This window comes from Notolabrus celidotus, chromosome 22 (genome assembly GCF_009762535.1).
Source record: "Notolabrus celidotus isolate fNotCel1 chromosome 22, fNotCel1.pri, whole genome shotgun sequence".
Classification (NCBI taxonomy): domain Eukaryota; kingdom Metazoa; phylum Chordata; class Actinopteri; order Labriformes; family Labridae; genus Notolabrus; species Notolabrus celidotus.
Window position 1 is genome coordinate 4,434,307 of NC_048293.1, and position 287,667 is coordinate 4,721,973.

At 40.7% G+C, this 287,667-nt stretch overlaps 14 protein-coding genes and 2 long non-coding RNA genes across 22 annotated transcripts in view; 10 read left to right on the forward strand and 6 right to left on the reverse strand.

Annotated features, from left to right (window-relative positions):
• Positions 1-1,321: 1,321 nt before the first annotated feature.
• LOC117806340 (serine/threonine-protein kinase PAK 2-like) lies at positions 1,322-26,014 on the reverse strand. 2 transcript variants are annotated; one of them, XM_034675244.1, is made up of 16 exons: positions 25,703-26,014; positions 14,351-14,462; positions 13,929-14,116; positions 13,724-13,830; positions 11,961-12,108; positions 11,857-11,873; positions 11,629-11,742; positions 11,308-11,431; positions 11,142-11,205; positions 8,700-8,748; positions 7,849-7,961; positions 7,645-7,762; positions 7,240-7,339; positions 6,935-7,131; positions 4,522-4,659; positions 1,322-3,635 (listed from the first exon to the last, which is right to left on the reverse strand). In XM_034675244.1, exons 3-16 carry the CDS (start codon positions 14,098-14,100, stop codon positions 3,549-3,551), a joined length of 1,548 nt encoding a protein of 515 aa, XP_034531135.1. In that variant the 5' UTR covers positions 14,101-14,116; positions 14,351-14,462; positions 25,703-26,014; the 3' UTR covers positions 1,322-3,548. The 2 variants fall into 2 exon arrangements, with proteins under 2 accessions (XP_034531135.1, XP_034531136.1); XM_034675245.1 differs by lacking the exon at positions 14,351-14,462.
• Positions 23,911-25,496, forward strand: LOC117806341. The gene is made up of 2 exons (XR_004629643.1): positions 23,911-24,117; positions 25,332-25,496. It is a non-coding gene; the product is annotated as an uncharacterized LOC117806341 (long non-coding RNA).
• A 1,050-nt stretch (positions 26,015-27,064) lies between the features above and the next one.
• hltf (helicase-like transcription factor) lies at positions 27,065-46,669 on the forward strand. 2 transcript variants are annotated; one of them, XM_034675211.1, is made up of 26 exons: positions 27,140-27,188; positions 28,165-28,234; positions 28,781-28,983; positions 29,075-29,241; positions 29,447-29,586; positions 29,699-29,784; positions 32,026-32,097; positions 32,360-32,551; positions 32,736-32,810; positions 32,902-32,962; positions 33,054-33,111; positions 35,297-35,355; positions 35,467-35,508; positions 35,733-35,843; positions 35,942-36,033; positions 36,301-36,444; positions 39,537-39,669; positions 40,104-40,239; positions 40,795-40,974; positions 41,061-41,176; positions 42,248-42,429; positions 42,539-42,661; positions 42,925-43,037; positions 43,187-43,367; positions 45,267-45,347; positions 45,512-46,669. In XM_034675211.1, the coding sequence occupies exons 3-26, from the start codon at positions 28,786-28,788 to the stop codon at positions 45,653-45,655; spliced, it is 2,886 nt and encodes a 961-aa protein (XP_034531102.1). In that variant the 5' UTR covers positions 27,140-27,188; positions 28,165-28,234; positions 28,781-28,785; the 3' UTR covers positions 45,656-46,669. The 2 variants fall into 2 exon arrangements, with proteins under 2 accessions (XP_034531101.1, XP_034531102.1); XM_034675210.1 differs by lacking the exon at positions 28,165-28,234 and having other exon boundaries at positions 27,065-27,188.
• Positions 46,670-46,830: 161 nt separating this feature from the next.
• Positions 46,831-62,750, reverse strand: gyg1a (glycogenin 1a). The gene is made up of 7 exons (XM_034674765.1): positions 62,595-62,750; positions 58,609-58,744; positions 58,335-58,509; positions 57,915-58,077; positions 55,693-55,819; positions 54,527-54,764; positions 46,831-50,905 (listed from the first exon to the last, which is right to left on the reverse strand). The coding sequence occupies exons 1-7, from the start codon at positions 62,734-62,736 to the stop codon at positions 50,741-50,743; spliced, it is 1,146 nt and encodes a 381-aa protein (XP_034530656.1). The 5' UTR covers positions 62,737-62,750; the 3' UTR covers positions 46,831-50,740.
• LOC117806088 (plastin-1-like) lies at positions 61,782-82,173 on the forward strand. 2 transcript variants are annotated; one of them, XM_034674763.1, is made up of 18 exons: positions 61,782-61,862; positions 65,560-66,223; positions 68,421-68,646; positions 69,119-69,209; positions 71,620-71,780; positions 71,864-71,993; positions 73,063-73,195; positions 73,860-73,941; positions 76,710-76,875; positions 77,162-77,304; positions 77,389-77,484; positions 77,556-77,757; positions 78,369-78,447; positions 80,663-80,777; positions 80,875-81,008; positions 81,135-81,258; positions 81,338-81,471; positions 81,571-82,173. In XM_034674763.1, exons 4-18 carry the CDS (start codon positions 69,140-69,142, stop codon positions 81,707-81,709), a joined length of 1,908 nt encoding a protein of 635 aa, XP_034530654.1. In that variant the 5' UTR covers positions 61,782-61,862; positions 65,560-66,223; positions 68,421-68,646; positions 69,119-69,139; the 3' UTR covers positions 81,710-82,173. The 2 variants fall into 2 exon arrangements, with proteins under 2 accessions (XP_034530654.1, XP_034530655.1); XM_034674764.1 differs by lacking the exons at positions 61,782-61,862; positions 65,560-66,223; positions 68,421-68,646; positions 69,119-69,209 and adding an exon at positions 71,185-71,271.
• A 7,256-nt stretch (positions 82,174-89,429) lies between these two features.
• Positions 89,430-115,884, forward strand: atr (ATR serine/threonine kinase). The gene is made up of 48 exons (XM_034674501.1): positions 89,430-89,875; positions 90,046-90,137; positions 92,249-92,401; positions 92,534-93,438; positions 93,540-93,670; positions 95,720-95,890; positions 96,026-96,189; positions 96,331-96,483; positions 96,586-96,784; positions 96,900-97,156; positions 97,263-97,459; positions 100,089-100,189; positions 100,484-100,655; positions 100,911-101,066; positions 101,196-101,390; positions 101,501-101,596; positions 101,728-101,817; positions 102,097-102,192; positions 102,278-102,408; positions 102,676-102,819; positions 104,210-104,303; positions 104,422-104,547; positions 104,762-104,968; positions 105,124-105,237; positions 105,342-105,457; positions 105,601-105,721; positions 105,975-106,112; positions 106,193-106,361; positions 106,495-106,661; positions 106,848-107,012; positions 107,369-107,460; positions 109,051-109,142; positions 109,236-109,413; positions 109,522-109,707; positions 109,805-109,964; positions 110,136-110,315; positions 111,359-111,501; positions 111,622-111,719; positions 111,881-112,110; positions 112,292-112,426; positions 112,849-113,049; positions 113,444-113,587; positions 113,975-114,125; positions 114,221-114,377; positions 114,581-114,734; positions 114,898-115,049; positions 115,267-115,372; positions 115,497-115,884. Exons 1-48 carry the CDS (start codon positions 89,823-89,825, stop codon positions 115,668-115,670), a joined length of 7,806 nt encoding a protein of 2,601 aa, XP_034530392.1. The 5' UTR covers positions 89,430-89,822; the 3' UTR covers positions 115,671-115,884.
• Positions 115,885-116,003: 119 nt separating this feature from the next.
• Positions 116,004-127,310, forward strand: LOC117805899 (endophilin-B1-like). The gene is made up of 10 exons (XM_034674502.1): positions 116,004-117,175; positions 119,227-119,368; positions 120,288-120,416; positions 121,321-121,454; positions 122,250-122,342; positions 122,463-122,546; positions 122,652-122,675; positions 122,943-123,032; positions 123,281-123,381; positions 125,537-127,310. The coding sequence occupies exons 1-10, from the start codon at positions 117,119-117,121 to the stop codon at positions 126,174-126,176; spliced, it is 1,494 nt and encodes a 497-aa protein (XP_034530393.1). The 5' UTR covers positions 116,004-117,118; the 3' UTR covers positions 126,177-127,310.
• A 6,616-nt stretch (positions 127,311-133,926) lies between these two features.
• LOC117805900 lies at positions 133,927-139,491 on the forward strand. 3 transcript variants are annotated; one of them, XM_034674503.1, is made up of 4 exons: positions 133,927-134,043; positions 135,292-135,381; positions 135,730-136,181; positions 138,664-139,491. In XM_034674503.1, the coding sequence occupies exons 3-4, from the start codon at positions 136,046-136,048 to the stop codon at positions 139,302-139,304; spliced, it is 777 nt and encodes a 258-aa protein (XP_034530394.1). In that variant the 5' UTR covers positions 133,927-134,043; positions 135,292-135,381; positions 135,730-136,045; the 3' UTR covers positions 139,305-139,491. The 3 variants fall into 3 exon arrangements, with proteins under 3 accessions (XP_034530394.1, XP_034530395.1, XP_034530396.1); XM_034674504.1 differs by having other exon boundaries at positions 136,119-136,181; XM_034674505.1 differs by lacking the exons at positions 133,927-134,043; positions 135,292-135,381; positions 135,730-136,181 and adding an exon at positions 137,481-137,620.
• Positions 139,492-142,104: 2,613 nt separating this feature from the next.
• Positions 142,105-148,768, reverse strand: slc35g2a (solute carrier family 35 member G2a). 2 transcript variants are annotated; one of them, XM_034675496.1, is made up of 2 exons: positions 148,490-148,768; positions 142,105-144,326 (listed from the first exon to the last, which is right to left on the reverse strand). In XM_034675496.1, the coding sequence occupies exon 2, from the start codon at positions 144,298-144,300 to the stop codon at positions 142,942-142,944; it is 1,359 nt and encodes a 452-aa protein (XP_034531387.1). In that variant the 5' UTR covers positions 144,301-144,326; positions 148,490-148,768; the 3' UTR covers positions 142,105-142,941. The 2 variants fall into 2 exon arrangements, with proteins under 2 accessions (XP_034531387.1, XP_034531388.1); XM_034675497.1 differs by lacking the exon at positions 148,490-148,768 and adding an exon at positions 144,488-144,595.
• Positions 148,769-164,701: 15,933 nt separating this feature from the next.
• stag1a (stromal antigen 1a) lies at positions 164,702-231,651 on the forward strand. Its single transcript, XM_034674821.1, has 32 exons — positions 164,702-164,938; positions 214,324-214,546; positions 214,881-215,001; positions 215,108-215,263; positions 215,361-215,457; positions 215,547-215,623; positions 216,789-216,993; positions 217,137-217,288; positions 217,422-217,495; positions 219,231-219,354; positions 219,480-219,578; positions 219,692-219,771; positions 219,897-220,004; positions 220,143-220,257; positions 220,626-220,743; positions 220,915-221,018; positions 221,195-221,287; positions 221,434-221,727; positions 221,942-222,012; positions 222,109-222,277; positions 224,289-224,381; positions 224,797-224,971; positions 225,066-225,205; positions 225,338-225,439; positions 225,530-225,678; positions 226,897-227,025; positions 227,143-227,345; positions 227,439-227,607; positions 229,712-229,828; positions 229,951-230,065; positions 230,192-230,272; positions 230,502-231,651. Exons 2-32 carry the CDS (start codon positions 214,518-214,520, stop codon positions 230,523-230,525), a joined length of 3,783 nt encoding a protein of 1,260 aa, XP_034530712.1. The 5' UTR covers positions 164,702-164,938; positions 214,324-214,517; the 3' UTR covers positions 230,526-231,651.
• Positions 231,652-233,664: 2,013 nt separating this feature from the next.
• pccb (propionyl-CoA carboxylase subunit beta) lies at positions 233,665-241,322 on the reverse strand. The gene is made up of 15 exons (XM_034675333.1): positions 241,044-241,322; positions 240,213-240,332; positions 239,621-239,689; positions 239,453-239,509; positions 239,162-239,275; positions 237,881-237,991; positions 237,561-237,669; positions 237,326-237,446; positions 237,156-237,237; positions 236,936-237,059; positions 235,921-236,028; positions 235,511-235,611; positions 235,270-235,368; positions 235,070-235,169; positions 233,665-234,399 (listed from the first exon to the last, which is right to left on the reverse strand). Exons 1-15 carry the CDS (start codon positions 241,287-241,289, stop codon positions 234,278-234,280), a joined length of 1,683 nt encoding a protein of 560 aa, XP_034531224.1. The 5' UTR covers positions 241,290-241,322; the 3' UTR covers positions 233,665-234,277.
• A 2,606-nt stretch (positions 241,323-243,928) lies between these two features.
• Positions 243,929-253,830, forward strand: msl2a (MSL complex subunit 2a). The gene is made up of 3 exons (XM_034675180.1): positions 243,929-244,928; positions 249,439-250,850; positions 251,900-253,830. Exons 1-3 carry the CDS (start codon positions 244,787-244,789, stop codon positions 252,200-252,202), a joined length of 1,857 nt encoding a protein of 618 aa, XP_034531071.1. The 5' UTR covers positions 243,929-244,786; the 3' UTR covers positions 252,203-253,830.
• Positions 253,831-257,913: 4,083 nt separating this feature from the next.
• On the reverse strand, positions 257,914-265,695 carry LOC117806026 (tumor necrosis factor ligand superfamily member 10-like). Its single transcript, XM_034674685.1, has 6 exons — positions 265,386-265,695; positions 264,282-264,422; positions 263,212-263,257; positions 262,985-263,101; positions 261,492-261,736; positions 257,914-258,671 (listed from the first exon to the last, which is right to left on the reverse strand). The coding sequence occupies exons 1-6, from the start codon at positions 265,497-265,499 to the stop codon at positions 258,462-258,464; spliced, it is 873 nt and encodes a 290-aa protein (XP_034530576.1). The 5' UTR covers positions 265,500-265,695; the 3' UTR covers positions 257,914-258,461.
• On the forward strand, positions 264,825-273,616 carry LOC117806027. Its single transcript, XR_004629584.1, has 2 exons — positions 264,825-264,996; positions 273,458-273,616. It is a non-coding gene; the product is annotated as an uncharacterized LOC117806027 (long non-coding RNA).
• A 273-nt stretch (positions 273,617-273,889) lies between these two features.
• On the reverse strand, positions 273,890-281,275 carry LOC117806025 (neutral cholesterol ester hydrolase 1-like). The gene is made up of 5 exons (XM_034674684.1): positions 281,002-281,275; positions 278,069-278,324; positions 277,557-277,626; positions 277,191-277,362; positions 273,890-276,128 (listed from the first exon to the last, which is right to left on the reverse strand). Exons 1-5 carry the CDS (start codon positions 281,140-281,142, stop codon positions 275,508-275,510), a joined length of 1,260 nt encoding a protein of 419 aa, XP_034530575.1. The 5' UTR covers positions 281,143-281,275; the 3' UTR covers positions 273,890-275,507.
• The window catches only part of LOC117806023 (serine/threonine-protein phosphatase 2A regulatory subunit B'' subunit alpha-like), a 122,548-nt gene continuing 109,189 nt past the window's right edge, over positions 274,309-287,667 (forward strand). The window contains exon 1 of the mRNA XM_034674682.1: positions 274,309-274,671. The gene's annotated coding sequence lies outside the window, so the exon portion shown is untranslated. The remainder of the gene's footprint in view (positions 274,672-287,667) is intronic.

A 287,667-nucleotide genomic window follows, 5' to 3' on the forward strand; every position in this document is an offset into this window, starting at 1 on the left:
TATATAAGCGCACTAGCATATGACATGAAAGTATGACTAAAATATGACAGAAGGTGTATTTTAAGTTTAAACTTTGCCTAAAACTATCTTGATCATTTGTATCACAACACAGATGCAACAAAGATACTACAAAAACATATAAATAAACCTGCAATTTGGATGCAGTGACAATCTATGTTCATAGACAACAGGTTTTGAAGGTGATTTTGAGCCCATGCTGTGACTTCCAATACAAAGTCATGTCTGTTTTTAATGCAGCACCGCCGGGGGCCCAAAGATCATGACCATCCATTACTGGTTTTGGGCCTTTTGAACAGATTTCTCCAGATTCTCTGAATCTTTTAATAAAACTGTTGAACTATTTTCTCACACAGTCTCTCACAGTGGTGAATCACTTCCCATATCCCACTTTGAGAGACTCAGCCTCTCTGGAATTACCTTTTTAAACCCAGTTATGTTACTAATCTGTTGCAAATTAACCTAACAAATTGGGAGATGTTCCTCCAGGTTTTCTCTTTACTCAACTTTTTCAGTGTTTCGTTGTCCCTATACTAACTTTTTTGAATGTGTTACCGGCATCAAATGTGAAATGAGAATATATTATATGTTGTCTTTGCACTGTTTTCAATTATATAAAGGTTTCAAATGATTTTCAAACCATCAAATTCTGTTTTTATCAATAAACTTCTTACAGTATCTCAACCATTTGGAATTGGGGTTGTATACTTTTACAATGTCAATACAATTTGTGCAACAAGTTTATTGGGATACACAATGAACTAGATTGCCGTTACTCAAACCAAGAATAAAAGTCTCATCCAAACTATCCTCCCCTTACAGTATAATGAATCTGTCACGGACAGAAGACACACTGTACAGCTGGGCTCCCTGCTGATGTTACAACAGTGCCCTCTCCAGTTCTCTGCACGCGCTCAGGTCCTTCAACTACTACGACGACTGTACTACAATGCTGCCCCCTTCTGCTAATGTGTCTCATAAACACTACTGGCTATGATAACATGACCATTGTCTTAATGGTTTTTAGGACAGACAAAAAGGACCATGGAAAATACACAAGACAAGTTTTGTTCTTTACATTGTTCTGAAAGGCCATTTTATGCACGCTTACAGTTAATTTTGCATGCCACTGTGGTCACTTAACATTCTTTCAGTTGTTTTTATCCTCTTTTGTATCTTTTCTTAGAAGTTTAAGTTACTTCCAGGTCAAAAATGTTGACAGTCTCTTCAAACAGAGGCTCTGTCCCAGTGACTCAGTGATCCCTTTGTAAAAACAAATCACATTGAATGATCCAGACACAAGCCAGTTCCAGGTCCACCTTTATTAATAATTTACATACCTTGTGTGTTTTACACCAGAAGTTGTTATTTTCATGATGAACAACAGATTCCTTTTAAACCTTGTACACATATAACTGGAATGCTTGTTCTGGGTGAACCAGAGGACAGGATATGAAATACTCTGTATTTATGTAGACCTGTCGAGTACCACACCAGTGGTTCTTACTGCATCATGACTGAGATAAGGCACTATAAGGCATGTTGAATAAAGAGTCTAACTATTTGAAACGATTGTCTATATTTCTGGTAATGAGGTAAAAACTAATCTCATCTGTGGGTCAAAATGAATCACTCTTCCTGAATACTTCTGGACTCAAGTCTGGCTCCAGTATGACAGTTATGGCTTGGGTTTTATAGGTTTATTCTTGCATCTTATGAACTGAAGTCCATAACTGCACTGAGAATAAAATGGTTCACTCGAGTGAAAAAACATCTTTCATCTGCTGTTAGTTATACATATAAAAAAAAGGATATACAACATTTTAAAAGCTATTAAAAACAGGACACGAACAATACAAAATATACAAAACAATGCAAAGTTTTCCTCCAGTTTAGCACATTCAGACATTGTCATACATGATATGTAATGTACTTGCACCAACACAGACATTAAGGCTTCTAATGCAAAAGGCACAGCTTAAGATAAACACAACACATAGAAGACACATCACAGAGATAGAAATGTTGCAGTTTGATGTCTGCATAGAGAGTTTGATAAGAGAGGTTTTTGAAGTCTGAGCTAGCTCAACGATGGTGTATTTTGGTGCCTTGCAAAACCCAAAGCTGCCACCAGAGGGCATCTGATATCAGGAAATAATTCAAAGTAAAAGAAAATCTTCAATCAATGTTACATTTCCAGTCAGTTAGTGTCAAACAAGAACACTTGTATCTGTCAGAGGATGTTTGTTCCAGGCAGCAACCACTGGTTCTAAAATAAATGGCTATGTGGAAGTGCAAAAACACGGCACTTCGTTGAGTGTCCATTTGGGGCTGGCTGCAAAAGCCAATAAATCTCCATTTACACCCATGTTAAATACTTGTTGTTTCCACAGGGATGTTATAGCCTGGTTGAAAACAGTTTTGGTAGGAATAGGTCATTTATTTAGTCGATCAAACAGTGCGGGTGATATAAATGTTTTCATAACTCAGATGTGTGATTAGGGGCATGGCCGTGTCGACTGACCGGTGGTTCTGATGTAACTGCTTGGTAAGAGGCCTAAACTCCACCAATGTATATGTTTCTATGTTGACCGAAAGTTCAATATGGCGACCACCATCGACTGGCTTCAAAACCCTACTTCATTAACCAATGGGTGACGTCACTGAGATCACATCCTTGTTTCATACAGTCTGCTGTTCGTTCATGGAATCAACAATCATAGAAACCAGCTGCTAAGGTTACTGCCTTTCCATACAAGAGAATTCAAGAATCCCCACAATCCGCACCAATCGGATACCAACCGGATAAGAAAACTTTAGAATATTTGATTTATTTCCTGTTGTCGAAACACCCTCCGATCTTTGGTGTCCAGTTTTAAAACCAAGTTGCCATATTAGATCCTGCTTTTTTAAAAACATTTAAAAAATTAGATAACCATCAACTGCAGTAAACAAAGAAAAACTGCAGTAAAATTGGCGCAATAAGGTAACTTCATGAACTGGAAATCTGTATCACAGTTTATTAAATATCTAAAATAACAGTCTAATTATGTATCATCTTTTATAAAATTGGTTGCATGTTCTTCTGTATATTGGTTGATGTTTTATTTCTTTGGGCAGACATGTCACTTTAACTAATCACAACAGAGATCATGTGTAAGCTCATTCAACACCTGCTGTGCTCTCAGCAAAGTGAATAGGCTGTGAGAGTAGATTTGCAACAGATGAAGTTTTTGACAAGCATACTAACAAGTATCAACATCAACGGCACACATGCTTCAGCTGCAACAAGTAGAAAACACATCATGGCAGTTTGCAGCTTGAGAACAAGGCACAAAGTACAACACATCTGGTGCTACAGAAACACTGGAGAGAGGGGAGAAAGATTTTGATGCTTCTGGAAAATACACAGAACAGATTCCATGCAGGTTCTTGATGGTCCTGTTATGTAGACGAGTAGGAGATGCTTGCTGGTATGGCTGGTTTGGTTGTCACTGGCTTTAGCTCTTACAGTTCTTACAGAGTGGGCTTTAGCGGTTGCTCCTCATGGCCTCCTTGGCTGCCAGGATGAGCGGGGTGAGGCTGGACAGAGGTTTGGCAAGCTTCAGGAATGGGTGCTACAGGGAGAAAAACAGACACGTGCACACATGAGACAAGATTCTTAGCAATATGTGTGTATCTGTTATCAACTAGTGCATCTCAAAAAGTTAGAGTATCGTGAACAAGTTCCACATTTGACATCAATATCATACTCTAGATATGTTACACATTAAAAAACATGTTTCAAGCATTTTTCTACTTTAAAGGCCCTGTGAGGAGTTTTGAACTGGCTGAGAAACAGACTGAAAATGATACTGATGCCTCTTTATGACCTTCAATAGTAAACAAGACCATCAGCAGCAACACAGACACCTTCTCTGTTGTCATTTTTAATGCCTGAAACCGCCCTGAGGGGGTAGGTGCCAGACCAGATGATGGACATCTCACTTCAGAAACTGCCTTTATTTGACTGTTTTCATGGAAAATAATCACATTGCCTAATAAAGTTGACTGTTAAAAGACAACAGGATGAGATTTTTCTTGAAAACACTACTTTTGCATGTATAGGACAAGAGATAAGAGATATCACTTTGTCCACAAGGGGGCGCCAGAATCGATACAAAACAAAAGTTCCTCACAGCAGCTTTAAGATGAAAAAACATGACTCAAAATATTTTGCTAATTTTGCCCTAATTAGCTTCAATAACTTAGTTTTATTATGTGGAAAAAAAGAAACAAAAAATATGTCAAACAAAACCAAAAAAATCAAACATTTAACATGTACATTTTTCACCATCACATCATACTTTAGCAAATAATTCATTGAGGGGAAAAAAAAAACAGATCAAAGAATAATGATAAAATATTTTTCCTTTCAGTCATAATGTCTAGTATGTTTCTGCGAGGGGTGTTGTCATATAATGATGCAGTGTGCATTTTCTGGGATGTTTTAGTCTCCTCTACCTGCAGCAGTTCTCTGCCTGATCCTCGTTTCTCCACGTCCATCTCCAAGCAGCGTGACAGGAAGCTCCTGAAGACAGGAGACAGCTTCTCTGGACTCTGCAGCTCAGGGGTCCCGTTGGTGGCGATTAAATATAAGGCCTAAGAATAACACAAAAGCAGAGACGGAGAATGTAATCAGCTCAACTCTATTTATGTAGTACCTTTCATACATACAAGCATGCAGCCCAAAGTGCTTCACATAAGAACAGAAAGACAGATCATTTGGTAAAATAATAACAGACTAAAACAAGAAAGAAGATGGTGATCGTAGAAAATACTTCAAAGTAAAATAAAATCATTAAATAAGTAAGGGTAGAAAGAAAATTTAAAATCTGTTAAAGTTAAAAAGATCAGATAAATCCCAAAAATGAATAGATAACTACATAAATAACATAAATAAATAGCGGTTGGAGGACTTGGTCCCAACATTAAGCCTCTGAAACATTCATGTTGAAGGTGGGACATTACAGCAGCTTGAATATTTAACCAATATTATACTAATCTGATTTTTGTTAATTACAGGTTTCTGATTATTTCTATTTTCCTATTTATATATCTTGTTCCGTATAACCCCAGGGACTTGAATTGGTCATATTCAAGGTTATATACTTTATAAGCGTTATATATATATTTTTTTATTTATCCTTGAAAAACCTCTAAACAACAATTACAGAGGGGTATACTACAAAGCCGGATTTGCGGTTATCCAGGTAACTTCAGGGGTAACTCTGGATTTTAAGGTGGTTCACTCCTCAGGTACTGGTCTGCTTTCAGTCCCAAGAGTCAGAACGAAACATGGTGAAGCAGCGTTTAGTCATTATGCACCACATATCTGGAACACACTCCCTGAAAGCTGCAGGTCTGCTCCAACTCTCACCTCTTTTAAATCCAAGATTAAGACTTTTTTATTTGCCACTGCCTTCCTATCTTAGCTCATTTTAACTCCCTTTAAATTAAAAATGTAATGTAATTTTTAATATATTTCTAATTTTCCTTTTCTTTTCTGTTTTATCATTTTAATTGTGTTCTTTTATGCTTGTCTGAATGTCTCCAATGCTGTTAATGTTTTAATGTAAAGCAAATTGAGTTGCCCTCGTGTATGAAATGCGCTATACAAATAAAGCTGCCTTGCCTTGCCTTGCCTTACCAGGGTAGATAACCATGGTTACTCGTGCTGAACTCCTAACCTGCTCCGGAGCAGGTTATACTCAAGATCAGAGATCAGTTTGTAGTAAACTCAAACCACTGACCAATCAGCTCGCTCGATCACAGAGCTCTGTGAGCTGATCGCAAGGGGAGGGGGGAGAACTGCAGTCAAGCCCGCAGTGGAGAAGAGACGGGCAGGACACTTTGACTACATGTATGATTTATATATATAATACTGATGACATGTTAGGTTATTGATTATCTTTCCTGACATCATACTTAAACAGAGTCTGAAGTCAGATTATTCAGATTAAATTGTTTTACTGCATTAAATATAAAACTGCACGTGCTTATCACTTTGAATCATGTTCTCATTTGCATTAGTCCTTTAACCACAGCGCTCAGTTTGATACCGTCAGGCCTGCAGCTGAAATATTAAGTCTAAAACTGTCACACATGATACAAGATTAAATCAGAGAGAGAGATCACTGTCAGGGAATAGACAGAGTTATTATAGTCAGATATATCTGCACTAAGATGAGAAATAAGACGTCATTTGCGTATTCAAACACTTTTTGTCTTGTCTCTCAGTTCTTCCTTCATGTTTCAAACTCAGCTGTGTTGAAGTTAATCTGGATTATGTGTTTAACTTCTTCATATTTTTCTAATATCAGTGCAGTGTTTGAAATTCATGTGGATGTGCTGATGGCAGACTGTCCGTGTCTGTGATTGGTCACATGTTGCCTTCTCCGCCCCGTTCATGTGAACTCGCTCAGGGTAATTCTGGATTGACTCAACATGTTGATAACCAGCTTCGTGTGACAGTTTAGCGCGATGTCCTCTGTCAGGTTCAGTGAAGCCGGATCAGGAGAAGATATCTAGGATATGCTGAACTCGCTTCGTAGTATACCCCTCTGGTCTACTGTCCCACCACTTCATTCTGTTTAATTGACGTGTATTCCTTTTCACCTCTTGTGTTGCATTTTGTTTTGCATTGTTAAAGTTCCTCCTCTCTGTCGTTTGAAATCTTTGCTATGTTATTTGAACCATGCTTTGTTTGTCAAAGCACTTTGTAAACATTTGTTTTTAAAGGTGATATCTAAATAAAAGTTATTATTATTATTATTATTATTATTGTTATTGTTGTTATTATTATTATTATTATTATTATTATTATTATTATTATTATTATTATTATTATTATTATTATAAAACAGTTAACACTCACCCTGAGAGGGTTCTCGTTGAGATACGGAGGCTCTCCCTCCACCATCTCTATGGCCATGATCCCCAGAGACCAAATGTCCACTTTGGGTCCATAAGCTTTCCTGGTCACGACCTCTGGGGCCATCCAGTACGGAGTCCCCACCATCGTGCTGCGCTTGCTCTGCTCTGGAGTGATCTGGGCACAGAAGCCAAAGTCGGCTGGGAAGAGAAAAGACACAAAATGAACACATGCAAAATAAAAACAGTCAAAAAAACCCCACAAAATGTCTCTGTGATTATGTGCATGTTTGTGTGCTCTCCTCTTACTAAGCTTCACTGATCCGTCCATCCCAAGCAAAACGTTGTCACTCTTGATGTCTCTGTGGATGACCTGGTTAGCATGCAGGAACTCCAGAGCCTGAAGAACCTGAACGCAGAGAGAAAGGAAGGGTATGACCCACTTAAACATATCCATGTGCACACAATACACATTCCTGCTCACATCACTTCACTGACCTACAGGTGGCAGTAATGTGCAAAGAACGCAGGATGACAAAATAAAATGCCAACCAGCCAAAAAGGAAGGTTCCAAACGTTTTATCAAAGCCAGATTTGGAAACATCTTTGAGAAGGATTTACATAAAACAGGAAGACATAAGAGAAGAGAACTGAGTGGTACTGGTCTTTAAAACTACATGAACTCGGTTCAGCCCTCAGCTGATAAAATCCTACCTCTCTGCAGACTGCAGCGATCTGAGCCTCGTCCATGCACGTCTCGGTCACAACATCCGTCAGGGAACCACCAGCCAGATACTCCATCACTACGAAGAGCTCGTCTCCTACGAGGAAACTTCAAACACAAGCAAACACGGTCACTTTCACGGAGCACTTCTGCATGTGCAGTGCTTGTACAGCTGCATATGAGGTCAGGGTTACCTGTCTACAAAGTTGACAATATTGGGGTTCTTCATCTCCTTCATGACCAGGATCTCATTAATAATCAGCTCCTTCTTTGGCTGCTTCTGCAAGTTAATCTGTTTGATAGCAACCTGCAAAACACACAGTCATTTAAATGTGGTGCACAAACACCAGCATTCATCAGGGTAAAGGAAAAGTGCAACTTCTCATCATGCAGGGCTACGTGACAGGATCGTTGGCCAACTTTAAAAAATGCTGAGCGGCACAAAGAGAGTTCAGATCTAAAAGGTTACATTTAGCATTTTTTGCATGTCTTATTTAGTAACTCTGGTGAGTTTCCCAGAAAAAAATCATGCAACAAGCTGAGTTTTAAACTTTCAGATGAGCTGTGAAGTTAAATATCGTTCAGAAAAAGTGTGAACAAAGCTTGGTGTGAAGGGTCGATCGCTGAGTCAATTCTCCCATGACTCAAACAATGGACACGCAGTGGCTGCATGTTCTGGACTTTCCTTCCCTTCCACTCCTCAGTTTTTCTGTTATCTCCTCATATCAAGATGAGTAATGCAAGGAGACTGAACTGAGATCCCTTTGTGTTTCCTTACACTCCAGCATGTCATATAACTTCATGGCTTTATAATAAAAATCACTGGAATTCAAACTCCTTTTACAATCAATGATAAGACGTTTAGTGTTCAATATGTGTGGCAATACATTTCACATCAAGGGTAGAGTGATACATTGAAGGGGAGTAGTGATTTTGAACCTCTCCACTATAATTTAGGGATTTTTATTTGACCTCAACATCAATTTGAAGAGACACTAAGTTTTTTTGTATATAACAGCAGAGTCTTAAAATAAAGTATGCTCACCTCTTGTCCTGTGGAGACATCTATGGCTGTGTAAACTGTTCCAGATGCCCTGAATGTGAGAAACAAGGAGGTGAAATAAAAGGCTTTCACACAACTAATGCTCTTTCTACAAGCTGAAAACCTTTTTAGTACTAAGTCAACCTTTCACAGTGAAAATTTTGCTGGCGGAAAACTACATCTACAGCCACCACTGAATAAATTTATAAAGTGAACCTTTTCAACTCCTATTTGAAGACCTTGATTAAATGTCAGATAATCTGCTTCTGTCACAAGATTCATAACATATAAGTGTCAATTTTTGAGTTTCCTATATACACGATATAGGAACAATTATTTGGCCACACCTGTTAACTATTCAATTCAGGTGTTTCAATCAAGCCCCTTATCTCCAGTGAAGGGAAACCTTAATGCTACAGCATGCCAAGACATATTGGACAATGCTATTCTTCCAACTTTGTTGCAGCAGTTTGGGGAAAGCCCTTTTCTATTCCAACATGATTGTGCCCCAGTGCATGAAGCAAGGACTATAAAGACATTGTTTAATGAGTTTGTGAAAGAACTTGACTGGTTTGCACAGAGCCCTGATCTCAACCCCATCTGGACTGGAACGGAGATTGGGAGCCGGCCTTCTGGTCCAACATCAGTGCCTGACCTCATAAACGCTCTACAGAATGAAGCTGTTATAGCTGCAAAATGTTACGCTCAAAGGCTCCACATATAACATTTTCTTCTGGATCCAGAGGTGTTCTATGGTGCTAAAAACTCCATGCCATGGAATTAAAGGTGACATATCATGCAAAATGGACTTTTTAATGGTTCTTTACCTGAAATATGTGTCCCTGGCATGTCTACAAACCCCCCGAGAATGAAAAAAATCCATTCTGCCCCTGTTTTGATTTCTCCACCTTTCTGTAAATGTGTGTGAAACGAGCCGTTTCAGACTTCCGTGTTTTTGTTACGTAACAACAATATCCGGTCTGTCACGGAGTCAGAGCTCGGAGCTTGTTCAGCCCATAGACTGTATAAAATAATACTGAATCCCTCCCCCGTTTTTCATTACCTGCACAAATGTGTGCTAACAAGGAGCTTAGGAGGGAGGCGTGCTAGTTGTAGGCTGTCTTAATAAACACAAAGGTCGGTTTTACTCCCCACGGCTGCAGATTTGAAGATCTAGTGGATGATTTTTATTTATCATGGATAACTGCTAGCGCTAGTTAGCATAGCCACATAGCTACATGTTCATAGCTGTAGCTGTAGCTGTGTACCAAGACACACGTCGACATACTGACAAATAAAACAACAAGAAACATTAAATCTGTGACCAATCCTTCAGAAAGGTCCCGCTGCCTTTCTGGTAGAGGTCGGTTTTACTCCCCACGTCTGCAGATTTGAAGATCTAGTGGATGATTTTTATTTATCATGGTTAAGTGCTAGCGCTAGTTAGCATAGCCACATAGCTACATGTTCGTAGCTGTGTACCAAGACACACGTCTACATACTGATAAATAAAACAACAAGAAACACTAAATCTGTGACCAATCCTTCAGAAAGGTCCTGCTGCAGGCGCCTCTCCGTCAGGATCAGATTCTGGATCAGATTCAGAGGGTTGAAGTAACGTGATCTCTGAGCAGCCGTGTATATTCAGCCAACATGTAAACATTAGATCAACGTGCTGGAGAGCCGAGGCACATCCACTTCCTGAGGGGGCGTGGTCAGAGAGAAAACAGAGTGTTCTGAGGAGGGCTGAAGAAGAGGGTTTTTCAGGCAGACCAAAATCTGATTTCAAAGTGTTTTTTTGAGCATAAACTTTAAAGACATGTTTTGGGGACCTCTTAGACCAATATATATTGATGAAAAAAGCGTGATATGTCACCTTTAATGTCGCACTAATGAGGTATTTGGGGACTATTGTGCTGTTTGTTGTCTCATTTGTGTTGGGCCCCCTACCAAAAAGCATTTGGAAGCTTATCTGGGGTGTCCTTTTCGTGCGTATTTATTAACCTGCAGAGTTTTTCTGCAGGTGATTTGTTGGACTGGCATGTGTTTCTTGACGTATGATATATATCAAATCAATCAAAAGGAGGACCAACTCCATATTAAAGTATATGTATATGAATACAGTGTCATTTCAGTCCCTGTTGGTGTAATGGTCAGGCGTCCGAATACTTTTGTCCACATAGTGTATTTTTGCAAAAATAATTGTATTACAGTTCATCACAGTCACCAATGAAAATCATCAATAGACAGGAAGTGGATCTGAATCCATGATCTTGTCTTTTCCAGACTTGTTCACTGCTACAACCCTGTCAGGTATCAACCAACTACATTAACATCCTGGATTCTGTCTACCTTTGTAGTCTGAGCTTCGCAGACTCTAAGTGCCTGTGAGTTCACAGCTCCATCAGGTTTTCAAACCTCTCATTACTCTGAATTGTGACTCACCCCTGGCCGATCTTTTCATAACGGGTGTATTTCTTCTTTGGATCTCCGATGCTAACAATAGTTCCTGAAAGTCACAAAGAAAAACAAGTGAAGTCAGCTCTTCTGAAGCCCGAAATAGATGTGGTTCTACCAGTGATGTATCATTTCCAGTGTGTGTTTAACATACTTAGTTTCTCCATAATCTCCTCGTCGGTCATCTTGCACCCCTTCTTCTTTTGTCTGTCAGCGGCCTTAGAGGCGGCGTCTCCGTCTGGAGCTGGGATTGGGTCTATCACTGATTTTGTGTACATCTGACACAACAGAAAACACAGTTATATATGAAACTAGCAATACATCTGAATGAGACTATAAGTAATAGCCAAATGGACGTTGGCATAAAGACAGTGAGACTGTTTGGTGTTTTTTAGTTGCACTGTTCAAAGTAAAAGTGTGTTTCCAGTGACTCCATTTAAAAACAAAATAATGATAGCCTTGTTTCCTGACTCACTGATTTTGTGTGTTCAGGCCGCGGTGCAACAATAGGAGGTGGCGTATCATCGTCATCATCGTCGTCTCCATCCTTGCCACCTGACTTGGAAGTCCCTGTACCCTTATTGCCTTGCTGCAAGAGCAAACATACATACACAAATTAAACAAACTAGTGGCTAAATAATACAAAGTGTGTTATTTGTAATTTTTCTAAATGCTGGTTGAAAAGACGAATGAAACCACTCACCGACTGTGAGTCTTTATCTGTAAGAGATCAACAACAGAGGTGTGAGTGTGCGCACTTTAAAAACTGGACTTCTGCTAATTCATTGAGTAAAAGAAAAAACTGACCCGAGGCAGAAAAACTGAGGTATTTCTGTTTGCCACTGGTGGAGTCGTAGAATTTGAGGATGTCCAGGACAGCCTGAGGGTTCTGCTTCTGTTCTGATTTACTGATGTTGGAGGTCTGAAGGAGACGGGCCCACTGCTCCGGCATGCCCTACACAGAAACACAGACACACATAAAATAACATAGTGAATATATGAACCAACATCTCTCTGTAAAACTCAGAGAACAAAATGAAGACCCTGTAAACAAAGGACATGTACTGAACTTGAAAGCATGGAGTCTACTTTAATCCACAATCTGTACATTACATGTGTAGCTGAATGAAAGTGAGACTTTTGAGGGAGCACAATTTACTGCTCTCTGTTTCTAGTCTTTATTCCAAGCTAAGCTAACTAGTTGGTCTTAACAACTACAACTAGCTGGTAAAAAGGTTGTTACTGGGAAATTACTAGAGAGTTTACAGATACTTACATGGGAGGTACCAATGGATTACAAGGGAGTTAAGACAGAGTTACTGGGAATGTATCAGGGAGTTACAAGGTAATTTAATAGGGAGTAACTACATAGTTATTAGGAAGTTACTTGGGAGTTAACAGGAAGTAAATAAGGAGCTATTTAGGAGCATATAGAGAGTTGATATAGAGTTACTTGTGAGTTACTAGGAGATTCACAGGAAGTGATCAGGAAGTTAACAGGAAGTTTCTAGGAAGTTAACGGGAAGTCACTAAGAGTTAACAGAAAGTACCTAGGAAGTTAACAGGAATGTACTCATGAGTTAACAGGAATTAGTCAACAGGGAGTTAGTAGGGAGTAATCTGGGAGTTACTAGGAGATTCACAGGAAGTGATCAGGAAGTTAACAGGAAGTTTCTAGGAAGTTAACAGGAAGTCACTAAGAGTTAACAGAAAGTACCTAGGAAGTTAACAGGAATGTACTCATGAGTTAACAGGAATTAGTCAACAGGGAGTTAGTAGGGAGTAATCTGGGAGTTACTAGGAGATTCACAGGAAGTGATCAGGAAGTTAACAGGAAGTTTCTAGGAAGTTAACAGGAAGTCACTAAGAGTTAACAGAAAGTACCTAGGAAGTTAACAGGAATGTACTCATGAGTTAACAGGAATTAGTCAACAGGGAGTTAGTAGGGAGTAATCTGGGAGTGATCAGGAAGTTAACAGGAAGTGATCAGGAAGTTAACAGGAAGTTTCTAGGAAGTTAACAGGAAGTCACTAAGAGTTAACAGAAAGTACCTAGGAAGTTAACAGGAATGTACTCATGAGTTAACAGGAATTAGTCAACAGGGAGTTAGTAGGGAGTAATCTGGGAGTTACTAGGGAGTTTCCAGGTAGACATGGACAGGGCTGGTTTAGGCCCCTTAAAATCTGATTAGCCACCCCAGGTGTCTACCCCAAAATCCTTCCCCTATGATTGGCTATTTATTTCGCAGAGGCAGGACTTGTGTTAAAATAACATATTTCTGCTTTGCTAGAACAGTCTGCTAGTGCTTTGAATTGTTACCTTGAACACATTTGTTCTTTTTGAGGGCTTAAAGAATAATCTCAAGATATTTAAATACCTCCATTCTGTCAGTGCACCAATTTGGCCACCAAAGGTAAAAAGTCTAGACACACCCCTGCATCTGCAAAAATGTCCGGCTACTTCTTTAGCTTTTGATGGTGCAACACAATTAAGTTAATAGTTAGTTAGAAGCTAGCTGGAACTTTTGTCAAAACTAGAAACGGGTCCATTCCACCAGACATAGTGCTTACCGTGAACTCTCCAGTGACAGAATCAAAACCAACATGGATGGTGTGTTCAAAGTCTGAAGGGGAGGAGATCTCAGGTCTGTCCTTGTCCTTGTCCTTCTTCCTTCCTCCTACAAATAAAGGTCAAGGATCAACTTGTATTTGGGTGCAATATATGTGCTTTTTCTTACTGTGTGCGTTCTTCATGCAAGTCGCAGACATCACTCACCTCTCTCAGATGCAAACATAGAGATGATCTTGTTCCTGGACTTCCTCTCCTCTGGTACAGATGGTAGTGGCTTGTGATTGGATGACTGGGAGTCCTTGGTTCCTCCTCCTTGGCTGCTCATCCTGACAGGGGGGGCGGGGGGCTTATCCTCACACACTCCGCTGTCACACATCTACACACACGTACACCTGTACAGATGGGAAAGGAATGAATACATGACAATGCGTACAACAAGTCCAATAAGTCAACTTCACTCTCGATCGCTGCCTCTTCCTGTTTTTGGTGTATTTCACAATGCGACTAAAAGCCTGAAGTTAGCTTAAAATGCTCGTGAGAAGCTGCAGCACGTCAAGTCAAGCTTAGCCTACAACACGCAAGGTAAGAAAGAAGTGAACGACAAATTAAGAAAAACGGTTACAGACCTAGAAATCAATCCATGCCACAATCTGTGGAGCGGCTCTGAGAAGGGAACAGAGAGTGTGAACAGGAAGCAACGCTGAACGGGCAACGAAGTGACGTGTTGGGTCTCGCTTACTGCTACAAATGAATGAGGAAGGAAAGGAGGCAGAGAGACAGACAGAGAGAGAGAGGGGGGGGGGGTATAAGAGTGAGTTAGTGACTGAAAATGGTTGGAAACTGAAGTTTAGGTGAGCTGAAGGAGAGAAACTGAGCTGGAAGATGTAAAGTAAAGACATGGAGTGGAGCTTGACTTCAGGGAGTCCAGTTCAAAGGAATATTGTACAGATACCAAAATGGATCTGAAAGAAACAATGAAAGCCAAACTACCCTCCCCCTTTGCTCCCTGGTAACTTACTGGTAATGGCTCAAATCAAAATTAAGTTGCTGGTCTACCAAGCTGCAAATGGCTTGGGCAGATCCTACAGCAAGGACATGAAACCACACATCCTAGCCCATCAACTCACTATTTCCTCACTACACATCCAGCTCAGCTATCACTTCACCTAATGCAGTGTTTGTTCTTCTGTTTAAGACTGAAACTTTAACTTTTCTTAATGTTCTTATTATTTATATTCTTCTTCTCAAACAGTTTAACTTGTAGCAGTTCTGCTTATTAGAGGAAGTTGAAGTACTTGCATGTCTTTTGCTATTTTGAGATGTTTCCATTTTGTTGAAAGCACTTATAAGTTGCTCTTGATGAAAGCACTAGTTTAAAAAATGAAAAGGTGGCTTTTGTTCGGATTATGAACTTTACTACCTTCCTAAGTTTTTTATAAATATAAGCTCAAATGGTTCAATTTCAGTATGAAAGAAAAAAACAGAATGCAACAAGAACACTCCAATGGAAACACATTCTACCTCTTTCTCTGAATATAACTCAGCTAGGCCCCTCCCACCAAACAATGCAACAAAAACCCATGCTCTCAGCAATACTAAGGCGAGGAGGGCTGGAAAGAAAAAAAAAAGAGAGATGCTGACACAAGTCAAATCCATGCAGGATGATGCAAGTTTGTAGGGACTCGCTGCGATTGGCTAGTTCTTTGCAAGCCTATCATGGAATCCATCAAACCATCACCGCCTATCATCGTCTGATGAGAGACCATATATGAATGAATAAAATCATGATAAAGATGTGTATAAAGTAAAAATGCAATCCAATGGAGATTGGATCCATCATTTGTGATGCATTCAAGGTGATATGAAAATCTAACCACTGACGGGCTCCTGCGACACAACTGATATGTTGCCCAAGTTGAAATTTTGGATCTAAAACAGTTTGTTAGTTACACATGTGTTAAGATATCTATTCATATATTATACAAAACTGTTGTAAGATTACCAACGATGGGAAGTCAGTACAGGGGTGTGTGTTCTGCCTGATTTTGCTCTCCATACTGACTGTTTTTGCTGCACACACCAAAGCCTGCTGATACACAACTGATCAATGCTACTTGGATAACAAATGTATAATAAATGGAAAGCACTTGCTGAAACTCCATGCTGAAAATGTGTCCCCACGTACAGATTCTATATTTTAATGTAGAATCTGTAAGTAGAGACTATGCAAGCTAACCCTGTTGTTTGATTCATACTGGACACGTTTTTAAAAAAATAAATACAAAGAGGTTCAGAGACACAAATCAGATTCAATTTAACATTATTAGTGAAATCCAACTATCAAAATTGTTCATTCTGACCAAAGCACTAACGAGATAATGTTGCCTACTGTAACTTTAAAACAGAGTAACCAAATCTGTTTGGCCTGGGAGTGAAAAGAGAGAAATTTTAGCTCTTAATTCTTCAAATAAATTCACTTTGATCAGTTAAAAACAATGTTTCAGGAACAAGCAGACAGGACAAACGGTAAACAAAGAAAAAAAAAGTGTACTGTCCACTTAATTGGAATTCACTGTACAAAGTTCCAAAACAATAAAGATGCCAAATTACCATGTTAATTAATTACTCAAGTAGCAGAATTGTATTGCTAAATAAGGACACACATATCCATATAAATAAACGTATGTGTTGGTGTTTAGTTTTGTTTTATAGTTACATAATTTGATTGAATTTGGTTGAATTGGATTTGAATACAGGACTTTTGTGTTAATATACTATGTCTGAATCTTGATCTGAATACGTCTTTCACATCTGGCAGACAGCCTGAGTGTCATCCCTTTATCCTAATATGGTGAAAACTGAGATTGTAGACACACGCACACAAAAATAAAGCGTGCACACACACATACAACACCTTTAACCACATTACCACCTCTTACAGGCTTGCAGAGCAAGCAGATTGATCTACTTAAAACTGCAGCTTTCTTTCACGTGACATCACAGGCAGGAAAGAGGAAGCAAACAAAGGTTTCCTCACTTCCTGTGTCTGACCGCTGATGACACAGCGTGTATAAAAGCCCGGATAACAAACGGGGCTCAGGTAGGCATGCCTGTGACCTTTAATTCACACAAAAAGTTAACTCTCCTGATACAACTCTGCTGACCTGGATCACACCGGAGACAAAAAAATCCAAACTAAATTAAACTCCAGCAGGAAAGATATCTTGATGTAGACTTCTGTCTTTAACACACTGACCTACACACTTTTAATCCTTGTGAGGTTATGGTGCACAGCTGACTCTTCCTGTGTAGTAATGGAGCCCTCAGGCTAAAGCTAAAGACACATCAGCACTGACATGACTTCAGGCTGTGTCATTTCTTCTCGCTGCATCACTAACACATCTATGAAACAATCGACTATCTGTATGTTTGACACTATCTGATGGAAGCGATCCAAGCTAGCACAGCAACTGAGTCTATGCAGTAAGATTTAACTGCAGGATGGTTGTATGTGACCTGCAGGAGCTTTTAACACCCTAAACTGCTTGTAAACTTTGAAAATGTCTGTGTGGCATGAGTCAAATGATCATAAATACACAACTCAAGGAACCAGTGACAGAAAATAAGAGAATCAACAAACTCTCTTTACAGCCTAGAACATAAACTGAATACCTTTCTTCTCTTTCATGCAAGTAGTAAAGCACTCACCTGTTTGTTGTGTCTTCTGCGTCTCACAGAAGACCAGGTAAACACTAAAAAGAGGTTAAACTCCCAGCAAGTGAATCCAGCTCTAGTTTTTCAAGTGCTTATCTACTTAGCTTTCGCTGCTTCTTAACCCTTGTTCTCTCTTTTCTGCCTTCTCAGGGCAGGTCTTAGCAGGCTGCCTCATTCCTCAGCAATATTGGCTGGGACAAGTGTATTCTTGCCCTGGCAGGATAAAATTAGCCCCAGTCCAGCGTTAATGTGCATTTTCAAAGTCAGTGTGTGTGTGTGTGTGTTGGACTAAGTGTTGGGTGCAGGCAGGCCAGGCTGAGACAAGTCGTCTCTCAGTAGGAATTCCATAGCTGCAGGGCTGAAGGGGTTGGGCATGCTCTTCTGTTCATCACACACACACACACTCACTCACACACATACACACATATAGGCATACACACATAGGGCTCCTCCTCATGCAGGCTCTGTCCCATACACACATTCCCTACCCCAAAACACACACTCCCCTTGCCAACAGGGGCTTCATTGTGAGCGCCTGTCGAACATCTTTTACGTAGCTTTGAGCTAAGCTTGCTGAGAGCTGCAGAGAAACGTTGAGGGGAGCAGGCAGGTGCACACATCAGCACCGCAGGCCACAGGCGTGTGTTTATTTAACTGAACACTCCTTAATGCTGCTGCGCTGGTTTTTGTCGGCATCAGCAGAAAGCTGTGATCGTTTAAGTCATTCATCAAAAGCAAACTAAAGATTTACCTTTCACTGAGTCATGTCAAAGCTTTTAAATTATGCTTGCAAGTAGGGGTGGATATCACAGTTTACAATATGATCTGATACGATATGATAGGATACACTATGTGAGGCTATGATATATTACATGACAATACCATACATACAGGAACCTTGAGACACGATACAATACGAAACGATACAAACGTTATGATATGTAATGGTAGGATATGTTGTGATTAGGGTTGCAGGAATTTTCAAAGTTGGAAACTTTCCATGGGAATAAACAGGAATACACCAGGAATCTACTAAATTGAAGGTTGGCTCTTAATAGGGAACTTTAGTGAGGGAAAATATATTTTAGCATAATCCTGACTAAAACAACCAGATTTCATGCAAGTACGGTTGAATATCTATGCAGAGCCATCCTCAACAAGGCTGGACAGTGACACTGAAGAGGAAGAGTCAGAGGTGGATATTGAGGAAGTGGACATGGAGGATGTTGATGAGACCCAGGAAGATGAGGCCCATTGCCTGAAAGGGTTTAGCAAAAATGCAGAGGCTAGGCTTGAGAAGCTTGAGGGAAGATGCTTTTTTATTTGCATGTTGAATGGGACGTTGTTGGAGGGAGAGCGGTTCTTTTCATTTAACATTTTGAATGGGACTTTGTTGGTATTGCGTTTTTGTTAATTTTTGAATGGGTTGGGTCAGAGGGAGGAGTAATATTTAACTCAACATTCATGTTTTTGTTCTTCAATGAAAGAATTGATTGTTGAATAAAATATTTAATACTTGATAAAGTTCTACTTACAAATACATCTGTTTGAATTGTATTATTTTGGATGGATGTCTGCTTATAACAAAACAAATATTTATGCTTGGATATGATACCTTTCCATTAAATTACCCTCAATTCAATGTCTGTAATATTGGTCGTTTCTGCAGAAACTGTTTTCTGACAGAATATTTGTGATAAACAAATCATCTATGGCAATGTACTCCCTTTGGTTATCTTTAGTTAATACAGACAATAATAATATTGTAACATTTTGTAATTAAGGTTTTTTGTTTTTTTTTGTTTACTTGTTTGTTTTTATTTTATATATGTGTATATATGTGTATGTATATATAATTTTTACTATTCTTTTCCTTTGAATTTCTTTAATTGTAATTGTGTGTCTCTGGAAATGTTTAAAAAACTCAATAAACATATTGTTTAAAAAATTACCCTCAATTCCCAGTTGATTCCCATGGAGAGTTTCCAATTTGGAATATTTCCAAAATTCCCCAGCTTAACTTCCCATGGAAATTTTCTGGAAATTAAACTGAAATTTTCCATCCCTTTGCAACCCTAGTTGCGATATGACATGATGTAATATGATGTAATATCATATGATATGATAGGATCCGATCCGATTTGATGCAATACCATACTATACCATACCATGCAATAAGATAGGATATGGTACAGTACAATACAATGTGGTATGGTATACAATACGATAAGATACATTACAGTACCATACGACAGTGCAATATGATGCGATACAACACGTTACAATAAAGTACAATAAGATTCATTATGATATGCTAGGACATGATACATTATGATAATCTATGATACTGGGTACATTGTCAACATCAGGGTATTTAACTGTACAACAATCCACAATGCCTTTATGCCTCTTAGTAAGTTGTCTCTAATCAGTTCTCTATTCTGTACAATACTACTTTTGCAATAGGTAGTAGAAGCTGTCAGGTTAACCTCAACAACCATTTCATTTAGAAAGTGTTGTAGCACAATAGTCTGTAATATAAAAAAAATGCACACAAACAAAAACAGAAATCTGAGTATAATGTGACCTCTACTCCCCAGAGTCTACTCTTTTATCTCCTTGCTTTGACATTCAGCATCATTGCAACATATCTTTACTGTTTTGGCTCATTAATATCCCTCTCATTGGAAATGTTTTTCAGCCACTACATGATGCTGTTATCTAGTAAAATAAAAAGGTCTTGAAACCCTTTAAGACTTTACAGCACTAACACACAATTCTATAATCTATAACCAATAATTTATATATATGTATAACCAATAATTTATATATATATATATGCTGTAAGATATGCTTATTTTTTACCTCTTTAATTTTATTTTGAATTGCTAATTCACTTTTTAATAATTTATATTTTATAGGCTCTTGTTTGCTTTATATTTTTTGCACTGTCTACTTTGTTACTGTGACACTTGAATTTCCCCGTTGTGGGACGAGTAAAGGACTCTCTTATCTTATCTTAGCAACTAGCTGGGGAGCATAGTGGAGCATTTAGCATCTACAGAGTCAGATTTTTCACTCAGAAGTTGGTGGAGACCAAAAACAGAGCAAACCAGTGCAAAATGTAAGTTGGGATCAATTCAAATTAATTTTAATGCTGGATGTGTAAAAAGATCACCACAACAACAATTATTATTATTATTCTGTATATATATTATTCTGTTGCAATGCTCAGTGCCCACAAGCTGCCATAAAATCCAGTTTAACAGGTTTAAATTGTTGCTTTTATCAGGTGACATTTAAAAAAGGGCTTGTATCAGGTGTTTATTCCCCAAACGATGTAAAAGTAAATCATATAATCTTAGTATCAGTATCATATCTCTGGAATAGAACACGTATGATAAGGTTAACATTCCCCATTTCAATTCAAATGCGCAAATATAAAAAAGTGAGATATGGAGAAGTAGTGGTTTATACCATAGCAACATTAGACCTGTGACAGCGGATCAAGCTAAAAATAACTGTATTTTGAAGTGGACATGAACCACTGAACCACGTTAAGAGGAAGTTCCACATAAGATTGAAACTGATATTTTATACATGAGAAGGCATCAGGTGAGAAAGTTATGCAGTTGTGTGGGGAGTCAACTACATACAGACTCTTGTAGCCTGAGGTGATATCTTTAAATATCTTCACTTGTAAACCAAAACCAACAGAGTGGAGGCTCGGTGATATAGGAATGAGAAAAGTAGGGAGTCAAGAAGCTGGGAGCTGCAGATTTTAGGTGTTAATGCTTCAAATTCATGGAAATAATAACAATAGGTTCATCTTTCAGTCAGATCACGGATTTCATATGTACTGATGCAAACATGTTCGGATCAAACTGCAAGCTGCTGTTTCCCCTTTACATTCCAGTTTCTATGCTCTTATGTTGGTAACCTTACAGACTATTTCACATCCAGATGTCGTCCAACTGCATCTGTCATCTGTTCTTAATCCACAGAGCCTCTCTTTCACCATCCCTCTGTCCCTTCCTAATTTTCTATTCCTCATTCTGCGCCCTCTCACAGCACCAGAGGACTTTCTATTCCCTGTGGCTGGCAGCCATCAAGGGAAGCCCACTTCCTCATCCTGGAACTCCCCGAGCTCCAGAAGGGGTCGCAGGACCAGGCCGGCCAATCAGAGCGCAGCAAACGCTGTCGCAAAGCTGTTTACAGGAAGTGGACAGCGGGCCTTTTGTGTTCGGCTTCTATAAAAGGAAATTCAGTGGAGGACTTCCTGGAAGGAGTGATGAAGCCAAAGCACACACAAACACACACATACGCACACACTTTACCCGCCTGTGCCCCTTTTCATTCACTAAAACTGAAAAACACACACTCTAGTACACACACACACTACAGTCACCTCAGTGATTATGGGTCTGGCAGTGATTGAAGTGTAAACACACTGCCCAGCTGCACGCCTACACTGAACACCTTATCCTGTTATTCTGCCTCCACCTCTGTGTCAACATCTTCACCAATCAAATCACCAACCTGGCAACCTGAAGTCCCACCTGGCTGTCAAAACTTCACTGTGCACCCTGGAGCTGATACAGAACTACACTCTGGACTCACAGTCACGGTCTGTTAAGCTTGAGTGTCTTGAGCATGAATGACTGATTCAGTGTACCTGCAGGACTCTGCACAGAGAAATAACAGTCACAAGTTGGATGTTAAGCATTTACAGGCAGGGAGACGGTGAAGATTTAAGAAATACAGATGCTAAAAGTCCAGACTTATCCTATTAGAGTGCCATTATTTTAAAATCAAGGCCAAATCAGCATCCCATTGAGACAGGCTACATAAAAATGTAGAATCTGTACACAGGTGTCAGCATGGGGAGTGTTTTGTTTCTGTTTGTAGGAAAAACAGTCAGCATGGAGAGCAAAAGCAGGCAGAACCCACACCACTGTAATGACATCCCTGAAACCAAGCGTGGTAATCTGCCAACAATTTGTCCATCCCTTTAAAAATATGTCATTGTGTATTGTAGTTTGCAAACTGTTCTAGATTAGGAATTCTACTTGAGAAACAAACCTGTTCCACGCTGTAGTTAGATTTCCATACTTCATTGAATGTGTCAGAAATGATCCATACAACCTCTCTTGAGGACAAACCTGACATAGCTTGCATTTTTTTATCATGATGTTATTTCAACACACTTAAGACCGGTACATTTAAAGTAAATAAGAAATATATAGGTTTTTGATCTGGTTCATACCGCTGATATAAGACAGAGTGAAGCATCTGTGACTCTACTGTTGAGCTGAGACTTACTGGTACAGATGAACGGGGGCTATACAAAGGGATTTAATGGACCCAGAAATGTAAGCATTAACGTTGCAGGTGGAAAGGAAGTCTACCCTGGAAGTTGTTTTGATAACTGCTGGCTTCACTGGAATTACTGAAAAGTTGGCATCCACTCCCAGAGGCATATATAACCTTGTAAAACTCAAACTACCAAGGCAGTCATTTTGACTGCTTTCAAAATTTGCAACGTCACAACTTTGTTTAAAGTAAACCTATGTACCAATGGGACCCTGACTATTCCTAAATGTGTAAATTTTATTCCAACATTGTTTTATCATTAAAACTTCAAAACCCAAAAGAGATCTGAGTATTACAACCTTGAATGACCATAGCAGTCTAATTGACTGCATGCTTTTTACAAGGGGTGTCATATTTCACTATTTGCCACATTCTCCCACTGTCTCCTGCTCTATTGTTCTTTGTTTTTTATGCTCTGTGAAACTAAAATGTAGCGTTAGCTTCACCCAAAACCCAAGAGAGGCAAAAATGACAACAAGAAGGAGAAAGATTCATAACTGTCATGTCCATGTCTGACGACAGGACACTCATTATACAAATTCAGTGAAGTTCTGCTGATGGGTATGATGGTGTCAATGAAATAAATAAAATACTCATTCATTGTAATTTTAATTTTGTGTCCCGGTGTGTTTTTTACCTATTCCATAAATTTGTTCTTAGCTCTTTTTATTGATTATCCAAATTATATGCAAATAATGTCTGAGCAGTCAAAATGACTGCTATGGTAATTCTAGTAGTTGCAGAATTCTGGTAGACCGAGTGTTGATGTCACACGGTGACAGGCGATGATTTCTGATTGGTTCTTAGACTGAGGACAAGATGACTGAACGAGATAAGAGCTATCACTTTGTCCGCTGTGTGCCAAAATTGACCTTAACTGAAAGTTTCTCACTGGAGCTTTAAATAAGTATCCACCCCCTGAAACGTTTTCACATTATGCCCTATTAAAACGTCAAGGTAAAACAGATTTGATATGGTCTTAAAGGACTGACACAAAATTGCCCATCAATTTCTGGTGTTGATTGCATTTCACATAGCATCCAAAATATTGACTAATGAGCTGCAAGGTGGAACCAATTAACTTAAGGGGCACTACATGTGAATCCAACAGAAGTCTGCTTTTTGGCTTTTTCCAAAAGGTAAAAGTGCATTTAATTCAAGACGCTGCTGCAACTTGTTCCAGGAGTCAGGAGCAGAGAAACAAAGAGCAGTTTTTCCCAGTTCTGACCGAACTCGGGGAACATGAAGTAGCTGGTTTGAGGTGCAAGTCTGATAAACGGTCTGGGTAATGAAGAAGTTCAGTGAGGTAGGTTGGTAATTTTCCTAAGACAGCTTTATAGATAAAAAGATTCCTATGGATATTGTGTCTTTCATGGAGAGAGGGCCAGCCAACATTATTGTACAGAATGCACTGATGTGTGTTAAAGGGGTCACCTGTAATAAATCCTAACGCAGAGTGATAAATGGAGTTATGGGCTGCTTCCAAAATCGCCTACTGTACTAGCAGTACATACTGATTTGGCCAAAATTCAGAATGTAGTAAGTAGCATGTGAAAAAGAGAAAAATCTGCAGTATGCCAAAACTCCCCGGATGTCTACTGATTCGGGAAAATTTCACAGCATGCATCGGACCAGTCTGCCTCGCGTACCGTTTCCCACAATGCACAGCGCTCGTTCTGCTTTTTCTTTTTCCTTCTTTTTTGATGGGAGGAAATCTGTTTTTGGGTGTTGTGGAAGTTATTGAATTACATATAAACCACTTCCTAAATTTTGAAATCATAAGTGATGCTAAAGAAGCAGTTTCTCTATCGGCTTGGACGTTGTTTACTTCCGCTTTCCGAAACAGGATATCTAGTGACGTCTGGCCCAGCGTACTGCAACACAGATCGAACAGAACAATCATACTACAGACTAAATTCAAACGCAGTATGTAGTAGGCAATACATACTGCCTACTACATTATAGTATGTAACAGGCAGTTTCAGAAACAGCCAAGGCGTTTGAGGGTTGAGGATGGTGCGTGTCTGTGGATTATGTCCCCATAATCCAAGACTGACATAAAAACAGCCTCCACAACCCTCTTCCTACAAAACATTGGAAATATAGATCTGTTTCTATAGAAACAGCCAACTTTTTGTCTGAGTCTGTCTGCAAGACTATTAATATGTACATTAAAATTGAGGTTTTCATCAATGTAAATACCTACATATTTATACTCTGTGACTCTTTCAATTTGATAATCAAACCATGAGTTTAAAGTTTAAGGGGGTGAAAACTTGGGGTGAGGGACAAATGCAAGTACTATATCCAAGTCTGCAAAGATGGCTAAATAAAACACTCTGAAGGTAACAAATGTGATACATTATAGGAAGTGTTTTTATAATAATGATACATTTCTGATTGCTCTGTAAAGAACTAACAATGCACATATGGATGTTTAAAAACAAACAGCTGCAAAAGATACATTTCTCTACAATCAAAGCTTAAAACATGTGTTTTTTTTTTTTGTTTTTTTTTTAGATATCTTTATTCACTGGACAATCCAAGTGGACCAGACTCCATTATCTGTTGCTGCAGATGTCTTGTATTAACATCTGCCATTACATTATCATAACATCCCTTTAGTCTATAACTGGTTGCTCTTTATTAAAGAGAAGGAAAGCCACAATACCCTTAGGATCTGGATCTCTAGCTGGTTGTGCTTTATTTTCATCCCCTGAAGAGAGACAGGAAAAGTGTACTGCACAGTTAGTTAGCCTATAGAAGATGTTAGTGAGTCTGACTGCTTCCTGTATTGAAAAATAGCTTGTAATAACCATAAGCTGTTGGTGTATAAGTAAGTTGTATGTAAGACTAGTTGATTGAGTGATGAATGAACAAATTAAACTCACCGGTTGTTGTCAACTCAAAAAGTATCAACCTCGAGTGGGACAAACTCCTGACGCTCCGCCCCGTCTCTGCTCCTTCTTCTTGCTCGTTTTACAGTCAAAGTTTAACTCTGAAATGTCTTTCACTTCTTTAATTTAAAAGAGAAACAGGATACTATTTTAAACACACGCTTTTCCCCTGCCTCTTTTCTCAACTACTCTCTGTCTGGCTTTCTGCTGAACCCGGGGAGGAGCCTCGCGGACGGAGGAAGCGGAACGTCGTAGAAGCAAACCGGTGCTTTGGAACTTCACGGCTTCCGTAGAGCTCATTGGGCTACAATGCAAAGGCGCGTAATACGTAGACGGCGATAAGCTGCAGCTGAGTGTGTGCATTACGTGTTTAGGCGATCCAGGCAAAGTTAAAGAGCATAAAGCGGAAATACTCTGACTGAGACTTCAGAATAAAATCCCTAAACAAAATTATAACATTCAAACAGTTGTAATATAATGCATATTGTTTAACTATTGACATTATATAAGTATTAAAAAAAAAAAAAAACTTTATTATTGATTAAGCAACTGTTTCACAGAGCCCAGTTGACACTCTCAGATTGGGGGGGAGAAGTCTTCAAGAATGTTTTTTTTTTTTAAAGTTATCTAAAAAATAGTACATTTTACCCATTAGAGTAAAAACTATTGACAAAAATAGTAGCTAAGCTTGAAAATAGAAAATGTATTGAGTTTTCTGCCTTTCTTTGTTGCCAGATGACTCCTAAGTTTAGGGTTAGTGAACAGTTAATTATCAAAAGCATCAGTAGCAGTAGGTTAATTCATAAAGGAGCAGGAAACACAGACACATGCTCATATAAGTAGGCTAATTTTCTGCAGACCAGCTAAATGAAGCCACATTGAATCACTTTGAGGGACAGTGGGGGTTGCAAGTCTTTGGCACCTATATTTTGGGGGTCGCTGGCTGAAAAGTTTGGGAACCCCTGATTTAGTGGGTGAGAAATATGATATAACCTGTCTTAAATTTCTCTGCACAGACTCTATATTTAGGATTCTGGATGTTACAAATATTTAATTATGGCCATTTTAACCGTGTTGGGTTCAAGTCATAACCAAATACACAACTAGTAAATTAACAGTAATGAAGCGTGCCAAAATAAAACAGTTTACACACATTTCAGCTATTCATATTTGTCATAATGATGAATATACAGCCAGAATTAAACTATCCAACGACTCATAGTGATTTATATTTTAAGCATCGTTACTGTCTCAGATGACACCATTTCATAAATAAATGTATTTATGTGTCATCCTAATCTGGGGTCATCATTTTCATGAAAATAAAATCTTATTTTGAAAATCACCACCGGAAGTCGTCCACTAAATGCACTTAAATTAACGTTTTGATTTACAAAAACGAAAACAACACCAACATCAGCTGCAGAAACACCAAACAAGGAACTTTGAAAATCACCAGTCTCCTTTGGGAATCCGAGAAGTACGAAACTGTAGATTATAGTTGAAACAAACGCTTTGATGATGTGATTTATTGAGACACATTACTTGTATACACAGCGTATGAGCGGCTAACAGCCTCACTGAATGCAGTCTTTGTGCTATGAGCTAAATAACTAACGTTGTAACATGCTAATATTACGTCATGTTACTTCATCTGTTATACAGAGTAAATGACGGATTAACGTTACTCTGCAGAGTTAGCTAAACAGCACGTAAGGCTAAAGGAGAGACATGTTTAATCACTTGGCTAGCTTGATTTGCTATTTGACATGATTTCGTTCCTTTGTAACCTTAGTGTAAATTAATGTTAGATTACAGCTCTTCTCCATGTCAGACTCTGGAGTTAGAGAATGCATCCATTGTTTTATTCTTGAGGTGTCAATGTGCTGCTTCATCTCCGCAGGGGCGTGCTCAGGCTTTAAGACTCGGGGGCCGAACTGGCTCACAGACTTATGCAGGGGTGGCATTGATCTGTTTGCCTACCCACTTTTGTCTGAAGTCACAATTCAAAGTATTTAAAAAGAATTGAAGTAATCTCCTGCACACCGTGTAGCTGTCAAAAATGCATTATTGGTATATTCAATGTCAATATAACTGTATTTTAAAGGGACAGTACGCAGGTGTTTGCTTGGCATTTTTGATGGACTGATTCTTCTCCTCTGCTCCTGTGCAACAAAATAGATGTCCAATTATTTGTCTGCAGATATTAGTGTCAATAAAAGAAAATGTGCTACATGTGCTACAAAAATCTCTCAATAGACTACAATTGGTACAAAATTCAGCAGCAAGACTTTTAACTAAAACCAAGAAGAGAGAGCACATTACTCCTGTTTTAATGACCCTACACTGGCTGCCCATTGCTTTTAGAATAGATTTTAAGGTTTTACTTATCACTTTTAAAGCACTCTATGGCCTGGCCCCCGAATATATATGTGATCTGCTGTCACCCTACCAGCCCCGGGCGCAGCCTCAGATCCTCAGGCAGGAACCTCCTTAAAGTTCCCGTCACAAAGCTGAAGTCTAAGGGTGAGTGAGTGTTTGCTGTGCAGGCTCCTCGACTGTGGAACGACCTGCCTGAGGATCTCAGGGGAGCTGCATCAGTATCTTCTTTTAAATCACAGCTGAAAACACATTTTTATCGAAAGGCCTTCTTGCAATATTGTTTTATCCACGATGCTACATTTATTTTAAATCTATTTTTATTCACTCATCATTTTATTGTTTTACGGATTTTAATTGTTTCATTGTTTTAATTGCTTTTAGTAGTTTCTCTTTTAGCTGTTCCTCTTAAATTGTCTTGCCTGCCCATATATAACCCCCCCTGCTTTGTTCTCTTTCTGTGGGTTGTTATGATGTTAAGCACGTTGTAACGTCTGTTTTGATAAGTGCTTTATAAATAAACTGTATTATTATATTATTATTTAAAAGCAAAGAAAGCTACTAGATTCCTGTTGTATAATAGCCTAAATAGCCAAGTGACATTTTCTGATGAGTTGCGGTGTTCTATCTCAAAATGTAGTTACTTATTCTCTCTTTTCTGTGTCTGTGCGTCTCTGTCTCTGTGTGCTCCAGGTGTCATGTTTTCCCGCAGGTGGAGGTTCGGCTGGGACAGGTTCAGTGAGGTGGACCTTTTCAGTGGGCGACCTGAGTCCAATGCAGAGACCCTCTCCCAGGCCATCAGAGCTGCAGCATCTGAGGAGCCGGACGCAGACGGCAGCGTGCTGTTTGGAAATCTGCAGGGCACCGTGGTCGGCCTCAGATATTACACCGGAGTGGTGAGGATCAATCTGTGTTCCTCAAATGCAAGGACACGCCTAAAGATAAATGTCGAGACACTTGTAATTGTTTGTGTCTTGTTCTCAACAGGTGAACAAAGGGGAAATGGTTGGCTTAGTGCGAGAGCCTCAGAATCAGTACGACCGCAATGCAGTGATGGTCGCCAACACCTACGGCAACCAGGTTGGTCACATCAAGAAGGAGCTGGCATCAGCGATGGCCCACGTCATGGACAACAATCTGGCGAAAGTAGAGGGGTGAGTGGATCAGGAAGGACAAAAATAATGACTGACATCATCTCCAGAGAATCATTCGTTGTCAATTAGCTTTTTATGTAATTATGGCAAACGACCTCTACTTCTTCACTATTCCCCTTGTTATGGTGGTAAGTGATTTAAGGGAAACAATAAGCTCTATGTCACATAAGAGAAAAGAACATTGTATTTCCTGTGTTTGCATCAGGGTGGTGCATTCAGGGTCAAAAAACTCCTTCACCATGCCTCTGATGCTCTCCTTCTGGGGGAGAGAAGAGAACAAAAATGCAGTGACAGAATACCTGACACGTCGTGGATTTAAACTGAACACAAGTGGGAAAGCAACAGGTACAGATACTAACACGCTAAGCCTTCTCTTCTTGCTTGCCCATCACTTTGATTTGACATTGTTGCATCGGTTTTCTGTCGGTTTAATGTTCATGTATGTGTTTGATTTCAGGTGCAAATTCAAAGTCATATAACAGTGAAGCTGCTCGTGCTTTGGCATCGAAAAAAGGTCTGACCATCGCACTAACCGCAGAGGAGGTAATGTACTGAGTTTAGTTCACATGTCAGTTATCAGGAGACTTTTCTACTGTAGCTGTTAACATCAGTGTGCTGTCAAAGTATGTCTACAAAGCCTCTATAATGTCAGAATTCCTCCCACAGTCCAAAGACATGATGACTATTAGGTTAAAAGTTCCCTTTAAATTACCCCTACACTGAAAAAAATGCCTTTCCAAAAACAAGAAAAAAAACTTATTTCAAGGTACTTTTACCTTGAAATAAGCAAAAGAATCTGCCAAAAGAACAAGTAAACATTTGCTTGGTAAGATTTTGTAAAACAAGATGTAATATTTAGAAAACTGTAATCTTGAAATTAGCAGGGAAAACTTATTTTAAAGGTGACATATCACGCTTTTTTCATCAATATATATTGGTCTAAGAGGTCCCCAAAACATGTCTTTAAAGTTTATGCTCAAAAAAACACTTTGAAATCAGATTTTGGCATGCCTGAAAAGCCCTCTTCTTCAGCCCTCCTCAGAACACTCTGTTTTCTCTCTGACCACGCCCCCTCAGGAAGTGGATGTGCCTCGACTCTCCAGCACGTTGATCTAATGTTTACATGTTGGCTGAATATACACGGCTGCTCACAGATAGCGTTACTTCAACCCTCTGAATCTGATCCAGAATCTGATCCTGACGGAGATGCGCCTGTAGCAGGACCTTTCTGAACGATTGGTCATAGATTTAGTGTTTCTTGTTGTTTTATTTATCAGTGTGTAGACGTGTGTCTTGGTACACAGCGACGAACATGTAGCTATGTGGCTATGCTAACTAGCGCTAGCACTTATCCATGATAAATAAAAATCATCCACTAGATCTTCAAATCTGCAGGCCTGGGGAGTAAAACCGACCTCTGCCAGAAAGGCAGCAGGACCTTTCTGAAGGATTGGTCACAGATTTAGTGTTTCTTGTTGTTTTATTTGTCAGTATGTCGAAGTGTATCTTGGTACACAGCTACAACTACGAACATGTAGCTATGTAGCTATGCTAACTAGCGCTAGCACTTATCCATGACAAATAAAAATCATCCACTAGATCTTCAAATCTGCAGACGTGGGGAGTAAAACTGACCTCTGTGTTTATTAAGACAGCCTACAACTAGCATGCCTCCCTCCTAAGCTCCTTGTTAGCACACATTTGTGCAGGTAATGAAAAACGGAGGAGGGATTCAGTATTATTTTATACAGTCTATGGGCTGAACAAGCTCCGAGCTCTGACTCCGTGACAGACCGGATATTGTTGTTACGTAACAAAAACACGGAAGTCTGAAACGGCTCGTTTCACACACATTTACAGAAAGGTGAAGAAATCAAAACAGGGGCAGAATGGATTTTTTTTCATTCGCGGGGGGTTTGTAGACATGCCAGGGAAACATATTTCAGGTAGAGAACCATTAAAAAGTCGATTTTGCATGATATGTCACCTTTAAGCAGTATTTGACCAGTATTTTAAAGCCTAGTGTCTCAGAATAAGACAGGAATGCTAACATTTAGTATTTTTTCACTCAAAAAAATATATTTGCACTAATACATTTCATGTCAACTTCTTCATTTGAGATATATTCACCTTAATTTGTATTATAGCAGCACTTCTCCAGGTTTAAGACCATCTTGTACTTAAAATAAGATTACAAAGTTTAATTTGAGCATTTTGAGATATAATGTCTTCTCATAGTGAGCTGGATATACTAATATTCAGTCATGTTGTTCTTTAGAATAAGCCAGCTCTGCTCAAAAGTAGGTGTTTCATTGTGTGCATGTAGTTTGAGGATGTATATTATCTGATTTAGAAGAAACAGTGTCTGAAAACTGTAACCCACCCTTAAAAAACAACTTCTTTCTTTCTTTCTTTCTTTTATCAATGGAGCTATTTTCTCCAAAAAAATGAATTTACTTAAATCAAGATTATCCGTCTTCTACAAATAAGATCTCAGCTTGAAAAATGTCTGAAATGTAAAATAAACCTTGTTTCTTCTGAATTACAACTCAAAACAACATCATTTCAAGATTGTTTGACTGAACAAGATATTTAACATGCATTGTCTTAAAACAAGTCGCTCTATCTTGCTCAGATGTTCCTTGTTAAGTAAATGGTTAGTAAAAATAAGTAATGGGATAAGCGGTATAGATAATAGAAGGACATGCAGATGAATAAATGAGTAAATATGAAATCATACTGTTAAAGTTGCCTTTTGCTTACACATATTCTCTTTACTTTCAGCTGAAGAATGCGTTTGACAACCTGTTTGAAGGCCTGGTGGAGAGTAAAGATGGAGAAAAAGAAGCTGCAAAGGTGAATATTTGATGTTATTGTTCAACATGTTGTCTTATTTTGTATTTATCACTACTCTTATAATGATTTAACCTTCAATTATTGACATGTTTATGTCTCTTTTTTTAAACATTTTGAAAGAAAAGTCATATTTCTTTATCAAATCCACAAAAATCCTCGATGTAAGAATATCATTAGAGAGTCCATGCTGTGGCTATAATATTTGTGTATTTCCATGAGTTTCTCATCTTTAGTGTAACGGTGTCACTCTCTTTCTCCGCAGTCCGTGGGCACTCCTCTCCTGCCTCACCAGAAGCAGGCGCTGTCCTGGATGTGCGCCCGAGAAAACAAGTCAGCACTGCCGCCGTTCTGGGAGAAGAGGGGAGAGCTGTACTACAACAGCCTCACGTGTTTCTCTGCCAAAGAGATACCAGAGAGAGTCAGAGGGGGGATCCTAGCTGATGACATGGGACTGGTGAGTAGTCATCATCAGTATATCATCATTAACTTGTATTTTGAGGTCTTCTAAAGGAAATATAAATGACAGAGACAGTGGTAATTTGTGTGTTTACCTCAATAGTAATGAAAGAAAATGCTCCACACTGCTGCCATCGAAGCAAACTGAAATAAACACTGAAGCCTCTGCTTGTGTTTTCCAGGGAAAAACTCTGACCACCATCGCTCTGATCCTCACCAACTTTCATGGAGGAAAGCCTCTGCCTGTGGAGAAATGTGTAAGTGTTGTTTGTGTGAATTTGTTATTTTAACTAAATCTGTAAAGACTTGAGTTCAGTGCTTATTCAGTGTTTGTTTACATGTTTTCAGACAGAGAAGTCTTCGCCTTTTAAAGCCAAAAGTAAATCACAGACGGCCTCCAAACTGGAAGGTACTCTGAGCCGTCAGTGAATAAACTGCTGCAGATTATCTGAGTCAAAGAATTCAGAATAAGATCACTAATGATGGTGTGTTTGTTTCAGGAAGCAGCAGTGCAGTCGATGGAGCACGATTGTGCAACGCAGCAGCTGGTTCAGATCTGTAAGGGTTTTTTAAAGCGATAGTTGGCTTCTTTTGAAGGGGTGTTGTATGAGGTACTTGTCAACAGAAAGTGTATTACTCACAGGGGATGCAGATTAGTTCTGCCTCTTTGTGGAGAAAAGGACCAGATAACCATAATATAAGTTAGGCTATCGCTGCTGCAGATGGGATCAGTTCTTCCACGTGATTTAGCTAACTTTAAGAACACATCTGTCAGCAAAAAACAATGCTAAAAAATGTAGAAGTAGAATACATTATTACACCAGGAATATTGTTTGGGTTGGAGTTTGTCAATCAATCAGACTTTATTTATAAAAGTTTTTTTTACCTAGTGCAGTACTTAAAAACAACTAAAAATAGAATGAATTAAAGCTGGGGTTGGTAATCAGATTTAGATACACTTTTTGTCATACTGGTTAAACTGATCTTTATGTCCTGATGGCAATCATTACATGATGTGTTCCTAAAAAAGCTGCTATCTACAGCCGGAGTAAACCTGGGAAAACACCAACCAATCACCGTTTTTTGGCTCCCCAAATTTTAAACCAATCAAATCCCGTCCAGCCGTTCTGCCCTCCTCCTGCGCGTACATTTCCCCGGCGTGCACTCCGAATCCCCGTCTCCTGCCTCTACTTCCCCTGACTCTATTTACTGCCCCTCTCGCTCGTCCTCGGGCCTGTCCCCTCTGACCTGATGAGGTGCTTTGCTCAGGACTGTAGTCCGGATCAGAGTCTAAAAAGCTCTCACCACAAGCAGAATAATTAATGACGTTCAGTAAGTCCTACAGAAAATATAGATTTATTGTAGCTTCCGTCCGGACGCTGTAGTGATGACGAGCCGATTCATGAACACGTTGAGTTTTAATAACCGGTCACTGTCGGACGTGATCACGCCAACCAACAAAACAACAATCAATGTTTGAATGAATGAAAAACTTCTCCTCTCCTCTCTCCCACTCGCACTCTCTACACCTCTCCTGATGCCTTCACTGACCGTCAACACTGTAGGAATTAAGAACATTTACACTGAACACGTTTAACAAACAGTAGAGCTGTTACAGTTTTATATGTGTGTTATAACTTTTCTCCTGATATCGTGTCACCATGACAACTGGATAATGCTAGCATGATAGTTGTGAGTACTAACAGCAGCCATGTTTGTTTGTGTTTTTAACTTTCACTATGAGAATGTTTTGGTGAGGACCGGTTTTGAATCAGTCACGATCATATGGTCGAGAATCAGCGGCGCTCGTGCATGTGAGCGGGGGGGGGGGGGTCGTTTTGGAGGAGCTCCGAGGGAGGAGGGGAGGGGTTAGACGGAGTCCTGAGGAAAAGCTACATTCAAATTCATGCTGGTTTACCGAGACTACCAACCCTAGCTTTAAGAAAAAGATATATATAAAAATATAAATAAAAAGACCCCCCATCCCCATCCTAACCCTAACACCAGCCCGACCCCAAACCCAACCCCCCAATCCTAAGGTTAAGAACACAATATATGCAGCAATAATAATAATAACAATTAAAATGACATTAAATACATGAAAAATAAAAAATAAGTTGCTGAACGAACTGAGAAAACACTCATGGTATGAGTAAGATGTTAGCATGGTAAGATGTTAGAACTCAACACAGGAAATCAAACTCACCAAAAAAAAAAAAATTTCCAAGATAATAAAACACTCAAATATTAAACCATTAAAAGAAATTAAGATGCTATAGTTAAAAAACACCATCATAAATAAATACAAAGTGACTAAAGTTTGAACTAGATAATAAATAAAGTAAGTAAGGTGAAATAAAACTTTCATAAGAATAAAACTCAGTTCAAAGTGAGACTAAAAGGTATATTATTATAGGTGTATTATAGGTAGCTTAATTAAGTGGTAGAGCTGATCCTGTCTGTAGTGGTTGATAGATTAGCTTCCATTCCAGTTCTCTGGCCAAGCTGGCAAGTACTATTGACAAGTACTTCATATAACCTAGCTCCAAAAAAAACATTCTGTCCCTTTAATTGAACACATTTTGATTTTCAGTTTCATGTGCACGCCTACTTCGAAATGTCTATTGATTCCAAGGGCTTTCTTTGTCTGATTTTGTGAGCCTGACTTTGCTTTCAGTATTTTCCAATAACCTTATTTCTGTACCTGAGTCAAGAGGTCAATGATATTATCTGTGTATATCAGTCATCAGGATCAGGAGATCTCACCAGACGTGCTGAAGAAAGTGGTCGAGTCAGATAAAAGTAAGAAAAGTGTTTCTTCTGTGTGTAAAGCTCCAATCACAATGTTTATGCCTTTTTCCTCTCCTGTGTTTTGCTTGTGGACAAACATTTTTACCTGACTTCTCATCACAGCCACATGCAAAGGAGAGATGAAAGCCATCAAACGAAAGCAAGGTAAGATAAAAGCTCAGTAAGCTCTTTGTTTTAAACATGGTGTTTATTGAGGACACAGCATGATGTAGCTTCAAAGGGAATCTTCTTAAAAACGCAAGATAATGTGCTTTTAAATAGATTTCGTCAGGTCAACATAACTGTATATTGATATTTGTGTTGCTTGTGTTGTTCTCTTGTTGTAAAATAATTGAACAAAACTAATTACCTGTATATAAACTGTGCAGAGGCCCCGTTATTCCTGGAGGATCTGGGTTTTGCTGCTGCAATGGGAGGCTCCGCTTCAGATCTGGGCTCAAAGAAGAAGAAAATAGTGAAGAAGGCCACTCCCACACCGGGTAAGGTCTTCCTTTACCTGGTGTTTTATGCTTCACATGTTGTTTTAAGGTATTGAAACAAAATCATAGAACATAATAAGTAACTTTTCTGTGCACAGCTGTGGAAACCTCCATCCCTGAGAGTGCAGAAGACTTATCAGCAAGAGCGACTCTCATCATCGCACCGCTCTCTGTGCTCAGCAACTGGCTGGTGAGGAAACAACAAGAACTACCCACCATTATTAAAAAGCACTCTGTTAATTCTGTCACAGGACTGCATCATGTGGTGCCCTGCTTATTAGTTTGCCAATGAATAAAAGTGGAGAAAGTCATATGAAAGGGAAAGAAAACGCAAGCATTAACGGATGACAAGCAACAAAGCATTTTGTAGGCTTTTAGATGATGCCAAAGCTACATTTAACACCACCTTTCTGCCCCTGAAGTCGTCATTTGTCCTGTTTTTCTTCCTCCTGTGCAGGATCAATTAGATCAACATGTGCACGCTAACGTGAAGCTGAACGTGTATCTGTATTACGGCTCAGAGCGCAACAGGAGCAAGAAGTTTCTGTCCTCTCAGGATGTCGTGATCACAACCTACAACGTCCTCTCTGCTGACTTTGGGGTGAGTTCAGAGACATCACATATACGTATGTGCGAAGCTGTGAGGTAATCGAAGGTGCTCCCACAGACAAAAAAAACACTGACAGGGTTCCCACGTGTCCTGGAAAACCTGGAAAACCTGGAAAATGGGAGAAAGTCAAATGTCCTGGAAAATCACATATAGTCCTGGAAAATGATTCCAACATGGCTGCATTCCACCTGACCCTATTAACAAAACACATCCCCATTCATTGAAAGTTGAGTGCATGCTGTGCTGGAAAAGACAGCAACACTGCACAACTTTTTTCACATCTTTTCTCCTTCACTTCATAATCATGCATTCACAGAAAACGGGGGTATATTGTTTATGTTTTATGGTACATGAACCTTGTAGAGTGCTCCTTTGATTCAAAGAGTCTTATATTTAAGTTATAGTGTGACCAGTGGAGTCGGGCAGAGAGCTTGGGGGTCTGTGCCTCACAACTTTCTCTGCAGGCTGAGAGCTCAATTACTGTACTCTAGCTCAGTTGTTCTCAAAGTAGGTATAGGGTTACGGTTGTGATTAGGGTTAAGATTAGGGTTAGGGTTAGGGTTAAGGTTATGATTAGGGTTCAATTTAGGGTTAGGGTTAGGGGTTGTGATAAGGGTTAGGGTTAGAATTAGTGTTAGGGTTAGGGTTAGGTTTAGGGTTATGATTAGGGTTAGGGTTAGAATTAGGGTTAGGGTTATGATTAGGGTTAGGATAAGGGTTAAGGTTATGATTAGGGTTAAGATTAGGGTTAAGATTAGGGTTAGGGTTAGAATTAGGGTTAGGGTTATTATGATTAGGGTTAGGGTTAGGGTTATGATTAGGGTTAGGGTTAGGGTTAGGGTTATGATTAGGGTTAGGGTTAGGGTTATGATTAGGGTTAGGGGTTAGGGTTAGGGTTAAGATTAGGGTTAAGATTAGGGTTAGGGTTAGAATTAGGGTTAGGGTTATGATTAGGGTTAGGGTTATGATTAGGGTTAGGGTTAGGGTTATGATTAGGGTAAGGGGTTAGGATTAGGGTTAGGATTAGGATTAGGATTAGGGGTTAGGATTAGGGTTAGGATTAGGATTAGGGTTAGGATTATGATTAGGGTTAGGGATTAGGATTAGGGTTAGGGTTAGGATTAGGATTAGGATTAGGGTTAGGATTAGGGTTAGGATTAGGGTTAGGATTAGGGTAAGGGTTAGAACCAGAACTAAATTTAAGCATACAGAACCAGAACCAAACTAATTCAAACAGAACCAGAATCAAACTGAACCAGAACCCAACCAGAACCGAACCAGAACAGAACCGAACAAGAACCATACCAGTAACGAACCAGAACCGAACCAGAACCGAAACAGAACCGTACCAGAACCGTACCAGAACCGAACCAGAACTGAACCAGAATCGAACCAGAACAGAACCGAAGCAGAACCATACCAGAACCGAACCAGAACCGAACCAGAACCGTACCAGAACCGAACCAGAATCAAACCAGAATCGAACCAGAACTGAACCAGAACCATACCAGAACCATACCAGAACCGAACCAGAATCGAACCAGAACCGTACCAGAACTGAACCAGAATCAAACCAGAATCGAACCAGAACTGAACCAGAACCATACCAGAATCATACCAGAACCATACCAGAACCGAACCAGAATCAAACCAGAATCGAACCAGAACTGAACCAGAACCATACCAGAATCATACCAGAATCATACCAGAACCATACCAGAACCAAACCAGAACCGACCCAGAACCGAACCGAACCAGAACCGAACTGAAGCAAACTGAACCCGAACCAGAACCAAACTTGTGCAATGTGCTTAATCTGTGTTACAATTATCAGGGGGCCATGGACAATTTTCTCACCTGTAAGGGGTCCCTGGCTCCAAAAACTTTGAGAACCCCTGCTCTAGCTAGTAGGAGTGCAAACTCCTGATAGTGAAAACAAACGGAACAAAAAGAGCGACACAGAAACTCCATGTTGTAGACATCGCTGATCATAATAGACATCACCATGCAGGAAGACAGTTTAAATTTTTTTAAACCTCTTAGAGATCTTCAAATACAGAGTGCATCTTTACACCGGTGTGATTATTTCAGAGTTTACGGTAACTCAAATAAAAAAACGTGGGGTTGGGGTTAGGGTTATGGGTTAGAATTAGGGTTAGGGTTATGATTAGGGTTAGGGTTGTGATTAGGGATAGGGTTAGGGTTATTAGGGTTAGAATTAGGGTTAGGCTTAGGTTTAGGGTAATGATTAGGGTTAGGGTTAGGGTTAGGGATAGGATTAGGGGGTTAGGGTTAGGGTTAGGGTTAGGGTCACCATGCAGGAAGACAGTTTACATTTTTTAAATCTCTGAGAGATCTTCAAATACAGAGTGTGTCTTTACACTGGTGCAATTTTTTCAGAGTTTACGGTAACTCAAATAAAAAACGTAACATATGCTTTGTTTTATATCGACCACTTAGCAGGATGAATATCAGGATTAAGCAGGTATATTTTGAGTTAGAGTTGAGTTGAGAAACATTTGTGGCCATTTTTGTCATTCAGTTCTATTTAGGTCATTAATGCACTGATCCTCTGATCATTATTATTATTTAATTATTTCAGTAAGGCAGCTTCTTGATTCCTTTGCTGGCTCTTTTGTTTTTTTCTTAGCTCATTTTATATTTATTGAGAAAAGAGAAAGCTGAGATGTTGCCCATCATTGTTACTTGGTTGCACTAATAAAGTGAAGTGCTGTTCAGCTGTGGTTGCATTATTCTATTATCAATTTGCCATCATTTTTAAGTATGTGAGAGATGATTATTCTGATAGCCATAGACTACATGTCTTTCAATGTAGACTTCCACTGAGAGGAACATATTAGACTATTTAGGAACTAAATTAGGAACTAAATTTAGACTGTCATACCAGCTTGATCATCACTGAAAATGTCCTGGAAAATGATCTCTGGAAAAGAGTGGGAACCCTGACTGAACTTATCCAGTAATTATCTGTCCTGATTTAGACTGTGTTTAATCTGCTTATCTCCGTCCACAGAGACAGTTTCTTCCCCTTTAAAAATATAATTTGTTTGTTTCCCTTTCAGAATAAGAGTCCCCTCCATGGTATCACTTGGCTTAGGGTTGTACTAGATGAAGGACACGTCATAAGGAACCCTATTGCAAAGATGAGTAAGGCCGTGCTGGACCTAAAAGCTCAACGGCGCTGGATTTTGTCAGGTATACCCACATGTTAGCATTAGTTCACAAAATGAATACTTCAGTCAAAATATTTGAATTCGGGGCACCATTGGCCTAGCGGTCTAAGCGCGTGCCCCATATACAGAGGCTATAGCCCTCGTCGCAGAGGTTGCAGGTTTGATTCCAGCCTCAACCATTTCCTGCATGTCCTCTCCCTCTCTCTACTCCCCACATTTCCTGTCTCTCTTCAGCTGTCCTGTCAATTAAAGGCCAAAATGCCCCAAAAATATAACTTTAAAATATTTGAATTCATGTCAACATGAGATAACATCACAAAAACATTTCCTAGCGTCTACGATGAACTCTTATTTCGACTGTCTACTCACAAAACACAATGAAGTGATACTAATACAGCCTCAAAGCAGTTATCAGATGCTTGTGTCTTCAGTGTGTGTGTTCTTCAAACCCTCCAGGTACTCCGATCCAGAACAGCGTGAAGGATATGTGGATGCTGCTGGCCTTCCTGCGTCTGAAGCCATTTGATGTGCGGGAGTGGTGGAACAGAGTGATACAGAGACCCATTACTCAAGGAGACAAGGTCGGACTGCAGTGAGTACTCACAGATATAAAACCCACTGTGCTGTACGGATCTAGAAACTCCAGAGGGCGCTATTTACTGTGAAACTTCAAGGTGCAGTCAGTCAGTCAGGAAATCCAGAGTGGACCTGACATTTTATTTTAATTCTCATATGGTTGCAATCTACTCTGTTCAGGCATCTCTCCTGGAAAAATATGTCCTCCTCAGATTTCTCCTTGTTTTAAAGCTTTGAGTGCTACCTCTTCTGAATCAAAGCTCTAAAGACTAAGGGTGTCGAATCCAGCCCACAGTGTAGCGCCTCTTAGATTCAGCTTGAAGTCTTATTCAGATAAAGATGGTTATGTCTCTGTATCATCTCTCTCTCGCTCTCGTTTGAGGTTCGAGGTGTCTGCCTGTTGAAATAACATTTTTCAGACAAAAGCATCAGATGTTTAGCTGTGAAGTTCCTACAAATTACACCCAATTCTTATTTCCTGCATAAGATTTGCTAACAAGATATCTTTCCTATCACACCACAAATAATCAGGCATCAATATTGATTAACTTCCATGATTAATACTCTGCAGGAACCTTCAGACCCTGGTGAAGTGCATCACCCTGAGACGCACCAAGACCAGCGAAGTGAACGGGCGCCCCCTGGTGTCTCTGCCTGAGAAGACAGTGTGCGTGGAGCAGGTGGAGCTGAGCCAGGCTGAGAGAGAGGAGTACGAGCTGGCACGTAACGAGGGAAGAAGCACCATCAGCAGGTGTGTGTGCATGTATGTCGTGTAAGGATGAGGTCTTTTTGTGGATTTAAAAAAAAGTTGTACTACCTGTGTGTTTCTGTGTGCAGATACGTAGCTGAAGGGTCCGTGTTGAGGAACTATGCAGACGTGTTGGTCATCCTGATGAGGCTCAGGCAGCACTGCTGCCACCCGGACTTAATCGCAAAAATAACCTCAGACCTGGGTAAAGCCTCTATTGTGACATGATATGTGTCTTAGTAGAGTTTTAAATGAAGTATCTTAAAGGTGACATATCATGCAAAATCGACTTTTTAATGGTTCTCTACCTGAAATATGTTTCCCTGGCATGTCTACAGACCCCCCCCGAAAATGAAAAGAATCCATTCTGCCCCTGTTCTGATTTCTACACCTTTCTGTAAATGTGTGTGAAACCAGCCGTTTCAGTTTTCAGTGTTTTTGTTACATCACAACGACATCCAGTCTGTAAGGAAGTCAGAGCTCGGAGCTTGTTCAGCCCATAGACTGTATAAAATAATACTGAATCCCTCCTCTGTTTTTCATTACCTGCACACACAAGTGCTAACAAGGAGCTTAGGAGGGAGGCATGCTAGTTGTAGGCTGTCTTAATAAACACAAAGGTCGGTTTTACTCCCCACGTCTGCAGATTTGAAGATCTAGTGGATGATTTTTATTTATCATGGATAAGTGCTAGCGCTAGTTAGCATAGCTACACAGCTACAACATGTAAACATTAGATCAACGTGCTGGAGAGCCGAGGCCACATCCACTTCCTGAGGGGGCGTGGTCAGAGAGAAAAACCAACCGTTCTGAGCAGGGCTGAAGAAGAGTGTTTTCCAGGCAGACCAAAATCTGATTTCAAAGTGTTTTTTTGAGCATAAACTTTAAAGACATGTTTTGGGGACCTCTTAGACCAATATATATTGATGAAAAGAGCGTGATATGTCACCTTTAACTCTGAGGTCACTTGTTACACAAAAAGGCTTGATGAGGACTTTTTATCATGGATTTATTGTTTTGATATGATAAGATTTTTATTAATACTACATTTATTTACAGTCTTTAAGATTAATGCTGGATGGATGGATGTTCACAAGTCCACAGCTAGCAGCAAGCTGTAAATTAAAGTGTTGTATTGTTTTCAGTTTGATTGTTCTGATGGCAAAGTGACATACTGTTTGAATAATCAGTAGGTAGACATGAAACCTGCGTCCTCATTTTTAGTTACAGCCCTTGCCCCATGTCCTCACGTAAATGCATCATTAATTACCTGTAGGTGCTTCAGCGACGCCTGCAGAGCTCAGGGAGCGTCTCATAGAAAAGCTGCGCATGGTGCTGGCCAGCGGCTCCGACGAGGAATGCTCTGTGTGCCTGGACTCGGTCCGTCTGCCCGTCATCACACACTGTGCCCACGTTTACTGCCGGCCCTGCATCGCACAGGTTATCAGCACCACGCAGGTACGTGTTGCAGCCCTCAGAATACAGAGGAGGCTTGTAATATAAAAGGCTTTTGACAACTGGAAACGTAGCTGCCAATAATTACAGTACTCCATGTGTCGTCTTACAGGACGGGGCGCGCTGTCCTCTCTGCCGAAATGAGATCAAGACCAGTGAATTGGTGGAATTTCCACAGGAGGAAGTGGAGGAGGATAAAAGTGTAAACTCAGAGAAGTGGAGGACGAGCTCAAAGGTAAATGAAACTGCAGCTGCTGAATATGCTGGAGATAGAAATATAATTTTATTATTAAACCTTGTAGGGGAAGGAGTTATTTTCTCAGTGAAACTTTACTTGCTGAGTTAACTTACCATACTTGGTTGCACTCAGTTGTATTAGAATTACTTTTACTACTATCACTATTTTTTGTAAATCTCTCCCTAATTCTTTCCCCATAGAGTCATCGTTAATAGTGTGACATCTGTAGCCTGGTTTAAACCCTGTGTTCTCCTCTGTAGGTGCAAGCGCTGATGGGAAACCTGCTCAGGCTGCGATGTGAAGACAGCGGCATCAAGTCTTTGGTTGTCTCTCAGTTCACACGCTTCCTCACTATACTGGAAACCCCACTCAGGTGACACACTCTCAGCTGAGGCTCAAGATTTGAAAGCAGTGTGTTTTGTTGAATTGTTCACTTTTGTTGATTTATTTGTGCTTGTTAAGGAAGTCTGATGAAATAAATGTCAGTAATCTTCTTTTATTGTCCCCCCTCCTCTACATCAGAGAGCATGGTTTCAGTTTTGTGCGCTTGGACGGCAGCTTGAGCCAAAAGAAGAGGACTCAGATCATACATGAGTTTCAGAGCTCCGACTCTGGCGGCCCTTCCATCATGCTCCTGTCACTCAAAGCTGGAGGGGTGGGGCTTAACTTGACCGCTGCCTCCCGTGTTTTCCTCATGGACCCTGTGAGTAATGACTTTTGTCAGGAATGAGATACACTTGTGTTTTTGTTTTGTTAGAGGCAAGTGAGGAAAATAAATCTTGCTTTCTCTCTGTTTTTTTTTGTTTGTTTTTTGGCCCAAGAGCAGGTGATACAGTTTCTGATATTTTCTTTATTTGTGAAACTGGAAACAAACTGCTTACCTGCTCAACATTTTCAAAATGTGCATGATCACTTTCCTACAATTCTTAACTTCAACAAGGAGGAGTTTTTATCTGTATTAGCCCTTATTTTGAGTAAGAAAATGGTCTGGGGTAAAAGCTGCATGTTCAACCATCTACAGTCATGGCCAAAAGTTTTGAGAATGACACAAATATTACATTTTCACAAAGTCTGCTGCTTCAGGGTTTTTAGGTGTTTTTGTCAGATGTTTCTATTTTATAATGAAATACAATTAGAAGCATTTCATAAGTATCAAAAGCTTTTATCGAGAATTACACAGAATTCATGCAATAAGTCAATATTTGCAGTGTTGACCCTTCTTTTTCAAGACCTCTGCAATTCTCCCTGGCATGCTGTCAATCAACTTCTGGACCAAATCCTGACTGATGGCAGTCCATTCTTGCATAATCAATGCTTGGAGTTTGTCAGAATTTGTGGGTTTTTGATTGTCCACCCGCCTCTTGAGGATTGACCACAAGTTCTCAATGGGATTAAGATCTGGGGAGTTTCCTGGCCAAGGGCCCAAAATCTTAATGTTTTGTTCCCCGAGCCATTTTGTTATGACTTTTGCTTTATGGCAAGGTGCTCCATCATGCTGGAAAAGGCATTCTTCATCACCAAACTGCCCTTGGATGGTTGGGAGAAGTTGCTCTCGGAGGACGTTCTGGTACCATTCTTTATTCATGGCTGTGTTTTTAGGCTAGATTGTGAGAGAGCCCACTCCCTTGACCGAAAAGCAACCCCACACATGAATGTTCTCAGGATGCTTCACTGTTGGCAAGAGACAGGACTGATGGTAGCGCTCACCTCGTCTTCTCCGAACAAGCCTTCCTCCAGATGCCCCAAACAACCGGAAAGGGGATTCATCAGAGAAAATGACTTTACCCCAGTCCTCAGCAGTCCAGTCCCTGTACCTTCTGCAGAATATCAGTCTGTCCCTGATGTTTTTACTGGAGAGAAGTGGCTTCTTTGCTGCCCTCCTTGACACCAGGCCTTCCTCCAAAAGTCTTCGCCTCACTGTGCGTGCAGATGCACTCACACCTGCCTGCTGCCATTCCTGAGCAAGCTCTGCACTGGTGGTGGCCCGATCCCGCAGCTGTAACACCTTCAGGAGACGGTCCTGGTGCTTGCTGGACTTTCTTGGGCGCCCTGGAGCCTGTTTGGCAACAATTGAACCTCTCTCCTTGAAGTTCTTGATAATTGGATAGACGGTTGACTGAGGTGCAATCTTACTCGCTGCTATAAACTTCCCTGTTAGGCCCTTTTTGTGCAATGCAATGATGGCTGCACGTGTTTCCTTGCAGGTAACCATGGCTAACAGATGAGGAACAATGGTGTCATGCACCATCTTCCTTTTAAAGTGTCCAGTCACTCAATCGTGACAGATTGATCGCCAGCCTTGTCCTCATCAACACCCACACCTGTGTTAATGTGTGTGACACCTGTGTGTCATTGAAATGATGTTAGCTGGTCCTTTTGTGGCAGGGCTGAAATGCAGTGGAAATGTGTTTTTGGTGATAAAGTTCATTTTCAAGGCAAAGAGGGACTTTGCAATTAATTGCAGTTGAGCTGATCACTCCTCATAACATTCTGGAGTATATGCAAATTGCCATTATAAAAACTGAAACAGCAGACTTTGTGAAAATTAATAGTTGTGTCATTCTCAAAACTTTTGGCCATGACTGTACTCCATGTGTTTTAGGCCTGGAATCCTGCCACCGAGGAGCAGTGTATCGACCGCTGCCACCGTCTGGGACAGAACAAGAAAGTGTTCGTAACCAAGGTCAGAAAACGTACTATATATTTTTCCATGTTTATTAAACTCTGCTCTGAAAGATTAGTGAATGTATTGTCTGTAGCAAGGCATCGAATTCCTCAGCAGGTTCAGTGTTGTCTGATTAACACAGTAAAAGACTGACAAGTTTGTTCTGTGTTTGTCTCTTAAAGTTCATTGTGAAAGACTCAGTGGAGGAGAACATGGTGAAGATCCAGAGGCAGAAGCAGGACCTGGTGGAGAAAGCTTTCGGCTCTACAAACACTGACAGGAAAACATCTCGCATTGATGAAATCAAAGCTCTGATGGAGCTGTAGATGTTTCCATCGGAACCTGAACTGATGCAAACAAACAAACAAACAATAAACAACACCAAGAATAAGTTGTGTTTCAACTTACACTTGATTGAGTTCTTTATTTGGGGTGAGTTCTCTTGTCTGTTCATCTGAAGGGCTGCAGAGTTTTGTCACATTTTAATCAATTCATCGACAGTTGATCACAAAGATTCTTCTTTTTTACTTCTTGTTGCAGTTTAATTTTCAGGATGCACTGCTTAGCAAGCTCCCAGCTTTCTTATATATAGTGCATCGAACTGGGTTGTCTTGATTTATTTGATCACAAATCCATCACAGACTGTAGCTGTGGAGGCATTTGTTCTAACTCGTTACCAAGCGGTGTCCTCGGGTGTTAAAAACGAAGATGATTTGGAAGTGCAAAGAAGTGCAGTTCCTCAAGTGTCCACTTGAGGCTGCCTCCAAAAGCCAAAGAACTCCCTTTAGAGACATATCATGACCAATATCAAAGCATAGTTAAACATGTTTACAGCCTGGTTCATAAAGCATAAAGCAGTCATTGTGTTTGTACGTGAAGTTTTTTATAACTCATCTGTTTTGATTATATGAAGGTTTAGAGTTGACTCTTGTGGCTGATTAGACTGATGGGTGGCAGCGTTGCAAGTATCTGTGAGGTGGCAAAGTTATGGCCACGGCTCCACCTTTTAGCCAGTTTCTTGATTAGCCACAAGCTAGATAGTGTCAACATTTCCAATATGGTGACCGCCATCTTTGGTCTTCAAAACACCTCTTCAGAATCTGTCACTTAAGACGCTGAGACTACATCCATGTTTTACGGGGTTAATGGTTATTAACTTTTGATGAAGGTTTACAGCTGTTGTCATCTGATGTTCTGTGTATCAGATGTTTTTTCCTGCCATCTCTGGGTTTAAGAAATGTCGATTTGTTGTTTTTGTAGTTGACCAATCACAGAGCAGCGTTCAGAACATCAGTGGTTCATTCAATGCAAACATGGAATAAAAGGACAATTTGTTACGACACAAGTTTCCATTCATTTTGAGAATTCCAAAATGTATCGTTGACATGGTGTTTTCTATTTTGAGGAATTTAACATTTTTAAAGTCAGAACTGATCAATTACTACACTACATCCTAATTAATATGGCATGGAGTTTTAAAAAAATGGACATTTACGAGAAATCAGATGGATAAAAAGAGGTTTCACCCGTTCTTTATTAGATAATCCACAGGGATGAACAGTTAACAGCCGGGGAACATGATTGACCTGCACTTAATGATGTCTCAACAGTTACATTTCACTTCCACACTCATGCATTCACCAGATTCTGCAGGTTAGAAGAATTACATATGGACTTTCCTCCCAGCTTTGCCAGCCTCTTGTAGGAGTGTGTTAAATGGAGTGAAGGGCGTATTATCATTACTGTTAGTAGCTAAGGATTACAGTGTCGTTTAAGGGCACACAGCTGGAGTGAAATAAAGAAGGCAAAGGCAACAGGAGAGGAAGAAATCAAGAGAGGTTGTTGTGCTACTAGCAGCAGTTACAGTAGTTGAGGTTTTGTAAACAGTGAATGGCAATAAGGCAGCTGGTAACACTACAGACAGGAACTGATGAAAGAGGTCTTGACACAGATATACTGATGTCGGTCTGGCAGGAACTTAACATGCAGGACACGCGTACAAACGATATGTCAGAGTAGCACATAAATACATACAAGACTCTATCAACATCACTTCAGGATGTGGCTGGAAAAACTTCATTACTGACCCACTTTTTGAGCTCTGTGCCATGCAAAATACAACACAACTGACCCCGACCCTGACCCTAATACAACACTGGACATTACAAAGCTGAAGTCATGGGGAGCTGGTGAGCGTCAGAGGCACAGGTAGGGATGTTCATTTGTGAACTCTGGTGAGATAAATGCTGTGTTATTAAAGCAGGATCCTCATAACTGGCTGATAAACAGAGACAGGACCGTACGAGGAGGCGTGAGCCAGCCGAACATCTGCTCCAATGAGGTTTGGATTGAGTGAGTTATTGCAGGAGAGAAGTTGTGGTAAATTCCACTTAACTCTAAAACATTTCCAGCAAATGCTAGTTTTACGTTTCTGTTGCTGAAAGTTTTCACAGATTCGGAAGACATGATCAGCACGAGAACACTTTAAAGGAGAAGTCTGACATTTTGGGAAGGACGCTTATCTACTTTTTTCCTGTGGGATGAAAAGGCAATTTATACCGCTTCTGCACGTCTGTGTAGTAGTCAATATCACTTGAAACACTAAATCAAGACCAAGACCAGAGTATATAGAGACCAGGATAAGATCAAGACCCTGAGTGTTTCACACCGAGTCAAGACCAGGACCAAGGCTATATAGTTGTTTACATAATTAGTGCAAACCTACAAGTGGCAATTTCTATGAGCAAAAAAATACAAACACTTGCTTAAATCTATTTCACCATCTTTAATCAACATCCTTTTACCATGTTTTACCACCCACCTACTTTCCTTAACACTACACCAAAAATTACAAGCATCTCTAAGATGATTAAAGTTCCTCAGAAAGAGGTACAGTAGGTGTGCAGTTTACTTTAAGCTTCTACCAAACAGTCTGGGAATGAATTGAGTGATGCAGTGAGCCAGAGAAAGGAGCTCTAAAACAAACGAGCACCTTAAAATACTCATATTAGATCTGAAACTGTTGATTCAAACTCTAAATCAGCACTTAAAGTAACATGCTGTGTGCTTATGACTCGCCAAGCAGGCTATATATAAGTATATATTGTTATATGCATTTTGTAGCATTGCTATCAGAGATGACATTAGCTTATGGTTATGTAACTTGATAAACATGACCTTCATCACTTTGTGTCTTCTACTTGTTGATCAAACACAATACAACACAATCAAATCTTGTTATGACATGCCCTGAACTCTCAATCTACCTCAAGGTTAACACTGCAATAGCTACATCCCTAAATATATGATGTAGTAAAGGGGTTGATATTACGCTACATGTGTCGTTCATGTGTCCCTCGACTCTTTTGGTGAGTTTCTTTTCTTTATGTAGTCTTTGGCCCGGCTTTTGTCTGGGGACCAGGGGTTTAGAAAATGTACAAGCCTGAAATTAGAAAAGACTCACTGACAAAGGAAAACATTGTTACAGTGTTTTAACTGGCCCACATGGGCTAGTGAAACGCGCAATCAGCTGGCCCTGAGTCTGTCAATCATGCATTGGGGGTACATAGCCCTGCATTAGCTAAATAAATTAGCTTGCCATTAGCAGACACTGACAGCATCAAGCGTTTCAATAATTCATTTGACGCAGGATGTTTAGCATCCATGTTATATGTCAAACAATGCCCGGTAACTCAATGATTTCTCTCCGGCTCTTATCTAGACTGGTCTTGAGAAGTAATCCACAGCAGCTTTTGTCAGACATAAGAGGTGGCAGGTTAAAATATGAATAAGTCTAAGATAAAACAGATTTTTAAAAATGGACTTGGTCTCCAGGCCAAGACTTGATTACAAGTAGCCTACAACACTCCTAGCATAAACCTGGAACAGTTTAACAGATTGCTAAATGTAGCACACTCCACCTATCACTATCTCCAAAGCTCCCTAATTAAAACGTTGCATCTCTTTTGTTAAAGTAAAACAAACCTTAAAGAAAGATTTTGTAAAATCAGAAACAGAAAATGTTGACACTTGGGATTTGCACATATTGGTAAAACAAGATATAACATGTTAACTGGTGAGCTTTAACCCTCCTGTTATGTTTGTTTCTGTGGAACAGCATTAATGTTCCTGGGTCAATTTGACCCGGGGCATATTTAATTATCCAAAGTGTCAGAACACCAAAAAATCCCAATATACATTTTTAATCTAGTTTTTGACTCCATTACTAACCATTTAAATCAAGATCTAGTCCATTGGTGTTCTTTAATTCTCACAGATCATGTACAATGAGGATAACTCACTCGTTTTTTTATTAAAATTAATGTTAAAAGAATGTTTTAATGTACATTGGAAAGCCCTAAATATAAATACAATAGTTTTACATGACATAGACTTTTTTTTATTTTATTTTATATTTTGAATTTTTTTATTTTTATGAAGTGATGTTGATAAATTAACACGACACCTCTTCTGTCACATGCTGCCCAGATTTTTATGCTGCATTTAGCTGGTTTGGAAGGCATTTAATGCCTAGAATAGACTTTTAAAAAGGGTCAATTTGACCCGCAACATAATAGGTGGGTTAACAGAGCTGGCATGCAGACTGTGTCACATTTAGACAAAGCAAGGGTAGCTGTTTTCTAGCCCTGATGCTAGCCTCAGCACTTTGTACACTACTTTGGGGTTTTATCATTTAGCAAATGCTGGAAAGGAAAATCCAAATACTCCTTTTATCATACTTATTGTTTTGTTTTTTTACTACAGCACCAGATTTAATCTGCAAAGGTTTTTCCCGAACAACAGAAATGTTTGACCGGGTCAAAATCAAAGTTTACATCGAACACTGAGAGGGAAAAACAGGAGTGCTGCAGTCAGTGGAAATATTGGATTTAAACATTAGATTTGCTGCAGGCAGACATTTTGGCATTCTGGGCAGACAGTTAACATCTGCAGGATTACAAAAAAATCTCCATCGTTTGCCCTCGGGTTTGTGAACAGGAAGATAAGTGACCAAGTTTCTGAGTGTTGTACGCAGTGCAAGTCCCAGTGCTAAGCTAAGTTAGCCAGCTGCTGGAGATAACTTCATATTTTCCCTATAGACCAGTAAATAGTCTTAATCCTCTGATTTCAAATTGTGAGAAAGTGAAAACGAGTGTATTCCCTGAAATGTCAGACTTTTCCTTTTAGGGAAAGAACTGAATGGTGCATGGACACTGTGTCAGACTTATGTTCTCTGTCATTCACACACACGCTGACAGGATGCAGAGAGTGAGGCTCAAAGGTGCTCAGAGGCTTTCATCCAGTCACCTGCTAATGAAGCCCCCGGGATTGGCCGAGCAGTGCTTAAAACCCCGCCCACAAAGAGCTTTGACTGGCGCTCTCTCTGTCCGTCACACTCCCTCCTCTGGATGCTACTTTAAGAAGGAGTCAAGCTTTCGCTCGATATTGGCGAAGGAATCATCTCCCAAGTAGTCGATCTGGCCCGCTTCCCAGCGCTGCTTCCTTTCCTCTGATGAAACCTTCTGGGGAGGGGGAGCGAAGACAGCAGCCTGCTCGCTCACATCATCATGTTTACCCTGTATGAGAGAGAGAGAGAGAGAGAGAGAGAGAGAGAGAGAGAGAGAGAGAGAGAGAGAGAGAGAGAGAGAGAGAGAGAGAGAGAGAGAGAGAGAGAGAGAGAGAGAGAGAGAGAGAGAGAGAGAATGAATGATTCATTAAATGGAACAAGAGCAATACTTTATAAGGAAAGGTTTCCCCAAGTCCAGCCATGCTTGGCTCCACTCGCTCTTTTTTTTTTTTTTTTTACAGTAAAGACACAATCAGTGCAAGCAGGAGTTTTGAGAAGTTCTGACAAGACAGTTTGCAACACACTTGTAGCAGATAAGAGCAGAGTGTGTTTGGAACATAAAGAAAAGAAAGTCTAGACACTCATTCAAATGTCATCAAAAATCCTTACTAGAGATATTTTAAAGACTCAGTACTCTGGTGAAGAAGGCCAGCTCAGTCCTGGACCCTGTGGAGGTGGTGGCTGACAGGAGAGTTATGGCCAATCTGTCGTCTTTGATGAACATTTCTTTTCTATAGGGGTGACCCCAAATAGTCGAATATTCGACGATTCGTTCTGACGAGTCTTAGTCGACTGCCAATCTCATAGTCGAATATTTGCATATGAAATGTGGATCATTCCATTCAAAGCATGGGGGCGCTCAATGTCTAATTTTACATTATTTTCCTGTTTCCCGTAAAAAGTGTCTCATTTATCCTATTTTGATATAAATATAGACTTATTTAATGTAATTCTAAAAACAGCTCTTGAAGTGTTCAATCTCCTTAAAGTGGTAATTAAATCTCCCCTGGTTATTAAAGGTGGACTCTCCCATTCAGCGGGACCTGTGGAGCAGACGTACCTCAGCTGGCCTTTAAATCTTTCTACGTTCATGGTAGCTCAAAATGTCAGGAAATAAAACTTCAGTTGATTCTAAAAATAGTGATGAAGACGAGGAGCAGCTTCACACAAAAACTGTACGGGGCCAAAAGAACGAGGAGGGATACCCAAAGCTGTCCGAAGCCTCAAAAACAATCCACAGCATCCCATCCACCTCCACACCATCAGAGAGGATATTCTCTAAGACAGGATTTACAGTCAACAAAGCAAGGAGCGCACTTCTGCCCGTACACACGATGGTTTTCCTCACGTAAAATGTGAAAAGACTCAAGCGGACAAAGACGCGATGAAAGACTGTTTTAAAAGGTTCTGTTAAGAGATTTAAAAACCCTTTAGCTGGTTCAGGTTTGATTTTGAACATTATACAAATGTTAAGCCTTAAGTTGGACAAACTAACCTCTGCAGAGCTGCTCTCCGCTGTGTGAACACTGTTTAAATATCTCCTGAATCCTTATTCTATAACGGAGCGTTGTTCCATGTTTAACGGATGGTGGCCTTTTTTGAGTTTTCTCTCCTTCATCACCTCGTTGTTTTTGCAATATAGATTTAAAAAATCTAAGTTTTATTCTTATAATATTCTGTTGTCCCTTTTACTTTAAGCTACGAGTCTCTTAATTGTAAAGGGTTATGTGTAATATTGTCATGCGGTCACCATCATGCAGACTTTGGGTCAATAAGGAAAAACAACAAACATTTGACTATTCGTCTACTATGGGCAAAATCTGATGAATCAGATTCCACTAAGCAAATCCTTAGGCGGGCTCACCCCTACTTTTCTATATATATTCTTGTTGAAATTCTTGTTCTGTACACCTTTTTGTTTGCTGCTGTAACTCCATGAATTTCCCCGTTGTGGGACGAATAAAGGAGTATCTTATCTTATCTTCTCCATAGAGTGTATATAAAATGGACAGCGTTGCTCCGCCTTTTCCCGTTGTACGGTTTTGAAGCCAAAAAACCCCGTTCCAATGCACAGCCATTGTGCAGCCAGAGTCTGCACTGTAGACAACAAGGTCCTATGGAGTTTCCCTCTACGGCGGCTGTGAATCAAAGCAAACCCGGAAGTAAAACCCCGTTTTTTAAACTCTAATAACTAACGAAAAAGAAACTTTTCAGAAAAAAGAGGCCTTGGACACAAAACAGTCACATACTAACTACATATCACCACAGCATACGGTTGTGAGAAACATTCGTACAACGTGTATTTATTTCTTAAAGTTTGACTGCAGCCCCATTCAAATGAATGGGGGAGACAGAGTTTTTGACCCATACTGCAGCCAGCCACCAGGGGACAGATGCTTTGGTGGAGGCTTCACTTCCAGCTGAGCGAGCTGCACCCCTGGTTTTCTCTTTCTCAAATGTAAAATCCAGATCTATCTATAAATACAAATATTGGAGTTGTGACAAGAAAAGTCCATAACCAGTGTACTACACCCAAAGCTTTTACGTCACACTTGTTCAAGTTGCAAATGAAACCATTAAACAATTATTGGGCGTATCCACAAACGTTTTAATTATTCTCTTTCTCTGACGTTGTGGAGCCCAAGAACTCAATATCAGAGCGCTTCTTGCCTGAACTTACGGCACTGAACTGTTTCTTATTCACAAATCTGGTTTGTTTAAGGGAAGGTGGCTCAGTTGCTTTCCCATAATGGTCACTGTTTCTTTGTATCACAACAATATGCACAAGGATGTCGCCACAGGACGAGCACAACCCTAGAAAACAATATACTGATAACTAAGGCGAGCAGTAAAGAGTATTATCAGCAAAACTCCACAACGTGAAAAAGGTTATCACTGCACTCTTGCTTGTAGTGATCTTTCCTGCCGGCATAAGCAGATCACTACTTACAGACACTTTAGTAGGAAGCTGCCAGAATAAAAGACCAGATAAAGTCAAGGTTAAATTATTTTGCATGTGGTCACACATGCAGCTCACGTGGATAAAGTGGGAAAGTTTTCAGGAGGCGGGATTGCTTAATTATGTTAAATTAGACTGATGCTCACTCTTTGGTAAATGAAGGAAAATGAAAGTGCTTTTATCTTTTGTCCTGTGATTTCAACTCCTAAACACTGTGGCTGCTGTCCAGCAAACCAGACCCAGTGTCACTTTGAACCAAATAAATGAGTAAATTGAAAATAACTGGAAAGAATCCAACATATTTGAGCTCACTTGTCAAACAAATTAAATAACCCGAGCCTAGCACCAAAACGTTCTCTATGAAGCCATTACTCTTGCTTGTATTAACTTGTCAGTGTGACACATAAAGGCACAGCTTCAGGCAGTTGGACAAAGCCTGTGTTACTACTCCACTACTGTCTTGTTACAACACACAACTTCCTGCTCTCTGAAACTGTCGGGCATCGTGTGTGTCATTTTAACGGGAAAGCTGTACACAGACATGAAACCACTGACAGGACTGGAAAGACAACTTATGGCAACAGACTGGTGAAGAGGAATGTGGAACCAATCCACCTTTCCTTGTTACTGTGACTAAATTAAATTGTCATGAGGTTCAGGAGGGATTCAGAGATGTGATATTTTCCGCTCTTGGTAGTATTTCACCAGGAGAGATTTTAAAGTTTGAATAAAAGCAAGAGAAGGAAGAGTTCACATCTGAAAAAAGGGTTTCAACACAAGCAGGACATGGTGGGTGGCAACAGGCTGAACATCACACATCAAACCACAACCACACCTGGACCCAGACACTCTTCTGTCACTCCAAGTCAAACACTACAAATGCTGACGTACGTCTTCGCTTGCGTCAAAGAAGCCACAGTTGAAGGGCGTCTCTCCGTAGGCCTGCTGCAGTAAAGGCACCACAGATTTGGCGTACAGCTTCCACCACATGAGCAGATAGTCGGGGTGAAGTTGGCACAGCTCGGGGGACTGGGAGTGACCTCTGACCTCCCCTCTCTGAACGTCGTAGGAGTGGTTCCATGGCTTCACCTTGCCCAGGAAGTGCACCACCTTGGCGTTGCGGCCGTACCTGTGACGTAAAAAGACAGGATGAGACAGAGGCAGAAGTGGGGACTTATGCCAATGTTACCACAAACTCTGCAAGAGTACTGATGGACATTTGTCTGCAATTTCTGAGTGGCAACAATTTGCAAAACAGGATGTTGCCATCGTCTGCAATCTACACCTGAGGAGAGTCTGCTGATGGCTCTTGTGAAACGGACCACAAGATCACAGCAGCGTCACGACTGCAAAGTCCAAGTGGGAGAGAAACGGGAGGGGTCCTGTTTCACACCGTAGGCCAATAAACTATACCATGTCAACAGAAGTGAAGGTCAAGCTGGACACATTTGGACGACCAAAATGAGTGTCGTAATTTTTAATAGCAGAGGAAAGGTGTGTGAGTACAACCTGGAAGTTCGAGGAAACCGGTTTTATATTTACAAGAAGTTTGGATGCTAATTGTACTCACTGCCTCTGTTTTGTTTTCCAAAACAAGGTTGTGAAACTTGAGGTTTTAAACCTGTATGACACTCAGATTCAAAGCCCCTGTGACTTGCCTTTCATAAACCTGCCAACCTCCATTTTTAAATCAAGTATTTTCCTTTACAAAGCACTGAATCAAACTCCTCCACTGAAAGGACGCTCAATGAACCAGAATCATATACACAAGTTCCTAAATATTAACTGCAGTACCCCTGTCCTCTCTGCTGTCCAGCTCACTGTGACTCTCAGCAGCTCCTCGAAATTCAACACCCGGCCACAGACACACAAATACACAACCTTTGAACTGACCTTGGATAAGCTTCGAGCTTTCCAACACACACAAACACCCTGAAGTTTCACAATAAAAGCTGCAAAACCTACACAAGTAGCTTCATATTCACACACAAACACACCCTGGATGACCTGAGTGTGTTTGTGTGTGTGTGTGTGTGCATATGTGTGTTTGTACTGACTGTTTGAAAGCTGGCAGGTAGGAGTAGATGGCGATACTGCTGAGGTTGTAGATGAAGGGAAGGTGTTTGGAAATATCTGCCGTCGCCCAAGTGTTGAAGAAACTGTTGAGGACTCCCTGATCTCCACCTGTAGAGACACACACACACACACACACACACACACACACACACACACACACACACACACACACACACACACACACACACACACACACACACACACACACACACACACACACACAAACACAAACACACACAGAGAATTACAATAACAGATTTGAAAGGTTTTGACAGCCTAAAGAAGAGCAAAATAAGTAACACATACGTCAATGTAGAACAAAACACTTCACACACACATACCATTCATTCCCACAGAGGAGGAAATCCATTCATACACTCACAGACAGATGCCACATGTATGCCACATGGTGTTAAGTAGCAGCTAAAGGGCAGGGGTGAGCAGGTGGTGTGAGGACATGGTTTGACTGAGTCAGGGTTGACATTAGGACACATGACAGCCTGCCTGCTTATTTTTCTGTGTATGAGGAGGAGGGCTTAGCGGGAACTTCTGGAGCTTGTTATCATTATTCAGCTCTTCAAGGAGGCAGACCGAGGCTTCTGAACATTAGACATTTGATATTTTTACACTCTATTTGTCCATACAAAAGAAAGTGGTCTCTGACTTGTCATGAACTATCATCTGATGATGATTAGGCTCTTTTGGGACCACGGCCAAAATATCAGCTGCTTCCAGTGAAGCCAAAAGATATCCAGATAACTGATAACAGATATCCGGAACGGGCCTTCCCTTTCCGTGCGATGGTCGTTGTTTAAAGTCTAACTGGCAATTTGAGACACAAGAATGAAGCTGGAGCTGAGATATGACATCTACTAAGGTTTGTTATGTGCACTCGTACGCAGGTATCTGTTTATGTGGTGGCTGATGAGAAGCTTAATTGTCATCAGACAAAAGCCGACAGGGTGTTGCGTTACATTCTAGCCGGTGCATTTGACCTCTTTGGCTCTCCACGCAACCCATGACTGCTTCAGTTCAACAAACCTTTCCCATACCAAACCAGGTTTCTTGCATACAGATTTGACATTACACATAAACCTGTTTATAGAGATTTATGTCTGTGTAACTTAAAGCTCCTGTAAGGAGTTTTTAGCTGGTTATTAAATAGACTAAAGTTAGCATGGATGTGTCTTTATGATCCACAAAACAAACCACACCATCAGGATAAAGAGTGACTACTCTTTATATCTATTTTTAGTAATAAGTAAGTGATCCAGTGACTGTTACGAGACATCAGGATGAGATTTCTTGAGATACGTGTACAGGACAAAAGCAGCAAAGAGATAACAGGCTTTGTCCACAGGGGGCGCCAAATCAACACAAACTGAAAGTTCCTGACAGGAGCTTTAGGTCATGAGGTTGACCTTTATGTAACATTCGGTTGGGGAGATTCACCTTTACTACAGTACAACAGCTGAAGACCTACAGGAAATGTGGGGAGTAGAGAGCGGGGGGAAGACATGCAGCAAATGGTCTAGGCCAGAAGTCAAACCAGATACCCCCACGACAAACACTGTCGCCTCTGTACACGGAGAGAGCGCCTTAACCGCTTAGTCAACTTTCACCCGGGGAGGAACTTTTACCAGTCAGACCTATCGTGTCTGGTGCAAACCACTGTGGCAGATTATTAACCCCTGTGCTCTACTACCCAGGGTTTACCACTGACCACACACCACTGTCTTCAAAAACACTCAGACTGTTCAGAGTTTCTTGGCAACATGCCTCATTTCTCATGTAAATAGCTGCATCTGTTCAGTGCTAATAAGCTAATACTATTATTCTAACATCTTATTGCAGTTATGAAATAGCTAAATGGTTTAAACCTGCATTTTAACATTGACATCAGGAGCATATATCATGCTAATGCTAGCTTGCTCATGACAACACTGTGCCTAGTACAGCCATCAATTTGCTAGCTTAAACTCCAATCTTAAGTAATCATATCAAATAATCATCTTTTTTAAACTATCAAATATTGAAGCTTGTGAGCGGTTCTTTAGTGCTCAGCTAACACGTAGCATCTGTCTCCTAAAACGTGCAGAAACTTGCTTTTTAAGTTATTTCCTACAGTCTCTTTGCATTATGTCAGAACTGTCTGTAAGCCTTTAACGGAGGAATACATAAACAAAGAGGGAGGAACGCTCACCGTCAAAGCTGCCATTTTCACTGCAGTACGCCAGCAGCTTCTCGTGCGTCTCATTGGACGGCCTGAAGACGAAAACCCCGGAGTTGAAACAGTCGGGCCAGCCAGGATCTGGTGCTGCTGATAGTTCCTCTCTCTCGAAGAGCTCGTCGATATTTGATAGCACCTGGATGCATTTAAAACAGATGTTATTTACAGCTTGATTCAGTGTCGTCCAGCATCACTTCCACAGCAGTCATTGTACATAAAATGCAGAAGACTGTAGCTGATACATTTCAGAGTTTCAGGTACTGAATATCAAACTGAAAATAGGTCAAACAATATCAGTTTCATTCAGTTAGCAAAGGAGGATGACTTGCAAGAGATACATATTGTTGCTATTGTGTATTTTTGTCCTGCTGTTGTCACTTTTCTTCTCCTCACCAGCGTGTCTGCGTCCATGAACACACACTTGCTGTACTGTGTGAGAGTCCAGCAGTGCAGTTTGGTGAATGTTACTCCCAGGTCCGGTCGCTTCATCAGAGCCAGGTGAGCTGAATCGCCTGAGTCCATGACATCCACCACACACACCTCGTCAAAAACGGAGCGTAGCACTTCTCTACAACACAGAGGGTAGAACATAAACCAGTGTGTCCTGCATATGGGACATTACCTCTAATAGAATAATGGCTTATTATGAATTATCTACATAGATTACCTGCAAGGCTCTGCGACATGAGGTCCGATGAGTGCAACCAGTTTCTTGGTTGTGTTGTGATTTCGTAGCGACTGGCCGAGAACCATCGCTCCCTTGGCGTAGCTGTCATTTGTGGCCAGCGTCACAAAAGCTTGGTCTGCTTGGAGAAAAACACACAATCATCAGGTAATGACAAACAGGCAAACAAGTCAGTTTATCATGACTTTGTCTGTGTCGTCTTTGTCAGTCCAAGGCCAGAACAGGCACTGTTGTGTCTGTGGTCATCCAGCATGATATCTAGTACAGTGCAGCTGCTTAAAACAGTAGCAAAGTCTTGGTGATACTGATGGCCATCGTGGACAGCAGCCTTATATAAGATATGATAGCTAACAGCTACATACGCCAATCGGATTAAATGCAAGAACAAAAGCTCATCCTTCTGTGACACAGAGACACAGAAATAGATGGATTAATATAAATAAATCAACAGCCGTCATCTAAAAAAGATACTATCCATGCTTTTTTGTACACATGTGGGTTTTGCAGCATTTTTTTAACATTTATTGTAACTCTCAATGTTAAAAATTAAGTAAACTCCTTTTGGTAGAAATTACAAAAAATACTTTCTGGGCTTTTTGTTACTACGTTTGATATCTTGTGAAGTTTTAAACACAATATCATAATTTAATCTACCTTGACCTTAAGTCAAAGACCAAAAGTTGACTTTAATGCAGCAGTGAGATCTGCGTTTGTCATCATTCAAATTCCTGGACTTTACACTAAAGGTGTATTTAGAATATTCCCACCAACTCAACCGTCCTCATGTTAAATTCTCCTGTGTCTGATCATGCTGTGTCTTGTACATGTTATCTCTGAAAGCGTGACCCTGAGGCCTAAACTAAGGCATTGTTTCTCACCTGGATGTAAACAGAAGATCACGACCTTTGGCATAAGAGCACTTTGTCCTGCAGACAAAGGTATGCAGAGATGCTGACTAAAATAAGCAACCTCGACCTCAGCAAGGAGGGGTGAGAAGATGCATTCAACAAACACACCTTTGTCTTGTCGTGATTGTTTATGTGTTTAATATAAGCAACCTTGAGTTAAGTGAGGAGGACTGAGCGGAGGACTATAACAAACTCACTTTTTATTGTGCTGTAAGTAAAGTCTGGCACACTAGAAGAGATTTTGTTGGACAGAAGCTTCCATCAGACAGTGGTCGCTAATAATACTCATGCCTCGACGGTACACTCCATGAAGTGTAACCCAGCCCAGCAGAACCAGTATGCTGGAACATGCTTGATCTGTCTGCAGTCTCTATTGAGAGAAGTTTTATTGTCTAATCAGACAACCCCCCCACACACCACCACCACCACCACTAATCATGCATATATTAACAACAGCAGGAGCCACACTGTGTTACTGCTTGAGTGAGAGTAGGCCTACAGCCAGCAGACAGAGTTCATCTTGCCAAGCGTTGGTTACAGGGGGGGCTTCTGGGAAACCTGATCAGAGAGGCAGAGCTAAACGGTTGCTAGGATCTGAGTCGAGGAATTATAAAGTGAGTATCAAAAGAGTGAGAGGCCTGTGTCGAGTACAAGGCCATACAGGAAGCATGTGCTGTGTTCCCACAGAGTTATCTGTATCTACAGATGAGTCATATGAGTTAGACACCTCTGAGGCTTCTTTGTACTTAAAATTTAAAAAAGTATAAAAAGATATAGTTAATGGCAGAAATGGTCCAAACAGAGTGCACTGAGTTTAAATCATAATGTAGTTTATATACGAGTAATCTAGAAAAATATACATAAATCTATGTTTTACTGTCATTTTTATTCGTATGCATGCATTTAAAATTCCCACCAGTAATGATTGTTCTATTCTGTGTAGTTTCTTTCTCTTTTACTTTCATTTGTCATGAGTTGCTTTTCTCTATTTTTTTCTCTGAACATCTCCCTTTCAATTAAGCAAATGTGATCACGCTGTACAAAGTGTAACAATCAAACCCTTTAATAGTCTCAGAAAAAAACTTCTAGCCTACAGACAGTGTCGCACGTACGCACTGACAAATAATCGTCATGTCAATCGAAAACCTGTATTAACACAGGAAGTACATGGTGTACTCTTTACAAAATAAAACTTATTATTGGCTGTTCAAAGATTACTTGAATTTGGGGTTAGAGTTGGATATTCAGAGGAAGTGCAAAATCAGTTGTACTTGTCCCAACAAATAAACAAAAATATAATACATTTTTCACTGATGAGTTTCATTAGAGGTGTAACTTCTTTACATTTTAAAGATCAACTTATGAACAAATAATTTGCTCAATATATTTTATTTATTTATAAATAGATCTAAAAAATTATAAGTACCATTATACCATTAAAACAGTTTTGTTGATGTATCAGTTGCTGCAAATTTTTTAGAAATATTTAACATGAAGAAGTGCTCTAAAACTGAAATCCTAACATACTTAAATATAGTAGTTTTTTTTACCTCAAGGCTCTTATGCAAGAATCGACCTGAATTGTGTAATAGTTCAAGTCTCACTTTTATGGAATAATTTGACATTTCAAGTCTCCTTCACTCAAAGTTGGTAGAACTTTTTTATATATATATATTTATCCTCCTGGCTCTGTTTTATTGTGATAGATAGTTCTTCTGACAAATAGTTACATAGAGAAATCATCAATGTTGATGATGCAATGGAAGTAATGTCCCCTGAGCAATGATGCAATCTTACCCTGTGAGCTTACTTATGCTCTGAACATACCAGACTTCAAGATCAGAGCCTGACCAATATCTTCCAGCATTATATTGCTAAAAATACCAGGTACAAATTACAAGAAGCTGCAGTGTCATGATGAGTTGATGTTTAGTTCAGTTTTTCCATGTATTTCATGCCTTGGTTTCTCCTGTGTTTATTCTGTATTAATTATCCTATGTGTCCCTTGTGTGTTTTGTGATCCATGTCTCTTGTTGTACTTTCTGGTGTTTCTTAGTCTTATCTTGTGTTCTCTGTTTTGTAGTTCTGAATCCACTGTGTTTCCAGGTTAGTTACTTTCTGCCCTTGTGTTTCCCTCCTTGTTGATTAACCTCATTAGTCTCACCTGTGTCCTGTACTCCACACCTGTGTTAATAATTACTCTGTATTTAGTTCCTCTGTTTCCCCTGTCTCTTGTCAGATCATTGTATGTCTACCCAGCCGCATGTGCCTGTGTCCTCCTGTTTCTGTGTTTGAGCTGTTTCTGTGTTCCCGTGTTTTTGTTCTAAAGTAAGTTTTGTTATTAAATTCTTTATTCTTTTATCTGCATTTTTGGGTCCTCTTCTTCCTACTTTTCTCCATACGTGACATGCAGATAAAAAATGACAACTACTTCCTTTAGAGTAATTTTAAAATGTAACATGACATTTTACCAATGAAATGCAAATCTCACTATCTCAGTCATTACTTTTCTCAGATATCGGTATCAGTATTGGCCTTACAATCCACCATCAGACAAATGTAGAGAAGCTGAAGCATTAAAAGAAGAGCACATTGCGGCTTAGGAGAATATTACAAAAAAAACCTTATAAATAGACAACAGATCTATTGTTATTTACCTCAAAATAGTTGTTCTATACCATTTTCTGTTAATTAACACTAGTTGCTTTCAAAACATTCTTGACTTTGAAAATGTAACCGGATGTTCTCTTTTCTTATATCTCCAGCTTCACTGTGGTCCAAACCGCTGCAGCAACTCATAAAATAAAACGCATCTAACCCTTTAAATGAGCAGCAAAAATATAAAAGCACTATCACGTCTTGATCCATCTCCCTACATAAAGGAAGATATTCATTTAGCAGCTTAATGCTCCTGCAGTGCTCTGAAACCTAAATGCGCGATATTCCGTGAGAACAAGGCAGAACGCGCAGAACGCGCAGCCCCGGTCCCGGTCCGCAGTGGCCGGGTTCCGGTGTCAGTGTTGCGGCTGGGAGTGTCACCTGAGTCCCGGGGTTTCTTACCCGACATGGTGCGTTGAGGAGAGTCCGAAGGGGGCGAGGGGGTCGTGATGGGGAGTATGGAGAGCTTGCACTGCGAAGGGCAGAGCTTCAGCAGCTGGGAGCAGTCCAACACAGGAATCAAGCCCCACATTTTCCGGGTCATGTGACTAGTGACAGCCGGACACGCCCCCTTCCACTTTCTCTCTTCAGATTAACTTTATCATTTGTGACGGGCAAAATATGAGGAAATATATTTTTTAAATAACACAATACAAAACAATATACCATAATACAATAGAAAATGATAAAATAAAATAAATTGATATAAAATAAAAGAAAGTATACAAGAACAAAGCACAGTGCAAATACTCAAGCAGACTAATGTACTTCAAATTTTGCCATACTATCTATCAATCAATCAATCAATCAATCAATCAATCAATCAATCAATCAGACTTTATTTATAAAGCGCTTTTCATACAATGACATTGTAACACAAAGTGCTGTACATACATTTTTTTTTTAAATAGAATAAATGAAGAAAAAGATCCCACCCCCAGCCCCGGCCCCAAACCCACCCCATAATCCTAAGGTTAAGAATACAATATGCAACAATAGCAATAAAAATAACAAAAAATAAAATAAATAAATACAATAAAAAAGAAGTTGCTGAACGAACTGATGAAACGCTCTCATGATATCTTAATGAGGAAACACTGGAGGTAAAATAAGATGTTAAAACTCAAAACAGGAAAATAAAATCACCAAAGTAAAATTTCTAAGATAATAAAAGACTAAAATATTAAACCATTAAAATAACTTAAGATGCTAGACTTAAAATGAATAAATAAGTACATAAATAAATAAAGTAGAATAAAAGTGACTAAATTTGAAATAGATAATAAATAAATAAATAAATAAATAAATAAATAAATAAATAGATAGATAAAACTATTAAGAATACAAATAAAACTCAGTTAAAAGTAAGACTTAAAAGGTCAGTCTTGAGTTTGCCTTTAAAAATATTTATGCTCTGGGCAGCCCTCAGATCCTCTGGCAGGGTGTTCCACAGACCTGAGGGCCGTGATAATAAAAAGCTGCCTCACCGTGGGTCTTAGTTTTTACTTTTGGTACAATTAACAGTCTGCTACCTGAAGACCTGATGGCTCTCACTGGTTCATATGATAAAAGCAAATCTGATAAATAAGAAGGGCCAAGACCATTAAGAGATTTAAAAACCAATAAAATGATCTTAAAATCTATTCTAAAAGATACTTGAAGCCAATGCAGAGACTTTAAAATTGGTGTGATGTGGGCTCTCTTTCTGGTCTTTGTCAGCATTCTAGCAGCTGTGTTTTGGAGCAGCTGAAGCTGAGAAATGTTATTTTTTGGGAGACCAGAAAGAAGAGCATTACAATAGTCAATTCTACAGGTTATAAAAGCATGAACTAGTGTCTCTCCATTGGCTTGAGAGAGAAACTGACGCACTTTGGCAATGTTTTTCAGGTGATAAAAAGCCTTTTTTGTTATTTCTCTAATATGGGTTAAATATGGTTAAATATTTGCATTACTGAGAATCACAAGTAAAATATATATTATACAGGACAGTCCTTTTGATGGTAAAATATATTATAGCATGGCATGATAACAGTGGTCACCTGAAGTACTAGCATCACATAATGCTGAACCTGTTAAAGATAGTGCTATATCTAAGTACTTTACATACAGCTGATAGGTTTAATCTTTTACAGGTGCAGTGTGTAGAAGTTAGCAGCATTTAGCAGAACAGATCTGGTGGAAAATGAGTGTAAAATCACCTATAAAACTTTTGAACTTAGAATAAGTATGTGTTATTCCTATAAGGAGCAGGTTTCCTCAGGGTGGCTGCCATCCTGTTTCTACAGAAGCTCAGAATGGATAAAACAGTGCAAAAACCTGTGTTGTTATTCTGTTCTTAGCAGCTGGTCCAGAAATTCACATGTTGGAAGACGGGCATAGAAGAAGAGAGAGCAGTTGTTCTTGAAGGGGAAGAAGAGAGCAGTTGTTGTTGAAGGAGATGAAGAGAGAGCAATGTTGTTGAGGGAGATGAAGAGAGAGTGATGTTGTTGAAGGAGAAGAAGAGAGAGTGATGTTGTTGAAGGAGAAGAAGAGAGAGTGATGTTGTTGAAGGAGATGAAGAGCAGTTATGGTTGTAGTTTTTTGTGCAAAATAATTTGTATTTATAGCATTTTATGATAGCTGAAAATTGACAAATGGGGCAACAGATATCATACATCACATATGTGTGAATCTGCTGTATTTTTGCTGAAAAATGAAATGAAAACATAAAGAAATGAAGTGAAATCAGGACTGACAACAAAAAACACATGCATATAGTACAATTACAAATAGTATCTATAAGGTAAAGAGTATTTATCTCTTTAGACCCAACCTATCCATTTAACAATAAGAAATACGCAACTCATAAAGATCAATAATCTGGATATCATGTATTGTAAAAAAGTTTCAGAGAACATTTCATTCATTTTAAGAATTTCATTGCAAAGTCTTACCTGCAGAAATGCTTTCACCACACTGGTTTTACTTTTCTGGGAAAGTCTGCACACCATCATCTTGACACAGCAGTGCCTCTGAGTGGTCATGAGTCCACATCACAGCTTGACAAGCTTCAAACGCTGCACCATAAAACAGACAACACAGGGTTGGTGTGGGGATGGGCAGATCAGATCCCAAACAGCTGTTGATTCATAAAACAAAACTAAATACAGATTAAACATAAAGTATGTTTAGAAAAGTTACAGTAAGTCAGGTTCAAACTGAAGATTAGACTGACTATATTTACTAGTGTCAGGTATAAATCCTCCTTTCAATCTGTATCTATAGCAACAAAGACGGAGCAAGAACTTTTGATTCACTTGTTCACCCCGTGTGATTTTGAGTGTTTTCTTACAACCCTCTGTCCTGCGCATGTGCTCTAATCTTCCAGTGAATTATGCAGGAGGCTTATGAGAAAGTCTTTTGGCCAGCTGTTACAATTTTACACCCACAGCTGATCCTGGCTCAGGGTCTATCACCAAAAACCTGTGGCCGGTGTACACAAACATTTGGAGGTGGAGCCCTTGCCTGAGATCGGCGATGAAGAGGAGAGGGTAACCTGAGAGCTGCTCACAGTCATTGAGTGAAACTGGGCTGATCAGGTGTCTGAGGAAGAAAGACCTGATGGGGAGAGAAGAAGATGGAGGCTGGAGTTGTGTTGATACAGAGGCTAAATTTAGATTCTGTGTGAGTTTGTAATACGCTTTGAAAAAGAAAAGTTGTAAGTATGTTTAGGGAAGCGAAGTGAGACACATTTTGCAGTGTTGTCTCTTGGATTTGGCTGATTTTTGTCAGCTGGGTCAGTCTTTTTGTGCAGTGTTACAGGTAGAAGGAGCAGCAGCCAGGTAAAACAAAGAAAAGACAGTAGACCAAAAAAAGAAAGGGATGAAAGAAGACGGATAGGGTTAATTCAAAAGAAGTGAAGTGAAAAGGAGGGGCTGGAAAACGTGCATAAGGAAGAAAGAGGCCCAAAACTACTCTGCAACAAGCTGATTTTCTACTTTGGACTGGCCCTGCTTTGGACTCTGAGCCCTTCAGCCTGCCTGGGACTGAATGTAAGCTCCTTACTTCTGTTATTTCCTTACATAACCATTTGTATATCTTTAACTGGCTAACTCTGTTGTTAAATGTAAAGTATGCTATTTCTAATATACTGCAGCAAAAGAAAAATGTTGCCTTGAGGGTTCCTGGCCCAAACACACTGCTCAAATATGATATGACAGGCATAATGCAAACAATCCTCTTAATGTTTAAGAAGAAAGAACAACACAGAGAAAAAAAAATTATAATGCTCTAAAGTATTGTGTATGCTGGAATAAGAAGTGTTAAGGTTTAAAGTGTCAGTGTTGTTGTGGAGTCAGGGCAGTTTACCCTAAGTGAGGGAGTTGGCTGTGTGCCTCAGGTTACAGGGCATTGTGTGGCACTGAGGCACACCATGCAGGCAAACACAAGCCTCATGATTTAAACATGTTCAATAGAAATGCAAAATGTGAGCAGGGTCCATTAAAACATGTGACGAAAGATATCATGACACCAGAAACAATCTTTCAACACGGTGCAATTATGTCCTCAAAACTCAGGAAGAGAACCAGACTCTTTCTGGTTTATATTTATCTATTACATATTTATCTACCTTAATTACCAGCTGTCAGCATCTATTAGTTTAAAATGTATCATTTTACACATAGATAGTCAGTTATGATGAAGACAGTTATTATTGTTCTTGGCAATGTGAGGGAGAATTGCATAAAAACCCACCAGGGGCTTGTAGAGTAGCAGTCTTTATGCAGAAGAGAGATCGTTACAGCAGTGAATAATTCATTTGTACACTATTTATGTTTCTAACAATATTTTAAGTTTTAGTTAGAAACATATAGAAACAGATCAGGACAGCACTAAGCAGCAAAGCATCCCTAGCAGGGGCGGAGCCAGACTTTTGTGACTTGGGGCGGCCAAACTTGTGCAGGGGTGGTATGAAGACACTGTGTGCACACATAAATGAATAGCTTTTATTTACCTTGTCTATCTTGTAGACTTGCATATACTTTATCAACTAAGGTGCAAGTAAACTATGCAAGGTGGCATGTTAGAATTGTGGTTAGCACTGCTGCCTCACAGCAGAAGGGTTGATGGTTCCAATCCAAACCAGGGCCTTCCTGTTTGGAGTGAACGTTCTTCATCTTAAGTGACCAAGTTTTTGTATGTTTGATATGAACACTAAATACACCTAAACAAGAAGCACTGCAAGGTGGCGTGATAGTGTGTAGGGTAGTTCTTCCAACACTCAACAGAAGCATTGAGGTTGATAGCACTGCTGCCTTTCAATCCCATGGTTCTGGGTTCAAATCCCAATATCAGGGTGAGAATGAAATGAAACACTTTCCTTGACCTGTGCTCTTGAGCAACTATAACAAAAATGGTAGAATGGAAACACTTAAAAAAAGAAGCTTACACTACCATACAGACCCATAAAGTTAATAACATGTATAGATGTGTTCACACTTTCAGCAGGTTTAGAAGAACATTATGGTTTGGGATTCAATAATGTTATAATGTTACATTGCAATAACTCAAATCTTCACAGTGTAATTGTCTCAATCAAAATATCTCATTACACTCAATATAAGCCACACTGACCTAACAAGTCCAGGTATAAATCTTATTCCAACATATAACAAGCCAGAACTCAGGACTTCATTGGCTGTAATGGGTGAAAATGTCTGCCAATGCAGCAAGCCAAATTTCCTCCATAGAGTTCTGGAAACAAGATTTCATACTTATTTCAAGAAACGTACCATGTGGCTCATATTCACTGTAATGAGATATATTAAGGATGGTGAAAGTTGTTTCAGGCTTCTCACTGTTTGGCATGAGAGCAAATCTTCTGTCAAACTGTAAAAGATCAGACCATGTTTAGAGCACTGGTTAGTTCCACTAGAGATAAGGTCACTGCTCGTAAAAAAGTTTAAGAGATATGTCTGCCTGATGGATTCACCTCAAGGCAAAAATGGTCCAAAATGTGGACAGAGGGATATTTTGTGTATTTTATTTGATATTGTTCAGGGGGTTTTATTTCTATCTAATGAGTGCATATGTCACCTATTTAGTATTGCAGGTTTCCCACTTTTTCCTCATCAGGTAGATCATAAGATATGTAGTTTAGAAGAGACAGAGACATGATCCCTTTTCTACAGACAATAACATGATGACACAGCTGAGGTGTTAAATGTTAACACACGGCGCCTGTCCCAGGGTCCAGGCAGGCCAAAGGTCCACTCTGTGCCTTCCCTGAGTGACTCCTCCTAGGAGAGATAACCAGATATCTCAACTCTCCGGGATCCAGCTTCCGCACTGCCCCGGTCTGAAGCTGCTCAGACGCCTGGAAGACTCGAATCCGGCAGCCAGTCCAGAGGGATCCGCATTGAGAGGGTTTAAGCTCAAGACAGGGCTGACAGGGACCACGCAGGATCTTATGAAGGTACTTATCTCTGTTTCATTCTCTTTTTTTATTGTCTTCTAAAGCATAAACCCAAGGGTGAACTTAATTATAAAATGCAAAGACCTTTGGATTTTCATGAGGAGCCTAAGGTGTGGAAAAGTGTGAATAATAGGATGCAAATGCACTGTTGAGAAGTCACAAGGCTACCCTGGTTAGATTCCAATGTAAACTCTACACTCCCTAATCGTTCTTCTGTTTTTATCTTATATCTATCTGCTGGAAAAACTCCTCTTGTTAGCGATGAGTCTGATGATGATGGTTTTAAGTCTAAAAGTTAATGTTGTAGCTGCTCTGCTTGATCCCTAACCTTGATATCAGTGTATAAGATGGAAATACTCAAGTCAAGTGCAAGTACCTCTAAATTGCTCTGGAGTTTCTAACTTATATTGTTTTATTGCTCAGTCTTGCTAAACCAGTCCTGCATGTGTGTTCTTGTGTGGATGTTTCACAGGTACACTAAGCAGCTGCTAATATGGAGAATCACATCACGCAGATTTCCAGGGAAGACCTGGAAGATCTCAGAGACGCCTTTAATAAAATTGGTCAGTTTCACACACACTCACACACCTGACATGACCCTGCAGTTGTATTGACTGCCATCCTGTCTTAAGTAAGAGTTTTACGGCCGTCCACAAAGTGTGACTCTTATATAAGAGACTTTTATTGCATTGGGTGTTGAGTGTATGCACTTTGTGTCAGAGGTGTTTTCAAATGGATTAATGAGACGTTGACAGTTTTTATCAGGTAATCTTCATAAGGGAATAACTACACAGAGATACTGATAGTAAATATGACATATTAAAATATAATGAACCAAAGATAAGGAGGGAGAGAGTTTTTGTAAAGATAAAAGTCACATTGAATATATAATTTCCCTGTTTCCACTACCATAGATTCAATACAAAAGAACATGTGAGTGAGTGTAAATTAATTTAAAGGTTTTTGGGTGTAGGCTTGTATGTTATCAGGTACTTTGAGTTTAGAGCAAGAGCTGTTAAGTGTTCAATTGGATAACAATATCAATCCCACTAACTCCAATTATTTCTGGCTCAAAGAAATCTTATGTAGCTTATTGAAACCCAACTTACTTTGCATAAATGTCACAAGTTTGTGTTTTGTTGTTTCAAGTAAAGTGCTAAAAAATCTGGCAGTCGTGAGAATCAATCGTTTGTGTTCAGTAGTTCATTTATGTGGCGATGGTGCAAACGAAAAGGTACAAATGTTCATGGCTCCTAAGTATAATTGTATTATTTAAAGTGGAGTAGGAGCAAAGATATTAGACTGCATTTTTTTGTTTTAAAAAGTGATCATTAGTGTTTACAGCAACATACACCATCATTATTATGGTCGCAGATACAGATCCCTTTACTGTATGCGAGCCAGGTTTAGCAGAAGCTTTGTCCCGTCGGCCATAGCACTGCTAAACAAAATGCCCATGTAATGTGTCCTGTGTGTTCATATGTGTCCTGTGTGTTCATGTGTCCTGTGTGTTCATATGTGTCCTGTGTGTTCATATGTGTCCTGTGTGTTCATATGTGTCCTGTGTGTTCATATGTGTCCTGTGTGTTCATATGTGTCCGGTGTGTTCATATGTGTCCTGTGTGTTCATATGTGTCCGGTGTGTATATATGTGGGATGATGTGCACCATTGTTGCGAGGCTGGGTGGATGTTTATTGTTTATATGTGTTATATGTATTTTTTGTACAGATGGTGACAACAAATGTCCTTATTAAGGAAAAATAAAGATCTATCTATCTATCTATCTATCTATCTATCTATCTATCTATCTATCTATCTATCTATCTATCTATCTATCTATCACCATTACTGCCACTAATTAGTTTGTTAGCATCACTAATTAGCTTGTTAAAATCATAGCAGTAGCTAATTAGTCCAAGTTCTTACTTATAAACATATTTGAAATAGAAAATTTTGCTTGACAGCTGTGCATTTTATTCCTAATTAGACTATTCCCCAACTAACACAAACTATTGTTCACTTTAGTATACTAACAGTAACTTATTAGCACTAGTATTCACTAAAAATTGAAGCTAAATTAAGAGTCACAGGTTCACAACAGACACAAAGTCCATACAGGTCAGTGGTAAGTTGCAAAGTAATACAACTAACAGTTGCTGAGACATTAGTCTAAAGTAGAGCCGTGCTCCCACAGACAGGTATCGCCTAATGACAAAAATGACAAGATGTTTTTCTGCCTAATTTTGCAGAAATCATAGATAAATGTCCGTTTCCACCTTTCACCTCAATGTGACAGCATACTGACACAGATAAGAGGTGTCAGTATGCACAGTGACCATGCACGCAAGGTAATCAGACACAGGTGTGACAACGAGACACAGGTGAAACTAATGAGGGTAATCAAACTGGAGGGAAACACAAGGGCAGGAAGTTAAACTGAACCTGACACACAGGGGGCAAGAACTACAAAATAAAACAGGAAACACAATACACTTAACTTGAAACCCAAGTGAAAACACACACAAGGAATACAACACAAGACATGGATCACTAATAAACAACACAGGGAGGACATGAGATAACTTATAACTAATACTGAAAACAGACAAAACATGAAACACAAGGTAAACAAAGACAGCATACACTTTAGTTAAAAGAACTGTTCATAAACTCAACACAATATTTTAACTTTACTGTAATTACAAATAAAATACTAGTCTGATGATCTCAGTCATTATTAACCCTTGAATCTAGACCAAATGACACTGTTACTTCCTGGAAACTAAAAGGAAGTCACTGGATGAGAACACATTGCCAACAAAGCATTAACAGCCTTTTGTTTGTGCTTGCTTTTATCATCTGTGTGCTGTGTGCAACAATTACTTGCTTCATTAGTTTCTGATTATATTTGTGCAGCAAATTGACTCTCTAAATCTGTGTGTTCATTTCTCTCTGTGTCTATTTGTGTTCAGATATCGATAACAGCGGCTTTGTGAGTGACTTTGAGCTTCAGGAGCTGTTCAGAGAGGCCAGCTTCTCTCTGCCGGGGTACAGGGTACGAGAGATCGCCGAGACCTTCATTGCTGGAGACACCAACAAGGATGAGAAGATCAGCTTTGAGGAGTTTGTTTCTGTGAGTTTTGATACAGACTGTGGGCAAATACATGGACATACACTCATCCAATCTCACATAGTAACACAGTCTGTCCATGTTAGATCTATCAAGAGCTGAAGAGTAAGGAATTCAGCGAGACGTTTAGGAAAACCATCACAAGGAGGGATGGGATCCGCTCTTTTGGAGGAATGTCACGAATTTCCAGCGAGGGGACGCAGCACTCCTACTCCGGTGAGAGACAGTATACAATGTGTCTGTTCATGTCTGACCATAGACTGTAAACTACATAAAAGGTGGACTTTGACATTATAAAGTCACCAATTTATTTGTGACCTCAAATTTTGTCCATCGTCCTCTCTTGTGTTGTTGGGGGAAAAAAACATATCAAGTCTTAGAGTGTCTTTTAGTGAAAACTAAACAAGTTGACTTGATAGTCACTTGTCAATTCCAATTAGCCATGTCCCAAAAGATGCCCTGCTTTACTGTCTATTCTACTGTTAATGGGATCATATTGAACTAAATGAACCCCATGATGTATTGGGGAAGATTTGTAACTAGCATTTAAGACCATAAACCTATCAGGAAACCAATCACTGAGGTAATAAATCAGCTTTAAAGTAAGTGCATATCCTTATTGACTTCTATACAACTGATCTCACTTCACAACCAGTAGATTTTCCCTCTGCTGGACACTGGAGAAAATGCAGGTTTAAGGCTCCTCTGCATAAGCCACCTTCTACACCACTACTATTGTACAGTGCATAGTTCACAATAAGTGCATCTTTAAACATGTGCATATTGTTTAGCTCTGTTCTGTAATGCCCATGTATTAACTTCACATTGAAGTCATGGCCCTAAACATCTAGTTTCTAAAAAGTAAATGACAAATCATCTTGGAAAAACCCAGAAAATGCTCTCCAGTTCTGTTATGAATGTGTTTCCAAAATCTTCAAAGATACTACCAACCATTGACATAAAAAACTTAACCCCAACAAAGATGGTAGTAGATATTACAGAGCATTCATTTACTCGTCTGACTCTGTTCTGATTGGACTTTTCAGCTTTATTTGCTACTGTAAACACTTCCTGCAAAACTTGTGGTGGAGATTAAAACCCTTATGTAATTAGTGCCTCCATGAGGAGTCTGAAATGGGAAGGGAAATCAGTTCAGTGTTATCTTTAAATCAAATTATCAATATGTGGCGCCAGCAATATGATCATTGTATCATGTAAATCAGGACGATGGATTGCGGTATCAATGTTTTGACCCACCCTTTAAAAAATGTGTGTGTGTGTCTAGATGAGGAGAAGGTGGCTTTCGTCAACTGGATCAACAAAGCTTTGGCCAAAGATCCAGACTGCCAACATCTGCTGCCCATGAACCCTGAAGATGGAAGCCTATTCGCCTCTGTCCGTGACGGCATCGTGTTATGGTAAGCACCCGCAATAAACTATATAACTTTTTATAATAATTAACAGCTGATGAAATCCGGCAGATGAAGCACATTTGTTTCTTTAAGCTGCTGTTAATAATTATTAAAAGCGATATACTTTATTGCTTATTGCTTATAGTATATACCTAGAGTCAGCACAGAGTGATAGTGCATGGTAGCTATTTGTCATAATCTGTTATGGTAACACACAACACAGGTATGCATACAGAATACCCAAGAATATGAGAAGATATTTTGTGCCAAATCAGCTGTAACATCAGTAAAACACATGGTCAATCACATCTAAACAGTCAGTGTGATTAACAAGTCTCTTCCAGAACATCTTCATTTGTTTTTACCTCAGCAAACTGTTGCTATCCACATTGTATAACAATGATAGCAGGGATTATTCTAGTATTTTCAGATGCAACAGAGGTTAAATCAGGAATGGGATGATCTCATTTATTCTAGTTTCTATAAAGCTTACCCTCCCTCCCTCCTCCTACTCCTCGATTACTTTTAATCTGGTTGAGTGATTCACCACGTGACACACAGAGAACATTTCTCAGAGGCTGCTGCTGTGACAAATCTAAGACGATGCACATCTGAAATGACATCAGGCCCACGCTCAGTTTCCCAACTCACACTCTGTGTTCTCTTTCAGCAAAATGATCAACCTGTCTCAGCCTGACACCATCGACGAAAGAGTCATCAACACTAAGAAACTTGCTACCTTCAAAATGACAGTGAGTAGTGTCACTTCTGTCTCAACACGCAAAGGAAGACATATAATGAGGAATACAAGGAAAGAAGCACTACGAACAACTTTATCAAAAAATTGTTGGAAATTTTTCGCAATATTGTCATTTCTTTGTCTCAGTTAGCTTAGTTTAAAGACTGGGAACAAGGGCAACTAGCTAGCGTTAGTGTGTCCAAAGATGTATGTCCAGCAGTAGCCCCAAACCTTGCAAAATAATACCTTATTACATTTTTATGAAGACCTGAATGCAACCTTTTTATTCCCTGGATGCAGGAACTTCCACCAGTCTTGCTATCGCTGTAACAGTGCCCACTGAGAGTGACTCATAAATATTTGCCCCAATTCAATTCGCATTGCAGCTGCCTGCTCTGCTTTAGCGCCACATTACAACAACTTTTATTCCTCTACTTCTCCCAGCTATCCATACAAGTTAAAGGAAGTATACTGAGAATAAACCTTGTGTAAAAGGACTCCTTAATCCAAGACAACAAGTGACAAGCGGAGATGGGCGGCATGTGTGTAGCATAGGCTGTATTATAAATGGGCGTAGTCTCCGTGACCTCACCCATTTGTTTGTAAAGCAGGGTTTTGAAGCCTATCCTTGCTGACTCAACCTAACTTTGGATGATCTGATATGACTCAAAGATGTGGAGTTGAGGCGGGCCTTTAGTCTCTTCGCTAACAGCTACAGTGTGCCCGCCTGTCAGTCAAGTCAGCTGTGCCTCTAATTATGCAAAACTTGTAATCTTAATATCTTCTAAACTACTTAGTAACAGAAGTGTGCAGATAGAGAAATTAAGTATTCAGATCAATAAACGTTTCTTCAGGCAGTAATTGTTTTTGTAATTGGTGTGTATGTGGTTTCTGGTACTTCCAGAGCCAACCTCAAGTGGACACTCAGTGAATTGCAGTTCAATCAATCAATCAATCTTTATTTGTATAGCGCCAAATCACAACAAACGTTATCTCAAGACGCTTTTACAAACATAGGAGGTCTAGACCACACTATGTCAAATTATGAACAGAGACCCAACTTCAAGACAGGGTAAGACTCAGTCTGACCCCACCTTAATCCACCATGAGCATTGCACATCGCAGTATTTAGCTAGTTACAGTGGTGAGAAAAAACTTCCTTTTAACAGGCAGAAACCTCAGGCAGAACCAGACTCATGTTAGACAGCCATCATGCCTCGACCGAGTTGGGTCTGGAAAGACAGATAGAGGGAAGTAAGAGAGAGAGGTGATAGTGATGAGACGAGTTGTAGAAGCTGTTGCCGCTGGAGTCCAGCATGTCTGTATCAGCTGGAGTCCAGATCGTCCACAGCAGGAGGACGTCTACGGCAGCTCAGAGGAATCTACGAGACAATGGAGCTCAGGGACTCCAGAAAGGTCTATGGTTAGTAACTTTAATGGGACAGGCAGAGTTAAAGTAAGTGATGAGGGGGTTGGGGGGAAGGGGGTGAGCTAGGATCCCAGGGTGTCAGTGTGCTAGTTCCCCCGGCAGTCTAGGCCTATAGCAGCATGACAAAAGCTGGTCCAAGCCTGATCCAGCTCTAACTATAAGCTTTATCAAAAAGGAAAGTTTTAAGTCTACTCTTAAAAGTGGAGAGGGTGTCTACCTCCCGGACCCTGACTGGTAGGTGATTCCAAAGGAGAGGGGCCTGATAACTGAAGGTTCTACCTCCCACACTACTTTTAGAGATTTTAGGTACAACTAGCAAGCCTGCATGTTGGGAGCGTAGAGTTCTAGAGGGGTAACAGGGCACTATGAGCTCTTTAAGATACGAGGGTGTCTGATTTTTAAGGGCTTTGTAGGTTAAAAGAAGGATTTTAAATTCTATTCTACATTTTATTGGGAGCCAGTGTAGAGAAGCTAGCACTGGAGAGATGTGCTCCCTCTTCCTAGTTCTAGTCAATACTCGAGCTGCGGCGTTTTGAACTAGCTGAAGAATCTTTAGAGACTTATTGGGGCAGCCTGATAAGAGGGAGTTACAGTGATCTAACCTGGAGGTAACAAATGCATGGACTAGTTAACACAGTTGTTAACACTTCCGCATCAGCTTTATTTCTAATGTTCAGAGGTTTCTGCTTGATCTGTAGGTGAATTGGCAAAATGCACCATAAGACTGCTGGACAACCAGTTAAACACCAGGATTTGCAGTTTACATACTTCAGCATTTGTGTGGCTTAAACCAACTAGATATGATGTATATTCAGAAAGCTAAAAAAGAACTAGCCACTTTTTATTTTTTTATGTCATCTCAGGTTGAGCCCTTTCAGGTAGGCGGAAACTAGATGCTTAAAATTATAGTGTTGTAGGTAACATCAAATAAAACACCAGCAGTTTGATTTAGATCTGTAAATCTGTACAGGTTGTAAATTGATTGTGGACTGTGCTGAAAGAGCCTGTAACATATTAACTTTCACTGCATACTTCCCGTTTGTCCTGTTCTGTATCCCTTGTGTAAATGCTGTCTCTGTGGCAAAGGGAAGTAGAAAAATCATGGCCTTATAATTTCATACAGGTGGATTTTTATCCAGCCAGGTATCTATATTTAAAAACTCTAGATCACAGTGCAATGTTTGGGTTTGGTTTCTAATAAGTAAGTTATTATTTAGCACACTCAGGACTCAGGATGTTGCCTTGCTGAGCTGTAAAAAGAGCACAATGTGTGGCATTTGCTGTCTTGCGATAAAGTGTGTAATTCTGAGTCATGATGGAGTCGTTAATGCACAGTTTATATGCGTTTGTAGGAGAATCTAGTCCTGGCTCTGAACTCGGCCTCAGCAATCGGCTGCACGGTGGTGAGCATTGACGCCCATGATCTGATGGCCGGGAAACCTCATCTGGTCCTTGGACTGCTGTGGCAGATTATCAAAGTTGGCCTTTTTGCTGACATAGAAATCAGCAGGAACGAAGGTCAGCACACACACACACACACACACACACACACACACACACACACACACACACACACACACACACACACGAACATAAAAACACACTACGGTAACTTAAAAGATAAACCATTAAGCTAAGACTTCATGATTTTGTTTTACGTTTTGATGCCTTATTTTGAAGCTCAGCCAAGACACATGAGGAATCTTATAAAAAACAAATCTTTGCACCTGTTTGCATGGAGCTCTCAAAGTAAGAACCACCACCTATGATTGAGGCTGTTTAGTAATGAACCGCGTCTCTCCAGGTCTGATCGGCCTCCTGGAAGATGGGGAACAGCTAGACCGTCTGATGTCTCTCTCCCCCGAGGAGCTGCTCCTCCGCTGGGTCAACTATCACTTGAAAAACGCAGGAACGAAAACCATCAGCAATTTCAGTGAAGATATCAAGGTCTGCTTGGAACACACTCAAACTCACACACCGACTTTTATTTAATACAGATGTGTAACCCTGTGTTGTTCTGTACCACTGTAGGACTCCCGAGCCTACTTCTACCTGATGGACCAGATCGCTCAACACGAACAGAAGGACTATAAAAAGAACATCAAAATCGACATGAGCGGCCTCAATGTGAGTCAGTAGTAAACATCTGTATATATAACATTTCTCTGTATATGTGTCTCATTTCTGTGTATTTGAAGGTGCGTGATCTGGACAGAAGGGCCGAGATGATGCTGCAACAGGCGGCTCGGCTGGACTGCAGGCAGTTTGTTTCTCCTCACGACGTCACGTCTGGAAACAGCAAACTCAACATGGCCTTTGTAGCCAACCTGTACAACAGGCATCCAGGTCTGGAGAGGGGTCATTCCAACAGCAACGGCCTGCAGACTGAACACTTAGAGGGTGAGACACGGACACACACACCCCCACCACATACACACTCACTCACTCAATCCAGAATGTTCACCATGATGTTCCACATATTGGGCCAGAGTTTCACAACCTGGCTTTCAGCGTTAGTGTGATTAGCTGCAGTTTTAGACTACGGTAGTGTAACCTCCTCCCACAGCTCCACAGTAAATATATCTTTCATATACTCTTCTTTCTGTCAGTGTATCTCAGTAAACAGGTAACAGGTTTAGATACTTTCATTGCATGTATTACAGGGAAATGGTACCAACATAGTCACATGTTTTCAACTCGCTATAAGTTCCTCTGCTGCTTCATCACTCTGTCTGGTGTCTCCTTTGTCCATGCTGTCACTTCTGTGTAATGTTTATGCAGCCTAGAGAAAAAAAGTAGCATTAAAAAAAAAAGTAGATAAAGGGAAATGAAGATAGAGGTCATAGCCCAATAAAAAGTCCAAGAAGTTAAAGCTTCAGGGTGTGACGAGTTATAGCAGCTGTAAATCTGTGTTTACTGTAAGCTGAAACATTCCTATCAGGTGACAGTGACTGTGAGAACGTGATGGTGTTTATCACGTTAATCATTTCGTTTTTATCATTTCATTCCAGCTGAAACCAAAGAAGAGAAAACATTCAGGAACTGGATGAACTCTCTGGGTGTTTCTCCATATGTCAACTACCTGTACCAGTAAGTCACCAGTTAGGCACCAGTGTTGCTTAATCTTATCAACAGGGGATGGATACTTTACATTCCCATAGCCTCCCTTTTTTTTTAAAGACGAACCAGAACAGACAGGATATTGACTTTTTGAACGCCCCTGTGAGGAGATTTATGTGGTTATGAGACAGACTGGAACTAACAGTGATGACTTTTTATAACCCACAAAAGCAAACAGGACTATCAGCAACAGTGAGAGGTTTTACCATTCGAAAAAGAAAAGCAGGGTGTGTATTTTTTGTAAAAAGATACACTACACGGCTACACATTTACAAATCAGGATAAGCAGTAAGAGATTAAAGGTACTGCTTCGTCCACTCACGCAGCCTGTTCCTGTTTGTGTCTTAAATCAACACAAACAGAAACCCTCTTGAATCCTGCCTCTCTAAAAAAAGTAACCAAGTTATCTTTATTTATAATAGTAAGTGTAGGAGCCATATGTGTGAGTTTTATATGTGACGTGTTGGTAAGTGCTGTATATTGATGTGAGGGGGGTGTGTGCACTCTGCTGGCACTTGAGTGGTGGGTACGTCACTGTGGGTGTGGGCGCGGTGGTTACAAATAATTCCACGCACCTGTAGTCTGTTGGTTTGTTAACGAGGAAGGGTGAGTCGGGAGTGACACTTTCTGTTGACCGCTACGCTTAACACCACATTAGTTTTGCCGTTCTGTACTTTGTCTTGTATTATATGAAGCATCTGTTCAAGTTGCGCATCGTGAGAAATAAAGAGCATTAACGAGCATTAGAAGTGGATGTGTGTTTCTGTGAGTGCGCGTCGCAGGTAAACTCCCGTGCTTAGCCTTCCGCGGCGTGTCGGTTTTGGTTTGGATAAATCGTCAGTCAGCCGCAACACTAGTAAGGAACAACTCAAGCAGCAGAAAGGACCTGGGTTATAAACATTTAGTTTCAGTTTTCTGGTGTAACTTAAAACTCTAATGAGCTATTATTTTTCAGTTTCAACATTTAATGTTGTCTTTGCACAATTTTTAGTCAAATATAGAGTTTACATGGTTTGCAAAGCATCAGATCAAATGAATTATCTCTTAATTTAAATATTATTTAATAGCCGTACTAAGCCAGGTGCCTTGATCAAAGGCTACAGTGGAAGTTACAATTTTAAAATGCTTTCTTTTTTTTAAGTTATATTTTTGGGACATTTATTTATAGAGGAGAGGACAGTGGATAGAGCAGGAAACAAGGGGAGAGTTGGGGAATAAAGTGCAAGAAAGGGGCTGCAGGATGGAATCGAACCTGAGCCGCACGCTTTATGGGCTTAACCATTAGGCCAAATCTGTGCCCCAAAATGCTTTTCTGACTGAAGTTTTTCATCTTTAAATATCTCAAAAATGAAGGGAACCATTATAACTACAATCTCCCAGTTCACCATAAGTAAGTGTCAAAGGAGACTTTAGCCAAGGGTTTGGTCATGTGATCATGTGAATCTGGCAGGAAACATTTAACTCCTTAATTGATTTAGTCATGTACTTCCCAGAAAGTAATCTAAAGTTGATGTCAACATGTTGAGACTAGAATAAAACGTGTGTAGACTCTTCTCTTCTGTATTCCCAGTGGTGGAATTTTACATTTTACAATAGAGAAAGTCACAAACCCAGCTCGACACTTAATGATACAGTGCTAGTGATGATGTTGACGATGGCATTGATATTGACATTGAGGTTAATCAGGAATGATGATGGTTGATGTTGTCGTTGTTGCTGTGGGTGATGATGACGTTAATAAATATTAAAAACAAGCTCCTTAACACCCTGTGCTTTGCTTCTAGCGCTGCATGTCAGCACCTGTGTCTGATTGGACTGGCAGCAGTTTGTGGCACTTGATAATGTTATTACCTCCTGTCTAGATCCTTGCTTGTGTTGCACTTACACTCAGATGCACGTTGCTTTGAACAAAAGGGTCTCCTAAATGAAAATGTAGAGAATAAACACGACTTGAAAAAATAAACGATACATAACGTGTGTATGCTTTATGGTACAAAAAACAGAATTACTTATAATTTTATGACAGAGAACCAAATTTTCAGAGGCATAGCTTATTACGTTTGTTTTATTGTAACAAATCCCTGAATTGTATGTGAGTCTTTGTATTTACTCCTGTTACAAAAAAAAACAATTTTGCAACACTTTGTCAAATCTCTTGTATCTCTCTATGTTTGCTCTTCTACAGTGACCTGATTGATGGTTTGATCATCCTGCAGCTTTACGAAAAGGTTAATGTGCCTGTAAACTGGAAGAAAGTCAACATGCCACCTTATTCTTACCTGGGGGCCAATATGAAGAAGGTGTGTCTGACTGTTTACACAGCTGGTGAGCAGAGAAAAACAAGTTGATGTGTAAATAAAAGAGATTTAACATCGTTTTTTTCTTCCTGTGTGTCAGTTGGAGAACTGTAACTATGCCGTGACTCTAGGCAGGGATGTGGCTCACTTCTCTTTGGTCGGCATTGGAGGACAAAACCTGAACGAGGGGAGTCAGTTGCACACACTGGCTCTGCTCTGGCAGCTGATGAGGAGGTACATTACTCGTATCCTGGTGTTCTGTAATGTTTGATAAAAACAGAGAGTCTTCTTTAAGTTTATCTTAGTGAATTGGACAAAGTGCAGCTTGAACAGGTTGCTGTTTTCACTGTCCTTCCTCAGGTACACAGTGCGGGTTTTGTCAGATCTGGGTGATGGAGAGAAAGTCAGAGATGAGATCATCGTCAACTGGGTTAACACCACTCTGACCCAAAAACGCAAGGACTCACAAATCAGCAGCTTCAAGGTGTGTTTGAGTGCATGCTCTGTTTGAGTTAACGCAAGGCTGAGTTTGCATTTGACCCTGTTTTCTCTGCCAACTGCAGGACCTTCGCATCAGCACCGGTCTGCCTGTAATTGACCTGATCGACGTCATTGCTCCTGGGACGGTCAGGTGGGAGATGGTGAACAGGGGAGAGAGAGGGATGCTGAAGCCAGCTGATAAACTGGAAAATGCCAAGTAAGAGACAAAATATCGACATTTTCCTCATTACAAATGTCTGTCTTTGCCTCAAGAGTATTGCCTCTTAACTCCTCCTTCTTCCTATTCTTCTCCCAGGTATGCAATCTCATTGGCTCGTAAGATTGGAGCTCGTGTCTACGCACAGCCGGACGATTTGGTGGAAGTGAATCCCAAGATGGTGCTGACGCTGTTTGCCAGCCTCATGGGCTACGGTTTGAAAAAGGCCAAACACTAAAAACCAACATGAACAAACCACCTGGAACCATTAACACATAAACATCTTTTCCCCCCACACTTTACCCCAACTTTATCTCAGTGTTGTATTTTCTTTTCTTTGTCTTGAAACCTTGCTGTGATCACCACACAGAGCAAGACAATCCTTTATTTCTTTTAATCTTTTCATGAAAACAATAAACCTGCCTTAAGATGAGATGGATCGTGTCTTGTTAACAACTGCTACTGCATTTGTTTGTCATGAGTGATTTGACAGAAAAAGCTCCTTGTTGTTCTCTCGCTTTATTATGTGTAATAGGACATTACGTGTGTTGACTTGTTCTGCGATATGACCTGAACAGGTGTCACAGCAGAAGAAAGAGTAAAATCAGAGAGTAAACAGCTTTTGAATGTAAATGTTTTGCATTGAACGTTGCTATTTAATTATTAAAAAAGAATCTATTAAAGTACTGCACTGTATTGTGATTGTGTGTGCTGTGTCATGTCAATCTTTCAGACAGTTTACACTACGGTAATTACAGGATCTTTCACTGAAGTGGTGTCATTTATGTAATCAGTATACAGGCAAAATCTGCTCAGCACAGAGGCTCTAAAACACCTTCACAATTCATGTCACAACTTCATACTCCAGTAGAAGATAAGATAAGATAAGATATTACTCTATTGATCCCCTGGGGGGGAAGTTCAGTTGTTACAGCAACCCAGACATAAGTACAATCAAGAAGAAGTTTCAATAAGTAAAATAAAATAAAATAAAATAAGATAAGATAAGTAAAAGTAAAAATAGATAAATAAAGCTAGAATACAATTTAGATATATACAATGTTACAATGGAATTTAGATTAAATAGCAGTAATTACAGGCAGTATTAAAAATGATTCATTCAGTAGTGACAGGTTGACATGGTGCGATTATGATTGGTAATGACAAATTAAGCAATAAATAAAAAAAAATATGGTTATGTAATATGACCATGAGTTGTAGTTACAATAAATGTAATATAACATAATATAATATGGCAAAGATAATTCTAATACAGTATATTATGCATTATAATGCCAGCAGCAGTCAAGAGAGTCAGTTCGGGGTGAGATGATGGAGTGTGACAGACAGAGCAGGGATGGTATGGCCATCAGCCACAGCTCATCATGGAGAGGGTGAGAGGGGTTATCAAGGATGGCTCGCAGTTTGTCCATCAACCTCCTCTCAGCCACTGACTCCAGACTGTCCAGTTCTTGGCCAATCAGAGCGGGCCTTCTTTACCAGCTTGTTGAGCTTGCTGGCCTCACCCGTCTTGATACCTCCACCCCAGCACACCACAGCAGAAGGTTTGCAGTATTATTTTACTTCATCAACATTTTATTCTAGAGTTTGCATTTAAATCAGTCTAAACAAAATTAAAGCAAATTGGTGGAAACTCACTTAGTCCCCTTAAGTACTGTACCTGTGTACAATAGTGTTCTTGTTGTTTGTCTTGTGAAAAAATGGGCCAAAATGGGTCTGTGCAAGGGTGCATACTTTTGCTAATTTCTCCTAGAGCTTTTCTCCGATTCAGTCCAAACTAGGCACATTCTATAGGAAACCCAACGATTAATACAAAGTGAAGGCATTCCGTTTAGACGAAAGTTGTGGGCGTGTCGGAGTTTGGAGCGGTGCATAAAAAAAAAACGTCGGAAAATGGATTTTTGTGACTTTAAAATGCACGTAATCTCACCTCATCCAACACACTCATCAATCCTGGGAAAAATTGCGACATTTTATGGGTTTCGCAAAAAAAAGTCGAAAAAATGTGCTCACTAGCGCCCCCTACAGTTTTCAAAAACCCCTCCCCATAGGGGTTATTTTGAGCTACATGCTTGAAAAAGTGTACGCATATTCATGACATCAGGACGCACAAAAAAGCCTCTTGCACCCATATCCCAAACTCAACAGGAAGAGCTTTTTCACCTAGCTTTGAACATGAAAAACGGGGTCAAAATAAGGGTGCATACTTTCGTTATCTTCTCCAAAGGCATTTCTCCGATCCATTCCAAACCAAGGGCAACCTATAGTAGACACCTTGACGAGAAAAAATTATCAGAACAAATTTTGATCAGACAAAAATTGTGGGCGTGGCATGTGTTGAGGCGGGGCATCAAACGCACATACAGCTTTTAATGTGAAGAATGACGCCTAAATAAGGGTGCATACTTTTGAGAGCTCCTCCTAGAGTTTTTTTCCGATTCAGTCCAAATTAGGCACATTCTATAGCCGACATATTGACGATTAAATTAGTGTTAAAGGAATTCTGTTCTGACCAAAATTGTGGGCGTGGCATGTGTTGAGGCGGGGCATCAAATGCACATACAGCTTTTAATGTGAATAATGCACATGTATTTCACATTGTATTGACCAGGACAGTAAAAACAAACTTCCAAACACTAACATCAAACCGCCGAAACACTTCTCCAAATAACTTTGCATTCAAATTAAAGCAAAAGTCTCTGCATAAACCAAAGAAATGTTTTTTTAAGACTTTCAAATGCCAAATTCTCCAAAAAGCATCAGGCAGTGGCCAGAACAGGCGATGCTGACTATCAGGCAGTGCATCAAAATACATACAGATTTCAATGTGAAAATGTGAAAATGATAAAAGGAATTCTGTTCAGACTAAAATTGTGGGCTAGCACACTGTCAAGTTTGGAGGTTTTCTTGGCAATCTGCCAAAAACTTGGAACATTTTCACCACCTAAGGCTGCATATCCTCTCAGATCTTGCTTTCGCATCATGTGATGGCAAATATCAGGCAGCGGTTTACATGTGGCGGCGGCTCGCGTAGGCGGTGGCTGCAGGTGTGCGAGGGCCCGTTCATCGCCGCTTGGGGCTTTAATTGTCTTTATAATGCGTACTCATTCTATTCCGTTTGCCTCTGACTCACTTCAAGAATTACATGGGTTTTTTTGTTGTTTTTTTAAAAAACGTCATAGAACAAAAAAAAAACAGCAAAATATGTCAAATTCAAACAATAACAACATAACACATGGGAACTGTATAAAATGTGGTATCAAACCTCACACATATAATATGCAAAGTGCATAGAGTGCAAGAGTGAGAAACAAAGACTGAGAGGGAAAATGAAGTCAAATAAAGTTAACTTCATTATAAAACATTTTAAAAACAGCAACAGCTGACCAAGGTGCTGGCTCAGTGGATCAAACCTCAGGATATGGCGCCCCCCTGTGGTTCATTGTTCCCCCACACACTGAAACACTTTTGAATCAACCTTCAGAGCCTGGTTCTGACATTACTCTTAACAAAAAAAAAGACCTAATGGTAGTGTTATGCTTTATTCATGCAGGTTAAGCATTTTAAATCCATACCTATCTGACAACAGTATAATAAATAACTTGATTGTATGAAGACTCATGACACAAATTTGTAAATTAGGAAAAACTTATACCTTTTCTCTGTAATAAAAGAGACACTTTAAAAATCCACATTTGTTTGTTTAGTTGTTGTTTTTTATTTAATTGTTTGTTGTATTTGTTTGATTAGTGGGGGAAACCGGAGTTACCCGGGGGAAACCCAATAAGACAGAAAAGGGTGAAGAGGGTGAAGATGGGGGTGAGGAAATGGGGGAGGAAGGTTAGTTAGGGGTCAGAGGGATGGGGCTGAGGAGTTGTTGTAGGCTCTTTCTTCTTCTTCTTCTTCCAGGACTTTGGCTTCCTCAATCCAATAAAATGTCGAAACCTTTTCCAGAGTGAAGGTTTGACTTGAGGCGCTGTCTCAGTGACTCCAGTCAAATCTTGGGGCTCTTCCTGGGGGGTGAGGGTTGTTGCACTTGATTCAGAAGTCTCAGCACTGGTGATCTCTGAGTCCTCAGGCCCCTCCTGGAGTTTGACAGCTTCAGTAATCTCTCTATCTTCTTCCTCCTTCTCACTCATACTCTTAATCAGGTCTTCCTTCTCAGCTGTCAGGTTCATCTGGTCTTGTTGGTCGTCCATCGCCTTGTGGCTCTTGTGTTCTTTTTGGAGAAGCATATATTTCTGTTTTTCTAGCTGAAGCTCAGCGTCAAACTTCTCCTTGGTTGTTTTTTGTTCCTCTTTCAGCTCCTCATGTTCTTTCAGAAGTTGTTTCTGAGAGTTGAGCTGAATTCTCAACTCCTCTATCTCTCTCATGTGATCTTTCTCCTTGTCCAGGGTGTTTTGCAGGGAGATGTTGGTTTCTGCCATTTTTCTATGGTGGGCGTTCAGTTCCACTTGTAAATTCTTGATGAATTGCTGGTCTCCCACCATCCTGTCTGCATTTGCCTGGACTTCCCTCTCCAGCTCACTATTAAGTATCTCAGCCTGATGTCTGAAAGTGGCGACCTCTGTTTGATACCTCTCACCGAACTCTTGGTTTGAGACTCTAAGGGTGCCCTGAACCTCTTGGATGAGCTTGTTTTTGAACTCCTCCTGGATGTTTTTGAGCGTCTTCTTCAGCACCGGGTTCTCTTGGGAAGGACATTCCTGGGGGCTGAGTTTCTGTTTCAGCTCATCCACCTCCTCCAAGAGTTTCTCCTGCTTCTTGATGGCCTCTTCCTTCTGGATGTTGATCTCTTTCATTTTTTTTTTGAGGGTATCCCGTTCAGCCGTTAGGTTGACAATAACTTGCTGGCCTTGGATATCAGCGTCAAAAGCTTCCAGCTTCCCCTTGGTGATGATATGGTCCTTCATCAGCTCCAGATACTCCTCTTGAAGTAGCTTTTTTGGCATTCTCTTGATGGACTCAATCAACTCAGCGTCTAGGACAGGAGTTTCATCACCAGTGGAATTACACGGCTCCTCTTGGTCCCCTTGGTCCTGTGGATTTCGTGCAGTGAACTGAAGTGTTGAAACATCGATGGGTTCCTCCTTATGTCTTGGTTTGCGTTTAGCAGCCTTGGTCCTTTTCTGCGATTGTTTCGGCATTTTGATCGTTTGGTTGAGTGTGGACGTCTCACTAATCTAACCTACAACAGATTCAAAATGATCAGACTGAGGAAAAGCTGCTGGTTTACATAGTGCCCTTTGTGACATCAGAGTACATCATTGTCTTTATAATGCATACTCATTCCATTCCGTTTGCCTCTGACTCACTACAAGAATTACATGGTTTTTTTTGTTGTTTTTTAAAAAACGTCATAGAACAAAAAAAAAACAGCAAAATATGTCAAATTCAAACAATAACAACATAACACATGAGAACTGTATAAAATGTGGTATCAAACCTCACACATATAATATGCAAAGTGCATAGAGTGCAAGAGTGAGAAACAAAGACTGAGAGGGAAAAATGAATGAAGTCAAATAAAGTTAACTTCATTATAAAACACATTTTAAAAACAGCAACAGCTGACCAAGGTGCTGGATCAGTGGATTCAAACCTCAGGATGTGGCACCCTTATGGTTAGTTGTTCCCCCACACACTGAAACACTTTTGAATCAACCTTCAGAGCCTGGTTCTGACATTACTCTTAACAAAAAAAAGACCTAATGGTAGTGTTATGCTTTATTCATGCAGGTTAAGCATTTTAAATCCATACCTATCTGACAACAGTATAATAAATAACTTGATTGTATGAAGACTCATGACACAAATTTGTAAATTAGGAAAAACGTACACTTTTTCTATTTAAAAATATTTCATTGTACATCATTAGGGCTTGAGCACCGATGGTGGCGAAGGCCCTATTGTAACCCTAAGGGTTTCATATTATAGGAGATTGCAGTTTTGGACCCCTGAACGTTAATGAAAGTGCGAGTATTTTTGCACACTCATCGGGCCTGGTGAAAATTGCAAGTTATTATAGGTCTCGCAAAAAAAATTCTGTAGCGCCCCCTAGAGGTAAAAATAACACCCTACACATCGAGTTTTTTGAGCTACATGCATGAAAAATCGTACACATATTTATGGCATCAGGACGCACAAAAAAGTCAGTGGCACCCATATTCAAAACTCAACAGGAAGAGCGCCACCCAGCTTTGAACATGAAAAAATGGGCCAAAATGGGTCTGTGCAAGGGTGCATACTTTTGCTAATTTCTCCTAGAGCTTTTCTCCGATTCAGTCCAAACTAGGCACATTCTATAGGAAACCCAACGATTAATACAAAGTAAAGGCATTCCGTTTAGACGAAAGTTTTGGGCGTGTCGGACTTTGGGGCGGGGCATTAAAAAAAAACGTCGGAAAATGGATTTTTGTGACTTTAAAATGCACGTAATCTCACCTCATCCAACACACTCATCAATCCTGGGAAAAATTGCGACATTTTATGGGTTTCGCAAAAAAAAGTCGAAAAAATGTGCTCACTAGCGCCCCCTACAGTTTTCAAAAACCCCTCCCCATAGGGGTTATTTTGAGCTACATGCTTGAAAAATTGTACGCATATTCATGACATCAGGACGCACAAAAAAGCCTCTTGCACCCATATCCCAAACTCAACAGGAAGAGCGCCACCTAGCTTTGAACATGAAAAACGGGGTCAAAATAAGGGTGCATACTTTCGTTATCTTCTCCAAAGGCATTTCTCCGATCCATTCCAAACCAAGGGCAACCTATAGTAGACACCTTGACGAGAAAAAATTATCAGAACAAATTTTGATCAGACAAAAATTGTTGGCGCGGCATGTGTTGAGGCGGGGCATCAAACGCACATACAGCTTTGAATGTGAAGAATGACGCCTAAATAAGGGTGCATGCTTTTGAGAGCTCCTCCTAGAGTTTTTCTCCGATTCAGTCCAATCAAGGCACATTCTATAGCCGACATATTGACGATTAAATAAGTGTTAAAGGAATTCTGTTCTGACCAAAATTGTGGGCATGGCATGTGTTGAGGCAGGGCATCAAATGCACATACAGCTTTTAATGTGAATAATGTACATGTATTTCACATTCTATTGACCAGGACAGTAAAAACAAACTTCCAAACACTAACATCAAACCGCCGAAACACTTCTCCAAATAACTTTGCATTCAAATTAAAGCAAAAGTCTCTGCATAAACCAAAGAAATGTTTTTTTTAAGACTTTCAAATGCCAAATTCTCCAAAAAGCATCAGGCAGTGGCCAGAACAGGAGATGCTGACTATCGGGCAATGCATCAAAATACATACAGATTTCAATGTGAAAATGTAAAAATGATAAAAGGAATTCTGTTCAGACTAAAATTGTGGGCGTGGCACACTGTCAAGTTTGGAGGTTTTCTTGGCAATCTGCCAAAAACTTGGAACATTTGCACCATATGCTCTCAGATCTTGCTTTCGCATCATGTGATGGCAAATATCAGGCAGCGGTTTACATGTGGCGGCGGCTCGCGTAGGCGGTGGCTGCAGGTGTGCGAGGGCCCGTTCATTGCCGCTTGCGGCTTTAATTGTTTATTGTGTTATACATGTATTCCTGTACAGACGGTGGCAACAAATCTCCTTATTAAAAATAAATAAAGATCTATCTATCTATCTATCTATCTATCTATCTATCTATCTATCTATCTATCTATCTATCTATCTATCTTTCTATCTATCTTTCTATCTATCTAAATGTGCTCCTTCTATGTTTTGTACAGAAGCCTTAAAATAACATGATTAAATACATTGTGTTTTCTCGAGATCTCTACTTATTCTTCTGGTTATCTCAAGAAAACAAAGCTTGAAAATAAGTCGAGATCTCTTGAAAACAGGGAAAGTATAATGTATTTAATCATGTCCTTTTAGGGCTTCCATAGCATTCTGACCATATCCTCACTTACTTTGTTTTATTTTTATTTTACACGGTCCTTACACTTTCTGGAAATATTTGATATCACCACTACTTTCGAAAAACTATTTTCAATACATTTTCTGACCTGTAAAATTATGTTTCGACACTTCTAGACCATGCTTTAACTGTAGAAGCTGAAGGGACCAGTTTGCTCTTCGACTTTCCCGCTAGCAGGTATTTTGACCCTTGCCGGTTGCCGTATCAAAACACATACGTCATTTTGGAGCGAAAGTTTTCAATACACTTGCCAGGATGGACGGGATGAGTTGAAGTGTCTTGGTTAAAATGAATTAAGTTATCATTTCTGTTAAGCTTTGAAGAAGTTATTCTAATAGCGACACACACTGCTGCAGTAAGAATGGAGGGACTGGAGATGTCTGCGATGATACCAGCTCTTCAGGAGCTAGCGAGGTGAGTAACAGGCTAAAGTTTGCTAGGCTAACTGGAAGCAGCATGTTGGATTGTGATGCTTCTGGTGTCAGTGAACCCTCTTTCATGCTTATACAAACTATTGAAGTATATGACAACCCCTGCTGTCCCATGTTTGCATGAATAACGTTAGGCTGTGTTGGTATTCGCAGTGCCAGTGCTGCTGAGTACGAGCAGGCGGTGCAGAAACCTCGACAGATCCTCTGTCAGTTCATCGACAGGATACTGACTGACGTGGATGTGGGTAAGTCTAACACAGGAGGGGGAGACTAAACAGAAGCACCTTATACTGTGTTTGTTAGTCTACAGATACTGTCATACACGTTCCTTCATGTTGTTATTGGCAAAATGATGTGATAAATTAGTTGTATCTTCTTTTCAGCAACTTGAAACATTTTACCAGTTTAATTTGATCTTGATCCCAAACTCCCCTTATTTATGTGCTCTGTCTTTATTACATTTTAATGTCATGTATTGCCTATGTCGAGGTTTACTTGGGAAATGTATTTATGGAATCAAAAGTAAACAAAAGAACAATTTCCTGTAATTTACCTGTATAACTATATGAAGATATCAAAGCCTATGTCTCTTTTTTTGTAATTTATTTTATGTTTTTTTTAAAGCTGCTGTGAGGAACTTTTGATTTATATTGGTGCCCCATTGTGGACAAAGTGATACCTCTTATCTCTTCTTCTGTACATGCAAAAGTAGTGTTTTCAACAAAAACCTCACCCTGTTCTCTTTTAACAGCCAGATTTATCACTCAATGTGATTATTTGCCATGAAAACAGCTGAAAAAGGTTGTTTCTAAAGCCAAATGTCAATCATGTGGTCTGACACCTACCCCCTCAGAGTGGTTTAAGGCTTTAAAAATGACAACAGAGAAGGTGTCAGTGTTGTTGTTCATGGTTTTGTTTGCTTTTGAAGGTCATAAAGAGGCATCAGTGTTGGTTTCAGTCTGTTTCTCAGCTGGTGAAAAACTCCTCATAGTGCCTTTAATCTTCGTTTTTATTATTATTATATACCCTTTTTTTCTTTTCTTTTTTATATAATTTATTTTCTGATTTTGTATGAGTGGAGGGTCACAAAAGTTCCAATAAAACATTGTGTTAAAAAGGTTTGAAGCTGTAAGAAACGTATCACATCTATGAACAATATTGACACAATAAAGTATAAAAAGAAATAAATAAAAGTAAAAAAGAACAATTGAACTCCTCATATTGTTTTGCTCAGACTGGGTTGTTCCAACAACTGTCTGGTTTCTCTCTTTAAGTAAATAAAAAAAGTCTATTTCTTTTAGTTATGGATTTTTTTTTTGACACTTCAAGTTAATAAAAGCGTAATAAATGCAGCAAAATAAAACAAGCAGATCATACAAAATTAACAAGAAATAATCAAGAAAGCATAAGAAGATACAAAAAATGACTTTACAATGTTACAATGTCATTTAGCAGACGCTTTTATCCAAAGCGACGTACATATGAGAACAAGAACAACACAAGCAAAGATCTAGACAAGAGGAAACAAGATCAGTAAGAGTAACAAAGTGCTTCAAGTCAATTTGGGTGCAGGTACTGCCAAAGCAGTGTAAAGACAATGCACAAAAGTAAATAAGGATTTAATTTTTTTTGTTTTGTTTTGTTATAATAATGAAATAAGGAACATCTACAATGAGGCAACCAAACAATTTAAGACCTTCCATTATCATCATCAACAATAAACATCACCACAATAATGACTAAAGTACCAAGTGCTGGGTCCCTCAAGACCTGAACACAGATTCCCAGAGTAAAGCAGGACAGTGCGAGTCAACTGTAGCTGGAAGACATGATCTGCCACTGGGGACCACAGTGGAGAACAGTCTAGCTAAGTGCATAGTGCTTCCTAAAGAGTTGGGTCTTTAGCTGTCTTTTGAAGGTAGAGAGGGACTCTGCAGATCTAATGGAGTTGGACAATTCATTCCACCATTTAGGGGCAACAGTTAACCTGTTTTAAACCTACAAAATCCTGTTAAACACAAACAAAATCAAGTTTTCCAACTGCAATTTTTGTGTCAGTCTACCTCAATCCAACAAATAATTTTTGATTTCAGAGTTGAAGAAAGTAGAGATTGTTAACCTGACTCACTTGTGACCTTTAAAGTCAAGTGCATTCATTTTTAGGACACTCACAGAAGGTTGCCTGCTGCATGTCCATCACTGTGGAGTTTATTTAAAGAGTAATTCTGGGATGTTTATATTGACTTGTGTTAAAGATGACAACAACTTAAACTGTCTAGTCATTCCCCCAAAATTATCAAAACAAATGTGTATGATTAAAATGTTATTCTTCTTGTATATGTCTGTGTTCCTCTAGTTTCTCTGGGTCTCAATAAGAAGTCAAGTTCGGAGCCGGCTTGTGTGATGCTTCTCGATTTTGTGCAGCACATCATCAAATCCTCCTCTCTGATGTTTGCCAATCCTTCCTGCCAGCCTGCAGAATATCCAGAGACCACACAGAGCTGTACTGGTACGACATGCTCGTCAAAAGCTACATCATGTTAAAGACTTTTTGAGATTGAAAAGTAGAAACGATTGAATCACTTTGTGCTTTTCTCTTCCCCTCCATCCGTGATCTCCTCTCATCCCTCTCTTGATCCAGACTTCAGTACGTGGGTAGCAGTACGTTTGCTTCGTGTGGCGGCCGCTCCAGACTGTGACGTCATCCACGGCCGCGTCTCAGCTGTGCTGTGCTCTTTACTTCACACTCTGAGAGCGAGGGCGCCTTTCATCTCCACTCGCCTCACTCAGGAGTTCATTGTTTTAGCTCAGGACCTCAGCGACATCTTGTACACTCACGTCATGACACTGTCAGGAGCAGGACACACCTCGGATGTTCAAACACAGAACCGATGGCCCGTGACTCTCAAATGCTTCAGCGTCTCGCCTGGTCGGGGCTCCTCGTACCTCACCCCCTCTCCTCTTAGTCTCTCCTCGCCTGCTGCTCTTGAGTCGCTGACTGCAGTGACACTCGGCGTCTTGACTGACTCCCTGAGAGGCGTCATCTCCCGCCGTGACCTGGGTGCTGCCTGGGAGACGGCCTGCTCCTTCCTTGCAAATGGTAACACCAGACTGAGGCGGCTCTCCATGGTGATGCTGAGGCGGCTGGTGGAGCTGGGAGGGTTTCCTGACATCCAGGGGCACGAGTTCTTCTCAGCTTACCTCCATTTGTTGGAAACACACTCCCTCACCTACACACCAAACACAAACTTGGATGAGAAATCCGCCTATGAAGGAGAGCTGCTCCTCCTGACCCACTGTGTGTTTCAGTCCTCTCCCTCATGCTTTGAGCCCATCCACCTCTCACAGATGTTCGAGTGCATTTGCTCTCTTGGAGGCTCCGGTGTCAAGTTGGGAAGAGAGGTTGCAGAATCCCTCTGTTTGCTGTTCAGCTTCTTGCTATCTGTTGCAGTAGTCTATGAAAGCGCTGCGTCGTTGAGAAGGCAGAGGGTCTCAGAGGTCTGCAGGGCGCTGGCACGAAATGTTGGAACTGAAAACCAAGCTGAAGTACGCCTCTGCTCTTCATCTTTCTTTAAAAAAAAAACCCTTATTTATGTTTTTGAATCTCTTGTACTCTGTGTGACATCAGCTGTGCTTGTGTTTCCCAGTGTGCAGAGGGGTTTCTACAAGCCGCACTGAAGGCTGAGACTGCTTTGGTGGTGCAGGAGTTGGAAGACGAAGAGACTGCCGCCAAGAAATCCTGCAAATCAGCCGCCAAAAAAAGAAAACCATCAACAGAGTGAGTTCAGAAGCTACTACAACGGTGTGTTATTGTAGTGCATGAAACGCACATTACATATAGTTAATTGTTTGAGTGCATTGTATTTAGGATGCACCAAAAATTCGGCCACCGAAAATTTTCTGCAGTAAATGGCCCAAAAGTGCATTTACACTTTTTTCACCAAAACAGAATGTTGTGATGACACAAGCAAAAAACGCGTAATTGCTTTGTGCAAAAGCGAGTCCTGCAGTGCAGATCGCGAGTTCCCCGTGACGTTCACTCTACACCTGTGGGTCTTAATAGAGAACATTCCCTCTCTTCTTGCCCTCTTTGAGCAGCTAACTAAAGAGATCAGCTCCTCTGATGCATCTGTAGCAGACGTTCTTCCTTTAACTGCAGCACTAAAGCGTCTTCTAAGCAAAGAGGTTGAGACGGACCACGGAGTGAAAACAATGAAAAGTACACTCTTAAAGTGTTAGCACACGTTTCACTGAGATCTATTGGGATCCTCTGCACTTCATCGCGACTGTACTTGATCCACGTTATAAAGATCGTTACTTGGATGTGGGAATAAACTCAATAAAGCAGCGCACACGAGAAATGATCCAGGCCGCAGTGGATGCGCAGAACCCGCTTGGAGACAGAGAAGCGCACAGCGCAGGAGAAGGAGAACAGAGCGGCCGAGGGGCAGGGGTGTGTCCAGATCTTTTTGACCGGGGTGGCCCAACTGAGGCTCTCATAGGCAGGGGTGGCCAGTGCATTTACAAATAAATAACATTTACCCTTTCTGTCTTCACAACCTACTTTCATTAAAGTATTAAACAGTTGTTATATTCCTCTTGACTTAAGAAAATAAACATGACAAAGTGGCATAGATCTTCTAAGCTTTATTCTGTAAGGACTTACAAAAGATGTTTTTTCAAAGTCACATTTGAGGATAAAGAGCATAGAAAATGCCTGTGCAACACAAACAGAAAATGCATGGATTAATCTCAAATCCAAGGAGTGAAATATTAAAACTATCCCTGGTCTCCCTGCTAATAATTGGCATAATAATTTATTTCAGTGTTTCGCTTTTCGGCCTTGGTTTCCTCATTTTTGTTTTTCGGTTTGGACAAAAAATTTCATTTCAGTGCATCCTTAATTGTATAGAGGATGTATGTAGAGGAAGAGTCATGAGCTTCAGTTTGGCTGCAAAATCCTGTTAGATACAACCGTGAAGCCCTCTCAGAACCCCCTTTAAATATTTTCATTGATTGATACTGAACTCTTACACGGGACTTCCACCAGATCTGTGTCCGGTCCGTCTCCAATCCGCTGCGGTCCAGCTCCGTGCTTTCTCGTCCATCAACACCTACCGGTTGCGTTTTCTGAATGCAGTACGGAGCAGTACCGCCAGACAGCTGGAGTCATGTGACCAGGGTTTTCCTAACTGAACCAAGGGTTATCCTGCTCCTCTCCCCATCCACATTGTCTTTGTGGTCCTATGAAAACCTCTGACCTGTTGACTCCAGGCCTGCCTCCACTCAAAATGACATTTTGTTTTCATAGTTAAGATAAAAACGATCTAACGATAACAAGGAGGGTTTTATTCTGAAAATCAACCAGATGTTTTCATTTTGTTTTGGTGCCTGACTTCCTGTCCCTCTACATTTGCTCTGTGGTGATTGATGCGTCGTGCTCCGGCATCCGGCAAAAGTAGAAGTCTTGCGTATCTGATTCGGAGGGCTCTGACCTGCTGGATCAGAGACGCAGCTGGAACGCAACGGAGTGGATCCAGTGGAAGTCAACACATTGACTAGAATAGAAACCTATCAGATCTGGTGCCGTGCTGGATCGGAGACGGACACGGATCTGGTTGAATTTGGCCGTTACACTTTCTGCTCATGCATGTACACTTTTTGTAAAAATCTATAATGAGAAAAAGCTCCCGCACACTGTCTCGCTTTATGCTGATATGTCCTAAATCACATTTCTGACCTTTAAAAAAAGTCAAATAAAAGTGTTTTCATCCCGTTCACTTTTTCAAACAGCAGTAGATAAGATAACGTTCTCTGTGTCTTGCAGTGAGGTGGATATGCGTGTTCGTAGTGACGTCTGGGCTGCAGTGAACAGCCGGCTGGAGGAGCTTCTGACCTCGTTGAACTCTGATGGACCTGAACCGGCACAGACTCTCTTTGCTCTGGAGGGTCTGTGCCTCATCCTGCACCTGGCAGCCTGCTGCTCATCTCCCACCAGGTTCAAACACAGGCGTTCACACATGCTGCCCTCCAGCTCTTTCTTTAATCAGTGAACTATAGAAAAATACTCATGTTGACTGCTTTCACTAATCTCATATGCACACTCTTTCTTTCTCTGTATCCTCTTTGACAGGCCTTCTCCTCTTCTGTGGGTGCCCTCTGAGACTCTGGGCAGGGTGATGAAAAGCTGTCAGTGTGTGTTAGAAGGAGGAGCTCAACCTGTTACAAACCAGGACTACTTTAAGTCTGCCTGTAAGACTACTGTCGAGATCCTGGACTCTATCCTCTACCTGACAAGTAAGGATGAATTAACTTATTTTCCACTAAGCTTAAGTTATAATATATGACACATAACAATCCAAAAGCATGTCGTTTGGAGTGAAGTATGTACCATAATTATGTGTTTTCACCACTTCATGTGTCTGTGTGTATGATAAGTGACTCGTCACAGTGAGGACGGGCTCCAGCGGCGAGTTTGTGCTCTGCTGTCTCTCCCCTGGGTGTGTGAGAACAAGTCTGCCTCAGCCTATCGGAGCTCAGGATTCCCGTCCTGGCTGCCTGCTTTAGCGGATAGACTCAGCTTCTGTTACTGTGAGTTCTGCTCACCTGTCCGATTATTTTTTTCAGTCTGGATCTAAATAATTTTCCTGTTGTGACCCTTTGATTGATCTCAGACTTTGTTTGTCTTTCCAGCATCTGATCTCCAAGCTGACTGTGTGTCCCTGCTGGCCCTTCTTCACTGCGGTGTGTGTGAGACGTGGCGTGTGTGTGTGTTTTCTAAATCGCTGCAGAGCCCAGATGAAGCAGTGAGAGCGGCCGCTGTGAGGGCCTTTCCTCTTCTTCTTCACCACCTTGGAAACTCACAACACAACCTTATCAGCACCACTCTGCTGTAAGCTCTTATATACGAATAACCAGTTAGCACTTTCACCTTGCTTATTTCATTTTCATGCATGTTTATTTATCATCCTAATATTTCCCTTGTGTTGATGTTTGATCTGCCACAGCTCCAGGCTGGAGGACGGGTCAGAACAGGTGAAGAAGGAGCTTGCCAGGATCATTGGTCAGCTGAGCTGTATCCAGGCAGAGCTCTCCCAGCTCAGCGTCTCCCACACAGACTCCTCTCATCATCCTAAAATGCTCTGCCACCAAATCAGCCTTACAACAGAGCATGCTGGGAACACTTGTCCATCTCTGAGGGCGAGTGTCGTGAGACCCTTCCTGTTTCTGCTTGGACAGCAAGCTCCGAGTAGTGTCAAACGAGGTATTCTGTGATTAATGGTTTGATTTTTTCTTCCATAAAGAGCTCTTAGCAGCATGACACAAGTTTTCCACAGTATTTATTATATAATGCACTTTCATTCCCTCAGCTTTCCTTGAAGCTCTGCCTCACCTCTGCCAGCATGTGAATCTGTCTGGTGGAGACAGTGACTCCCAAGCGGTTCTCTGTGCTCTGATTGGTCTAATGGAGGACGCAGATCCACGGATCCGAACACATTTTAGCCAATCAGTGCGTTTCCTGCTGACAGAGACCGCTAGGAACCCTGAACAGGGTTCTCTGAATGAGGTAAGATCTAAACTTCTCTACTGTCGTAAAACACTTTGAAGATGTCATGTTTTATCACTCCTGTACACACGTGTGACAACTCAATCATGCATTCAATCTTTATTTATAGAGCACCAAATCACAACAAATGTTATCCCAAGACGCTTCACAAACAGAGCAGGTCTAGACTGTTATCTATGTTAAATTATTACCAAAGACCCAACATCAAGACAGGATAAGATCCAGTCCCCTATTACAGACAAGCCTCAGTCTGATCTCATCTTAAACCACCATGAGCAGAGCACTTTATAGTATTTATCAAGTTACAGCAGCAAGGACAAACTTCCTTTAACAGGCTGAAATCTCCAGCAGGACCACACTCATGCAGGGTTCCCACATGTCCTGGAAAACCTGGAAAACCTGGAAAACAGTTGGCCAGTTTTCCAGTACTGGGGGGGTCCACGAACCATAGCGTGGGGGTCCGTGAAATAATTTGAATACATTTCTAATAAATTATAAAATTGTGCTGTGTCACTACAAAACAGCATACACCATTGTTATGATACCATTTGGTGGCTTGAAGGGATATGTGAGTCTTGCTACTGTTCATTTTCTGAAAGCGTTTAAGATCAATTACTTGAAAAGTATAAATGCTGTCATGTTGAGTCCACAAGGAATGAAATGACCTTCTGTTTTAAAGTATACAAGTGGTATTTACTGGATTCAAATTGAAGTGTTATCTGTTTATCACTATGGTACAGGTCTGAAGTATTTACATTGATACGTTTTACAATACAAATAGTTCCAAGGGACACTAAGAGTGTAAATGGTAGTAAGCATGTGCTTTAGTGATGGGAAGTTCAGCTCTTTTCAGAGAGCCGGCTCTTTCGACTTGGCTCCCAAAGAAGAGCCGGCTCTTTCGACTCCCGAACGGCTCTTAATTTAGGATCTTTTGTAGCCGTATATTTTACCTTAACTTTACAAAAACTAATGGTTTGTGTTGAAAACCCTTTTACGTACAGTGTTTTTATGAGAAGCCTTATAATTGACCAATTGTGTGCATTTATTCTGTTACAGAACCATTCTCACCCTGATCCTAGGGTTAGGGTTGTGATTAGGGTTAGGGTTAGGGTTGAGATTAGGGCTGGGTTGTGATTAGGGTTAGGGTTGTGATTAGGGTTAGGGTTGAGATTAGGGTTGTGATTAGGGTTAGGGTTGTGATTAGGATTAGGGTTAGGGTTGAGTTTAGGTTTAGGGTTGTGATTAGGGTTAGGGTTGTGATTAGGGTTAGGGTTAGGGTTGTGATTAGGGTTAGGGTTGTGATTAGGGTTAGGGTTAGGGTTGTGATTAGGGTTAGGATAAGGGTTGTGATTAGGGTTAGGATTAGGGTTGTGATTAGGGTTAGGGTTGGGGTTGTGATTAGGGTTAGGGTTGTGGTTAGGGTTAGGGTTGTGATTAGGGTTAGGGTTGTGATTAGGGTTAGGGTTGTGATTAGGGTTAGGGTTGTGATTAGGGTCAGGGTTGTGATTAGGGTTAGGGTTGTGGTTAGGGTTAGGGTTGTGATTAGGGTTAGGGTTAGGGTTAGGGTTGTGATTAGGGTTAGGGTTAGGGTTAGGGTTGTGATTAGGGTTAGGGTTGTGGTTGAGGTTAGGGTTGTGATTAGGGTTAGGGTTAGGGTTAGGGTTAGGGTTAGGGTTGTGATTAGGGTTATGGTTGTGGTTAGGGTTAGGGTTGTGATTAGGGTTTGGGTTAGGGTTTAGGGTTGTGATTAGGGTTAGGGTTGTGCTTGGGGTTAGGGTTGTGATTAGGGTTAGGGTTAGGGTTGTGGTGAGGGTTAGGGTTGTGATCAGGGTTAGGGTTAGGGATAGGATTTGGGTTAGGGTTATGGACAGAACTAAACTTAAGCAAAAACAACCAGAACCAGCATCATGCAAACAGAACCAGAACCAATCCGAACCAGAACCGAACCAGAACCGAACCAGAACCGAACCAGAACTGAACCAGAACTAAACCATAACCGAACCGAACTAGAAACATACCAGAACTGTACCAGAACCGAACCAGAACCGTACGAGAACCGAACCAGAACCGAACTAGAACCGAACTAGAACCGAACCAGAACCAAACCAGAACCGAACCAGACCTGAACCAGAACCATACCAGAACCATACCAGAACCGAACCAGACCCGAACCAGAACCAAACCAGAACCATACCAGAACCGAACCAAAACCGTACCAGAACCGAACCAGAACCGAACCAGAACCGAACCAAACTAGAACCATAACAGAACCATACCAGAACCATACCAGAACCATACCAGAACTGAACCAGAACCGAACCAGAACCGTACCAGAACCGAACCAGAACTGTACCAGAACCGAACCAGAACTGTACCAGAACCGTAACAGAACAAAACCAAACAAGAATTGTACCAGAACCGAACTGAAAATGTCCTGGAAATGTCCTGGAAAATGATCTCTGGAAAAGAGTGGGAACCCTGTCATGTTAGACACACATCTGCTGAGACCGTGTTGGGGTTGGAAAGAGGGATACATAATCTGATACATAATCTAATTTTACTGTCTGTCTGTGTTTGTTTGATTATCAAAGCAAGCATGCATATTAATGTCACTTTCATGTCACTTAAGCTCCTGGTTGCCCGTCTTAAAGAGGCGTTCAACAATGCAAAACTCAACAGAGATGACGACCTGCGCAACACTCTCATCCTCACCACAGGAGAGGTCGGCAGGTATGTGAAACCTTTATTAACAACACTAAATAAGACATTATACTTCTAATTGTACAGCATGTATATTTTCATTTTGCAGCATAGTCTCTTTCTTAATTCTTATTTTACCCCTCTTTTACTTTGCCTCTAAAATTTTTGTCAATGAATCCAATTCAACATTAAAGCTTTCATACAGAGACTTCTATAAAAGAAAAAGAAAATAATCTCTATATATATTTTTTAGAAATATTATTAAATTAAAATAGAAATAAAATGAAATGAAATGTATCTGTCTCTTTCCTTTTCTGTCATCAGAGCATCACAGGGCAGTCTGGTCTCGTTCTCTCTGCTGCGGCTGCTCCACTGTCTGCTCTCAAAGTCCTCCCCTGTGTCTGTAGCTGCGTACACTCAGATCAGAGCGCTAGCCACTGCCAAAGGTCTTAAACTCCAGACCCTCTTCAGCCAGTACAAGAACCCCATCTGTCAGGTGTGTAATCTTAAATGCCTGTATAATAAACTCTGGTTATAAGCTAATGTTCCTTTAAATATTGGTGATGGAGGTTTCAAGCACTAAGACCTGTAACTTTTGTTTTCTGAGGTTATGTTTTAAGCAGATAATAAGTCATGACCTAAAAAGGTGTCCACACGATTGCATGAATTTGTGATTGGAGAATAATATAATGCAGTTATGCAAGATGTAAAAACAATCTGGTTTTAATCAGTTCTTCTTTCTCTTGATCAGTTCCTGGTGGAGTCCCTGCATTCACGTCATGCGTCGGCCTTGAGGAGCACGCCAGATCAGGGAAGCGAATCAGCCAATCAGAGAGAGCTGGCCCTGGACATCCTGGCCCAGATAGCGCACGCTTTTGATTTCCCAGACCTCCACCGCTTCCTCACCGTACGTCAAACACAAAGCACAATCAGATGCCATATTTACAGTAAATAGTCTGTTATTTTTATGAGACTTCATTATTTATTTGTTTGTGTTTTGAAGCTTTTGTGTGTTTCTGCATACTTGTATTTGTAGAAGACCCTCCAGGTGCTCCTGCCCTACCTGGCTGCCAAAGCAAGCTCCACTGGCTCCGCCCTTATCCGGACTCTAGCCAATGAGCTGAAGGCCAACAGGAGAGAGATCCTGATCAACAACTTTAAGTACATCTTCAGCCATCTGGTTTGTTCCTGCACGAAGGAGGAGCTGGAGAGGGCTTTCCATTACCTACAGGTAGAACCGAATTATTCTGATTTGCACTGATCTGATCTTTAAAGATGTTGAACTCTTGGTTGCAATGAATTTAAGTGTTCAAAGTTTATCTTACTCTGGTGCTTTTCTAGAGGGAGACGGAGATTGAACTGGGCTCTCTGCTGAGGCAGGACTTCCAGGGTCTCCACAACGAGCTGCTGCTGCGCCTTGGAGAACACTACCAACAGGTTAACTCACACATGAACACAAATTCTCCCACAATGAAAGTCTTTTTAGTTTCAACATACTTCGCTGCAGATTCGTCCGCAATCATTTCAGTATTTACGTTTTCACATATGTGCTTTATGTTTCTGTGTAGGTATTCAACGGTCTGGCAATCCTGGCTTCCTTTGCATCCAATGACGACCCATACCGGGGTCCCAGAGACATCACCACACCAGAGCGCATGGTACGTTAAAGTTAGATGTGGTGTTGCAGATTTTCCTGTATTTTGAATAAAATCAATCCCAGAAGCTTTAAAACAAACCTCAGTGCATCATCTTTATATATTGGTACAGACATATTGATGCAATTTTTCTTCTTCTGGTAAAATCTACAGTTAATAACTAAACCAACTGTTTTACCGTAATTCAGGAAACTGATATTTCTTCTCTTTTTCTTGAGCATTCCTCCTCTTTGTTCCTTATTTGTCTTATCCTTTCCTTATCTTTCGTCTTTGTGATGACAGGCAGACTACCTGCAGCCAAAGCTCCTGGGAATTCTCGCATTCTGCAACATGCAGCTGCTGAGCTCCAGCGCAGGAGAGAAGGACCGCAAGAAGCTGGTGTGTGATGAGAACAAAAACAGAATACTACTTATTGACTTATATTTGAAAGTGTATTTTTATTATACATCTGTTTTCATTACAGGCATTGACCAGTGTGATGGCTCTAATGCGACTAATGGGCTCCAAACACATCAGCTCTGTGAGGGTGAAGATGATGACGACACTCCGCACGGGGCTCCGATACAGAGAGGACTTCCCCCTGCTCTGCTGCCAGTCAGTACACACACTCCCATTAAATAAAAGTGCATATTATTATTGCTTCTGTGGCTAAAACTTCTTCATTTGTTTCCCTCTGGCACATTGCCCCCCTTCCCTGTCCTCCTTACTGACCATCCTAGATCCTGACTTAAACCCATAAAACGTATTTACCCATCTTAATGCTTCACAGACTCAAAACATAGGCTCTTTCAGCTGTTTGGTCACATACTAATCAAAGTTTTTGCCTCTTTCTAATCGTCTGTTAAACTTCTACTCCAACAGGACGTGGGAGTGTTTTGTGAAGAGTGTGGAGCCAGCACACTTGGGCCCTCTTCTGAGTCATGTTATCGTTGCACTGCTGCCACTGATCCCACTACAGCCCAAAGAGACTGCTGCTATTATCCGCTTCTTGATACTGGACAACAGGTACAGAGCTAACATACCTTTTCTCTTTTCTTTTAACTTACCGTTTTAGTCTTTTACTCCGAAAAGCCCATCTAGGGACGGCAAATTAGCATCCACTACTATTACTATGGTACTTGCATGGATGGCTGTTTTCAGTTTGTCTATACCTCTTGTATCTGTCCCTAATAAATAATAAACAATACTGCTTTGTCAACAGGGGGCGCCAAAATCAACACAACCCTAAAGTTCCTTACTGGAGCTTTAATTTAAATGTCTATAATGTAAAAAACACAAAAAAATGATTGCCTTTAACGATATCTATTTACTGTCAAAAATATATATATATTTTTTCAACAATGTATTTATTGTGTTATATGTGACAAGACAAATACTAATGGTACAATTGACATTGAAAATATACATTATACCAACAACATAATCCCTCCAAATAAATAAATGAAAACAAGTAAAAGAAAATAGAATAAGACATGAATAATAAAATTTAAAAAAGGCAAAAAATGATAATGGTAATTAAATAAAATAAGCAAATACACAACACAGCACCATTTTTCAATTAATTGGCTTCGTAACGTCTGAGAAATTCAATTAAAGGTGACCAAATTTCTTGAAAATCTCCCCCCTTTCTCCTGACAATATAAGTAAGTCATTCCAATACAATGTCTGATGCCATATCCTTCACCCACATATGCATTGAGGGTACGTCCACTTTCCTCCAGTAAAAAGATATCAACCTCCTGGCCTGCAGGAGTCCAAAGTCGATGAGTTTTTGTGGTCTTGAGGTAAAAGTACAGTTCTCTGGGTGTATACCCAACACACACATCTTTGCTTGAAAAGGCACACTCACTCCAGCGATCTTAGATAAAGTTTGTACAACTGACTTCCAGTAATTCTGTAGTTCTGGACAGTCCCAGACACAGTGAAACAGAGTACCCTGTCCTTCCAAACATTTACTACAGGTATCTGGGATGTTGGGTGACCAACGATTCAGTTTGACTGGGGTAATATAGGTTTTCATCAACCATTTATATTGTAGGAGTTTCATCCTTGTATTAATTGATTGTTTTTGAGCCTTTAAACATGCCACTTCCCAATCTGCCTCATGTATATCCTCCTGGAGGTCAGATCTCCACGCATCCAGCCTATCAGTGGTGGTTTTCTTATCATGTGCTACAAGAGCTGTATAAAATAAAGAAATTTGACCTCTCCCCTCTAGATTGTCATATGTTTGTCATAATTGATCAAATGTAAGAAGGTGTCCATCCTTATAAAGGTCTCCTACCTTCTGCTGTCAACATTTTTTTTAAATAAAAGTTCCCCCCAATTCTGGTTACATATAGAAGTTTCCACTGTAGCCTTTTGTAGGATTGTTTAAATTCAGTTGATTTCACAGGGAAGAAGTCAACGATTACCTCCATGAGATTTACTTCCTGCCTGACTACCCTGAGCTGAAAGACATCCACACAGTTCTGCAGAACTACAAGAAGGTCAGTATAGAGGCCAAAAGTACAGAACGACATATGTCATTTGTTGCTTACAGTTAGAGGTGTAAATATTAAAAGGTATAAGCTGTGGATGTAAAATGGTAACTCTTTTGTCTTACAGCTGACAGCCAGCAGCAGTGACCTGGCTGCAGCGCTGCAGCTCTCCATGAGAGCCGTTCAACATGAAAACGTGGACGTCAGGATTCACGCACTGACCAGCCTCAGAGACATGATGCATAACAACCAGGTACAAAAACGCACACAGACATACACACATGGACACACAAACAAAGTGTCGGCCACCTTCCTCTGACAGGACCACAGCTCAAGCTTTAGTTTGCATGTTCTAATATTTCTACTGTAGTGTGTCTTATACCACTGTAGTTTTCTGACTAGTCTTAAAGTAACAACAGTGTCACCAACAATTCCTCTAACTGTGTCTTTTGTGTCGTGTTCCACAGGACTGGCTGCTGAGGCAGGTTTGTGCGAGTGAGGCGGTGGAGCCAGTCATCTCCAGCCTGGTGTCGGTGCTGCTGAAGGGCTGCCAGGACTCGTCCACCGAGGCCAGGCTGCTCTGTGGGGAGTGTCTGGGGGAGCTGGGGGCTGTGGACCCTGGACGTCTGGACCTGTCACACACACACACGCATGGCGACCGTAACACCTTTGTGGTAAAGAAGACAATGTGAAACCTGTGAATTTATTGTATTCATAAAAAATACATGTTTTTTAGCTGGTATCGACATGCTTGAGACATTTTTACATGATGCATAACTTGAATATTAATATCAGTAACCACATTTCTTTGTTTCTTCTCTTTAAACAGAGTGGCGTTGATGATCCAAACTTTGGTCATGACCTACTGACAGAACTAACCAGAACATTTCTGGCTTATGCTGATGACGTGAGAGCACAAGACTCTGCTGCCTATGCAATTCAGGTTCATACATGTTCCTAATTCACACTTTTAAAATCCAGAATCTTCAATCTGTGCCATTTTTTCCCCTTTTTTTAATGGCTTACATTTTCTGTTGTGCTCTGCAGGAGCTGCTGTCCATATTTGAGTGCCGTGAGGCTCGGACAGACTCGCCAGGACGCCGTCTGTGGAGGAGATTCCCTGAGCAGATTCAGGAAATACTAGAACCCCACCTCAACAGCAGGTATTCAAGTTTATACACATAAAGATTTCGAAAAAAAGAGATGAAATCACTCCAGTATGAGTTGTTTTGCTTTTTTCCTGCCTTTTGTTCTCTCTTTACCTAAATATCCCTCTCTTTTAACTCCTGTGACTGCATGTCTTCAGATACAAGAGCAGCCAGAAGGAGGTGAACTGGTCTAAACTGAGGAAGCCAGTGTACTTAAGCAACAGAGGCAGCAAATTCTCTGATTGGTCAGCCACCTGGGCCGGTTACCTCATAAGCAAGGTAAGCTTATTATTATCTCTTTCAGTTTAAAATATCTAGACGATGGTTTTTGGTCGTGGTGTTGAGCTCATGCGGTCACTCCCAGTACAGAGTCATGTCTGTCTTTAATGCATTCTGTATTATAAAGTATAGAAGACATTATGATGATCGTGGTAATAGAGACATCCTCAAAAATTAGACATATTTAGGCAACTATTATAGCAGTTTGTATTGTTGTTAATATCTCTTAATACGTGGTCTTATTGTGTTTCAGGTGAGACATGAGCTCGCCAGCAGAGTGTTCACCTGCTGCAGTTTCATCATCAAACACGACTACAAAGTCACGATCTACCTGCTGCCTCACATTCTGCTCTACATGCTGCTTGGCTGCACACCTGAAGAGCAACAAGAGGTGAGCAAACATCTCGATCGACAAAAGAAGTGACGCTTATTTTAGTTGTATTGTGTATTATAACTCCCCTCCTCCTCCAGGTAACTGAGGAGATGCTGGCCGTGCTGACAGAGGGTGATGGGAGAGGGGGTGGGCGTTGTCAGGACACAGCCTCCAGCCTGTCACAGCTCAGCATTCAGACTGTGTTCAGTATGTTGTCTCATCTGACACAGTGGAGCCGCCACATCCTCTACTCCAAACCGAAACATGGCAAGTCACACATTCACTCACTTCTGAGATTAGAGTCTTTTGAGAACAGTTAAGAAAAATCACCAGAAGGTTGATTATTAATAAGTCTCTATTGATGAATTCATGGTTGAAAAATCATGCTTTGTTTTTGCAGAGAGTGGGGATTACCAGCGTGTGGTGGCCTTCCTAAAGGGGATCCCACAGGACGTTCTAGCCAAGGCCTCTCTACGATCTAAAGCGTACACTCGTGCCCTCATGCACTTTGAAGCATACATCTTAGAAAACAAGGAGAACATCCAGGACCATCTCACCTTCTTACAGGTCAGAGAAAAGTCATTATTATTCACTCAAGTGTAATTCCCTTTAATCTGAAATCCCTGCGTGGTTCTGATTTGATTTGACATGACAGCAAAATGTAGCAGTGCTTAAAGTCCATTAAAAATGATATTGAATTAGTGTCTTGTGGAAGCTCCCACTCAGCTCTGTTGTAATGATTTTCTGCTGCAGACGTTGTACGCTGCCATGCATGAGCCCGATGGAGTGAGAGGGGTCAATGCCCTGAGGAGAGAGGAGCCGTCGCTACGAGAACAGATACTGGAGCATGAGAGCATCGGCCTGCTCAGAGATGCAACCGCCTGCTACGACAGGGCCATACAGCTGGAGTCTGACCAGGTGCACAAACACACATCAGGCTTCACATGAGTGCTACAACATGTGAAAACTGTTTCTACATCTATATTATTTTTCAGCCATATTCAGTGCCATTTTACTTTGAACACATTTAAAATATGTTTGTGTAATATCTCCTTATGATGCATGAAAAACCTTTTAGAGAATGTGTCCTGAAGTATGCCAAAAACAAAGACTTACACAGTTGAATACGGTTACATTTTCAGTTTTATTAGATATACATTTTTTGCTGATATGAAGATAAAACATTGCTCTGTATTTTCATTCATTGTAATCAAAACTGTTCTATCTATAATTATCTTCCTATTTCTTCATTTTCCTTGTTGCTCTGTGCACAGATTGGTCACTATCACGGGGTGATGACCTCGATGCTCGGCCTGGGACAGCTGTCAACAGTCATCACTCAGGTCAATGGAGTGCTGGCCAACAAGTAAGTCTTTATGATGCGGCTCATTGTCACCAAAGCTACTTTGAGCGTATGTAGAAAAATCTCATATTTTATATGTACACTGCCTTTTTACTTGCATGTAGGTCATTACAGATTAAGCACCGTAAAAAATGTATGACACACTTTTAAAGGTGACATATCACGCTTTTTTCATCAATATATATTGGTCTAAGAGGTCCCCAAAACATGTCTTTAAAGTTTATGCTCAAAAAAACACTTTGAAATCAGATTTTGGTCTGCCTGAAAAGCCCTCTTCTTCAGTCCTCCTCAGAACACTCTGTTTTCTCTCTGACCACGCCCCCTCAGGAAGTGGATGTGCCTCGGCTCTCCAGCACGTTGATCTAATGTTTACATGTTGTCTGGATATACACGGCTGCTCACGGCTGCTTACTTCAACCCTCTGAATCTGATCCAGAATCTGATCCTGACGGAGAGGCGCCTGCAGCAGGACCTTTCTGAAGGATTGGTCACAGATTTAGTGTTTCTTGTTGTTTTATTTATCAGTATGTCGATGTGTGTCTTGGTACACAGCTACGAACATGTAGCTATGCTAACTAGGGCTAGCACTTATCCATGATAAATAAAAATCATCCACTAGATCTTCAAATCTGCAGACGTGGGGAGTAAAACCGACCTCTGCCAGAAAGGCAGCAGGACCTTTCTGATGGATTGGTCACAGATTTAGTGTTTCTTGTTGTTGTATTTGTCAGTATGTAGACTTGTGTCTTGGTACACAGCTACAGCTACGACATGTAGCTATGTAGCTATTCTAACTAGCGCTAGCACTTATCCATGATAAATAAAAATCATCCACTAGATCTTCAAATCTGCAGACATGGGGAGAAAAACTGACCTTTGTGTTTATTAAGACAGCCTACAACTAGCATGCCTCCCTCCTAAGCTCCTTGTTAGCACACATGTGTGCAGGGAATGAAAAACAGAGGAGGGGTTGAGTTGTATTTTATACAGTCTATGGGCTGAACAAGCTCCGAGCTCTGACTCTGTCACAGACCGGATATTGTTGTTACGTAACAAAAACACTGAAGTCTGAAACGGCTCGTTTCACACACATTTACAGAAAGGTGGAGAAATCAGAACAGGGGCAGAATGGATTCTTTTCATTCTCGGGGGGTTTGTAGACATGCCAGGGACACATATTTCAGGTAGAGAACCATTAAAAAGTCCATTTTGCATGATATGTCACCTTTAATACATTTTTACCTTTTTTGTCATGTGAAAAGTGAGCTGCATCCTAATACACTGGTGCCACTAATATAGCAGTATTTAATGCAGAGAGAGAATATCTCAGAGAATTGGTTACAAGCAGTGGGTCTGTCTATATACCAACATCAGTGTTACCGTAGGATGTGCCCAACTACTGTATGTGTAGCTGGCAGGTTGCAGAAAGCAGATGGCTCTAGAAAGAGCTACACCTCTACAGAGAAACTGCACATTGCTGAATGCACTGAAAGTCTTCACACATTTTTCCCTCTAGTAGCCCCCCTCCCAAAAAAGACTGCGACTTCCATTCCAGATTTTACGGTAAACATGTCTTTCATCTGAAACAAACAGGCACCAGTGGAAGTCTGAGCTGAACACTTACAGGGTGGAGGCCGCCTGGAAGCTTGGAAAATGGGACCTGCTTGAGGATTATTTGAGTTCAGGTAAAAAGAAAATGCCTTTTCATTGTTTGGCAGGATTTATACATCTACCCATAATGGTTGGACTCATGTGTTGCACTGTTATCACCTCTCCAGAGAGTCAGTCCAGTACCTGGGGGGTGCGGCTTGGCCAGCTGCTGTTGTCAGCAAAGAAACAGGATGCTGAAGCTTTCAGCGAGAAGCTGAAGATAGTGAGGAAGGAACAGGTGGTCCCTCTTTCTGCAGCCAGTTATGAGTGTGGAACGTACCAGAGGGGATATGAGTACATCGTCAGGTCTGTGTGTGTTAAAATGTTTTTATTTGTTATATTTTTAGCCTGTTCTTAGATTGTTAGTAGTAATATTTTCTAATCTCCCCAAAACTTCTGTGTCTCTTTGATCAGGCTTCACATGCTCGGTGAGTTGGAGCACACGTTTACTGAGCTGCAAAAACAGAGGGAAAGCTCCACTCCCAGCCTCAGTCAGTTGCCTCCTCATTGGTCGGATCGGCTGGAGATGACCCAGAATTCCTTTAGAGCCAAGGAGCCAGTCCTTGCCCTGCGACGAGCCCTGCTGAGTCTGGGAACACAGTAAGGATGGGGACACATATTAAGACAAGTTGGCCTTTTGTATTTCATTCAAAATTGAATGCAACACCACAAATCCCCCCTTGTGTTTGCTCTGCAGGCCTCGGAGCACAGAGATGGTCGGTGAGTGCTGGCTGCAAAGTGCCCGGGTGGCCAGAAAGGCGGGACACCATCAGACTGCCTTTAACGCTCTACTGAATGCAGAGAACACACACCTGGCTGAGCTGGTCACAGAGAAGGCCAAGTGGCTTTGGTCCAAGGTGAAAACAACCTGTAATATACAGTTCATGCATAAATTGATCAATCCAATTCAAACAAATGTATTAATCTTACTGGGGGGATTGGTGAAGAGCAGCTTTTACACGAAAAAACCTGTACACACTACATTAACACACAAAGATAATAATAAACTGCTGTTGTTCTGCTGTCAGGGCGACGTGCACCAGGCCCTGATCGTCCTGCAGAAAGGCGTTGCTCAGTGTTTCCCTGATGATCAGCCACTCACGGACCCTCGCAGTCTGCAGACCAAAGGAAAGGCCATGCTGCTGGTGGGACGCTTCATGGAGGAGACGGCCAACTTTGAGTCCAACGCCATCATGAAGGCATACAAGGTGAGAGGTTCATAGTTTGTACTGAAGCAATAAACCAATGAGCAGGAAGTCAAATTATGAAAGAAAGAAAGGTACTTTATTAATCCCCAGGGGGGAAATTCAATTCTTTCCACTCATGCTATTTTTGGACATGCTACACATACTGTTTTTTTGGTATATACATACAAATGCACACACATGCATGCAGTGAAAATGCTTACGGAGAGATGTCAGAGTGAGGATACTGCCGTCAACCAGCGCACCCCGAGCAGTTGGAGGTTCAGTGCCTTGCTCAAGGGCACCTCGTCAGTGCCCAGGCAAGTGAACCAGCACCTCTCCAGCCACCAGTCCACTTGCCAAGCTTCGTCCATACTGGGACTCGAACCGGCTGCCCTTCGGTTCCCAAGCCAAGTCCCTATGGACTGAGCTACTGCCACCCCCATGTAATCAAAAAATACTGCTAGCTTTGCATAAACACACTTTATCAACGTCATACCCAGCTGAGTTTAAGATGCACTTATATTATTGACCTCTGCAGAGGTAGTTATGCAAATATATCAAACGACTGCTTTTATCCTGAAAAGCAATGATATGATTGGAGCGGACATCAAGGCTGCTGAAAAATGTGTTTGTCACTGACTTTAAGTGGAAGTGAGGAATTAATAGATGAAATATTCAGTAAAGAGACAGCTTATAATCCTGTTGCAACTGTTTTGATTGTTAGAGGATTATTAAGTATTTTTTTAAACACAAATAAATAACACACTTACTTTCCCAAATTGATGATAATTTCCTGCTTATTGTTGTCTAATGTGCCAGTAAAGGGAGTTTAGGATAGTATAGTCTGGAAGATTTGGTATACAGTGAGTTAGTCTGCCTCCATTTGCGTAAAGAGGCACATGAAAAGATAGATAAAGTGACAAGTACTCAAGATTAAAGGATACAATCTAAAAACAGAGTTTTGGTCTCTACAAAGTTGTCTTTATCAGGAAAATTCAGAGTAACTACATACAAAAAAACAAGTTTATTACAGCTCTATCCTAAGTGTGTGTTGTGTGTTTCAGGATGTGACCAACCTCCTGCCAGAGTGGGAAGATGGAAACTTCTACCTGGCCAAGTACTATGACAAAGTGATGCCGATGGTGACCGATAACAAGTTGGAGAAACAAGGGAACCTCATCAGATACATAGTCATGTACTTTGGAAAGTAAGTTAGTGTGGTAACTGTAGATTCTCAGCTCTTCAGTCTATGATCAAAGCTGTTATATGAATCACTGTACTTCTCTGTGGGCTGATTAGTTTCTACATTGTGGCTGTTTCCCTTTAGAGCCTTGCAGTTTGGGAACCAGTACATATACCAGGCCATGCCTCGGATGTTGTCTCTGTGGCTCGATTTCGGAGCCAAAGTGTGTGAGGGCGAGAAAGGTGGGTGGCTAGAACTGTCCGAAGTGTTGAGTAAGGACAGACACAGAGCAGTTTCATACTTCAAGTGTCTGACTAACTTCCAAATGTTTGCTTTTAATGGATTAAATTAAGACTGGGAGAAATCTGGAAGTGATTTAAAAACTACATTTCCGTCCAAACAGCTGGGCGATCAGACCGACAGATGCGACAGGAGCTGGGGAAAATCAACACAGTGATGAGCGAGCACTGTTCTACTTTGGCACCGTACCAGTTTCTGACCGCCTTCTCACAGCTCATCTCTAGAGTGTGTCACTCCAGTGACGAGGTCTTCACCGTGCTAATGACCATTGTGGCCAAAGTCTTCCTGGCATATCCCCAACAGGCTATGTGGCTTATGACAGCTGTGTGCAAGGTAGGTGGGCGGTGGTATACGTTTATGTTTATGTATATGCACGTGTTTTCTCTCACTTTGGGCCTGATGACTGCCTGATAAATCTTCAGAGGTTAATTTTGCAAGGCATTGTATGATGTTCTTCAATCCTTTCCATGCTTTTTTTTTGTTGTAAATGTATGTCTTTATTTTCCTATCTCAGTCTTCGTACCCCATGCGTATGAATCGCTGTAATCAGATCCTTAAGAAAGCCATCAGCCTCAAACCGTCTCTGGAGAAATTCATCGGAGATGCAAACAGACTGACTGACAAGCTGCTGGAGCTCTGCAACAAGCCGGTACACACACAAACACACACAAACACACACACAATCTGCTTCCTTTACCTTCATGAGGTCTCTCTGAACTGAACTTTAAAGGTGTTTTTTAATCTTAATACGACAAGTCTGTGATAACGTCCACAAGGATTACTGGTCCTGAATTTAAACGTATTAAGGAATGAAGAAAATATGTGATGATACTTTGTTTTTTTACAGTGCATACTTTACTTACATGATTCAGAGGTTTATTATAAAATCCTCCCAAATAAATCTGGACTAACACTTTCTGTTTGTAGACAAGATTAGATTAGATCAAGCAACATTTATTGATCCCTCTACAGGAGTAGGAGAGCTCACAGCATCCAGTAGAAGATGTACACCTAAAAAGAAATCACACACACTCAGTGGAAGCTTCATGTTTGTGTGCATTTGTCCTTCAGGTGGATGGTAACAGCACCACCCTCAGCATGAGCGTTCACTTCAAGCTGCTGAAACGTCTGGTGGAGGAGCCCACCTTCAGCCAGATTCTGATCCCGCTGCAGTCTGTCCTCATCCCAACGCTGCCCTCTACTGGAGGGGCGAACACACAGCACGATGCCTTCCCTGGACACTGGGCGTACCTGGATGGCTTTGAAGACAGTGTAGGAAGAGAAGTTTATTCTTGTTTTCATTTTTTTGTTGACTGGAGTGTTATGTGTAACCAACAATATTTATCAAGACAACTTCTTAGACAAAAAACAGTCATACGCGGCCCCTTATGACTCATGGTTTAAGCGTGCGCCCCATAAACAGAGGCTATCGACCTCATCACAGCAGCCACTGGTTCATCACCCAGCCTCAATCATTTGCTTCATGTCTTCCCCCAATCTCCACTCCCCATATTTCCCGTCTCTCTTCAGCTGTCTTGTCAAATAAAGGCAAAAATGCACAAACATTATTTTATTAAAAACAGTCATACAATTCATTATTGTTCATTTTGAAATGCACTGTGAAAACCAAACCTGTGTATGTGTGTGTGTGTGTGTGTGTGTGTAGGTGGAGATCTTGGCCTCCTTACAGAAGCCTAAGAAGATCAGTCTGAAAGGGTCAGATGGGCGGAGCTACACCATGATGTGTAAACCTAAAGATGACCTGAGGAAGGACTGCAGACTCATGGAGTTCAACTGCCTCATCAACAAGGTGTGTGAGATTAAAACATGCTCTAATTTAAGAAATGCACAAGTTTTACTTGAAAAATTAACTATCAGTTACAATGAAATCATAAATTTAAGTTGCACCTGTAAATAAGACATAGTCTGATTTTAGGGGGGGGGTATAAACTGTCATCCTGTGTGGCTTCAATTGCATTCAGCAACATGCAGTTTCCGTGCAGATGTGTATCTCTTTGGAGTACAATCTGATGTCAACACCATGACAGACCCACTGCCTGGGTCCAATTCCCTTAGTCTGGCCCCATCATGGTAGTCACTTGTCTTAAATGTAGCATGTGAAGTTTGCTTGACAAATATATAAAGTATGCCTGGATAAAGAAGTTAAATGTGTGTTTATTTATTCTTATGTGTGTAGTGCCTACGCAAAGATGCCGAGTCAAGGCGGAGGGAGCTCCACATCCGTACCTACGCCGTCATCCCTCTCAACGAGGAGTGTGGCATCATAGAGTGGGTCAACAACACCGCCGGACTTCGACACATTCTCACCAAGCTGTACAAGGAGAGAGGTATTTTTCCCAAACAGATCAAATATTAAGAGAGTGAAAAACAAGTTAACCAATGTATCGAAAGTGTTAAACTTGTTTTTGTGTGTGTGTTAAAGGCATCTACCTCTCAGGTAAAGAGCTCAGGAAACTTATTCTACCAAAGACTGCTCCCTTTGAGGAGAAACTGAGAATCCACAAGGAGGTGTTGTGTGCTCGACACATCCCTGTGTTCCACGAGTGGTTCCTGCGGACCTTCCCTGACCCCACGTCATGGTACGACCCTACCTGTATGAATCCATATAAGGAGACTGTTTCACGGGCAGTCTAATTTTGATTTTTCTGTGAAATAACCACTTGAGTATTTAGGAGTTCTTGGATTTTTTGGGTCTATGAAGGGTCCGGACAGAGGAGGTTGAAAGCTACATTTAGAATCATGTGTCAGATATAATGATACTGTGTTTCTCTGTGTTTTAAAGGTATAGCAGCCGCTCTGCGTACTGTCGCTCCACTGCTGTGATGTCCATGGTGGGATACATCCTGGGTCTGGGGGATCGTCATGGAGAAAACATCCTCTTTGACTCTTTCACTGGGGAGTGTGTTCATGTTGACTTCAACTGCCTCTTCAACAAGGTATCAGATTTCCCCAAAACATACCATCACTGAGAATCAACTGTAGTTAAAATCTTTAAATAAATATCATAGAAAATAACCAAAAGTTACTGAAATTCAATTTTTTCTATCATCTCCTTTTCCCTTGGATTTCTTTAATGCTCATTTTGTATCTCTCCACTAGGGGGAGACATTTGATGTGCCAGAGGTGGTCCCTTTCCGTCTGACCCAAAACATGGTCCACGCCATGGGGCCCATGGGCACTGAGGGTCTCTTCAGACAGGCCTGTGAGGTCACCCTGAGACTAATAAGAGACCAGAGGGAACCACTCATGAGGTACACACACATATATAACTACTTTATCACTCATGGCTTGCTTCATTAGCTGTGCATTCATAAACATGAACTGTAATCAATGGGTTTCCGATACATGTGACACTTGACTAAATATGTGATGTTGAGGATACCCAAAGGCAAAGTTTGATAGTTTTGCAATTAATCTCTCCTTAAAAGGTCTCCATATTTAAAGATTCTTGTTCATTTTCTCTCTTAGTGTCCTGAAGACATTCCTGCATGACCCGCTGGTGGAGTGGGGCAAACAAAGCAAAGGACTATCCAAAACTCAGGCCAACGAGACAGGAGAGATAGTCAATGAAAAGGTGGGATTTTTTTTTTTATATGAATTTAAATCAGATTGCACTCTTTGCATAACCTCATAATGTCACATGTATGGTATTATCATTATATTATTTAATTCCTCTCTCCTCCCCCTCTCTCTGCCAGGCTAAAACCCACGTGTGTGACATCGATCAGCGTCTGCAGGGAGTGATAAAGAGCAGGAACAAAGTACTGGGTCTCCCTCTGTCTATAGAAGGACACGTTCATTACCTCATACAGGAAGGCACAGACGACAAACTGCTCTGTCAGATGTATCTCGGCTGGGGGCCCTACCTGTAGTGCACACATACATTGAAAAAAAAAAAAAGGCACTTTCAAGTATTTCAGATGTTCTGAAAAAAAAATCTGAAACAGTGAATGTAAAAAAAATACATGTGAATGCATTTTTTGTTCTAGCACTTCCATCATTGTTTATAAACCTCCTATTTTATGGAATCAAAGTTTATGTTTTTCATGTCTCTACATTCTCTTCTAATAAAGAATGTGTTTTGCAGATTTACGTTTCTAGGTGAATGTGTCTGGCAGAATAAGTGGGTCTTCTAATCCCTTAACCCTCCTTATCCTCTCTTTAGCTGTAAGATTGTTTTAATCCCCTCTCTGTGTGTTTCTCTCCTCTTGCACAAACCCAATGGTCCAATCAGCTCACCTTTTTCACGGAGAACCTATTACAGCAAAGAGGCTGAAGAAGACTGAGTAGGGATAGCACAGCAGCGTAAAGGAGGTGAAGTAGGAGTTCTTTGTATGGGCATGATTCCTGTAGTGTAGCCATGAATGCAGACAGTCAAAAGGTCACTATCTTTTTTGTGATTACTTTCCTCCTTGTTGTCAATGCGTGGCTGCTGCTGCAACTTGCTTTTGGATAAAATACAGATCTTGTGAGAGGACTTCATAATCTTGCAGTGGATGCTGGCCATTTTTGAGAATGACAACGAGGGACACACAGGACTGATCTCCAGTTTCCTCTCTGGAATACAACATTGGAATGATTGGACTCCTCAGTACTGTATTTACAGTCAGAAAGCTGAAGTCTGCAGCCTGTATTGAGCAAAGACTCCCACAAAGGACTGTTTTAAAAACGGATTGAGTCGCGATGATTTACAGACCAGAGATTATGTTTTTATTTTGAAAGGCTAGCTCGGAAGTTTGGGTCATTAACATTCAGGGATGTGTCAGCTTTTCGACATAATTTTAATCCTTTTAGTTTAAATACAGATATTAAAGTGGAGGTTTTAAAAAGCTCGGCTTTTTTTGCTTGTATTAGAGACAACTGTGAGAGCTACATGGTTGTGATTAAGCTAGCATTTGAGGCAGCAAATGTGAAGTCTTTGGAGAAGCTACAGACATAAACGACACGGACAGTCGACTGTGCTATGTAGCCATTACGTACACCGAGCTTTAAACCGGTGCTTATAGGAACAACCTGTCCAAGTGTGTTTACAGTATGTCTGCTGGATAAACTGTTATAAGCAGACGCAGGTGCTTGCACTTGCGCCGTCTCCCTCTCTGCTGCTGCTGCTCAGTGTTCACCGTGTTTACCGAGACCTGGCTAACAGAGAGAGGTGGTTAGTGGTTGGAGTCATGGCGTCGGCAGCTGAGAGCTGTCACCGGCCAATGGGCTTTTTATAGCTAACGCCAGTCCTCCTGGACCGTTGACGTTCTGTTGCTGGACCGTCGACGTTCTGTTGTTGGACCACCGAGGACAGCGCGCGACCTTGAGGAGGGTTGCGATGGATTTGACGCGGCTGGCTGTGGATGCTGGACAGTTCATCAACCGAGCCGTTCAGGTAAAACAACAAGAAGGAGAACCGTGGAAATGCTAAAGAGTAATGTCCAAAGCAGATAATTCATGGTTAATTAATAACCATACTGCTTATGGTGGCTGTTTATTGTTACTGAGTTTCAATAAAACGGTAATTCCAACCAGGGGCGTCGCCAGGAATTCTGCCCCCCCTGAAAAGACATCTCAGTGGGCCCCACCACCACAGCCCACCCTACAGAATATAACATTGCTGCTATAAGACTGCTTTATTTGCATTATACAAACATATATACTTAAAACTATCCTGGTGAACTGACTCAAATCTAAGCTACATATCAATATATACATTTTTTAACAATTTCTCCAAATATAACAACACAATATTGACCTTCAGACTGTCCACCTCTGTAAACAAGATTATTACTTGAATCATTGCCTTAAAATGTATTTATCTCATTTAATTATTTATTGATGTATTTATTTCTTGTATTAATCTGAACTTGTTAACGCTACCTTATTTTTTAACTTTTCTTTTCACTAATACTTATTTAATCGATTTTACTGTATTGATTTTATTTTATATTTAAAGGCCCTGTGAGGAGTTTTGAACTGGCTGAGAAACAGTCTGAAAATGATACCGATGCCTCTTTATGACCTTCAATAGCAAACAAGACCATCAGCAACAACACTGACACCTTCTCTGTTGTCATTTTTAATGCCTGAAAACGCCCTGAGGGGGTAGGTGTCAGACCAGATGATGGACATCTCGCTTCAGAAACAGCCTTTATTTTAATGTTTCATGAAAAATAATCACATTGCCTGATAAAGTTGACTGTTAAAAGACATCAGGACGAGGTTTTTGTTGAAAACACTACTTTTGCATGTATAGGACAAGAGCTAAGAGGTATCACTTTGTCCACAAGGGGGCGCCAGAATCTATACAAAACAAAAGTTCCTCACAGCAACTTTAAGTATTTTATTTGTAATCATGCTTTTTATAATTTTACCATTGCTGTTGTTTTCTGTCTCTCTGTTATTCCGTGAAGCACTTTGGGCTGCATTTTTTTTATGGATGAAAAGTGTATATAAATAAAGTTGAGTTGAATATAATCTAACCTCATGAAGTCAAATAAAACTCTGAAAAGCTACAGTTTACTTTCAATCAGATTCAGCCACACTTGATGCTGTGAAAATATGACAATTCCACACTTTAGGCATGAGACACGCATTCTGAGTGTCTGTTTATTTATTCAGACAATATTAATTATCTTATTACAGTTGACTGTTAAACAGTAACGGAGGCCACAGACGGCACCACACTGACCACTGACACCCCCACATGAACACATCCATACCATCCCTGCATTATTTGTCACACTCCATCATCTCATCCCAAACTGACTTTCTTGACTGCTGCTGGCATTATAATGCATAATATATTATATTATATAATTATCTTGCTATATTATATTATGTTATATTACATTATTATTGGTTACTACAACTCACGGTCATATTACATACCCATATTTATTTTATTTATTGCTTAATCTGTCATTACCAACCATTATCACCCCATGTCAACCTGTCACTACTGAAACAATTTTAATACTGCCTGTAATTACTGCTATTTAATCTATATTCCATTTGTAACATTGTATATATCTAAATTGTATTTTATCTTTATTTTATTTTATTTTATTTTACTTATTGAAACTGCTTCTTGATTGTACTTATGTCTGGGTTGCTGTAACAACTGAATCTCTCCCCTGGGGGATCAATAAAGTAATATCTTATCTTATCTTGTAACAAAAGAAATGAAAAGCGTTGTAGAAAACACATTTTATTTCAGGCCCATGAAGGGCCCCCCTCCCCACTTTGGCCCTAGGTAGTCAGTCCCACTTTTCCCCCCACTACGACGCCCCTGATTCCACCCCTAACATAACCGAGCCAACCACACAGTTCACGCATTTTACGTAAACACAGTCAAACCTGCTTAGCTAGCATAGCATTGTAAGTTGACTTAGTATTTTCATGGTTGTGTAGTGTAAATATAACTCTGTTTTTCTGCTCCAGTACACGGGGGAGAGTCTTGGTCAGTCAGACAAAACACAGTTGGACTCGGGGCTGGAGGAGCTTATTGCCCGGGCAGACGCCACCAAGACCTGGACCGACCAGATAATCTCCCAGACTGAGGTTTTACTGCAGCCCAGCCCCGGTGAGAGACTGAGAGTTATTCATGTATTCATTTTAATTCTAGGAAATGGTATGCCGTTTCAGAAAAATGTTTTGAATTCACTCACAAGTCGAACAAAACAAATGATATCTTATTATGTATTATTTGGTCCTGAAAAACACCCCATCATCCTCCTCTTTGCATAACCACAGTCTGTTTCAGATGTGCACCATTACTAACAAGTGTGAACTGCTCATTATGGTCTACATAAACCACTGAGTGACTCTGCATCTTTCCCTCTGGGACCGAGTATTTCAGCTCTGTTTGCTTGAACTGTAATGGTGTTTGGATGAAAAGACATAGTTATTATTTTGCTTGTTATATTCAATTACCTCAGCTAATATAATCCTGAGTGGATGTGGTCTGCTCCCTGTAAAATAGAGGGAGCATTCAGCTGCCAGAAATAATAAACTCATGCGTTTATTCAACACCGAGGGCATATTTGCAGATCATGTCTTGATTATATATGACTAAGAGCTATTAGGCTCTCTGGAGAATAATAATTGCTTACTGAAGGTGTGCTTCAAGAGCGAGGAGCAGAAGTGTGCAAGCAGCTGCCTCCTGTTTAGTTTTACTTTATCTCATAAAATGTCAGCTCTCACTCAGTGCTCGTCCTTGAGGACTGGATTCATTTAACACGGGACATTAGGTATACAGTTCAGTGGCATGTTAGTGACATGCTTTGAATGTTAATGTCCTTTCAACCTGAAGCATCTTTATATCTTTTTTACACCTTACACTGAGGTTAGACAGTGATGTATGAGTATGTATGTATGTGTGTGACAGTTACAGTTTTTGTATTAGCATCTCACAGAAAGGTATTATAATAAATTAAGAGTGAAACTGAAGAAAATATATCCCTTGAACCTGTGATGAGCTGTCATCTCTTCTCCATGAACAGGAGCACGGTTAGAGGACCGGCTGTATGAGCAACTGGATTGGAGCATCCCACCACGGCCTCGTGCACATGAGGTACTGGGAGACCTTATGATCCAGGCAGGGATGGAGATCGGATCCAACACACCCTATGGTGAGTTACAAACTAACATTCATGCTCTTGGAAAAAAATGATATGAGTTAGCCTTTATTATTTTTGATTAGGGTTGCAAAGGAGTGGAAAGTTTCTGGGAAATTTCCATGAGAGGTTAAGCTGGGGAATTTGGGAAATATTCCAAATTGTAAACTTTCCATGAGAATTATGGGAATTAAATGGGAATTAGAATCAGAATCAGAAATCAGAAAGAACTTGTATCTCAAGAATACAAAGAATTTGACTGGTATTTTTGCGTACTCCCTGTACAAACATAAATAGACAGATACTAAAAATCAAGTACTAATATAAATTATATAAAATGTATATATATAAGTACAAAAGGCACGAGTGCAATAATGGGATTAATGGGAATTAACTGTGAATTGTGGGTAATTTAATGGAAAGGTATCATATCTAAGCATAGATATTTCTTTTGTTATAAGCAGACATCCATCCAAAATGATACAATTCAATTTGATATTTGTAAGTAAAACATTAGCACCATACATCAAATTTGTTAAATATATTACCACATAATGTCATCCAAACTGACTTCCCTTTGTTTAGTCCACAGGCTCAAATGTGTGGCTTCAGTAGTCTTGTGCTCTGGGCTCAAGAGTGTGGTCCAGGATTCTAGAATTCATCTGTGCATGTGATGGAGGAATAGCATAGATCTTCAAGTGTACTTGCATGAAATCTGGTTGTTTTAGTCAGGATTATGCTAAAATATATTTTCCCCACATATATTTATGTTCCCTATTAAGAGCCAACCTTCAATTTAGTAAATTCCTGCTTTATTTCCATAACTTCTCATTAATTCCCATGGAAAGTTTCCAACTTTGAAAATACCCAGAATTTTGCAACCCTATTTTTGACTGCAGTATTTGTTATTTGTGTTCAGGAACAGCACTGCTCAGGTTTGGAGAGACTCAGAAGCAACTTGGCGAGGCGGAGCGGCAGTTTGTCCAAAGCACTAACATTCACTTTCTCACCCCACTGAGGAGTTTCTCTGAGGGGGAGTACAGACTCATACAGGTACAACTCAAATCAACACAAAAACACACCTGTCATTATTATCACTGTTGGTCTTAATCATGTGTGTAGGATGTTATGTTGAAGCCCTTTTCACACATGACGTGAATTTTTCTCTATAAATTCAGGACATTTTCTCTGTGGGATGCACTCTCAGAGCTGAATATACTCTGTTTCGGTGGTGCCAGGCAGTGCATGCAAGAGTACATCATGTTAAAGGACATTTATGCAACACAAACACAGTAGAAAACATAAGACAGACATCCAAAGGGAGTAGCAAAGAGTATAAGCAGAGAAAATCTGAGCAATGTAAATCCCATCATCACACACCTTACTCCCTTGTGGTGAGTTTTCCTGACTTTTGTTGCGTTCACACATCTTCTCACCCTGACTTGTTGCAGAAAATGTTCTAGAGTGCTAGCAGGAATTAATCTGGATAAAGTTAGGGTGAAAAATGTGGCAGTTTTTTTTCCCCCTCATGTTGTTCTTATTCATGAATTACCTTCAATGTCTTTGTTGCTCTTGTTGTAACCTTGGTACCCTTTACATTACCCTGTCATGTAGTCATCCCCCCTTTTGTAAAGCACTTTTCTTGCACACTAAAGAAAAAAAAAAGGAGAAAAGTTTGCAGGTTGCGTTCACACTTGCAACCCACCTGAAAAAAGTCAGGACATTTTCAGGAGTTTTGGGCATCTGTGAAAAGGGCTTATCATTAATCATGTGCCTAATCTCCTTTCTGTTGTTTTTGCTCCGTCTATACTTGACTTGATTTATAAGACTTGTTTTGATTTGTTTCAGACTGAGCGCAGGATGTTGTTGAATAAGCGTTTAGACTTGGACATAGCTAACACCAGACTGAGGAAAGCCCATGAAGCTGACCGAGAGGCCAGAGTGAGTACTTTAACTTCTCTTCAATACATTCATCATACCTGTGTAAAAGTTTGTGCTATCATACAGCACACATAGCATGATCTCATTCCACTGTCTTGCTGTCTCCTGTCTTTCTAACAGAACCTGAATGCAAACCCACTGGACGATGACTACTTGACTCATGTCTCCTACATGTTCAGCTTTCTGCGTGTTAAATGGCTAAAGGTCAGTAACACTGAAGGTGACATGAACACTGAGACGCACAGCTGAAAGTGCTGTTTGATCATTAAGTAAGTCACTTGTCCTTCTTTGTCTTTCTCATTCAATCAGATGTGGGCTCAGGAAATCTCTCAGGTGAGTTATCTCTGCATGCACACAGAGGCTCATATAAACATTTATAACGCCTCTTATAGAGAGACTATTTTAACACAGCCAGCAGTTAGAGCACTAAATATGTCCCTGCTTGTTGCAATAATTGTATTCTTTTACTTTTAAGCTTATTAAGACTTAAGCTGTTGAAGGATTAAGTTTTTGCTGATGAGAATTTTTCAGAAAGTAAGCAAGGCAAACTTTGAAGGACCCGGAAAGATGATTGTGTGTGTGTTTGGTGTGTGCGTGTAGGCAGAGATGGAGCTGAGGATTTGTCAGAGTCTGTTCGACCGACAGGCTGAAATGATGAAAAGAGTTGTGGAAGGAATCAACAACACTCACGTATGTGTACACAAAAACACACACACACACATATATACGTAGAAGGGTGGAGAACATCCTTCATATGTTGTCACTCTGGCAATATTTATGTAATTTAACCACTAGATTTTACAAACACACATCAAAATATCAAATTCTGAGAAAGTCTTTATATGTTTTCTGTTTTTCCCCCTCAAATAAAGAGAATCAAATCTACAAATAATTTGTTTAACTTGTAAACTAATTTGTTTGTTTGTTGTTTTTTTCAGACCAATCACATGCGAAGCCTGACAGACTTTGTGGAGGTTCAGGCCTGTTATTTCGACCAGTGCAACCAACATGCTCAGGAGCTTCAGAAACAGCTTGCCAGGTCTGTTTGTGTACTTTAAAACACTGGACTCTTACACCTTTGTAAAAGTGAATTGATACAGGCTAGCCTCTCACTGCTTTCTTGAGGGGTTAGATTAGAGAGGGTAGATTTTGGTTCAATTAAAGTTTTCAACACAAGCTTAGGCTATCTGCAGCTATCTAGTGAAAATCACATACCTCCATAATCAGCAATTTTGATGATGAGGCGAGCAACTGTAATGTTTCATCAAATAGTGCAGCAGCATAAGGGCCTGTGTACATTAACACTGTTTTTTTGTGCTGGCAGCACTCACAACCTCAGTTATATATAGGAGCTCTTCTTACAAGCACTTACTGTTGCTACTATGAGGTCTGAAGGTTGTCTCACAGCACTTCTGCTGCCCTGACCAATCTTAATACTTGCTCCTGTTCGAGGAAACTTTACAAAGAAACACAGGAAATAAATTGTGTATTGACGTTCACAGCAGCTCAGACCTTGAAACTATACCCTCTTAAAGGTGACATATCATGCAAAATGGACTTTTTAATGGTTCTCTACCTGAAATATGTTTCCCTGGCATGTCTACAAACCCCCCGAGAATGAAAAAAAATGCATTCTGCTCCTGTTCTGATTTCTCCACCTTTCTGTAAATGTGTGTGAAACGAGCCGTTTCAGACTTCCGTGTTTTTGTTACGTAACAACAATATCCGGTCTGTCACGGAGTCAGAGCTCGGAGCTTGTTCAGCCCATAGACTGTATAAAATAATACTGAATCCCCCCTCCGTTTTTCATTACCTACACAAATGTGTGCTAACAAGGAGCTTAGGAGGGAGGCATGCTAGTTGTAGGTTGTCTTAATAAACACAAAGGTCGGTTTTACTCCCCACGTCTGCAGATTTGAAGATCTAGTGGATGATTTTTATTTATCATGGATAAGTGCTAGCGCTAGTTAGCATAGCTACATAGCTACATGTCGTAGCTGTAGCTGTGTACCAAGACACACGTCGACATACTGACAAATAAAACAACAAGAAACACAGAATCTGTGACCAATCCTTCAGAAAAGGTCCCGCTGCCTTTCTGGCAGAGGTCGGTTTTACTCCCCACGTCTGCAGATTTGAAGATCTAGTGGATGATTTTTATTTACCATGGATAAGTGCTAGCGCTAGTTAGCATAGCTACATAGCTACATGTCGTAGCTGTAGCTGTGTACCAAGACACACGTCGACATACTGACAAATAAAACAAGAAACACTAAATCTGTGACCAATTGTTCGGAAAGGTCCTGCTACAGGCGCCTCTCCATCAGGATCAGATTCTGGATCAGATTCAGAGGGTTGAAGTAACGTGATCCCTGAGCAGCCGTGTATATTCAGACAACATGTAAACATTAGATCAACGTGCTGGAGAGCCGAGGCACATCCACTTCCTGAGGGGGCGTGGTCAGAGAGAAAACAGAGTGTTCTGAGGAGGGCTGAAGAAGAGGGTTTTTCAGGAATGCCAAAATCTGATTTCAAAGTGTTTTTTTGAGCATGAACTTTAAAGACATGTTTTGGGGACCTCTTAGACCAATATATATTGATGAAAAAAGCGTGATATGTCACCTTTAAAACAAGTCAGATCGATGAGGGAGATGTGATATTGACAAGAACAACGATGATCCAAAAGCTGAACTTTTCTCAACTAAGAGTTCTGTGAGTGCAGAGACATAAACACAGCTGACGCTGTGGACCTGGTGCACTAAAAACACTGAGCTGCATTGGTAAAATGGCAAGCGCAAAAATGCTATTAGTGGACACAGGCCCTAGAACTACATGTAGGTGTGGATAAGCTGAGTACACTGAAAATGTAGAAAATCTTAAGACCTTTCACAGAGGTGACAGACCTTTTAATTTTGTTCTCTCAAGTATGAGGGGAAATTATTTGAAGTTTCTTTCTGAAGAAATTGTAAGTTCAGAGGCCAAATACCACTCCAAAGCTTATGCAATCGACAATGGAATCAGCCTGTTGTGTATGAAATTCTGTAACCTGTCTGGCAGAAGATGCTTAGTTTTACTGCAAACATTTTACAAGGACATCTGGTTCCTCATGAAAGTCAAATCTACAGAGCATACTTCATACAGTAAATTCATTTTTCACATAAACGCCTTGTTTATGAGTTTCTCTCTGTTTGCAGCATTCCAGCAGTCCTCTGCTCCAATAACTGGCAGTCCAAAATTAGTAATGCAGGCAATCAGCCATCAACAAGCAACCATGTAGCTAATGAGCCCGTCGGGTTAAATCACGTCATTCCAATTCCCGTAGAAGTACACCAAATCCCAGACTTCAACCAGGACTCATGGACATTAAACCCACCGCCCGGAGCTGAAACAACAACAACGACAACAGACTCTTCTGTGACCACACTGCCACCTGATCAGACCAACAAGAACAATAACAACAACTCCTTCTCTACTAACGGCCAGACAACCAGCCAATGTGCAACTGCCAACCAAGCATGTGATTATGTTGGCACATCAAATTCACAAAGTCAACCAACAGATCAGATCCCAGAACTCCCACAGACCGATGAAGCCACAGCAGAAACTACCAACGGGGCAGATAGTCTGCACCAAACTGATGGTTCTCCATCATCTGAGCTCAGTGGAGCCTCAAACATGCTTCAGATGACAACTGGAGTAGTAAGTGAGAGCGCTACAACCAATGGAACGGCTGTTGAGTCCTTGGCCACCAATGGAACGGCTGCCGAGCCTGAAACAACCAATGAAACTACAAACCAGCAACCCGTCATCAATGGAGAAGATGTCCAGGAGTAATGATTATCCACGTTATCCAGCTGGAATCAAGCTTAGCCAGATGTAAATGGCATATGTGCAAAAACAGAGTCTGTCTTAGAAAGGAATAGATACAAATTAATCTTAGTGTCATAGAATAAAAAAAAAGAGGTAATTTATGGCATGGGAGGAATTTTGTGAAGTGTGTGTAAAAGTTATTTTTCTGAAAGTTTTATAGTGCCACAATTATTTCAGCTTTTATCTGTATTCAGATGTTCTTAGTATTTTGTGGAAACGACTGTTATCAGTATCAGTCCCCTCTTGTGGCAATGTATGTAATGTCGACTCTGTAATATTCTCCAGCTTCTGTCTGGGAGATGAGGCCTGGCTGACTGTTATTAACCAAATCTATAATGTTTCATTCAGCTACATTAAGCTAATGAAGCTTTGTGCCAACTGTATGTGTGTGTATGTTGTTGTGAGAACATAAACTCATGTGCGTCTCAGTGTATTTGTGTCGCTGTCTGTCTCTTACCTACAGTATGTTTACATCTCACTCTAACCTGTAACACCTTCAAAAAGAAGACTGTGCATTTGTGCATGTGACTCGGCGTTGGCGTAGAGCTGAGGTCATTTTCCATACATGTCACTTACGTGTTAGGGAGCCCTGCGAGGTGACAAAAACATCAAGCTGAACAGGATCTTTATGTTTCAGCATGGCGAGAAATATGTTTCCTCATATGTTCTCTGGGTGTTTCCCTTTACGCACAGTCAAATCATAAACTTTCTTTTACCCTTTTACCCCCTTAAAGCACCCACTAGGTGAAATGGATTGAAGTTTCCATGTCCAGATGTTGCTCATTTTCCCTGTTAGGGCAGACCTGCTCTACGGTGGTGTGGGTCCACTCTGGGGACCCTTGATGGAAACAAGCATTAATGTAGCACTAACCTTACTGATGTAATCACCAACCAGCTCTATGCGCCACACTTATGTCCCAATACATAAAGATGTGTATGTGTGTGTGGATAGAAACACTTCATTGTTGTTGCTGCTGCCAGTTTTATACTAAAAGGCGGTTCTAATTGAGTCAAATATGGTACATTGAGCTGATGTCAGCGCACGTTGTCTTTTTACTTTTTCATGTGAAGACGTGGAAATAAATATGCTAACAGTGATTTCATGTCAGCTGACATCCATGTTTACGCTCTGTCTTTGTGCTCCAGTCTTATATTCCCTCTTTAAAATTTGGTACTCACTGTACATACTTTCTAATACCGGCCAAACCTCATGACTTAGTTTTACTCACAGACCATAGACTGTATGAATAATGGACGCACAGTGGTGGAAAAAAGTTTTCGGACACCCCATGCATTTGTGAAATATTCAGAATCAGAATCAGAATCAGCTTTATTGGCCAGGTATGCTGAACACACAAGGAATTTGACTTGGTAAACCGTGCTCTCTTTGTATGAGGCATAAGAATAAGACATACAAATAAAAATGTAATAACAATAACATCAGCTATAAATACAAAAGAACAACAAATAGGCATGACTAATATGTACAGGCTAAACATAATATGATAATAGTGCAGTGGTATTATATATGCAATGAGAATCACTCTTAAGTCTTGAATTGGAATTTATTTAAGTACAGTCCTAGACAGTTTTATTATTTTTTTGTTCAGTTTTGAACACATTCTCTGTTATTTGTTGACTTTGATACTGACAATGTTGAGAACTGACATATTGAAACTGTCATGAAATTAAGTTTTGTTCGTTTTTCTTGTAAACAATAAACAAAAAATATCATTTGTATTTGTTTATATCTGCCTAATGCTTGAAACACAAAAAATATTTTTTCCCAAATATTCCATGACAATATTTGAGATTGTGTAAAATTTTAAGGGTGTCCGAAAACTTTTTTCCACCACTGTAGTATCTGTGACATCATCCATCTGTTCCTGACAGTGGCGGAGCCAGGAGGTGACCAGGGGTGGCCATGGACACCTCTGAAAACTGATTGGCGACCCCAGTGGCCACCCTGAAATTCTTAAACATGATTGGCTATTTGCCATTTCAGAGGCATTACTTATATTGAAATCAATTATTGTGTTGTTGTGTTTCAACAAGCTGCAGAGACAGTAGTTTCTTTGCATTTGAATATTATTTTTGTTGATGCTTTGATTTTGGACAATCATCTTCATTTTGAGTCCTTAAAGAGTTCAGCAGATTTAAATGTTGACACTCTGTCGAGTTACAGTTTTAATGTTAACATTAGAAATCTACAAATTTGTAACATTTGTTAAATTATTTTATAAAAAGAAGTTAAAGTGAATGTGATTATTGGAGGTAACCCTACTAGGTTTGGGGTAAGCCCCTAATGTTTTCCACGCCTGGCCACCCCTTAACAATCAGACCCCTAGTTTGGCCACCCAGGTCAAAACTTTCTGGCTCCACCACTGGTTCCTGAGCGCTGGTTTGAAGCTAGTCATTGGCGGAAGCCATATTGGAAATGTGGAACTCAACACACTTGTGGTTTTTTTGGGTAGTTTCTGTTGTCTTTATGATATAAAAAGAGTAAACACAGTTGTTTGATAAAAATTTTGCTTCACCCAACCACTAACCATGAGTGGAAAAATGGCCAAAAAAAATCACAAATTCTGCCAGGGTATGTAAACTCATGAACACAACTGTTTATGTGGTTTCCAGTGTTTCTGCAGCCAACCTCAAGTGGACGCTCGATGAATTGCAGTTTATAACACCTCTGCGTGGGCTTCATATTTTGAGACCAGCGCTTGCCGCTTGGCACAGACACGTACTTCTTTTTGAATCAAGGTCTTGATCAGCCATCCAGAGCCAAGTGTAGTATTATTTATAACAATGCTGACACACTGAGACTCAGTTCAGCTTGGCTTGCATCACTGATTACAATATGATTAATGTTATTGACAGGGTAATGAGGTCTGGTCGTGTTTGACATTCACCACAACCTCACTACATGCACACACACCTCATTACTACACACACAAAAAAAACACTGGAGATGTGTGAGTGTGTGTCCTGTATTTTGCTTCCACTTCTGCCTCTCTTTCCTGCCTGAGGCTCTACTAACAGATTAGATTGATTAAGCACAGGTTATGTGATATTGATCTGAGCACAGTCAGGAGGCCCTCAGTCCAATAACACCATAAAGACCTGTATCACACCACTATATCAGCTCTACATTTCAGAGGGGCCTCACAGGAGGCACAGCCAGTGCTTGAAGACAGATTAACTAATGTTTTAGTTCCTGTTGCTTTCCTATGACTCAGCCAAACAAGAATAGACTCTCTTCAATCTGTCCCTCACTGCTCATGAGTGCCTGTCCGGCACACTGATACAGCAAGTTCCTGCTATGTCCCCAACTTATTTTTATAATTTCCGTTATGCGTCCTGCCCGTTAGAGATAGCAGCTCCCTGGTCTTCATGTCATGTTCTGCTCTGCTGTGATACAGGAAGATGAAATTATTTCCTGCAGGTCTGACAGACCTGAGCGAGTTAGGCAGGAGCAGATAAAGGCAATTTTGATGTTTCTAATTATATTTGGTCCTTTCCTGCATAGAGGGCACATAATGTTTTTAAGTATTGTTTAAAAACCATTTGACTTTTCGTTCAACTTAATGAGGTGACTCCCTGTAGGGTTGGAAACCTCTTTTAGAAAGAAGACGTGCAGTTTACATTAACCTGCCTCCAGAATCTGCAAGAAATATATTTGAGACAACAAAATATAAATGCTGTCTGTGATTAATAAAGTGCAACTGAGTGAGGAGGACTGGTATAGAAAACAGTGTCATGTGCCTGACATCAAGAAACTCTTACAATATCGACAGTGTGAAACTTTTGTCTCCTCATTCTGGCAGTAAATATCACATTAACACCTACAGGTCTAATTTATTTAACACTCACTAAGATGAAGTATCCTTGTTCATTTGTTCTTTTCATTAATACATATTTTGGCTGAAATCCTTAAAGGTGACATATCACGCTTTTTTCATCAATATATATTGGTCTAAGAGGTCCCCAAAACATGTCTTTAAAGTTTATGCTCAAAAAAACACTTTGAAATCAGATTTTGACATGCCTGAAAAGCCCTCTTCTTCAGTCCTCCTCAGAACACTCTGTTTTCTCTCTGACCACGCCCCCTCAGGAAGTGGATGTGCCTCGGCTGTCTAGCACGTTGATCTAATGTTTACATGTTGGCTGAATATACACGGCTGCTCAGAGATCACGTTACTTCAACCCTCTGAGTCTGATCCAGAATCTGATCCTGACGGAGAGGCGCCTGTAGCAGGACCTTTCTGAAGGATTGGTCACAGATTTAGTGATTCTTGTTGTTTTATTTGTCAGTATGTCGACGTGTGTCTTGGTACACAGCTACAGCTACGACATGTAGCTATGTAGCTATGCTAACTAGCGCTAGCACTTATCCATGGTAAATAAAAATCATCCACTAGATCTTCAAATCTGCAGACGTGGGGAGTAAAACCGACCTCTGTGTTTATTAAGACAGCCTACAACTAGCATGCCTCCCTCCTAAGCTCCTTGTTAGCACACATTTGTGCAGGTAATGAAAAACGGAGGGGGGATTCAGTATTATTTTATACAGTCTATGGGCTGAACAAGCTCCGAGCTCTGACTCCGTGACAGACCTGATATTGTTGTTACGTAACAAAAACACGGAAGTCTGAAACGGCTCGTTTCACACACATTTACAGAAAGGTGGAGAAATCAGAACAGGGGCAGAATGGATTTTTTTCATTCTCGGGGGGTTTGTAGACATGCCAGGGACACATATTTCAGGTAAAGAACCATTAAAAAGTCCATTTTGCATGATATGTCACCTTTAATTCATTTTTCTTTTTAAATCACTTTTTGGATTTGCTGTTGTCCATCCCTCCACTGCAATATCTACACCTTTCAGCTCTGACAATCAGATTGTTATGTGACATTAAATGCATCAGCACCAGTGTGCTATTACAATTTAAATTACCTTAAAGCTAGAAATGTTGCTCCAGACAGCAAAAATTAAAGCTCCTGTAAGGAACTTTTATTTGTATGGATTTTGGCGCCCCCTCTGGACAAAGTGATACCTCTTAGACTTTTGTCGGTCTTAAATCGTATCCTGCCTTCTTTGAACAGCTAAATGTATCTCTCACTTTGAATATTTGCAGAAGGTATAAAAGGGGTGTTCACGTTTTCACCAAGCTGAAACCTCCAGTCTAAAAATATGAGTCCAATGTGGAAGAAATAAATAAACATGTTTACAGCCTGGTAAAAAAGACGAGTGTAGTCTGGATAGCTCATTTCTCGAACAGCACACACTACGGGGGGTGAATTTTTTCATAATGCAGTAATTTCAAAGATATTGAGATTATGAGTCTTCCAATGAGAGGCACAGCTGACTTGATTGACAGGCGGGAACACTGTAGCTGTTGGCTAGGAGGCTCAAAGCCCGCCTCTTTACGTCACAATCGCTCAACAGCAGTTATGTTGAGTTCAACATTTCCAATGTGGCTCCAGCCGACGATTGGCCTCAAAACAGCGCTTCAGAAACAGATGGGTGACGTCACAGATACCACGTCCATTATTTATACAGTCTATGGTTTTCACTCAATTTGGCCAATCAGTGAGAAGCTCAGTGAAAAGGTATGTTTGTTTAAGTGCTGACTCTCAGGCCTGATTGCCTCTAAAAAGGCTAATGACTGATTATAACTGCTGTGAACTCCAGTTAATCAACTAACAGCAACATAAAGGTGAAATGTGACAGAGAATTTTGATAGGTGATAATTCATCTATAATGTAAAATATCAACTGTGACATTGAATGGTGAACTCTCTAATTACAACATATGTTAATTTAGCAATACCTTATTAGTGTGCTGATGAAATTATCCCAGCTTGTGGAAATTAAGAAGCAGAAGCACAGATCAAAGTCATCAGACATTTTTAACTGATGTAATATATTATGGAGAACACGTTGCTGACACAAAATAGCAAGTGAAACCCTCTCCTTCTCATCCTCCAAATCATCCCATCTTTTAAAATGTACAATAATTTACATCAGCTATGTTCTTACAAAGGCTTTATTATTTACAGCGTGTTGTATATCCACGATGTCCTCCCCTCCCCTTCCTACATCTTGGGGATAAAAAAGGGAGACACCCAGTTCTCATAAAACCGGCCTGTGTTGGCTGACTTTGCTCTGTTAGTGTTAGTGTGTGGTTTCATATGGAAAGTCCTGCTCCTGCCTTAAACTGTCTCTTTTTAACTGCTGCTGACAACACCCATTGTCCCACTTTCTCCTGTATCCTCAGTCAGGACCAAAACAACACAACAGGATCTGTTCACTTTGATTCTCCGGTCTGAATAAATTAGTCTTATGACATGAAATACTCTCCTTTAAATCCAACTTTCATCCTCGCTCTCTATCTTCTCCTCTCAGTTATTTATTTCTTTATTTTTGGCAAATCTGTCATTTCTCATCAGTCCTCCCCCTCACTGCCAGCTGGGAGTGTTTTGTGTGACAGCTTAACTGTAGGTGTGGTGTGCAGGTGGGGGCGGTGAGCAATGTCTGGTGGCTGCTGATATATGATTTTCATGAAGTCATATGATGACATAAATAGAAAAATGACCTATGGAGAGGAGGAAAACGTATGGACGCTAATGTGGACAAGATGAGAGCACCAGCTGTGTCCACCATGCACAAACACTAGGTTTTATATCCCACCTGCCAGTTGTGATACTTAACTTTATTCACCTTACTTAAGCAGAAACTAAGTATCAGAATTTGATGGAAGTGGTCCACTTCCTCCCAAAGTGTGGCACTTCTGCTGCAAAGAGGAAAGGAACATTTTACACACTTCCTCTCCACTTTTCCTCACAACTGTCCATTCCTGTTTCCACCTTTCCCCCGTCTCTTCCTCTCTTCCTGAAATAAACCTGACAGCCATCATACCAATTAGTCCCTCTGCTACAATCACAGCCTGCCAAACAGGGAAACTCATGGTAGCTATACCAGGCATGCTGACATCTGCAGGTAGCCTCAGTCTTGAGGTCCACAGGGAGACACAAGGTCAAGACTTTTCCTTTGGCCTTCACCTGTCCTACTTCTGCTGCTTAACCTCAAAACCTGTTGACCAGAACTCTCTGCCTAAAGAACAAGGTCACTTTCCCTAATTTAAGGTCCAATAAAACCACACTGAGTGTTTAATCAGAAGGGTAACAAGCCAAATAAGCACAATCACATCCAGGAAACAAATTTGGCAGCACTATATTTGAATAATTTTTCACTCAGACTCATCACAAACTCAAACTATAACCCAGATTCTGCAATTTCACAGTTTGTTGTTGATGTAGAGAACAAGGATGACCCTGATTCATCAGGACAAACATTAAAGAACACAGATAGACAGTGTGGATTGAAACATCCCTTGGAAAAATGTATATGACTGTGGAGGATTTAAGAATGGAGCCCCAAACAATGGTACACCTCTTCCGTTGACAGGAAATGTATCCTATTTGAGGATCAGTGGATATTAAGATATGTCAAATAACAGGAAATAGTTTGTATTGTGTGAATTGTTTTGCTCCAAGTAAAGCTTACATTACTTTAAATGTTTCCAATGTAAAAAGAAAAGTCTTTGTTTGTCCGTCAGTACAATTACATCTTGCTGTTTTACTTTGATCTTCTCTATCTGTTTAAAACAAACTTTTATTCTGATCTATTTTGATCTTTTTTCCAGTTAAATGCTTTTTCTGAGAAAGCAACAAGTTGGAGGCTAAACTGCATGTCATGTGCTGTCCTCCAGTGAAGAAGGGTGATTATCAGATGATTTGAAAAATCAAATCAGGACAAAAAGGTTAAAAATGTAAGTGGCTCTTTTTTTCTTTCTTTCTTCTTTCTTTCTTTCTTTCTTTCTTTCTTTCTTTCTTTCTTTCTTTCTTTCTTTCTTTCTTTCTTTCTTTCTTTCTTTCTTTCTTTCTTTCTTTCTTTCTCTGCAGATTCAAAGTGCAATTTTGACTTTACACTGTAAGAGGAGGGTCCTAATTCAGAGGCTGCATCCTTAGAGAACACATTGCTAAACTGAATGCGTCGCAGCATTTTTAAGAGAATGTCAAATTTGGAATATTCCTTTTTTTTTCTTTCTTTTTTTCTTTCTTTCTTTCTTTCTTATTTTCTTTTTTCTTTCTTTCTTTTTTTCTTTCTTTCTTATTTTCTTTTTTCTTTCTTTCTTTCTTTCTTATTTTCTTTTTTCTTTCTTTTTTTCTTTCTTACTTATTTTCTTTTTTTCTTTCTTTGTTTCTTTCTTCATTATTTTCTTTTTTCTTTCTTTCTTTCTTATTTTCTTTTTTCTTTCTTTCTTTCTTTCTTTCTTATTTTCTTGTTTCTTTCTTTCTTCCTTATTTTCTTTTTTTCTTTTTTTCTTTCTATCTTACTTTCTTTCTTTTTTTCTTTCTTTCTTTCTTTATTTTCTTTCTTTTTTTCTTTCTTTCTTATTTTCTTTCTTTCTTATTTTCTTTTTTTCTTTTTTTCTTTCTTTCTTGATTTCTTTTTTTTCTTTCTTTCTTTCTTTCTTTCTTTCTTATTTTCTTTTTTCTTTCTTTTTTTCTTTCTTTCTTTCTTTCTTTATTTCTTCCTTATTTTCTTTTTTTCTTTTTTTCTTTCTTTCTTTCTTACTTTCTTTTTTTCTTTCTTTGTTTCTTTCTTTGTTTCTTTCTTTGCAGATTCAAAGTGCAATTTTGACTTTACACTGTAAGAGGAAGCTCCTAATTCAGAGGCTGCATCCTTAAAGAACACATTTCTAAACTGAATGCGTCGCAGCATCCCTATGAGAATGTCAAATTTGGAATATTCCTCAAAAGCATTTAAACCCATCCTTTTTGCCACATCCTGAGATTGAGCTCCTGCCAATTCTAATGAGATAGTGGACTCTCACCTGGTCCAGCAATATCCTTTTTATATGTAGTGTTTGTTTTCAGCTCAATGCAGCCAGAGCCAGTGATACACACTTTTAAAAAACTGAGAGATGTCTTGAAACTTCAAAGTAGTATATATATCATACTTTACTTGTTGGTATGTGCGCCTGGTGACCTGTATTGTATGCTCGTGACTCAAGGGTAATGGCAGGAACAGTTGATGACGCAGAGCTCTGAAGGATGCTGCCCATGAAGTTGGACGCCGCTCGTGTGTGACTGAAAATAAATGGGTGAGTACGTTTATTTTTAAAGCGACAGAAATAAAGTCCCATTCTGCTTCTGCTGAAAAGCCACAGACTATTACAGATGACACTACATACAAAATCCTCATACAACAGTAGAACCATTAGTGAACAAACTCACCATAGCACTTCATTTGCATCTTGTTACCTTTGGTTAACATTAGGCACCCTAGGTTACTGGATATTAGTGCTGTAAAGTGTCACTTTTCAAACGTTGCATACATTTTGCTTCAAAGAAAGTCTTTCTAAATAACAGAAACATACTTCTACACGTGTTGGTCTTACTGTTTCCCCGTTCTACTCCTCTCCTGTTTTTCTCCTCCCTACATACTGTAGCTTTCTTGTCACCCTGGCTTTCCCCGTGCCCCTATAACTCTCTCCCTATAATGCCCCAATTTCCCACTCTGTTTGACTTTTGACACATTACCTCCACTGAAGCATTACTCACCCAACTTCCACAGCACCCCCACCTCTGTCCCACCCTCCTTGACTTCCCTCCTTCTTCCATCCTTATAAACTCTGCACCCTCAGTGGTTGGCTCAGTGTGAGGAGCTTTGCATACACAGTACAGAAAGAAGGAAAGATCAGCTGGAAAACTGTAATGCAAACACTTCTGATATTTTGAAAGGCAGTATATATTCAAAGCGACATCATGCACGCATCCAGGATCAGGACTGTGCTTTGTGTGCTTGGCTTTGTGTGTGCATCCCTGTGCATGAATGAAGTTGAGTATGAAGGAAACTACGCAGACACCTATGACAACGAGATCTCTCAGGACCAGCAGGAGGGTGAGTTCTGTTAGTTTGTCCTTTTGTGTATTTGTTTACCAGCTTGTATGAACAGATGGCTCATTGTGAAAAAAAATGTTGTCAGCTGTAATGCCAGAATCTTATAAAGCAATAGAGATTATCTTATGCAGTTGGATTTGTTAGTTTTGGAAGTTAGTGATGGTATCCCCCAAGGCTCTATCTTTGGTCCCCTTCTGTTAACTTATTTTTAAAAAAAGAATGGTACCACCTAAGCCAATAAAGGAGAGGAATGTGTTTCATATTACTTATCTCAAACAACACTTCCATTCTATTGTTACTGTCTACAGAATGATGCAGTAAAAGTCCCAAATTGCTGAAATGTCCTGAGCAATTTTTGCACTTATGTCTGTAGTAGTTGAATTTTTGTAAACAGGCTGCTTTTATTTAATTTTTGAGACAATGTCTGCAACTGACACACATTTTAGAGATGTTTTTTTAAGTTAGTAAATTTGATTTTACGACATAGGGTTCATTGGTAAATACTTAACTGGGACTTTTGCGTGTTTGAAAAAAGGTACTGGTTTACAATTTGTTATTGGTGTTGTTGGTGACATTAAACCATAACAAGTAAAACACCACAAATATGGATGTTGGTGTGCTGGGGACGTTGTAGTAATGGGACCATATTGTAGTTAGATTGTAATGTTAGCTTTTTAATCCTTGCATTTGTTTTGCAGACTTAAAAAATAAAAAGATAATTTAATAAACAAAAGAACAAAAGGTACAAACAAAAAAAAGAATTCCATATTTCTATTTTTTGTATTATTTAACTACTACTTTATAATGTAAAACTACCTCTGCAACTCACCACTGCACTTTATCATATTATTTTAGCCTGTACATATTAGTCAAGCCTATTTGTTGTTTCTTTGTATTTATAGCTAAGGTTATTGTTATTATATTTTTATTTTATTTTTTATTGTAGTTCTTATTCTTATTCCTATTCTGCCTTGTACAAAGAGAGCACAGTTTACTGAAGTCAAATTCCTTGTGTGTTCAAGCATACTTGGCGAATAAAGCTGATTCTGATTCTGATTCTGATTCTGAAACAAAACTACTGAAATGTCTAAATAACTAAATCCAAAAAAGTCCAAAACGACACAGGGAACACAAGGAAGACATACAATGATCCACCCAGGGACAGGGGACTAGAGGAACTAAATACATAGAGTAATTAACACAGGTGTGGAACACAGGACACAGGTGAAACTAATGAGGGTAATCAAAAAGGAGGGAAACACACAAGGGCAGAAAGTAACTAAACTGGAAACACAGGAATCAGAGCTACAAAACAGAGAACACAAGGCAAGACTAAGAAACACAAGAAAGTACAACAAGAGACATGGATCACAAAACACACAAGGGAAATCCACACAAAGGATAATAATTAATGCAGAATAAACACAGGAGAAACCAAGGTATGAAACGCAAGGAAAAAAACTGAATTAAACATTGACTCATGACACTTTTCAGTGCAAGTATCTTAAGAAAATGTTGTCATGAAGGTTATATTCTGAAAAATTCAAGGGATGACCTTTGAATTTAAGAGTAACTTTGTTGTATGACTCACATGTCATGAGACCATCACTGCTTCTAAATGGCTGCATTGTAGTAGACATCAGTATTATAAGAAACTATGGAGATTTTGTTTGTTGTAGTAGAAAGGTGACTAACAAAGAGCTTACTGTATGTGTCCTTTCTGATTCATACAGTGTGACAAATAATACAGCTCATCAGGGTTCCACTCAATAGAAACTATATCACATATGACACATTAACTGTATAACAGTTCTTTTCACATGGACACCAGAGTCTCTAATGAGGAAAACTTTTCCAATAGCTGCCAAGAGCAACGGGCAAACACATTTCATTTTATTACCTTTCATCTGTGAGGAATAGCACCTTTAAAGTAGCCAAGAAACTGGAAGTCACCCATGCACTGAGCTTATATTTAACGTCAAAAAAGCTTGCTCCATTTAAAAATTCATCTGTAGAATTTGGCCGACAGTTAACTTAAAGGCCCTGTGAGGAGTTTTGAACTGGCTGAGAAACAGTCTGAAAATGATACCGATGTCTCTTTATGACCTTCAATAGCAAACAAGACCATCAGCAACAACACTGACACCTTCTCTGTTGTCATTTTTAATGCCTGAAACCGCCCTGGGGGGGTAGGTGCCAGACCAGATGATGGACATCTCGCTTCAGAAACAGACTTTATTTTAATGTTTCATGAAAAATAATCACATTCCCTGATAAAGTTGACTGTTAAAAGACAACAGGACGAGGTTTTTGTTGAAAACACTACTTTTGCATGTATAGGACAAGAGATAAGAGGTATCACTTTGTCCACAAGGGGCGCCAGAATCGATACAAAACAAAAGTTCCTCACGGCAGCTTTAACTTAACTTCTGACCTGACTATGCGACTGTATAAGTGATGTGTCCCTGTTTTTTCTTTGCAGTAGAAACTTCAACCCCACCATGCCAGGCTGCAGATTTCTCCCGCTGGGACAAACTTTTCATCGCTCTGGAGGACTCCCACATGAGGCAGAACATGCTCCTTGAGTCTTTAGGACAATGCTGTGGAGGTATGCACTCTCTCAGGACCCAGGTGGACAAGCTGACTAAGGGAACATGCCAGCAGTGTATACCCAGCCTAGAGTCAGCATGCAGGATGCAAGCAGAGCAAACAAGTGTCAGGCAACAAAAAGGCTTGCTGGAGCTGAAGGAGGAGGAAGCCCAGAGGGAGAGGAGGCTAAACACTACTTTACAGCAGCTTCTGCAAAGTAGCCATGAGGGGAGCGCCCGCCTGAAGCGTCTGGAGGAAGCTGGCAGCCTTAGAGCGGTGCCACCGGGAGCAGGGGATGGCAGGGTGGGACATCAACCCACGCAGAGACCTGGAGGTTTAGGTGCAGCAATTGGTTTGGGTATGAAGCCATTCTCATCTGGCCTCAAGGAGCAGGAAGTGACTTCACCACTTGACATTAGCGAAGTAGAAAAGGCCCTGGTTACTATAGCAACAGAGCTACAGAGGGTTCACCTGCAGCTGAGCAGAGTGATTGAACAGGCTGGGACATTGAGGAAGAACAGAGGAGACACATGAGGGAAGAGAGGAAAGGGTCGACAGGGGTCCCTCCGGTGATGGTGATTTTGCACACTTGTTTTTAATGTCAGTTTTAAAGGCTTTTTTGTTAACTTGTTTGTCTGTTTATGTCTGGTGACAATGAATTTGGATGTTCCATAAACGTTGTGGTTTTACTATAATAAATAAACTTATTAAAACAACTCAATCAGCCTCATGGAAAGGTTTCCTCCCTCCTCCCACACAGTAATCAGAGCTATAAATGTGTGCATGTTGACACTTTCATTTGTCTGAGTCACTGCATGTCCCTATACGCGTGCTCCATCTTACACCTCCGTGTTTGTGTTGTTGTGGGCATGTCTGCAAATCACCACGACCGCAAGAAAGTGTGTCAGAGGTTTTGGCCTGAGTTTAATTGTGGGCTGGCCCCACCCACTCATTAGCTGCTTAGAAGCCCCGACTTACGATGCTCAGAGTGTTTATGATTAATGAAACCCTGCCAGAGCTATTACAGTGCCGCCCGTCAGTCCTGCAGCCACACACTCGCCTTCATTGTTATAAACTGCACATTAAATGGTGTTTAATGGAGGTACTTTCCGCATGTTTTTTTCACGCTGGTCTCCTGCTCTGCTCTTTATTCAGTCATGAAGTGTTGAACTCATGTTTTATTGAGCTTTATTAGAGATAAGAGAGGAAATATAGCAGATGAGGAAACAGGACGTGGTTAAAAGGGGGTCATCCCCATGTTCCCACAGCCCTATGTTCACACATTTCTAGGACATTTTCAAAATTAGGTCTCATGTTCCTACATTTCTCTTCCTTATCTGCACTGCAAACTACGGTTTGCATCCAGTTGCTGCGCTTCTTTCGACTGATCTGACCGGATGCTATTCAATGTGAGGCCTCGGTGCTACTACAGCCCCGTTTCCACCAAGAGGTTCCGTTTGGTTTGTCTCGGTACGGCACGCATTTTGTGGCGTTTCCATTGACTAAAACCGGGACAGGTCCCCAAATTACTGAGCCGTACCGTCCCACTTTTTGGTACCCTTCTGTTGGGGTGCCAGGCATACCGATCAGACCCAAAAAGGTGGAGCTTGAAACACTGCAGTCCGTTGATTGGTTGAAAGAATCGCCACTTCCCGTGCAACAGCGGTAATAAAGCCATGTTTAAATCTCCAGTGGACTTCGGGAAGATAACTGTTTTTGTTTGGAAAATGGCGTCAAGAGACAGCGTTCCATGGTCGATCGCGGAGGTGCAGACTTCCTCACATTTTTCTTCTTTGTTGCATTTATTTGCGGGGTACACTGTGTCACGTAGCTGACATGGCTATCGGCATCCGGCTTACACGCCGCCCACCAAGTAGGGTACGGTTGGCTGTGGAAACGCAAACAGGATCAGGCGTTACCCATCCGACCCGTACCAAACTGTACTGATCCATACCAGACCGCTTGGTGGGAACCAGCCATTAGTTTAGTTTGTTTATTTGAAAGGACAACGTGCACTTACATTAAATGTTTGCAATAAACAAAGAGATGGGCGCACCAGATTTAGCTTAAAAGATACATTCCATCTGTAGTCCATTGCTAATGGATAATAGGTTGGGTGTAATTGCCTATCAAAATGGGAGAAAGGGGGATACAATCTGATACAACTTTATGAAAAAGGAAATGTGGGAACATGGGGCCCAGCTTTGAAAAAAATCTTAAAAATGTGGGACCTGTGGGAACATAGGGCTTTGGGAACATAGGCCTGTGGGAACATAGGGCTGTGGGAACATAGGCCTGTGGGAACATAGGCCTGTGGGAACATAGGGCTGTGGAAACATAGGGCTGTGGGAACATAGGGCTGTGGAAACATAGGGCTGCGGGAACATAGGGCTGTGGGAACATAGGGCTGTTGGAACATAGGCCTGTGGGAACATAGGCCTGTGGGAACATAGGCCTGTGGGAACATAGGGCTGTGGGAACATAGGGCTGTGGAAACATAGGGCTGTGGGAACATAGGGCTGTGGAAACATAGGGCTGTGGGAACATAGGGCTGTGGGAACATAGGCCTGTGGGAACATAGGGCTGTGGAAACATAGGCCTGTGGGAACATAGGGCTGTGGAAACATAGGGCTGTGGGAACATAGGCCTGTGGGAATATGGGCCTGTGGGAACATAGGGCTTTGGGAACATAGGGCTTTGGGAACATAGGCCTGTGGGAACATATGCATGTGGGAACATAGGGCTGTGGGAACATAGGGCTTTTGGAACATAGGCATGTGGGAACATAGTGCATGTGGGAACACAGGCATGTGGGAACATAGGGCTTTTGGAACATAGGCATGTGGGAACATAGTGCATGTGGGAACACAGGCATGTGGGAACATAGGCACGCTCCTGTTAAAAGAGAGAGAAATGAAGAGTGATAGTAAAAGTGAATACGAGGAAGACAGCACTGCAAATTAATGATGTTTCAGATCCTTGAGAAAATGCAGCAACTCTACAAAGTAAAAATACTTCACAACATCTTTATCAACTTAATCCAGCCATTTATAGATTCATCTATGTGTGTTGTGCAAGGGACGGTGTATGTCTCACATGCTATTCAAGACAAACATCCATGGCATTAATGCTTACTTAAACCCATGCTAGTGCTATAAGTCTGTGTGCATGTGTGTTTGTGTACCAATCCTCATGCAGAAGTCTAAAGCTAGTTGGAGAAATGCAGGCAAAGCTCAGATTTTTTGTGCCTATTTCTAAATGTTCTGACAAGTAAAATGCAGAGGAGCATCAGGATGTAGTAACAAGTGAACACATGCACACATAGACACGCTGGTCTGCTCAATGAGAGCGCACCTGTTTTAATAGAAAGTCTCCATCTGTTCAGTGTGTTCGTACATTTTAATGAATGGAAGCTTTTTATGTTTTATGACACTTTTTTTTAAATTGACAAAAAGAGACAGAGGAAAAAGGCAAAGTGAGGGCTCATGATGAGAAAAAAAAGGATGAGGGGTCCAGAAAAGAAGAGTGTAGGTGATTATGTGTCTGACAGGTAGTTATTAGACATAATGACTGTTCCCGACACATATAAGTGTTTTCATCAGCCAGCTGGTCAGATGAAACAAAATAATCACCAAACGTCAGCCTCGCTTTCCGTCCTGGCTTCCTTCTCTTTCATCTTTGTCGTCATCTGCCATCGCTCTTCTTCCTCTCCTGCCTCTTATCTGTGTGCCAATCCAATCATCTTTCCCCTACGCTCCCATTTATCTTCCACCACTCCTCTCTCTTGCGTCCCAGATCCTGTGCCTCTCCTTCGCCAGTCGTCTGCAGCCAAATAAATGGCATCAATTCTTGGCCAACCTTCAGCTGGCTGCTTAAAGTGACTGACATTACTTTCTTATGATATGTAGCCTATATACTCACTCATGTACACCATCTCCAGAAGGCGAGATACTGATTACAAGTGGCCACAGGCATTCATCAGAGAGATTTTAATGTCACGTTACAATATCACATATCACACAACACGATATTGGCACTTTCCCAAAAGCAAAAAGGACGATACAAAATAGATCAGGCTCCAGTAAACATTTAGCAGTCTCTTATGTACACCGGAAACAATCTCATGAAGGAGGGATGGAAGGGAAAAGGTGTGAAGAGGAGAGAAAGAAGTCTATTTGATTGGTGAGTCCAAGATCTCCTCATACTCCTCCCTCTGGCGACGTCCTGCCCCACGAGAAGGAAGCAGCTTCATTGCCACCAGCCAGCCCACGCTCAGTATGACCATCACGTTCCCGACGACCTCTGGCGCAGTTGGAGCCAACGGCAGCACGGCCAGATGGAGCAGCATGGCGACTGGTATCTCCAAGCTCTGCGAGGCGGAGACCAGGGCCGGGTGAAGCCGGGTGAGGGCGTGCATCATCCCAAGGAAGGCAGCTACCGAGCAGGCAACCAGGCCCAGGACGACGCCCCAAGCTGGGGCGCTCACAGGCCAGGACCAGCCTTCCTGAAGAAGAATCAAGGAGGCCGGGGAGAGCAGGCAGCCTGTCCAGCTCACTGTGAACAAAGCTGTGCCCACTCCCACCCTCTCCTTCAGGGAGCGATACCCAACCAGCGCCAGAGCCATCCACAGCCCAGCGAGAGCCGAGAGAGACCATCCGAACGCTCCCCTCCAGAACGTGACTGGATTAACACGTGAATCCGCGTTGCTCTCATCTGCTGTGGGAAGCAAAGCAAGCCCCAAACCGCACAGTCCGGCAGCTATGGTGATCCCATCCGCCAATCCCAGCCTCTCCTCCAGAAGCAGGAAGGCCAAGATGGCTGACAGCCCTGTGGTTGCCAGGCGCCAGGTTGCTGTGCCATCTCCAGGAGAGACAAATGTTAGGGATGAGTAGGCGCAGCAGAGGGAGAGAGAGTAGGCGATGCCGTAACAGAGCAGACGTATACGATAGCCGTCTGGTCCGAAAGGGTTCTCCCCTCTGTGCAATGGTACAGCCAAGGAGACGAGCTGCACGATGGAGCGAACCATGAGCAGGAACAGGGGGCCTAGGCTGAAGCGTTCAGTGGCAAGGCGAGTCAGAACTATCAAGCATCCATGAGCCAGCGCCGCACCAAGCAAGCCAACCCACGTTAGCCGTGACGCAGACACAGATGCCTCCCCAAAACTTGCCAGCTGTTCCCCGACTCCTCTCCCAGACCCCTTTGCTGCTTTTACTCCCCCATCACTCGTCTCCCCTCCTGCCGCAGCAGCCTGCGGTTTGCTGGGTGTGTCCTTATCTTTGGAGCCAAACAGAGTCAAAGGCCACCTCTTGCTCTCCGTTAGATGTTTCCTGTCTGACGTCTCCTCCAGGAAGGAGCCAAAGTCCTCAAAAGACGGAGCATCATCGTAGCCTTCGTCCCCAGGTTGGGGAAAGTGTGTGTGCACTCCAGGTTGTGGGGAGAAGGGGGCTTGCGTGGCGTATTTGGCTGTGACAGTGTGAGGGTGGATCTTGACTCTCTTCTTAGAGCTGCTCAGGAGGTGAGTGGACTCCATATTGAAACCTCAGCAACAACAGACACCTGGAAGGGAAAAGAAAAGATGCTTTAAGTGTTACGCTGAATACATATTTTACACACTCTTCAGCACAATCCCCTGTCTTTCTCCTCCCTGTCTTTCTCTGGGATACTTCCAGATATCTCATATATCTTTCATATCCCAGATAATAATAGCAGTGACTCACATCTTCCCGTGTGCACGAGTCTTTGGCAGGGAATCCGTGCAGGCTTTAGCTGTCCAAACAAACACCAGGTTAATTGCTTTTCTCTGTGTGATGAAAGTTCACATTAGGTTCAAATTTGTAGAACCATGGGAGCCGTTAGGGTGAATAAGCATATTATCATTGCTACATTTAGTCTCTTTGGATACATGACCTTCAAAGGGGGGCTGGAGAATGTCGGCAATGACAGTTACATAAGTGAGTGCCTCATTTGCCTCCTGTCTCTCTGGAACTATTTTTCTGCATCTCTCAGGGAGGATAAGAAATATTGAAGTATTTGTCTCAGTTTGGATAATCTCAGTTGGTTCAAATATAAGATACAGAAGATACCCGCTCTTACAGAAGTAACAGATGTATAATATGAGTTGACTCCCTAACATCAGTCGTAAAAATCTCCCACTGCTCCTTCTTTCATTACTCCATCTTTTTATCTTTCATCACAAGATTGTGCTCTGCAGATGACTGGCTTATAACCCAACAGCTCTCTGCAGCAGAACAATCTGGTCCTGCAGGTGGCACACAGCATATACCCACTGCTGCATTTCAGGTTGTAAAACACTCAGCGGTTCACCGGTTTCTCCAGAAACGGGGGATACTTTCACATGACATAATGTTTGTTCATGCAAGGCAGCTGGAGCGCAGAGCTCAGTTATTTCCCTGGAGTGCTAAAGTATTACTCAACAGTAATTTGGCTTCCTAATGCTGCTTTTCATTCTTTTTCTTTTCTTAATTGTATGCAAAAGAAAACCAACTACAGTGTGGGCCAATTTATCCACAGTGGGGAGGAACAAGGACTCTATTTGCTGAAAACAGATTTTTTTTCTCTCCGTTTAAAATAAAAAAAACCTGTCCACACCAGAGGTGAGGTGAATATTTTTCTGTCTGCACCAATCAGTCCATCATGTCCACCACAGAAGAACATTGTGCACTTGTGTATTAAGCTTCTTCTTGAGTGAGAGTAATTTTGAACTTTGTGGTGAATTAGAAATGATTGAGCGTTATATATTTATTCCCCCTTCGTGCCGCGGGACAATATTGAAGAACAGCAAGGTTTCTTTTTAAACATGCAATGATGGAACCTAACAGCACCAAAGAGACATAAACAAACTGGTAGCCCACCATCTTTGGGCAGTGTTCCTGAAAACGCTTCTTTTTGCTCTCTGCATATTAACGACAAAACACAGTTTTTAAAGATCTCCACCTTGGAAGGCCTTTTTGAAAACCCCCACTTTCAGTGACCTAAAACTCTTAGAATGCTATATCTAGTGAACCAACTCTTCCCTGAAGCTAATCTGCTTTAGCTGTGGGATTTACACCCCTGAAACATTTCACCCTCAATGTAAATGTTGCAGAGGCATGATGGGAAACAAAGTCAACCCCAACTGAGCTAGCATTGGATGTAGTGAAAGTGGTGTAACCGGGGCGAGAAGGCATCACTAAAAGATGTCAGATCCCACAAGATAAAACATAACATGCCGTGTCTCTTGTGCTACTGCAACACCATAATGCTGTATGAAATCACACACTGGGATTGTGCATTCAGCAGATTCAATGTAAAGCAAAAACATGATGATGTTGGACTTTCATTGCACCGTTACTGCAGACGAGCACAATGAAAAAGGCTGTTGAGACATTTCCCCATGAAACCACAAGTGTGTTATTAGCTCTAGAAGAAAAGTCAGGGGTTGTAAAACTCAATGAGATATGTTTTTGAGCAACACTGAATGCTTATACCAGATTTTTTGCCAATCAAGTGATTGTGGATGGTAGATTTTAGAGTGGTCTGCACTGACGGACAGAAAACTCTGACATTTTAGGGCGTCGTTGCCCTAGCGGTCTAAGCGTGCGCCCCATATGCGCTAAAGCCCTCGTCGCAGAGGTCGTAGGTTCGATTCCAGCCTCGAACATTTACTGCATGTCCTCCCCCACTCCCCAATCCCCACATTTCCCTCTCTCTCTTCAGCTGTCCTATCCAATAAAGGCAAAAAAGCCCCCAAAAACCCAAACTGACATTTTAAAGCCAAGCAGAAAATCAACCTAAATCTCAAAGAGTTCATGAATAAAAAGCTGCATGTTAAGATCTATTTGTGAAGAGCCAATCGGAATAAAAGCTTAATAAACCAAATGCTTGATACTAGAATTAAGAAAACCTCATTTTGGTTTTCTTATATTTCTCTGATAATTTGAAGGGCCTAGGTGAATAATCAGGATGTGCAGAAGTCGCTCGCTTCTGTTCTTCACATTACTGATGGTGCAGCTTTTGATTTCCTAGAAGCAGGGCAGGCTGTGATTTTGTGACTCTAAATGTGGCCTTTACCCTCCCTGGAGATGTAGAGTTTTCCAGTGAAGCAGTCTGAATTGCCCTTTTACAAATTACAACAGCTCGAAGGCTCATGGCATGAGGGCTTTTCTTCAGCTGTTTGATTTGTGATTGCACAGTGCGTCTTTATTATTATAATGGTGCTATAGATACATTTCTTTGAAGATAATGGGTTTGAGGGAGTTTAACTGCTTCTGTGACATGAAAGAAAGTTAATTTTCCAACTGTTTAAACTCAATTAACTACCTCTGAAAGCATCCCAGTTGGATCGTTTGCTCTTCCTTTTAATGATAAAACGGGCATGAATCTGGATGAAATGAAAGTCAGTTGATTTTACAAATTCACAGCTCAATGAGAGAGTAAAATAACCACCATATAGGGGCCAGTTTGTGTGGATGACATCTGAGAAGATCCGGTCGTTTACTTCCATTGAAGGTAACAAGAAACTTGATCTGCTGCTTTGTGAAACCACAAAGAGCAGAAAAAAAAAGATGCTCTTCTCGGACTCCTCAGCCAGTTGATATGTACCGTTCAGGGTGATGCAGCTACCTCTGCAGTGCTGCTGCTGCTGCTGCTGCTCTCAAAAGCTTTTTCACACCTTACACAACCTTAAAGTGAGCCGCTACTACGAGCCAGCCTCAAACCTGTACAAAAGGAGAGCAGCGGCAAATAGAGCTCAGATTTTCAGCCAACTATCTCCTGATGAAATCTGGCAGAAACAACGGAGACTATCAACTCTGCCTGCCACATATCTTGTTTATGTTCTACATTACAAACATCCTTTAAAGACTTGAATGCTATTAAAATCAATAACATCTTTAAATAGGGCAAACACTTTATGAGCAGTGCTCCTGTATGGCATTAATATTTAAACAGTCTGAAATGTTATGCAGCTTTTATAGCTTCTTTATTCTAAGTGATAGCTACAACAATATACTGCATGATGTGTTGTCATAGGGGTAAATACTGATGTGTGTTTGTGTCAGTGTGTGTTCTCTGCTTAAAGGCTAAGCATGTTATTATGTAGATCAGTGTGAATGTTTGTTTCACTAAGTGGGTGTGTGTCTGTATTTTAAAGGAGATGATATTTTCAAGGTTATCTCGGTTCCTTGGTGATGCGCCCATGTGACGCCAGAGGGTTCATACGCGCGCACACACACGCACACAGACACACGCACACAGAGAGAGAGAGAGAAACAGAAGGGTTGCGCTGCATTCAAATCCAATTGAACCATCGTCTTACATCACTAATCATTATGTCTCTGCTCATCCTGACACTGTACGGCTGCTGCGCCCACAAGGACGCATGGTTCGATCCCCACCCCTTACTGACAGTGGGGTTTTTATCCCCCAGTATACAGTGGCATCTATTATTGTTATTATGTTGTAACGCACACTGAAAGCCTGAACCGTGAACCATGACGAATTCCTGAATGGGAGACAAGCGCGCGCTCGTTTACCTATACACTCTCACACGCGCGCACAGATTGGCACGCTCGATCACTGGACCCTAACTGATTCCTCACAGACGGTTCGCTAATTAGTCGACTTGTGTTGTGTGAAGTGGTCTAGTCAATAAAATACCAGGAGGGTTATTTATAGTCACACACTGTTAGAAAAAAAAAAAAGAGGCTGTATCGACTCACCTGCTCTCTCTCTGTGGAGTGGTTGATTGAACTTCACTCTCGGTCAGTCATCCACAGAGCATCCCCCAAGCTCCATCACCTCTTTTGGACCATTTCTTCTTCTACTTCTTCTATTCCTTTCTTTGCTCCTCTCCTCTTTCTCCTGCGGCAGTTTCTCCTCAAGGACACATCGGAGCGCCTCCGCCCGGCCACACTCCCGACACCTGCGGTCACCTCACCTCACTCTGCGGGAGGAGAGCGTGTGTTTTATGGCGACCTGCTGCCCATCCATCTCTGTCTCTCTCCCTCCCTCTATTTTACTCTCTCTCTCTCTCTCTCTCTCTCTCTCTCTCACTCTCACTCTCACTCTCTCTCTCTCTCTCACTCTCTCTCTCTCTCTCTGAGCGCTGATACAGATGCTCCTCCTCGGCTGTTTGTCCGGAGAAAGAGAGAGACAGAGGGAGGGAGGTGAACTAATAATATCATCTGAGCATGCGTGACATCCACTGAACACCAGCACTATATCAACCCCATCATTCCATGTTATCTGTCACAACACTGTGTCTGTGAGTGTGTATGTGTGACTGATCTAGAAGAAGGGCTACCTACAATTTATGGCAAACCACATGCATTCTACTTTTTTATGCATTACCTTTTTCCCCTCTCTCTATTGTATTAAAATCACGTCTTTTTCCTGCATTATGTGTCATAACTCAGAGCTCTAGAATAGTCGCAGTCTTAATGTGCAGCCATTGTGATCACTTTTTAGTTGCAAATTAATTTGGCAAGAAATTAAAATATCAGGACATTAAACAAGGTTCTGCATTATTACCTCTCAAGCCCTGATTTGTTAAAGGGCCAATGCAAAACACAGATTTAACTGTCTTCATTGTCTAACCTTATACTGAGCTATTTGTGCACATTTCCATACAGCAGAGGTAATGGAATACTCACACAATGCACATATAGAAAGTTGTGGTGGAGAAAGGCTTGCAGTTTATTCATGAAAGCAGCTTTCATGTGTTTATCTGGCTCTGATTGCAGTTATCTTCCTGCCTTAAACTGATTTGTAAGGTTGACTCCTTACTACTACTATTCGTCTCATCACTATCATTGCTCTCTCTCTCTTTCATATTCTCCTTTATCCGTCTTTCCAACCCCAACTCAGTTGAGGCAGATGGCTGTCTAACATGAGTCTGGTCCTGCTGGAGGTTTCTGCCTGTTAAAGGAAGGTTTTCCTTGCCGCTGTAACTAGCTAAATACTGCGAGGTGCAATGCTCATGGTGGATTAAGACTGAGTCTTATCTTGTCTTGGTGTTGGGTCTCTGGTAATAATTTCACATTGAGTGGTCTAGACCTGCTATGTTTGTAAAAGGGTCTTTAGATAATGTTAGTTGTGATTCAGTGCTATAAAATAAAGATTGATCAATCGACTGAAAAACAGCAGCAGCAGACCACATTTCTGATTAAATAAACAATACATAAAAGTCAAAGCAACTTGATAGGAAAACAATGCAGAAAACGCAGAAATCAAACAGCCTTTTCAGTATAAGGAGACTCCAACACTAACATAAAAAAGTATGTTGATGGGAGACTTGAACAACAGAGGGGCATACCAGATCAGGGTTCCACAGTCAAGGGTCCTTGATAGTGAAGACACAGCCAGCTCTGAGCTAAAAGTTTGACCAGGGGACTTCCAGGAGGCCTGTCAGATGATCTAAGAGGTCTAAGGGCTCAGGAGGTTTGTTGTACAGGGATGAGGCAGTCCATTAAGGGCTTTAAAAACTAATAACGTGACCTTAAAGTCAATCCTGAAGCAAATTGGAAGTCAATGAAGAGAGGCTAGAATGCTGATATGATCCCACTTCCTGTAGCCAGTCAGGAGTCTGGCTGCAGTGTATTTCAGGCAGGACAGAGATGACTGACTGATACAAGTATACAGGGAGTTACTATAATCGAGCAGGAAAGAAATGAATGACTTTTTTTAAGCCACTGAATGCGAGGGTGGGGTTTAATTTTGAAATGGTCCTGAGATGACAGAAGCTGGTTTCCACAACTACTTTCACCTGCATGTTCAGAAAAAGTCTAATATAGTGCTAAGGTATTAGCTCAAAGCGGAACGCAAGTGAATAGGTGACAAAGGTTGTTTGAGACCAGTTTGATGGCATCTTTGGGGTTAAATGGCAGAGTGTTCATTTTGCTATGATTGAGCTTTGGAAAATTACAAACCGTCCAGGTTTTCATATCTTCAAGACGGTCTGTAAGAGAGGGGAGATCTGATAGTTTATTTGGTTAATAGGGAGATAAAGCTGGGTGTCGTCGGCGTAACAGGGGTATAAAAGGTTGTGCTGGATAATTTGACCTAATGGGAGCATGTGGATGGAGAAGTTAAACAATAATGTCAAAGTCCAGAGTTCTTCAATAAAAATACATTTTGGTGTGCACACACTGAGGTTTTGATAAATCATAGTAAAAAAAAGATTTCCAGTAGTTCATATTAAAGCTCCTGTGAGGCAGTTTCTGTTTGCGTTGAATTTGGCGCCCCCTGTGGATAACTCTTCACTTTTTGCTGCTCTTTTCTTGTACATGTGTATGAAAAATGTCATCCTACTTTCTTTTAACAGTTAGTTGTATCATGACTGTGAATCTCTGACGTAAAAAAAAATTAAAAACAGATAACTTTGGGGAGCTATAACTCAATTTATCGTACACCTGCCCCACATTTCAAGCATTGAAACAAAAAAAAAGCACTACATAGAAGTGACTAATGTGGTTGCTCTTTTTTGGTCATAAAAAGGCACCAGTGTTATTTTCAGTGTGATTCATAACTGTTTCAAAACTCCTCACTGGAGCTTTAAAGGCAATGTTAATACTACACAGTACACTGTTTTACACAACAGTGTGTTTCCAACTATGTGGTGACATTTTTTACAGGGCTCTATCCAGTTTCAACGCTTGACATTTGACAACATCCGTAAAAAATGTTTTCCCAGGTTGGTTTTAAACAGACTGGCTTTCATCATGGGAAAAGAATTCACCTGATCCATGTCCTACACAAAATCTCTGTTAAGACACTGCACTGTTGGAAAATACAGGCTGATCTCCCTCATTAGTTCTGCATGGATTGTTTGCTGTGAGATACAAGAAGCTGGGGCCATTAAAATGAAATATGCCTTTATTACTCTTCAGATTTCCACCATACGACTACACAGAGCCCTGACCTCTTTCAAATCCAAAACCTGTGATATAAACGGAAACTACGACTGCACTTCTTGTCTCTTCTTACAGAACATCCATGCTGCCAAGCTTCAGACTTGTGAAATGCCTGTGTTGAATGGATACAGTTTCATAGAGGCTCATTCATAGATTTCAGGCTGTTATGTAAAATGACATAAAAGGCTTTAGGTGTCTGTTCACGTCTGTTTTGCTGTGTGGTGTAGTTTAAAATTGCACTGCAGTGGCGAGGAAAGATTTAATAAAGACAAGACAGATCTTGAAAGAGCATGCTGCAGTTCCTCTCCTCTGTCCTCCTCTGTTTGACTCACAAATGCTGCCCAATCTCTCACTCTTTCACCTTCTTGCAGTCTGACATTAATTGCTTTGACATTTTGCTGCTGTAACACTTGTGTGCTCCGCTCCGTTTCAGGCTGTGTTAACCTTTGCCAAATGCTGCAGGACTCACTGTAAGAACTGACCATCTCACTGTTCAATAAGAAGCCTTGGGCTGCTGCTGTGGCTTCTCAAGTGGACCCACTGGGAGAGTCACAGCGGTCAGTATCAAGATCAAATACAATATATCCCCATGAGTATATGATGACAAGTGGAGAATGTTGCACCATGTTCACTAATTTCCCCAGATATTCAGATGAAAGGGTAAGGTAACTTGTCTTTGTTCCACTGGTTTTGCTTCTTCTATATATACCGTGCTAATGACTCCCAGAGAGTGGGCAAGTTTCTTTGCCCGCCTACAGCAACTGATTTCACTAATTAGCTCTTTACTTTGTGTTGCTAACATAGATGACTTCTCTGCTGCACACTGTTGTCTATAATGGACAGTATATTTAATTATGAAGCTGTAGCAGTGCTTAATTACACATTAAGCAGTCGCAGAACATTATTAACACTCATTGGGTGTCATGTCTCAGGCCTCCAAACTAGGGGCATTGCATAGAAGTATACAGTCATGGCCAAAAGTTTTGAGAATGACACAACTATTAATTTTCACAAAGTCTGCTGTTTCAGTTTTTAGAATGGCAATTTGCATATACTCCAGAATGTTATGAGGAGTGATCAGCTCAACTGCAATTAATTGCAAAGTCCCCTCTTTGCCTTGAAAATGAACTTTATCACCAAAAACACATTTCCACTGCATTTCAGCCCTGCCACAAAAGGACCAGCTAACATCATTTCAATGACACACAGGTGTCACACACATTAACACAGGTGTGGGTGTTGATGAGGACAAGGCTGGTGATCAATCTGTCATGATTGAGTGACTGGACACTTTAAAAGGAAGATGGTGCATGACACCATTGTTCCTCATCTGTTAGCCATGGTTACCTGCAAGGAAACACGTGCAGCCATCATTGCATTGCACAAAAAGGGCCTAACAGGGAAGTTTATAGCAGCGAGTAAGATTGCACCTCAGTCAACCGTCTATCCAATTATCAAGAACTTCAAGGAGAGAGGTTCAATTGTTGCCAAACAGGCTCCAGGGCACCCAAGAAAGTCCAGCAAGCGCCAGGACCGTCTCCTGAAGGTGTTACAGCTGCGGTATCGGGCCACCACCAGTGCAGAGCTTGCTCAGGAATGGCAGCAGGCAGGTGTGAGTGCATCTGCACGCACAGTGAGGTGAAGACTTTTGGAGGAAGGCCTGGTGTCAAGGAGGGCAGCAAAGAAGCCACTTCTCTCCAGTAAAAACATCAGGGACAGACTGATATTCTGCAGAAGGTACAGGGACTGGACTGCTGAGGACTGGGGTAAAGTCATTTTCTCTGATGAATCCCCTTTCCGATTGTTTGGGGCATCTGGAGGAAGGCTTGTTCGGAGAAGACGAGGTGAGCGCTGCCATCAGTCCTGTCTCTTGCCAACAGTGAAGCATCCTGAGACAATTCATGTGTGGGGTTGCTTTTCGGTCAAGGGAGTGGGCTCTCTCACAATCTTGCCTAAAAACACAGCCATGAATAAAGAATGGTACCAGAACGTCCTCCGAGAGCAACTTCTCCCAACCATCCAAGGGCAGTTTGGTGATGAAGAATGCCTTTTCCAGCATGATGGAGCACCTTGCCATAAAGCAAAAGTCATAACAAAACGGCTCGGGGAACAAAACATTAAGATTTTGGGCCCTTGGCCAGGAAACTCCCCAGATCTTAATCCCATTGAGAACTTGTGGTCAATCCTCAAGAGGCGGGTGGACAATCAAAAACCCACAAATTCTGACAAACTCCAAGCATTGATTATGCAAGAATGGACTGCCATCAGTCAGGATTTGGTCCAGAAGTTGTTTGACAGCATGCCAGGGAGAATTGCAGAGGTCTTGAAAAAGAAGGGTCAACACTGCAAATATTGACTTATTGCATGAATTCTGTGTAATTCTCAAAAAAAGCTTTTGATGCTTATGAAATGCTTCTAATTGTATTTCATTATACCATAGAAACATCTGACAAAAACACCTAAAAACCCTGAAGCAGCAGACTTTGTGAAAATGTAATATTTGTGTCATTCTCAAAACTTTTGGCCATGACTGTACACCCTGTTTACACTGGGCCCCTTTTCTATATGGACCCCCCAAGGACTGTTTGGAGCTGAGGTCATGCACCCTCGTCCTTTACATATCCATTTTGGTGTTCAAGCAGCAGAACCAGAAATGTGTTTTCTGCTTTTCCCCTGATCTCTTGATCTCTTTACATATGTTTCTCTCAACTACAGAAAGACAGATCTTCAAATTTCCACTACACCAGCCTGTACAGATCCCTGACCTCTACTTTATCCAACACCCATGGGATTGAAGTGGAATATTTGTGACAAATTCTTTAGTCTGCATTGTTGTTTCAAAATCTGACCACTTAATCAAGGGTGTTGCACAAAACTATAACCCTTGTAATGTAGACACATTCGATAGACCTCTACCTGCATTGATGTTTTTGAAACGTTGCATGAGTTTATGTGCATGTACACATTCTCTTGCTTCTATTGAAATAATTGCTGCCTTAATAAATTTGAATTTGTCATTAAATGACAGTAATGAATCTTCCCTTCTTGTCCAATTAATATTTTAGCTTGCTGTGCACTTGGTTCCCTTGTTTCTCTGACTCCTCTGCAGCCAACTAATCGAAGGCAAGCATTGTTTCCCCTTTTAGCTCTGCTCTGCTCTGGTCTGGTGTTACTCAAGCTGCTAAATTCTCCACTATGTTCACATTATTGCTATTTATCCATCAGCTGCTTGGTGTTGAGCAGGTGCTGCACAGCATGGTGATTTTTTTTTCAGAACCTTTCAAATAAAACTGCTAAAAGAGAAATTGGAGAATGGTTTAAGTGAGACAACATGGTCAAGTTTGGTGCCATAAAACCAAAACATAGTGTTTCTACATATGCTTGGATTCAGGTTGTCCAGTCATCTCCCTTCTTTTTCATTATCTCTCTTCTGTCCGTTCTTCCCTCGTGAAAATAAGGGAGAAGGGGGAGGCAGAGCGTACAACTGGATCCTGCTGGGGTGAGCTGCTGTGGCCAGAACCTGCATCTTACCCTAGCTCTGCCTTCCCACCTTGCTTCCTACTTTTTTTCCTTGAGGTCGACCTCAATCCAAAACAGACTTCTTACCCTGGCTCTGTCTTTCCTATTCTCTTTCTAACACCTCTCTTTAAACTCATCTCTGTTTTCTCGCTCTTCTCTCCTTTATTACCTCATGAAATTGGGGAGTAGGGGGAGACAGAGTGTACAGCCTAACCAGACCTCCTACTCTTACTCTGTCTTTCCTATTTTCTCTCTAACATCTCTCTGTAACCTATTATCTGTTTTCTCTCTTTCTTCTCTCCTCTCTTTCCTTATACAATGGGAGAACAGGGGGAGGTAGAGCGTACAGCCTATACACTTTGTACTGTAGCCCATACAGACCTCTTGCCCTTGCTCTGCCCTTCCTGTCCTACTCCTTGTTTTTTTCCTCTTTTCTTTTCTCTCTTCTCATGAGGGTATGACGGGTGGTGAGGGTTAACATGACGAGCGGTGGATCCAGGGACCTGGACCTAGCTGCTGATCCTCCCACCAGTGACAGGAGGTACCCACTTGTTAACTCTGGTAATGTACTGACTCTTGCTGCCCATCTATCCCCATGTTTTGGGACATAAGGGGCCATATGGCAGGTGACATAATGGAGCAGGTATTTCACTTTTGTGCTTATCCTTTTCATCAGAGCACTTGTACCTTGTGCTTATTTCAAACTATGCTCTACTTGATTTGTTGTATGGCTCCCAGTTTTGTGAGCTGGATTCATTCTCACGGTACATCAAATTGCCCTGAGATATACTTTGCTTTCGCACTGTCCCCCTGTGGACAAAAATGTACATTTAATCTAATCCAATGCAATTATCTATCTGTTTTTCATTTGAATCGACCCATTCCACAGCACAAAATGTAATTTGAACCATTAATAATATAAAAGTATCAATAAGTGCTGCAGTACAGCCAGTGTCTGGTTTCTTGTGAATGCAAAATAAGCTTTTAAACTTGTTTGAAATTTTACAGCAACTCCATGCAAAGTACAGAACCTTCCATTTGAAGCCCATTATGAATGAGCAATAAAGTATCTGATTGCAAAATGGGTCAATCAGAGACTTTTTCTTGAGGAAGCTGAGGGGCTTTAATGTTGATAGATCACTTTTAAAAATATTTTGTCCATCAATTATTGAGTCTATTTTAACCTTTTCGATGACCTCTTGGTTTGGTAACCTCAGCACTTCTAATGAAAACAGGTTGGGTTATGCTGTCAAAGTCTGCCGAAAGATTGTTGGCGCTAATCTTAATGATCCACTCAGAGCCACTCAGAAGGCAAAGGCCATCCTTGAAGACCCTCACCACCCCCTTTATTCAGAGTTTAGACTTTTGCCAACAGTGAGGAGGTTCACTTATACTAGGAGGGCCAGATCTAACAGATATCTATAGGGGTCAGCAACCTTTAACGCTCAAAGAGCCCTTTGGACCCGGTTTCCACAATAAAGAAAACACCGGGAGCCGCAAATCCTTTTTGACATCTAAAGAAGATAACAGTGCGTATATTGTTTTTCTACTTTTATGCTATGTATAATAAACTATAGTGTGTTGCTTATGAAATCAATGAAGTGCTGCAGGGAAACTAAAATTGTACTTATGTATGCAAAGAAAACATTTAAAACATTTTAAACTCTGGGGAAAAGGACACCAGTGCATGTTAAATTGGGGGTCGCGACTCAAAAAGGTTGAGAACCGCTGATCTACGGGAGTTACATAGTTATGTATTCAGATTAAATGTGTGAACCAATAGTTTCACGTACTGGTCCTTTAAAATCTGGTGACTAACTGGTATATAACACTAACTATTGACCTTTATTCTTTTAAAATCATTTTTAAGAGGAAGCTCAAAAACAAACTCTCTCCAGCTCTTTCTTTCTACAGTAGGAGCCCTGCAGTCATTCACAAATAGTGAACAGCTCTATGTAAATGAGGGAGGGTAGACCTCAAACATGTGCTGTTTACTTATACACAGCAACCAGAGTGCTGGTTTTGCTTAATTGGCCTGGAAATGTCGACCAAATTAGCTCCTGAAATGAGTTCAATACAAACAAACAGAGCTCTGAAAGAGAAGTGAATTCCTCATCCGGTCCCTGGAAACATTTTCATCGTGGCCATGCTCCCCAGAGAGACGTATGTTGGTCGAGAATTAAACTCACCACAGTACTTTCTCTTTCTTTATTTCTCTATCTCATCCATGCATCTACTTTAAATTTCTTCTCAGAGGATGAGGAGGAACATCTAGTGTTTCCATGGTTACGGTGAATAAAAGTACATCAGACCCGGCTATTTAGGGCACGGTTTTAAAATCCCATCGACTGCTCTGCAGGGCCAGGGTTTTTTGGAAAGAGATTCATCGTATTCAGACTCTGAGGTGCAGCCTCCAGGGAAGGGTTGGTGACTTGCTGTGATAAGAGCATGCCGAGGGAAGCAGAGATGAGCTGACAGCTGCAGGGAGGAAGAGGAGAAGGGAAGGGGAGGATTGGAGAGAGGTTTTTAAGGAGTCAAGCACATGGGAGAACCATAATGGAGAGCTTTCTGCACTGTCCGCCTCTCTTGCTCTAAGTTAAGTCAAGATGAAATGAATTATGGAGTATGGTGGAGGAGAAAGTGGAGGAGACTCTGAGTGACTTGTCTTCACATTTCTGCTGCAACCTCAGGCTTTTCCTCTCAGACACATATGATATCCATTTCTGTTTCTACCTTCTGCTCACACACACTTAAGCACATGTGCAGTAGGATGTTTCTCTGCCAATTTCACACTTTCTTGTCACAGGAAGTGTCATAATTCTCAGTCTGTGGGTGAAATACTTCCACTCATGGACATTTAATTTACATTTTTTCACAGCTGAGTTAACAGTCTGGTGATTTATCTCATAAATACCCAGGAAATAATCTTTGGTATAGATTTCTGTACGGCATAAATCTCTACTCCTCGCTGCACTACCTCTCACTCAGGTCTGTTTTGGATGTTCTGTGCTTACGGACTCCCAACAGGGTGTCATTATTCAAAGCATGGGTCCTTGGATGTCTGGGTGCGTGTTCTCATTACGGCCGGCGCTGATGAGAGCAGAAATAAGTGAACCGCAACCACAGACAGGACACATTCATCACCACGGGCCCTCCCTCGGCGGCAGAAGGGAATGGAACACAGAAGGGAAGAAGGAAAGTGGGCAAGGGACCAATTCTGGGAAACGTCTGGAGACAAGATGAGGATCTTATACTGAGATTAGGCACTGCAGCAATAAAAAAGTGTGTGTGTTTGAGTGTGTTTGAGTGTGAATGTCTCTATAAAGGAGGTGAGCGTGTTGTACGACAAATATCTGCTTCATAAGTGAGGCTGTGATGGGCTGTTATGTTTCTTCCCTAGCTGATACAGCACTCAACCTTTCATACATTTTGCATGACCACAATGGTGGGAAAGGCAGAGAAAGAGAGGGGGAGGGAGGGAGGGAGGGAGAGAAAAGGGGGGAGGCAACACAGAGACATGTAGAGAGAGTCAGAATCGGGGTATCAGACACAAAACACTGCAAGCAAGGTCAAAGGGAATTAAAAATAGAACAGGCCACATAGAGGCGCCGTGTTAGTCAACAGCCCCACAGATGAGACTGAATAACACAGACGTGTGTTGTTGTGTAACTCTCAACACGTCGAGTGAGCGTATTTCCACTCACAGACTGTTTCAAACGAGTCCCCACAGCCGTCATCAGAGCCCCCTTGACCCCCTCCAGCTTGTGTTTCCCCACAGATTGAGATGTTTGTCAGCTCTCTTCACTATTTGAGTTATAACCTGCCATTACCTTGACAGTCTAAAAGGGCTTTTTGCTCTGCAGACAGCCTCTGTTGCTATGGTTACAGCCCGGGACTACGTTTTTTTAGATTAGGGTGGATGCTGTGATTGAGAGTGTATTACGGGCATGCATTCAAGTATGACCGTTTCAATGCATGTGTGCACGACGCAGTTTCTCAGAATCTGCATCCAGGCTTGAAATTGGGGCAATCGCAATGCTCAATGTGGATCCAGACACCCCGGTGCAGACACAGTGAAAGTCTGCAGGTTATGTAACTCCACACTGCACCATGCATACTTAAAAAGTAAGGTGCAGCCTGAATGGGAACACCTACATTAGCTTAAATACATTTGAATAAAGACAAAGCCAGAAAAGAGTCTGCAGAATGAGATTTCGGAGTCTGAGGATGTTAATGTTGAAGACATGATGGAGAAGAGATTTAAAAAAAACTGGAGCAAAACACTGCAACACACTGCAACACCCATCACAGACAGACGCTTTTTATCTCAGTCTGTCTGCTTGAAAAAAAAAAAAGATGAGAGGACAATCAGTCAGACGGTTTCTTTTAAGTGATGATGTGTGGTGATTCAGAGACACGGGGGATGTTAAATATGCAAATGTATGAGGTTAAATCTGGAAGATAACTACTCTTTATAAATGCATGTTTATTTATACATCATTATGCACGTTTGGGACACTGGCTGTATATAAAGATGGAATACACGTCTCCTCCTCCTCCCATTGTACAAAAGTGATTCCAAAATACTTCCAGGATATGTGCTGACATCTTACACCTTTGGAGTCAGAGCCTTTGTAGTAAGGCTGCGCAGTAGGGATCAGCTGGTGGAGCCACAGTATTGATTTCCCACCTCTTCCACTTACTAAAATACACATTCAAATTACCAATACAATGGTGAAGATCCCTCAGGATGGTGCTTACCGGAGAGCAACAGCTTCCTTTAAAGCAGACACTCACACTTATGAAAAGTTAGTGACTCTTGCGCCCATAATCTCTCAAACTCGTCCTTTATTCTGCTAATCCAGTGGATTCTCTGTCGCAAGAGCTTGTTAACAGACTTGCCAATTATGGTGTAACATCCTTTTTTTAGCATTGGATAACTAATTAAAACTAAACTTCTCAGAAAAGTTCTCACCTGGGTGTCAATCTGCATGACAAAGACTAACTTTGATGACAGAAACCATGTTTGTAAATAAAGGATTTGACTTGTACTCTCATTTTAACATTTGATCGATTTCCCATCTTGTCCAGTGTGCATATATGTGTCCTGTGTGTTCATATGTGTCCAGTGTGTACTTATGTGGGATGAGGTGCACCATTGTTGTGAGGCTGGGTGGATGTTTATTGTTTATTGTGTTTATACATGTATTCCTGTACAGACGGTGGCAAGAAACCTCCTTATTAAAGACAAATAAAGATCTATCTATCTATCTATCTATCTATCTATCTATCTATCTATCTATCTATCTATCTATCTATCTATCTATCTATCTATCTATCTATCTATCTATCTATCTTAAGATGGAGGGGGCGGGGTTTATGAGCAATACTGCAGCCAGTCAGTAGGGGGAGCTCTAAATATTTAAGCTTCACTTTTCAGGATGTGTATTGTCATCCATCATTTTTATACTGTCTACAGTTCAGTTCTCACCTGGTGGGTTGAAACCCAAAGTGGGTCATGGATGTGTGCCCTGAAATATGTGTCAAGATTTTGACTCACACCTTCATTTGAGGGGCTTGTTTTACCTATGATGCCGTGCGCTTGCAATAAATGGGTAGTTTAGTCGCACTCGAACACAGTAGGTGGCGATAGTACACCTTAATGCTGGTTAACACCCAACATTAAATGACAGATTGAAGAAAGTTGGGTTTCGAGGCTAGATCAGTTGGTTTGAATCACAAGTATGTTTAAAAGGCTGCATTAATGGACTCAATAGTGATACATTGTCATACATTTTCATGTTTTTAAAAACAGTAAAATGCCCTTAACTAGCAGACAAAAAAAATCCATGTTCAGCATTTTCAAAACAAGTTTCAAAAGCTAATCCTTGCATATGTTGTAAAGAGAGCAGTCAGAATATTGTGTCAGCTGATGAAACAACAAAAGAGATATTTGCAAACCCATCACTGATCCTCTGACAGGCAGCAGACCCGCCTCAGGCCTTGCAAAATCATTTATTTCTGGTTGATGTAATTTGTTGTCCTGCATTTTTTTCGATCCAAAGAAGACATAACGATTACTCTGCTGTTCTGACATCTTAGTTTAGTGATTTAAGAGCTGCAGTCATGGCGCCTTTTTCTGCATGTTAAAACTTATTTTAGGGCATCTTGTTTCCTCTACAGAAGCATTCACTTTGAGAGAGCTGATTTGACTTTTATGATGGAGAACTTTTTGAAGTAAAAAGAGCAAGATGACTACTACTAAGAAACATTTTATGTTGGCCTGGGGGAGTACCCTGCTTATTCCTGCATTGCTTTGCTGCAACTGACCTTTAACCTCTAAATTACAACAGAGATACTTATTTAAAAAAAACATTTTAAAGCTATATTTTGGGAATTTGCGCCTTTGGTGGATAGGAAAGCAGAGGAGAGACAGGAAATGCAGGGAGCAGAGAGCAGGGGAAGACATACAGCAAATGGTCGAGGCCGGGAGTCAAACCTGCGACTGCTGCGACGAGGACTATAGCCTCTATATGTGGGGACCATGCTTACATTGACCCCTTTCAGCAGAGATAGTTATAACAGATACTTGGTAATAGTGTTAAAAAGAATAAGAATGTGTGTTTCTTTACTTATGGAAACAAACAGAGAACCTTGAGTCAACAGAAATGTGTTTTCATTTACTGGTTTGGACTTTAAGAGTAACTGAGGAGGAGATAAATCTGGCTGTGAATCACCAAGACTTTTACCTTTGACGACGTGTGTTGGAAGAAGTTTTTCAAAGTATGAATTGCACAAAATCAAGACAAAGACAAGTGTTGCACATTCATATATGCTTCATAAAATCACAATCTCTAACATGACTTAATGCATGTTAAGAGTCAATATAAAAAAAACTGTTAAAAAGTTTGGTGTGTCAAAATATAGACATAATCTTCAAGCTTCTCAGAGGATTATTTTGAAGGGTTGATGAAAACGGAGCAACTTTATTATTGCTTCTGTCTCGATTCTGCTGACACGCTGCACCTGTGGAGCGCCAAATTACACTGACATTAGAGATGATGTCTGACTGTGTGTGTGCGTGTTTGTGTGTGTGTGTGTGTGTGTTTGAAATAACCCTGAGGCGAGGATCTGGCTGCAGCTTTTATAGGCAAGACGTGCTGTTGCCATAGCAAACGACAGTGCGTCTGTCCATCAGATACACCACCCTGCACATTTGTTAGTAGGTAAGTGTGTGCGTCTGAGTGTGGGTGTGTGCGTCAATACCTTACCTATAGCAAAGATTAAAAATAAAAAAAGATGAACACATAAGACTTTCTCAAACACACTCACACACACGTAATGCAGGTGTCTGATTTCCATTTAATGACTCTCAAATGGTGCTAATATAATTAAGTGAGGCCTCTCTGTCTCTGTCCGTCTCTCTGTATCAGGCTGCAGTGAGCAGCAGTAAGTAATGCATGTCCATCCAGAGTCTGTAATTAGGTTTAAGCACGTCAAACTCAAGCCCGAGGACCTCGTGGAGATGAATGACATTAAGAGTTAGGTCAAATACTCTTTTCTTTTCTTTCTTCTCCTCTAAAGAAAAGAGGGAGCAATGATAAAGAGGAAAAGAGGTGTCAAAGATAGCCCCAGGTCAAAGGTCATTCACATTTTTTGTGTTATTCTAAGGATAAATCTGAAAGATGCATGCTCTGCAGATATAAAACCTACATATATTTATTGATCAATATAATCTTGCATTGGTTTTCAGACAAAATAGCAATAAAATACGTTTGTGCAAGCAACCACAACTTTCATTTTAGCTGATTTTCTTAGCAATGCCTTTCTTTTTTAATTTAAGATTAATTTAAGCCCTTACAGAATTCGGTTGCAGCCTTTACCTGTGAGACTTATCATCATAGTTATGTATCTTTAAATGATTTGTACTACTTTTGTTTGACTCACACTTGCATCTTATTTTTGTCTGTAATCCAATTTTTATCTTATTTTAACAAAGTTTACAAGACAAATAGGCTACATGGATAAGAGTGTGACAGGAGGAACCAAAAGAAAAACAAAATCTAAACACATAAAATAATTATTATAATTTGCATGACCAAAACGTTCATCCTGACGCCCTGATTAGGTGACAAGACTGAACGCTTCAGGCGCTCCTTTGTGCGCACCGCCATCAGACTGTTAAACAGTAACGGAGGCCACAGACTGCATCACGCAGACCACTGATCCATACCATCCCTGCATTGTCTGTTACACTCCATCATCTCATCTCGTACTGTCTCTCCGACTGCTGATGACGTTATAATGCATATTACATTATATTATATAAGTATCTTTGCTATATTATATTATGTTATATTACATTATTATTGTTTACTACACTTTCTGTCATATTATATACCCATATTTATTAATTATATTGCTTAATCTGTCATTACCAACCATATTCACACCATGTCAACCTGTCACTACTGAAACAGTTTTAATACTGCCTGTAATTACTGCTATTTAAACCATTTGTAACATTTGTATTTATCTAAATTCCATTTGTAAAAATTGATATATCTGAATTGTATTCAATCTTTATTTATTACCCGGCTTTCTTTCTGATCTTCTGGTTGTGTAAGAAGCTTGCACAGGGTGGTCAAGACCCCTCCGCTTTGTGTCGGTGTCTTGTCTCACCCTGTTGGGATTCTTTTTCCAATAACAACCTGCTAACCATACATTATCCCTTACTAATCTATTTTTATTTTTACTTATTTTATTTTACTGATTGGAACTTTTTCTTGATTGTACTTGTGTCTGGGTTGCTGCAACAACTGAAATCCCCCCAATCAATAAAGACATATTTACTTATCTTATCAAATTAGGAATGCTGGTGTTGATAATAAGATAAGATAAGATAAGATAAGATAAGATAAGATAAGATAAGATATTACTTTATTGATCCCCAGGGGGGGGGAATTCAGTTGTTACAGCAACCCAGACATAAGTACAATCAAGAAAAAGTTTTAATAAGTAAAATAAAATAAAATAAAATAAGTACAAATAAAATAGATAAATAAAGCTAGAATACAATTTAGATATATACAATGTTACCATGGAATTTAGATTAAATAGAAGTAATTACAGGCAGTATTAAAAATGTTTCAGTAGTGACAGGTTGACATGGTGTGATTATTGTTGGTAATGACAAATTAAGCAATAAATAAAAATAAATATGGGTATGTAATACGATCATTATAACTGGATTTCTCTCTGTGATATTATTACAGGTAGACTTTGAGCAATCTGTTATTTATTTTGCTGAATACACAAACTTAATAATAACAGTACCTTTATGACACAGTGTTGTTAAATCAGTAATTGAGCTGATAGAGAAGGCGGGGAGTCTCTCTGATTCCATGCGCGTGCCCGTCGGTCTCTGTTTGCGGGGTCTCGCGGTTCCTCCCTCCTCGTGCTCGCCCCCCCTCCATATCCCCCTCCGGAGGCGCGTGTCCGCCACGTCCCGGTGTGTCCGCCAGGGGGCAGTTGTGTCTCGGTCTGAGGCTGCGCCGCTCCCGCTGCATCACAGAGAGGAAAATACCACCAGATGGCGGTTTAGGATTGCTGCTCTTCTCTCAAGGCGCGGTTCCGCTCGCACGGCCAATTTTCAATAATAAAATACGCACAATATTAAAACGAAAATCGATTTATTGTTTCGGAAGGTGTTAATCGATTCGGCGATGGTCGTGAAAGGTGAGTGTGTGGTGTTTTCGTCGTGTTTTGTGCGGTGGGAAGGGAGACGGAGCACAGATTAAAGATGGTGGACACAGACAGGGAAGACTGGTTGGTTGGGGGATGGGCGTTAGCGGCTAACGGAGGTGAATGTGCTTTCTCTCTCTTCCTCAGTTACATTATAGCCTAGCAGAGCCGTTAGCTCCAGAGCTAGCCCCCCAATATTTTTAGGCAAGACAACTTGCAAGAGGGGCAAGTGTCTGCCGCAGCGCTGCCCTGCTCTGACACCTATTTCCACTCGGTGCTGGAGTTTGGCTTGTCAACAAATAAAGAGCCATGCGGTGTGACGCGTTTTCTTGGTGTTTGCATGGCAGGATTCAGAGCATCACCTTCTCTCATTTGCACAGCCGTATTATGAATGCACGCTACAGTATGCTCTCCTGCTTTCTCTGGTTTGTCATTCACGCAGATGCCATATTGTTGTCCCTCTTCACTTTTTCCTCTCTTCTTAGTTTTCTTTTTTCCACACTGAGTGAGAAATAAACGTGATCCTTGTTCCTACTTTTTCCCTTGCATCACAGCCTCTTGTCTTGGCTTCAAGTTTTCAGAGTAGTGGTGACTTCTCAACCCCAGCACATAATAATAAACGTGTTGCTCTGTAATGACTGACAGCACATGCATGCTTGTTAATATAGCACCAGTTTGCAGTATGGACTCAATGTGCTATGTTTCACTACATTATTATGGCGCTTTCTCTTCCCCCTTCCCGCCCCCCTCCTGTGCGGGAAACAGGCAACACTGAGCGGGGAAACATGAGTCACATTAGGGGGATGGGCTCCAGCAGCCATCCCGACAGGTCTGAACATGCCCCATTTGTGGTCGTCCCTCCCCTCCCAACACTGACCCATGCACAGCTCACCCTGTTTAGTGTAGTTAAGGCTGGTTGATGGGAGGTCAGTGTCCCTCCTGGCTGTGTGCATCAATCTCAGTTTGTTGCATAACTGCTTTGTTTACAGTCAGCCATGTGATTCTTTTCATGCAGGATGTCTTGGATTACTATCTGCAGCCTGTTTGTCTGCCAAGTTGTCTTCTATTGTCATCATCCTGTACTGCTCCTATGATGTTTCATGTATCCTGCAGGACATGTGGAACAGCATGTTCAGCACTGTAGGAATGGTATTTAAATAGGTTAATTTATGATGGCCTACCTTTGCAAACATTTCCATAACCATCTGAATGCAATATAATAACACTTAATTGTACATCATGAAACTGCTTGGAACAGATGCATTTTTTTTAGTGATGGCTGATAGTTATAAGATTATGCACATGAATACATTTTAGAGCACAGTTTTCAAAGTAATTATATCAAAGTAATTATATACTATTGTATCATTAATATAATAATAAAATAATCAGACATGACTTTCTGCATGTTTGAACATTTCCTGCATTTGTATATTTGCAATTTAAGGACTCTGTAATGCAAAAATGACATTGAAATTTAATATGCATCTAATTAATATTAAATATCAATCCTTTTGTTGCTGATATGACAAAATTATACAACTTGAGAAGGAATAGCTAACAAACTGAATAGTGTGGCAAATATTTTACATATTGTGTAATTTATTTAGGTCCACTTTTTTATTTGTACATTAATGTTCAACACAAAATGTCATTTTAATACAAATCTAATCAACTGGAGGTTATTGTGATTATCGTTAATTTTTTTACTTCTTCATTTAACTCAAAGGCAGTGGCATATTTGCTGTTAAGTGGTATGGTTTAATGGTATAATAATTACAGCAGGTTCTGTTACAGTGCCCTTTGGTCTGTTGATTTGTATTGGTGGGAACAGTGTGATCTAGTTTTCCTGCATAAATTGTAACCGACTGGCCCACCCAACAAGGTTGTCAATTGCCATTACATTTCTTTGAAGCCTCTTATTTTTGACATGAGCCAAAATTAGCATACAACCCAATACCCCATCTGGGTCCAAGAAAGTGTTTGTGTCAGTATAAAATTTGTATATATTCCTGAGCATTTACATTGGAGGACGCATCTGTAGACTGTCATCTTAAGTGCAAAACCAAGGACAGCTCACTCTCATCTTGCTTGAGCAGAAAAAAGTTCAAGTTTGTTTGTTGGAATTTCTGAAATTAAGGTTAACTCTGAAAAACCTTCAAAAAATGTTCACTAAACTGAAGCTGCAATTTGCAAGTAGAATGTTTCTACTGCAAATGGCCGTGAAGTCTTACTCCATCTATTTTGATGTGGACCTCCATGTCATCTTGGGCAGAAAACCGTCCTCCATGTCTGTGGACTGTATCGTTGAGAACTTCATTGGAAAAGACACCTTTGCAAGAGTTGGCAAATGCAGGACGTCAACCACCAAAGAGGTTCGAAATGTAATTATCACAAAGATGGACTCATTGTCGGGGCAGTAAAAGGATGGCACCCTGCAGGAGTTTAGGACTGTAAATCCTGACACCTGGGAGTTTTTGAGGTGGGACAGCTCCTTCATCTACAAAAGACACCTGTGTCAGGAGTTTAAACAGCGAGGCATGAATTGGGAGGACTATGTCAACATATTACCACGCCCCACTCTTCACTTGAAAGAGATCCAGAATTTCCTGTTTCAGGAGGCTTCAGCTCTTCAACTTGGCTTGTAACGCTCTAAGTCTTAAGAACGTTATGCTGGCAGACCAGGGGAATCAGCCATTAATGGTCAAAGTGATCAAATTTGGATCAGCCTGTGATGTCTCAAAAGAAGACCAGATTTAGTATATTCATCCCAAGTTTTACAGAGCTCCATAAGCCATTCTATGTCTGCCGTGTAATGAGGCAATAAATATGAGGGTCCAAGGCTGCATCCCTGCCATGTTCTGCCTTGGCTTCGTGCTTTACCCTGGATGCTGTGACTATGAGATGCTCGGTTAACAGAGTTTTAGTTTTACCTAACTCTGGGACAACTGCCAGGAAGACATGGTCAAAATTTGGAAACCCATAATACCTTTTTGGGTTTGGATCCAAACCATGGATCAGCTGCATCTCCAGCTTCCTGGATGACCTCAAGGAAATCCTGCAGACATCAAACAGTCATCTGTCAAACGCAGATCTCATGGCAGAAAGGCTGATCTGGAAAAGGTTGGGAAGCTAGTCAAGCAAATAAAAATGTTGGATCCATCTCAGAGACTTACACTTCGCCAGAATCCCCTCATTACAATGTGTCATCTGTTGGACTCTTGTCGGCAGAGTCCAACAGATGATCAGGGTGAGACTGAGCCTGACCAGTCATCCTCCATGCACAGTTCTGGGGCTCAAAGTCAAGAAAAACAACTGCCAGTCTCGGAGGAGGATGCATCCAGCTTGGTTCATACCAAGCCTCTGGGAAAGAAAAACAGGGCCTATAATGAAAATTTGCAGACATACGAAACTGTGCAGACATGCAACAGAGGCAGAGATGACATATCTTCCCAGTAAAAGACAAAGACTTGTGAAGGAAGATCCCTGGTTTAAAGGCCCTTTGGTGAAATTTACATGGGCACCAAAAGAATCCCAGAGATCTCCGGCGCCAGACAAAAGGGTCCTTATACCAAGCTCAAAACCCCTTAAGAGTGTCGATCATTTGGGATTTTGGCTCTACGGTGATCCAGCCTGGATCTAAGAGAAGAAAATGGAGGGCAGCAGTATTCCTAGTTAACACCACAACCTCAGGAAAAGTACAAGTGGTGAGATGTGAGTAACTAAGATCTGGATCTTTGGTCTAGTTACATCAAGCATGGTAATAAAGCTATGTTGGAAAAATTTGGAGTGAATTTGGGACCCCCTACTCAATTCATACAGTTCCCTTCAATGACTAATGGATGTTCTGGATCCATGAGTGACAAGTATGGAGCCATGAAAGAAGTGACGTCATGTGAGAGAGAAAACAAGGCATGTGTAAATCCATGATCTCAGTTTACCAATCCAAGCGTCCCCTTTATAATATGTACGAGAGGTTTGGCAATCTGGTTGCACAGTTTGGTAATCTGGGAGAACGGATTTGGAAACCATGTGTAATTATGAGATTCTCTGCGGGCAGTCCGTTAATTAATATCCAACTGTTACGATGGCCCGGAGAAATGCTGCTCAACCCGTGTTTGAGCTTAATATGAAACAGGGTGTCAATTATGAACCTTGCGCATGAATTTGGGATCTGAGTGTACGGATATACACATGGCCCCCTTTTTTGTCTCGCCTGACACCTAGGGTGGCTTCTTACACTCCTGATCACGTGGTAGATTTAATGTGGTAAGGAGATGATTGTCACCAAAGGAAAACCAAGGTCAGCTCTAAATAACTTGGTGCTCTTGTATAGTCATTATTTGTGTCCTTTGGTTTGACATGTAAAAGACATTTGAGATCTAGTTAATCACACAACCGTATAGTAGTGTGACTTTTTCCTCTGTTTCAAAGTAGAGTCAAAGTCAAAGCAGACCTCTTCATAGTGGTTTACTTGGCAGCAGGAAACTGTAGTTTTGGACTGAGTCAAACACACAAGGACAGCTGTATTATAGACATTGATAATCCATTTTGAAGAGCTGCACACTTGTTCCAAATTTCTTGATGGGATATTTTCTAAACAGGAATGTTGTGTCTATAGTTGGTCTTGTGCCAAAGACAAGACATCCCAGAGTTTCCAAATATCCACACAGTTTTTATTTCTGTTTGTGCAGTGGAGTAATAAATATTCATTTATACATCAGCCTGTCTTTGCCTCAGGCTTTGGAACAATTTGAAGCTGACATTCAGCAGCGTTTCTTGCATAACTTTCTAAAGGTGGCTGATGGGAAGAACATGCCATTGTTGGAAACCTTTCTAGATGACATCGAGGGTCGCCAGAAATGATGAATTCCACCCACCTCCTCTGTCATTTAAATTGCTTTGCTCTCTGCCCCGTCTCTTCCCATAAGCACATTGACTGTGAATCCTATTATAGTCATTTATGCTAGTGTACACACAGCTATTTTAAAGGTGATAATAGGTAGTGGTGAATAAGTAATGGGTATTTGTTATGAGGAGAATTGGTTTCAGGCAGCTGTTCTTTTGAGAAGCAAATGGCTATTCCATATGGCCGAGAGAAAAAGTGCTTTGTGGCGATACAAGCAGGGTACTGAGTGTCTCTATTAATATAATCATGGAGCCACTAAATGATATTGTTTGAGATGATAAATCACATTGTAAAGAGCAACCAGGATTCTTTATTAGAAAGTGAGCCATACAATAGTCCCAGAGGCTCTCACGGCAGACACCATATGCCTATAATGGCACAGCTTGGGAGATTATGTAATGTGTTTGACATTTGTCAGAGGCTATTACACAGTGACCTTGATTCAAGAAGGGGGCTGTAGAAAGAATAATATTTCCTGTTCGTATTGTTGTCCAGCCTGTGGTGGGTTTCAGCATATTCAGGGGGAAGTCAAAGGAAAACCAAAATCTGTTTGTCCTCTAGTCTTTGAATTGTGTCTGTAGTTTTACATAAAGCCCTACATTCAGGACTGGAACCAGTTGAAGCGTAATTGCAATCAGTATGAGATTAACATAAGTGTCATCAAGCCTATTAAAACAATAGATCAAGGTTACGTTCAAACAGGTTGATGTGATGACGTTTGTTGTTTGCAGTTTTCAAGTTTCCTCTCTTCCCTTAAAGTAACGGTGCCACATTACTCCGCTCATGTCAATTTGCAAACAGACCTGCATAACACTTTCTAAAGAGCGCTGTCTCTCCCAGCAGCTGCTTTGTGATGTGGTTTCCTGTTGTGTAATTAGCTGCGGTTTTTGTTCTCAAACCTGTTGTCTCTCTGTCACATACTTTGCACAGGTTAACTCGGATCAAGCCCAAAACAGGATCGCTGTACAGTGTACAGTACAGCCGAGCTGAATTTGTTTACTTAAGTGCAGGCTGCTGAAATGAGGTCTGGCAGCAGTTTTGAACATTTCTTTTCTTCCCTTTTTTTATTTAAGTGAGCCGAAGAATCCATGCACTATTGTTGCACAGAAGCTGCGCTGTAGGAGGAAAATTAAATTCTGGAAATTGAATCAGACGTGCGCTATGCAAAAAATATTGACAATGCTTACAAGTTGCACAGTTCTGTTTTGAACATTAAAGTGTCCTAATCAGTTTCAGCTGTCAATTCTGAAGAGTAAGAGTGTGGTTATCCACCTCCACAGGGTAACAGCTGCAGTTTATTCAGCAACATATCATGTAATAATGACAATACTATTCATAGGACTTATATAGCCCTCTTCTGGATACTCAAAGACTCTTGAAATAGTGTGCAAAACAGATATTGGTGTAAGATACAGAGAGACAAATAAGAGAGAAAGGAGTAGAAGTCATTTGAAAAAAAAAAAAAGGTAGGTTTTTTAGTAGGGATGCAAATTTTAAGTATTTCCTGTGATCGATCTGTGGAAATGTTAGCGATTCATTATCGATTCATCATTAAAACATATAATTGTTTCCCATGTCAAAACAATGCCAAATGCGTTTTTTCCCCTGAATTAAATTTTCCTTCATGACACCATGTATATAACTGACAGTATTGAATAACTACGGATCGTATTGAGGTGTTCAAAATGTTAAACACGCTGAATATCAACATGTGGAGTAGGCTTATAATCTCCACGGACATACAGTCATAAAAGTGAAGGCTCAAGGCTGATTTATACTTCTGTGTTGAATCAACTGCATACCCTACGCGGGGGGTCCGCGTAGCTCCCGTACCTACGCCGAGGCCTACGAACGTAGCTGACGTGCACCTCCTCAAAAATGTAACTCCCCATAGAGCCGACGCAGCTCTGTGATTGGTCCGCTCGGCGGCTTTGTCTTTCCCGCATTTACAGCACTTCCGGGATCCCGGACATCGGCCGCACATCGGCCGTGTATTTCATCTCCTCCTCTCTATTCTTCATGTAATCATGTCTGTATGATAAACAGCAACATGTTTTAGCTGTAGATTAACAGAACACGCTCTGAATCTCTGTGAAAAAGTAAACAGAGATCGTAGCGGGACCGGAAGCAGGCGACCGGCTATCAGAGAGACCACACTGCCCTCAGGCGTTTCGGCGGAGAATAGCTGTGCGACACCATAGACTGTAAATAAAAACACGGACACACCGACGCACAAGTATGTGGTGCTCATGTCTGCGTCAGCCCCTGTATATATAAATCAGCCTTCAGACTTCAACAAGGGAACTGAACAGAAACATATTTTAGACTCACAGTGTCTAGTTTTCTGTCTACTCGTTCTTATTGAGAAAAATAAGCACATGAATGTGGTCAGGTGTGAGCTGGGAGCACAACTGGGTCATAATCAGTCCGGCGGCAGAGAAAAAAAGCGCTCATGGAGACCTGTCACTCAGCCGCAGCCCCCAGCTGAGCGTCTCCACTGTGAGCAACACCTTCAGTCAGCTGATTCACATCCAAACATGCTTCAAACTTAAAACACCTCCCTGATAGCTGAACCAAATATGAGACCACATGATGTTTGTTCCACGTGATAGAAAATCTAAACAAGAAAATGTGTTAGAGTAAGTTCTTAACAATCAATTAATCCATACTTGACTAGTTTTGAGTTGATTTTCAAAAAGAGAGAAGTGAGTCAGAGTTTGGCATTAGATGATTAGGGAGTGGGGTTTGATGGTTTGAGGGTGAAGTTATTGAGGGCTTTGTAAGTGATGAGCAGCCCGTATCAAACAGACATCAAACTTATGTCACTGGATGACTTCCACCTTATTAAAGCCTTCAAAATTGAACAGAAACTCGGGCACCATCAACTGAAACATTGATTGTTTGGAAATGTCAAAGAGTGGACGCTAAAGTGCGAAGAGCTAGACATTATTATGATTTTATCAGAGAATAGATGCTCAAGTAGAAGGTGGGAGCACAGTAATTCCATTCAATTAATTTTTTCAAAAAAAATTTACCTACAAGATACATTTTTTGGAAAAGGTGCATCCCAATTTCCTAGATCCCAGAGTGATGTTGAAAGAACAGCACCAATCCTTTCTTAAAAGAGAATCATCACAACACAAGTTAATGTTTGGGCATTTTGAGAACGTCTGAAATCATGAATTATTCATCACAAAGTCACTGTATTTTCTTAAGATTGATTGATGTGATCAGCGTATCTTTGCAGCTACGTTCAGGATAGCATCGTATAAAACAAACCTGAAAATATAGGAGATTAATTCAAGTCAAATTTCTAGCATTGACTAGGGGTGGGAATCGAAAACCGGATCTGACTTAGAACTGGTTCCAATTGACCAATTCCATCAGAATTGTACACCTCAAATGTTATCTATTCTTCTTAACGAATCATTTCCCAGCACAACGTCACGTCACGTCACGTCACGTCGTGGTACGTTGCAAATCCTTCAACAGTCCCCAGTTTGGCCACCCAAGTCAAAACTGTGTGGCTCCACCACTGACCTATCGTTCAGTATGTTCAAGTTGAATATGTTCAGTCTTGTGCAGACATTATTTTTGAAAAAATAGAATGGTTCCTTTTGGTGCAGAAGACTGTGTAGAACTACTTTTTTCCCCTCAAAAAGAAAATACTCAGGAATCGTTAGGAGAATTGATAAGGAATTGGATTGATAAGCAGAATCATCAATTCCCACCCCTAGCATTGACACAAATTCTCGTATTCAAAGGTAGAAAGCTATCTGAGTTCTTTCTCACAGATTGTCAAGGCCTTTTCTTTACCTTGTAAGAGAATGTTATAACTCACTATCACTGAGCTGAAATGCTGGCTGACTGTAATTGAGTCAGATAATAGTTACATAGTGTAGAACTAATCACAGGTCAGATATCTCAGTGACTTTATTCCTTGAGCCGTACAGGAGGAAAATCTGTCAAGAGAGGCCGCGTGTTGAAGTTCTGCCATTCGGCTGTCAGGTTCAGTTGTAATGAGACAAGGTGCGTTGTGTGACTCACGTGTGTGCTTAAGTGTGTGTTTGAGGTGTGTGATCCCTCCCTGGTGTTCTTACATGGCTCAGTGGTTGCTAGGCTGAGCTGATTCTACCTGCAGCTGGCACTCAAAGTGTGTTTACTGCTGCAGCCAAGATACCAGCAGGCAGTGGCTATTAGTGCTTAAATCAAGAGTCAGGGAGGGAAAACAATACCAAGGCTTTACTTTCAAACATCAAGACACTTCTTTTTATAGTCCATCCAACTTTTTTAAGTAGTTGGGCGGACATGGTGTTTGGGAAGTGGGTGTGTTACAACCATAATACTATCAGGATCTATCTTGTTTTTTTTTTTTTGTCACAGTGCTTCAAAGAGTCAGATTTAACTCCTCTGACCCTTCTGGCCTTGAAACCCTGGGTTTAGCTGCTTGCACACTGATCCTTTAAGCTTATCAAAGTAACACTTAGTCCACCAGGAAGTAAATCTGTCTATCAGTCATACCTATCTGCTCTGTGAATTCCCTGTCCCGAGTTCTCACAACCATGGCCTCGTGAAAAAATAAAGGAATACTGGAAGAAATATTCTTTTGTTTCATGACAGTCTTGCCTAGTTTGGTCTCTTTTGACAGAATATCTATCGGTAGTGCTGCACAGTTAATCTAATTGCAGTCGAATCAGGATGTGAGTGTGCAATTTCATAACCACCCAAAAGGCTGCAATTTGAATTTTAATAAATGTGCGCGTCTGTGAACGTTACAACCTCTCCTTTGATTGTTTGGAGTCTTGTTTTGCCCATCAGCTGCTCTGACCTTGTGTATGTGCATGAATGTTGTGTGATCACATGACTATCCAGAGTGCAAAGCAAGCAGCAACCTCCGGCTGCGAGAATTGAAGCCAATGTGGATATGTTAAAAACTACAGTTCCTTGAGTGTCCACTTGAGGCTGGCTCTGGAAGTAGCAGAAACCACATACACACAAATTCATAAAAGACGATCTTTACAGCAGGAATAAACATGTTTACAGCCTGGTACAAAAGATGAGTGTAGCCTGGATAGCTCATTTCTCGATCGGCACACACTGTACAGGGGTTGAATTTTTTCACAACTCAGCAATTTCAAAGATATTAAGATTACGAATTTCCATTATGAGAGGCACAGCTGACTTGATTGACAGGTGGGAACACTGTAGCTGTTGGCTAGGAGGCTCAAAGCCCAACTCTTTACGTCACACTAGCTCAGCAGCAGTTAGGTTGTGTTCAGCATTTCCAATATGGCTCCCGCCAATGATTGGCTTCAAAACAGCGCTTCAGAAACAGGTGGGTGACATCATGAGTTTCATGTCCTTTTTTTATACAGTCTATGGTGCAGTGACCAATATAAATGCAGACAAGCAGGTGCAGGATGAGTAAGCCAATGCTTAACAGGTGGTAAAAAAAAATGGAACGTTTGCTATCTGGGAATATTTTGGGTATACGGCGACGTTGAACGAAAATGAGTGCTGTGAACACGACCAACTTGTATTAACACCATAGACTGTATAAATAATGGATGTAGTATCTGCGACGTCACCATTCTGTTCCTGAGAGCTGTTTTGAAGCCAATCTACGGCGGCAGCCATATTGGAAATGGGGAACTCAACCAGGCAGAGTGTGACGTAAAGAGGCGGAGTTTGAGCCTCTTAGCCAATAGCTATGTGTTCTCGTCCGGGAGTCACGTCAGTCACGTCCTTATTTGGGCAAAAACTCGTAATCTTAATATCTTCTGAACCGTTATGTAGAAAAAAATTCACACCCGGACAGTGTGTGCCGACAGAGAGATTATCTACGTAGAGCCAAGCCGTTTTTTGAACCAGGCTGTAAACATGTTTATTAATGCTGCAAAGATCGTCTTTTTTGAATTGGTATGTATGTGGTTTCCGGTGTTTCTGCAGCCAGCCTCAAGTGGACTCTTGATGAATTGCAGTTTATAACACTTTCACATGGGCTTCATAGTTTGAGACCGGAGATTGCTGCTTGATCAACACCAGAGAATTGCCTTTGCACTGTGTAGAATGCCTTTTTTAAGCTGACTTACACCATCTCTGTCTGTCCAGAAATTACTATTTATAACAGTAATGTACAAAATTCTTGTTTGTGCACTTTGGAGAATACATTTACTTCCCCCACTTGAAAGTCCACCAACTCACGGGAAGGTTTGGTCTCAAAGGTTGTGAGAAAAGGACACATTTGTTAGCTGTGTTCAGGAAGCCTTGTGACGGTGTCTGTCTTCAAATGCTTCCCTTGGAGGATGCAGCCCCTGAATTGGGACACTGATGAAACCTGAACCTCAGCCACAAAGCAGCTCAATGAACTGTAAATCCATTGAAACACCCTTAGTAGTAGTAGTAGTAGTAGTAGTGTATTGTGTGTATATGTGGATGTTCTGTTAATTTAGTGTCAGTTCATCTTATTTAAGATGACTGTACACACAATATTTCCTCTCGCTGGTAGCATGAAAGATTAAAAATAACTGTTGTTGCCATTACCTGAAAGCATCCAATTTAAATGCTAAGGCAGCAGTATTCATCACTTTGCAGTTCAGACTGTTATACCTCTAACTGCCTTGGTGTTTTGTCTGTGAGATATTCTCCCCCTGAGACTGATTGTTGTGTTTGATGATAATGGTTAGTATTTGATAAAGAGTGATTGAAAATGGTGCAGTTTGATTATTATTCAATAAAGTGTAGCTCTTTGCTCTAGTACTGGATGTTTGGGTGGCTGTTTTGTTCTGTCACATCTGCTGTGTGCTGTTAGGACAGTGAGGAGGTGTTGCTCCCGCCTGTGTTTGGATTGCCTGCTGTGCTGAAACTGACAGCAGTTCATTTTTACATCGGCACTGTGAAGTGGAGCTTTGTAGACTGGAACAACTTATTAAAGACTAAACCTCGGACAGACGGTCAAAGAAAGGACTGCCATGGCTGTGCTTCACTCTCATTGGGAGCTGTGGAGAGTTGAAGGTGGAGGAACAGTTAGCCTTTGTCTTAGTCTCTGTACAAGGAAGACTTTGAACTGTAAGAAATACATTTAAAAAGACAACTGTGTTAACCCTTTATTTAACATTTACCAAATGAGATGTTAATTAACACTACAATACAGCAGGCTCCAGATATTGTGACATTTTAAGCATATTTTAAACAGATTTGCTTACTCTATGGCTTCCTGTGAGACTTCTATAAGTAGATTGTGTTGTTCAGTTGAATAATGAATGCCAGTAGTGTGAGGAGTTACGACTACTGAAAAATTAACTTCATGAACCAATGTTTAAACATTAGGGGTCGAATGATTATCTTCTTGAGCTCATTATCGGGGTGATATCTGACATTTGGCTGAGTATCTGTATCTGCATTTATTTCATAAATCACCAATAATATTGATTTATTAAAAGTTTGCTACTTTGGCTTTGCTGCTGATGCATCTTTCCCTTTTTCACTCAACTCTCAGTTTACTCTAATGTCCTGCCCACAACACTATCTGATTGGCTAGATGTCACAGGACTGTGTGTACTGTGTGTGTAGCTGGTTAACTATTAACTCCTGTATATGATGTTGAAAGTTTCAGTTCTGATTTGGTTCCCAATATCAGTTATAGGTCTCATGAGCTCCTGATAATCAGTATTGGCCCTGGAAAACTAATATTGGTCAACCCCTAATAAGCATGTCTTTCTACTTAGTAGCATAGAACAAGATAATAATCATCTTATGTGTTTGTATAGTTGTATGGAAATTGCTGTTATTGAAATTGGGTGAGAATATTGCCATTTTTATCAATCAAACTAATTTCTGTACTTCTTTTTAGAGAGATTTGAGCTATTAAAAGTGCTTATCACGTGAACAGCTGACTTGTAATAGCTTGGAAATAAGCTGTGCCTGGTAAAATTCTGTAGTGGTTGTAGTTGCAGAGTGGAAATTTCTGCAATAAAACCTGCTTAAGGCATGTGGAAATCAAAAATTTGCCAGATATTTATTGGACTTGGAAACAGACATCGTTAAAAACTAAATATAAAACAGTTGTTGCAGAATACAGAAAAGAGACTGATATCTTTACTTAATGAGGGCACATTAGATCACATTTTATCTTTTTGTATCCATTGGAGGGGCATCTTGGGGGTGAGGGGGTTGCCCCTCCTGCCCTCCCTCTGATTATGCCACTGTATGAATATGATACACAAAATAACAAGGGAATAATGGCTTTAAGACATTCAATGAAAAAGCCGGTTCCTGGCAGGCTGTCCGAACACCTCAAAGCATAGTGTGGAAAGTGGAAAGAATGTCTTCTTTGACCAAATGCTTGGAAAGTAAGTGAAAGTCCTGATATGCATAAACTCTGATTGAAATATGCAAGTTGTACCTGGGTCTCCACTTGTTATTTTATGAGAGGAACAGACAAGTTGTGATATATTATTGATCTCCTTGTGGTCCAGGCGAGAGCACCTCCAGTTTCAAAGGCAGAGATTGATATCTTACTTATAGAGTCCCCAAGGGCTGGGATATACGGAAGTGGTGGAGCCAATTCTCGACCTTGCTGGATTTACATTTCTCAGAGCGACCGGATCTAAATTTGGCTCCGGACCAGACCCGCAAATCCTCCAGGTGTCATTTGAACAGGCAAGGTTTACAAGCACCCGCAAGTACCAGCTCCTTAGCATCAGCTGTGGCAGAGTGTGTGTGTGTGTCTCTGCGGTCAGTGTTATTTGTACACCCTCTTACTTAATATTGATTCACCGGTCTGTGCTCGGTCAGGTCTTTTGGCTGCACAAGTGGAAATGAAGTGGTCACAAAAAAGGAAGAATTTCAGTAAAGTGAGCTTTTATACAGGGTTTATTATCTGGAGGCAGTAAATGAAAAACCCTTGCATGCATATAAAAGGGATTGCACACACAGGCAAATAAAAAGAGGCCTGGAAATGTATTCTGGAGCATAAATGCTTGAAAAGGAAACATCATGGACACTATAAAGAAGATATGTTGCATATTTTTTAATGCTCAGAACAGATGACAGTTACAACCTGATATCATGCCACAAAGTACACGAGAGCTAAAAGTGTATTGTAAACATCTACTGATTGGGCACTTTTTCTCCTAAGTTTGCCACCTTTTTGCTGCACTGCAAAGTGCAAAATTACCTAGTTCCCAGAAGCCTTTTTGACAGTGCATGTTCAAGACAGGAACATTAAACCTATGCTACATGTTGTTGGCAATTTGAAGTGCAGGGGGCGTAACAGTGGGGCAAAGTCATTCCACCACTGAGCCGCCATTGGGATTGTTACAGGGGCAAAATGGTGTGCGCTGTTAGCTAGTTTATATGTCATGCCTGTTGCAACACAATGCAAAATCACATTCTTGGACACCAATTTTACTCCATTGTGATGTTCAATGTAGAAGTACAAAGGTGTTGTTAAATAGGCTACACTAGGTTCACAATGCTTTCCAATGTTAATAGGGGACTGCGTTGATTGGTCAGATAGCGTAAAAGTTGCGTTGGCAGCCAAAACTCAGAGGTCTTCCTTGAGGGACTGAACGATCACGATGCTCATTAGCATATTTCTTTCTTTTAGCTTTTAAATCAAGCTCATCTTACTTTTAATCAGTTAATAAATGGAAGGAAATTCTGACCATGAATCACATCCATACACTGATGGCTGCTGTAGCAGGGGACCATCAGTAAATTGATTTCATTAATTTGCATTCATACACCACTGACTGTGTCACCAAGAGCAATCTGGGGTCCAGTATCTTGCCCAAGGACACTTCAGCATGCACCACCAACCTTACAATTGAGAGACAGCCAACTCCACCACTGAGCCACAGCCGCCCAAAAAAATCCAGCTGGTGTGCAGTCTCAGATAGCCTATGCATTTTCCCATGTTTTCACGGATTTCAGATGAATCCCACAGAGATCTCCGGTAGGTAGAGATTCAGTGGGCCGTATCTGTTCACAAGCATTCCCTCAGACATCATTAGTTTGTATCGCTCAGACCCCATCTGCTCTTCCAGCCTGTGTACAGCGAGGGATTTAGGGGCTTCCCTCACTGGCTGACTCCAGCAGATTATTTACCCATAAACCTCCTTCCTTATTCCCCTCTGACTCTGTATTATCCTGCCAGTATTATCCACCTGTACACCAAACAGTGCAGCATAGTGCGAACCAGACAGACCCACTGCATTTAGCTTCTTCAAACTGTTGACTTTTACAGTCAATGCCGGTCCGCTGTTGTGGTTTTATTGATTTCACCATGTCATTCCAATCATTACCAAGCAGTGCAGATAATCAAGACTAAAAAACAAGACATAGGAACGTTACAATATACAGCCAATCCTCATTAAAAAAATCATTGCAGAGTCTTAGGTCTCTTGGTAATGTGTCCTAATTAAATCCTTAATATTCTGGATTTGTCTAAAATGCTTTATTTTATTGCCTTAAGCTGTGACCTAACTGTAATCAATCAATCAATCTTTATTTGTATAGCGCCAAATCACAACAATTGTTATCTCAAGACACTTTTACAAACATAGCAGGTCTACACTATACTCTATGTTAAATTATTAACAGAGACCCAACACCTACACAGGATAAGACTCAGTCTTATCTCATCTTAATCCACCATAAGCATTGCACCTCGCAGTACTTAGCTTGTTACAGCGGAGAGGAAAAACTTCCTTATAACAGGCAGAAACCTCAAGCGGGACCAGACTCATGTCTCAGGATTAGTCATCTCGTTACCACAAACTGTCTCCTTACTCTTTATTACAGCCTAATTTATCCATATCTTTCATATTGTAATATAGTTTGAGCTCGTACTTTTCCTACAACTCTCCATAAAATGTTGCTCCTTCAGAAACGATTTGTTAGGATAGCAACTCGATCGAAGCCACACGTCTCATCTGCTCCTTTGTTTCAGAAACTCCAGCTTCTTAATATCCATAACATCAATATCTCTTTAAAATATGTGTTTTTTTTATATATAAAATACAACGTGAAGGGAATATCCCTGATCACTTCAAGTCTTCAAATTGAATTCACAGGTCCGCTCTTACTGAACTGGTCAAACTTTATTTCTTCACCCTCCTAAATGTTTTACTTGTAGAAGTCAATTCTCAATACGTTTCAGGGGCAGTAAATTCTGGAATATTTATTCCAATGTAGAGGAAAACTGTTCATCTTTAAAATGTTATAAAGGATGCTTGAAAAAACTTTTAACCACTGTTATTTAATTATACTCATCATGCTCAACCACATACTCATAGAGTAGGTGTCCATACAAATCATATTCATATTTTGTACTTTTGAATTCTGTTGATTTAATAACTCTATTTATATTAAAGGCCCTGTGAGGAGTTTTGAACTGGCTGAGAAACAGACTGAAAATTATACTGATGCCTCTTTATGACCTTCAATAGCAAACAAGACCATCAGCAGCAACACTAACACCTTCTCTGTTGTAATTTTTAATGCCTGAAACCGCCCTGGGGGGGTAGGTGTCAGACCATGATGGACATCTTGCATCAGAAACAGCCTTCATTTGACTGTTTTCATGGAAAATAATCACATTGCCTGATAATGTTGACTGTTGAACACAACAGGACGAGGCTTTTGTTGGAAACACTACTTTTGCATTTACAGGACAAGACATAAGAGGTATCACTTTGTCCACAAGGGGGGCGCCAGAATCAATACAAAACAAAAGTTCCTCACAGCAGCTTTAAGTGTTAATTTTGTATATTCTTATGTTATTTTATTTTTAGTATCAACTATTGTCTTTGTGTCAATCCAGTATTTTTAAATTCATTTTTGAGATTAGAACACTATTTGGGTGGAGGCTTCAAATAAGCTCTCTGAGTTTTCTGCCTCTTCCATCACATTATATTACTTATCTTTGCTATTTTTTTGCATATATTTTCTTTTAATTGTGCATATAAATAAACATAAACATAAACATTTAAGACAGCCATCTGCCTCGACCAAGCGCCGTCAAATACATATTCAGTAGAATAGGGGCTTATTGGAGGTGACGTGTAAAGAGGAGAATCTCAGAGTACAGGCCAAAACGAGGAACCATAATTCTCATTTCCAAGTCCCCGTGCTATTTGTCATGAACCCAACCTGTTGCACAATGTATCACCAACAATTTTGGACCTGGTTTTGATTAATGCTTTGTTTGCGTGTGTCTTTGTAACAAAAGCTGTAACCAGCATGAGTTCACCAAAGTCCAGAACTTTGTTGCCATGTCAGAAAAATCAGCACTAATTAACTACTCAACAAAGACGTCCACTTTTTCTTTTGCATGCTGCTTGGAGTGATCAGCTGCTGTATAGTCTCTCTCCTGACTTTGATTAGCAGGCGTGTGGTCCGCTTTGTTGATGCCAATCACATGCCTGCTAAATGTGCAATCACAAAATAATGCATATTCATCTGGGGAAGAATTTCATATTGGGTTAAGGCTACAGTTTATGTGTATTCTCATATATGATATTCCCTTTGAGAGATATTGATGTTATAGATATTAAGAAGCTGGAGTGTCTGAAACAAAGGAGCAGATGAGACGTGTGGCTTCGATCGAGTTGCCATCCTAACAAAACGTTTCTGAAGGAGCAACATTGTATGAAGAGTTGTAGGAAAAGTACTAGCTCAAACTATGTTACAATATGAAAGATATGGATAAATTATTCTCATATTTGTGATTCATTAAGCCCTTGAAAATGTCAAGTTGATTGGATTGTTTGAGCGGTCTTAGTCGAGCCAGGCCTGGTAACTTGAACAAACTGCCAACGTTTTAATGAGGAAGGCTTTTTACAATGAAGGAAGCCAGCACAATTCAGGCGCTATGAGTCAATTCATGGAACGAAATAACAGATACTGAAATGCAATGAAAAAGAGCAAAGTCAAATATTTCAATCCAAATTCATTAAAAGTGTAGACAAAGGGTGAATAGTTGAAAATAATTAGAAAAGAAGAGTAAGAACAGTTGAAATAGGTTTATATGAGAAGTTGTTGTGCCCAAACTTGCTCAGAAGTTTGCTTTGTGACTTATTAACCCATTGACAGAGTCCTCCTTTGATTGCTATAAATTATATACATTAATGTTCTATTTTTCAAGGTCAAAAAGCCTGAAAAAGTCTACATAAGAGTGCAAAGATTGCCCAATCTTTTATTGCAGTTACAGTAAAACCACCACAGTGTTCCCAGTACATGTTTTATATTTGTGTCTTATAAACAACTTACAAAATGTCATCAATTCCACTTTCTCATATCTGACTTATTACTCAAACACTCTGAAATGTTCCTCTCTTTAGTATGCTCTGTATAAAAACACTCAAACAGCCCGCAGCACACTTGTAAGTTGTGCGTCCCTCAGCAGGAGAGCTTCATCAAACATTACTGACTGTGTCACTTCTGCTTTCCACTTCCTCCTTCTCCTCTTGTCTCTCTCTCTGTACACCTGGCTGGGATGTACATCCACTACCACCTTGAAGCATAGCATTAAATCAGCCATCTGCTTCTGTCAGAGCTCAGTCCCTTCCTCCTGATTCCTACCCTCAGTCTGTGTGTAAGCAGTCATTACTCCCCTCAGCTGTCTTGAACCTCACCGCTTCATAACAGCATCCCTTTTTCTTCTTCTGCTTTGACATCTGCCCGCTCAGATTAGCAGGCTTCCCCTCGCTTCTGTGAAATCGTCAACGTGCCTCTGGATCATTAGCAAGTAATAGTGATGGCTGTGAAGACTAATGGCATCTGCACTGGGTGTGTGTTTTTGTGTGTGTGTGTTTTGCCTTGTCCTTCCCCTCCTATTAGAAGTGAATACGAGGCAGGGCCAAGGTGAGAGGGAGCGAGAGGGAGCCCAGACAGACAAGAGAAGAACAAATTAGTGTTTCTTTTTCTACTCCTGCTACTCTCTCCCCCCCTTCCCTGCTGCTGTCACACTTTCTCCTTCTCTTTCCCCGCCACCTTACCCCTCCTCCCCTTTTGCCCCCTCGCTCTCACCCCTTTCTCTCCCTGCTCTCGCGGCTCCATTTTGCGTCAGCTGTAAGCGAGAAGGCAGCCATTGCACAGAGAGAGAGGAAGAAAAAAATCAGTTGCCTCTTTATCTGTTTCTTTTACGCCGTTCCATAGCTTTGCCCTTTTTTCTGTGATCTATTTATCCTTTATTCACGGAGGTATTTCTCCAGAGATTGAAAAAAAAAATCTATTTTTCAGCAGAGATCTTATCAGTTTGTGCAGTTCACACAGCATCCTTCCCCTCCCCTCTTCTTTTTTTGCTAAGATCAGGCTTTGTGTGCTGCACACAGCGAGCGTACAGTAGTTTGTGGCAATAACAGATGGCTGTGCATGTGTGTGCGTCCTTGTGTGTGTGTGTGTGTGTTTGTGTGTCGTAACACCACTATGTGTCTGACTCTGTGACTCTGTGTCGGATGGGTAATCTCCCGTGTGACATAATCATAATCTGGTTAAACCAGACGGCTACAGTTGGCCTCAAGGCTGCCCCGCATTGCGAGGCCAAGACTCTTTGGTCTCCGTATGTACGGAGGCTGGCAGCGTGAAAAAGTACAATTATTGTCTCTGGTGGTTCAGCTTGTAGCTTTGGCCCGGAGAGAGCGATTGTGGTTCAAGCTCAGAAGTCAGCCTCTGGTTGGCCTTTATGTGGAGAGGTTTTTAAAGGAACAAGAGCCTGCTGGTTCTCTTCTCTGTCTTTATAGTAGTTTAGAGTTTAACAGCAGGGGAGTTGTTTGTTTTGGCTTTTGACTGAAAGTTGGCACTTCATGAGTTAGCTGAACAAATCAGGAGTCAGAAATCAAGGACACATTTACCAAATGATTATTTTAACTACTAGTCAATGTGTTGATTGCTTTTTTCAGCAATTTAGCAATCCTTTGATTTTTAACATTTTCAAAAAGACACTTTCTCAGCACATCGTCCATAGTCCAAATGTTAACTGTTGTTGATTTATCCATCAACAGCTTTCACAGAAATGCTCTACCACTGACTAAATATGAATTTTTGCTAGTAGTTCAAATGAAGACTTAAATTTCACCCCGACATAGTTAGCTGCTAGCTGCCAAACAAGCCACATATCGCACACGGGGGGTGGTGGAGACCAAAACAGAAACCCTTGTATAGTGTCTGTTAAAGCAGGGGTTCCCAAACTCTTCAGCCTGTGCCCCGAAAATGTAGGTGCCAAAGACTTGCCACCCCCACTGCCCCTCAAAGTGATTTAATGTGGCTTCATTTAGATTCAAAATTAGCCTACCTATATGAGCATGTGGCTGTGTTTCCTGTGCCGTTATGAATTAACCTGCTGCTACTGATGCTTTTGATAATAAACTGTTCACTAACCCTAAACTTAGGAGTCATCTGGAAACAAAGGTTACTTAAGCCACAGGTTGCTAAGTTACTCACCTTTGCGTCCTCCAACTTATTGTGCTCAGTTCACGACAGCTGACGTAAACAATCAGGGTGAGTTGATCGGCTCAAATCCCAGATCTGTAAAAATTGCCAAGATTGGCTCCAATCTGATGGTTGAGATCAGGAAGAACACATCCTTGATGTTTAGCTTTAATGCTTCTGCAGTGCTGTAACACAATGTGAAATGACACATTGGGACACCTATATTACGCCGTCCCAGGTTTGCATCATGAAAAGGAGTTAAGTGCTAAAAAGGCGAATAATTTGGACCATATAAAAGAACTCAAAACAGATGCTAATGTTGCTCTGTATCTGCTGCACACATAAACAAAGAAGTGTTTGCTTTTTGCTGCCCTGTGCTACATTCAATGCATCATCTTTGCAGATGACATGACTTAAATCGTGCAGAGAACCCTGATAAGAGAGGAAGTGAGAAACTGTGCAGTCAGGTTAAGAAGCTGTTGCTGTTATGGGATGTTTTCCTTTGGTCTGCTGAGTCACAACGCACAAACTCACTGTTTGTTGTTGGTTATCAGAGCAGCGTGTATAGATCATGTTGCCTGCTCTGTCATATTCTGCTTTGGTTCCTTTTCACAGGCAGATCAGATCTGTCTGATCTTCCAGCATAACTCCACCTGTTGGATTTACATCTGTCTTGATAGTTTTCTGTGTTTCAAAATCTTTGCACTGACAAGAAGAAAATGAAGCTACATCAGAAAGTTGACTCTTTATGCTACTCTGACAGAAATTGTAACTGGGCTACACCATGCAAAATGTCTATTTCACTTTAGCACAAGTCTGAATGACATGCCAGAAGATGAATTTATGCTGCAGAACACGCTGAAACGTGCACAAAGAAAGACATTACATGCACCCTGACTATTTATCCCGCCTTCTTTTAATTACAGAATTAAATGTTTAATCTAAATCTTCATCTCCTCTGCAAACCAAGACATGCTGCAGAAGTATGTGTTTGGAGACACTGAGGAGATTCTTCCCACATATCAGATCAGTCCATAAATCTTTCTCTTCTTTGCCCCTGGGGTTTGCAACTGCAGCAAAGAGGTGTTTAACCATCTCCAATAAAATGTCCCTATTGTCGCTCCATGCATTTACAATATTCAGTCATGCCAACTGCATGGATAATTAAATGAACATCCGCTTTGCATACAGCATGTGAACAGACAGGAATAGAACAACTCAAGCCTTTTCTCTGTTATTCAATGTGTGTGCTGTCTGCTGTCGTTAAACAAGCAGTATAAGTTATTACCAGGTAGCATTAAATGATGAAACGAAGAAGGAATAGTGTCAGTTTATCACCATTAGAGGTTATGCGCTCATACATTACAGAACTTAATTAGCACTTGAGGCTGTAATTAATTATTATAAATGACCATAAGTAATGTATCCTGCAAGAGAACAGGAATGTGAAAGCTTCCACGTCTGCTCTTAGCCTTTAAGTTTCATATTAGAGTTGTTTTGCTGGTGCATACGCTTGTTAAAAGAACACTCATGTTTTTACTATCTACTAGTTTTATAGCAGGTACTTAAAGTAATACCAGCAGAAATAAGTCAGGTAGATAAAAATCACAACACAAGAGGCCTGGCAGGAAAGCAGACTTGTACTGCTTCTTGTTCCCCAATTTTTAAAAATAACATCCTTATTTTTAAATTTTGTCTGAGCGACACATTTGGCAAAGAAACTACTATATGATTTTCTTTTGTTAGTATGACTCACCGCAAAATTTGGAGCATAGTTTTAATATTTTTATTTATTCATAACTATATGTATATATTTAACTTTATATCTTCTATCTTTAACTGTGGGCTGACACCAATAAACCAGTCTAAAATGTAAATAGAGGTATGTTATAGTACAGAATTTTACCCAGTAGATAGTGCAATTCCAGAGCTATGTACACATGCACTGTCATAATCACCACTGCAGCCCACTATCCACTGCCATATGTTGGAAATGAACCCCCATTCATTGTGCATTGCTACCAGCGTAAAGCATGCAGGGATACATAGCGACCAAGTAGCAAACTCCGGTCTCGAGAAAAGAAGTTGGAAGTGGAAGAGCCAAAAACTGCAGTTACCCGAGTGTCCACTTGAGGCTGGGTACAAAAGCCCCTAATGCCACATACACACCAATTCAAAAAAGTCAATCTGTACAGCAAAATTTAACATTTTCACAGCCTAGTTCATAAAACAAATTTGGTCTGAATAACCTATATCTCTATTCTCTCACACTGTATGTGGGGGGTTATAACCAAGCGTGCCGGATACGGCCCTGGTGGTGAGGCTTTCAGCAGTGTGACTGCCCCCTGGTGGCTGGCTGCAGTATAGGTAAAAAAATCCGTCAGTCCGAGCAGTCAAACTTTAAAAAATAAATACACGTCGTACGAATGTTTCTCACATCCGTATGCTGTGGTGATATGTAGTTAGTATTTGACTGTTTTGTGTTCAAGGCCTCTTTTTCCTGAACAGTTTCTTTTTCGTTAGTTATTAGAGGTTAAAAAATGGGGTTTTACTTCCGGGTTTCCTTTGATTCACAGCCGGCGTAGAACAAAACTTCAAAGGACACACAGCGTCTTGTGACGTTACGCTGTAGGGCGGAGCTTATTACAGTGGCTTCACAGGCTCTGGCTGCACAATGGCTGCGACCAGGAGAGGGATTTTTTGGCTTCAGAACCGTACAACGGGAAGAGGCGGAGCAACGCTGTCCATTTTTATTTACAGTCTATGGTTATAACACATACGTTTTGACAGTATTATAAGGTTAAGAGTTTTGCATAATTAAGACCAGGCTGACTTGACTGATGGGGGGCACCCAAGCGGCAACCTCTGGTCTAAAAATATGAGTCCAATGTGGAAGTGTTAAAAACTGCAGTTCTTCGAGTGTCCGCTTGAGGCTGGCTCCGGATGTACCGGAAACCACATTACACACCAATTCAAAAAAGACGATCATGTTTACAGCCTGGTACAAAAGACGAGTGTAGTCTGGATAGTTCATTTCTCGATCGGCACACACTGTACAGGGGTTGAATTTTTTACACAACACAGCAATTTCAAAGATATTAAGATTACGAATTTCCATTATGAGAGGCACAGCTGACTTGATTGACAGGCGGGAACACTGTAACTGTTGGCTAGGAGGCTCAAAGCCCGCCACACTAACTCAAAAGCAGCAATATGGCTGCTGCTGACGATTGGCCTCAAAACAGCGCTTCAGAAACAGACGGGTGACGTCACAGATACTACGTCCATATGTATACAGTCTATGGGGGCACACTAGTTGTTAGCGAGGAGGCTAGACGGTTTGTAAGCTTGCATCTGGGATTTAGGAGTTGAGGAAATAGCTAAAGTATCTTAACTACTGAAGTTTAAACAGGCTTTCTTGTCGACCATGTTTTCACTCTGCTTGGAGCTGTTAAGTTTTGCATTTTTTTCAGAGTCGCTGTCGCTCGTCTCCACTGTATTTACGAATGTCCAAACATCTTTAAGCCCCGCCTGCCTCTCACCCTGCGACATGATTGGTTGTTCCATGCCGACTTCTGTTTAATGTTGGGTGGGAACTAGTATTTAAGACACACTAGCGCCCCATCCATTTCCAGTGGTTGGGGGGTGTAATTACACAGGTTTTTTTTAAAGATATATTTTAGGGCTTTTTTGCCTTTATTTGATAGGACAGCTGGAGAGAGACAGGAAATGTGGGGAGTAGAGAGTGGGGGGAAGACATGCAGGAAATGGACGCGTCCGGGAGTCGAACCAGCGACCTCTGCAACAAGGACTGTAGCCTCTGTATGTGGTGCGCGTAGACCGCTAGGCCACCAGCGCCCCGTAATTACACGTTTAAATATATCAACGTTTTATCCTACATTTGTAAAATTTATATTGAGAAAAATGATATCACGATAATTATCGTTATTGTTTTATCGCCCAGCTCTACATCCAAGTGTTAAAAGTCTTGCAATCTGGTGTTGAGAACTTGTGGTAGCTTATTTACAATAGCTTGGTGCAGAGCATACTGGCTGCCTTTTAAATGAGAGTAAAACAGTCACTGACCTTTTAAAGTAATACAAAGTGGTCAGAGTCAATGCAGTACAAGTGAAAAACAGTTTCTCCCCCAGAGAGTATCACAGCATCTTTCTACACATCTCACACTATAACAGGATTAAGTAGTATTTGTCCTCCTGTAGTATTTCCCCCTTTCTCCTTTGATGTATTTTGCAGATCTGCTGGGGTTTTTTTTTCAATCAGATACCAGCATGTAAACTAAGCACCACTGTGTCTGATACAGCAGGACTCCTGGCTGGAGCATCATAAGCCAAAACATAGCTTGTGCTCAGTTTAACAAGCGGAGAGGTCTGGGGTGTCTGAAATATTTAAAGATGGCATGTTTTACTAATCATTCTGTTGCACCTCGTTGGCCCTGCAGCCTCCGAATGTGAACACCGAGCAGCTGATTCAGAGCTGAACTGCTGACTGGAGGTTGGCCAAAGGCTGGAGTGTTTTGTACAACCTAAACATCCTCAGATTTACCCGTTTTTTCCTCCAGTGGTTTGTGATGACAGGCACTATATTATTATATTCAATTATAGAAGTGCATCATGTGTCAGTTACAGCCAGTGCAGACTGTTCACAGAGCTGCTAAGTCATTGCACTGAATGAGTGAGTGAGCACCCTCCCTTAATTATATTTATGTCACAGCTTACAGCTTCTCACTGAGTCTTACAAGCATAATGCACACGACCTTGGCCAGTTTATTCAATAGAGTCCATAATTTAAAACCTGAGCGTGGCTGTTAAAGTGGTTAGAAAAACATTATTTTGAGGTCACAAGTTTATGATTTCTTTGCAGAGGAATGCAATCTTTAAATACTTCAGAATCAGGTTGAAATTCTCTCACGCACATCTTGGATTGTAGATGCAGGTACTCTGTATAATTATGATCAGTCACCACCTGGCTGGTCTACTCTGTCTCGCACCATTTCACAAGAAGTGGGTGTTAGAAACCGATCTAACAAACCAATTTAATGCACCATTATACCAGTGCAACTTATATTACAGATTTTATGGTAAATTGCATCAGGATATGAGACAGCCTGTTTCTGGTGGGCTTACTCTGGGAAAAAGATTTAGACCAGGGGTCAGCAACCTGCGTCTCTTTCATCCTTGGCTCACTGTGGCTTTGGAAAATAAATGATGAGTAATCAATTCAAGTGTATTCTATTATTGTTTGTTAGTTTTTTTAAATTGTAATTATAAATTTGAAGATTATTGTGAACTTGTAACATTATAATACTAATATGTATTTTATATTGCTCAATGAAATAGTGCGCTTTTAAAAATAAAAAATTCAATTTAGGTCGACACTCTGCTACACGCTCTGGTACACGAAGGATGACGGCACACAGCGTTTTTGTTTTGCCGATGGATAATTTAAGTTCGGCTTTTAATAACATAAACCTTTCCACTGTGTCTTTTTTCCCCCCAGAGTTTAAAATGTTTAAAATGTTTTCTTTGTATACAGAAATAAAATTTCAGTTTCCCTGCAGCACTTCATTGATTTCATAAGCAACACACTACAGTTTTTTATACATAGCATAAAAGTAGAAAAACAATATATGCACTGTTATCTTCTCTTTAGATGTCAAAAAGGATTTGTGGCTCCTGGTGTTTTCTTTATTGTGGAGACTGAGTCCAAATGGCTCTTTGAGTGTTAAAGGTTGCTGACCCCTGGTTTAGACTGTCTACCTGTGTAAAGACTTCTATTAGATTCAGCAAATTCCACAAAGTGTAGTTTCTATGCAGCTGTGTAGCTCTTTCTAGTACCATCTGTTTTCGCCATCATGCTAGCTACAAGTACAGTAGTTTAGCTCAGCCTATAATAGCATTGATAGTCTGGGATGTACCGATCCCCATCTCAACTATGGGATCGAAGCATAGACTGTATAAATATGGACGTAGTATCCGTGATGTCACCCATCTGTTCCTGAGAGCTGTTTTGAAGCCAATCGTCAGTGGCAGCCATATTGGAAATGGGGAACTCAACCAGGCAGAATGTGACGTAAAGAGGCGGAGTTTGAGCCTCTTAGCCAACAGCTATGTGTTCCCGTCCGGGAGTCAAGTCAGTCATGTCCTTATTTGGGCAAAAACTCGTAATCTTAATATCTTCTGAACCGTTGCAGTAGAAAAAAAATCACCCCCGTACAGTGTGTGCTGATAGAGAAATTAGCTACGTAGAGCCAAGCCGTTTTTTGAACCAGGCTGTAAACATGTTTATTAATGCTGCAAAGATCGTCTTTTTTGAATGGGTGTCTATGTGGTTTCCGGTGTTTCTGCAGCCAGCCTCAAGTGGATTCTCGATGAACTGCAGTTTATAACACTTCCACATGGGCTTCATATTTTGAGACCGGAGGTTGCTGCTTGGATCTGATTGAAGCACAGAATACCTAGATGTTGGCGTATCATTGATAACTTTGTGGGTTTTACTTGTAAATATCCGAGTTAAGCAGTGATTACTGTCCTTGAATCCTTCTTCAGCTCAGCCTGCTGTTCTTCATACTTTGAGCTGCTGTGATTTACTTAACAACACGTAGTGAGGATGTCTGCGGGCTGTTTGACAGCTTACCAAGAGGATTAGACAGTTACACACTTTCTTCTTGTCTGCTGCAAGGTTTCACCTCCATGGTGCTCGCTGAAAACACCAATTCATTCAGACAGATTCCAATGTATTTAAGTAACACAAACTGACTTTCTATCATTGCATGCTGCACTCAGAGGCAGGAATATTATAAATCAATACAGTCAGATGGGTCAGAACAAAACACAGAGCGAGTTGGTGATGCTTTAAGGCCAGCGTATCACTTCAACCTGCAGTCTGGAGGATAAACCTTCATGTTTTTTCAGTCACAGGATGATCCCCGAGGCCAGCAGGTTCTCATAGCTTCAAGTTGAATCCATTTAAATCCATCAGGGTTAAACCGGTCCACTGCCCTCAGGCGCTCAGGGTTCAAACCATGACACTGCTGCAGTTCTCCGCAGGGACGAAAGCCAGGAGTGATTGAAGAGTGGAGACACCTCTCCCGCTGTCATAAAGTGCGGTGGTAAAAGTGTACAGAGGAGACCACAGTGTGCCCGCCAGGAGAGGAGATAAAAGCGTGGTTTATAGTCACAGATAACAGCTCAGGAGGATTCGGGTCAAATCCTTCACAGGCAGAGACTGTCAAAATAAACCCTTTTATGAGAGAGTAATGAAATATTGAATGAATAATCTTGTAAATGGCCGTCGGAAAATTACATCACTTGAGGTCTGGTATTGGCCATGTTGCTACGGAAACCAACCTAGTAAAGTCAAGTGCTTAACATCTATATTTTACAGAAGAAGGCTTTCTTTCACATTTTAACCACTGAGCTCATGAAAACAGTTATTAAGACCACTTTGAATGCAGCCACACAAGGAGAGGGGAAGGTGAAAAAGTTGATGTACTCCAGCCAAAGCTCAATATGAGATCAGCTCAGAGAGTCGGCGGCTGTGGTGTGCAGAGACAAAGTTAAGCAGCTTTAGCTGGTGTCAGTCAGTCAGGGCTTGGCAGGGCAATACATTCACTGTGGCTGTGATACAAAGAGGAAATAATAGTGCTCTGGTTTCCTCTTTTCTTATCTCTTTGAGCTGTGTCTTGTTTTGATAATGGTGGACTTGAAACAGTTCATTAAGTGACAGAGTGGTGTAACGGAGTTGTTTGTACTCTGTTACAGCTTGTAGTAGGACAGGGATTTCACTGCCTTTTCCCTCTGTGTGTTTGTTTGGGGTCAGGGTAGAATCTCTACAGAGCTTATTTAAGTCACATCAAGTGTTTTATTTTGTGTATTTGAAGAGCTGAAGCAAATTTAAGGAGACAGTGAGGGAACACTCCCCGTGGCAAGCAGTCGTGTTGCTATCTGAGTGTGACTGCTCTCTTTCAATCAAATATTTAACATTTTGTCTCTCACATTTTTGAGCTATAAAACATTTCTTTAGCTAAGAAGTGCTACAGAAATCTTTTTTTCTTGACCTCCCATTGCTTAACACCTGATGAACACTTAGTTGTTTATATTAAAGGTGCAGTGTGTGATGTTTAGCAGCATTTAGCAGAACAGACTTGGTAAATGGAATAAAATATTCATCAGTATGTTACCTTGAGTGTGTAATCACCTGAATTGTAAAAAAATATTTTGTTTTTGTTAACTTAGAATGAGCCTTTTATACCTACATAAGACATAAAGAAACCGCTATCTTGCACACCATGTTTCTACTGTAGCACAGAACGGACAAGCTAGCAACATACATGTTTTTGTATTTAGTGATTGGCTATGTGAAATGCATTGGTTGGAAGACGAAGAAGAAGAGAGTAGGTATCGATATTTTCGATGGGAGAAACTTGACTAATTGAGGATCATACTTATCCTTTTTGTCCTCAAAGGCCACCGTAGCTTAACGGACAGGAGGGGTGAGCAGTGTTCTCTAGATATCCCAAAGTATTCCGTTTTCCACACACTGTACGTTTAGCTAAAAATTGCACAATATGGCACCGTGAGGAGTTTAAATATTGTGTTGATTCTGGCGACCCCTTTGGAGAAAATCGGTAGTGCTTTTCTGGGATACGGACTGCATTTCCCATGAGCACCATCTTCCGCTTCCATGAAGATGTAATTCTTGGCGAAGCTTGCATTTGCTGTTGAGGCAAATGAATGAATACAGATCTTTCTGACACAACTTTACTTTGTCATGTATTGATTTGTAGACAACGTACAATTTTCAAAGTAACGTTACAATGTCAGAACTTCGTAAACTCTGATTTATTACTGTAGGTTAGCTTACCAAAGGTGACCAGACAGACCAGTTTAGCGTTATGTGTCACAGCCCCAGTGTCACGATGAGTGCTGTGGTATCCCTATAAATGTCTGAATAAGGTTAATATGCACTAGGGATGGGCCATGGTTTTTGAATATTTGTTTACTAAGTAAAAATCAAAGAGTTACTTTGAATATTTATTCGAATAATCGTCTATGAGAAGCCAATGATTATCAAATAGTATTTTGGCTTGAAATGCTCATTCCTAATATGCACACAGTTGAACTTTCTTACCTGCTTTGAACCTTCACTTTTGTGGTTACCCGTTGATAAATGTTATGGACTTCACTTGGCATCTTTTTATGGCATCATGTCAACTAAGGCTCCTCATGAGGTGAGCCGGTAGACCACTGGTTGTGTCCAGGACATCCTGCACAAACCAGCCAGTTGTAAAGCAAACCTCTAATTGTGAACACAAATATGTCTGGCAGTTGACCCATATTTTTTAACAATGGCAGCTCACAAAGCCACACCATGGCCAGTTGACAAGTTGCGGACATGTTTGAGATCAAATCAGCAGAGAAGCATAGCTACAGTCATGGCCAAAAGTTTTGAGAATGACACAACTATTCATTTTCACAAAGTCTGCTGTTTCAGTTTTTATAATGGCAATTTGCATATACTCCAGAATGTTATGAGGAGTGATCAGCTCAACTGCAATTAATTGCAAAGTCCCTCTTTGCCTTGAAAATGAACTTTATCACCAAAAACACATTTCCACTGCATTTCAGCCCTGCCACAAAATGACCAGCTAACATCATTTCAATGACACACAGGTGTCACACACATTAACACAGGTGTGGGTGTTGATGAGGACAAGGCTGGCGATCAATCTGTCATGATTGAGTGACTGGACACTTTAAAAGGAAGATGGTGCATGACACCATTGTTCCTCATCTGTTAGCCATGGTTACCTGCAAGGAAACACGTGCAGCCATCATTGCATTGCACAAACAGGGAAGTTTATAGCAGCGAATAAGATTGCACCTCAGTCAACCGTCTATCGAATTATCAAGAACTTCAAGGAGAGAGGTTCAATTGTTGCCAAACAGGCTCCAGGGCGCCCAAGAAAGTCCAGCAAGCGCCAGGACCGTCTCCTGAAGGTGTTACAGCTGAGGGATCGGGCCACCACCAGTGCAGAGCTTGCTCAGGAATGGCAGCAGGCAGGTGTGAGTGCATCTGCACGCACAGTGAGGCGAAGACTTTTGGAGGAAGGCCTGGTGTCAAGGAGGGCAGCAAAGAAGCCACTTCTCTCCAGTAAAAACATCAGGGACAGACTGATATTCTGCAGAAGGTACAGGGACTGGACTGCTGAGGACTGGGGTAAAGTCATTTTCTCTGATGAATCCCCTTTCCCATTGTTTGGGGCATCTGGAGGAAGGCTTGTTCGGAGAAGACGAGGTGAGCGCTACCATCAGTCCTGTCTCTTGCCAACAGTGAAGCATCCTGAGACCATTCATGTGTGGGGTTGCTTTTTGGTCAAGGGAGTGGGCTCTCTCACAATCTTGCCTAAAAACACAGCCATGAATAAAGAATGGTACCAGAACGTCCTCCGAGAGCAACTTCTCCCAACCATCCAAGGGCAGTTTGGAGATGAAGAATGCCTTTTCCAGCATGATGGAGCACCTTGCCATAAAGCAAAAGTCATAACAAAATGGCTCGGGGAACAAAACATTAAGATTTTGGGCCCTTGGCCAGGAAACTCCCCAGGTCTTAATCCCATTGAGAACTTGTGGTCAATCCTCAAGAGGTGAGTGGACAATCAAAAACCCACAAATTTTGACAAACTCCAAGCATTGATTATGCAAGAATGGACTGCCATCAGTCAGGATTTGGTCCAGAAGTTGATTGACAGCATGCCAGGGAGAATTGCAGAGGTCTTGAAAAAGAAGGGTCAACACTGCAAATATTGACTTATTTCATGAATTCTGTGTAATTCTCAATAAAAGCTTTTGATACTTATGAAATGCTTCTAATTGTATTTCATTATACCATAGAAACATCTGACAAAAACACCTAAAAACCCTGAAGCAGCAGACTTTGTGAAAATGTAATATTTGTGTCATTCTCAAAACTTTTGGCCATGACTGTACACTGAGGGTACAGCTTTAATGATCTGTCACAAAATCAATGTAAATGTGATGTGTCTTGCATTAAAATAAGGATTTCAGTCTAGTACCAGATACTCTCCAGCTCTTGGTTCTTGGGAAGGCTTGGGTGCTTCTTTTTGTCATGTAGGTGTGATAGTAAATACAAGCTCTTTGTTGTTTCAACCTTTAGATGGACAAAAGAACAAATCCAAGTCATTACTTCAGTTTAGGCTACATTCTTCACAATCTGTTGACATAAAAATTATAATGGATCAATTCCAATCTGTAGCGGGATATGAAACTGGAAAAAAGCACCAAAACATGTGGAGTCGAGCCGTTCTATGGAGAGAAACTGATGCAGACAATCGTAAGAAACGCTGTAGACTATAACTTTTTAAATGGGTCATGCTGGAACTACAGATAATCATTCTCACTTCATTAAAGGCTATTTTTATGTTTCTTGAAGCTATCAAGTCCGCTACTGGGGAAATTTGAGAGTACTCAGGGATAAAATTAAAGGGACTTCTCTTGTTATTTCAGAATTTAAAAACCACACGTCTGAGAGTAGATTTCTGAAATATACACACAGTAAAGGGTTTCATGAAGTGAGCTGCACTGAAACTGAATGGAATATGAAACAACTTCCTTCCTCATCCTGGTTTACAAAGTACACTTCCTCAGTTTAAACTTCCCATGCAGACTTCAGTTCTGAATATATTCTTCTGAAATGTTCAATATTTCAGCATCGTCTGCATAGTGTTGATTTTTCCTGCTGTGTAATGAACATATAAATTCTTTTTGACACTGCCTTCATGCAGAGCTGTACTCTCTTTGTGTTAGAAACCACCTTCTAGAGCTGGGCAATGTTGAAAATGATGTTATCACAATACACTATTCCCTATCAATAGTGATCATGATGAATACTAAATAAGTGTTGCATTTGAATTTAAAGGCAGATTTTTGGTCCTGAGTGAAAGTTGAAGAAACCAGACAGTTTGTTAGTTTGTGTGTGGATTTAGTTTTCTGATAAACTTCTTGAATCCATCATTTCTGATGGTGCGAACAGGAAGCAGGTCTTTTGTGTAAGGTGAGATTTTTTGTGAAGTTTTAGTTTGTAGATTCTTAATTTTCTCAGGTTGAGTTAATTTGCATAATTTGATTTAAATTTCCACCAAAAATATATCAAATTGTATTCTGTGTATCAGTTTAGTAGAGCATTGTGTTGAACAGTGCACTCCCCTTTAAGATTACTAAGGGTTACGGTTGTTATATTTATCTTGAGAAAAATTATATCTAGGGATGCACGGAGAAAGTTTGGCCTCCAAAAATGTGCAGATGAAATGGCCCAAACCTGCATTTTCAGTTTTCGGCCGAAGGACTTTTATCTCCGAAACAACACGACCGAAACAGTATGTAGTGATGACACAAGCAAAAACCGCGGCCAGTACGCGGTTGTCTGGATAAGGGCCAACATGTCTGCATCCGTTCTTCCTTTAACTGCAGCACTAAAGCGTCTTCTAAAGAGGTTGAGATGCACCATGGAGTGAAAACAATGAAAAGTATACTCTTAGAGTCTGTCAGCACACGTTTCACTGAGATCTATTGGGATCCTCTGCACTTCATTGCGACTGTACTTGATCCACGTTATAAAGATCATTACTTGAATGTGGGAATAAAGCAGCGCATACGAGAAATGATCCAGGATGCGGATAACCCGCTTGGAGACGGATAATAGAGCGCAGAAAAAAGGACTCTCTAAACCAGATGAGGGGCATGCACTCTCGTTGTGTGATATGTTCAATGATATCCTTGATTTTAGTGAGGTTAGCACACAGTCAGAGCCATACATGCAATGCTAGAGGAGACCGGGGACAGTTGTAACATTTTGGACATTTCTGTCTATAACTTTGAGCTCTTTTTACCCAGTGTGTTCAAACTACTATACAAACTAGCTTCAAGTGTCTGCTAGTAAGTGACCTAGAAAATGCCTGTGCAACACAAACAGAAAATGCATGGCTTAATCTCAAATCCAAGGAGGGAAATGTTACAACTGTCCCCGGTTTCCCTTCTCATAATTGGCGGAATAATTTATTCCAGTGTTTCGGTTTCCTCATTTTTGCTTTTCGGTTTCGGCCAAGAATTTTCATTTCGGTGCATCCCTAATAAATATCATTATCGCCAGCCCTACCACCTTCTACCTGAAGCTACAAAAACACTGTAAAAACAAGCTAATTAACTAACACTGCTATAAAGGGATTGACTTGCAAACAGCTGGCTTGTCAGTTCAGCCTCAGCACAGAGGATCAAACTAATGAGCATGAAGATGACACTCACCATCCTTTGATGTGATGGTATTTCCAATCTTACAAGTCATTATCATGTTATGTATATCTTTGTTTTGTGTCCCAATCCTGCGTCATACATTTACATACCCCTCTCACAGTTGGCCCAGTGGGAAGTGTTAACACTCGGCTTCACTCACCAATGCATGATCACCGCCTCATATCGTCAAGTATTGACTGCAGAGACAGAAATAGCACGCCAGTCTCGATTAGCTTTATTGACGGCAGCATGTATATATATACATACGAGGACACGTACAGTATCTGGGCAACCATCCTTCTTTTGCAGTCCTTTCTCTGGTGGTGTTATTAGTGCTGGAAAAAGTCTCAATGCTGTGCAGATGCATAAGGCTTGCGCTACAATGCGTCTCCAGAGATAATGGCTAATTAGAGCAGATGCAGTACAGGTTACAGTTGTCAGAAGAACTGGCCAGCAGGGACCGCAGCTATGGAAAGGTGTGTTTGTGGTGTGTGAGTGTGTGTGTGTTCAAGCAGAGTTTACAGGAGAATATTTGCAAGGCCAGCTCTTACAGATAGAACACAAGCGGAAGCAGTCTTCCCATTCTTGTTGGTTTTTCAGTCCTACATGTGATACCTTTAAGTTGTTCCAATAAGTATATGTTGTATGTAATGACTGTATATTAATATCATGCCATTTGTGCACGTAGCTAGTAAATGTGTTGAGCCTGTTGTGCACTCAATATGACCCTGCACTCTCTGATCTCCTTGTAGAAGCATGAAGAAATGAATTCCTTGAAGGGTCCGTAAAATAACACACAATTACAAGTCTTGCTGCATCACCTGACCTTCTTCCTCGTCGTCTGTGTTTTTGGTGTAAAGTTTTGATGCTAGGTTGTCAAATCTGTCAATCCACAGGAAATTGTTCCCCCTTTGATATTGTTTTTGTGTTCAACTTTTCTACGTTTCTCCTTCCTGTAAGAGAGAGTGAAGAGTGTTTGAGTTTGGGACTGTTGATGAGTGGACACAAAGACATTTTTATGACACTTCTTCACAGTTGATGCTTTACATTTGACAGTCCAGATGATGAATCAGTCCCTGATTGTGCAATCTCTGAAACCATTGGCTGTCGCATGATGACAACATATGTTTCAGGAAATGATGGAAAACTTCTCCGTGTAGCCAGCAGTTAGCTTCCAGACAAGACTTCCTTTTCCTCGCACTCTATTGTTTAACATTCAATTAGAAATTTACTGAGTGATCTCAACTCAACTTTATTTATATAGCACCTTTCATACATACAAACATGCAGCCTAAAGTGCTTCACAAAAGAACAGAGAGACAGAAAACAACAGAAATGGGTGAAATAATAAACAGTAGTAAGGATATATTTAACCAGCTCCCCTCTTGTTGTATGTAAATTAGAATTTGCTAAATGATACAATTTTCCTCTCAATAATCACTCATCTTCCTTCTCCACCACCAGGAGCAACCTTTCAAAAGTAATATTTGAAACACATGACAAACGGCAGAATATTTCCCCTTTACCCTTTTTGGACCAAAAAGAAAGAAATCAATTTCCTCACAGTTTGAAAGCACGGACTGACCATGAAAAAGCATCAGCTCTGGTGAGAGGTATATACACGGCCAGCTTTCCTGCTTCTCTGTGAAGGCTTTTTTGGCTTTCTCACCATGGCAGGCCCTGGCATGGGAATTGATTTATTACTCTGAATAACACCCATTGATTTTCATTGCATCATTTCATCACCTGCTGCACGCGTCGTACATATCAGGCCGCAGCATGCTTTTATTGCACTGTAACATAATTCTGTTACAATTGACTTGGTGATAAAGCCCGATGACAGAAGTTTGGCTCTAGTTACTGTTCTGTCCTGCAAAAGGTGCTACCACTAAAGGACCATATCTCTATTTTAAAGTCAAAGACATTCTCCTTTTCTCTGCTAAATGTGATAATTTTGGTGGAGATTTAGAGCCTATTTATACCACCACAGAAACACTCTTCAGCAGAAAGCATAATGTGTGTAATAAACACATAAAGGGCCTGATGACATGATAGCTGTTGTTTTAGGCAGCAGTGATGAGTCAGTGAATTTTATTCTTTGAAGAGCAGAAATATTCAAATGACAAGCAGCACTTCTCTTGATAATGCTCCCTTGTGTTGAGGAAAAGTTGAACTTTTTTCTCGCTGAGCAGCTCTGTGCTTTCTTTTACTTGCCAGACTACTCTGTGTCGAGGTGTTGTTGAAACCAATGAGGGGGCTGTGTGTGTTATTTTTTCCGACTTGTTTGTTGCCTCAGGGGGTGTAACAGGTCTGTTTTCAAATATGCAAGGAGCCGCATTGTTGGGGGCGTATTGTTCAGGTACCGTTTAGACAATAAAACAATAAAGGAGAGCAGTTTGGTGAAGGATCAAAGAGATTTAAAGCTTATCAGTTGTAAACACTGCAAAAATTATAATATAGAACTCTTTAGGGAATTTTCAAAGTTGGAAACTTTCCTTGGGAATTAACAGGAATTTATGGGAAAAATGGGAATAATCCAGGAATTTACTAAATTGAAGGTTGGCTATTAATAGTGAACTTAAATGTAGTTCGTGAAAATATATTTAAGCATAATCCTGACTAAAACAACCAGATTTCATGCAAGTACAGTTGAATATCTCTGCTATTCCTCAATCCCATGCACATAGCACATTGCTTACTGCAGGGCTATTGAGACTACGTCCATCACATGAAGCACACAGGATTTCTATTTTGGATGGATGTCTGCTTATAACAAAACAAATATTTATGCTTGGATATGATACCTTTCTATTAAATTACCCTCAATTTCCAGTTAATTCCCATGAATTCCCATGTAAAGTTTCCAATTTGGAATATTTCCAAAATTCCCCATCTTAACTTCCTGTGGAAATTTACCTGAAACCTTTCGTTAATTTACCAGAAATGTTCCACCCCTTTGCAACCCTAGACCTCTTTCCATACAGTAAGGTCCTGGGAGTGTTCACCTGCACGTCTTTGATTGGTCATTGGAGGGCCTTATTCATGGTCTTGTGGAGTTCAGGCAAAAGTTAGTTGTTTTTTGTAAAGCAGCAATGCTTTCTCACTCAGCGTGCAAACAGAGCCCTGGGCATAATGGCCATGCTATTACACTGTTTGATTAGGGATGTTCAATGTGGCTAATTTAAACAGAAAGTTAGCCGCAGGTCCAAAGCTTAGAAAACCCTCACGCAGCAATCAATATCTGTCACAAAGTATCTGATACAGCTGGCCTCAGGATCACAGAGTCAGCATAATTGCTTTGGCTTGAGTTAGCAGAGCTAGCACCACTTGCCTTCGGTCCTCCTTGCAGGTTAACGTCCTCTTTCATGTCAGTTTAATGGCATTATAGCAGTAGCCATTAACTGGAGCTACATCAGGTTGCTACCCTACAGCTTAGACACATCTTATGACCAACATTTTGGGGCAGTATTGATACAATTATTGATAATTCCTTAGACCGATTCTGGTGCCAATGAGCAAGAGAGATGATGTTTAAACATTTAGTCCATAACATGCATACATCCTTAATGTTTCATGCAGTCAGATGAAACTATGGGCTACCCGCTAATGTATTTGTGCTGATTAAATAGTAATGAAAAACTGCATTTTGGATTTGTTTTGAGTGTGTTGCAAGCATAGGTGTTGGGATGGGATGGGTCATGATTTTTTATTTTTATTTTTAAACTTTTCAGTACATTTTTTAGGGCATTTTTGCCTTTATTTGATAGGACAGCTGAAGAGAGACAGGAAATTCAGGGAGTAGAGAGTGGGGGAGGACATGCAGCAAATGGTCGAGGCTGGAATAGAACCTGCGACCTCTTCAATGAGGACTACAGCCTCCGTACATGGAGCACGTGCCCAGACCGCTAGGCAAACGGCGGCCTGATAGTTTTTGAATATTCAGTAAATCAGGTTTATTTATGTTATATTATTTCTATACTTCATGTGACTAATCTTACATCTTGAATTAAAAGCTGTTTGCCATTAAATACTACCATTAATTGGCAAAAGAAGAAGAAGAAGACAGCATTAATGTCAGGTGCTGATGCTGCAAATAACTCCTTCTAAACAACAAACAAAGTTCTGGTGAAGTGCAAACTTCTCCAGGTATCCCTTACATTGTGTAAAACATGAAGGCAGCAGATAGACATTGAAATTGAGAGATTAGGTTAATGTGCACTTTCTACTATGCCTACTGATTACTGTTATTGCAAATCTGAATAATGCAATCACACATGCTGTTTTTTTTCTCATACAGAGCAGTCCTCTTGCATTCTAGCATGGCATAGAAGTTGGACTTGAGAAAAAATCACACTCATTTGTCACCCGAAAAGTTTTCGGAGAGTTAGTTATTAGTTGTGTAGTTAGTTCAGAATGTGCATATTAATCAGAGAAGTTAGCAGTGAGGGGTTCTTCAAGTATGAATACTAGGGTTGCATGGGAAGTTAAGCTGGGGAATTTTGGAAAAAATTCCAAATGGGTTACTTTCTATGGGAAATATGGGAATTAACTAGGAACTGAGGGTAATTTAATGGAAAAGTATCATATCCAAGCATAAATATTAGAATTTTTTATAAGCAGACATCCATCCAAAATAATACAATTAAAAAATATTTATTTGTAAGTAGAACTTTATCAAGCGTTAAATATTTTATTGAACAATCGATTATTTTATTGAAGAACAAAAACATGAATGTTGAGTAAAATATTACTCATCCCCCCGACCCAACCAATTCAAAAATTAACAAAAATGCAATCCCAACAAAGTTCCATTCAAAATGTTAAATGAAAAGAGCATGAAAGGGGGCGTGGCCTCAATAGCCCTGCAGTCAGCAGTGTGCTATGTGCATGTGATTGAGGAATAGCATAAATATTCAACTGTAACTGCATGAAATCTGGTTGTTTTAGTCAGGATTGTGCTAAAATATATTTTCCTAAACTATATTTCAGTTCTCTATTAAGAGCAAACCTTCAATTGAATCAATTCCTGGTTCATGTTTTTTTCTCATAAATTCCTGTTAATTCCCATGGAAAGTTTCCAACTTTGAAAATTCATGGAATTTTGCAACCCTAGTTGACACTTTAATCCACACATTTGTTCCATGGACACTACTCAGCTACAAAGTTAGCGGTACTAGCTTAAAACATTATCTGAATGGTAACATCAGCTCATCTTAGCCTGATATCTAACATATTTGAGTGGACAGCAACAGATCTGTCTCAGTCTGAGAGAAACTCATTTCCATTTAAACATTTCTCTCACTCTGCAGGAGTCCTGTCAGAGTGTGGAAGTCAGATTTAAGGGGGCCCTGATTGGATCTGTAACTGGTACCGTTCTGTTTCACGCCCCCCCCTCTCTCTCTCACCGTGGTCCCTCCTGTCTCCACTCAGCCAATCAAATCTGCCATCACCGCCGGGCTTATGACCCACGCCAGTTGCTATAGCAACGCCGGCCTGCCTCCTAGAGAACATGTCATGCATGTTAAGTGGTTCTCAGATGCTCACTCGTTGTCTCTCTGCCTTACGCTCTCTCTTAAGTAGACGCACACACACTCACACACACACTTACACTCACACGCACACACACACACGCAGCAGAGATAGTTAACACATGAGGGTTTGTTTTACAGCCTCTGAAGCAGCACTTAAAACTGATCCGACTTTCCCCCAGAGTGTCTGTTTAAGATCAGTGGCAGCAGTTTCACTCTGAATATCTTATCTCTAAATGAATTTCTCAGCCTTTTATTAAAATAGTCAAAGTGCCACATAAGGGTTTAGAGTATTTTTGGTGCCAGGCGTGTGAGTGTTTGAACATAGTGAAGTAAATAACACTGAGAAAGTTCCTTCTTTTCTTTAAACTGATTCAAAACCACCTGTTTTTTCTGTTGTTGCTTATTTTTCCAAAAACAAACCAAATCAAGTTCTTTCCCTAAAAATATGTTCAGTTTTTGGCGCATATCGAAGTGGCTATAAAAACTTTGTGTCAAAGCAAAAACAGCCTGCACACCACACACTTTCTTCCAAACACATTTGATTTTATATGGCCGTTAGCTCTCACTGTTCTCCAATAAACCCCACCAACGTTCTGCTGGCTCAGTCTTCCTTTAGAAACGGCTCCATAAACTTTTATTATTCTGACTAAATATTTATGCAACGATTATTATATTCACCTTGGTGAAGTTTTATAGAGATCCTGCTCCCCTTGTAGAGTCAATATGCTTTTGAAATGGAGTGCACAGACACAAACATAGTCTGTCCCACCACCTGCACCGTCACTGTAAATGTTTTGAAATCCTTCAAGCAGGGAGGCCGACCTCCAAACAGACACCGGCCGACAGTGTGTACTCTGTTTTTAGAAGAATCAGGTCGACTGCTGTGACTGTGTGAAGAGAGGTCATTCCAGGGGCGTCAAACTAATTTCAGTTCAGGGGCCACATACAGCCCAAGTTGATCTGAAGTGGGCCAGACCAGTAAAATCACAACATAATAACCTATAAATAATGAAAACTCCAAATGTTTCCCCTTTGTTATAGTGCAAAAAAGTACAAGTACATTCTAAAAATGTTCACATTACATGAACTATCTTTTTAAAGAAACAGCTGTTGTATTTTTTGCCATGATGAGTCTCATAGTGGGGCTGAATATTTTCCTCTTTAAGCCCTGAAACCTGCTGCGAACACACCAAACACACAGGTTACCCATTCACCTGACACAGAGTGTAATGTTTACAGCAAAAGAACAGATAGATTATATTAATGAAGAAGGTAAAGTTGATTATTTTGGACCCCTCAGCTCCAGCAGGAACAGTTTGCTTGCTGGACAGTGTTGTATGCAGGGGTGTAGTGCTAGTGTTAGTAGTTAGTGGATCATCTTATAGTGCTCTAAAAAGTCTTTATGAGTCTCAACTGGATTATGCAAACAGCAAGTCATCTATTTTCTCACTTTGAGAAAAAAAAGTCCAGAAGAAAAAGCGTCTTTCAGGTGGGCTCCAGCAGCACTATAAGTGTATGCGACCCTCAGAGGACAAATTTGAAATACTGGTTACTTTTATTGAAAAATTGAAGTTAATGTCTTCTCTGTTATTTTTTCACATTGCAAAGTCGTTCTGCGGGCCGGATTGGAACCAGTTTTGGCCCGCGGGCCGCATGTTTGACACCTGGGTTATTCAGTGAGAGCAATAGACCTGCCTTGTACTGTTTCAGGTCAAATGCTCTGATTGGATTTAAGGTATTTTCAGATATAATTTCCCTGAGCAGGAGCTGGTCTGGACGATGTTATTATTGTACCCTTAGTTTTGGTAGAGCTGAGGAAATGTCTAGTTCTTTAAATGCACATTAGGGATGGGCATTTCAAGCCAAAATACTGTTCGCTAATTATTGGCATCTATTCGACGATTATTCGAATAATCCCCCCCGACACACACACACACACACACACACACACACACACACACACACACACACACACACACACACCTGTCCCATTAACAGCCCGTTTGTGTAGTAGCGGGCAGCATCTGTCTCCATCTTTACGTCGGTGTTTCTGTGAAGTGGCATAGCGTGTGTGTGTTTACATTTTACAGCGGTGCTCGGTCTCTGGAAATACGTGTGTAGTAGTGTGAGATTCAGAAACGGAGAAAAATAGCTGCTAATGTTTTCTTCTTCTTTTGCTATTTAATGCAGTTAGCATTCTTCTTTTATTTAAAGCGGTTAGCAAACAGCTTTAAGACGCTCTGTAGCCACCGTCTGGCGGGAATACCGTATTACAACCAGGCCCCGGTATAAACAATGAAAAGTTGTACTTTTAAAATGAGAAAATATTTGAAGTAACTTTTCAATTTTTACAAAGTGAACGAATATTTGATTATTCAAAAATCATTGCCCATCCCTTATGCTCACTGGACATAAAATAATCTACAAGTGTCACCAGTTTAGCTAAGTGGTGCGCCCCATGTACAGAGGCTATAGTCCTCAAACAGGTCAGTTCAACTCTTTCCCCACTCTCCACTCTATCCACTGTCTTGCTTCCAAATAAGGTGTTAAAATCCCCCCAAATTAAAAACAGCAAGATGCAGAAATAATCAGCAAAAGTTATATTCACACACGTCCAACCTCAAAACCTCATAAAGGAAGTGGTGATTAAATCTTGTCCTTATTTGAGTCATGTGCCAAAGCATATTCCCTCTGTTTTCAGTTGTTGAGTATCAGATTGCATACGTTGAATTTTAAATGGCTGTGATATTGTGCGGGTTCTACCTTGGCCTAGTCAAATTTTCTATCACAGTGGAACTCTCTTTCTATATATATATATATATATATATATATATATATATTTAAAATAGTAAAAGCAGAGTCTACTTTGTGACAGTGCGCCTCGTTAAAATGTGTGCCAATCCTAATGATGTTTCGGAGGTTTGCACTTCTTACCTGCAGCTCTGTGGTGTAATGAGCTGACCAGGGTTCCTCTTTTATTACCTTTTCTTCCTTGCACTAGTAAAAACTGCAGCGCTTGCACAATGATGAACTGTCGCTGAAACAGAGTCTATCCAACTCATCTTTTTAATGTCCAAATGAAATGAAAAAATTATTATTTAAACTCTTAGATTCACTTTTAATTGTTTGCAATACTAATTTATATTCTTAAACTTCAATCAAGACCATGCTTAAGTGATCTTGAGTGAACGAGTATTATTATATCTACCCAAGTTTTAAACCTGTATGTGCACAGAGTTGATATTTGTCATTTTTTTAAAGTTATTTTTGGGGCATTTCCTTTCCTTTTCCTTGTTAAATAGAAAGGTGGAAGAGAGACAGGAAATGTGGGAAGCAGAGAGTGAGGGATGACATAGAGCAAAGGTTTGTGGCCCGTAGTTAAACCAGGGACTGCTGCAGTAAGGACTACAGTCTCTGTACATGGGGCGCACTTTGCTGCTGGGACGTTCAGGTGCCCTGGTTTTTGTTAGAGTTTGAAGCTCCAATTTCCCATCCTCTTTTGTCATAATACACAAACTTCTCTAAAGCCTATTTCACTCATGATCTCCAGATATTGTAAGATCATTTAAGGAACTTTCCTTTATACGTTACATCTCACAACAAGTGATTATCTCAGTTGGAAGCGCTGTCGCAACTCTCCTTACTCTGTTTGATTTAAGTGGAGGGACCACTGGGTCACGCATGCAGGAGGAATTTTCCTCCTTAATGGTGACTCTTTCTTTATTTATATTACTAGATTGAGTACAAGGACGTTTCTGCAGTACAAGCACAACAGAAGAAAACATAAAACTGATAGCTGAGGCGAGCAGTGAAGAGAATGAAGCAGGAAAAACTCCACTCAGTGTCAAGGATGTCGTCACTCTACACCAGGGGTGTCCAAACTTTTTTCAAAGAGGGCCACATATGATGTTGTCAGAATACCCCAGGGCCAGTGACTCCTACTGAGACTTTGGAATCCTAAAAGTTATATATGAAATATCTATTTAATAACAATTATTTTAAATGTTTTCTCCATAAAACAGTAACTAGGAAGTACCATGTAAAGATTAGCAAACGTTATCTTCTTCTAGGGAAAAATGTTTTTCATTAGGGTCGGGACATGTGGGAAAAAATATTGTATCATTATTTTCCTATGGCAGGATCATGATCTGGATTTCATCACACTTCTTTTTCATGTTGTTTTTAAGACTGTTCTGACCAGCAGACAACATTTTAAGAACAAAATAATTATTTTCCTGAGTTCTGAACATTTTTTATGCACCTAATTCTGCCTTTTCTGTACAATTTCATAATTTTGTTCTTGTCTTGTGTCCTCTTTTGTGTCTTCTGAACTTTAAGTGTTCATCAAGAACATTTTCACATCATGATGAAAACATTAATTTGAAAACCTGTCAGCTTTAAGAGTTCTTGTGTTTCTTCTTTATTGCCGCCTTGAAAAATTCCCAGAGCTTTGGCTTTAGAGAGGTAGTCCATATGAAGCTTTTTGAGACGTTCCTGGATTGACTTTAGTTTTGTTTGTGCGCTTGAAATAAACTGCAAATGTCCAGATGATTCAGAAGGTGATTAATTTCTGTGCTATAAATAACACAATTTAAGATGGAAGCTTGGGGGGCATAAATAAATGGACCTCAGGCCGCAATTGGCCCCCGGGCCGTACTTTGGACATGCCTGCTCTACACCGTTAGAGTGAATTTTCTTGACTTTCACCTGCTATGTTCATGTATCAGTTCACTCCAGCTTGCCTTATTTTGATGAGGGGGCTTGTAGGAAAAAGTGTAGATAAAATGCGGTGTAAAATTGCTGCTGCTGCTTTAGGTAGTTTCAGTTCACACATGCAGCCCGAACAATAGAATCTGGAGATTTTGTGCAGTTTTGAAAGCAGCTTTAACTTACTGGTTCGTCTTGAATTGAAGAAAAAAAGCAACTTTTAACTTGTCCTGTCCTCTTGTGGGTTTTCTTGTACTTCTGTGAACGTGTGTCACATCTTTTTGTACTTTGGACTGCTCTCCAGACAAAACGGGACACTTGAACCAACATAAACACATGTTAAACATAACTGACAACACAGTTTGTTTTCAGAGCTGTCAGAGAGCAGCGACAGGCTACCAAACATACATGAAAAAGTATCTTTGCATTCATAATTCATTAGTCGACTCGATCAGTTTCATGACATTCTTTTAAAATTAGGATTTTTTTATTTGGTGGACGTCGTCATTGGAGTGAATTTAAGAATAAAAGTGAGAAAAAGCCCCCGAAAAAGTGTGAAGTGATGCAGTTGGCATCTTTTATTCTGTCCACAAAAACTGAAGAACAGTTCAGGAGACTCACTGCAAATTATTCATAGACTCCTAAAGAGACTGCTACAATCTGTGAGTGTGTGTGTGTGTGTGTGTGTGTGTGTGTGTGTCTGTGAGTGTGTGTCTGTGAGTGTCTGTGAGTGTGTGTCTGTAAGTGTGTGTCTGTGAGTGTGTGTCTGTGAGTGTGAGTGTGAGAAAGATAAAGTGTCAGTGTATCGAGAAAATGAGGGAAGCCAAAGCGCGCACTAAGGATTATGTAGTTGTTGGTCGATAATAATTGGTCAGGCTTGCTCCCAGCTTTTACACACACATTCACACACACACACACACACACACACACACACACACACACACACACACACACACACACACACACACACATTTTCCCCTTTTTCTGTTTAGCTCAGGAGGACTAAGAAAGAAGAAAATAAATCAAATTCAGACAAGATGATTCCGATGAAGTTGGCTTCTGTCCCTCCGGAGAAAGATAATCTGATGATGAAAGGGGGACACAGCAGAGGCATGATGGGTAAAAAAACGGGAGCAAACAGCTGAGATATAACAGTTTGTGAAGTACAGAGGGATGATAGAGGGGAGGGGGAGGGGGAGGGGGGGGTGGTTTCCCCCAGCGTGGGGGAGAGTTAGCGGGCAGGACAGTGATGAGATTACATAACAGTCAATCCGTCATGTGAAGCTGCAGCGCTGTCACTTTAAATCACTTTGCCGTCTCTGTTTTGATCTGGTTCTTATTATTTTTAGAGTCGTGTTTCTGATTAGCTCCCTCAAGTGTCAGTAGAACATTAAAGCTCTTCAAATACAGTTTGCACCTCTGTGTCTTTAACACTTCCTGATAATTCAGACGGCTCTCTGAAGAGTTTTTAAAGGGATTCATCTTCAAATTAAAGTCATTCGGGCTAATTTGCAGACTAAATGAAGCGTTAAATTGAGCATATTTGGTCATTTTCTTCTCTCTGCTTCTTCACAAGTATAAGAAGAGTTTTTCTCACATAGGTTTGTCTTTTAATAGAATCTGTCCAGACCTTCAGATATTTTGTGCTCACCTTGTTTACCTCCGCTGGAGTTCTGTTGGCTTGTTTGTTAGATCACATCTGTGTCCCTGGTCATAATCCTCTGTTTGTTTGTGTCCCCAGTCGTAGTGGGAAGACTTTATAGAGCACATAACAGCCAGAGTGAGGACAGTAAGTGTCTGTTTGGCTACCTGTGTGTACTGCAGCTGCTGTGAAACTGGTCATTACGTGGCAGTTGTTATACAGTTTTTTGTAAGTTTGCGTGTAGATTGAATTTTAGTTATCTAAATAAATGCTATTGTAGACTTTTAAAAGTTGCATTTGAATTATTGAATGCAGTGTTTTATGCTACATAACTTTAATCAAATATTTTTTTTTTGGCATCTAATGAAAGGTCCATGGTTGTTTAACATACTTTTGACAGTTTTTATTAATTTTTTAAGGGCCTGTGTCCACTGATAGTGTTTATGCATTGGCAGCACCTGCTGACGCACACCCTCAGCATCAGCTTATTAAAAAAACATGTAAAAAGTCATGTTTTTGGTGCCTTTTTGCCTTTATTGGAAAGGACAGGTGGAAAGATACAGGAAATATGGGGAGCAGAGAGAGGGGGGAGACATGCAGTGAATTGTAGAGGCCGGGAGTCTAACCTGCGACCGCTGCAACAGAGACTACAGCCTCTGGATCATAGACTGTATAAATAATGGACGTAGTATCCGTGATGTCACCCATCTGTTTCTGAAGCGCTGTTTTGAGGCCAATCGGCGGTGGCAGCCGTATTACTGCTGTCAAGCCAGTGTGACGTAAAGAGGCAGGCTTTAAGTCCTAGCCAACAGCTACAGTGTTACCACCTGTCAATCAGGTCAGCTGTGCCTCTCATTGGAAGACTTGTAATCTCAAAATCTTTGAAATTAACACGTTATAGAATAATTCACCCCCCGTACAGTGTGTGCCGATCGAGAAATGAGCTACACTCGTCTTTTGTACCAGGCTGTAAACATGTTTATTTCTGCTGTAAAGATCATCTTCTTTGAATTGGTGTCTATGTGGTTTCCGGTACTTCCGGCCTCAAGCGGATCCTCCATGAACTGCAGTTTTTAGCACTTCCGCATTGGACTCATATTTTTAGACCGGAGGTTGCTGCTTGCTCTTTATATGGGGCTTGCACTCAGACCACTAGTCCAAAGGCGCCCCAGCATCTGCTGATTTACATCAATGCGCTCACAGTGCTCTCAGTAATAAACCTACTCATCAATGTCCCTTCTCCATCGCTGACCAATCAAAATCAAAAGAGGCGGGGCTTCTGATATCAACTTTGTCAGCAGCAATAGTGGCGGATACTAACCACAGTCATGTTTTTTGAGGAGATGATTTCAAGGTCTAATGCTATGACACGATTTCTTTCAATCTGAAATTGAGATTGTTGTTCCGTCTTCTATAGTGACAAAAGTACCAGCATCAGTATTTTTTCTTAGTGGGATGTTATTTCTAACACTTCAAATGCTTATATCTCTAAAATCAAAAAGCCAGAGTGTGTAAGGGCATTGAAATGATGTCAAAAGATGAAAAAAGGTACAGAAACACCTTTTGCCACACAGGATATGTCCTGCAATATGAATACTCTGATGATGATGACAAGGAGCTGGGGCTCTGATCTGGCCTAGTGGCTAGTGGTGCGCCCCGTGTACAGAGGCTAGAGTCATGCGCTCCTTTACCACTTGTCACTCTCTCCCAGTTTCCTTCTCTATCCACTGCTCTGTCCTCCAATAAAAGCTTGAAAGCCCATAAATGAACGTATAAAAAAAGAAAGTCAGCAGCTTTGGTTTACAGTTGTAAAAAGGATAAATGCTCCAGCTTTATGGATTCATTTTTAGATTAATTTAAATAGGATTAGGCGAACAATCTCCTGTGGGAAGTTTGTTTAAAAAGGATTAAAGCTTTAAATCGGATTTAAATCTGAGAAGAGGAAAAGTGTTACATATGGTGTGCAGCTTGTTCCTCTTTATTCATCTTTTTAACTCTTTGTTGACGACATGTGCAAAAAGAAGTGTTCTTTGCTCCTGCCTGCCCCACAATTTGACGTTCTGGAAACATTAGGTTAAATTTAAGAATCAGATGTTTGCATCCCTTGAGACTGAACACATCTGTGACACATCCTGATGAGATCTTCTCTGTGCAGAAAAGTCTCCAGGTTACACACAGATTTCCAAAGTAGGTGGATTCGTTCCTTGGCATCATGCAACTTGACATTTCTACCTCGTCCGTCCAAGCCTGTTAAAAATGCAGCGCCACAGATGTCCAGGATTATCTCCGTCACTATATGAGCACTCATGTCAGCAGAATCCTTTCCCTTCTGTAGGTTTAACGTCTGTGCTGCAGGAATATCAAGCGCCAAAATCAATGAGGAGCTCATGTGCATGAAAGCAGGTCAAATCCCAGCTATTAACTCCCCCTGTGCCTCAGCGGGCTCGGCCTTTTTGAAGTTTGAGCTCAGAAGTGTGATAAAGTCTAACTCGTAGTTTTATCATCCTTCCTGTGAGACACCTTCACTGACTTTAAGAATAGACTCTGTGGTTAGAATGACTCAAACCCTGTGTTAGTGTGAAGTCTCGTTCTCACAGCCTCACACTGTTTGCTCACCTGACGGCGCGAGAATACAATCCAGATGTGTATGAGTGTGTGTGTGTGTGTGTGTGTGTGTGCGGCTCCAATGTAGTGAAACAGTGAGCTCTCCTGCCCGTGTTATTCCTCAGTACAAACACTGTGTGGAAGACTGTATTTAAATACACACTCTCTTAGCCTGCCCCCTACTGTTGCCCAGACCTACTTTCAAACACACACGTATACACTCACACACACTCAGGGGAAAAATAGGTCCTCAAAACCACATTACAGATGCATAAAGCGGGACTAGGACTAAGCTGTGGGTTCAATGGATGCTAAATGATTTTTCCACGCTCACCTCCCGTCTGTCAAAACTCAATTAAGCTGTTTAGAGAAAGACTTTAGGCTGAGGACTTTGTGGATCATACTGCCCCTAGTGGTGAAGAGCGGCATTGCTCCCTGCTCTGCCCTTTGCTCTCATTAGCATATGAACAGGTCAGTAACTAATGTTGTAATTAACTAAGCTGTCAGTCAAACAAATGAGAAAGTACTCTCCCTCTTAGCTTTTCCTGCAAGGCATTCTGGGATTGTTTCACTGAGTTTGCATCATACCTTGAAGCTGGGGATGTTTAACACTCCAGGAGAGGAGCCTGAAAATCTTAATTTCCAGTTTTTCTCTGTGTTTTTTTTTTACATTTTTCCCTTAGTGTCAAATTCATTTTCAATCAGAACATCTTTATCACAACATAGTTATAATTTTACAAAGTTTCAAACACTGTGATGTCACATTTTAAGCATTCCTCCCCCTTGTTTATAAGAGGAACTTTTCTTTTTATGCACTTAAGTAAAAATCTCACATTTATTGCCTTTTCTTGCTGAAAAGATCACTCCTCAGCACAATTTCTCCCTCAATATTTTGCCATTGTAGTTCTCAAAGTGGCCAGTTGGTGTCCTCCTCTCCCCGTTTTTACCTCCAGGGTCTGATCAACCAGAGTGAAGGATTGAAGTGTCTCTTTCTGCTCTCAGTGACATTTAACAGATGTGACACATCCGTCAAAGGGCACTCGCTGACACCGAGGGCAGTTATCTGTCACAGCTTTATTTAACAACTCTTCCCTGGCATTCTTAATGTGTTTCAAGCCTTCCTTTTGTTATGAATGCAAACATGCAGAACAAACTCAACCTGCATTAATATTTTGTTTTGAACCGTAAGCCTAACTAACCATCGTCTCTTTGTTTTCCTCCAGGAGGTGAAGAGAGTTAAGTGCCAGCAAGTCGAGTGCAGTCCATCCGTCTGTCCCGGAGCCTCTCCTCCCTGCCCTTTCCTGAACTTTCCCCCCCGAGCGGAGCCGACCACCTCCTACCTCCATCCTTGAGCCAGAAGACAAACACACAAACACAAACAGAGTTAAACACTCCAACCGCCACCCACGTCGTCAGGATGATCACCTCAGAGCTCCCCGTCCTGCAGTGAGTGTCGACAAGACAAGCAAATGACATACTATTAGAGCAGAGCAGAAAACCTTAAATAGATACTCTGAAAATATGTTCTTCCTCTAAATCACTGTGAGTGTTTAAGAGTGGGCGTAATTGATGTCCCCTCTGTGGTCCTTAATCAAACTTTAGAAACCTACGTTTGTGAGTGACTCACATTTATTCTGCTCAAATCTTCAAAACACAAGTGAGGGAGTCCAAAAAAAAACAACTCTGGGTTGCTGTGAAGAACATTATTTGTGATTGTATTTGCTTTGCAAGTGAATAAAAGTATTTGAGTCTCACTTCTTCTGTATTTTGACCCTCACAGGGACTCGTCTAATGAGTCTGGGGCGACAGACGCAGTGGGCCTGAGTATGAGCATGAGCGAGATGGAGGATCCAGAGGTGAAAGGCAAGAAGAAGAGAGGGAGGCCTGGAAAACAAACCACGGTAAGACTGATGAGACTTTGGGGTTTCTGTTTGTTTTGTGTGCGTATGAGTGATTTGAGTTCTTTGAGTTTTTCTCCTGTTGTAACTGAAATCTCTTTCCCTGCAGACGGCCAATAAGAAGCCTCGGAAGGCACCGACAGAAAAGGCAGCAGGCGTCACGCGAGGACGAGGGAAAGCCAACGGTGTGGCTCAACATAATGGAGACGGAGGAGACCCCGTCACTCTGTTTGAAGTGGTCAAACTGGGAAAGAGTGCCATGCAGGTGAGGGAATGATGATCTCATCTTTGGAAGTGTTATATGTAAATATTAAGTCAGATACACGTGTTCTATGGAAAAGTAACCTCATGTGTCTGTGCAGTCTGTGGTGGACGAGTGGATCGAGTCGTACAAACAGGACAGAGACTTGGCCCTGCTGGACCTCATCAATTTTTTCATCCAGTGCTCAGGCTGTAAAGGTGAGACGAGTAACAGGACTGAGACTTCAAATCTAAGTTTCTGTGTGAAACAGCTGGAATGAATCCTGACGTTAATCTTCTGTCATCAGGCACCGTGAGGATCGAGATGTTCAGGAACATGCAGAACGCAGAGATCATCCGCAAGATGACGGAGGAGTTTGACGAGGTAACTGTCTCCCTCATTAGAGAGTAGTTTGTTATTATGGAAGAGGATAGGCTCACTTTCATCACAGGGGAGTAAACAATGTAAACAAATCAACTCATTTTTATTTATAAAGCACCTTTCATACAGTCAAGCATGCAGCACAACAACAGAAAACAACAGCTATAGATAAAATGAGACAAGGCTGAAACAAGATAGAGGAAAGTAATATGAAATACTTAAAAGTAAAAATTGAATTATTATAATAAAATCCATTAAAAAAATCTGATAAATATTAGAAAAAATTAAGTAAGATCCATATAATAAAATCAATAAAATAAAATAATTACAATAGAATAAAATCCATTTAAAAAATCTTATAAATATTAGAAAAATAAAATAAGATCATCACAATAAAATTAAATCAGATTAATTTTGGAAAAGTAAAATAAGATCATTCCAATAAGTCAATCTAAAAAATATGATAAATGTTAAAAAAATAAAATAAGATCAGTATAATAAAATCAATAGGATAAAAATAATTAAAAAGAATCAATTTAAAAAATCTTATAAACATTAGAAAGTTAAATAAGATCAGTATAATAATCAATAAAACCAAATAATTACAAAACAATACAATAAAAGAATTACAATACAATCAATTTAAAAAATCTGATAAATATTTGAAAAATAAAATAAGATCATCACATTAAAATTAAATCAGATTAATTTCAGAAAGATAAAATAAGACCATTACAATAAAATCAATTTAATAGAATAATTACAACAAAATCAGATAAATAACAGAAAAATAAGATTAAATGATTACACAAAATCAATAGTATAAAATTGGATAAATACCCCAAGAATAAGATAACAAAAAATAAGCTGGAATGTCTTTGAAGGTTCTCAGTCATCCAGGTCATGTTAATTCAAAGCTTGATCCACAAGGCAACTGGACTGGTAGAAATTCTTGAAGACGTTTCACCTCTCCTTCTAAAGAAGCCCTCCAGAGGAGAGGTGAAACGTCTTCAAGAATTTCTTCCAGTCCAGTTGCCTTAATGATCAAGCTTTGAATAAGATGGAATAAAATCATCATTCCAATTATTCTAAAACATTGGTAATAATGTTAATAATGCAACAACATCATTCACTTGAAACATAATGATCCTTGTGTCTGTGTGAACAGGACAGTGGGGATTATCCTCTCACCATGCCAGGGCCCATGTGGAAGAAGTTCCGCTACAACTTCTGCGAGTTCATCTGCGTACTGATCCGCCAGTGTCAGTACAGCATCATCTACGACGAGTACATGATGGACACGGTGATCTCCCTCCTCACCGGGCTGTCCGACTCTCAAGTGAGAGCCTTCAGACACACCTCCACGCTAGCAGGTAAACACTTTGCGTCATGAACTGCTTGTAAGGCCTGATGTAGAACAGATATTAAGTGAGTTACACACTCTCTAAACTCTGGAGCATGTCAGTCTGTGTTTTTACTGCAGAGTCTTGATTACGTGTTGTTTGTGTCTGAGCAGCGATGAAGCTGATGACAGCGCTGGTGAACGTGGCTCTGAACTTGAGCATTCACCAGGACAACACGCAGAGACAGTACGAGGCGGAGAGGAACAAGATCGCAGGGAAACGAGCCAATGAGAAGCTAGAGCTGCTGCTACAGAAGAGGAAGGAGGTTTGTAGAATGAAAAACATTGAATGTTTAAGATGGAGCTTCAAACTTTTGACTTTCTGTCTTTAACTTTTTACAAACTTGGTTTATTTGATTTGTGACTGTTTAAATTCTGTATCCGTGTTTGTCTCTGCAGCTTCAGGAAAACCAGGATGAAATCGAGAACATGATGAACTCCATCTTCAAGGGAATCTTTGTGCATCGATACAGGTACACCGCTTGTTTTTGTTGTTGTTGTTGTTGTTGTGAGATCACTGCTGTTTGCAGAGTGACTTCAGACTGACTGACCTCATCAGCAGTAAGACTTACCTTCAGCTCTCCTCTCCTAACACACACAGTGTCGTGTGCTGCCTTATCCCCTCCCATTTAACCTCTCTGTGTCTCATCTTTTGACAACAATCGTCAGCAGCACCTTTTTTAAAAAAAGAAAAAGAAAGAAGAAAGGTACTTTATTGATCCCCAGGGGGGAAATTCAATTTTTTTCCACTCATGCTATTTTGTGACATGCTACACATACAGTTTTTTTGGTGTATACATACAATCATGCACACACATGCAGTGAACATGCTTAGGGAGAGATGTCAGAGTGAGGATACTGCCGTCAACCAGCGCACCAAACCTCCATCGAGCAGTTGGGGGTTTGGTGCCTTGCTCAAGGGCACATCGGCAGTGCCCAGGCAAGTGAACCAGCCACCAGTCCACTTGCCAAGCTTCGTCCATACTGGGACTCGAACCGGCGACCCTTCGGTTCCCAAGCCGAGTCCCTATGGACCGAGCCACTGCCGCCCCAAAGACACCCAAATAACACAACTCACACTATGAAATGTTTACAAGACTTGTTAATGATGAATTGTTCCACAATGATCCAGAACTTAGATGAGTGCAGAATCACATCTCCAAACTTACCACACATCCCTCTTTAAACTGCCACAATGGGGAAACGGAAAATAAAGATTTTAATAATAAAAGATCAAACAGTACAAACAAAACTTACTATGCCTAAGAAACTAGATTCAAAAGAAAACACACAGAGAAGACGTGCAATGATCCAAGGACAGGGGAAACAGAGGCACTAAATACACAGAATAATCAACACAGGTGTGGACATAGGTGAAACTAATGCAGCGCCGCCTGCAAGCTAGTTCAGGCAGACAACTGGAGCTGCACTCATTCATACTGACACGTCATCATCCTCCCTATCAGCTGATCTCAACATCCTCATTGGCTATTTAAGCTGCAAGTCTCCCTGTCTCTGCCTCTGCTCTGCCTCTGCTTTGCCAGTGCTCCTGCTGTCCTGCTCAGTGCTGTGTGAAAACTTTGTACTCACCTCCTCCCCGGCATCCACCTGCAGGCTCCAAGGGGGTTAGTCCTATCTCATTACTCCTGATGTCTGCATTTAAATAATCTATCAGGAGTAATGAGGTTTGGAGCCCATACGCCAAACACAATACTGTATGCTGCAATAAACTTATCTTAAGTAAACGTGAGTTGTCTGACTGAAATCAGGTTAATCAAACAGAGGGAAACATACAAGGACAGGAAGTTCAACTAAACTGGAAACACAGGGATCAAGAGCTAAATACACAAAGGACAACACAATACATGGATCACTCAACACAAGGAAGACATAGGATAAGTAATACAGACAACAAGGCAGGAAACACAAGGAATAAACCAAACTAAAGATCAACTCATGACAGAAACAGCGCTATAAGTTCATACTTAACACGAGACGTAGCTCATCAATCAGTGCAGGACCTCGCACAGAGCATGTGTCAGACCCTGCAGGTTATCAGACACAGAGAGGGACAAGAGATCGTACAAATCACTGATAATGGATGGTGAACTTGTGAAAGTGGTTACTGGGGCAGCCCTGGCATCATCAATATGTGGGAAACACTGTTATATAATAATGATTGCATCCATTGTGCTCCTATTTTTCCAGAGATGCAATCGCTGAAATCCGAGCCATCTGCATCGAGGAGATCGGCGTGTGGATGAAGATGTACAGCGACGCTTTTCTCAACGACAGTTACCTGAAGTATGTCGGCTGGACGCTACACGACAGAGTAAGCCTCCACACACACAAACACAAGACTGTTTCATCTTTAAGTCCATGTTTTCTGAGCCCAGAAGGATCTACTCTACTTTTATGTTTTTAACTGTCTCTCTCTCTTCTTCTTCTTTTTGTCAGCAAGGAGAGGTGCGTCTGAAGTGCCTGAAGGCTCTGCAGAACCTGTACACAAACCGGGAACTTTTCCCCAAGTTAGAGCTTTTCACCAACCGCTTCAAGGTAAAAGAATAGAGACCAGAATCATAAATACTTCTGCAGAGCTGAGTGACGCTCAGATGTTATGATGTTATGCTGCTCATGTATTCCCTATTCTTTCATGTCTGTGTCAACAGGATCGTATAGTATCAATGACACTGGATAAGGAGTATGATGTGGCTGTGGAGGCCATCAGGCTGGTCACTCTCATCCTGCAGTGAGTGACTTTAAAGCTTGTTGACTCCTTGATCTACATTATAATACTTAATTATAGTGTTCTTTAATTTCAGCTGATTAAGTAAACTTGTGTTCACTGTGACTCATTTTGACGATCTCTTGTAGGGGCAGTGAAGACGCTCTGTCCAATGAGGACTGTGAGAACGTGTACCACCTGGTGTACTCGGCCCACAGACCCGTGGCTGTCGCTGCCGGAGAGTTCCTGCACAGAAAGTAAGTTCATCCTGAGACCTTGTTGAATCCATCTCAATCAAAGTTGGATCTTTAATGTTGTAAAATAGCGGTTCCTTTTGTCTTCATTTGCTTAATTCACTCCTCTCCTCCCTCTCCATCTCTGTCTCTGTCTCTCAGGTTGTTCAGTCGTCACGACCCCCAGGCAGAAGAAGCTCTAGCGAAGCGCAGAGGGAGGAGCAGTCCAAACGGAAATCTCATCCGCATGCTGGTGCTCTTCTTTCTGGAGAGCGAGGTAACATCAAGAATTGAGGATGCACACTTAAAGATGCATACTTAAGGATGCACACTTAAGGATACACATTTTGACACTTCTATTTAACATGCAGCACTCTATTTGCTATTTACTATTTGCTCGAAACTTCGATTGCTGCTCATTTCAAATGAGTGTCATTTCATCCTTTTTGTGTATTTGACACAACTTGTGGGATGCAAATTAAAAATGTATAACAACATGATCAATTATTAAAATGTGCTCCTGTTTTTGTAAACAGCCAATACAAAAGTGTCACATTTGATTTATAAAATCCTGCTGAGCTAAAGCTAAATGTCTCCATCTATGAAAGTGCTGATCACGTGCTTCTCTTTCTTCTTTGCGTTCAGCTCCACGAGCACGCAGCCTACCTGGTGGACTCTCTGTGGGAGAGCTCTCAGGAGCTGCTGAAGGACTGGGAGTGTATGACTGAACTGCTGCTGGAGGAGCCAGTGCAGGGAGAGGATGGTGAGACCAACATTTTTCTTTTTCCTCACGTCTCAACTTTGCTGCTGAAAACCAGAGAGGATGATGCAATCACATCTCGTTCCTTGAAACTCTCTCTCTCTAGACGTCCCTCTTTAAGTCCCCCTGTCTGTCTCTGATGCTTGGTAACACTTTGTCTGTCTGTTTCCACAGTGCTGTCAGACAGACAGGAGAGTGCTCTGATAGAGCTGATGGTGTGCACCATACGACAGTCAGCCGAGGCACACCCACCTGTTGGGAGAGGCACCGGCAAACGGGTAGGTGAAGTACACACACTTAAGACTTTAAAACACTCCGTCGAGGGTGAGCAAGAGTCTTGCATTTTCATCACTTGTCCTGCATCCAGCAAATCAGACGATGTCCCACATTTGATTGGCTCTTGTTTTCAAAAGTGTTTGACATTTGATCATAAGCATTGTGTTTGCTCATGCAGGTGCTGACAGCGAAGGAGAGGAAGACTCAGATAGACGATAAGAACAAACTGACCGAGCACTTCATCATGGCTCTGCCCATGCTCCTGTCAAAGGTAAGACCTCCCTGAGAGCCGGCCTGCAGCAGAGAGCTCTGAGACTCTGATCAATGAAGATGCTTGATGTTTCATGAGAGTTTGTTTCTTCATATGTTCTTTTTCGACATACTCTAAGTCGTCTGTTTTTAATTTCGTCTCTGCAGTACCAGGCAGACTCGGAGAAGGTAGCCAACCTGCTGCAGATCCCTCAGTTCTTCGACCTGGACGTGTACAGCGCCGGGCGCATGGAGAAGCACCTGGACGCGCTGCTGAAGCAGATCCGGCTGGTGGTGGAGAAGCACATCGAGGCAGACGTGCTGGAGGCCTGCAGCAAGACCTACAGCATCCTCTGCTCCGAGGAGTACACCATCATGAACCGCGTGGACATCGCCCGCTCGCAGCTCATCGACGAAATGACGGACCGCTTCTCACACTCTGTGGAGGAGCTGCTGCAGGAGGTATGATGAGGGGGATTCAAAAGTGATGGGTGGAAAAGTTTTGAGGCGTTGGGATGTTCAGATGCAGACACAAAATCAGAACATTTCTGTTTTGATTCCAGGCTGTTTTTTAATTGTTTTTACTGTAATCAGTGTTTCTGTCTGCAGTTTGTTAGTGGATGTTTAAGTTCTGTGTGTTGTCCTTGTGTCCTAACTTGTGTTTTTTATTCTGCAGGCTGAGGAGGCTGATGATGACGACATCTACAATGTTTTATCTACTCTGAAAAGACTCACAGCTTTCCACAAGTAAGGCCGAATAGTAAAACTCTTCTGCCAACTAAACTTGATGTCTTATCTTCCCCCGTGAGATCTAATGTGTGTTCCTCTCGTCTCTCGTCTCAGTGCTCATGACCTGACGCGGTGGGATTTATTCGGGAGCTGTTACCGGCTCCTCAAGGCGGGCATCGAGCAGGGCTCCATGCCGGAGCAGATCGCCGTGCAGGCCCTGCAGTGCTCCCACTACTCCATCCTGTGGCAGCTGGTCAAGATCACAGAGGGGGCTCCGAGCAAGGTGAAGCACTGGCCTCACTGACAGAGCCCTAATACTCTGATCACAGCTTCCTCCTCAGTCACAGGCACAGAGTTAAGAGGGCTGCGTCTGAGCAGCTATGTCACCCAGAGGGACGGCAGCTTATCTGTATCTCTGCAGAGAGGGTCAGCTTAGGTGTAAAGATCAATGTAATTATCAGACAGAATACTGAGCCCCGACTCAGGGGCCGGTCCCTGATCTATATCGTTTAGCACTGCAGAGGCATCAGAGCCTCAGGCTGCTGTTCAGTTATGGACTGAAGCCCAAACCTCTGAAGGAGTTTAATCCTGATCCACTGCTGGGGCTCCCGGAGCAGTCTAAGGAGAAGGATGGTCTCATAGCAGAAGTTCAGTCCTTCCTCTCTGGTCAGGTTTTGATGTTCCCAACCTTCACATGTACGACTATTATATCACTTTTTCCTCACCATCAAACAGAGATGCAACATGAAATTATTTTCACATGAATCTTGGAGAGCAATGTGTTTTACATCACACATGAGGCAAGATGGGAAAAACAAAATATGATACACGTGGAATAAATGCCCTCCATGATACGTTTGCTACAGCCTCTATGGACATGGTGACAAACAGTCGAACACAGGATAGACTAAAATGTTCTCTCCTAGTGGTTAAATGTTAAGATTATTCATACTTTATGAGATAAAACTTTTTGGCACATTTGCTTGAGTGGCAACATAATTATTGATTGCTTCTCAAAAAGGTGTGCCATCCTTTGTTTGTTTACAAAACTAATGCGAAGTTTATTTGCTGAATAATGATAATAATGATAAAATGAGATAAATTGAATAACATGTAAAAAATAAATAAAGTAAATAACCCATTCAATTCATATAATAACATGTAAAAAAAAATTGATATAACATGTTAAAAAATGAATAACGTACAAAAAATTAATAACATGTTAAAAAATAATAATAACACATCAAACTGATTAAATAACATGTCAAAAAATGTATAACATGTTAAAAGAATTATGTAACATGTTAAACAAATTAAATAACATGTTAAAATATTTAAATAACAAGTTGAAACAATTTAACAACCTTTTAAACAAATTAAATAACATGTAAAACAAAATGTCAGAATTAAATAACATGTTAAACAAATTAAACAACATACTGAAAAATTAGATAACATTTAAACAAATTAAATAACATGTTAAATAAAATAAAGCAGATTATTCCCATTCTCACGTCACTGGTCATTTACAACCGTCCACAGTGACTGTGTCAGCATGATAAAAAGTGCCTGCTGTGAATTTTAAAGGCTTTTATCTGACATTATTTTACCCTTTGGAGAGAACGTCATCATCTGTGATAGCTTAATAAGTCTGCTCACACTCTCTATCCTCCCATTACTGAGAAACCATCACACACAGGAGAAGAGAGGCGTGATGATCAGATGAAGGTAGTTTGTGGATTAACTGTTCATAAGGTGAAAAATGGAGTACAATTAAAAATGTAGAAGTTAGAAAAAAAAGTCTAGAGACATGGTGATACAGTTAGTCTGCCTGTTTCTCATATTTGAATAGATGCAGTTAATTAATCACAAAGCTTCAAAGTAATTAGATTCATTTTCTATGTCTTAACATCTCTAATGATTAGCGACCCGATGCTTGCTCGTATTAAATGCATCAGAACGGCGTCATACAGATACTGATCATTAAGAAGTGATCGGTCCACCGTGCGAACGCTGCTCTCTGAAAAGACCAGCGTCAACACAGATCGATCACTCCTGCTGCCTCAGTGCAGTCAGCTGATGATGAATGAAAATCATTACAGATTCATTACTTCAATGGGGCAGTTAGTCAGGGCCACACATTAAACCTGACAAATAACACTATTCAATATCCATTTCAGTCACCGCCTTCATTATTTGTTCACTTCACTAATGCTGTGTTTGTGTGTCTGTCTCTGTGTCTGTCTCTGTGTGTGTGTCTGTGTGTCTGTCTCTGTGTGTGTGTGTGTCTGCAGGACGACCTGGTGGCTCTCAGGAGAGTGGTGAAGTCGTTCCTGGCTGTGTGCCAGCAGTGCCTCTCCAACGTCAACACACCGGTCAAAGAACAGGTAACAACACACACCTGTAGGAACCTGCGTACACATCATCTGTCAGTAGATGATTATAAGTGTTGATGTGTGTGTGTTACTGTCAGACATGTTTGGATCGAGGATATTAAACAAAACAAATTAGAAACACTGTAAGTCACACTCTGATCGACATGTTTGATATTTCTAGGAAGGCTGTTTAGCCTTAAAAAAAGAAATCCATCAGCGCATTTTTACAACTGGAATGATCAAAAAATACAGGGTAGAGTTAGCCTGGCATTGTCAGGAACAGCCGTATGCAGGAGTGCCTCTGGAAACAATTGGACAGACTTACAACCAATCAGAGCCACACAGCTTGTAATGTAGTGCAGAGCAGTAGAAGAAGAAGGAAACAGGCAGCGGAATCCTGATCCCTGACTTGTGCCTCCTTGTCCAGGCCTTCATGCTTCTCTGCGACCTGCTGATGATCTTCAGTCACCAGCTGACGTCTGGCGGGCGGGAGGGCCTCCAACCGCTGGTCTTCAACCCGGACAGCACCCTGCAGAACGAGCTGCTCAACTTTGTCCTGGACCACGTCTTCATCGACCAGGACGACGAGAGCCAGAGCATGGGTGAGAATCAGCTGACAGTTAGGAATCAGTCTGAAGACAGTTTCAATAATCCCTGTGTTCCGTGATTTGACTTGATATTGTCTTCTGTCTGTAGAGGGAGACGAGGAGGACGAAGCCAACAAGATCGAGGCGCTTCACAAAAGGAGAAATCTGCTCGCAGCTTTCTGCAAACTCATCATCTACGACATCGTGGACATGCCAGCTGCTGCCGACATCTTCAAGCACTACATGAAGGTGGCTGTTTTATCTTTACCGCCTGTAATGATGTAGTGTTAAACTGTTAGAGTCAGAAGTGTATGTAGTCAAATCAAGATCACATAGCTGTGTAATCCTGCATTTTAAAACTAATGTGTTCTTCTGCCTCAGTATTACAACGATTACGGTGACATCATCAAGGAGACTCTGAGTAAAACCAGACAGGCGGACAAGATTCTCTGCGCCAAGACTCTCATTCTCAGTCTGCAGCAGGTGAGACATGGACGAAAAGAAGGTTTCACACATGTACTGTGCTTTTGTGAGCACGAAAACAAACACTTTGTCTCTGTGTGTGTGTTGTAGCTGTTCAACGAGCTGCTGCAGGACCAGGGACCAAACCTGGACCGGACGTCGTCCCACGTCAGCGGCATCAAAGAGCTCGCTAGGCGCTTTGCCCTCACCTTCGGCCTGGACCAGATCAAGACCAGAGAGGCTGTTGCCACACTGCACAAGTAAGAGACTACGAGTGATGACGTCTTCCCTCAAGGGGGCGCTAGACTATTATCAGATTTGCAGTCAAAAGACAAAGTAGAGAACAGTTGATTTTGGAAGAATATTTTTATAAAGACATTGAGCGTAGCGTTTTGTTCAGGCAGGCCACAAAGTCAAGCTCGGCCCACAGGACATAAGCTGCTCCTAAAGCTCAGCTGATTACATCAAAGCATCCAATGGGCAAATACCAAAATGGGTGTTCTATTTAAACTTCTCTAAACACCTCAGACTTTACCTTTCCACACAGGCACCTGGAAGGGCAGGGAGCTCCCAAAACAGAGCCATACCTCCTGTTTTGTTTTGTACCCCTGGGGCTCTTTGCTGCTGCTCTCCCTGCCTTGGCTTTTGATGTATGCACATTGAAGAGAAGGGACATTAGCTCTTCCCACCTTAGGCTTTGCCCTTCCACACAGGCACCTGGAAGGGCAGGGAGCTCCCAAAACAGAGCCATACCTCCTGTTTTGTTTTGTACCCCCGGGGCTCTTTGCTGCTGCTCTCCCTGCCTTGGCTTTTGATGTATGCACATTGAAGAGAAGGGACATTAGCTCTTCCCACCTTAGGCTTTGCCCTTCCACATAGGCACCTGGAAGGGCAGGGAGCTCACTAAACAGAGCCATACCTCCTGTTTTGTTTTGTACCCCTAAGGCTCTTTGCTGCTGCTCTCCCTGCCTTGGCTTTTGATGTATGCACATTGAAGAGAAGGGACATTAGCTCTTCCCACCTTAGGCTTTGCCCTTTCACATAGGCACCTGGAAGGGCAGGGAGCTCCCAGAACAGAGCCACACTGCCAAATGTAACTTACTGCATGCAAATAATGAATTCTTTTAACGAGAGTGGTCCTGACTAAAACATATTTTCGCAATTTAGGTTAGTGTAATCATGTGAAGAGCTTTTCTGCATAACCAAGCATTTGGAAATGTCAATTCAGCATCCTTTAAGTCAAAATCAAGAATTTGTCTCTTAAGTATAAATATGTTTTCTTTTCCATCATCCAGAAACATTGCATTTTGTCCTGTTTCTGTCTGTTTGTTACTTTTATTGTATTTCCTTGTTTTTCTCACTGATGCATCTCTCTGTTTTTCCTAATCTACCTCTTTCTCTGCCTCTCTCTCTCTCTCTCTCTCTCCCTCCCTCTCTCTCTCTCTCTCTCTGGCTCGCTCGCTCTCTCTCTCTCTCAGGGATGGCATAGAGTTTGCATTTAAGTACCAGAACCCTCGAGGACCAGAGTTTCCCCCCATCAACCTGGCCTTCCTGGAGGTCCTCAGCGAATTCTCTTCCAAACTAATCCGCCAAGACAAAAAGACAGTGTAAGTTTACCACTCTATCTTTTTTACACCTCAAAGGCAAAATAAAATCCCTCGTGTCCCGTGAATGATAAAGTTTATAATAAATGATTCACGTTAAAATGCTGCGTGCCTCCACAGACACTCGTACCTGGAGAAGTTCATGTCAGAGTCGATGTCGGAGCGTCGGGAAGACGTGTGGCTGCCTCTGATCTCGTACAGGAACAGCCTGCTGACGGGAGGAGACGAGGACCACATGTCGGTCACATCCGGGTCCAGCAGCAAGGCCGCCTCAGTCCGCAGCAAGAAGGGGCGACCGCCGGTACACAAGAAACGCATCGAGGGTGAGGAGAGAGGGTGCTGTACAAAAGACGAGGGTCACTCTGTTTGTCTTTTTCCTGTTACTGATCCTGTGAACGATGTTTGTTTGTTTTCAGAAGAGACCAGTGTGGAGGGCTCGTGGCTGATGCGTAATGACACTCTTCAGACACCGGGAGCGCTGCAGACTCCTCAGCTCACATCAACAGTCCTCAGAGAGAACAGACCAGCAGAACACATGCCAGACCCCGACTCAGAGCCTGGATCAGAGAACGACTTTGTACACAAGTGAGTCTATAGGGGAGAACGGGGTTGGTTGTCACACTTTTTACTGTTTTGATGATTTCTCATTATCAAAACATCTTTCAATAGTCATTCCTACATTAAATTGAAGCTTAATGTGTTGGCTTGAAATGTGTATCCCTCTCATTTTCCAACTCATTGTAACAAAGAGGCAATTTACTATCAAATACACTCTGACACATAGTGTGTGACAACCAACCCCATCACGGGGTTGGTTGTCACACACTATGGGGATGGTTGTCACACACTATGGGGTTGGTTGTCACACACTATGGGGTTGGTTCTCACACACTATGGGGATGGTTGTCACACACTATGGGGTTGGTTGTCACACACTATGGGGTTTGTTGTCACACACTATGGGGATGGTTGTCGCACACTATGGGGTTGGTTGTCACACACTATGGGGATGGTTGTCACACACTATGGGGTTTGTTGTCACACACTATGGGGATGGTTGTCACACACTATGGGGTTTGTTGTCACACACTATGGGGTTTGTTGTCACACACTATGGGGATGGTTGTCACACACTATGGGGATGGTTGTTACACACTATGGGGATGGTTGTCACACACTATGAGGTTGGTTGTTACACCCTATGGGGATGGTTGTCACACACTATGGGGTTTGTTGTCACACACTATGGGGATGGTTGTCACACACTATGGGGATGGTTGTCACACACTATGGGGTTGGTTGTCAGACTATGGGGTTGGTTGTCACACACTATGGGGTTGGTTGTCACACACTATGGGGTTGGTTGTCACACACTATGGGGTTGGTTGTCACACACTATGGGGTTGGTTGTCACACACTATGGGGTTGGTTGTCACACACTATGGGGTTGGTTGTCACAATGGTATTTCAATGGGAAAAATCTTTTAAAAAAGGCAAGAAGGCAGAACTAAATTTGAAAGTTTAATTGCACTGACAAGTGATAGGCCTACATAACTTAATGCATTTTAACATAAACTGACCAAGGAACATGAACAGGAAACACATCTTTAGGCCGGTCTATATAGCAACATAAAGAACTAAACCAATAGGCCGAACAATATCAGCCAACTCAACTAGGCTACATGCAGTCACTGTCTGAGTCACAGTGATGGCAAATGTAGGGTCTGCGCACTCCAACTCATTTCACCATGCATGATTTTGCCAACATAGGGGTTGGTTGTTACATGTGACAACCAACCCCAAAGAGAATGTGACGACCAACCCCAACTGGAATTTTTTGCTAGCATCAAGGCTAACAACCATCTAACAACTACTTAGCTAGCTAATAAAAATCTAAACTCTAGCTTTCCCCTCACACTTTGTAAGGGTAACACTTGTTTTGTTATAAACCCATCATTTAAAAGCCTAGAAGAAAAATACTGAGGAGCTGAATATTTACAATTTGACATGAAAAACACAAAAAGTCCTCTAACCTCAAGTTCAGCTGTCTTACTCCAGAGAAGACTACGTAGGTGAGCTCTGATCCTAATTCTGGAAATGTCCATACCCCAATTTGAGAGACAGCGCCCTCTGGTGGCGAGATATAACGAGTGTGCCAACCAACCCGTGTGACAACCAACCCTGTTCTCTCCTACACATAATGGAAATATTCACTTGAACACATACAGACGCATCCACAGAGAATGACTTCAATTGATCTGTCAAAACTATTTTTATTTAACAATATTAGTCAAGCAGCGACCTCTAGGAATAAAAGGATAAGGTCAAGGAGGAAGTGCAAAAGCTGCAGTTCCATGAGTGGCCACTCGAGGCTGGCACCCAAAGCGAGTCACTCCCTATAGATCCCCATGCTAACACTTTCCAGCTGAAACAAATGTGTTGAACCCTGATACATAAGATGTTTTTTAGCTCTAAAGCTCACCTACCTGTTAATGACAACCATGCAGGGTTGACATTTTAATATGAGTCACCAGAATCATTGATATGAAGGCTGAAAGTTACACAGAAAGAGCTTCACAGCTTTGCTTTACAAGCGAGTGCCACTAAATGTCTAGCCTTCACCTCTTCTAGTTTGAGTCCCTGGATCGGACCTCTTGGGTATCCACTAAAGTAATTTGTTTGTCTGCAGCCCTCAGATGCAGATGTCGTGGCTCGGCCAGCAGAAGATGGACGAGGTGACCAGGAAGGACCGGACGGGCTTGAACTACATCAAGTCACGCAGCAATCAGGGCGTCCGGCAGACTGTGTAAGTGTTAGAGGCTCACATGGTGAAGCTCTCTTCCTCCACTCTGTTGATTTTAAAAATCCACCACACCTGCTCTCGTGAAAATGATTGTGTGTTTTCTTGTGTGTTCTGTTTCCAATCAGACGTGGGCTGATGGAGGACGATGCAGAGCCCATCTTCGAGGACGTCATGATGTCATCGCGAGGCCAGCTGGAGGACATGAACGAGGAGTTTGAGGACACTATGGTGATCGATCTGGTCAGTGACGTTTCTTCAACACATTTGACTCTGTGCAGTTCCAGAGAGGAAATGAAAGGAAATGAAGATCCTTGTCTTGATTCATTCTTTTCTAAATGTTTCCTACATGATTTATGTTCTCTGCAGCCGCCTTCGAGGAACAGACGTGAAAGAGCGGAATTAAGACCGGACTTCTTCGACTCTGCAGCGATGATTGAGGACGAGTCGGTGAGTCAAACTTTATTACATTGTGTCCGCTCTTGTTCTTACTTCCTTACTTTTTGTCTATTTTCCCCTTTAAGATGTTAAACTCCTTTAAACTTTAGCTTTAGGACAAACTAGTTCACCCTGTCTTCTTTATTTTAGCACATTTAGCGTCAGTCCAGTGGAGAAGTTACAGTGCTTACTGTCTTGTATTAATATCTGTTGGTCTGATCGCTGTCCTTCTCTGTTTCAGGGATTCAGCATGCCCATGTTCTGATCTGGAAGCGGCAAAGATCCTGAGATCAGGATTCACATCAGGAGTAAACAGAAGAAGGAGGCGCTGTTTGGGATAACCTGCCAATCAAACTCCTAAAAAGAAGAAGAAAAAAACATTGTCAAAGTACTTTTCTCTTTCTAAAAGACATGATGGAAGGACGTTTGTCAAGTGGACCCTCTGATGGATCCCACATCGGCTGGATCTCACCTGGACGTGTGCAGCGAGGACCAGCTCTGAGGATCTAGAAAATTCTCCGTAATCTAGTCGAATTATTCAAGAGGTTCGTCTTGCTCCTGTTCTTCCTGTTGGTTTAGCTCTTGTTAGCGGTAGCTGTGATGGCGCCTCAGCTGCCGACCAATGAGTACTTGCAGCTCTTACGGTTCTGTGTTCCACAGATGTTTTGTTCCGCTCACAATCAGCAGCGCAACACTCTGTACAGCCCCTTCTTTTATGCCCCCCCCCTGCCCCCCTGGATCTGTCTGGTAAATCAAACATAAAGAGGGTCTCAAAGTACTTCAATGTTCTATATCTTTGCTCTTATTAGCACCCACTGAACCCCCTTTCCTCTCACTGTCCGCCATCTGAGTCCTCGTGTGGTGCTGGTGTGTGACGTGGGTGTAAATTGTTGATGGTTGAGGAAGGCGCTTATGCACACTCAGACCTGCTCGGAGGAAATGATGTAAGTGTTTTGTGTGTGATGTCAAAGCTAAGCGAGTGTTGTCAAAAGAAGCCACACCCCCCCAACACTGGACCGAAATATGCCCCGCCCTCTCAGATCTGGGACATGTACACACACACACTCACACACACCCTCGAATAACTGCTTTTAAAGTAAAAAAGTTTTAAAAAAAGACAATAAACATATTTTGAATTCTGTAGCTTTAGTACTAAAGTTTTAAATCAAGTGTGTTTTTGTTTCTGTCTGATGTTTGTACAGCTTTTTTCTTGAATATGTATCTTGTTTGTTGCCAAATTGTGGCCTACATACTTACAGTATATTCCAGCCCCTCCCTTTACACCTGTATCTCATATCTAATGGTTACCAAGCTCAGATTGTTGCTGTGGGATACCAGCTTTTGAAGCGCTGTGCGGTGTGATTGTAACGTTTCACAGTTCAGTATTACAGCAGATTCTCTGTATCGTTCACTTTTCTGGTCCATTAAGTTCTCACACCTGCCTACAGTGTTAGCTGATCTGAGGAGTTGAAGGTTTGTTGTTCTTATTGTTCATATCAAGTGCAGTGATGGATCTTTTGGTCTGACTGATTCGTTTGAATGTGTTTTGAATGTTTGCAGCCATATCGTCGTTCACCCTCTGTTTGTTCATCATTCCCCTTTCCTTGGCTGGCTTGGCAGTCGTCCTGTAAATATCAGAGACAATTGGATCTTTTCTGCAGTGCAGTTGACATCAGTTGGCCTAAAATGCTCTAAAAGCCTGTTTTCTTTTGTTTTCTTTTCTGTGAACCTAAATTCTTTTTAATAAAATAAAATCTGTAATCAATTTAAGCCTGTCTTCCATCCTTCTTTACATCTTCTGTGTTGCTGCATGTCAATTCAAACTATCAGCTGTCATGCAATTTTACTGATTTGTGACACAAGACAGTAAGTTGTTAATAAGAGATTATCTTGTGCGCACAAGATACTTACAGGAGATAATTATCTTGTATTAACAATACTGTAAATGCACAAGTTCTTGCTCATACAAAATGATTTAAAGTGTACAAGAAAACGACCTTGTTATACAAGATACTTATCAATCAAAAAAATCCTGTGGGCACAAACAATTAGCTGTTCAAACAAGATTATCGGTCGGGACTACTGCCTTTATACTTGGGGCGCATGATTTAACCACTAGGCCAAACTGGTGCCCCCAAAACAAGATCATTCACACCAAATAATCCTGTGCACACAAGCTAATTGTCTTGTCAAACAGAACAGTAAATAAATCAATCAATCAATAAAACAACCAATCTTTATTTTTACAACGCCAAATCACAACAAACGTTATCTCAAGACACTTTTACAAACATAGGAGGTCTAGACCACTCTATGTCAAATTAGGAACAGAGACCCAACTTCAAGACAGGGTAAGACTCAGCCTGACCCCACCTTAATCCACCATGAGCATTGCACATCGCAGTATTTAGCTAGTTACAGTGGTGAGGACAAACTTCCTTTTAACAGGCAGAAACCTCGAGCAGAACCAGACTCATGTTAGACAGGCAACATGCCTTGACCGAGTTGGGTCTGGAAAGAGGGATAGAGGAGAATATGAGAGAGAGGTGATAGTGATGAGACAAGAAGTAGAAGCTGTTGCTGCTGGAGTCCAGAACGTCCGCTGCAAGAGGACGTCTCCTGCAGCTCAGAGGGACCTACGAGACAAGGGAGCTCAGGGACTCTAGAAAGGTCTATGGTTAGTAACTTTAATGGGACAGGGAGAGTTAAAGTAAGTGATGAGGGGGGTTTGGGGGAAGGGGGTGAGCTAGGATCCCAGTGTGTCAGTGCGCCACTTCCCCCACAGTCTAGGCCTATAGCAGCATAACAAAAGCTGGTCCAAGCCTGAGCCAGCTCTAACTATAAGCTTTATCAAAAAGGAGTAAACAATGATCTTGTTTGAGCAAGACAAGAGCTGTTAATGAGATAATCATCTTGTGTGCATAAGTTATGGCTCTCACAAAATAATTATCATGCACCCAGGAGAAAGTTATCTTCTAAAACAAGATAATTATCAAGGAAGAGACCCTTGTGTGTACAGTACAAGACAACAGCCTGCTCACGAGATAATTATCTTGTTTGCACAAGATAGTTCTTGTCTACACAAAATTATCATGGGCCCAGGAGAAAAAGATCTTGTCGAATGAAAGTTATCAAGTAAGAAACTCTTGTGAGGACAAGCCTGTACATGCAAGATAATTCGCAATCACACAAATAATCATCCTGTGCACACAAGATAATTATGTTGTGTGGACACATATTGGACAAAGCAGACATTTTTTTAATCACTCTTTTATTCTTAATAAAACCAGAATTTTTAGGAGCACATCATGTGGAGTATAATGATCATGTATTTAAAAACAACAACACTATATTGAGTCAAGATAGAAACCATTGCATTGTTCAAAGTAAAGACAACACTCTCATTGAAGTCTGTGATTTATTTCACAAACAGCAGAGCAGAGCCTGCCAGAGAGAAAGGCACAGTTTCAGGGTGTAGGGATGATTTTTCTTGACCTTAATAGAAGACATCAAATGCCAGGAGTGCGTCTGATAGTACAAACTACTGTACACAGCAGACAAAAACAAGACCTAAATACAGTACATTATTCACTGTGGAAGAGGCTACATACAGTATTGCATCATCTATCTGTCCTAACATTGTGGCGAGTGCCTGCGTTCACTGGCAATACCTTATCTGATCTTTCAGATACATCTTGTTCTTATATGTCAACCCATACCTAACAGTGACCAATATGGCCAGTACTGATAGTGGATTGGCTTTAATGTGGTGTGTGACCAACACTGTGAAATGTGTCAGGATGTTCCTTTAAACATTTTGCATATGAAGAAGAAAGACAAAGACACATACGCTGACTTTGTTTAAAGAGTTCTGATATTTTTGTGTGGTAAATAACTGTAAAATATGACAACATAATCTGCTTAGCAGGCAGGTAGTTATCACAGGGGACCACTGCAGTTCATCTGAATGGGGAACGCCAAAGTGAGTGCCTTTAGTTAGTGTCAATGGGAAGAGTTTCACAGAGGAATGTTGGCGTGTTTCTTCCAGGGGTTGACCTGCTGTTTGCTGGCCAGCACCTCCAGATCTCTGCAGATCTTCTTACGAGTGCTCGATGGCTCGATGATGTCATCCACGAAACCTAAAAACAAGCATTTGGAAGTTAAGACACTTCTGTAGTTAAGGAACATCAGGGTTCCCACTTTTTTCTAGAGATCATTTTCCAGGACATTTTCAGTCATGATAAAGTTGGTATGACAGTCTAAATTTAGTTCCTAATTTAGTTCCTAAATAGTCTAATATGTTCCTCTCAGTGGAAGTCTACATTGAAGACATGTAGTCTATGGCTATCCATGAAATCATCTCTTACATGCTTAAAAATGATGGCAAATTGATTATAGAATAATGCAACCACAGATGTACAGCACTTCACTTTATTAGTGCAACCAAGTAACAATGATGGGCAACTCTCATCTCAGCTTTCTCTTTTCTCAAAAAATATAAAAATAGCTAAGAAAAAAAGCTGCCTTACTGAAATAAATAAGTAATAATAATAATGAGAGGATCAGTGCATGAATTGACGTAAATAGATCTGAATGACAAAAATGGCCACAAATGTTGAATGGGGATGTGTTTTTTTTAACCTTGTTAGATCGCACACAGTCATGTTGGAACAATTTTCCAGGACTTTTTACTTTTTCTCCCATTTTCCAGGTGTTTTCCAGTACTGGAAAACTGGTCAACTGTTTTCCAGGTTTTCCAGGACGCCTGGGAACCCTGAACATGCATCAGTAAGGATAGCAGATTCTAACCTCTGACAGCAGCTGGGAAGGGGTTGGCGAACTTCTCCACATATTCAGCCTCAGCTTCAGCCTGGTTCTCCTTTCCTCTGAAGATGATCTGCACGGCACCCTGGGAAAGAATGAGAGCAGATCATACAGAGTGTCAAATAAACAGATGAAAATTAATTTAAAAAAGAGGAGCTGCAGAAAAGAAGAGAATCTGTTTGTACCTTAGCACCCATCACAGCAACCTCAGCTGTGGGCCAGGCGTAGTTCACGTCTCCTCTCAAGTGTTTGGAGCTCATGACGTCATAGGCTCCTCCATAAGCCTGGGATACACGGACAAACACTAACATTAATTCAAATGTCTTGTCTACGACTCAACTGCATCATGACTTTGTCTACCTAGTTTGAAACACACATCATTTGTTGTACACTTGGAAACATTGAAAAAAACGATCATGTATTAACCTTCCTGGTGATGATGGTTATTTTTGGGACTGTAGCCTCTGCAAAAGCATACAGCAGTTTGGCTCCGTGTCTGATGATGCCTCCGTACTCCTGAGCGGTACCTGTTGATGACATCACAGCAAATGTGCAACATGTCAATGCAATGAATAGAGTAGTCCTGTATTTCTAATGAGGCCGGGTTAGACAATATTTAAGAGTGTCTCTGTTACTCCCACACTACAACCTGCTACTGTAGACATGAATGTGTGTATGAACTACTGTTAACTGGCAGCTTCATAGTTTCTTGCTTTCTTTGCAGGTAGATAGCACCATCTGTCTTCAGCCACAGACTCTTATATCACATGTAAATATCTTCTCCTGATAAAAATGTAAACGTCAGAGTAAATTCACAGTGATATTTCAAAGAATACCTGGCAGGAAGCCTGGAACGTCAACAAAAGTGATGATGGGAATATTAAAAGCGTCACAGAAGCGTACAAAGCGGGCTCCCTTCACTGAGGAGTTGATGTCCAAACAACCTGATAAACAAACAGAGATAAATGCGTGAGCAGACACAAACACACTATAGGTAGATTATGAATAAACATGTTCTTCACTTTTTTTAACTCACATTTTCAACACTGTTTGTTTGTATCTTTTAAAAAATAAAAAAGTGAGAGTGGTAGGCAAACAAGCATCAATGAGGGTGGTCGGTATTTTGAGGAATAATAGAAAAAATTAAAGCTCCAGTAAAGAACTTTGGCTTTTGTGAATTTTGGCGCCCCCTGTGGACAAAGTGGTACCTCTTAACATTTTGCTATTTTTTTCCTTTTCATTGCATTTTTTTTAAACATAAAATCTTATCCTTTCTTTTAACAGTCATTTGTGCCACTCATTGAAAATGTTGAATGAAAAAAAGACGTACCCTGAAGGTAATCAGTCCACCTGACACCTACCCTCCAGCAGCAGTTACAGACATTAAAAATATCGCCAAATAAACAGTCAGTCTTCATGCTGATGGGGTTCTTTTTTTTTTCGGTAGGTCATAAAGAGACCTAAGTTTTAATTTCAGTCTGTTTAATGAGTAGTCCAAAACTCCTCACAGGAGCTTTAAGATAAAAAAAAACTATTTTTATTTATTTTATTTTACCAGGTAAGTCAATTGAGAACTAATTCTCATTTACAATAACAAACCTATTAAATTTTGATATTTAAAAAGAGAAAGTCAATAACTTAAAAACAAATGAGCATTTTTCCAATTTTGTTGTTTACAGCTCTTTGTTGTTATTAAGCACTTTTATCTCAGCATTTTTCAACAACACTTAAATTTGGAATATTTCTCCTGCCTTGTTTTGATTTTCCTTCTCTTTAATGTCTGTAATACGCGTCTTTAAAAACACCTTTCTCACTTCACAAACATTAAAGCTCCTCCAACATCTTACTCACCAGACGCCACTTTGGGCTGGTTACCAACGATGCCTACAGTTCGTCCGTTCATGCGGGCGAATCCCACCACGATGTTTTTTGCATAGCTGGGCATAATCTCAAAGAAGTCTCTCTCATCCACGATCTAAACATGAGCACCAAAGAGGAAACTTGTTCTACTTGCAAAAAAGACATCTGTTTGAATAGAACACAGTGTGAGGGTTTGTGTTTGTGCACATACTGCTTGAATGATGTCCAACATGTCGTAAGCTTTAGTCGTCTCATCTGGGACGATGGTGTCCAATGAAGGTACTGAACGGTCACTAAAAAGGTAACATGACATCAGACATGAGTTAGATATAAGTCTGTGACTGGTTGTGCTGGGAAAGAGAGGCTGAGGTGATTGGTTACCTGGGGTCATGGCACTCCCTGATGGGTGCGGGGTCTCGGTTGCTTAGTGGTAAGAAGTTGAAGAACTCTCGCAGGTTGAGTAAGGCGTCAATGTCATTCTCGAACGCATGGTGAGCCACTCCTTAAAACATGAAGCAACGTTAGGTTGGGGAATTTAAAAAACAAGCTTGCATCCTCAACAAAGCAACACAAGAAATAACACAGAGGTAGTAAAAATGTTTCAACCAGAACTAACCAGACACAGTTGTGTGTGTTTTAGCTCCACCCAGCTGTTCTTGAGTCACGTCTTCGTTGGTGACAGACTTCACAACATCAGGCCCCGTGATGAAAAGGTACGATGTGTCCTATACACACACAAACACCAACACAAACACAAACACACAGCTGTCAGGCCACTGGAGTCAATAATTACACGTGTCACCTCTAACTTCAAATGTTGTGGCCATAATAATCTCAAATCAGAAGAATGCCACCTGGCTGAATTTAAACATGAGTGTGAGGGGATTAACGACAAATACAGAATGGTGTTTTATCTCTATGTATGCAGAAACCTACCTTAACCATGAAGGTGAAATCTGTCAGGGCGGGGGAGTAGACAGCGCCTCCTGCACAGGGACCCATGATCATGGAGATCTGAGGGACAACTCCTGAAGCCAGCACATTCCTCTGGAAAAAGAGAATGGTTTGTTTTTAGACTTTTATTCAAAATGACCAAAAAGTTTACTTGATGTGATTAACATATTTCAAACTATACAACAACAGCTGTGTGAAATGTCAATTAAGAACACGAAAACAACAAAATACCAAATAATGAAGCCAAAAAGTTAATTGTTTTATGAAAACATGTGCTCATTTTAGATCTGATGCTAGCAACATGTTTTGAAAAGACTGAAACACTTAGATTAAATGTGATACTAAAAGAAACATCTCCCAGCTAATTAGGATAATTTGTAACAGGTTTGCTAAATGACTTTCCAGAGAGGCTATGTCTCCAAGAAGTAAAGATGAAAAGAGGTTCACCACTGTGTGTGAGAGTCAGACTGCATGAGCAAAAAAATGTCAAAGTCATGTTCCTCAGCTTAAATTTGCAGAGTTTGGGGATTTAATCATCTACCGTACATAATATAACTGAAAACAAATTAAGAGAGTCTGGAGAAATCTTTTTACAAAAGGGTCTAAAACCAAAAACTGGCAGCACTGCGTTGAAAACAGAGATAACTCTGTAGTGGAAATAACTGCATGGGCTCAAAACCTCCACCAAAAACCATCCTTTGCAGATACAGTTTGTCACTGCATTCACAAATGGAGGTTAAAACTGTAGAAAGCAAAGAGAAAACCTCATACAAACATGATCCAAATACATCGGCAACTTCTTTGGATCCAAGCGCATTTAGGATAGACTGGAGCAAGGTAGAAAACTGACCTGTGGTCTAGCAAATCTAAATATGACATTCTTTTTGGAGATCATGGACGCTGCGACCTCTGCTCTCAAAGGAAAGGGACCAACTGACTTGTTATCAGTGCACAGTTAAAGAAAACAGCATCTCTGATGGTATTGGGATGCGTTAGCACACATAACATGGGTAGCTTATCTGAGAAGGCACTATTAATGTTGAACAATATATTGAGGTTTTGGAGCAACATATGCTGCCCTTGCATATTTCAGCAAGACAATGCAAAACTAAATTCTGCACGTATAACAACATCATGGCTCCTTAGTAGAAGAGTCTGGGCAGTTGTACACTGATATTAAAGTTTGAGAAGCATCGTTTTGAGAGTATGATATCAGCTAATAATCAGGGACAGCCAAAGGGGGGCTTTTCAAAATACCCATACCAGGAAAATATCGGCATATCCAGCCAAGGACTCCACTCCTTCCTGGATCCGAGCTCCTCCGGAGTCGTTCAACCCAATGACTGGGGCTCCAACTGTCATGGCTTGGTCCATAATCTGAGCACAGAAAATGTATACTCAGTGAAATGAGTATTTGAAAAGTCTGGATCTGACGCACAAGAACACATTCAGGCATTCAGTAATACTTTCATTCTTGTTTACTGTTCAACACTGCGGCTGGGACAGACTTTTTAATTTGCCACACACACTCCACAGCGTCTTAGTGGTGTTTACCTTACAGATCTTCTGTGCATGCGCTCCAGACAGACTGCCACCAAACACTGTGAAGTCCTAAAAAAAGGGAGAGACAGATCAAAATAAATCCACTATTCAGCATGTCAAACCAAGCTGCTGTGTAAAAAGTTCTGTGTGGGACTGTTTATGTGTAATTACACACTGTACCTGACTGAACACATAAACCAGCCTGCCGTTGATCCTGCCTCGGCCTGTCACCACGCTGTCACCGGGGAACTACAGCAGAGAGAGAGAAACGGGTACAATAACACATATTCTAACAGATGAAGCATGATGTTGTCAACTAGTGATCTACTCACAGTTAGGAATATCTGTGGTGGAGTGTAGGAGCTTCAAGAAGTACCTTGGCATGAGTGTTGATGATGTACTGTGCAGGATAGCTATACTTGGAGGCTGTCTCTGATTTATTTATTTTCCAAAATTGCTTTAGTTGTAACTTTGGCCCCCTCGCACTTTTTTTCCCCTTTCTTTTTTCTTGTTCTTCTTTGTGTGTTTGGTTAGGTTGTCTTTGTATTGTTTGTATTGCTCTGTGTATTTTTATGTTTTCAATGCTGTCCCTATAAGATAGTGTAAAACGGACACTGTCCACTAGACATATGATCTCTTTTATATTTGCATAAGCTTCCCTTTTGACAATTTCTAATTGTTTGCTTTATTATGTGTCTATATTGGAAAAATTCAATAAAAACATATATATTACAATAAAAGAAACGTGTGATCTACATGTGCGACTTGTTACCTTGTTCCTGTCCTGCTCCATGCCAAAGTCAGAGCAGCGATGCTCCACGAACATGTCCGTCTCCACAAAGGAATCAGGGTCACACAGAAGCTGAACTCGCTCCCTCGCTGTCAGCTTACCCTGGAATGGACAACACCAAATGATTATGTGTTTTCATCATTCAGTCATTTATCTTTTCTTTACCTGACAAATAAATCACTTCTTACTCTTTATTATGAAGTCATATTTACTCTAAATGTCTACATATCACTTGGTGGATTACTGGTACTTGTATTGATCATCTGTCACAATAAAAGCATGGACACACTGTAAAGTGATCTATCTTGGGTTCATCACATGGGCTGTCACACTGGGAACTTTATGTATCTGTTTTCTTAGTTTTCTGACTCAATAGTGTTGTACAAAAGGTGCAGGTAGACACAATTCAGGACAACAGTGCCAGTTTCAGGTGACACCTTAGTGCATTTCATAACAGTTATTAGGATGTGGTATTAATCCTTCAGATCAGGGTCACCTATTTGTTACATGGGGTTGGTGCAGCTTTGAACCTTGAACTGGGAATCAGCAAGATGGGTTTTGTCAAAAGGAGGCATTGATTGAACTAAATACATCACGTTACAGTAATTTCTCTGACATAAAGTTTTCAAAGGTCACTTCAAAGTGTGTAGGAAAACATTAACACCCCATCAGCCACCTCTCGTCGGCCGACAGCCCTCAACCAAGCCTTAAAACCTAAACCCCTCCAGCTGCCTTTTAGGTAACAGAGAACTGCATTCATGTTAGATTCAGTGCATATTCACATCAAACAGAGTCCATGTGTGCTGACTTTACCCTTTTGTGTTGTGCATCTATTCTCTTCTGACCTCCGCCGACAAGCGCCGCCTTACGTTTCTTGTCAATCCTCTCCTTAACGGACAGGTGGCTGGAACAATACCACCGGCAGTCCCGGAGCAGGTTAGTCTGCGGGACTGGAGCAGCGACTGCTCCATATTTCACCGGCGAAAAACTCCTGAAAGAAGTCCTTAGCCCGTGTATTAGTCCGCAACTGCTCCGAGCCACACTGAAGGCCGCCATCATTGCCGTCTGAGTTCCAGGATGACAGCGCTTCCGGAATGAGAGACAGGGATTTGAGCCAATGGCAAACGGGGGGCGAGCTCTCACAGCCAATCAGAAATAAGGATTCAGTTGCAGGGTGAGTAGGCGGGACCTGGAGAGGTATCCGGTTTTCTTGTAGTGAATTTTCTGCATGTAATCTCAAAGTCATGATTTTGCAGTTCTCAGCCCTGAGTTTGGCCTCTTAGGTGGAATTTTCCTTACATTGTCTGCCTGTTAGACATTACCCCCGAATATGATCAAATATAAACATGAATATAACAATATTTTTGGCACTGCTTGTTGGCACTAATCCTGAAATGTGAATGGCTCGGGCGCCTGCAGACCCTGTGTATGTAAAAGGTGTTTATTACTTTCAGAGACATGTTATTGGAGAACAGGTATTGCAGCGTATTAGAAAATGCTGATTGCAATAACTCAAAAGATATATGTAGAGAATGTGTGTATGTTTAAAGCACTATATTGTTTTATACTTTGTTTATACTGATCTATCCTTTAGAACAGGGGTGTCAAACTCATTACAGTTCAGGGGCCACATACAACCCAATTTGATCACAAGTGGGCCGGACCTGTAAAATCCTAACATATTAACCTATAGAGAAGGACAACTCCAATTTGTTCCCTTTGTTTTAGTGCAAAAAAGTACATTCTGAAAATGTTCACAATACATGAACTATATATTTTTTTTACAAAAACAGCTGTTGTATTTTTCACCATAAATAGTCTCATATTGGGGCCAAATAGTATATTCTTTAACCACTGAAACCTGCTGCGAACACACCAAGCACACAGGTTTCCAATTCACCTGACACACTGAGTGTTATGTTTACAGCAAAAGAGCAGATAGATTATCACAATGAAGAGGGTAAAGTTGACTATTTTGAACCCCCCAGGTCCAGCCTGAACAGTTTGCTTGCTGGACAGTATTGTATGCAGGGGTCCAAAAAGTCTATGAATTTCCACCGGATTTTGCAAACTGCAAATATTCTTTTTTGAGAAAAAAAGTCGCTGAGAGCCGTTCATGTGTCCCTTGTCAGCAGTTTGATTGTAGGAAAAATTTGAAATAGCAGTCACTTTTATGGAAAAATATCAGTTAATGTCTTGTCTGTCATTTCAAAAGTCATCCCGTGGGCCAGAATGGAACCTCTGGCAGACTGGTTTTGGCCCACGTGCCGTATGTTTGACAACCCTGCTTTAGAAGCTTAAATGACTTCAAAAATATTTGAAAAACAGATTAGTTGATTAGTTTAGTTTAGTTTAGTTAAAGGTGATCTATATATAATTATATATATAAATTGTGTGATATTGCCTAATTATACAAAGATCAATTGTATTGAATTGTAAAAAATGAAATGTTGGTGTAATTAATGAAAATATGTATTATTACAATTATTGTTTTTATTTATTTTTTACTCTGCTCTGGCAATAACTAAACTGTTTAACTTTAAGTTTTTTTTTACAGAATTTATTTAACCCCATTAAAGATCCCTAAAATCTCCAAAGAAACCTCACCAAACTGCCCAAGATGCAAAACTAAAACAGGAACATTTATGCATTTGTTTTGGCAGAGTGAATTGCTGACAAATTTCTGGAATGCAATTCACAGATTCACAGAATCAGCTTTGAAAGTGATACTTGATCAGAAACCTTATCTTTATCTATTAAATGATTTGCCAAACTTTAATTTAGATAAAAAACAGTGCATATTATTAATTACAATAACATACTTTGCCAAAAAATCTATCCTGTTATCTTGGAAAAGTCAACCTCCGTCAAACTTTAAGATATTCCTTGATCAATTGGCACAAATTTTACCCCTAGAGAAACTGACTGCAGAAAGACAAAACAGAGGACACATTTTTCAAGACCTCTGGTGTTCGCTCCTGTCCAGCCTTGGGGAAGGTTTCTAGAGGAAACATATAGTGGTGGTGGATATGGATATGGTGGTATATAGATACGCATTGATCTGTGGACTTATAGTGCTATGTTGCTGTCTTTGTCTTGTCAAATGTTGTTGTGAAGGTCTGTACATGTGCTGCCTCACTTAAGAAAAAATAAGGAAAGAAGGAAAAACAAAAATATTTGTATTAAAGGGACAGCAGATGCAGTTCTTCTTGAAAAAGGACTTAGAAATATTCAAATATTAAAATGCACATATATGTTGATGAAATTATTGCTGTTGTTGGAGTGAGAGATCATTTGAGTTGTGAACCAATAATGTGTTATTTTTATTTTTATCAGCTAACTTTTATTTAAAGAGCGCTTGTTTGTATGTGTTGCTTGTCCTGTTTTTTTTGTTTAATGTTTATTTATTTGTCTTTTTTGCCTCATTTGTTCGTTTGTTATGGTGTATATATGTATAATGGAAAAGCTAAAAAAATGTTTTTTTGAAAAATAAATAAATAAAAAACTAAACTGTTCATGCCAATAAAGCAACTGAACCCGACTGAAGTAATTATCCTCCCCTCCTTTGAAATAATTGATTTGTGACTATATTAAAAAGAAAAGTTGAGTCCTTTAGGAGGCAGAGGAGCCGAGTGATGAAGGCGCTGCTATCTGTAGAATAAAGAGTTACTCCGGTAACCACGGTAACTGCTGGTAGTCTCGCGAGATGATCGTGCCTGTGGAGAGGGGTTGATGCGAGGAAAAGTGGAAAATCCAATGATTGATGCATTTGTAAAACGGATAGATAGCTATGTTTCGGTCGCTGCTCGATAAATATTACAGCAAAACCTACCAAAATTGCCGAATTTCAATTCACAGCTTGCACATCCCTCCATCGCGCGGGGCATAAGGCGGTCCTGGGGGGTTAGTCAGACGGCTGAATTCTCGCTAGCTAACTTGGCTAACAATGCTAGGTTAGCTTTGTTTACATCAAGTGCGCGCCTGGAGTGTGTCGGCTAACTGCTAATCGAACACACTTCGGATCCAAGAAGCAGCCTTTCTTTCAATTTCAATTAGTTACTAACGAGGAGACATTGTTGGACAGTAAATGGGGTTCTCTATTTCTCCTGTGAAAGGTTTGGATGATATAGTAAGCTAGCCTTAGCTTCGAAATGCTAACCTTTTGATCATGGGTCTGTGGGTGAATTGACTCAGTGATAGCTGGTAGATTGTCTTTGGAATAATGTGAGTTATAACAACAAAGGGTCACATTGGTCCGGAACTAAGAAAGCTTTAATTGAGGACATAAAACTCTCGTTTTTTAAATATGAACGACTGCAAACAGGTAATGCTAACATTAGCTAGCAGCCTGTGGAGGTAGTGTGCGCGTTCAGTTATAACCGCTTTACCATGTTCGTTGTGAACTACCCAGTCCATCAGTGATACATAGACCTGCATTCTAAACTGGAGGGGGTGATTTTTGCTCCACCAGACCGGTTACTGTTTCCTCCACCCACCCCGAGACTTGGCTATCTGTATTGGTTGGATCTTTTCCCGGGGCTGCGGAGTACACCGCTATGAACCCTGTGAATGCAACCGCTCTGTACGTGTCCGCCAGCCGGGCCGTGCTGCAGTGTGACCCGCGGCAGCCGAGCACCTTCACAGACATGTACACGCTGCTGCCCTTCTTCAGACAGTCCCTCGCATGCCTTGTCTGTGGTAAGCATCCTTCAAACATTATATATATGTGCAGTGTGTGAACCTTTCTCTGGTGATGTTGTGGGTCAAGATTACCACATCGAAATATAATAATAACACATATATTTATATAGGACCTTTCAAAACACAGTTACAAAGTGCTTCACACCAAGGGAGATTACAATGGCATTAAAAGCAAGGAAAAACATAAGTGGTGGACAAAGTACACAGCTTCATTACTGAAGTTAAAGTATAGATCCTCCATGTCAAATATTCGTCCAATACAAGTGAAAGTTGCTCTGTCAGATTATTACTTGAGTTAAAGTACTGAAGTACTTGCTTTTAAAAATACTTAAGTATTCAGTACTTCTTCAAAAATCTCAAAATGTTGTATTTTCATATTATATCAGTGCAGTAAGATTACATTATGTTATCTAGAAGCCATTATTTGAAATCTCTACAAACTATACCATGGAATAAAAACAGACACTAAGTTACTCCAAGCACAGACAACTTAGTTTGAAATGTTCATCTGGAATGAAACAAACGTTCTGTAGCTCAGCACACTTTCTAAGGTTGGACAGTGAATGTTTGTTTGTTTGGGCAGAGTGGGAAACAGGGAGAACATTTCAAACCATACGTATCATTCTTCATTTCAAGATAGGACCATGGGTGCTCAGGTGGAGAATTATAGCCATCATTACCACCTCTAAATGAACTGCCTGATCTGAGTGAAATCTGCTCTGTGTTTTCTACACGATCAACCATGGATCAGATTTCAGAAAAGAGAAGGAAATTCATGAGCTGACGTCAAAGCAAAAGTAGTGAGTATCTAGAGCATTGATAGAAATGTAGTGGAGTCAAAAGTACAATAATTGTCTTCTGAATGTAGTGGAGTAAAATTAATAAGTTCCCCAAAAAATACTCCAGTAAAATACAGACACTCAAAAAATGTACTCAAGTACAGTACTCGAGTACATTTAATCTGTTACTGTCCACCACTGGGTGTAGGACCTGAGCTGTTAAAAGTGTGTGAAAAATCTGGTGAGGTTGTGCTGAAATTACAGTGAGTAAAACAATTGAGCCACTAAAACAGTAAAACTGGATACAGAATAAAACAAATTAAAAACAAAGCAAACATTATAATCAGCTAATTAATTCTAAAAATGCCTTTCTATAAAAGTAAGTTTTTAAGAGTGATTTAAAAACAGGCACTGTTTGAGCCGACCTCACTTCCTCAGGTTCCATAGTTGTGGGGCCCTAACCTGACTCCTAGTGGAACTGAAAGGAGAGATGTACCTGAAGAATGTAAGCAGCGGCTGGGTTTGTAGGGTGTTGGTAGATCTGTGATGTATGATGGGGTGAGTCTATGTAAAGCTTTGAAAGTGATGAGTATAAGTTTAAAATCATGCCAATATACCTAACCTGTAGCCCGTGAAGGGATATGAATATAGCTTCCCAAGTGTTGCAGATCCATAATCTTACTATTCATATTGACTGAGATGGCCGTGGGCGTTTGCTCGCAGCAGTTGACACAAATTGTCGTGCTCACTCACCACCTTGGTCTCCTTAGCAACCGAGGCTGTGCCCCAGTCATCTGTCCTCTTGTCAAACAGATGACTCCTCTGTGTTGTCTGCTGCTGCTGCTGCTGCACTGCCATGTGTTTCCTATTCATGCCTTATTTACTGACAACGCTTAGCTAGTGGAACATCAACAGTGGGACAGCTTGTATTTAGAGATGGCCAATATTGACAGATTGATATGTGACATTCAGTCTAACCTCTGCTGGTTATGTAATGGTGTTTGGGGCTTAGTTTGTGCGCTCATGCAGTCTTTACACAGGCTGGAGGATGGAAGCAGTGCAATCTGGTAATGAATACATCAGGGATGTAACGATGCACTCAAACCACGATTCCATTCGAATCACGATTTTTGGTTCACGATACAATTCACTCACGATTCTCTAATGATTTTCAAGAAAACTGGATTGAACTCAGAATTTAAATAACTTATTTTATTTCAATTCTCAGATATGGACAGTTGGGATATATATTTTTTCTCTTATTTTTCTTTGTAAACAAAGTAATCCTTTTTCATTTTTAAGGTGTGTTGTACCTCAAATAAAACCACTGCACACTTTTTTTCAGCACCTTTCAAAAAAAAAAATGACTGTACAAAAATATCTTGTTGGAAAATTTCAGAACAATTATCAATAAATGGAAAGTGAACAATTCCCAAATGAAAGTATTAAATATTTAAACAAATAAGGTAAATCTCTTTAAATTAGGGATGTACATTTCAAGTATTTTCTGTGATCGATCTTTGGAAATGTTAACGATCAATTATTGTTTAATCATTAAAAAATCCTAAAAGTTTTATGTGTCAAAAATAATGACATACGTGTCATTTCCCCCTAAATCAAAATTTCCTTCATGACACAGTGTATATAACTGACGATATTAAACAGCTACGGATCATATTGAGGTGTTCAAAATGTTAAACACGCTGAATATCAACGTGAGGAGCAGGCTTATAAATAATCTCTGTGGACACATGGTCAAAGAGTGAAGACTCAGACTACAACATGTGGATTTACTGCAACAGGACGACTGAACACAATCAGATTTTAGACTCGCAGTCTCCAGTTTTCTGGTGACTCGTTCTTATTGAGAAAAATAAGCATGTTAAGGTGTAGGGGTGGGTATCGGCAAGAACCTCACAATACTATAGTATCACGATCTATCAAGATATCACAATATTGTGATATATTGTGATATTCTACACAGTTAACTAAGAAAGAAATAGAGATGGTGTAAATCACACAATATTACTCAAAATTGATAAGACAAATTAAGTCAGAACTATTTGATTAAAAACAACTTTTCAACTTTATTGTTTTTGAAATACTGAAGTCGTATTTTAGTTCCAACTTTTTTTTTTACAAAAATAATCAATATTAAGAGTTGAAATATCTATATTATATCTGAGGTCAAAGTATCGCGATATATTGCTGTATCGATATTTTTTCACACCTCTAGTCAGGTGTCAGCCGGGAGTGCAACCAGATCAGAATCAGTCCAGCAGCAGAGGAAAAAAAGCGCTCGTGGAGACCTGTCACTCAGCTGCAGCCCCCAGCTGAGCGTCTCTGCTCATTTAAACACCTCCACTCTCAGAGCAGCGCAAGAGACTTCATGATGTTGAACAAGCGGAGGAGTATAATGCAGATAGCACCTTCTACTGTTTAAAAATAATATCCCAATACAAATGATGTTGAATCGATTTTAATCCACCCTTATTTGTATCAATTTTTTACCGATAAATCGTTACATCCCTAGTAAACATAGATGTAAACATAGTAAACATAGATGTAAACATAGATGTTAAGTCTGTAGAATGTTTTCTGGATTAAAAGCTGGAGTCCTTTGGTTTAACAAAAAGTAAAAGAAACGCAAATACTAGAGAAAAATCTGAGATGACTCCCATACTCCGCTTGAAACACTCCTGTTGACACTGAATCAATAAATCAATAATTAACTGATATAATATTATTCTGCAGCTACTTTAAATAGCAATGTTTTCTTTTTTCTCACGAGTAATGTGATGTTAGTTTGATATTTAACAATAATAATAATAATAATAACTTTATTTATATAGTAGCTTTAAAAACAAACGTTTACAAAGTGCTTTGACAAACAAAGCATAGTTGAAATAACAGAGTAAACAAATTCAAATTGACAGACAGGGAGGAGAAAATTTTAACAATGCAAAACAAAATGCAACGCAAGAGGATAAAGGGAATACACGTCAATCAAACAGTATGGAGTGGTGTGACAATAGACCAGTAAATCATTGTTGAGAGGTTTTTCAGGGTAAATAGATAAAAATAAATAAAAATAAAAATAAAAATGGAGAAGTAAATAAAAGCATTAAAAGGACAATCAAAGAGGTTTTCAGAGTAAAAGGACGACATCACATTGGGAAGATTAGAAAAAGTGCAAAGGATGAATTAGGAACATTAAAATAATCAAAATAATAATTATAAATTAAAACAATAAATAATCAAATCAAATTTAAGACAATGAATTAGTTGGATAAAAACTAAAATTAGTAATAAAATAGAAGTAACAGTGGTTAAAAGGATGAAGTCACATGAAAGCTTGTCTGTAAAAATGGTCTTAAGAAGAGATTTAAAAGATGTCACTGACTCTGCGAGCCTTATCTCCTCAGGGGGGTCGTTCCAAAGTCAAGGAGCTCTCACGGAGAAAGCACGACCCCCTTTTGATTGAGCCTCGACTTTGGAACGACCAAAAATGCCCCACCTGAGGCTCTAAGGCCGCGAGATAGCTCATAATTTATTAGCATTTCTGCGATGTAGTGGTCAGTAAATACTAACATTGTCAGTTAGTATTTCACCGACTGAACAGTGCATTGAGAAAAAGATAGCAAATTAATTATTCCTGGAAGTGATGTCAGACCAGATGATTGTATTTACAGCCCCCCCCCCTTGTCTTTTCTCATCTTGTTTCTCAGGTAAACTACTTCAAGATCCCATTTCTCCCGCACATCCAGAGTGTCAGCATTGTGTCTGCTCGGGCTGTAAAGGTCAGAAGATGCGGATCAGGCTGGCGTGCAACCGGTGTAAAGACTATTCTTGCTTCCAGGAGAATAAACAGCTCTCGTTGCTGGTGCAGTGCTACAGGAAGCTCTGCCTCTATGTGACTCACTCACCGCTGCTGCAGCCCATCAGCAGCCATGTAGGAGGCTCCCCTGAGATTATGGCCTTGCTAGAGGAGGTTCTAATGTCACATGAGGAGGAGGTAGAGACGGAGGACCTTTGTCTAGCACAGGATGATGTGAATCCCATCGCCCCTGACTCCCTTACCCCCACAGAAGCACCACCTGCTCCTGCAGAGCTCTCAGCTGTACCCCAGAGCTCCTCCTCTGACCCTCCTTGTTCCAACGGGCCGCAGGAATGCAACGGAGAAGTTCTGGAGGACCTGGATCCTTCGTCCCCTGAGCTTGAAGTTTGCGAGCTGGTTGAGGAGCAGCCACAGGCAGGCCTGTCTGTGTCCCATACTGGCTGTGGTGGTCTGGAACTGAGTCTGACCACTGGACCATTAGCCCCGAATCCAGGCACTGTGTGCTCTCTCAGGGATGGGGAATCAAACAGCAGGGAGCTGGAGGAGGGGGAGGTGTTGCTTCTGAGTGTGGAGGAGGTGTTACAGACATTGGATCCCCTTCAGCCTGGTCGAGATTCTCCTCATACGCAGCCAGAAAGAACACACACTCATGCACACATAACCACGGACAGAGCACACACTCAAATGTACATACAGCTAGACGCAGCTCACAACTACACACAGCTTCGGACGGACAGGACTAACACAGTGTCAAGCCTCGGTGCTCACATACACACGTCCTCCTTCGATCCTCCTCCCTCATCCAAGCCTCCGCCAGTCCGCCTTAAACGAAAACGATCGCGATCAGAGAGCGACAGGGAGAAAGTGAAACCCCTCCCTATTTCTTCCATCTTACAGGGCTCCTCCTCACACTTACACACTCCAAATCCCTCACAGACACTTCACGCACAACCACCTGCTCCCTCCTTAACCGTACCAGCTCACACATACTCATCCCTTTCGAACGGGGCGCCTCCCAAGCCCAGTCGCCCTGCTCCCAACCACAACAAAGGTGCCAGGAAACATGTCGATCAGGGCCCTAAGAAGCCCCACGCTAAGGCCCGCAGCGGTGGAGGCTCCAAGACCAAGGATGGAAACAAAGACCAGCGGTTGATGTCTGGCTGCCTCGTGCCTCCGGCCCCCGTCAGGCCTCCGTATAAGAAGCCTGTGGAGAAGAAAGGCTGCAAGTGTGGAAGGGCCACCCAGAATCCATCTGTGCTGACCTGTAGGGGGCAACGCTGTCCCTGCTACTCAAACCGCAAGGTGAGACTATGATCATGGAATAGTTTGGGGTCTGATTTTTGATGGTTTTGCTGAACAAAAGCGGCACATTTCAATCAATCAATCAATCAATCAATCAATCAATCAATCAATCAATCAATCAATCAATCAATCTTTATTTGTATAGCGACAAATCACAACAAACATTACCTCAAGACGCTTTTGCAAACATAGGAGGTCTAGACCACTCTATGTCAAATTATGAACAGAGACCCAACTTCAAGACAGGGTAAGACTCAGTCTGACCCCACCTTAATCCATCATGAGCATTGCACATTGCTGTATTTAGCTAGTTACAGGGGAGATAAAAAACTTCCTTTTAACAGGCAGAAACCTCGAGCAGAACCAGACTCATGTTAGACAGCCATCTGCTGAGACTGAGTTGGGTCTGTAAAGACAGATAGAGGGAAGTAAGAGAGAGAGGTGATAGTGATGAGACGAGTAGTAGTAGTCCAGAACGTCCACTCAGAGGAATCTTTGAGACAATGGAGCTCAGGGACTCCAGAAAGGTCTGTGGTTAGTAACTTTAATGGGACAGGAAGAGTTAAAGTAAGAGATGAAGGGGTTGGGGGGAAGGGGCTGAGCTAGGATCCCAGTGTGTCAGTGCACCAGTTCCCCCGGCAGTCTAGGCCTATAGCAACATAACAAAAGCTGGTCCAAGCCTGATCCAGCTCTAACTATAAGCTTTATCAAAAAGGAAAGTTTTAAGCCTACTCTTAAAAGTGGAGAGGGTGTCTGCCTCCCGGACCCTGACTGGTAGATGATTCCAAAGGAGAGGGGCCTGATAACTGAAGGCTCTACATTTGGAAGGTATACATTTGCAGAAATAAAATTGCTATTGTTGCAGTTATTAATGTAGTATGGTCTAATATGGCATCATTGAAACAGAAGGTGCCACCTGTGTGTCATTTGATGTTTTGGGTTTACAAATTCAGATTTAATCTCAACTCCAAAATGAAATTTGAAACCACATTTTCAAAGCTTGCTGTCATGGATTCTTGCTAAACGTCCTCTCGTATATCCTGTCTCAGGCATGCTTGGACTGCATCTGTCGAGGTTGCCAGAACTCCTACATGGCCAACGGCGAGAAGAAGCTCGAGGCCTTCGCCGTGCCAGAGAAAGCCTTGGAGCAGACGCGCCTCACCCTCGGCATCAACCTCACCAGCATCACCGCCGCCGCAGCGCTCCGCAACCCGGCGACCACCAGCATCCGCGCCAACACCCTGCTCAACGTCGCCACAGCCACGGGGACCCCCGTCACCACGGCCTTCCTGTCCCCCAGCCCCCCGCAAGAACCCAACTATGAAGACAGTCTGGAGCTGCTGATTGGATGAGAGGCTGGGACTCGTTAAACAGACAGCTCTGTGCTGATTGAATGTGACAGCTGATCAGTGTGTCTGTCAGACAACCTGAACACTCCCCTCCTCTTTATGAGGGGAGGCAATCTAAGGCAGCTATGGGTCTGTCCTGTCCTGTAACCTGCTTTTCTTCTTCTTTGTTGGAAAATGCTGAGTAGTAAGACTAGCATGGGTGTGCCAAAGCCTCCTGTATTGTGCCTGTGTGCCGGTGTGTATTGTTGCCTGCCTGTATTAAACACTTATACTCGGTTCTGTATTTCAGAGGTGCTTTTTGTTCATTAAATCACAGACATACTTTAAGAGGCAATAGGCACCCATACCTGTTTTTGTGTTTGTCAGCGTCTGCACACAATTATAGATTTGCTAGTGTGCGATTTTTCGGTGCATAATGATGACGAAAAACATCATATCTCCATCACCTGTCACAGCATTTTCCATGTTTGTTACTTCATGTATGTTTAAGAAACGCATAATCTGTATTAGGACGACCCTCACTAACCCTCGAACCCTGTATGTGTTCACACCTTATAGTGAATGAACCTTGTGACTAATCTATGGAGAACTTCTGTTTCACATAAGACTGTTTTGCCTTTTTCTATCTCGTGAACTCACTCAATCCAAGTACTGTCAGATTAACGATGAACTTGTCTTAATGAACATGACTGATGCAGGCATTGTACAGGCAGCGAAGTAATGTCAAAGCACTTGGCTGGCTCCACAGTTTCTGTGCGCACGAGTGTGTATGTGTGAGTGTGCATGCGCCTGCTGAGATTTACTGTAATGTCAGTGAGGAGGTGTGTGAAGGGTTGTAAGCACTTAGTCTGATTGATTGGCCAATTTACAACTAAAAACCAGTCTTGGTTACAATAGCAATAGGAGCACCAACAAGGGGCCTCCCAGCTCATGTGCACACACAGTTGTTTACAGCATTGTCATTTATATAATCTATAACTGACTGTCTTCTATAATATTACACTGTTATGTCTTGATTATGAGATTGTACATGACTGTGTTTAGATAAACTGAAGCCATAGGTTGTCATTAATGAGACAAAATATCCTCTGTGTGTGCGTCCCCTCCCCTTGTTGTAGTGTCCTGACTGATTAGAGACCAACTCAGAGACTATTTTTGATACCAAGTGTTTGGTACCACTGTCTTTATTTTCTGTGTTTTGGTTGAAGCACCTTGAAGCCCTGCTATATCCCAAGAGGGTTTGTGTTGTCCGTGATTTGTGTTTACCGTCTCAGCTGTAACTACAACATGTTTGTCAGTCCAGTCATGGTGACCAAAAAGAGACTGAAGCAGAAAGAGAGAGGACTCAGGCCGACCAAACTGACACCTTGGTTCTCCGCTCATTGACCAGAAGCAGCAGGTGAATTACAGTAAGATCAGCAGATATGATCTATCTTCCTGCTTGTGTGTGTCTGTATGTTTGTTTCAAATTGTATTTCTTTTGGGCATTACTTGAACCCTGATTAGTTTTTTGGTATTGTTTTTTTTATGTTAAAACTCTTGTTTGAGGAGTGACTCTTATTATTGCTGAAACATTCACTGCCATAATATGGAAACATGTAATACAACATGAATTAAATGATAGTTTTTTACTTTTTCAGTGCCGTGTCTTTCTCTGTAGATTTGACTTCTCTTTAAAACTTGCTCACAAATGATTTCAGACATACAGTTGAGGTCAAAATGATTAGCCCCCCTTGTGAAATCAGATAAAACCCTTGATTTCTCCATGAAAATGACCATTAAAAACAAGTGTTTATAGTTTGTGTTTCCAAAACAACAAAGACAAATGTTCACTATGTTTGATTTGGATATTTTATTGATGCAATGAATTGAAACAAGAAAAGGTAAAAATGGCATGTCCAAAATTATTAGCCCCCTGGCCCTAAGCAGTCAATAGTTCACCCTTTCTGAGCCACACCGGTCAACAACCTCTTCAAATAGTTCTCTACAAGGTTGGCACATGTCTCTAGAGGGATTTTGGCCCATTTTTCCAATCCAAATTGTTCCAGTTGGTCCAAAATACATGGTTTCTGAGCATGGACATTCACTTTGAGTACCCGCCACAGATTTTCAACAGGATTTAGATCTGGGCTCTGTACGGGCCACTCCAGGACCTTGGTTTTGGTGTCCTTTAAGAACTGTTTGACCAATTTTGACGTAAGCTTTGGATCATTGTCTTGCTGGAAGACCCAGCGCCGACGAAAGCCTAGACTAAGAGCAGAGTTCTTCACATTATCCCTCAAAATGTCAACATAACTTTCTTTTTTCATGATGCCATATACTAGAACGTGATTTCCTGTGCCTGAGGCTGCAAAACAGCCCCACAGTAAGATGCTCCCTCCACCATGTTTAATTCTGAGGACCGTGTTCTAAGGGTTGAAGGACTCCCCCTTTCTTGGCCAAACATGAACAACATCCATACGCCCAAAAAGTTCCATCAGACCAAAAGATGGACTTCCAAACTTTCTTTACCTTTCAAATGTTCTCGGGCAAACCTCAATCTGGCTCTGATGTGCTGCTCTTTGAGTAAAGGGGTTCTTCTGGGACGATGGTCTTGAAGCCCACTACGATGAAGATCCCTCAGAACTGTGCTCCTTCAAACATCAACTCCAGAGGAGGTCAGGTTAGCAACAATCATCTTGGCAGATGTCCGGGGCTTCTTGTTGACATCTTTAACTACTGTCCTCTCCAAAGTTCTTCAAATCTTGCGTTTTCTACCACGCCTAGGTTTGTTTCCAACAGAGTTTGTCTCCTTGTACTTTGCAATGATGCAACATACAGCTATTCTAGACACTGTAAAACACCTGGAAATGACAGTATAGCCTTCCCCCTTATTATGAGCCTCAAATATCTTCTTTCTGAGCTCAAGACTGATTTCCTTCGTCTTTGGCATGGTTAGTAAGAGTAGTCCCTCTCAATAACGTGTTCAAGTGCCCTGTTTGGAGTCCCTGAAGTAAATCTCAATGCTGTTTGAATGCTCAGGTGTTGTTAGGAAGCCAACAGACCTACAGGTGTTGTTAGGAAACAAACTGACTGCTCAGGTGTGTTTTAAAAGTAAAAATTCACAGGGGGGCTAATAATTTTGACCACCCCATTTTTCACTATATTTGATATAAAGTTATCCTAAAAATGTATTTTACATTCCAAAATGTACCAAAGCTACTAAAGGACACTGGTGAATGTTTGCTTATATCAAGTTTTATCAATGATTCAAACATTGGGCAGAATTTAAGGAAAATGTTGCAGAATTCCTGGGGGGCTAATAATTTTGACCTCAAGTGTATGCTCTTCACATTTACTTAAAACTGAACTCAGCTGTTGATGCTATGTGTTGTGACTTGAATTCTCCCCAAACAACCCTCCATGAGCAAGAACAGGGTTCCTGCAGATCCTGAAGAGGCCCTGGCTCTGATTTTTAAACTTTAAGGTCATAAAACTTTTTTTTTTTTGGTCAAGTCTACACTGCCTAGTTAAGAGTTCTTTTATTTATCATGTGGATTTAATTGTTCATGTGACAGTTAAAAGCATTTGTGGGCACATGTTGTACGCATTCACTAACCACTAACAGAAAGAGAAGAAGATGATGATGATGAGAAATTCAGGCGATGGTTTTGCAGGGGTGAACAGAGAGCAAGGAAGTGTGCTTTAATATGCTACACCTGTGTTAACTGCATTTAACAATTAATTCAGTCAGGACCACTTATTAATTATTTGTATGCAATAAGTTATATTTGGTGGTATGGCTCTGTTCTAAGAGCTCCCTGCCTTTCCGCGTGCTTACGTTGAATGCCAAACCCTGAGGTGGGGAGAACACACCTCCCCTCTCTTTTATGTGTACATTAAAAAGACTTCCACTCACTGAACCCTCCATAACCCAGTAACCTCTGTCCTACCACTGCTGCCTGAGCCCATACCACACATCATGCTCACACGCATATACACAGTACACTTTATACACAAACACACACTCTTTGACTTTTTATTTCACTACTTTTATTTCTTTTATTTTCCTTATTATTTCTTTTATTTTCTGTTCTTTACCTCTTTATTCCTCTGCTTCAGGGGTCAGCAACCTGCGGCTCTGGAGCCGAGCCGCATGCGGCTCTTTCATCCTTGTGCCGTGGCTCCCTGTGGCTTTGGAAAAGAAATGATAAGTAATAAACTTAAGGGTATTTTATTTTTGTTCATTAGTTTTTTTTAATTGTAATTCTAACTTTGAAGATGATTCTGAACTTGTAACGTTGAAATAAAAAGCAGCTTTATTTGTTTGATTTTTTGTCGCTCAAAATATGCATCACAATCTTTGAAATTCCCGCCAGCAGGTTTCACACATCGGCACTTGTACTTTACAAATATGTATTTTATATTGTTCAGTGAAATAGTGCGCTTTTAAAAAAAAGTGCACAAATTTGGGTCGACACTCCGCTACACGCTCTGGTACACAAAGGATGACGACACACAGCATTTTTGTTTTGCCAATGGATAATTTAAGTTTGGCTTTTAATGACATAAACCTTCCCAACATGTTTTTTTCCCCCCAGAGTTTAAAATGTCCAAAATGTTTTCTTTGCATACAGAAATATAATTTCATTTTCCCTGCAGCACTTCATCGATTTCATAAGCAACACTATAGTTTTTTATACATAGCATAAAGGTAGAAAAACAATATATATACTGTTATCTTCTATTTAGATGTCAAAAAGGATTTGCGGCTCCTAGTGTTTTCTTTATTGTGGAGACTGAGTCCAAATGGCTCTTTGAGTGTTAAAGGTTGCAGACCCCTGCACTACTTCCTTATTTCTTTATCTATTTATTTTGGTGCCTTGGTCCACAGTGTCCTGAAACCTCTTGAGTCCACTGCCTCCCTCCTATTCCTTCCACCAAAGATCTATCAATGGATAGAAAAGGGTAAAAAAAACAAAAACACCCTGAACTGTCCTCACCAGGCTCAAGAACAACCTTGACCTTGAAAAGTCAAGGCAGGGGTAGCAGCAGCAATACCCCCTGGGCACAGAGCATAGCGAGCATCAATGACAATATGTATGACACTGGTAAAATCAGACACAGCAGAAAAAAAGGTGCTGGGATGGAGGTGGGTTGCAAAGCGGTTTGCAGGGGAAGCAAGAGAAGGCAGGCTAATTAAAACGGCCATTTGTTATTGTCCAATTGGATTGGATTGGCTGAGCTCGACTTCGTGGCCTGCCTGAACTTAGGCTATGCTCAATTATTTCTGCTGTGCAAAACCCGGAAGAAGAATTTGGTGTGTTAAGCTCTGCCTCAGATTTTGTAAGGAATGTTTTAAATAGAGCAGGAAAAACACAAACAGTCATGCTAGTTAGCAGTTGTGTAAGGTAGCATATAAAAACAGCTACAGTGGGCTTATTTAGTGCTATAAGCTAAAATCAACATGCACATGATGGTGATGCTAATTTGTCGCAGCTATACTTCTTTGTGCGTCAGCATGCCAACATGACGGGAATGTGATGTGTTTTTGTTATTGGGTAAATTATGATCTTGCAAGTATAAGGTGTTTTATATTAATTATGTAAAGCAAACATCTGGTTCAAATGTTTACAGTGCTATAAAAAAAAATTGGTATCCATTGGGTAGTTTTGTGCAAATGTGTCAAAACACTTAAAATAGTTGGTCCATTCATTCAGGGCATGACACAAAGAGACGATTCAGAAGTAGTGTATTCAAAAATAAGCTTCATTCATTGCACTGAAGATCCACAATCATGTTGCATTCTTTACATTTATCAGACCGGTCTAGTGTCCTCTGTCCATCAGCACTTACACCTGACTGTCTGACCTGCAGCCAGTCATTCACACATCAGAGCACTTCTGCATCCATTGAACTAATGGATCCAAATGTCCTGTGCCCTGAATGCATCATATAATCCACGTTGGCACCGTCACAGTCAACTCCACAGTCTACCCGTCTCAAGAGCGAAGTTAAGAAGCTGTGTGAGGTTTAAATATAAACCTGTGCTTGGGCTAATACACACAATGGCTCTTCACTGAGTCACTGAGAGTCTGACCCCTCAGCCCCATGCTCCAGAAGAAGCCCCTTGTACTCCTCACGGTTGATTCTTCTTAACCAATCCTGTGCTCTCAGACAGCTGCCCAGTTTAACGAGCAAACCCTGAAACTTGGGTTATTTCTGCTGATGGTTATATCAAGTAATCCCAGTCAAAGATACTTCTATCTTAGTTCTCTTCTTTTTAGCCAACAAGAAAGGCCCCGAAGTAGCTCGCCCTCCCGTCCATCTCCATGGCGCTGGCATTGCTAACGCTGATGAAGAGGCGGTCTGCAGGCTGTAGGAAGGCAGTACCAGCCTGATGCAGGGAGAAGAGACCAGGCTCCAGACCTCGAGGCCAGCAGGCACTGCGGGAGGACTTCATCAGGAGGATTGGCACTGTGTAGGAACTCATCTGTGGATCAGAAACAAAGACAGAGACACAACTTTAATCTACAAAGCACTGCACTGCATGTTACACCAGCATAAAAACTGATTCATAAGCATTCTATTTTTAATACCATACCAAATGTATCGCTAAATGTATTACTGCTGGTGCATTCAAAGACATTGAACTTCGAGTGTTGGTTGTACTCACAAGCTTTGTCATTTAAAGGCCATTAACCTCAAACACAGAGTGAATTCATTTCAGGATTGTAAAGCCTCATAATGAGCTACTTCCTACTTGGTAGTCATATTTTTCACGGCTTTTCAAGTCTTACTCTTTTTTTCTTCACTTGAATTAAAAATAGTCAGGACGCTTGGAGCAAACCACCGAAAAAAAAGGCTCATAATCATGCAGCTTATATCCTAGTTTGTCGTCATGTGCTTTTGATGAGAGGTCAATTATAACAGCAGGAGAGTACGTGAGATTAAAGCTGGTCCACTGGCTCCAGAAAAACATCACTGCCTCTCTCCGTGCTGCAGTAGTTTGTAAACTAACGTCACGTCAACTGCTACATCGACTTCAACACCAGTTGGTTAATGTTTTATCCATGATGCTATATTCATTTGAAATGTATTTGTATTAATTGTTTGTTTTATTCAATCCTTGTTTTTATTTTTTTTACTGTTTTTTATTGTTTTAATTGTTTTAAGTAGTTACTCTTTTCCTAAGCTGTTGCTTTAAGTTGTTCTTCTTAAATTCAGTGTGTCTTGCTAGTTTAATATGTCCCCCTGTCTTGATTTATTCATTATTGTTGGGTTTGTATGATGAGGAGAACTTTGCCAGTCTGTTTCTATAAGTTCTATATAAAATGATTGATTATTATTAGCATTATTATACTCTTTTCCTCCATGTATGATGAATATTGTGCAACATATCTGAAGACTGAATTTTATTCCTTTAGAGTTCTTTTAGGGGAATTTTATGTTTTTTTTTCTTTATCTTGCCTTGTGTGATTTTACAAACTGCTTGTTTTATTTTGCTGTCCCTTTAAAGCACTTTGCCCTACTTGTTGGGGGTCCATCGGGGCTGGGTGGGTGGCTGGTGTCCCTGTCACCCTCCGTCCCCCTGCTGCCCCCTCCCCTGCAGGAGCCTGGTCCGCGGCTGCCCTCGGGTTTCCCGGGGGTTCCCTCGCCGTCCTCTTTGGGGGGTGGGGTGGCGCGCAGCTGGGGGGATGTTACTACGGCAGCCATTGGGGTGTCCCTCCATGCCCCCGCGGCCTGGTCCATCAGTCGCAGGGCGTGGCTGGGGGGCGTGGCTGGGGGGAGTGGCTGGGGGGAGTGTTCGGGCCGGCTGGGGGGGGGCAGGGGGGATTGGCCCTGCCGCCTCCGCCCTCCCCCCGCTCCGGCGCGCCGGTTGGCGGGCTCTGGTCCTGGTCCTGCCCGGCTGCCTGCTCCTGGTGCTGGGCCCCCTTGGCCCTGGTGGCTCCTTTGGCTCTGTCTTGGGGGGCTGTGGGGGCGGTGTTGTGGAGGTGTTCCTTGGGGGGCTGCGGGATCTCTCCCCCCTTGCCCCCCTTTCCTCCTGCAGGGTGACCTGGGGGTCGCCCTGGGTGCTCCGGCGGTACCTGTTTGCTTACGGCCTGGGTCCTTGGCTTGTCCCCTGACCTGGGTCTCCCGCAGCGCGTTGGGCCCTTCGGTCTGACTGCTCTCGCGGCCGGGCCGAACCGCTCGGCTGATCTGACCCAAGTGGTATCATCTGCACCAGTGGTGGTCTTGTTACACAAATAGAACACAGCACGGCGGCAACCCTCTGCGACCCAAGCTTCAGTAATGATTGTGGACACTAAGGGTTGCTTAATCATTAGTATCACCGCACAGTGTTTTTTTGGCGTCATGGTGAGATGGTCCCTCTCCATCTAAGTGTCTTAGGTCTCTCTCTCCTTCTCTTTCCCTGCCCCTTCGTATATCTTTTTATAATCTTTCTTTTACTTTCTCTTATTTTTTTTTTTGGCCCACCTAGGTGTGCACGCCCTCTTTTACAGAACATGATATTAGCTGTCAATAAAAGATAGGCCAGAGTTCTAAGAGGGATGGTGATGGTCGCATGCACACAGTCACAAGCACAGAAGAAAAAGGTTTTCTTTCTTTTCTTTTGCTGCAAGAATAAATTGCATTAATATTTGACAGTTTGTGACAAACATGACGCAAACCAGAAATATATATGCAGACAAGAGAGAAAAAAAAAGCACTTTGTAACTTGGTTTAATTTAGCATTGTTGCTTATTTTGTCTAATGGCTGCTTTTAGGACGTCAACACGAAAAAGAAACCCCTGCAGCCCGAAATTTGAGGTCCGTAAAATGCTGAAAGGCTCCTTTAACTGCAAACAAGGTCAGTTACTTATTTGGAAAATATCTCCAAGGCTTTTAGTCAGTGCCAAATGATAACCCTGGAAAAACAGTACTGACTCTCCAGACTAGTGCAGAGTTAGGATGTGGATATATACTTTGATTTAGAGGGTTACTGTTCTACATTTATCTCTTGGTATTCACTTTTTAATACTTTTTTAGGGACTGCACCAGAAAAATCCCCCGCCGCCCAAAAAAGATGTTCTGTTTTACGCCATCACCACAACAGAGTTCAGTTTGGGGATTTTTCCAAAAGCACTTTCACAAGACCTGACTAATTAAAATTTATGACAGATTAAGGCTGTATTAGGATGCTGTTTCTTATTAAACTCTTTTTTTTTACACAAACCATGAGCAGAATTGAACTGAACCTCATTAGGATCAATCGTCGACTGTGATTGATTATCTTTCTCAAACAAGCACCAATTATTTTGTGTTGTCTAACCTTCTTGTAGATATACTGGACAAGCTGTGCCCCTTCTTCCTCCCCCGTCTCCCCCTTTGCCTCTCCATCAGTCTCCCCCGTGGAGGGCAGTCTGAAGTAGGTCTGAGCGTAGATGTAGTAGAGGCCTGTTCGGGGCACCAGCAGCTCTCCTTCTCTGAGTTCCATGTTCTGTAGGAAAGACAGACCTCTCTGGCCCTCCCATGCTCTGATCCGCTCTCCCAAGTACCCCTTGCTGCTCCGCAAGCCTGCAAAAGCATATAAACACGGATAAACAGACAGGAAAAAGAAACATACTTATGACAATTATGGCTATTCATGATGATGCAAGATCATTTGAGATTACAGGTTGTTGTGTTGACTGAGTGTGAACAGCCACAGCCTTCAAATGAGAAACAAATGTTAAAGTCTGTGTCTGTAAGACATGCAGATGTGAGGTTAAAGATTTCTTTGATATGTGTTTGAGCCAGGAAACAATCAGTATTTTTATATCCAGCATGTTTTATAGCTTCATTAACAAAAGTCATATTAAAAAGTACCAAAAGTCACAGAGGTTATCCGAGCATCCTGAGAGATGTGTATGAAGAAGACTATTTTTTTTTTATGGTACTCAGAAATACTTTCCATACGGACAAAAAAAATATCTAAATATAGGCAACCTAATGTAGACTGAAATATACATTCTGAAAAAAGTGAGGCACTGTAATTTTTATTCAAACTGTGCTCAAAGAGGAATAAACAATGCATCTGTTGGGGTCTAAGTTCTGCAGCAAATAATTCACATTTTGTGCAAATGAGATGATATAAAAATGTACAAAGCAATAAACTGATATTATTGTGTGAGGACTTTGCACCTTCAAAAAATTGTTTGAATGCTTTCAGTTTTATTTTATCTGTTGTGACTGTTGTGAATTATCGATTAAAGAAGAAATGTTCTTTTAATTTTCTGAATTTTATTACAGATTTGAGAGCAGAGTGTTTTTGGTGTGGTTTTTTTGGTGATAAAATAAACATCTTGAAAGTTAACAGTTGAAACTAAGGAGATCTTTAGACCAGAATTGTCTATTACACATATCCTAATACTATTAAAGACAGGAACTGTGGGTGTGTTTCTGCCCTGTCTGTCGAATGCTTTACAACTAAAAAATACATTCATTAAAATACATCAATTGTATAGGTAGAAATATCAAAGAGTTATTGAGACATTGAAGAGATAAAGGCCAACTAGAGGACACTGTGATAGAACAGCTGCACATGTGCAGGTCCTGACACACATGCCGGTATGAAGATGTTTCTCAGAGCAACATGGGAAGCCTTGAAGCACATTCCTCACCTCTGACCCCAGCTGAAGCAAGACAGCACTCGCAGGTGTGTGAGAATTGTGAACATGTCACTGTGTAGACTTATAGATGTCAATCATGCTTTCCAAGGTAATGACTCTACTGGATGTATTTGCTGGAAATCTTTGCGACTGCACTGTAAGAAACAATCCTCACCATCTGTTTTTGGAGTCTCTGTGGACGAGGTAACACCGGTGACATGTGCAGCAACTTTAGGAAGTGGGACCCCTTGGACCCCAGGACTCAGGACAGGCATCATCCCTGTTAGCTTGTCTGTAAAAGCAGAATCAGTTAAGAAACACACTCAGTGGATATTTTTTACTGGAAATAGATACACTTCCTAGTAGTAATAATGTGATGATTTATAGAGGCATTGTTCTAACCTCTCATGGCAGTGGTTATCTCCTTCTGGAAACGGTCAGCCATCGTCTGAAAGAAAAACACCCACGAAGAAAAAAAAGACAAAAACAGACTGTGAATGGGTGGTCAAATAAATTGTCTTGTCATGATCAATTAGGCCTTTAAGCTATCTTCGGATCCATGTTGTTAACATTCAATAATTCACCGGGGACCTCGTCACCCCCTGAGTCATACAGTCCCTCCTCGGGCTAAACAAATATGTCATCCATTGACCTCTCTAATAGCAGAATTCCCCTTTGGGGGAGTCAAACATGGAGCTGCTTTGCGTGTCGTTGGGGGATCTTTTGTAAATAACAAAGATGTCTGCTGCTGATGTGGAAAGTTCTGTATCTGGGATCACATTAGTAAGTATCCAACTGGACATTGATTTATTATATGCTGTATATACTACTGAAAAATGTCATGCCAAACTTCTGGGGATTATTTTAAAATAGCATACGTGAATTCTATGTTAGAAGTAGCTAGCTAGCTAGCCTAGTAGCTTACTCTTTCATTTCTCTGATTAGTCGTAGCATTTATTTTAGTGGTCCCAGTATTAGGTACATGCCCGTTGACAACACAACAAGGAAATTGAAAATTAACAGAGAGGCTCCACAGTGAAGACAGTCCTATAAAAAACGTTTTTGGATTTTCGAAGCTCCTGTGAAGATCTTTCATTTGTGTTCATGTTGGTTTTGGCATCCCCTGTGGACAAAGTGGTACCTCTTTTCTCATGTGTATGTAAATGTATCATTCATCGGAAAAACTCTGCCATTCAAACTCTGAAAATATAGGCAGCATGCATGTAATCAAAAGAATGACACCTACCCCTCACAGGTGGTTTTAGAATTGACAAAGAACTATATGGAAATAATAATAAAGAGGCCTCATTGTTGATTTTTGTCTTTTTTGTAACCGGATAAAATCTCCTTACAGGAGCTTTAAAAGAACAAATTAACCTCTTTCTAAAACAGGGGAAACAGGATCTTATCCCTCACACATTAACTGAAGTAAACAGGAAAATTGAAGGTAGGTTAAGAAATAAATCAAAAACCTTCTCTATGTGGTAGTGGAGCTGTTGCGTGACTTGCCAGCAGGGATCGCTTTTCTTGTCCTCCGCTGAACCTTTTGACTCAGAGCGCTGATTTGCGTTGATCAGACAAGACACACTGCTTCTGGAAAAACTCTCCTGCATCTATCAACAAAGGAGTGAAATAAACAAGTCCCACAGACGTGAATTGTTAAGAATGTAAGGAAAATGCAAGTTAATTTTTCTCATTTTGCCACACCAACCCTCAAAACAGCTAAAAAAAACGAGTCAACTTCTGCCATGAATGACTGAACCCATGTTTTCATTATCAAAATGAAATAGAACAAATGGCTTTTGGCTTGTTTACATAATGGCTCCTCAATTAACACACATTTTCAATGATATTCTAAGTCTTGATCAATTAAAAACAACATATATGCTTTGTTTAAGTACTGTCCCTTGGTAATTGGACAACATGCCGATGGTGGCGATGGAGACCATTCAGCTGGCAGATGTGCAATTAACTCTTAAATAGCCACAGGTGTGACTATGTAAAGTGGGCGTTCTACTGTGACTCAGCCAATCAGAGCTCAGCACAACAAAAGCTCATTATGCCTGCTGGAGTCTCACATATGTTGCTTTTAGGGTGTCACAGCCCCCGAGTCCTTAACTGGCCTCATTTCCTGCCATTGTTTTCTGTTATCTACTCTGCCAACTTTCTTCTCCTTCATTGTCCAGGGTAAGAATAACAGATTTTTTTTGTATAAGTGGGCCATTTACCTCATATAAACTTGTCTATTAGACTCCTAATGTGAAACAAATCTGCCTCTAGGGGATATCACCAAATAAACATGTCTACCGTATGAATCCTGCAAAGTCCAAATTGAAGTAATGAAGAGGTGTTGACTTTTTCTTCATTTTTGACCAAACTTCATTGTTTTCCTTGTGTAAACTGGTGAGGTATGCATGTCAAATAAACCTTAGATAACTATCACACTCCTTGCTGTGAGGAAAGTAAATGTGTCACCATTAGATCTGTGTCAAACCTCCCTTTCTTCTGTTACGTTGCATTCAGTTTGATGTCATGCCTCTGTGTTAGATTCAGGGGAATACAAACGCATATCTTACCGAGTTCAGGACTTTGTTGAAGTACATAAAACTGACGGCGACAGCAATGGTCTGGAGGAGGACTGCAGCGAGTATAATAAGTCCCAAACACTGAATAGAGACAGAAACGGCCATGTCCCAGCGTGAGTCAGTCAAATAAGTCCGAAGGAGAAGCCAGCATGGAGGGAGGACAAGTCAGATCAAGCTCTGCTGCATTTCTGCCCTAGAAAGAGAAAGACAGATAGAGGGAGAGGCAGTTTCTATGGAGGTGGAGCAGAAAGAAGAGAGAGAGAAAGAAGAGAGAGAGAGAGAGAAAGAAGAGAGAGAGAAAGAAGAGAGAGAGAGAGAGAGAGAGAGAGAGAGAATGGGGTTTTACAACAGCGACAACATGTCATTTATTAGATGGAATAGAAAAGCATTGGACTTTAAACTACACATGCAACTCCGTGACGCCTTCATGTGCAGTCGGAAATGTGAACACTTTAATTTGAAGCATGTGTTCAACCATTGACGCTCTAGGAGGTAGACATAGGCTGTAAGTTTCAGAAAGCAGAACCAATTTACTTCATTCACATGGGGACTAGGTTGAGGGCGGGAAACTGAAATGCTGCTATAATGATGCACTGTCTTTTGTTATCTCTATGTTGAGTCCTTTGAAAACAAGATATCTGACTAACTATTATCATTTCACCACCTCTCCCTTGATCATCATCACATAACCAGAGGCGTGTCCAGAACATTTTGACCGGGGTGGCCCAACTGAGGCTCTCACATAGGCAGGGGTGGCCAGTGCATTTACAAACATAACATTTACCCTTTCTGTCTTCACAACCTACCTTCATTAAAGTATTAAACAGTTGTTATATTCCTTTGGAGTTAAAAAAAAAACATGACTAAGTGGCAAAAATCTTCTAAGCTTAAGTTTTTCAGGACTTACAAAAGAGGTTTTTTCAAAGTCACATTTGAGGGCACTAATTAAGAAATCTACTGCCAGCCTTTTAACTCATCCCAAATTATAGATTTTAACAGAAACCCCACCTCTGACAAGGCAAACAGCCAATCATAGTTTAGGATTTTGGGGTGGCCCCTGGGGTGGCCAATTGTATTTCAAGGGGTGCCAGTGCCACCCTTAGCCACCCCTCTGGACACGCCACTGCACAACTCTTTGAACCTGGAAAGAAATATGGTAATATTTCAAGTTAACACCCAATATTTGATTAGCTATAGAACATAATGCCTAACATTAACTTTCAGCCATTTACAGGAAATAATAGTGTCCTAGCTTACATAATATAAGCAAGGAAGTGGTTATGCTAGCATTGGCAGGGCCAGAATTCTCTCATAAATGTTCATCTTTAGTTGGTGAATAGTTGAAAAGCAGTATATCACGAGGAACCTGTGAAATTGTCTACTTTTATACAACTTGTAGCATGTCAGTAATACTAGAGGTCCAAGCTTTCCACCCAAAGTGGGAAATTACAGGAAAATGCTAAATGGCGAATGTGGAAACACCAGAATCCTGCATTCTCCATAAGGGCCAGAAGGGGAGGAATTCATTGCAGAAGGTGATAGATGGGAAGACGGGTCTATCTCTCAGTTGATTTATAACCTCAGTTTAGAGTTTTGTAATGAGAATTGAGTCTCAATTTGGGTTCAAAAAACCTTAAAGCTCCTGTGAGGGTCTTACAGTGTCAGGGGATTTTGGGGCACCCTGTAGAAAAAGTGGTCTTTGTTGATTTTGTCCTGTATAGGTGACTAAAATCTCACCCTGCTGCAATTTAACAATCATATGTATCACTCAATGGAGGGAACATGTGTAAAAAGGCAGTCTCATTATCATGCAGTTAATCTCTTGGTCTGACAACCACCGCCCGCTTTGGTTTCAGGCATCAAAAGAATTGTATAGAAATAGCCATGCTTCTTTTCAATGGTGTTGTTTGCTTTTTAGGTAAAGATACAAAAAGATAAAGATACATTAATATTAACTTAAGTGTGTTTGACAACTAGCTAAAAACTCATCACTGGAGCTTTAATACAACATGATGTTTAAATAGGTCCATTTAGAGTATAAATTGATAATGGATGTTCTTTGAGGCACCCAAACAAGAGGAAAATATGACTTCTTAATGGGGATGTTGTCTTTCAATGTCTTAATGTGTTAATTCCTCTATTTGTGTGTGACATATGCTGGAAAAATTACATTCATATGGTATTTCACAATGTTTGTTTCTTCCTTTTAAAGTTCAAAGAATCCATGTTCCTCAAATAAGTCCTAGTGTCTCCAAAACAACCATGTATTATAACTGGGCTCATCCACTGTGTGCCAGATGCATTTCAACTCATTACAAATCCTTTTTACAACATTTCTGTCTTCAAATGTGGAGCTGCTCGGGCAGATTTCCACAGCAGTTGAAAGGTTTTTTAGGAGAAGAGTAATGAAGTCCTTGAAACAATCAGTGGTGAGAAGTTGTGTAACCTATACAGACGTTTGGCCTTATGTCTGTAATTTCCCCATTTTCACTTTGTTCCATTTTTCATTTCATCCCTTTGAAACTCACAAGCTGTCTTGGTGTTAAACATTCAAACAGATGGGGATAAAGTTACCAGAATAACAAATACAGTGTAATACGTTGATGCAACTAAAGTGTTATGTTGCTCCTGGTCTCTCTTTTCTTTTTACTTTTGATTTGCATGTTGACCTTCTGAGGTGTAGTTGTCATTTGACCAAAAGCACTGTCATTAGAAGCTACAAAGTCAAAGCTTTAGAAGCGCACATGAAGGCAGCATTACTGTGGAGGATAACCAGCATCTTACAGTGAGATGGAGAGCAGCCGTTTTAGCTTCTCTTTCCTGCCATTGTGGAATGATCTGAGGGAATGTTAGCCGATTAGTGCCAAATGACCCGCCATTGTTTGTGCTTCAGTGTAGTCTAAGTAGAGTTTGTCACAGGGGAGACATTCAATCTGCAGAACTTAACCTTGAGTAATCCCCACTGGTTCCTTTACTTTCATTTCTTCACCTTTGACCCCTGCTCTATTGTCAGTGTGAGGAAGTGAGATCAGAGCCTGCATATGCACTACCCTCCCAGTTATTCAGACCTGTGTGAAGACATGTGTAACACATTCACACTGACACACATGCAGCAATCACGTTTACACAGGTTGTTTAAAGCTGTATCAGGAAACTTTGGATGTGTTAGCGAGAGTAACAGCAACAGAAACACGAGTACTTAGTTTGTTTCCCTTTTAGTGATACTATCTAAAAATACAGAGGAGGAAGTGATTAGAGATTCTTGTGTTCCCTCAAGTGAGTCAATTCCCAGGCTTATTAGAGAGACGTTGGGAGACGGTGAGTGATATGTGAAGACTGTGTGGCCTCAGGCGAGGAAGATGACACCCTGAGAGACATGCCTGTCTACAGTCACATGGCAAAAACAGATGAAGAGAGAGAGACATTAAAAAAAAGAATAGCACCATTTTAAAGTGTATTAAAATGTATTATTCGACATTTTTCCTTATTATTGTTGTTTTGTAATTTCCTTGTCTGTCCAGTTCACGGTATTCGCACTACAGTCCTCACACTCCAGCCAAAGAGCTGATAGCAGATAGCAGAGTTGATAACTGTGATCTCACATTATGGAAACCTTCCCACGGAGGAAATACTGCTATCAATGTGGAGTTAAATGTTTTTACTGGCATATTTATGAGTTATGATTTATGATTTATGATTTATGTTTTTTTAAGTTATAATTTTTAGGTCTTTTACATCTTTATTTAGATAGGAGAGGACAGTGGAAAGAGTGGGAAACTGGGTGAGAGAGTAGGGGTGACATGCGGGACAGGGGCTGCAGGATGGAATTGAACCCGGGCCAAATGCTATATGGGCGCGCAACTTTTTTTTTATTAGGCCAAGCCCGCTCCCATGATGTACACTGCAAAGACTAAAAATCTTACCAAGTGAAATTGTCTAATTTCTTGTCAAAATGTCATATCCCACTTAATTTAAGATACATTTACTTAACAAGTAACATTTGAGCAAGATAGAGGGACTTGTTTTAAGACAATGCATCTTAAATATCTTGTTAAGTCAAACAATCTTGAAATTATTTTGTTTTGAGTTGTAATTTAGAAGAAACAAGGTTTATTTGACATTTCAGGCATTTTTGAAGCTGAGATCTTATTTATACAGTAGAAGATGGATAATCTTGATTTAAGACAAACACTTTACTTGATTTAAGTAAATGCATTTTATTGGAGAATGTATCAGAAAACAGCTCCATTGATAAAAGAAAGAAAGAAAGAAAAGTTGTTTTTTTTAAGGGTGGGTTACAGCTTTCAGGCACTGTTTCTTCTAAATCAGATCAAAATATACATCTTCAAACTACATGCAAACAATGAAACACCTACTTTTGAGCAGAGCTGGCTTATTCTAGAAAACAACCTGTCTGAATATTAGTATATCCAGCTCACTATGAGAACACATTATATCTCAAAAAGCTCAAATTAAACTTTGTAATCTTATTTCAAGTACAAGATGGTCTTAAACCTAGAGAAGCGCTGCTATAATACAACTCAAATGAAGGTGAATATATCTCAAATGAAGAAGTTGACATGAAATTTATTAGTGCAGAAATCTTTTTTGGGGTGAAAAATACTAATTGTTAGCATTCCTGTCTTATTCTGAGACACTAAGCTCTAAAATACTGATAAAACATTGCTTAAAATAAGTTTCCCCTGCTAATTTCAAGATCACAGTTTTCTAAATATTATGTCTTATTTTAGGAAATCTTACCAAGCAAATTTCTACTTGTTCTTTTGGCAGATTTTTGCTTATTTCAAGGTAAAAGTATCCTGAAACCAGTTTATTCTTGTTTATGGAGGGGCATTTTTTCCAGTGTATGATTTACGATTTATTATTGGCAGGGACGTTAAACAGCATTTAGCAATGTAATGTTGGATAGGCCTACCAGTTTATATGCTATGGATTGCTCTGGCTGGCTACAGAGGCTAGGCAACGATCTAGCTACTGGCTAATGCTAAACTACTTGACGTTATAATGAAGGTACCAAACAACCCTACTTTTGATACAGATGAAAGACATCCAAAAAGGAACACATATTACTTTTTTTTTACATCACTGTCTTGTAGAAGTTGTCAAAGAAGACAATTAAACTAGTAGAGGCATACAAGTGGCATATCACTGAGGGGACTAGTACCGCTCTAGCAACTGGCATATGCCACAGAACCACTGGCATATGCCCCAGTCACTTCATGGTATGTCACTCATAGGCCACTTATGGATCATGGTGCTGCTGCCATGAGTATGACATCAGAGGAAAATGGCCACAATGTGAATGTGGTTAATTAGCTTCCAACCTTTGGTCTCAGTCGGACTCATAGAGCAGGCTGTGAACAGATTCAATCCTCAACTCGTTAGAAAATATGCCTCCATTTATTCTTTTTTGTCTAAATGTAAAAGCTGTCAATCATTTCCAAATACATGTCCAGGCTTGTCAGGCTTTGAGATACTGTGTGAAGTCCACTGTTTGGATTTGTGATACAGCGTCATGTGTCAGAAAACATCCCATGTTTATAACCTTCAAAAGACCGCTTTAGTGGTTACACTTTTGTCATATTTTTCTCTCCTTTGCTTTCTTCCTCAGCTTCTGTCTGCTGTGAATTCAGAGTTGAAGGCCAGCTCTCATAGCCTCCCCTTCTGTGTTCACACAAGAAGTAGAAAAGGGAAAGTATGACACAAAGTGAACAATTTTAAGACATCAAAAGCACAAACACTGGAAACAGGGCGAAAAGCTAGTCTAGCACAGCTAATCAGCGCTACTTCTGATCACTAATTACTGGTATATCCTATTTCAAATAAAGTGCTGATGAGACCAGTTTCTTTTTTGAGAATATTGGAATGTTACTGTCTATTACAGTTTTTGGTTTTGATCAGAGAGAACAATAAACAGTGAGGTGAATATCAGTGAAGTAAATTTACAAGCAGCAAAGCCAGAGCACACATGCTTTTCGATGAATCCCTTCTGTGTATGAAATCAATTTTAGCTCCAGTGTGAGGATTGCAGACTTTAACACTAACCATGACAACTCCTCAAATTTACTCGTAAAACAAACAAACTATTATTGCACAAAGCTGAACACAAATGTGATCAGAAACACAGTTTGGTGTCATGAAATCTGAAGGGCTTGTACAACTCTGACCTTACAACATAAAATAAGTCAGAATCACAATTATTCACAACTCAAGTTTTTATGTGAAAAATAAACAGTATTATAAAAATTTTAGACTCCATTACTTCAACTATTTTACAATCCTTGAGTCTGAAATCAGTTTCAAAGAACAGTTGGAAACAGTCAAGCTTTAGGAGAGCTTCTGCTCTGAGATAAATAAGAGCAGTTTCCCCCCCAAAGTGAAGCGCTTGAATCATACCCAGAGGACAAATAATGGATTTAAAAGACAGATTTAAACTCTTTCCTCCCTCTTCTGTCTTCCACTCCCCTGTTCCCTCCCTCGAGGCCTGTCCTCCCGACATTCGTCTTGTTAAAGTTTTGGAATCTCCCCGAATTCCTGTGTGAGCACTACAGCTGCTCATTGTCTCGTTTTTAAGACAAAGACTGGTGCAGGAAAGTGCTACAGCAGCAAAATGCACGCACTCACTTGCCGGTGACTAAGTTAGTGTGTCGGTGAAAGGGTGGGAGCACAGACACAGACCACACAGCAGTTCATATTAAAGTCACAACCCATCTGAATCTGTTTTCATTTGTCACTGATGATCAATGAGGTAATCTGTCAAACTCTTTATGAGGCTGGAATTAGATAAATAGGATTAGAGAAAGATGCACAGTGAGGATGACTATCAAGATTTATGATAATGGAATTCTTTAATGGAAGATTGATCGACTGAGAATTGACTAAAGTAATAAACATGTTATTGATTAGTTTAATCTTTAATGGTAGGCCACAGTTTTTACATCCCATCACTGCTATGACATGAAAATGACTAATGTTTGTTAGATTTAAACCATATGAGGTTCATGTCGGGATCCCACCCCTAGAGGGGGCTGTTGCATTGATACAGAGAAATGCACGCTCTTTCTTCTGGAGCTTATGTTCAAACACACTGAAATCTAACTTCAAAATGTACTAAGGTACAGTTTTCATGTATAAATTAATTATATATTTTTAATGCTCTAAACATACACCATCACATCTCAAATGAACATATTCTACTTTGTACATGCATGCAGAGATTTAAATCCTAATTTTGTGCACTTTCTATTCAAATGATTTCAAATAAGTAACATATAAGCTGTGATAAATGTTTAACAGATATCTAGTTTTCATTAATGAAAAATGCACGTTACAGTCACCCCTGTCTGACATCTGTCTGCCTATAAATGTGCTTTTTCTTCATTTATAGATTTGTGATTGAGTTCTCCTCTCTCTCCTTCACTCTGCACACCTCCTCTGCAGGGGTGTGTCCAGAACGTTTTGACCGGGGTGGCCCAACTGAGGTGCTCACATAGGCAGGGGAGGCCAGTGCATTTACTAATAAATAACATTTACACTTTCTGTCTTCACAATCTACTTTCATTAAGTATTAAACAGTTGTTACATTCCTTTTGACTTAAAAAAAAAACATGACACGGTGGCATAAATCTTCTAAGCTTAATTCTTTAAGGACTTACAAAAGAGGTTTTTTCAAAGTCACATTTGAGGGCACTAATAAAGAAATCTACTGCCAGCCTTCTAACTATTCCCCGATTATACATTTTAACAGAAACCACACCTCTGACAATGCAAACAGCCAATCATAGTTTAGGATTTTGGGGTGGCCCCTGGGGTGGTCACTTGGCCAGTGCCAACCTTGGCCACCCTTCTGGACACGCCACTGCTCCTCTGGATCAATCAACACACCCGCCTGCAATCAAGCCAGACACCATTGCACAATGATCCAGCACAGACTGACAGTCAGAGCTGGATCATTGTGCAATTCATTTGGTTGTTGTTGCCAGTCCTGCTCAGCTATTTGTCTGCTTGTAATACTTGTCTGCCTGTTCTCCCCTGTCTTTCAGACTTTCATCATGCAGGCCTGCCAGCCAGCCAACTTCTCTAGGCACTCCCTCCCTCCCCAGCAATGGACCCCTGCCAGCCTCCCACTTCACCATCCCTGCATGCTTTTTTATTAACACACCTTTTGACACCTGACCAACTAAAGTCTGCTTCTGGGCTCAGCTGTGACACTTACAGCCATGAAATATAACCATCAAATTATTGAATGTTAAAGTCCCTTCAGTCATACACAACCTCAAAGTACTGTAAAAGGTGCAACATTTTCTCTGTGGGTTTTTTTAGGAGACATTACAGTAATTCTGGCTATCAAGAATAAGGCAGCTTGAGTAAAACATGGTTCACTAAAGTCTTTAAAATGCATCTTGTTACTTCATCAGATAAGACATTAATTGAATAGCAGTGTTAGGTAAATAAGAAAACAGAACGGTATTGCATTATGAGTGTAATTTCATGGATTTTATTGACAACAGCAGGACGATTTCAGACACAGGAAGATATATATGTCACACATAGAATACAAAAAAATGTAGATTTGGATGTCAACGGATGATATTCAAAGCCCTTGAGAATGTTAACAGAAAACACATGTATATTGCACTTGCAGTTGTTAGTCCATAAGAGTGGATACTGTGAGAAATTGCACACTTCCGCTGAAGGGACTACCACAGACAAGTAAACACAGCATGAAATGGGTTCATTCCATGTAACACTTTTAAAATCACATACCGAGTTGCTTTTGTTTGGTTTTGAATCATGATTTTTCATATTTTGGGCTTCATTTCCTGTTTTATTTTGAAAATCTTCCCTTACATTTCACATCCTGTCTTATATTCTTATCTTTTACAGTCAGTAGTTGTTTTAGTTTTCATTTCTCATGTTATTTTTTGAGTCAGTGCACCTGTTTTCTTGTTTCCTGTTTTATTTTGTAGTATTCTCACAGCCTTACCTGTCTAGTTTTACTCCCTGTGTTTTCCCTCCAGCTTGACTGCTCGTTAAGTTTCACCTGTGTCTTGCTCTCACACCTGTGTTTGATTACCCTGCTTGTATTCAGTCTCTGTACTTTCCTTTCTTTCGGTGTCACTTCATTGAGTCTTTTCTGCCTGTTTTTGCGTCTTTCTCTGATGTTCCTGGACTAGATTTTTCCTTTGGGGCTCCTGAGTGGTTTTTATGTTTCATGTTTCAGTCGATGGACATTGGAATTTGGACTCTCTGTAAGGTAAGATTTTGTTTTCCAGAATTTGTCTCTGATTGTGTCCTCTTTCTTTACATTTTTCTACTTAACTGGGACAACATCATGTTTAAACAGCAAACCTTGAATAAGCAACATGTGTAACAAATGGAAGGAAACTCAGTGCATTTTTGTCAGAGATTTTCAAGTCTGTCAGGGAAGACTGCTGCCTCGTGGCACAGGATGCACATTATGGATGTCTACAACAGCTGTGTACATTTCTCTCAAGAAAGGTGATGAAGTGTAGGTATTTAAAAACGTACGATATCATGATCCTATCAAAAGACTTCCTCAGAGCCATCGAAGTATTGCTAAAACATGCTGTTTCATATCCTTTCAGCACTGACTATGCATAGATCAAATGATCACAAAGGGGTTGCAACATAACATAACATAACACACTGGATCACATAATGAAATGTCTAAACTTCTGCTAACTTGAACTTTTGATCATGTTTGAGTCTTACACGTTTAAAAAAAATATAAAACCACCTTTATGAAATGGTATTAAATCTGTATGTCATACTTCTATGTGTTTAGTTTATGTTTGTGAAATGCTCACAGTGTTAGCCATGGTAAGGTTACAATATTTCACCTTTGGTAATCTTGAAAATATCACGTAAACGTCATAAGCACCAAGCTGGTGTGTGTATCTGCAGGTACAAGAGGGCCCTGAGCGTAGATCTTTTCTTATACAAAGAGAATATAGACAGTTCTGTGACTCACAAAGCAAGGACTAGTGCATTTGGTAACACTGAAACACACACTCATGCATGCACCCAAAAAAGATGCCGTCACTCATTCGCTCGCACACACACCCACTTTTACAAGTTGTTCTTGAGCCAGTCAATGTATCCCCTGACCGACCTCCTCCCCACATCAAAATCCAGTGGCCAGACTATAAAGCTAAAACACCCGTGGAAGCCGTTCTCATAGTGGTGGCTGTTAACTGTGACTCCTGCCTCCTGAAGGCGCCGTGCGTACATCAGGCCGTCATCCCTCAACACGTCGTGCTCGCATGTTAGGATGTACGCCCGGGGGCACTTAGCCAAAACCTCTGGTCCTGCTAACAGCGGTGATGATCTCACATCCAGCACACCTGGCATCTCCTTCACTGTCCCCTTAGAACCTTTTCCCACAACGACATGCTTGTAGTTCTTCTTGTATTTCGGGTGCAGGAGAACGGTCCAGTCTACCCGGGCCCTCAGCTCGGGGGTGATGTTTGAGTGTTGTAAGGAGCTGTGGTTGTTGGCCATAAGCTGGGGTAGCAGGGAGAGGTCAGCACCAAGGTACTGCAGCCAGAAGCGGACCATGACAGTTCGGTAGAGGATTGGTATGTATTCATTCTGCAGGTAGGAGGGCGTGTTGAAGTCCAGAGCCTGTAGCACGGGGTAGATCAATGCCTGGACGCTGAACTTCACGCTCATAGTGTCATCTGTGGAAATCTGGGGGGAAAACACAGACAAAATGCCGACCCTGTTATTGAGACAAAACGGCATTAAATCGCCACAATGGTGTAAAAGGGGGTTTGATGCTAACCTCTGTAGTAGTTTACATGATTTACAGCTCAAAAAAGAAATTTTTGCCCATTTTCTTCCATTTACCATCTCTCCAGAAGCCTCCTCCGCTGTTGTCATACTACAAAGTCATCATCAATGAGTGAACAAGTTTCTCTGTTTAAAATGACAGATTATGCTCCAGGGGCGTATGTTTAGGACCCTAAATCTGACCCGGACAGTTTAGAAGGGAACAAAAAGAAAAACCCAGAACAAAGAAGTCAGTAGGATGTTTCTGTTTGGTTAGTTTTATGTGTATCATGCTTATTTTAAGGTGATTCACCTCGGTTATGCTACAAATTAAGAACATCTCATGTCCTTCTCACATAATTCTCTCGTGACTTTTTTTGTACAAGCTGTTCTGAACAGCCTGAAGTCTCATCCTGGGGTTACTCAAACACATGTTTACCTCACAATCTGAAACTTTGCCCCTGTTTAGTATTAACATCTGAAATTTCAACTTCATATTTGTTTTAAAATATGAAAAGACTGATACCACCTCTTTAAGCGTAAAGAGATCATGTTTGTTGTTCTTTTATGCAAAAATGAATTGATTCATCTGTCGGGGCCATAATGTTGATTTTCATGTCTTATTTGTTAATCATGATTATTTCCTTTTTTGGTTGACTTAATTTCTGGTTTTGGGTTCATGGGTGGGGCTTACCTTTTAAGTACCTGTTCAGTTGTGTGGCGGGAGGTATGCAAAGAGGGTGAGTGGGGCTGAATATTTTTTGTCGACCGCCACCGTCATCGTCTTTATCATCGTTTATTTAGATCTTTTTTGGTATTTGATTATTTTGAGTCTTTTGTTGATAAATAGAAAAACTTTCCATGGACTTTGATTTTGATTTATAGCAAGACGCGTCACAAACACGAATCCACTTCTCTGCAGAATTTTCAATCTTAACCGCTTCATCATCCATTTCAATAAAATGGTGTGTGTCTGTGTACCTCCTGAGAGACCGCAGCAGCCAGGTTCCCTCCTGCACTATCTCCTGACACAGCCACACGCTCGGGGTCGATGGCATACCTGGTCAAAACCTCCTTGGACAGGAAGTGCTTGGCAGCAGCAAGGCAGTCCAGATACGGCACTGGGAAGTGCACCTCTGGATACAGACGATACCTTCACAGACAGTGGCAAATCAAAATCCACTAAACGCTCAGAAAACATTGACTCTTCCTACTAATTCCTAAGCCAACACTGGTGAAATCTCATCAGTGGCCTTAAATTGAGCTTTATTTAGTCTGTATCAGATGTTTGTTTCTGTAGCTTTTAATGAAACACTAGATCAGTGTTGCTCAAGGAGACACACTTACTCAACAGAGACCACAACCGCGTTGAGCTCGTCAGACATCATCCTGTTGATCGTATCATATGACCCCTTTTCTGAGGAAGTGTAAAAAAAGATGGGGAGAGTGGGAAAAGTGGAATAAATTCAAACACAACATAATATTTGTTCCCTTCAACAAATATTATTTTGTGTCTGAATTTTCCACTTATCAGAAATAATACTGAAGATAAGCAGACACGGACACATGCCACAAAAACTAAGTAAGAACAAATAGTCCTTGTGGAATCAGGACAAATCATTCCTCTGTATTTCTGTGTTATAAGATTACATCTTACCGAGTATTCATAGTAGAATTTATAACCCATTTAAAGAGAAAAAATAAAGGACAGGCATGTGTTTCACAAAATAAGATATGAAATGCATTTTATTTCTGTTCTTTCAGACTAAACTAATTCTACTCAAAGCGAGCATTGATGTCAAAGATAAGATAATCCTGTGTTATTCCCAAGAGGACGAATTCAGTGAATCTGTACTCACTTCCACTGCCGAGGGCCCAGCCTCCTCCATGGAAATACATCACCCCTCTCCTCAGGTGGCCCTCCCCTCCAGCCGGGGGTTCGTACACCCGGACTGGGACGCCATTGAATGTGATGTCGCTGATTTTCACTCCAGGCATGACCGCGCCATCAGTCTCAGAGCTGCCCATACCCTTTACCATGCCCTCGAAGCCCTCCGTGCTCTGTCTAATTGAACTGATGTAGTGGTCAAAGCCCAGCCAATCCATCAAAGACGCCTGGAGGAACAAGGAAAGATAAACAGGATCACCTTAAGGAGAGTTTCTCATGACATAACGCTTCTTTTCAGCTCACTTTCTTCTGTTTGCCATCTCTCTGGAAGCCTCCTCCACTGTTGCCATGCTACAAAGTGGTAATAGTTGAGTTAACCAGGGTTTCTCTGTTTTAAAATGACAAATTATACTCCAGGGGCTTATGTTTAGGACCCTAAATCTGACCCGGACAGTTTGGAAAGGGAACAAAAAGAAAATCACTAGCAGTTACTCGGGACATAAATGACAGATTCCAGACTTAGTGTGAACACGGGGTAGGAGACAGGAATACTGAAAAAGAAAAAAAGTCCTCATGGGGACGAGACACAACCGTCTTGTCCACTCACCTTCTGCCCTGTCTCACCATATCTGTCCTATATGCTGTACCTGATTAGCAGCTGGTAATTCATTCATTTTTAAACTGCACACTATGTCCTAAAGAAGTCAAAGTCTATAAGCCAACATAAATAAGTATGTGGTTAAGTACTTGTGTAAATAATGAAGTACCCTCTCTGGGATGGTGAGAGTATTTTGCACTTTTTGTATTATTCTTCTAACATTATTCTACATGTTTTTAACTCTTAGGATGTAAAGTTGTATTCATATTATCCCAACATACACTGTCTACAGGCTCTTTAAAGGGAACATATCACACTTTTTTCATCAATATATATTGGTCTAAGAGGTCCCCAAAACATGTCTTTAAAGTTTATGCTCAAAAAAACACTTTGAAATCAGATTTTGGCATGCCTGAAAAGTCCTCTTCTTCATTCCTCATCAGAACACTCTGTTTTCCCTCTGACCACGCCCCCTCCGGAAGTGGATGTGCCTCGGCTCTCCAGCACGTTGATCTAATGTTTACATGTTGGCTGAATATACACGGCTGCTCACAGATCACGTTACTTCAACCCTCTGAATCTGATCCAGAATCTGATCCTGACGGAGAGGCGCCTGTAGCAGGACCTTTCTGAACAATTGGTCATAGATTTAGTGTTTCTTGTTGTTTTATTTATCAGTATGTAGACGTGTGTCTTGGTACACAGCTACGAACATGTAGCTATGTGGCTATGCTAACTAGCGCTAGCACTTATCCATGATAAATAAAAATCATCCACTAGATCTTCAAATCTGCAGACGTGGGGAGTAAAACCGACCTCTGTGTTTATTAAGACAGCCTACAACTAGCATGCCTCCCTCCTAAGCTCCTTGTTAGCACACGTGTGCAGGGAATGAAAAACGGAGGAGGGATTCAGTATTATTTTATACAGTCTATGGGCTGAACAAGCTCCGAGCTCTGACTCCGTGACAGACTGGATATTGTTGTTACGTAACAAAAACACGGAAGTCTGAAACGGCTCGTTTCACACACATTTACAGAAAGGTGGAGAAATCAGAACAGGGGCAGAATGGATTTATTTCATTCTCGGGGGGTTTGTAGACATGCCAGGGAAACATATTTCAGGTAAAGAACCATTAAAAAGTCAATTTTGCATGATATGTCACCTTTAAAACATCTTTAAAGTATCTCTAAAATATGAACATTTTTGTACCTCATGGCTGCAAAAGAATATTCATCCCAGTTAGTTCAAACAATTTAAGATCAGACTTCTGCACATAATACCTCTGCTCATGTTTTGTAGCCTGCATTAAAACAAACAAACACATCAAAGCATACATAATAAAGAGATGGTGATCAATGTGGATTATTCTGCATCAGAACTTAATTTGATCTTATCTCAAAGTACTTGTTTCCAATATTTAGAAAAGAAAGACATTATTGAATTGTTGACCACAAAATACTGTTATCAGCTATGGAGCGGATTGCCCAGTAATAAGACACGAATGTGCAAACTCCCTCTGCCTTTGTGGCTCATCACTCTTCACCTACAGGGACTTTTTGTCAAAATGTGGAACAAAGTTGAAGGCCAGAAGTTCTGTGTCCGAGGGCGGCCCACAATGAACTCTCTGATGGCTGTTTGGCAACAGATTAACACCATGAAGTCGGAAACACGATTTTACAAGTAAACTGTTAATGTAGTGAAGAAACTCTTTCAGGAAGTTAGTACACTTCACACTGCTGTTACTAAAGAGCTTTAATGGATTCAAGCATGAAAAGACCCTCTAGTGTTGAGGGACACTGGGGATTAGTCACAACTTAATCTATTAAAGTATGTGTTGCTGAGGCGTTTAGGGGCATGAATAACCTAATAATAATTCAATTTTTTTCAGCTCTGCGTGTCATATGATCTGCTTTACACTACTTCAAATAAATGCACATTGTAGGACAGTGATAACGCAATAACTATCATTCTGAAAATCATCAATGAAAGAATAAAAGTTCTTCTTTCCAAGTTAACCACACTTTTACAACACTAAGTGACAGGGTCAAAGTCCATGTCTACACAGGCCTGGTATGTTTCTGTGTTATAGGTTACCACTGCCACTGACAATTGAATCTAACCTTTAATTATAAATATATCATGCAATGTTCTTTTTTTTTTGTAAAACATAAAGAATTTGATCATGTCAGTTCATAACTAATTCTAAGTGGTACACCTGCTGCATGCACCAGTTTTTTTTATGCACTCCTCTAACAAGCAGCACATCCAAGAAAAGGATTCCCCCATTACTCCCTGTTTCTCACCAAATTCATTGTTGTACGGAATCCAGCATCCAGCATCATCAGCTTCCACGGCTCCTGGATGTCATCAGGCAGTGGGATGTAAACATAGTAAGCAACCGACAGCGTTAGAGAGACAGTGAAGATAACCGGCAGCAGCCTCATCCTGAGTCTGACAGCTTCAGTGTTCAGGGTGCAAGAGCTCACTCAGTAGGTCCACACTGACTCTGCACGCTGTAGGACAGACTCTGATTAGTCAGTGGAGGGATAGGAGGTTCACAGTGAGTACAGTGTTACTATGAAGGACCGCTATGCATGGAATTATGCATTTCCGGTAAAAGTCTTCAAAATAAAACATGTCTCTATGTTTAAATAATAGACTTAAAATTTAAATCTGACCATTCACTGTTGATATTAGAAAGATGTGTTTAAAAAAAAAAGAAGATCAGACGTACTCTGCGCGGATCCACAAATCAATTGTTTAAAGTATAGGCCTTTCTTTTACCTAGTAAAAACCCTGCAGCCCAAAGACGCACCTCAATGGAGCTGGTTGTAGATTTTGAGATTGTTTTTGATTTCCTTCTTCATAGACTGTTTCTTTATTTGATCCTTTTGAGGCTTTGACCCCCTTTGAGAGCACAACACCTATATTCAATGAAGAACATGTTCTGTTGTTCTTGTTGTAGATTGTCATATGTGGTGTTTTTTTATTTTATTTTACTTCTCAATTTGTTCAAGGAATTTTAATTCCTATTATGATTATTTTTTTGTTTGTTTATTTATTCATTTATTTGTTTTATTATTATTATTTCCATGTGTATGTATGTATGTATGTATGTATGTATGTATGTATGTATGTATGTATGTATGTGTGTGTGTATGTGTGGGGGGGTGTATGTATGTATGTATGTGTATGTATGTATGGATACATGTTTGTTTTTTTATAATTATTGCTCTTTTACTTTTTTTTTGATAACTTATTTATCCTATTATAGTTTCACTATTCTTTATTTTCCTGCTTAAGTATTTATCAATCTTTTATTTTAAATTATTATCACATATTATTATTGGATGGTTTTTTTTCATTCATTCACTTATTGTCTATTATATAAGAACATCACTTCCTTAAATTGTTTACATTGATCTTTTGTTTGTAATGTGTACAAATTTAAATAAAAAGATATTTGGAAAAAAAAAGAGGAAAGATTTGTTTAACGGGTTCATGGAAGTCAGCTAACTTTTTTCAGAATGAGTAATGACTTGCTTCGACAAGTTGGTCTTTCCATGAAGCACCTTTCAGAACTAAAGTTGGCCTGCTGATTATGGCTCACTTGACTTTTAATATCTATCTTTAGATGCCGATTTTAATGTTGATTTGAAAAGTTTATTCTATTTTGGAAAACTACACAAGGAACCTGCTGTTCTTCAGAAACCTTAAAAAAATAAACAAAGCTTTTATTTTGAAAGGAATCAGACAAAATCGAATGGATGTCTGGGAAATGCAGTGTCGTTTCAAAGCCATTGCTGGGTAAGACATTGTAAGACATATTATGACCACACAGAGGCGCCATACAACTGCAGACTGCAGGTAGAGCTGCACACATCACATCTTGATGCTTCTCCAGTTTAATCAGAAATATAAGAAATATAAATAAATATATATATGTATATATATATATTTTTTTTCCAACTTTATTTGTAGAACATTTTCAACATTTTAGACAGACAGGGTGACATACAACATGAGGTATAAAAAAGTAGAATAGACATCAGTTGGCACATCTGAATGTTAACACCCTTCCCCACCCGCCACCCATTACAAGGCCATTCGAAAACAAACAAAACAAAACAAAAACAAGACAAATAAACAAAACAAGAAAAAAATATATATATATGTATAATACAAACACCCATGGACAAATAGCAAAATAAAATAATAATGGTAATAAATAAACGTTGCACACATCAGTCGTCCAACTCCGAGGAAAAATATAGAAATAAATATTTTGACTAGGAAAGTTTTTCTAACATTTTGAGGATTAATAAAAAAGTGATAAGAAAAAATTAAAACTGTGAGGTCTACATATCCTTATATATTTTAACCTTAGATCATAGCTATTGTATCAACCTTTTAAAAATAAGTCTAGGGGAGCTTTGGCAATGGGTGACATCATGGTCTTCAGAAAATAAAGAGATAAAGAAAAAGGCTGCAAAAGCTTTTCAAGTATAGATTATTACAATGATTTATTTACAGTACTGAAAATTAACTTAAAGGTTGAACTGGCAGAAGAAAGATAGACTTCTGAGTTCTCAAAAGGCCAAAATAAGCCTCCCTGATGATATTATCACTCTAAACCTGACAAAAATCAAATATAATTCTAAACTAAATTCTGTCAAAGTTTATAAAACAACAAGGCAAACAATAACTGGTAATACCACAACACAACACAAACACAGAACTAACAAGTGAGGGAGTCACAAGTGTCACCATGCAGGCTTTGAAGTCACAGTCAAGTTCAAAGCTCCAATGATGAGAAAATCAGTCCCAGCTGAAAGATGATGTGGAGCACTCAGCTCACCAAAACAGATTCACCAGATGACAGACTACAGTCATTGGACAAAACTCCATTTTATTCATTTCAGTTTAGGGTCTAATTTAAATCCAATAAAACCTGAAAGCTGATACAAAGGACAGAGTTCAGTCCCACCGAGAGCATAACCAACATCCCCTAGTCATGACAGACTGATGGGAAGTGTAACAGGTTGTAAAAAAGGTTTTTCCGCGAAACAAATCAAGAGAATTATGTCGATCAGATTGTTGCTGGTCCCTCAAGGTTCAAATGTGCCCACAATAGCATCTGGGTAAGGATACTGGCAGCTGCAACAACAATTAAAAATGAATAAGACATCTTTTTATGTGTCTCCATCCATCCTGGATTGAAGTCTTAATGGAGGACATTAGCGGTGCAAGTTGGTGGAGAGAGATTGGACACATCATGACTGTTTACAGGCTATTGATCCATTCATTTTTCTACTCTTCCTGCTATTTTTAGACGAGAGGACAGACTTGTCTTTTCCAGTTTGTTGTTGTGATCAATATCTGCCCTCAGCGCTTATCTGTCCTCAACCAATTTTCTTGATTTCAAAATTTGTTTTTCAGTTTTTTTCAGACAGAAAAAAGACTGGAAACAAAAGAGAGAAATGTCACCAGTTAAAGGCAATCCCATTCTTAGTGTTCAAGATTGGTCTGACTCTTGGTTAAAGTCACGGATAGACATTAAGCAGCCCAGTTACATCAATATTGCCATAGCTGAAAGGGGCAAACAGTGTCAGTGTCACCCTCTCACTCACTCACTCTCACTCTCTCTCTCTCTGGGCTATTTATCGCCCTGTTTCTTCCCACGGTTTGACATCTAAATGGACACTGTCCGTCCCTGGTGGCCCGCTGTGAGAATGTAAACAAACATCAGAGCCGATGAGGATCTGACCCCTCTGCTGGACTGGTTTTCCAAAACAAAGCAGCCGAACCACCAGACCATATCAGATTAGCCTCATGGAGGACAGAGGTGGATGCAGGTCACAGTCTCTTCCTTATAAAAAATGGTTAGGGGATAATTGATGTAAAAAAACTGACAGATAATGTATGTATAAAGGTTCATATTGGAAATAAGTCATCACAAGGGCTAGGTTAATATAGTGGAATATTAGAGATATTCTTCCAGACATTAACAACTGTTTTGGTGTTTTGAAAATGTCACTTATTTAGTCCCAAGAATCAGACGAAAAAAAAAAAGAACTCACATACTGTGCATCCCTCCAATCAGAAAAAAATGGCATCAACAACAAAAACAACAAGCTGGTAAGCATAGCTTAGCTTTAAAAAAAAACGCACCAGTTGACACAGCCCAGTCTGTCCAAAGTGATTAAAAAAACAGCCAACCAATGTCTATAAAGCTGACCTATTCAGACATTGTTCCTTTTTCGTTTTACCTGTTCCACAACTGAACTGCACTAATGACAAGTTGTAGTTTTATGGACTCTTTCATGGCAAGACAAGTTATCAGATAACCAGACTCCAGCGAGAACCTGGTTAATGGAGGAGAAATGGTCCAGTTATTAACCCTCAGTCCTCTTCTCATTTCTTTGGCAGAGATTGAGGAAACTAAATGAAACCAAAGATTATATGAAACATGAACGTAGTCTCAGTGGCATCACCCATTGGTTTCTGGAGCAGAGTTTTGAACCCCAATGATGGTGGTCGCCATATTGTAAATAACAACTCAACCTGACTTTTGACAATGCAAGAGGTAAAGAGGCAGAGTTCTGGTCTTGAGAAAGTAAAGCTGCTGTTGGTAGTCACAGAGTAAACATGTGTTCAGAGAGAGAGACTTCCTCAGATGTCCTCTTAGCCCCCCAACACAGATCGGCATGTGCAGTCATGATAGTGCCGGACTCATAACCAATCGGAGGACGTAGTAGGGGCCGCCCCTTAACCAATCAGGACAGAAGATTGGAGATTAGCTATGATTGGTCCGCCATAATGGGAACAAGGGGAATGATAACATTGCTTGATACAAAAGCATTGGAAAATGTAGTATTTTTTTTGCAATAGTCTCAAATTACTCCACTTATAGATGAGTACCGATGGGCATTATGACTTTTTCTCCAAACCCAGCAGAAAAAAAGCTAAATTTTTTACACCATTCCTACCAACAGCAGCTTTAAGCTGATGTGGAAGTGCTAAAAACTGCAGTTCCCCAAGTGTCCACTTGAGGCTGGCCCCAAAAGCCATTTAACATAACTAAAAGATATTTCTCAAAATACATTACCCTCCCTTTACTACTCTCATTTTGTCTGCTTTGAGTTTGTCTTCTCTATATGTTCGACCCATACTCATCATTAGGACTTACACTGAAACCCAGATCCTGTTGATGCATTTTGTAATACTCCCTTATACTAATGATTGAACATACTGTCTGCCCTATGCTACACTTTGAATGTATTCTGGAACAGAGATATGAAGATTGAACATTTTGAATGCATATATTGCTGAAACAATGATTATGGATACCACTCTTCATGAAAAGCAGATGGTGAACAACTGCAGACGTGGTTGTAAAGTTTCTGTGCATGTCTTTCATTCTTTTTTCTGCCATTTGCAACCAATACCCCTAAATCTGAGCATGCTCCTGCTCCTTGTGATGACGCACGAAACTACAAACTTTTTGCAGTCGTCTCAAAATCCCTAATCCTACAGGGGGGTCTGTGTTTCACTCTCATAATATCACTTAAGTCACACATGGATGCCATACTTACTCTCTTTCCAAGTGGCTGTTTGAATGAGGGCGTCAGCAAAACGCTTAAATTGTAAACCTTAATGTGATATATGTGCTATCGTGTGTGTGTGTGTGTGTGTCGAGTGCTTTAAAATTCCCTGTTCCTGCCCCCCTCCTCCCTCCTGTGTGTTGGACTGGCGTCTCCCTGCAGTCTGTGGTATGGAGGGCAGAGAGAGGGCCTCTCTTGTGTCGCTGACTGGAATTACACTTATGGTGATTTAACATGACTAAACCCATGAAGCAGAAGTGGAGGTTTTCCATTTCATGCAGTCCTGTTTTACACGTGTTTGAGGCTGAATTACTGGGTACATTAAAGGCCAGGCTTGACCAATAAAACAGCAACTCCAACTAATTCATCGGCATCTTGCTTTATGCCCATACTTAAATCGATCAGTCTTTGAGCAGGGTTGTGCTGAAAGAAACAAAGATCTTGTTTTGTTTCTTGGGGCCGTTATAACAACATTTAGAGCAGTTGACTTACACAGGATATTTTGAATCTGCTTTAACTGAGACTAAAGTATCCTTTCACATATCATCTAGATCATCTTGATGTTACTAATGTGCATACAAAATCAAGTATGTCTTTGAAAAGGAGAGTGATTCAACAGGGAAGCTGAGAAGTTAAAAAAGGCCTGTATGGAATACCTTTCAGAATTGATGTTTCCAAGACCTCCAAGATCTCTTGTGATTTCATGATTCTGCAGGTGCAGGTCTGAGTACAGTACATGCTATATTTTGAGAGAATAAACTGACATTTAACCGGAAATCTAATTTGTCACAAAGTCAAGCTGACCACAGCTTCTGTCTGCAAAGGAGAAAACTAACAGCTGCCTTTAATGTCTGCAGGAAATGAGTCCTTAGCGCTAATAAGGAAGACTTCAGTTTGGTAGTTTTCTGATTCTCTGTTCTCACACAGCAGCGCTGCTGGAACCAATGGATCAATAGTGGAAAGAACACTTCCTCTCATATTGCGGCTTTCTGCCACTTTATACTTTTACTGAAAATCTTCAGAGGAAGCCAATGCAGTTTTACTTCTTTTAAGACAGTTCATAGTTACTTTGTGGATTAATTATCCTCTTAAAAAAAGATCATGTTTATATCATATCCTGTTTCTTTGTTCTACTTTGACTAAGACAGCTGAAAATTAAGATTGGGTGAGCTTATTGTAAAATGTTCAAACACATCCTTTATGTTGATGCAAAGTAAATATAAAATCATATTTAATGAATAGTATGTTAAGTAGCATAACACTGACAGCAATATAAAAAAAATGCAACTGTGCGTTTCCTCGATATGGAGTATATTGAGACTTTTGTTTAGTCACTTGTTGGTTTTGGTTTAGTTTGGATCTCGA

Bases quoted from the DNA above. Each gene is read 5' to 3' on its own strand.
- msl2a (XM_034675180.1), top strand. From the start codon at position 244,787: ATGAACCCTGTGAATGCAACCGCTCTGTACGTGTCCGCCAGCCGGGCC. The intron at 244,929-249,438 runs GTAAGCATCCTT...CTTGTTTCTCAG, and splicing joins CCTCGCATGCCTTGTCTGTG to GTAAACTACTTCAAGATCCC. The intron at 250,851-251,899 runs GTGAGACTATGA...ATCCTGTCTCAG, and splicing joins CCTGCTACTCAAACCGCAAG to GCATGCTTGGACTGCATCTG.
- LOC117806026 (XM_034674685.1), bottom strand. From the start codon at position 265,499: ATGGCCGTTTCTGTCTCTATTCAGTGTTTGGGACTTATTATACTCGCT. The intron at 263,258-264,281 runs GTTTTTGATTTA...TTTTTCTTTCAG, and splicing joins TCCACTACCACATAGAGAAG to ACGATGGCTGACCGTTTCCA. The intron at 261,737-262,984 runs GTGAGGATTGTT...ATGCTTTTGCAG, and splicing joins AGAGACTCCAAAAACAGATG to GCTTGCGGAGCAGCAAGGGG.
- slc35g2a (XM_034675496.1), bottom strand. From the start codon at position 144,300: ATGGAGTCCACTCACCTCCTGAGCAGCTCTAAGAAGAGAGTCAAGATC.
- hltf (XM_034675210.1), top strand. From the start codon at position 28,786: ATGTTTTCCCGCAGGTGGAGGTTCGGCTGGGACAGGTTCAGTGAGGTG. The intron at 33,112-35,296 runs GTAAGGGTTTTT...TGTGTATATCAG, and splicing joins GCAGCAGCTGGTTCAGATCT to TCATCAGGATCAGGAGATCT. The intron at 45,348-45,511 runs GTCAGAAAACGT...TGTCTCTTAAAG, and splicing joins AGAAAGTGTTCGTAACCAAG to TTCATTGTGAAAGACTCAGT.
- LOC117805899 (XM_034674502.1), top strand. From the start codon at position 117,119: ATGGATTTGACGCGGCTGGCTGTGGATGCTGGACAGTTCATCAACCGA. The intron at 117,176-119,226 runs GTAAAACAACAA...TTTCTGCTCCAG, and splicing joins TCATCAACCGAGCCGTTCAG to TACACGGGGGAGAGTCTTGG. The intron at 121,455-122,249 runs GTACAACTCAAA...GATTTGTTTCAG, and splicing joins GGGAGTACAGACTCATACAG to ACTGAGCGCAGGATGTTGTT.
- atr (XM_034674501.1), top strand. From the start codon at position 89,823: ATGGAGGGACTGGAGATGTCTGCGATGATACCAGCTCTTCAGGAGCTA. The intron at 96,484-96,585 runs GTGAGTTCTGCT...TTGTCTTTCCAG, and splicing joins TAGACTCAGCTTCTGTTACT to CATCTGATCTCCAAGCTGAC. The intron at 104,548-104,761 runs GTACAAAAACGC...CGTGTTCCACAG, and splicing joins ACATGATGCATAACAACCAG to GACTGGCTGCTGAGGCAGGT.
- stag1a (XM_034674821.1), top strand. From the start codon at position 214,518: ATGATCACCTCAGAGCTCCCCGTCCTGCA. The intron at 220,005-220,142 runs GTAAGTTCATCC...TCTGTCTCTCAG, and splicing joins GGAGAGTTCCTGCACAGAAA to GTTGTTCAGTCGTCACGACC. The intron at 220,744-220,914 runs GTGAGACCAACA...CTGTTTCCACAG, and splicing joins GCCAGTGCAGGGAGAGGATG to TGCTGTCAGACAGACAGGAG.
- pccb (XM_034675333.1), bottom strand. From the start codon at position 241,289: ATGATGGCGGCCTTCAGTGTGGCTCGGAGCAGTTGCGGACTAATACAC. The intron at 237,992-239,161 runs GTATGGGTATTT...CTCTTTTTCCAG, and splicing joins GATATGCCGATATTTTCCTG to AGGAATGTGCTGGCTTCAGG. The intron at 237,060-237,155 runs GTATGTGCACAA...GCTCATGTTTAG, and splicing joins TGTTGGACATCATTCAAGCA to ATCGTGGATGAGAGAGACTT.
- LOC117806340 (XM_034675245.1), bottom strand. From the start codon at position 14,100: ATGTGTGACAGCGGAGTGTGTGAGGATAAGCCCCCCGCCCCCCCTGTC. The intron at 13,831-13,928 runs GTGAGTGATGTC...CTTTATTTGTAG, and splicing joins TATGTTTGCATCTGAGAGAG to GAGGAAGGAAGAAGGACAAG. The intron at 7,962-8,699 runs GTGAGCATACTT...TGTGTTTTGCAG, and splicing joins ATGTCTCCACAGGACAAGAG to GTTGCTATCAAACAGATTAA.
- LOC117805900 (XM_034674503.1), top strand. From the start codon at position 136,046: ATGCACGCATCCAGGATCAGGACTGTGCTTTGTGTGCTTGGCTTTGTG. The intron at 136,182-138,663 runs GTGAGTTCTGTT...TTTTCTTTGCAG, and splicing joins CTCTCAGGACCAGCAGGAGG to TAGAAACTTCAACCCCACCA.
- gyg1a (XM_034674765.1), bottom strand. From the start codon at position 62,736: ATGACCCGGAAAATGTGGGGCTTGATTCCTGTGTTGGACTGCTCCCAG. The intron at 54,765-55,692 runs GTCAGTACAAAC...TTTACGTCACAG, and splicing joins TACCTGCCAGCTTTCAAACA to GTACGGCCGCAACGCCAAGG. The intron at 50,906-54,526 runs GTACGTCAGCAT...TCTCTCATACAG, and splicing joins TCTTTGACGCAAGCGAAGAC to GGTAAACATGATGATGTGAG.
- LOC117806088 (XM_034674763.1), top strand. From the start codon at position 69,140: ATGGAGAATCACATCACGCAGATTTCCAGGGAAGACCTGGAAGATCTC. The intron at 78,448-80,662 runs GTAAGTCACCAG...GCTCTTCTACAG, and splicing joins TATGTCAACTACCTGTACCA to TGACCTGATTGATGGTTTGA. The intron at 80,778-80,874 runs GTGTGTCTGACT...CCTGTGTGTCAG, and splicing joins TGGGGGCCAATATGAAGAAG to TTGGAGAACTGTAACTATGC.
- LOC117806025 (XM_034674684.1), bottom strand. From the start codon at position 281,142: ATGAGGCTGCTGCCGGTTATCTTCACTGTCTCTCTAACGCTGTCGGTT. The intron at 277,627-278,068 runs GTGAGTACAGAT...ACACTTCCTCAG, and splicing joins CTGGGCCCTCGGCAGTGGAA to AAAAGGGGTCATATGATACG. The intron at 277,363-277,556 runs GTAAGTGTGTCT...CTGTCTGTGAAG, and splicing joins GCGGTTGTGGTCTCTGTTGA to GTATCGTCTGTATCCAGAGG.